The sequence below is a fragment of the Astatotilapia calliptera genome, chromosome 20 (assembly GCF_964374335.1).
Source record: "Astatotilapia calliptera chromosome 20, fAstCal68.1, whole genome shotgun sequence".
NCBI lineage: Eukaryota > Metazoa > Chordata > Actinopteri > Cichliformes > Cichlidae > Astatotilapia > Astatotilapia calliptera.
In genome coordinates, this window is record NC_137441.1 from 4,053,252 (window position 1) to 4,339,842 (window position 286,591).

The 286,591-nt window shown below is 41.5% G+C and overlaps 12 protein-coding genes and 3 long non-coding RNA genes across 37 annotated transcripts in view; 9 read left to right on the forward strand and 6 right to left on the reverse strand.

Annotated features, from left to right (window-relative positions):
* Positions 1–5,581: 5,581 nt before the first annotated feature.
* On the reverse strand, positions 5,582–11,028 carry LOC145423100 (vitelline membrane outer layer protein 1-like). Its single transcript, XM_080295256.1, has 4 exons — positions 10,763–11,028; positions 8,506–8,615; positions 6,244–6,357; positions 5,582–5,869 (listed from the first exon to the last, which is right to left on the reverse strand). Exons 1-4 carry the CDS (start codon positions 10,937–10,939, stop codon positions 5,686–5,688), a joined length of 585 nt encoding a protein of 194 aa, XP_080151382.1. The 5' UTR covers positions 10,940–11,028; the 3' UTR covers positions 5,582–5,685.
* Positions 11,029–19,286: 8,258 nt separating this feature from the next.
* On the forward strand, positions 19,287–24,173 carry LOC145422988 (endonuclease domain-containing 1 protein-like). The gene is made up of 2 exons (XM_080295018.1): positions 19,287–19,601; positions 22,615–24,173. Exons 1-2 carry the CDS (start codon positions 19,314–19,316, stop codon positions 23,947–23,949), a joined length of 1,623 nt encoding a protein of 540 aa, XP_080151144.1. The 5' UTR covers positions 19,287–19,313; the 3' UTR covers positions 23,950–24,173.
* An 8,536-nt stretch (positions 24,174–32,709) lies between these two features.
* On the forward strand, positions 32,710–61,784 carry LOC113013647 (uncharacterized). The gene is made up of 19 exons (XM_080295074.1): positions 32,710–32,784; positions 35,949–36,092; positions 37,297–37,428; positions 38,686–38,759; positions 38,882–40,715; positions 41,610–41,783; positions 42,335–42,508; positions 43,900–44,073; positions 47,977–47,992; positions 51,041–51,129; positions 51,847–51,966; positions 52,227–52,322; positions 53,085–53,204; positions 53,885–53,970; positions 54,077–55,865; positions 56,379–56,552; positions 58,237–58,410; positions 59,845–60,018; positions 60,513–61,784. Exons 2-19 carry the CDS (start codon positions 35,977–35,979, stop codon positions 60,655–60,657), a joined length of 5,661 nt encoding a protein of 1,886 aa, XP_080151200.1. The 5' UTR covers positions 32,710–32,784; positions 35,949–35,976; the 3' UTR covers positions 60,658–61,784.
* A 1,623-nt stretch (positions 61,785–63,407) lies between these two features.
* magixa (MAGI family member, X-linked a) lies at positions 63,408–125,525 on the reverse strand. Of its 8 annotated transcripts, XM_080295261.1 has the most exons (22): positions 125,082–125,525; positions 100,064–100,115; positions 99,736–99,982; positions 98,776–98,892; positions 96,761–96,880; positions 93,457–93,630; positions 93,199–93,379; positions 92,668–92,738; positions 91,989–92,156; positions 90,983–91,152; positions 90,367–90,460; positions 89,627–89,798; positions 88,821–89,457; positions 88,377–88,440; positions 87,742–87,960; positions 86,968–87,246; positions 74,897–75,091; positions 74,064–74,140; positions 73,548–73,697; positions 71,741–71,879; positions 70,180–70,267; positions 68,828–68,968 (listed from the first exon to the last, which is right to left on the reverse strand). In XM_080295261.1, exons 2-22 carry the CDS (start codon positions 100,103–100,105, stop codon positions 68,962–68,964), a joined length of 3,411 nt encoding a protein of 1,136 aa, XP_080151387.1. In that variant the 5' UTR covers positions 100,106–100,115; positions 125,082–125,525; the 3' UTR covers positions 68,828–68,961. The 8 variants fall into 8 exon arrangements, with proteins under 8 accessions (XP_026009245.1, XP_080151383.1, XP_080151384.1 ...); XM_026153460.2 differs by lacking the exon at positions 70,180–70,267 and having other exon boundaries at positions 63,408–68,968; positions 73,548–73,694; positions 90,367–90,457; positions 125,082–125,517; XM_080295257.1 differs by lacking the exon at positions 70,180–70,267 and having other exon boundaries at positions 63,408–68,968; positions 93,199–93,376; positions 125,082–125,516.
* Positions 93,538–99,816, forward strand: LOC145423102 (uncharacterized). The gene is made up of 3 exons (XR_013904210.1): positions 93,538–93,676; positions 96,783–98,860; positions 99,679–99,816. It is a non-coding gene; the product is annotated as an uncharacterized LOC145423102 (long non-coding RNA).
* A 93-nt stretch (positions 125,526–125,618) lies between the features above and the next one.
* On the forward strand, positions 125,619–127,809 carry LOC145423103 (uncharacterized). 3 transcript variants are annotated; one of them, XR_013904212.1, is made up of 4 exons: positions 125,619–126,510; positions 127,117–127,269; positions 127,442–127,509; positions 127,663–127,809. It is a non-coding gene; the product is annotated as an uncharacterized LOC145423103 (long non-coding RNA). The 3 variants fall into 3 exon arrangements; XR_013904213.1 differs by lacking the exon at positions 125,619–126,510 and having other exon boundaries at positions 126,543–127,269; positions 127,442–127,555; XR_013904211.1 differs by lacking the exon at positions 125,619–126,510 and having other exon boundaries at positions 126,543–127,269.
* Positions 127,810–136,756: 8,947 nt separating this feature from the next.
* On the forward strand, positions 136,757–183,342 carry cacna1fb (calcium channel, voltage-dependent, L type, alpha 1F subunit). The gene is made up of 51 exons (XM_026153617.2): positions 136,757–137,500; positions 147,346–147,605; positions 147,776–147,876; positions 148,376–148,481; positions 151,407–151,546; positions 153,651–153,805; positions 153,888–154,040; positions 154,308–154,504; positions 154,606–154,709; positions 155,167–155,318; positions 156,222–156,296; positions 157,302–157,383; positions 157,500–157,526; positions 157,616–157,776; positions 157,891–158,116; positions 158,200–158,407; positions 158,485–158,605; positions 158,836–158,911; positions 159,006–159,054; positions 159,133–159,193; positions 160,915–161,017; positions 161,333–161,462; positions 163,781–163,840; positions 163,937–164,043; positions 164,210–164,297; positions 164,478–164,585; positions 165,077–165,129; positions 166,384–166,530; positions 166,613–166,814; positions 168,490–168,648; positions 168,730–168,840; positions 169,088–169,171; positions 170,122–170,250; positions 170,487–170,552; positions 172,210–172,301; positions 173,362–173,521; positions 173,834–173,961; positions 174,493–174,589; positions 174,692–174,794; positions 175,398–175,499; positions 175,591–175,721; positions 176,800–176,931; positions 177,044–177,098; positions 177,228–177,447; positions 178,301–178,408; positions 178,512–178,648; positions 178,724–178,836; positions 178,909–179,107; positions 179,192–179,254; positions 179,974–180,074; positions 180,160–183,342. Exons 1-51 carry the CDS (start codon positions 137,479–137,481, stop codon positions 180,421–180,423), a joined length of 6,228 nt encoding a protein of 2,075 aa, XP_026009402.2. The 5' UTR covers positions 136,757–137,478; the 3' UTR covers positions 180,424–183,342.
* A 9,773-nt stretch (positions 183,343–193,115) lies between these two features.
* Positions 193,116–208,041, forward strand: LOC113013547 (synaptophysin). Its single transcript, XM_026154550.2, has 8 exons — positions 193,116–193,210; positions 198,658–198,723; positions 202,570–202,694; positions 202,973–203,171; positions 203,244–203,435; positions 205,959–206,174; positions 206,540–206,620; positions 207,673–208,041. Exons 1-7 carry the CDS (start codon positions 193,193–193,195, stop codon positions 206,603–206,605), a joined length of 882 nt encoding a protein of 293 aa, XP_026010335.2. The 5' UTR covers positions 193,116–193,192; the 3' UTR covers positions 206,606–206,620; positions 207,673–208,041.
* A 3,687-nt stretch (positions 208,042–211,728) lies between these two features.
* Positions 211,729–220,585, forward strand: LOC113013783 (synaptophysin-like). Of its 8 annotated transcripts, none has more exons than XM_080295263.1 (8): positions 211,729–212,000; positions 214,552–214,617; positions 216,459–216,583; positions 216,868–217,066; positions 217,139–217,330; positions 218,451–218,666; positions 218,962–219,042; positions 219,946–220,585. In XM_080295263.1, the coding sequence occupies exons 1-7, from the start codon at positions 211,899–211,901 to the stop codon at positions 219,025–219,027; spliced, it is 966 nt and encodes a 321-aa protein (XP_080151389.1). In that variant the 5' UTR covers positions 211,729–211,898; the 3' UTR covers positions 219,028–219,042; positions 219,946–220,585. The 8 variants fall into 8 exon arrangements, with proteins under 8 accessions (XP_080151389.1, XP_080151388.1, XP_026010717.1 ...); XM_080295262.1 differs by having other exon boundaries at positions 211,774–212,000; positions 218,451–218,705; positions 218,962–219,055; XM_026154932.2 differs by having other exon boundaries at positions 211,774–212,000; positions 218,451–218,705.
* Positions 220,586–222,775: 2,190 nt separating this feature from the next.
* Positions 222,776–232,353, forward strand: pcsk1nl (proprotein convertase subtilisin/kexin type 1 inhibitor, like). The gene is made up of 5 exons (XM_026154726.2): positions 222,776–223,090; positions 228,354–228,609; positions 228,894–229,137; positions 229,215–229,322; positions 231,380–232,353. The coding sequence occupies exons 1-5, from the start codon at positions 223,037–223,039 to the stop codon at positions 231,780–231,782; spliced, it is 1,065 nt and encodes a 354-aa protein (XP_026010511.1). The 5' UTR covers positions 222,776–223,036; the 3' UTR covers positions 231,783–232,353.
* A 5,102-nt stretch (positions 232,354–237,455) lies between these two features.
* Positions 237,456–241,551, reverse strand: lhfpl4b (LHFPL tetraspan subfamily member 4b). 2 transcript variants are annotated; one of them, XM_026155184.2, is made up of 7 exons: positions 241,336–241,551; positions 238,841–239,061; positions 238,490–238,694; positions 238,167–238,246; positions 237,943–238,090; positions 237,822–237,858; positions 237,456–237,744 (listed from the first exon to the last, which is right to left on the reverse strand). In XM_026155184.2, exons 2-6 carry the CDS (start codon positions 239,057–239,059, stop codon positions 237,830–237,832), a joined length of 681 nt encoding a protein of 226 aa, XP_026010969.1. In that variant the 5' UTR covers positions 239,060–239,061; positions 241,336–241,551; the 3' UTR covers positions 237,456–237,744; positions 237,822–237,829. The 2 variants fall into 2 exon arrangements, with proteins under 2 accessions (XP_026010969.1, XP_080151765.1); XM_080295639.1 differs by lacking the exon at positions 241,336–241,551 and having other exon boundaries at positions 238,841–239,229.
* A 1,195-nt stretch (positions 241,552–242,746) lies between these two features.
* On the reverse strand, positions 242,747–259,280 carry hdac6 (histone deacetylase 6). 2 transcript variants are annotated; one of them, XM_080295637.1, is made up of 29 exons: positions 259,119–259,280; positions 257,867–257,959; positions 256,192–256,320; positions 255,557–255,642; positions 254,116–254,200; positions 253,965–254,005; positions 253,779–253,875; positions 253,560–253,657; positions 253,348–253,452; positions 250,889–250,957; positions 250,208–250,334; positions 249,611–249,676; positions 249,468–249,527; positions 249,233–249,322; positions 248,905–249,011; positions 248,717–248,784; positions 248,080–248,227; positions 247,870–247,998; positions 247,625–247,793; positions 247,127–247,332; positions 246,859–247,051; positions 246,433–246,582; positions 246,173–246,350; positions 245,598–245,734; positions 245,297–245,509; positions 245,075–245,221; positions 244,840–244,986; positions 244,630–244,758; positions 242,747–243,849 (listed from the first exon to the last, which is right to left on the reverse strand). In XM_080295637.1, the coding sequence occupies exons 2-29, from the start codon at positions 257,936–257,938 to the stop codon at positions 243,781–243,783; spliced, it is 3,315 nt and encodes a 1,104-aa protein (XP_080151763.1). In that variant the 5' UTR covers positions 257,939–257,959; positions 259,119–259,280; the 3' UTR covers positions 242,747–243,780. The 2 variants fall into 2 exon arrangements, with proteins under 2 accessions (XP_080151763.1, XP_080151764.1); XM_080295638.1 differs by having other exon boundaries at positions 259,141–259,278.
* A 466-nt stretch (positions 259,281–259,746) lies between these two features.
* On the reverse strand, positions 259,747–276,186 carry cxxc1a (CXXC finger protein 1a). Its single transcript, XM_026153322.2, has 14 exons — positions 275,895–276,186; positions 272,827–273,029; positions 272,640–272,740; positions 270,678–270,820; positions 270,215–270,370; positions 264,292–264,468; positions 264,110–264,211; positions 263,822–264,039; positions 262,671–262,878; positions 262,473–262,583; positions 261,940–261,989; positions 261,764–261,860; positions 261,059–261,211; positions 259,747–260,967 (listed from the first exon to the last, which is right to left on the reverse strand). The coding sequence occupies exons 1-14, from the start codon at positions 276,123–276,125 to the stop codon at positions 260,821–260,823; spliced, it is 2,097 nt and encodes a 698-aa protein (XP_026009107.2). The 5' UTR covers positions 276,126–276,186; the 3' UTR covers positions 259,747–260,820.
* A 1,129-nt stretch (positions 276,187–277,315) lies between these two features.
* The window catches only part of LOC113012897 (uncharacterized), a 28,496-nt gene continuing 19,220 nt past the window's right edge, over positions 277,316–286,591 (forward strand). For 2 of the 5 annotated variants that reach the window (XM_080295269.1, XM_026153325.2), the window contains exons 1-4: positions 277,316–277,454; positions 281,398–281,525; positions 283,482–283,616; positions 283,705–283,926. In XM_080295269.1, the coding sequence (XP_080151395.1) occupies positions 281,399–281,525; positions 283,482–283,616; positions 283,705–283,926 (484 nt within the window). In that variant the 5' untranslated portion in view covers positions 277,316–277,454; position 281,398. Of the gene's footprint in view, positions 277,455–277,875; positions 277,934–281,397; positions 281,526–283,481; positions 283,617–283,704; positions 283,927–285,255; positions 285,553–286,591 lie in introns of those variants that run through there. The other 3 variants (XM_080295268.1, XM_080295270.1, XM_080295267.1) reach the window with 3 other exon arrangements.
* The window catches only part of LOC145423105 (uncharacterized), a 1,848-nt gene continuing 318 nt past the window's right edge, over positions 285,062–286,591 (reverse strand). Inside the window, exon 2 of the long non-coding RNA XR_013904214.1 lies at positions 285,062–285,184. This is a non-coding gene — a long non-coding RNA (uncharacterized LOC145423105). The remainder of the gene's footprint in view (positions 285,185–286,591) is intronic.

Here is a 286,591-nt window from a genome sequence, read left to right on the forward strand (position 1 = left end):
GAATTTTAACTTCTTCTGAAACTTGCTGACATGTATTCCAATCACTTTGATATTTTTCTCTAGAATGAAGTCCCAAGTCACTACATATGCGATGATAGACAGGTAGTTGGATAGAATTGGTGCAGTAGTGTGCATGAAGTACTTATGAGTGACTAGATATGTTTGGGGTATAGAAGCAGATTGAAATTTAGGGTCTGTGACAAAACTCTGGATTGAACCAAGGTCCTCCAGAGCTTCAGTCTGGCGCTCTCCCAACTTAGCTATTTCGGCTGGTAACTCATATAGCGCCTGAACACAGACTTCACAATGTATGTATTAGTGCGCAACGGATTTTCATTCATGGAGAACTTTTTGAACTTTTGCAGACTTGCCTGATGAAGATCTCTTGAGATCAAAACGCATTGCAACAACTGCAATCTTTTTGTTTTGTTGTGATTAAAAGAAACTTTGACACAACAGTTTGATTATTTTAAGTTTATCTTTAGTTTAGTTTAGCTGCACAGTTTAGTGTATTTTAGTAAATCTGGTCATTTCACTGAACGCCGACAACACCAGAACCTGATGTGGTGTCCGGAGCTGGAAGATGAGGCCAGCTGGACTTGTTTCGCCTCCAAGAATTCTTGCCGCAGGAACAGGGACCAGGGCCGCTCTCATCGAGCACCGAAGAGATCCACGCATCAGTGGCATTCGCCGGAGAGACGCCGAACCTTTTGCAGAAGAGGCTGGGATGAGACCTGCAGGCACAAGAGAGAACGACAGTCAGATCAGGTGGATTTCCCACAATTGAAGCCAAAACAGGTGCTCCTACCAATAGCCAACGGCCCGCTACGTTCCAGACAATAGCCGCACCACAGCAGGGACCGACAACGGGTACTTCAGGGCAACGAAGGACTTCTCCACAGGAACAAAGACCTTCACGTACTCCACAGACAGTCACATATGTTCCACAGCTTACTGCCGCTCAGCACCATGCACCTCAACCCTCTGATAAAACAGAGCCTGAAGAGGACCTTCTCCTGGAACTGCTGGTGGAACAACGGAGATCAACAGACACCACTTCACCACCAATGCAGCAGAGAACAGGACAACTCACCATCAGCACAAGAAGAGGGTGTAAGATTGTCAACGAGCCCCATCAAGCACAGGCTGGATGATAGCAGTCAAAAACATTTTCCAGAAATATCCTGACAAAAAAAGACCTGATAAGGAACTGCTTCAACTGCTGGAGATCAATCTAACTAAAAATGATTTTGAGTTCGATGGAGGAATTCTTCTTGCAGATTAAAGGCACAGCCATGGGAAAGAAAATTGCACCAGCGTATGCTGATATTTTTATGGCTGAATGGGAGACTGGAGCTCTAAATAAATGTGACAAGAAACCTTTGCATTATTTCAGATACCTGAATGAATAGGGTGACTGTGGCTCAGGTGGTGGAGCAGGTCATCTACTGATCGGAAGGTTGGTGGTTCGATTCCCGGCTTCCCCTAGTCTGCATGCCAAATATCCTTGGGCAAGATACTAACCCGAAATTGCTCTCCGATGCATTCATCGGAGTATGAATGTGTGTGAATGTCAGTTGTGCTTGTACGAATGGGTGTGAATGGGTGAATGCACAAGTTGTGTAAAGCGCTTTGAGTGCTCAGAAGAGTGGAAAAGCGCTATATAAGAACCAGTCCATTTACCATTTACCTGGATCACATCTGGGGCATCTGGACACACTCAGAGGAATACTTTGAACAGTTCCTGGACGCACTGAACACACATAATCTCTCAATCAAATTAAAATCTATCCACATCAGTTGATTTTTTAGACACCACCACTTACAAAGGCCCTAACTTTCAAACATCTCACACACACAAAGTCTTTTTCAAAAAAAACAGACACACATGCACTTCTTTACATATCAAGTTATCATCCCAAGCACACATATGCTGTCTTAATCAAATCCCAACTACTCAGATTCCACAGAATTTGCACTCAGCAGTCAGACTTTAAAACTTCCACTAAGGTGTTGTTTTCAACTTTGTCCACCAGAAGGTACTCACACTCCTTCCTAAGGAGCTGTATCAAAGTCTTCCTTCAGATGCTGCCTCTGGTCACAACTTTTTCCTCCTCACCAGTTCAGCTGGTAAAACAGATTAAAAACAATTTTGAGACATTCCAGCAACAGTCCAGCCTCTGAAAGGATCACAGAATCATTGCTGCTTTTCAGAGGAATAAGAATTTATAGGATTATTTAGTACATGCTAAACTCAAAAAATTATCTAACCCCAAAACAAGTGCTCAAGGGGAATTTTTTTCAACATAAGGAGTGGTTACAAAACAAAGTAAACAAAAATGTGTACCTGACCCGTTGTAGAGGCAGTCCCCACTCCAAAAACTGTGTATATCTGATCACATGTCAGCAAGGCGGACTGCAATATGTGGGAGAGACCGGTAACACCATCCTGGTCAGATTTACACAGCACAGGTATAACAAACCCCAAAAGGATAATCATGTTCCTCTCATTACCCACTTTGTTGGAATAATGTGAGGGCCACAGTGGTCCACGGCACAGAGGGGGAGATCTGAAAGGCTGTGGATTAACAAACTGAACACCGTTCACCCCAGAGGCCTGAATGAGAAGTTCAATTCATTTCACTTTCATTTATATAGTGCCAATTCACAACAAATGTCATGTCAAGGCACTTTACAACAAAAGTCATTTCAATATAATTATACAAACATTTCAATCAGTTAAAAGTTTTCTATGTAAGGAATCCCAGCAGAGTCACTGATGTGAGGTTGTGTCCTGATCATGCAGACTCCAACCATAGCAATCCCTCATACTGAGCAAGCATGTAGCGACAGTGGAGAGGAAAAACTCCCCTTTAACAAGAAGAAACCTCCGTCAGAACCAGAACCAGGACCAGAACCTGGCTCAGTTCAAGCGGTCATCTGCCACGACTGTCTGGGGGTCTGAGAAGACAGAAGAGACAGCATGGAGGATGCTCGGTCACTTAGAGCAGCAGTCCCCAACCTTTTTTGCGCCACGGACCGGTTTATGCCCGACAATATTTTCACGGACCGGCCTTTAAGGTGTCGAGGATAAATACAACAAAATAAAACTATAGTACTGGTACCGAAAGAAGAAGATTTATTCATAACACACTTGAAAAGACCCAACGATAAAAACGATAACAAAATAACGCTCAAAACCGAAAAAAAAACCCCTGAAAACCATACATTTCACACCTGAGCCTCAACTCTCGCGGCCCGGTACCGGTCCGAGGCCCGGGGATTGGGGACCGCTGACTTAGACCATCATCTGGACCGATGTTCCCCATCCAGCAGGGGGCATTATAGTTGATAGGATACCAGACCGGGTGGAGCTTCTATGGTGAGAAAAACACTGAGGGAAAACAAGGTTATCAATAGCAATAACAGCAGAAAAAATATATCTGGAGAGTAGTAGAATATAAAAGTAGAAGAGGGAAGAAAAGCGGTCAGACTGTCCTCCAACAGTCTAAGCCTATAGCAGCATAACTACAGAGATAACTCAGGATATCCTAAGCCAGGGGTCCAACTGGACCTCCTCAAATTTTAGTTTAATACCCCTGTCCTAAGCCATTCTAACTATAAGCTTTATCACAAAGGAAGGTTTTAAGCCTAGTTTAAGTAGCCCCACAGACTGACAGTTAACCTGGTATTTTTTTTCTTTAGTTTTTTCTTTTTCTTTTTTTCTGACACCTTGCCCTAGCCTTAACCTGTCCTTACCTCGCCTTCCTACCCCACTTGCCCTAACCCTATCATCCTGCCCCAACCCTGACTGACTGGGACCCTGACTTACCTGCTTTTGGTTTACTATAGTGCTCACTCTTCCTCTGGCCCCAATCCTGGATCCCTTCCTGGACACCTGCTTCTCCAAAACAGACCTTTGGGAGACTTCGGTCTCAGGCAGCAGGCTGGAGGGGCCAAGATGTGATGGCCTGTGCATCCATCTTTTCTCATTTCTAACACTAACACTTTTTAATTATTATTAATATTGTGATTTTAAGCCAAAAAGTAAAATGGAACCATGTTTATGCTAGGAGAGAATAATTATTGTCCCCAAAAAACCCTACTTCCTTTTAAGTGCGGTCCAAATTAGTTTTTATTTTTAAACAACAAACGTTTCAGTTTGAATTATAAGCATCAGAGGAAGCCACTCCACATTTTAATTTTATTCATTTTATTTTGATGAAATAGCATGTCAAACTGATATATCTGTATTTTTACTTACTTTACTATGTATTTGACTGATAGTAATATTCTTTAAAAGTAAACTTTATTAGCAGCCAGCACGTTTGTCTCGTGGTATTGCATATGGGTGTTTTTAAAGTAGATATGATGAGTGATAATATGAACTAATATAAATGAACTCCAAATGTAAGTAAGAAAACCTTTTTGAGTGTAAAGCGCAAACCATCGACTGTCTCTACGAGCTGAGCCGAACTCTCGTGACATCTCCCAAAGAAAATTACTTTTATTTCCAGCTCCATCAAACAAGGCTATTTCAGTCGCCATGTTGGAGCCAGAATACATCAGTCAGCACTCATTGCTCCAAGACAGAGAGACTCATTGTTTTTAGGGCAACCACTCTGCCAACAAGGAGCGAACTTGACAGAGGCCCTGCTGCGATTGGCCAAACTTTGGAACGTTCCCCAAGGTGGTTTTATTGGGGCATCTGATTTGCCAGTTAATAACTTGAATAACTTTAGTTAAATACCAAATGTCACAGAAAAAAAATATTATCAGCAAGAACATGTTAAACATCTACTCTACCATCACAGGGGGTGTACAGATTAAAAGAAGTTAAATTGAAGTCTTTTTAAGACCATTTAAACATGTCAAAATGATAAAGACACATACTCAATTTTTTTTTTAAGTGACAGGAAGGCACATTGCTTTGACGAGACAAAAAAGAAAGACCCAGTTACCCAGAATTTGACACAATGTTATACTTCTTAAGGCCTTATTTAAATTAAATTAAATTAAATTGAAGACCTTTTAAGAATCTGTAGACACCTGGTCAGGTGTGTCCAGCCAGTTAAAAGCAGGAACTGGATAAAAGTGGGACATTTGAAGGAAGTGAAAGCCCTCTTTTTCTTCTCCAACCTTTATTTTACCAGGGAAGTCCTGTTGAGATTTGGCATCTCTTTATCAAAGGAGCCCTGGGAGTGAATCAGTCACACACTCACACTGAAGGACAATTTACAGACTCCAATTAACCTACAGCATGTTCTTTTGGACTGTGGGAGGAAACCGGAGTACCCGGAGGAGACCCACGCATGTATGGGGAGAACATGCAAATTCTACACAGGAAGGCCCCAGCTGGAAATCAAACCTGGAACCTTGTGATTATGAAGCAGCAGTGCTAACCACTGTGCTTTCTACCAACCTCCTCTTTCTGCTTCTTATTGGCTTAAACACACCTGGCCCAGGTGATCAGCAGGATGGTGTTGGCCTTGAGGGATTGAGTTTGACACCTGTGGTTTAGTGGATTATTGGTCCAAAACAAGTGGAAGAGCTGCAGTCAAATCAAAGCACTGAGTCCATAATGGGTTCCAGCATAGCTGTGGGTTTTATTGATTACAAACTGCACCCTCAGTGGGATCTCTCCTTTTGACTGTTGCTGCTGTGTGAGGAGCATCAGAGAGGTTTTTATTTGCAGCAGAAGAACTGCACGTCGTTGAGCGCCGTGTCATCGCCACTGCCCTGCGGCTCCTCCACGCGGGTCCTCAGCCCACAGATGGCGCCTCTGGGACACTTCCTGCTCCAGTGTCCCCACTCGCCCCACTGCAGCCCATTACCCTCCAGCTGAGCGCCGGTGCCGCTGCAGATGAATCTGTGAGAAAAGTTTTTGAATGGTGACAGATGTTCCAGTGTTTTTCTCTGTGTGTCTGTCTCTTTACTGTCCTCTCAGATGCCAACCAACTCAGCCAGATAGTTTTCCTTTCTGATTCTGGGGAGGTTTGGTGATTACAGAGTTCCCCGGCCTATTCACGTTTCAAAACTATCTGAGAGGAGCTTGAAAACTATAGTGACACTGTACAGTCACTATAAAACATTATTATTCTTTAACTTTCATTTGAGACGTTGGACATAAAAAGAAAGGTTTGGTTTGTTTTCCGACTCATGAAATGCTGCAGAGAGCGTAGGTAGTTAGAGTTTGATGCTTGACTCGTCCCAAGGTCTCCTCTGGGCGATGCGTTCACTTACTTGATGTTGTTGACGGATGTGTCGTCACCCTGGCCCTGTGCAGACTCAACGCGGAGCATAAAGGAGGCCAGGTATCCACTTTCACAGCTCTTCACCGCAGTCCAGTCCCCCCAACTGAATAATAATAATAGATTAGATTTATACTGCACTTTTCTAGACACCCAAAGTGCTTACAGGGTGTATCCATTATTCATTCACTCCACATTCATACTTGGTGATGCTAAACTACTATGTAGCCACAGCTGTCCTGGGGCAGGCTGACAGAAACACGGCTGCCAGTGTGTGCCTACGGTCCCCCCTGACCATTCAATTCAATTCAGTTTATTTATATAGCGCTAATTCACAGTGAACATTGTTTCAGAGCTACAGAGACGAGACACACAAACACAAAAACAGGAGGTGGGCCAGTCGACATTTCTATGGAGAGAGAAACAGAATTAACGGCAGTAATAATTATTAGGACAAACAGATATGAAAAGAGTAGAGAGAGCAGAAAAGAAATGTGGTCAGTTTGTCCTCCAGCCCAGCGGTCCCCAACCCCCAGGCCTCGGACCGGTACCGGTCCGTGAGTCGTTTGGTACCGGGCCGCGAGAGTTGAGGCTCAGGTGTGAAATGTATGGTTTTCAGGGTTTTTATCGGTTTTGAGCGTTATTTTGTTATCGTTTTTATCGTTAACTCTGTTTTCCTGGGTCTTTTCATGTGTGTTATGAATAACTTTTCTTTTTTTCGGTACCGGTACTAGTTTTATTTTGTTGTATTTATCCGCGACACCTTAAAGGCCGGTCCATGAAAATATTGTCGGGCATAAACCGGTCCGTGGCGCAAAAAAGGTTGGGGACCGCTGCTCCAGCCTATAGCAGCAAAACTAAGATAAGGGGGTGGGCGTGATTAAATAATAATAGAATAAAAGATAGCGATGACTGTCTGTGCGATGATGTGTGAGGGTGGAGAAAGACGCTAGCATGCCCAAGGAGATAAGTCAGGATAGACTAAACACTCCCCAGGTGAGTTAGGCTTATTGGCATGCCAGCATTTGAAAAAGAGATGAGAGAGAAGAGGAGGGAAAAGAAAAAGAAGAGAAGAAAAAGGAGGCTGAGTCAGAGAGAGGATGGCAGAAATTTAAATTCCCAAGTATAAGATTTATTAAAGAGGAAAGTTTTAAGTCTAGTCTTAAAAATAGACAAGGTGTCAGCATCACAGATGAAAGTTGGGAGCTGGTTCCACAAAAGAGGAGCTTGAAAACTAAAAGCTCTGCCTTTCATTCTACTTTTAGAAACTCCAGGACCATCACCAGAAACACTCACACTCCAGTGGTGCCAACACTGGAGACAAGGAAGTTTAAATGTCTTGCCCAAGGACACAACAACATGACTAGCAAGAGTAGGATTCAAACCGCTGACCTCTTGATCATTGGACAACCTGCTCAACCACCTGAGCCACCACTGTTAATCTTCCAGTTCAACAACAAAGCTCCACCACAGGCTGAGGATGTCTGTGAGTTGTTCAGGTAGTTTGGTGTTTTTGTCAAGGTTCTTTCAGCAACAAAACATTAATATAAATTATCATTAAAAAACATACAAATAAAATAAGCAGTTCAAAAATCGAAACAAATGACTTTCAACTGTTCATAAGGTGGTGAAATGCTTTTCTGCACCCTCTCCGAATACAATAGAAAATAAATAAATAATATAGTCAGTGGCTGTAGAACATTTTTGATTCAGTTTGTCAGTAAAGAAGAACACTTGGCTATTTTTGCTAACAACATATTTCAGAGTATGGTATCCTTCTTGCCCCATCCACATGAAAACGAAGATCCAAAGGTTTTAAAAATCTCCACATTGGCCGCAGTTTTTAGATTTCTCTGTTTGTTTGATGATGAATTTCTCCGTTTTTGTGTGGATGAAAGAGCAAAACAGAAAAAAATGTTTGCGTTTATCAAATATCCCCATATATACCCGGAGTTGTGGGGACAGGACCTTATTTATTTTCTTGCCCTGTTCATGTGTGTGACCCATTGACTGTATATAGGAGCTGGACCCAGTCAGTGTGACGTCGCCGTGATCCATATTGAAAGTGCCTGCTGGCTGCAAGAAGAAAAAACCCCTCCTGATTGGCAGAGTGAAATAAAAGGGCGACTGAAAAGGCTTCATTCGAGAAGTAAGTCATTTTCTATGGATGACGTCACACTCACTCACTCCAGTTCTTTTATACAGTCAATGGTGTGACCGACGGCTCATGGTTCAGATGACGCTGCTGCCTCACCTCCCCACAGCAGATTGCACTGTGGTCTGCTGTTTGCTGCTGGGGTCAAAACAGTACAAGCGTATCCCGTTAACAGCCGTGTCGTCTCCAGAGCCTTGTGGAGCCTCCACCTAAGACAGAGCCACAGGGAGAACCACAGGAAGTCCATCAGGTTGGTGTTCGTTAGACAGCACTTTCTCATACATCACAAACAGATCACAAAACATGGACGCATCATGCACTGAGCTTTGATGACACAGAGTGTGGACAAGTTAGCAGCGACAGCAACAGTTAAATCTGTTTCATAAAACCCTGAATCAGCAGAACCTGTTGAGATGGAAGATTTGTATCATGCTCAGAACTTCTCAAACCACAACTCTAGAGTCAAGTGAAATATCAAAGACCTTGTTACTAAGTCTTTTGTTCAGCTACCTGGATTTACGCAGTAGTTATTGGCAAGTTGAGCTGGCAGAGGGTGCTTGTCCAATAACTGCATGCACACTGTAGACAAGAGGCTGTGGCAGTTTAAGCTGATGACGTTTAGACTTTGTAACAATGGCTACCTTTGAGAGACTGATAGAGCAGGTCCTCAACAACTAAGGCTGTCACCTTTAACGCACTAAAGACAGTATCACAGACAGCTCTCACCCTGGCTTTAAGTTGTTTAAACTGCTGCCCTCTGATAGGTGCTATAGGTGTTTGAGAACAAAAACAAATAGACTTAAAAATAGCTTTTTTCCTAAAGCTATTGCCACCCTGAACTCCCACATGGAGTAAATTATTTATCCATTTACTTATTTATCCATTTTCTATTTTTTCTATTTTTATTCATCTATCTATTTTTCTAATTTATGTCATCTTTGCTAGTTGTAAATTAAGTGTGTCTGTGTATGTATTTATATCACATAAATATATTTATCTACCATGTATTATACATATCCCCCCATGGACCCACCACCCGCAGGGGGGACCATAAGGAGCCGGTGCAATGTGGTTTGGGCAGTGGTCGAAGGCAGGAGCCCCAATGGCTCAAACCACGGCACAGAAACGGGCTTTTAGCATCACTTCTTTGGGGGTGTGGTGGAGCCTGAGCTTGTGCAGGAGGCTGGAAGGTACCGGCTAGATATAGTCGGGCTTGCCACTCTGGAGTTGCCACGGTGAGAGGCACTTCGCCTTCTGGCGGGGGGGACAGGTCTGCGACTGTTGTTTCAGCTTACGGGCTGAGCAGTAGTTCAGAGTACTTCTTGGAGTCTCTCGGAGGGGTGCTGGAAAGTACTCCTTCGGGGGACTCCATTGTCCTACTGGGAGACTTCAACACTCACTTGGGTAACGACAGTAACACCTGGAAGGGAGTAACTGGGAGGAAGAGATGTCCTCATGGAAACTTGTCAAGCTGGACTGCGACTGAACGACTGAACTCGGCCAGATCTAACCTATTGGCCTAATAATCCAATGAAAAAATTGGACACCTTTTCCACTCTACCACCGGATTTTTAACAAATGCTTCCTCAAATCTCCCCACCATTCCTTTATTCCTCACTAAAACGGACTTCATTATTCACTCAATGAAAAATGTACTTGTTACTGTTAATTTCTCCTTTGTCTCTCGCCTCCTTATGTAAGCTAGCTTTTGTTGTTTCATCCACTATTGAACAAAACCAGTTCTGCAAACCTGATCATGGTAACAGTCCCTCCTCACTTGGTTCTCGGCCCTTTCAGTCAATGCAACCACAGACTGGGCTGACTTACAAATTTTTTTTTTTAGGTTGGGTACTTTAGTTTGAAAGGAAGATTTTAAAACTTTTTTAAATGATATATTTAAAAAAATGCTGTGACATGGTTTAAGAATTTAATTATTTTAAATTGTATTATTATATCGTGGACATGTTAATGTTGATGTCTGTCCTGATTGTTTCAATTTTATTTACGTTTTACTTGTACTTAATTTTCTTTAGTTCGCTTTATCAGAAGAAGTTTATCTCAACATGCTATGAGATAAGAATTATTCGCCATTATTCGCCAATGAAAACACAATACCCCTTTTTAATAACCCATATGTACAGACATAAAAAAAACATTTCTTATGTACCAATCCTCTTTTTTACACATTTTAAGTACCATGGAACAGAGTAACGTGGTACATGTAACATGTACCACGTTATTACCATTAATAAGAAGGTCACCAACATCAGCTTGAAGAGCGGTTTGAGCAGGTGTTGTTATAGATAAACCATTACCAGACACATTAGAGCAGGAGTGAATCCTCTTCACCACTCACCTTGATGCTGAAGCCAACAGCGTAAGAGCCTACAGGACACATCTCCGTGACACCCCAGTCCCCCCACTGTGTGCTGTATGGTACATAAAGCTGGTAGAGGGTAGTGGTATGTCCTGGCACCACGTGCACCCACGACAGCAGCAGCAGGTATGTGGTGCTCAGACTCAGACGCAGCATCTGTGCGGTTTATGGACAAGAGCAAAGCGGGAAGGATAACGAACAGAAAAATTATGTCTCTAACAGGTCTCTTGACTTGGACACATGAAGCAGAGCTCCCTAATATGTGGACATAAACACTTACGCAATATTTGTATATCTGTGTCATCAGTATTGCTAATCTGTAACTAAAGCTGCCCCACTCGAGGGGCACACATCAAGTCTCCTGTGAGTATTTTTTAACAGCATTTAGCTCACACATTTATCTGACGCTTTACTAACAGTCAGGTGTAAGATTTTAAAGGTTATTTGTAGCATTTTGGAGTTATCAAAGGGAAAAAGGGGATGGCTGTAGAGAGACAAATGCTTATTAACCAGTTCTTCCCCTTTCTACTCTTACTTAGTAGATCTTTTTTTTGTTTTCACTTTTTCTGTCCAGAGTTGGGAATTTTCATTTTGCAGAAATGCCAAGCAGGGTCTGCATTACCACTGTAGCTCTTTTGTAGTGCCATGTGGCAAGAGCCCTGAACCATTTGACTTCAGCTGTTTGGTGGCCAGAGCCACATTTTGTGATGACACTCAGCAGCTCCCAGCGATGGATGTGCAACTGTATGCATGTGAACTGGAGGTTTCTGCAAATATGTTTTGTGGAGCAGGGAAATTATTTTACTGCTATTGTTAAATAATTGTCATCATTACCATTGCATTAATAATATAATCTGGAGTTTATATTGCATTCAGGGGTTAAACAGTGTCTCTTTCAGAAAGACTGAGTTGCAGGCTGACAGGAAGTTGTATGCAGAAGTGAAAGCAGGAAGTTATTTTGAGCAGCAGGCTAAGACGAGGAAGTGGAGAATTGTGCAGGAGTCTGACACACTGCAAAAGCAACATATGCAAATTCACATACACAAGCAGAAAATGCATTAACCTTATAAAGACAAGACAAGCTCATGGAGTTTAATGCATAGACACTGATTAAACCTGGCTAAGAACAAACATATGCAATGAAGAACAGCTTGCTATTTTGTATGAATGATACAATGGTGTGAATGTTTAATAAAATATATTTGAGTTTGTAATTGAGGAATAGAAGAAGCCATATGACTGAGGAAGTGACTTTCAGGAGAGGAAGCACGGCAGACAAGAGGAGTGCAGATTTGGGTAGGAAATTTATAGTTTAGTGATATGTTGTTGTAAGGGGGTTTTATGCTGAATTGAAGTATGTTACAGAGCATAAGGGGGTGATTTTTGTGTGCAAATTGAGTGGTTTTAATGAGACTTTCGGTGTATTGAGGAGGTGAAATTATGTGGTGGCAAAACTTTTGTGTGTTTAAGGTTGTTGAGGTTGTTGTGGTGATGGGTTGATTTTGTCAGTTAGGTTTGGGTTGGTGTTTTTGTTTTTAATAGAGGGAGTTTTAGGAAACATGGACATGTCTGGGAGGGGCCCATTATTTTGTAACAGTGCACTTAAAGAAAACCTGTCAGGTGATTTTGTTTTGTTTTTATGAGCTAACAATCAGCTCTATTTTTTCATTTCTGTTTTAAGCAGGCCTGCAACAGTGAATAACGGCGCTGAAAATTATCGGGAAGAGCAAATATAAGGGGGCTTTCCAGATTTCAATTGGCTGAGGAGAAAGCTACCTGGGGACAATTCAGGTCGTAAGTCCCTGTAAAAAGGATTTTATGCGAGTTAATCCAGTCCAAAAGCATAAAGAAATATTTTCCTATGGAAAATAAAAAATGACTGAGCTCATTTTGCTGAGGGTGGAGTATCTGATCGTGCGGGAAGCTCCACTATCAGCAAATACATGGTGTGACTGCATGTGAGTGAATGTGTGACTGCATGTGAGTGAATGTGTGACTGCATGTGAGTGAATGTGTGACTGAATGTGAGAGAGGATGAATTAATGTGGACAAACAATTGTTTTTACCAGAGAAAATTTGTTGACTGGGGTTAGATTATGGGATTATAGTATATTGTTGGGAGAATGCCAAATGCTAAAGGGGAAATATTTTTTGATGTAACTCAGTTATCATTAATTGAAGAAACACATGACTGATAACTGTTCTGTTTTAAGTTTATTTTTATGACATAGATTGGATCATGAGTGGGGAAACTGGGCATTTTTAAGTTTTGTATAGTATCTTGACACATGAAATGTATCAAGATAAAGGGGGGTTTAGGGTTTAATAATTTAATTGTTTAATAATTTAGGATCATTTCAGGACCTTTTGGGTTTTTGATCATTTGGATATGGTAAAACTGAAACTGAAAAAAATAAGAAACCGGAAACCTAAATTGGGTAAGCTAATAACACAAACCAGAAACGAGGATGCAGGGAGGTCCGGGGAAATACACACAGAGAACACAGCTTTAAGAAGGCTTTAAGGTTTTATGCATACAGGTATTAAATTAACTTTGTATTCCAGGTGCAGTTATAACTATTTTATACATATTGCATATCTGTGCTTATTTGAGTTGATGTTCAGGTTCTTTAAAGGTCTTAAGCTTCATCTAGTGAGAGTGTCTAGATGATCCATGCTGAGGGAAAACTAGAACATAGAAGGAATTGCAATACATGCTTACAAAACACTTATATATCAGATCATTTTATATTAAGGTTTTAGTAGAGGTTCTTGGTTAAAACATTTATTTAGTAGAAGACATACACATAGTCTCAGTGAGCTTCTGGTCTGGTAAAAGGTCAGAAGTGCAACAGGTGAATTGAGAAAGAGCATTTGAGGACGAGACACAGACAGTAGGTGAAGAGGTGACACAAAGAGCATGTGAGGTCGTGACACACACACACATAGAGTTAAATTTATTTAGAGGAGAGATTACTCATGTCTGGTTGTAACTGCAAAAGTGTCTCGGTAAAAGAGGAACCGTTCCTTGTTGTCTCGGCAAGAAAGAGGAACAAGACAAGAACTGAAAGGTAGACAGGAAGGGCTAGCCATGAAAATAGAAGATGATCTTCTGGGTTAAAAGTCTGATCTATGTATAAAATGTATCTGTGACGCATGAAGGGGCGTCAGTAAATCAAACCCTGATGCTATAAAATATCTGTTCATGCTTTGATTAAGTCGAGGACTACTGGCTGTCTGCGTACAGAGTGTCTTCCCACACGTGTGTTCATTAAAATCATTGTTGGACCAAGATCCTCTGGACCAAGAGTAGTTTGTACTCTCCTTCCTCAATTTTGAACCTTAACAGTTTGCTCCTATAGGACTTACCTAAACTAAAATGAAAGGGTGCAGAAAAGAAATCAGTCCCAACATTACTATGCTATTACTGTCATCAGTTAGTCAGTGTAATAGACATGAGAACCTTTGGTTCACAAGCTTAAGTTGCTTAAGTAACTCTCTTTCTGCAAAATAAAGTATATAAAGACCAATGTTGGGCAATTAATTATATAGTTACTTCTTCAAAAAAGTTACAGAGTTATGCAAACAACAAAGTTTTTTGCAGCTGTTTACCTAAAAATGCAGCCAAGGGATTTTTCTAAACAAACATTTCAAAATATTTACAGAACAATCAGCTGTTCTCCATCAAATCTGATGCCACACAAATTATTTGTGCCACTCCAAAAAATAATTTCTGTCCACTATGAGATGAAGGAGAACAACAGCCTGATACCTGCAGGCCTGACAACAGGAGATGTATCACTGCTGTAACACCTGTAACATTCAGCAGTCACCTCATTGTTCTGACACACACAACAAAACTATTGACTACACTACACACTAACTACACAAGATTTGCGCTAAACGTGGCAAATCTCTCACATCTCAAAGCACCGCAGTCACTCCTAACCCCTCACTCCTCCCCCCAGGCTTTCGAGCGTTTTCCTTATAAAACGCCGTTTTTACTGTTTCTTACCGCATTAAATATAAACAATGATAGTATTCAGGAAAACCAAACATTGCATATTTTTTTATCACAACTCTGGTTTTACGTGGCCGATCAACACAATTTGAAAACTGGTATAAAGTCCCCACTTTTCCGTCAATTGTTCCGTCTGTTCTGCATCTCCAATGTTTGTACACGTTGTCATTGACGTGGCTTCACTCCACATCAGCCACGCCGCTTTGCCAGCTAAAACACCGGTGTCGGCACATAAGGACGCTGTCATAGCCTGTCAACGACGTTGATTAGCTGCGTATATACGAATATGAATCACATTATTGGCTAAGCTATCGTTCTAATCCCATACGGGAGCAGCCAGTCACTTACTGACTAACACTGCAAAACAGAATTGTTAAAGTTTTAATTTTAATTTCAGTTCAGGTTAGTTTTTTTTTTTTTTTTTTTGCGCAACACAGATTTTCTGTGCGCAGAGACGTGCCAGCAGTGTGCCATTGCGCACGTGCGCAGCTTAGAGGGAACATTGGTCAAGAGTTGCTCAAAGTGACCTTGTACTGGAAACCACTAACTCTCGAAATAAGAACAAAATCAGTCTGTATCTGGGTTAAAACCTTGAAGCCGTTCCAATTGTGTTGTTTACAGGAAGACAGCTGACAAACTCCAAATACAAAGGGCAATTCTGCTACACTGACAGCAGATATTAACTTTTAATTGCTCAAGTTATTACAATATCAACACCTATTGCATAGTTAAATGTGGCAATCATTTGGTAAGCAGTCTTATTCAGTTTAGCATCAGAAAGTTCCTTGGCATTCAGATGTAGTCAATGATAGTTTTTGGTTTTAGACCAGCCGCAGGGTCACCAGTTTTCCAGTCCGTGTTTTCAGATTCAAAATGACGGGAATTGGTTCAAAATGATAGACTGATCCAGATAAAATCTGTGAGCAAATATCCTGACAGAGCAGAGCAGTAATTGTTTTTCCAGTCAGTCCCATGCTTGCAGTATTAAGGTTGGGCAAACAGAAAAAAATCATTAAAACTTATCAGTACAAATAAACGCCTGCCAAGATTCAATAAAAAAATATATAACCCAAAGGCCTGGCACACAAAAACCTTTGTGTTCGACTTTTTCATGTTTAAGGATTTTGAAATGATTACATACATGCAGCTTCAGCTAAAGATATGTTTTGACTTGGGCACATAAAGCAGAGCTCCCTGATGTGTGGACATAAACACTTACGCAATATTTGTATATCTGTGTCATCAGTATTACTAATCTGTAACTAAAGCTGCCCCACTCGAGGGGCACACATCAAGTCTCCTGTGAGTATTTTTTAACAGCATTTAGATTACACATTTATCTGACGCTTTACTGACAGTCAGGTGTAAGATTTTAAAGTTACTTGTAGCATTTTGGAGTTATCAAAGGACAAAAGAGGATGGCTGTAGCTTGGAAATACAAGCAATTGGGTGATTGGAAGTTCAAATCTTGGATCAGACAGTCAATGTCTTTGGGCAAGACACTGTTAAGGTTCAAAGTTGAGGAAGGAGAGTACACACCACCCATGGTCCAGAGGATCTTTGGTCAAACAATGATTTTAATGAACACACGTGTGGGAAGACACTCTGTACGCAGACAGCCAGTAGTCCTCGACTTAATCAAAGCATGAACAGATATTTTATAGCATCAGGGTTTGATTTACTGACGCCCCTTCATGCGTCACAGATACATTTTATACATAGATCAGACTTTTAACCCAGAAGATCATCTTCTATTTTCATGGCTAGCCCTTCCTGTCTACCTTTCAGTTCTTGTCTTGTTCCTCTTTCTTGCCGAGACAACAAGGAACGGTTCCTCTTTTACCGAGACACTTTTGCAGTTACAACCAGACATGAGTAATCTCTCCTCTAAATAAATTTAACTCTATGTGTGTGTGTGTCACGACCTCACATGCTCTTTCTCAATTCACCTGTTGCACTTCTGACCTTTTACCAGACCAGAAGCTCACTGAGACTATGTGTATGTCTTCTACTAAATAAATGTTTTAACCAAGAACCTCTACTAAAACCTTAATATAAAATGATCTGATATATAAGTGTTTTGTAAGCATGTATTGCAATTCCTTCTATGTTCTAGTTTTCCCTCAGCATGGATCATCTAGACACTCTCACTAGATGAAGCTTAAGACCTTTAAAGAACCTGAACATCAACTCAAATAAGCACAGATATGCAATATGTATAAAATAGTTATAACTGCACCTGGAATACAAAGTTAATTTAATACCTGTGTGCATAAAACCTTAAAGCCTTCTTAAAGCTATCTGTTACATTGTTAAAGCCTCGTCTTAGCCTGCTGCTCAAAATAACTTCCTGCTTTCACTTCTGCATACAACTTCCTGTCAGCCTGCAACTCAGTCTTTCTGAAAGAGACACTGTTTAACCCCTGAATGCAATATAAACTCCAGATTTTATTATTAATGCAATGGTAATGATGACAATTATTTAACAATAGCAGTAAAATAATTTCCCTGCTCCACAACACTTAACCCACATCGACTCCATTGTAGAATATGTTTGATGTGTAGGCCAGTTTGAGTAAAAGCGTCTGCTGAAATAGTGAACACTATTTAGTATTAAAATTCAAACCCTAGAAGTGATATCAAGAGGAGTTAAATTTGATATAAGCTGCAAAAAATTATATAGAGCTATGCAATAAAAAATTATTAAACTCGTAGGAGTCTCTGTGTCAGAAGAGAGTGAGAAAGTATTTTTTCTCACTTTGGTCACAGCGCAGCATTAACTCTGTTGATTTTAAGCTGTAAGTTTGTTTTCTGCTGAATCAGCGCGATAGATGTGCTCTTGGGCCAAAAGAGCTGGAAAAAAAAACTTGGTCCGTTTACCAGAGTAACCATGGCGCAGTCAAAATAAAAGGAGAGGTGAGGTTGGTTGAAACATTTTTTAATCCTTAATAACTGGGAGGATGTAAAAAGTAATTGAAACTGCAGCTTCTGCACATAAAGACTTCTGAAAACTTGCGGCTCGCTGCTGCAGCGTGCATCACTAATTACAGCTGATTGTTTTCCTCATAGACATACGAATCAAGTAGGTGAACAGGGTGTGTTTATGAAAGGCGATGTCATCAGATATCAGGAGAAATTTGGGAGTATGGTGGCTCTGGGAGAACGCAGACACAGTCAGCTTCCCAATGAGAATTTTTATTAAATCTGAGCACAGATATGGAGATATTACTGTGCCGATATTACTGCACAGATATTACTTGTATGATGTTCGTACTCAGCAAAAGTGCTTTATCCGTACCAGGTTAAAGACCCACCTGTTCTCAGCTGCATTTGTTTAGTATTCAAGGGTCTGCACCTGCACAATTGATTTAGGCTTGTGCTGGGTAGATTTCATTTTAGCTTTCTTTGGGTCTCTGTTTGAGGGATCACTCCTTTCATTTTATTTTCTATCTTTTCTTTACTTTTAATGTTGTATGTAATTTCTTTTCATAATTTATGTAAAGCACTTTGAATTGTCTGTACACGAAAGGTGCTATAGAAATAAACTTGCCTTGCCTTCAGCACAGAATGTGTTTGCTCGAATACAGTATTTGAATGCTATTGGATGATGATCAGATGACGGAACAAGAACGCCGCTCTCGGGTGATTCTTAATTTGATACAATCACTGCTCGGCTATTTTCAACCACTCAAATGGCTGAAATCGTCTGCTGAAGCCGAACTTCAGGATTTTTCTGCAGTCTAGAAGTCCTGCAGCATGAGCCATGTAGTGATGTTTCCACGACAGCGTACGACTTGTTGTGCCAGTGGTTGCATTTTAGGGAAAGGACTAAGCTTTGATGTACGTCTTTTTAACTTCTTTTTAAATATCACAATTTTAAGCTGAAATAAACTGTACCTTTACATGCAATAAGGTAAGATGTATTACCCCCCAAAATACAATACCCCCTGGTAACACCATACAGTGCATAGTTTTTCAAACAGAAGCTCCACCAAAAATGTGCAGATCATTTTGCAAAGGCTCAAGACTGGCTCATGTTGCAAAACAAGGAACAGCATCTTCCCTGTCTACTAGAGCTTCAAATGAGAGGAGAAAAGTTTAAAGTCTGTGAAAATGTCAACAAATACCACAATTGTAAGCCCACAAATTGTACCATGTTTATCTTTACATTCTGGGAGATCAGAATTATTATTATTATTACCCCCCCCCCCCCCCCCCCCCCAAAAAAAATAACCCCCTTTAACATTTCTCTTACAGATTGTTGAACTTTTACTTTTTTATGTTTTTCATTATACTTTTGAATTTTACCTTCTTAATCTTGCATGACGAAATTCAATTTTCCAGACATACAGGAAGGGAGCAAAGTCACCCAGGGACAGAATCGAATGTAAATAGTTGCATCACAGCAGTTTGTAAAAAAAAAAAAAGAAAAAAAAAAAAAAAAAGCAGATCAAACAGTCGAGTGTTGTTTAAAACATCTGCCTCTCTGACTGTAGTCAGACCGCAGTCATGATAGTCTGGGCTGTCCTCGCTCTGGCTCTGTGTGGTGTTCTACCTACACTAACAGAGGTTGTCGACGACTTCAGAGACTGTTCAGAGTTCTTCTACAAAAGAAGCCAACCTCAAGGTTTTGATCAAAATGCCCATAAAATATGTCAAAAGTTTGATGATAGCTCGTACTTCGCTTCGCTGTATTCTACTGCCCACAGGATCCCACTCTACAGCGCCTACACCTTTAACTATGCGTGCAACAACGAGGAGGGACGGAAAACTGGGAACTGGTTCATTGAGCCGCAGGTAAACTGTTATTACTATCAGTTTATGGGAAACTTTGTTTGGTTTAAATTATCATTAGTAAGACTGTGCCTTCTCCTGTTAACAAGTTTATATTTTTGAGATATCCAGAAGATGAGCTGCAAATTGTTGGTTGCTTGAGTAATGGACTTTCTTTCAATGAACAAGCTTTGTTCATAAAGATGTACACGGAATAAATTTGATGGTAAAGTAAGTTATATTTAAGGAACTTTAGAAAAGGATTCAGGATCCATGCCACAGTAAAGAGGAGAGTTCATCCTGGTGCAACATGGCTCACCTATGCACCAGTCCGACTTCTAATAAGCCATGGTGGGTATCATCTGGATTGGTGTTGTATAAATGTAACAATAACAAGTTTTTCGTGTCCTAATTTATGTCTGGCCATACATTGTGTTTGTACTTCCAGACACATTTCACGAAGCAGAACGCAGTCTTCAGAAATATCTAAGTGAACACTGTGATACGTCTGACCTTCAGTCCGAAGCTGAAACTCAGACCAGTCATAAAAGAAAGCACAAGTAAAGCTGCTTTATAACTCAAAATGTTAGAAATATTCCAGTTTAGAAAATCAGCACTGCTCAGTGTTAGCCATTGTTAATCTTCAAAACTGACTAGGTTACTTTTAAACATATAACACTGTCAAAAGTGTTAATTTAACACTCAACAGTGTTGTATTTAACACTCAGAGGTGTGGACCCATATAGACCCATATCTCCAGTGTTAATTTAACACTGGAGATTTTGCTGTGCAGAAAACTCCAAAAAACATCATTTTGCGCAACACTCCCCTTTTAACTCAGTGAGAACTGTGAGGAAGCGGTATATAACTCCTGAAGTGGCTGCACATTTTATTGATGTTTTTAGACAAACTCCTGTTCAGATTTGACCTGCATCTTGTGATTTTATTACTGATGATTTTAATAATAGACTACAGTCTATTGCTCTACTGAAATTAAAAACATTAACATCTAAAATGAAGAAATGACAATATCAGAAGTTTAAAAAGAAATTACAGGAGAGCTGAGAGGAGATAGAGAAAAACAAAACCAATAATTCATCAGGACATTTTAAAGAACAACTCAAAATTTACAATAACTCAATTAAACGGGCAAGAACACTATATTTCTCAAACCTCATAACTGAAAATAAAAATAATCCAAAGTTTCTTTTCAAAACAATCACTCTTATAATAAATAAGGATTTCAACAAGTCCTCTGTGCCACTATCTAATGCTGCATGCGAGGACTTTGCAGACCACTTCATGAATAAAGTCAGTGCTACAAGATCCAAGCTTTTATCATTACATGATGTTAATCTCAATGGATCACCAGCATTGCTCTTACCTGAGGAAACACTAGAGAGTTTTGTCCTGGTTGATGCAAAGATGCTTGGTTGAGTTTTTCCCCAAGTAAACCCAACAACCTGCCTTTTAGATCCCATTCCCACTTCATTTTAAAAAAATATTTTATGGTTTCTTTTAGTCTGAGCTTTTAAATATAGTCAGTTACTCTCTTCAGATGGGTGTCTTCCATGCTGCCTGTAAAATGGCTGTGGTGAAGCCGCTTCTGAAGAAGAGTAATTTAGATACAAATGTTCTTGATAACCTGTATCCAACTTACCGTTTTTAAGTAAAATTATTGAGAAAATTGTTTTTATTCAACTGCAAGATTTTTTAAATTAGCAAAAGATTTTAAAAAAATTCAATCTGGTTTTAGGACAAAACCACAGCCCTGAGACGGCCCTTTTAAAGATTTTTAATGACTTAAGAAGTAACTTTGATAGACAGAAACTTTCTGTCCTGGTGCTACTGGATCTTAATGTTGCTTTTGATACAGTATACATCACCAGATTTTATTAGACAGACTCAGGAGTCTGGTGGGCCTCTCAGGAAATGTCGTTAAGACAGGTTTTTATCATCTCAAATATTGCCAAAATCCGCCCTTTCCTCTCTCTTACCAGCACAGAGGTGCTGATGCATGCCTGTATTTTCAGCTGGTTAGATTACTGTAATGCCCTGCTCTCTGGTTTACGTCAAAAATCTATTTGTAATCTTCAATTACTCCAAAACTCTGCGGCAAGAGTTCGGACAAGGACCAGGGGGTGGGAACACATTACACCGGTTTTAAAATTGCTGCATTGGCTCCCTGTGAATTTTAGTATTGATTTTAAGGTTGGCTTATTAGTTTTTAAATGTTCAAATGGTCTTGGGCCTTCTTACCTTAGTGATCTACTTTTAAAGTATGAGCCCTTGTGGACCCTGAGGTCCTCTGGCTTTTCAGATGTTCCCCAGGGTGAGGAACATGACTTACGGTAGGGCCTCGTTCCACCATTACGGTCCTCACCTGTGGAACAGCCTGCCGGAGAGCCTCAGGGCTGCAGAGACCGTAGAGGTTTTTAAGGGGGGGTTAAAGACCCACCTTTTTAATATGGTTTTTAGATTATTTTACCAGGATATTTATTCATTTATTTGGTTTTATTCCAGTGAACTCTGCTTTTAAATGATTTTACCTGGTTATTTATTCTTTTATTCGTTTTAAGTCCTGTGTTTCCCCATGGGGGTTCATCATGCCAGGGTTTAGCTGGCTTGGTCTGTTCTTATTGCCGCAGTGCTTGCCCTCACTGGCAAGCACTCAATGGCTGTGAGGCGGACCCTGGGCTGCCCTGGTCTGGGTGGGTGCTGTGGTGATGCCCCGGTGACTGAGCTGGCACCTGGTATGAATGAGTCCCCAATATACTGTTTCCTCACAGCAGAGGCAGGGTGGGTTTTTCACTTTTAACAATCGCGGTACTGTTTTTATTATCTTGTTCATTGTGTTTGGGATCGGGATGTGTGTGTATGTGAATGGGACGGGGGTGGAGGGTGGACCGGGAGGATTGAGGGGCTTATCATCATGTTTTTATGTATTTTATCTTGTTTATGTTTGAATTTATTTTAAATTGTAAAAAATAAAGTTTGAATTGAATTGAACTCATCTGTACATTTGCCTTTCCTTCAGCTCTCAAAGCACGAGAATCCTGCCTATTCAAACGTGATTTACATGCAACGCTACACTGCAAGAGAGTCACAAAATATCAAAGCCAAACAAGCTGTTAATGATGACTACTCGCACACTGGCTATGACCGAGGTCACCTGAACCCAAACAGCTACCAGTGTGGTCGAGGGCGCACCGCCACCTTCACCCTCACCAACAGTGCCCCCATGGATGCCTGCTTCAACCGGGTCCACTGGAAAGAATGGGAGGCTGCAGTGATTCGAATTTTAAAAGAGCAACACCCAGCAGGTACAGCTTACCTGGTGCCAGGGACTGCTTACCAGGTGACAGGTAAAGCTTACCTGGTGACAGGGACTGTACCCTCACCACACAACAGAAGAATACCAATGCAGGGGATTTTTGATAATGATAATGAAAGGGACTACAACAGGGTGACAGTCCCCACACATATCTGGACAGCAGTGTGTTACGATCATCCAGATGATGAAGAGGAGTCCTTCTCTTTTGGTTACATAGGAGTAAATAATCCTCATGGCATTATCAAAGTCGAATCAGTTCAACAGCTGACAAGGCGCCTGTCTACCCTCTACGGCAGCACCAACTTAAACATTTTTGCTGATGACTGCTCTTTTCCAAATAGCAAAAAGCGTAAATCGGAGAAGCTGGCGAAGAAGCTACTTAAAACAGTTCAGCAGCCAATGGTAAACCGACTCAGCATGTCTCCAGATGCCGGGAATCTTCTTCACACCGCCTTGAGCCACTCCGATGATGAGGGACAGTTGTATCCTACAAAAAGAGTCAAGATCACAGACCTCAAAGTAGACTTCATTTACAACTCCGTACAAGCATGGACGACAGGTATGGAGGACATGAAATTTGCCAGTGGAGTTTCTTGCTCGCTTGATACTCCGAGTATCGTCGCAGATCATCCCCCAGCCGTGAGGGATGAGCTGCGACGCAAAAGACAAACATCCCAGGAGCTCTTCTGCAGACTTAGACCAGAGGTCCTAGATGACTGCTCAACCTCCTGCCTGTACATAGATCAAGCTAAAGACTACTATTGCTCCACCGGATACGTAACTGTACGATGCTCGCCAACATACTCAGACATAACAGTAAAAGGACAGAGATGTAACAGTGACCACACCTGTGGTCATCATGGGCGGGATTACTACTGGTGCAACACTGGGAACAGCTGGAATTACTGCAGCCCCCCACTGCCACTCGGAAAAACAAGTAAAGGGTTATACTGCAATTCCAAACGTAACTGTGCTCATTATGGTTCTCGAAACTTGTGGTGTGACATTGGTGACAGCTGGGATTACTGTACCAGATAATTTCTACACCTGACGACATTCACTTACAGTCAGATACCATGTTACCGTGTTGGCCATCAGCATCTGAAGGCCAACCCAATTTGAATTCAGTCATTTAACCTTGAAAATCATGATTGCAAGCAGGCTTATATAAAAATGCCAGATGTGTGAGAGCAAAACTCTTCAACAATCAATGTAAACTCTATGTTGAAATAAAAAGGAAATGAAGAAATGAATGAAAGAAAGCTGTTGTTTATGTTTTAATAAAACATGCACAAAGTTTGATAAATAGATTCATTGAGACAAAAAAAAGAACATCACTGGATGTATAACCTTCAATGGTTAAATAGAGAAAATATGCTTACCTGGAGTCAAAAGATCATTTCAATCTCAAACACAAGTCCTTATCAACAAATGACGGTGGGAAAACGAAAGGAGTAGGACAGGAGGAAACTTTTTTCCCACAACGTCATTTTTAAATCCTTTTTTCACCTAAGGTTATTAGTGAACACCAATCTGTGTGGGATAAATTTTACTTTGGTTGCAAGAAAAAAAAGTTCACTGGCCAGTTTGGCAGGCAATTAATAATAGTTTGTTATGTCCCATATAATAGTCATCAGGCATATTGCTTCAGTTATATGAAGGTCTGAAAACGCCCCATGAACATATTCTATTCATTCATTGGTTGCTTTTCACTAGAGCATCCGTTTTACATTTTAGAACTCTGTATCTGGCGTAATAATCTCAGTGAAGAGGCAGAGAAATCTCAAATTGTTCTGAGATTTTCTTTCAGAAACTTTGATCCAGTTTAAGTATTTAAGCAGGTTAGAGTTTGGGTGAGTTTAAACTCAGATTTAGATGTCTTTAAAAATACAGTTTTGCAGAAGTTTTCAAGTTGTCGACAAAAATAGCAAACAGAAAATCAGTTGATCATTTTGTTTTTGATTAGTCATTAAGTGTTGAAATATTCAAGCAATTTTTTCAGCATAGTCAGAAACTAAATGAAAGTAAATTGGTCATTTTATAAGCATACCTTAAGGGGTGTTCAGATTGACTCAATTGCATTCCATTGCACTGCTTCCTCCTGTCCATTTCGCTGTGCCGTGAAACCTCGTTGTGAATAATTAAGAAACATTAGCAGCTTCTGTTGTCTTGGAAACACTGTGCCGCATGACTCTCACACTGCAACCACGGACAGAAACCCGACAAAACTCCCACCGTGCTTTCACCACACACACTACACTGTAAGGGAACATAATGGAATGGCAGAACACATCAATCTGAATGACCTTCACTGATGAATGTGCAGGCTGCCAGCGATTACTACTCCCTCTATCCCACGACCTCATCGCTGGCTTTCCTGCATGTATGGACCACAGCGAGATATGTCATCACTGCCACTTGACTAGATACAGAAGAAACTGGAAATTGGACTGAGAGAAGCATCTCCGTGGGAATCGCCCAAATTGGCTCTTTTAAGAGTCACTAAAAACCAATAAGAGCTTGTTCTGCCATGTATGAGGTTCACAAAAAACTTTTGTACTTGATTTTTTAAATATATTAAACGAACCAAAACAAACATGTATGAAAAAATTACAAAAATATGATATTCACAAATATGTTTTTATTTTGAATTTATGTAACATTTAAATTGAGAACACACCATAAGAGTACAAATAACTAATAAATATTTACAAATTGAGAATGAATATAACAATAACAGTCATCAAATATTTTTAACAATTACAAATATTTATAAGAATTGATAATCATGTATACGTCACAGAACCTATTCCATCGTCTTTTACAAGTTTCAACTGAAAAAAAAAGAACAGCTATCATCTCCTGGAATAATAGGGTTAGGGTTTTTTAACTGAAACTGCCTCTTCTAAAGAAGAGACAGTGGTGCACGGTCCGTCCTATGTTTTGCTGCAGGGCTCTATGATTTACTTTACTTAGTTTTTGTTAAGATATTCTAACTTAATTTAGCTTTAGTTTCATCTGAGTTTAGTTTTAGTTTGGTTTTCCTTAGTTTAGTTTTAGTTTAGTTACATGCCTTCTTTACTTTACTCTTCCTTCTAATTGGTATTATAATTTGCTTTACTTAGTTTTTAGTGTTGCATTCTACATGCACCTTCTTTGGCTACGCGTTTCAACATATCTGTGTCTTCATCAGGCCCCAGTGCATGTCCCCTCTGTGTCTCTTTATCTTTGTTCCTGCTCCTTGTCTTTGTTTATTCAAGGTCTTAGTTTCTTGACTCTTTGTCTTTCTTTCTCTCTCCCAGTGTTTTCCCTTTATGCAACATTTAATTTTGATAGGCGCCCCCTTTGTACTTTCCGTAGTTCCTTGTTGAGTTTCTAATTTGTACTGTTCTTAGTTTAATCGTTGCCGGTCTTATATTTAGTTTTAGATGCGAATGAAAACCCTATCAGCTCCTGGCAGTGGCAGCAGGTGTCTCTCATTAGGTGCGGGACAAAAAGAGACGCTGCCTGTGTCAGTGAAGCTCCGTGTCAGCGACAGGTAAAGTGTTCTTCTGTTCGGTTCTGCAGTTTTGAAGGAGAGGGGAACTGTCCTGCACAGGCTTCCCTAGAATCAGGCACAGCTCAGGGGGTAACGGAGGCCCGCATCCCCCCAGAATCTGACACGGCTCAGAGGGTAACGGAGGCCCGCGTCCCCCCCCAGAGTCAGGCACGGCTCAGGAAGTAATGGCAGCCTAGGTCCCCCTGGAATCAGACATGGCTCCGGGGGTAACAGAGGCCATAGTACAGTGCTACCCAGTGTTGGTTCTAGGGAGATTGGAGCTGTCGGTGGAAGACGCAGGACAAGCTGCAGCCAGGGCGGACCTACCCCGAGTCAGAGCATCAAACCTCAAGGAAAGGTGGAAACATTTTCCCCGATCCATGGGTAAGCATGAGATTGTTATAGTCGCTCCTTTATGATTCTTGTTGCTTCAGGTGATAATGCTTTTCTTTTCTGGTCGTTCTTACAGATAAACACCTGGCTGACTACAAAGTGTTCCTGAGCGGAATTAATCCAACCAAGTTTAAAAAATATGCTGTACGCCCGAGGGTGTAAACTGTGAAGCGGTTCCTGTCCTTCATGGGACATCCAGCCTGTCAGACACATGACTGGCTCTTCCTTGACGATGTTCAACGAATATACAGGTAAATTATCATCGGCTGATGTGGATGTCAGCAAATGTGCTTTGCTGTGAGATTTCACTGATGTCAGCTGACTTTTATTCCAGGTGGGCATCAGACTTGACTGAGAAGTCCTTCAAGGTCTCCACAATCGTGTCCTATTCAAAACGAGTAAAACACTTTGTCACATACCAGTGATGGAATGTATCTCAGTACATTTACTGAAGCACAGTTTTAATGTACTTTACTGTGTCTTTACTGACACATTTCTACTACTTTTTACTTAGATGCTGTTATACTGTTCTTTTATCCCGTCTTCCTTTTCTCACCCCAACCGGTCGCAGCAGATGGCCCAGCCCCTCCCTGAGCCTGATTCTGCTGGAGATTTCTTCCTGTTAAAGGGGGAGTTTTTCCTTCCCAATGTCGCCAAAGTGCTTCCTCATTGGGTGTCATATGTTTGCTGGGTTTTCTCTGTAGGGTCCATCTTACAACATAAAGCACCTTCAGGCAACTGTTGTTGTGATTTGGCGCTGTATAAATAAAATTAAATTGAAAATACAATTTTTAATGTACTTTGTACTCCATACCATTATTTAAAAATTTTAGCTACTTCTTCTTCTTATTATTATTATTAAGTATTATTATATTTAACCCTGCCCATATAAGTAATGGAAAACACCTCCAGCTGAAACAATAAAGTGACACAATAACCGATCAGTAATTCTGATCCTCTAATATGATGAATGTGATTCAGCAGACTGAGTACTTTTACTTTAGGAACTTCATTTATATTCTGATGGTAAAACTTCTGGTTTTGAGGCTTTTACTTAAGAAAATGAATGAACAACAGGAACAGATCCACCACCATCTGCTGGATGAGGGGCATGCACTGAAAGTCCTGCCAGTTTTCTTCCTCTTATTTATTACTGAAAAATTCAGATTTCCTGTGGGAAACTTGTTCTTGATCCCTCTAAAACATCTTGTGTGAAAAAGAAAATTGTGTTAAATTACCTCAAAATATATTTCAAAACAGTATGGTGTGTTATTCCAGAGCAGGATTCAGAGGAAAGGAACTCAGTGTGTCAACTGTCTGACTGAGCACACGACGCTGTGGAGGAGAAACTCTGCAGGAGAAGCCGTCTGCAACGCCTGCGGACTCTACTACAGACTACACCGGGTACTACAAACTAAAATACTGCTCTGGCCACATGCTTTACTTCCTCTAGTAAGAGTAAAACAGCAAAGAAGGTGTTCCTTGTACTTTGAGGCTGAGTCTTTGTTAAATGTTTGCAGGTGAATCGCCCGCTGGCCTTGAAGAAAGATGGAATCCAAACCAGAAAACGGAAAGTGGTCACTAAGAATAAGAGGAAAACTGACCAATCAGAGACCAAGCTGCCCAATAAATAGTTTTAAAGGTTTTTGTGGATATCTTGTTGACTCCATTTACATATAGGGCATTTTCACATACTTCCCTGCAGAGGTATGTGCCACCTGCCTAGACCTCTTGCCCCTCCTTTGACCCCGCCCCCATGTAAAACTTTCTAGATCTGCCACTGAATTTGATTTAAAACAGAAAAGAGCAGGATGGATGGCTGCAGTTGAAGTTACAGTGAAGGGCGCCCCCTGGTGACTGCTATGGTCTCTGCACCTTTCCCGTTAGTTTTCTCTTTGAGGTTGTCCTTATTAAATCCACAGGATGTTCTCTGGATGTTTTCAGGTCGAGTGACTGTGAAAGCGCCTGAAGTCACTGAGCCCACCTCAGAATCGACAACAAGACGAAGTCATCCTCTTTTCATCTTCGGCTTCATGATTTTTCTCCTGTAACTTCTTCCCCTTCTAATAGTGAAATGTTCCCGTGCCCCTGGCTGCAGCGCATGCTCAGTCAATTGCCTCAGTTCTCTTTCTGCTTGACTTTATCACTATTTGGAAGCGCATCTGTAACCGGAAGGTTGCCGGTTCGATCCCCGGGCTCTCTGTCCTGGTCGTTGTGTCCTTGGGCAAGACACTTCACCTACCGCCTACTGGTGTTGGCCAGAGGGGCCGATGGCGCGATATGGCAGCCTCGCCTCTGTCAGTCTGCCCCAGGGCAGCTGTGGCTACAACCGTAGCTGCCTCCACCAGTGTGTGAATGTGAGAGTGAATGAATAGTGGAATTGTAAAGCGCTTTGGGTGCCTTGAAAAGTGCTATATAAATCCAATCCATTATTATTATTATTATAATTTACTAAATGACTGATTTCTTCCAGGACTGCGCATGCTTTGTGGCTGTGAGGAGCGCTTTATTGATGATGCCTTCAATGTATAATCGTAAACATTCCTCTCTGCGGACACAGGTCACATCCACACTGAGATTTACATTATTATTATTATTATTTTTTTTTTTTTTAAAGTTATGAACCTTTAAAAATAACAAGTGTAAACACTGATCAGTCCATACATCCATACAGAGCATGTAACAGCAGGACACTGGTGGGTTTCTTGACATTCACTTATATTTCTGAGAGATTAAGCTTAAGACTGACTCAGCTGTCACAAAACCATTCGTTGTTTCACAGCCATAACTCTGTCCTAGATGACTCCCTAGTGTTTCCTTGTTTTCTCTTCCCAGTGTTCCCAGTGCTATCATATTTACATTCCTCAGCCTACACGCTTTGCGCCACCTTCCACCATGTTAACTGTGTGTAGTACAGCACCACTTGCATAAAGTTGGGACCCTGCGCTAAAGAGAACACAAGGATCTCTCATAAACCCAACTTTAATTTATAACAGAACATGGAAACGTTAAAAGAACAAAACAAAACATGCAATCAGATCAAAACATCTGAAATAGCACCACTTTAAGAAAAACACGAGTTCATTTAGAATGAAAGCATGTTAAAGTTAAAATGAACTGAGGTTCACAAATCTGCAAAAAACTGTGTTTCAGAATAATGCTCCTCAACATAAAATATCTCATCATCTGCAGTACATAACATCATCACACAACAATCTGAAGAAATCTCTGAAAAAAGCTGAAAATGAATATTGGGCCTACTGTGATCTTTGGGCCCTTCAGGAGGCACAGCATTAAAAACAGGCATGATTCTGTCACGGAAATCCATGCATGGATTCGGGAACACTTCCAGAATTCCCTGTCTGTCACAGTTCACTGTGCCATCTGAAAATGCAGGTTAAAACTTTAACATACAAACAAGAAGCCACGTGAACATGATCCAGAAAACCTCCTGCCTTCTCTGAGCCAAAGCTAATTTAAAATGGCCTGAGATAAAGTGGAAAACATGGATCCTGAGTCGTCTGGAATAAAGACGAGAGGGACCATTCTGGCTTGTTATCAGTGCTGCATCTCTGATGGTAATGGGGTGCAATAGTGCCAATGAAATTGGGAGCTGGCACATTTGGAAAGTATCCATCAATGCTGAAAAGTATATACAGGTTTTAGAGGAACATATACTGCCATCTTTTTCAGGGAAGGCTTTGCATGTTTCAGCAAGACAATACTGCATACTGGATCTACAACAGCATCATGGCTTCATAGCAGAAGAGTTGTGGTGCTGAACTGGCCTGCCTGCAGATCAGACCTTTCACCATATGAGAGCATTTGAAGCATCATGAAATGAAAAACAACAAAGAGGATCCAGGACTGTGGACTCCCATCATTCTTATATCACATTATTTTATTTACCTGATAAATCTCCCCACCTTTAATATAAAACCTGTTGAATGCAGCTTTTGTATAAATAGTTAAAAATTGTAAATTCTATTTATGTATAAAATATATTTTTACATAATGTGTTTAAAGCTGCTCAGTTTAAGAATGTTCTGGACGAAAAGTTACACGAGCTCCATCAGAAACTTCAAAATCGTACAGACCTAGAGCCTGGTTGGTGACTCCACCACAACCACTGGGGACAAATGTTGATCCCTCGACCGGTTGGCGAGTGGCCGCTGGAAGCTGCTTTTTGTTTTTAGGTGAAACCAGTCGTCTGCTGTGCTTCACTAAAAACCTTCTTGTGATTGCTCTGGTTGCAAGCAGATTGCTGCAGTTGTCATAGTTTGCGTGGAAGATGTTGCCAACTAGTCACCGAGCAGTATTGAAGCAGTGAAAAGGGCAAACAAATCAGAAACACACTACAGCATGGATGCATGACTTTAACTTCCCAAAACATAAAACTTTTTTGAAACTCCTGTGACGAAACTCCTGGAGTTTCTTTTGTTAAGATGCTTGTTTGAAAATCCCGTGTTTATGACTCGTTCAGCTTCAAAAGCAGCAGCTCAGTGTTCATATATGTATTTAAACCATCTGTGGAATTTTAAAAGCATATTTCAGGCATCTTACCAAAGAGTTTTCCATGTTTATAGACTAATTCCTGCAGCACTTAGATAAACAGGATTTCTGTCGATCCTCGGTGCTCTTCAGCAGCTTTAATGTCAGAACATTTCTACCTCGATGTGTTTGGAACAGACCTGATCTCTTAGTTTGGTTCATCGTGTTTTGTTTAGATAATGCTGATTTCCTTCCTTTTTGCTCTTTCTACTCTGCAGAGCAGTTATATATTCTTCTGCAAAAACCTGAAAAACATTTGAGCTGTAAACATTTTATTTTCATTTAAAGCAGGAAGAAAGCAGGAATGTCAAAAGTGTTTGGACAGTGAATGTTCTGGTGTCAGAAAGTCCTGTTGCACCATGTAAATAAAGTTCAGTGAAGAAATATCTTTATCTGTCACAGTGAGTTTAAAGAGTTTCTGGAGAATTTGTGCTTTTAAAAACAAATGTAAAAGTTTTGATATAAAGAGTTTTATCAATGGTGCTGTATGGTGTGGTGTCATCTACTATCTTTCAGTACGCAAGCTGCCTGTTCACAGTTTAAAAAGTTATTTACATTCACACAGAGAAACTGTTTTTCAGAATTTTGTTCTGGAGTTTAAATTAAGCTTTCATAAAAATCAAAGCCTCGAAGGATCATTAGGCAGGAGGTGCTGTTATGGACAATTAATTTCACCAGGCAGGAACAAACTAGTCCAGTGCACATGCTCAGTAGGAATCTGTCCCTGTCTTTGTAAAAAGAGCAAGACTTCAAGATTTACAAGTCTTCGTAATTAATCCCTCCACTTGATTTCTGTCATGTCTTATATCAGTGTCCACCATTCTTGGTTCAATCTTAACATTTCAATTGCTTATTCAAATAAATATGACTTTTAATTAATCGATGTTAAAAGAGTTTTAGGATCCAAATATACTCTAAATCTAAAGTAAGAGAATTCATGATAATAGTGGATCATCATAATAAACAACTATAAACGACTCCTACATCTGGTACTATACGTGCTCTCATCCACTAGAGGGAACTTGAGGGCAGAAGAAAATTAAGCAAACATGAGTAATTAAACAAATACATTCAGTAAAGGACTTCATACCCTCCCTCTCATAGCCCTGCGACAGAGTGCAAAATTAATATTTCTTTGTTCCGTTATGTTTAACCAGTTTAATGACGTGTGGAAATCTGACAATGATTTAGGTCATTTTGATGAGAAATCTAGAAAAGTGTTGATAAACTGTCAAACCCTGCTGCAGTCGTGACGTTGAAATGCCATTATCTTATAAGAAGGTTAAACTGTGGTCACGTGATCTCCTCAAACGTAAAGTGGTGGAGAAGCTGTAAAACAGAGAGTGAAACCAGCGGGTGTTGCGGAGGTTTGTTGAACTTAACATAAAATCCAGGGGCCCGTTCTTCGTACGTCGCTAAGTAAGTTAGCTGGATTAGATTGTTGACGATTTCGCGTGATCCTGGATCGTTCGGTTCCCCGAAGCTCATCCGGGACTTGCTGTCAGAGCAACAGAGCCGTAAGCGTAAACCTGCTCGGGAGCAGGTTTACTTTATGTAAACAGGATTAGATCGCGGCCACTCAGGTATGTCCGCTTCATTTATACGAAAGCAACAGCGATATTCCAACACTGTTTCACCATAAATAAATGACATCAATGTAACTAAAGATAATGCAGCACTTGATCCTTTTATTGATGTCACACAGATACATACAGGTCAGTCCCTAAAAAAGGGAAATGTACTATTAACATTCTATTACATGTATGTGATTATTACAGATGTAATTCATATTTCAGAGTAGTAATTGTAAATTACTTCGTGTAATCAAGATGAGAGACCACGGCTATAAAAGCGAAGGTGGATTTGGGAAGCCTGTCGCAGCCATGTCCTGTCCGTTTACGCGAGCAGCCCATTGCGGAAGGTGCAAGATTGATAAGGAGAGTCCTCAGAATTCAGCGTATATTGCGGGATAGACAGGATCCTTTAGCTCAGCGCGACAGTGTGCTCATAGAGAGATATCGATTTTCCCGTGAGGGTATTATTTACTTAACCAACTTGTTGACGAGGGGGTGCAGGACCACCACCTGTCTTTTCTTCCTCTGCCCTTTTCTTGGTTGCTGTTACGAACGAACTAACAGAGTATTACAGGCCAGTATTACCTTGCCAAGAGACGAAAAGCAATATAAGAGATAAATATTACCATTCTGTAGAATACTCCTGTATTCCACTTTTACTTGTTCCCATGTTCTTGTGGGTCCTGTTGTGGCTCTAATGTGAAAGGGGATATAATATAACATATTATAATATAATATAATGCCATATGATATTGGACAATATAGTGTCATATGATAGATCTACCCTACCGCCTACTGGTGTTGGCCAGAGGGGCCGATGGCGCAATATGGCAGCCTGGCTACAACCGTAGCTGCCTTCACCAGTGTGTGAATGTGGGAGTGAATGAATAGTGGTATCGTACAGCGCTTTGGGTGCCTTGGAAAGCGCTATATAAACCCAATCCATTATTATTATTATTATTATTAATAAATTACCTACGAGTTTGATTTGTCAGCAACTTTCTGCCAGCCCTCTCTCCTTGCTTTTGCAGCCTTTGCAGTGTTCTCTTGCGTTTTAATTAAACTCTGAAACTCCTGAAATCCCTCACTCATGAGTTCTTGCTCTGCTGCCGGATAATACCGAGCACGCCCCTTCGACATTTTCGCCGACCAATCAGAGGGTTGCCGATCAATGTTTCTACTATCGATGCGTAGCCCCTTTTACGACACCCAGTGATGTCACATTACTGCGTCCAGCTGTACTAATCGTCAACAGCAGGTGTGTTCGGGGAACCGGATTAGCGAGCTCACGGTTAGCGCGATAGTTTGGTCTTGGATGTGTCATTTGGTCTTGGATGTAGTAAGCGACGTACGAAGCACAGGCCCCTGGTAAAGATCACTTCTGCTGTAAGCTAGTGATGGCCAAATGAAGCTTTCCGAAGCACTGAAGCTTGTATTGAAAAACGGTTCATTACTCGAAGCTTTTCAACACAGTCCTCTCCGGTGACATCTGGTGGTGAAAATTTTGAAGAGCAGCTTGAATCTGCAAAATAAAACGGACTGCTCAATTATCACTGCTCACACAAGAGTAGAGTTCTCTCTGATATTGGGCCACCGTTCCGTTGCTTTGAACATGTAATTGGTTTTGTTTTCTCGATTGGGGGCCTGAAAAAAATGTAATGCGTATTTGCGTAATACATTTTGATCAATAAACTTTCCCTATTTAAACATGCACTATGGTGTGGCCTTTCTTTGCTCATAACTCCTTGATGTTGGTAAATACAATAAGTGAGCAATATATATAATATACATATGAGAATGCACAGCACATTATGGAGTATGCCCCTGCTGTGGAGTCCTGCCTCCATCTACTTGTCATTTAATCACTGGACAGCTGGACAGGTTCATACAAAATATTAGATTAGGCCAATTGTCCTATACATATTTTTGACCTAGGGGTGGGATTGATTGTGAACTGGAAAGGGAAAATGCTTAGGAAGCTGAGTACGGCTGCATCGTCACTGATTTGTAGAATCATTTTGATTCGATACAGGATCCGATTCAATTTGATTGGAATCTGGAAAGTTTTGCCTCAGTCAGAAATATTACAGTTCTGATCATTTAACAGTATATATCCATAATTTCGTATCTATTAAAAGAAAGCTGACACATGTGAGACTTAATTAGAGATGTAAACAGAGAGTTATGAAACCTGCAGCTGCAGAAGCCAGCGAGGCAAACACAGCGCGGACCCGACGACACATCAACATCTGATTCTGACGCGTCGGGTCCGCGCTCTGTGTTCACGTTTGTATGCAGAATCCGTAAACCTGCTCGCAGTTACTGTTTTAGCTGCATGGTGTTTGACGACATGTTGTGAGGTTTAACCTGATATGCTGGCGTTTCAGGCATAATAACGTTAATTTACAAATCGACACAGGATTTTAATGAATCAATATCACTTTATTCAATTTAGTATGGATTGTAATCAGAAAAGCGATAATCAAAACCCACCCCTAATCAAGAATTTGCAAAGTAAAAACATGATCTATGTCAGGTAGCCCTTTTGTTATTTACAGTTAAAGCCTCGACTCAGTGCTTCTGAACCAGTGTGTTGTTTTTTTCGACACACGCTCCGGAGCGTCAGCTTCAAGCGGGCCATCACTACTGTAAGCTGTGTTTAACATGTGCGGTGCTCTCGCGTCTCTTTAACAATCATGTAATCGATGGTCTTTCCTGTGTTCGGGTGATCCACGTAATTCAATTCAATTTTATTTATTTAGCGCCAAATCACAACAAAAGTCGCCTCGAGGCGCTTCGTATACTTATACGTACTTGTGTACATGTTGAAACAGCCGACAGAGCAAAAGTGGACAATAAGGAGAGAGTAAGAGAGAGAGAGAGTGGACCCTCTCTCTCTCTCTCTGTGTGTGTGTGTGTGTGTGTACTGGTCTTGGGTGACTTTTGAACAAACCTGTCTTCATTCTCAGGTTGTGCGTTCGCAGAATTGTTGTTTACAAGTGCTTGAAGATGAATAATTTGGAGGAAGAGGAGGACAGAACACCGTCTCCTGTGTCTATGGCCAGTGACTGGTCCAAAGGTCGTCCTCCAAACTTCAGTAATGAACGGGGACCCTCAGACACAAAGTAAGAGGCGGTTTCTGCTTTACACTGACCTGAAAATGAGCCAGAGTCAGTGGTAGTGTCTTTAGTTGTAGAATAATGTTGTTCTTCCTGTTTTTTGTTTTTGTTTTTAACCTGCAACTCATATGTAATAATTTTATTTTTATTGTTTTTGTTAAATACCACAACTACCTGATACCTCTGCATAGTTAGATACCCACATAGTTAGATACCCACAAACTAAATGTAGGGTAAAGACTTTAAAAAGAAATCTTACTAATACACTTTTTGGGTTTCAGGCATGGTAGTGATGATGTGAAGGATAAACCTATAAAGAACACAGAAAAAGTAACAGTAAAATCAAACAGCAAACTGTACATATAACGTTTATTTCCCAGCATAGAATCTATAATGCACTTAAAACAATCTTTAAATGAAAGACTCAGAGAAAACGTGTTGTGAAAGTCGGAACATAATCCGCTCCTGACAGTTTTCATTTCTGTTGTGTCAGCAGCAGACTTGGTGTTGTTTAAGGGTTTCAGAGTAAAAATGAAATATAAAAACAGATTTCAGACGTAGTGTACGTACAAACTTCTTATGAGGTCAGCGGAAAGTGTCCTGTTTCAGGATCTGATATTCAATTCAATTCAATTCAATTTTATTTACACAGCGCCAAATCACAACAACAGTCACCTCAATGCGCTTTATATTGTAAGGTAGACCCTACAATAATACATACAGAGAAAAACCCAACAGTCATATGACCCCCTATGAGCAAGCAATTTGGCGACAGTGGGAAGGAAAAACTCCCTTTTAACAGGAAGAAACCTCCGGCAGAACCAGGCTCAGGGAGGGGCGGGGCCATCTGCTGCAACTGGTTGGGGTGAGAGAAGGAAGACAGGATAGAAGACATGCTGTGGAAGAGAGACAGAGATTAATAACAAGTATGATTCAGTGCAGAGAGGTCTATTAACACATGAGTGAGTGAGAAACATGACTGAAGAAGAAATACTGCATCATGGGAATCCCCCAGCAGCCTACACCTACTGCAGCATAACTAAGGGAGGATTCAGGGTATGGGGCCTGATTATTTAAGACCTTGTATGTGAGGAGCAGGGTTAATTCTTATAGAACAATAATGCTGTTGTGAAAATGTTTGCTACCAACAGAAAACAAAAAATTAAAATTAAAAAATCGATATTTGTTATGTATTGTTGATCCTCATTAGGGGAAACAATAATTTGGAGGAAGAGGAGGATGGAACATCATCCCTTGTGCCCAGCTGTATGTCTATGGCCAGTGACTGGTCCAAAGGTCGTCCTCCAAACTTCAGTAATGAACCGGGACCCTCAGACACAAAGTAAGAGGCGGTTTCTGCTTTACACTGACCTGCAAATGAGCCAGAGTCAGTGGTAGTGTCTTTAGTTGTAGAATAATGTTGTTCTTCCTGTTTTTTGTTTTTGTTTTTTCCCTGCAACTCATATGTAATAATTTTATTTTTATTGTTTTTGTTAAATACCACAACTACCTGATACCTCTGCATAGTTAGGGACTCCACCCAGGGACTAGGGTGACCAGATACCCACAAACTAAATGTAGGGTAAAGACTTTTTTAAAAATATATCTAACTAGCACACTTTATGGGTTTCAGGCATGGTATTGACAATGTGAAGCATAAATATACTCATTTATTTGAGTGCAGTTTTCCAATTTACCATGCTGGTCTGTCGTGGAGCTAATATGGCGCGACAGACAACCATTCGTACTCACATTCACACGTATAGGTAATAACCTAACTCCACTTACTGCATAACTTTGGACTGTGGAAAGAAGCCAGAGTATCTGGAGTAAACCCACCCAAACACTGAGAGAACATGTAAACTCCATCCCAGATAGATCAGGGAAATACAAAAACTAACTGAAAAACTTTAAACCAGTTAAACCAGGGGCGGGGAACTCTGGGCCTCAACGGCCGGTGTCCTGCAGGTTTTAGATATCACCCTGAGTCAATACACTCGGATCAACTGATTAGTTCATTAGCAGGCCTAATTTAAGAAGTAATTTAGCCATTTAAATCAGCTGTGTTGGATGAAGGATACATCCCCACCCCGCAGGCACTTGAGGCCTGGAGTTTCCCCACCCCTGATTTAGACCCTCCAACTCTCCCCATAGAGGTCTGAGAGATCTTCTAGAAATGGTGATGTTAATTTCTGGTTAATCAATTGGTCAGTAGGGGATTATTTTATACCAGTTATTCTCCAATCTTGAACGTAACAGGATAGGTTACCATGGCGATTTACCTCGGTGAGAAGTGAACCACCTTCACAGCTGGACAAAATGCTGCTTGGTAGTAGAGTCCTCAGGAAGAGACCGAAAAGTAGATATCAGGAAAATACTGTCATGATAAACCCTCTTCCTTGTAAACAGATGTGTTGACAGGGTGCTGAGAGCTCGTGTTTTGGATTAATATAAGTTCTGATGGTGTAAAAGGAAATAATTATTGCTTGATAAGTAAAGAAAGAGCATTGACTTAGTAATAGACCATTCTGAGACTTTCAACTTAAATAACTTCATGTTTCGCCACATGGCCAGAATAAGTTTCCCTTTCTATCCACAGAAAGAACAAGTGTGTGCAGGAGCCCGTGTCCAGTTCTGGATTTTGGACAGCCAGTAGGAGCAGCTGTGTGCAAAGTAAAATTGAGCATCTGTTTGCTGATGGAGTCATTAAAAAAACTAAGCAATATATGTTAAATGTTAAATATGTGTAAAAAACTATATATAAATTTTGTTTTATTGTCTTTATTGTCTTTCAGTAGATGATGGCCTTCAGGAAGTTTTCGATGAACATAAAGTCTGTTTGAAGATGCGATGTCAATCTGTGACTGAGGGAACTGATAAAACAGGATGTGAAACTCTCCTCAACGCAATCTACACTGAGCTCTACATCACAGAGGGACAGAGTGAGGAGGTTAATACCCAACATGAAGTGAGTCAACTTGAGAGAGCTTCAAACAAGAAGACCCTCCATGATGCTCCAATCAAGTGTTGTGACATCTTTAAAGCCTTACCCGAACAACAAAGGCAAATCAAAGTGGTTCTGACCTACGGTGTTGCTGGCGTTGGAAAAACCTTCTCAGTGCAGAAGTTCACTCTGGACTGGGCAGAAGGTTTGGAAAACCAAGACATCAGTGTGGTGGTTCTGCTTTCATTCAGGGAGCTGAACCTGATCAGAGATGAGCAGTATAGTCTCCTGGAGCTGCTCCAGGTTTTCCATCCAACATTACAGAAGGTCACAGCAGAGAAGCTCGCTGTCTGTAAACTTTTGTTTATATTTGATGGTCTGGATGAAAGCAGACTTTTACTGGATTTCACTAAGAGGAGCGTCATGTCTGATGTCACACAGAAGTCAACGGTCACGAATCTGCTGACAAACCTCATTGAAGGCAATCTGCTTTCTTCGGCTCTCATCTGGATAACTTCCCGACCAGCAGCGGTCAATCAGATCCCCCCTACATGTGTTGACCGTGTCACCGAAGTGCGAGGTTTCACTGATGCTCAGAAAGAGGAGTACTTTAAGAAGAAATTCAGTGATGAAGAGCTGTCCAGCAAAATTATTTTCCACATCAAGTCATCCAGGAGCCTCCACATCATGTGTGGAATCCCAGTCTTCTGTTGGATCACTGCTACAGTTCTGCAGCACATGCTGACTGGAGGGCAGAGAGAAGAGCTGCCCAAGACCATGACCGACATGTACTCACACTTCCTGTTGGTACAAACAAAAAGGAAGATTCAAAAGTACCATGAGGGAGAAGAAGCAAGTCCAGAAGAGCTGATGGAGGCTGACAAGAAAGGTCTTTTAAAGCTCGGGAGGCTGGCATTTGAACATTTGGAAAAAGGAAACCTCATGTTCTACCAAGAAGACCTGGAGCAGTATGGTGTGGATGTCACAGAGGCCTCGGTGAACTCAGGACTTTGTACAGAGATTTTCAAAAGAGAGTGTGTGATCTTCCAGAAACCAGTCTACTGCTTTGTTCATCTGAGCATTCAGGAGTTTCTGGCTGCCGTTTACATGTTCCACTGTTTCACCAATAAAAATACTGATGTTCTGCAGGACTTTATAAATATAAAGTCTTTTCTTGAGAAAACCTCTAAAAAATCTGGAAATATTAATTGTTCCATCCCATCTCTGGATGTCTTTCTGAGCAGAGCCATGGAGAAATGTTTGCAAAGTAAAAATGGCCACCTGGACCTGTTTGTTCGCTTCCTTCATGGCCTTAGTCTGGAGTCCAACCACAGACTTTTAGGAAGCTTACTGGGTCATTTGCAAAATAGTCCACAAATCATCAAGAGAATTATAAACAACCTGAAGAAGATGAACAGCGATAAAATATCTCCCGACAGAAGCATTAACATTTTCCACTGTCTGATGGAGATGAATGACCTCTCAGTACATCAGGAGATCCAAGAGTTCCTTAACTCAGAGAACAGATCAGAGAAGAGACTCTATGAAATCCACTGCTCAGCTCTGGCCTACATGCTGCAAATGTCAGAAAAGGTTCTGGATGAATTGGACCTGAACAAGTACAACACATCAGAGGCAGGGCGACAGAGACTGATCCCAGCTGTGAGGAACTGCAGAAAGGCTCTGTAAGTCTAAAGGCCCTTTCACATAGGACGTGGCATGTGCAGCGCTGTACTCCAAAACCCATTCTTTTCTATTGCACAAGACTACTCGCACATGCTGTGGTCAAAGTTCAACCCAGCTGAACTTTAACCGCTATATGCTATGACATACCTTTGCACAACCAAGAGAAACGAAGCCTACAGTCACACTAACCTCAACCACACAATGGACGAGGAACTCTATGACACATGTTTACATACATATATAGGGACCTCCTGGAGCCCTTGAGTAAGTCACTCCATTCAACAGCTATGTGGAGGAAAGCACTGTTGTGGAAACGACATACTCTTCCCTAGTTGGGATACTTACAATGTTTTGCCTTTTATGGATGAGAGATAAATGTTTTGAAATGACACAGAGCAGGCACAGCTGGTACACATAGAGTGAGCAGAAAAAAATGACATACAGTGCAGTAGTCAGCGCAACACAAATTTTGGGCCATTCACTCTAGCTGGCGGTCAGTGCAGCACACGCTGCCGCATCCTACTCTCATTCCTACTCTCACCTATGGTCACAAGCTCGGACTGAATGGATGATGTTGCAGATACAAGTGGTAGCAATGATTTTTCTATGAGGTGTGGCTGGGCTTTCTTTCAGAGCAGCTGTTAAATTGAAAGAGGTGCCCTGGATGATCAAAAGTCTTGACATCTCTACTCAGAATGCTTCTTGGTCTAGATATCAGCTAGCTACACTGGAAAGCCCCCAAATTGGCTGTTGTTCCCAAAAGGCTTTTCGCTGATGGGTTCCCTGATTGAACAAGATCTGCTCAACTGTTTTGATGTTAAATGCAAAAGCAAAAATAAATATGTAGTATCTTCTTCCATGATAATGTCTTTTGCAAATTTGTCTTATCACAGACTTTCTGACTGTGGAATTTCAAAGACTCACTGTGAAGTCTTGGCCTCAGCCCTGAAGTCCAATCCCTCCCATCTGATAGAGTTAGATCTGACCTTCAATGAGCTGGAGGACTCGGGACTGAAACTGCTCTCTGTAGGACTGGAGAGTCCAAACTGCAGACTGAAGACCCTGAAGTCAGTACCCTGACCGTTGTTGTTGTTTTTAATACATTTACTTTATAAATTTGGATATACATTTTCAGGATTTTCCAAAACAACCAAAAAAGTACATAAAAAGTACACAAAGTGAAACCTTGCTTTGGTTAGTATCCTTTTCTGTGCTTAGAAAGTGTACCATTTCAGACTAGCTAAAATATGTAACAGACTGCTCTTAATGGGGGGGGGGGGGATTGTTTGGAAGCATGTACCAGTGAAATTTTAGCCAAAGCTTAGTAATCATACCTGCTAGGGTTAACCGATCCTACATTGATTTTTTAATTCCTCCTATCTAAGTAATCCAATCTAATCATCACTGAATGCCTGCAAGATACAAAACCATCATTAGAGAAATGCTAAGTCGTTATTTCAGTTAGTGATTTTTTTTATGATACCTTTTCCCTGAATTAGTTTTATATCTGTGCATTACATACTATAAAGTGATGTGGCACTACGTTTAAAACCTGTCAACATGTCATTAGGTCAGAAATAATTGTATCTGTCTTTTTCTTTCTTCTTTTGTTATTCAGACTGTGGCACTGTGGATTGTCAGAGATTAGCTGTGCTACTCTGAGCTCAGCTCTGAAGTCCAACCCCTCCCGCTTGAGACATCTGGATCTGAGTTACAACAAGCTGCAGGATTCTGGAGTAAAGCAGTTGTGTGGTTTTCTGGAGTGTCGACCCTGTCAACTGGAAACTCTGAGGTCAGCTGTGTTTTCATATTAAACTGTGTTTTCAGAATGTAATGATGATCTTACAGGTTCAATTCACAAAAAGTCATGTTCAAATATCTTGTTTTATCTGTCCCTAATACAAGACACAACGGATCTGCAGTTTGTTTATGCCAAATTCTGACTGCCTTTAGAATGTTGCAGCAGAAATCGAGACACATTAGACAAGGGAATTGTTTTTCAGCTCTTCTATTGTCCACTTTTGGTGGTCCCCAACCCTTTCATGTTGTTAGCTGCTACATGTGGCACCCACTGTGTTCTTCTGCTTTAAGGTTCAACATGTTGTGCATTTAGAGGCCCAAAACAGTTCGGCCATTTTCCCTCTTGCATCAATAAGAGATTTTCACTCAGAGAACTTGTTGCTATGCACACGGGTGTTCACTGCTCGTGGACTTAAATTACACCTTTCTTGGCTGCTACTTCAAAGCACATTGTGCGCTGTCTGTCCTGCGTGCTGCACAACAACATTGAATATTTAGTATTTACTGCTGTTTACACTTAGCTAGATTAATGCGATGGTGTTGTGTTTAGTATGTTGCTTTGTTGTTTTTTTTTTCTTGTTTTCTATTCTTCTTCTCTCAACAGGTGATCCAGGAGATTTTTTTTCTCCCCCCCTTTCTCACTGTCCCTCTCCCCTTCTGTTTTTCTTTTCCTTCCCCTTTCTTTCTCCCTTTCCTATCCCTCACTCATGTCTGTCCCGTCTGTAACATCTGAAAATAAAATATAATAAATAATAAAAACAAAGGTCGATCAAATGGACCAATACGGCAATGCCACGATGATCCATTTGGCAAAGTAAATCCATTGGGTATCCTTGTTGGTCTTCAGACAACAATTCTGATGGCTAAAGAACCAAATGGGACAGGCAAAAAAAAATAAAAATAAAAAAAATAAAGAGAACTTGTTGCTTTTGTGTCTATTCTCTGTAAACCCTAAAGATGGTTTGTGGGTAAATCAGATCAGTAGTTTCTAAAACACTCAGAACCACCTGTGTGGTTCAAATAATCCTGATATGCTCAAAATCACTTGTTGCTTGATTTGAACTTAAGTAGGTAGGTTGTCTTAACCATGCCCACATGCCTAAATGCATTGAGTTACTGCCATCAGGCATTACGCAAATCAGTGTTAACAGGCAGTTAAATGGGTGTGCATATGTTTTTTGCTGAGCACAACTGCATGTAAATGAAGTCACTGCTTGAGCTGGCAGTGTATGAGAGCTGATTTTATTATGTCTTTGTTGTGCAGCAGAAATAGCAAGATTTGATTAGTAATAATAACAGCTCTTTTTTTACTTATTATGTTTGATTATTTATATGAAATATTTAAAACAGAAACATTGTCTTTTTATTTTATTCTTTATTCAGACTAAGGGAGTGCTCTTTGTCAAAGGCCAGTTGTACTTTTCTGTGCTCAGCGCTGAAGTTAAACCCCTACCACCTGAGAGAGCTGGACCTGAGTAGAAACGGCCTGCAGGATTCAGATATGATTCAGCTGGTGAATCTTGTGAATAATTCAAATTACAGACTGGAGAATCTGTGGTAAGTAGGAAGTTGCATTGAGTCAATGCTGCTTTTAGCACTACTGTATAATACACAGTTGGTATCGGAGCAAAGATCGAGTGTTTCCTTTTTTTTTTTTTTTTTTGTGTCCCGTTTGGATCTTTAGCCATCAGAATTGTTGTCTTAAGGCCAAGGCCAATGTGCTTTGAGGCAGCAGCCAAGAAAGCTGTAGTCCGCGTCTGTGAATACCCATGTGTACACCTGTGTGGATCAGCATGCTTGCATTCCAAAGGTTTCTCCATGTAACGATCTGCTAGGGAGTGTGGGGAGCCACAGCCCCGTCCTCCAGGGTATGAAGCAGGTATGGAGGAGATCAAAGCTCCAGACATCCAGAGGCTCCCAGAACACAAGAGACCAAGGAAGACCAACAGAGGGGCAGCCGCGCCACTGTCCCAGTAAGAGCTGAGGAGAGTCCCAGATGAGGGCTCACTCAGCAGCCGCGGAGAAGAAGCCAGGGGGAGTTGCAGTGACGCGCCCGTGAGCTCCGTCGGCAGCCAGCCGTGCCTGAGTGACCGAGCCCCAGGCCGAGAGGCCGGGGGCACCCCACCTCCGAAGTGGCCCGAGTGAGCCCCAGGCTCCAGGCCCCGATAAGCGGCCGCCAAGGAGTGAGCCGGTGTGTACCCGGACGCCCACCCCCAGACACAAAGAACCACCAACGCACCGATACCTGAGGGAGTCCGCCACTGGCAGGGGAAGTGGTGGTGGGTGGAGATAAGCCTCCAAACCTTGGAGGGCCTGAGATGTCCCTAGAGAGGTGGCGTCTGATACCCAACCTGACATATAGACACAGACATACAGGCACACACAGACACAAACATCCATTCCCACCCTCATGCTCTCATATGCACTTACTCCACACTCAACCAACGTGGAGACAGACATAAAGAGACGCTGTACACACGATCACACTCCCCAAGCGTACTCTACGAACCGGGTCTAGGTACCCTTGCCCCTGGAGGGGGAACTGCACCCAGACCCAGGTGGTGTTACCCTTTTCCCTGCGGTGGGGAGAGGCAGACCGCCCCGACTCCGCAGCAGCAGGGAGGCCCCACACTCCAGACCGCAGTCGGACGGCCAACTCCTCCTCCTAGCCCCCCCGCTCCAGCAGGCCGCAGAGAACGGGGGTGAGAGAAGACTCCAAACCTCCCTCCACCCGCTCATTGTAGTGTTGATGCATGTGTGTTCTAAGGTGCATTTAAAACCCAGGAGGGCATGGAGCTACCTGCCAGAGAGCAGCAGGTAAGCACATAGTCCCTCCTGCTAGCCCTTAATGTCTACGTGTATTCAAAATTGAGAGGTGGGCAACGACGCCAGGGGTGGGGTGTACACCCTGATGGTAATTTGGACTCCGTGTATCGTGCCCACCCCCAAGATCCTATATGTATGTGTAATGAGAGTGTGAGTAATGTGAATGTCTACGTTGTGGGATAAAATTGAGGCAGAGGCAGCCAGAAGGGGACAGGGGGGGGGGGGGGGTAGCCTCCTCTGCACCCTGGTGACATACCCCTACTCCAAGGCCCTGCATGTGTGGGTGGTTGTGGTGGAGCGGGAAGAGGGAGGCAGCTGGAGATGGGGAGGGAAGGAAGGGAGGGGCAGGTGACCCCTCCCTGGGGCCAGCTCCCCCGCTGACCCCAGTAGGCACTCCCATACTCCGCGACCCGCCAGGGAAAGGGGGCCCAGGCCCATCCAGACTGGGGCCCAGTGTGTTTCGAGTGTTTCCTATAAACCCTCACTGGCTGCTTTTCTCAGTAAAGCGGCAGCTGTTAACAGTCATCATTTTTTGAGAGGACGAGATTAGACTGAAACTTGCGAGGGCTGCACTGTGTTAACGTGTTAGCGCCGTGCAACCCTGGCATGGGCCGAACGGGAATTTGCTGTGTTAAGGCGTTAACGTCGTATTAACGAGAATAACGCTGACAGCACTAGTAAAGACCCTAGAAAACCCCAAAAATCATATGATCCCCAATGAGCAAACACTTCAGTGACAGTGGGAATAAAAAAACTCCCCTTTAAAAGGAAGAAATCTCTGGCAGAACCAAGTTCAAGAAGGGTAGGCCTTCTGCTGCGACCGGTTGAGAGTTAGTGGAGGAAGACAGGACAAAAACACACTGTGGAAAAGAGCCATAGACCATAACTAATGATTAAATGCAGATTGGTGCATAAGCACATAGTGAGTGAAGGTGAAACACTGGACCTATTGCAGAATAACTAACAGAGGATTCAGGGTCACCTGATCCAGCCCTAACTATATGCTTTTATCAAAAAGAAATGTTTTAAGTTTACTCTTAAAAGTAGAGATAGTGTCTGTCTCCCGAATCCAAACTGGGAGCTGGTTCCACAGAAGAGGGGCCTGAAAGCTGAAGGCTCTGGCTCCGATTTTATTTTTAAATGTGTTAGCAATCACAAGTAAACCAGCAGATCGAGAGCAAAGTGCTCTATTGGGAAGATACGGTACAATGAGGTCTTTAAGATAAGGTGGGGTCTGATTATTCAAGATCAGTTTTTAAGGAGAAATATGGTCTGTCTTTCTTCTGCCGGTCAGCACTCTTGCTGAAGTATTTTGGATTAACTGAAGGCTTTTCGGAATTTTCAGCATCACTCTGAGACAGGATATTTATATTTTGAGAGATGTTGTGCAATTGAAAGAAAGTAATCCTACAAATTTGTTTATGTGCATTGAAGGATAAAAAGTAGATTCCTCACAGTGTTGCTGGAGGCCGAGGTAATGCCATCCAGAGTAAGAGTCCGGTTAGATACCATATTTCTAAGATTTTCAGGGCCGAATTCAATAACCTCAGTTTTATCTGAATCTAAATTTAGAAGCAGGAAATTAAACTTCATCCAGGTCTTTATGTCTTTAAGACATTCCTGCAGTTTAACTAATTGGTTTGTGTTATCTGGCTTCATGGACAGATAGAGTTGGCTGTCATCTACATAGCTGTGAAATTGTATGCTATGTCTTCTAATAATACTGCTTAACCCAGGGGTCGGCAACCTGCGGCTCCGAGAGTTATCTTCATTTTAGATGTCAAAAAGTATTTGAGGCTCCCAGTGTTTTCTTTTGCGTGGAAACCAGGTCCAAATGGCTCTTTGGGTGTTAAAGGTTGCTGACCCCTGGCTTAAGGGAGTATAATGCAATGTATAACAGACTCCATTTACATGAACAAATTGGAGTCTGTTAGATAGATATGATTCAAACCACTGCAGCGCGGTACCTGTAATACCTACATCGTGCTCTAATCACGGTAATAAATCATGGTCAACAGTATCGAACACTTCACTGAGGTCTAGCAGGACAAGCACAGAGATGAGTCCACTGTCAGAGGCCATGAGAAGATCATTTGTAACCTTCACTAAAGCTGTTTCTGTGCTGTGATGAGCTCTGAAACCTGACTGAAACTCTTATAATAAGTCATTCCTATGCAGATGATCTGTTAGCTGTTTGACAACTACTCTTTGAAGCTCCTGGCCTCCAGAGCTGTAACCATATTTGTTACAAGTATCATCATTACTAAAGGAGGCTGAGAAGTAGCTAAAACTCTGACACAGTGAGCAAGAGTTCAGGAGGAAGAGGCCCTCTGTTCATTTCTAAAGCAAGTAAAGAAGTGTTGGAGCCAAGACATTTGAAGAGATATAGATATGGATATAGATACATGGGTCTTTTTGACCAGATAGTTGTACAATCAAATTAGATTTTTTCTCTCTTTTCTTTAAAGTCAGTCAGACAGAAGCCTGCAAACTCCTTTCCCTTATTTCAGAGAATCATCCTTACACTTAGTCACTGTTCGTTTTTACACGCAGAGCCTGATATGCAGTAATCATATTTTTTTATGACTCTTGTAAACTCTAATTCATGACCTCTGTTATTTCTTCTCTCTACAGCCCCCACGAATTGTCGGTAACAGTTGTCTGCTGAGCTATGACGAGCTCTGCCCTGATGATCTGGAGAGTTTTAAACAGCAGCAGGAATTTGTGCATTAGCATGCCCTGACTCGGCCATGAAGTTAGAAGAAAAACTTCAACCAGCAGTGACTTCTAGAGGAATCAAAAGAAGTACAAATGACTGTTTCAGTGTGAACTGCCCTTAGAAGTGCAGACTCAATAAGAATTATTCACAGACATTATGCAAACACATATATGTGCTTAAACTGTGCATATGAGTGTTTCTCCTGCTAATCTGGGATTCTGTTCTCTTTTCCTGAGCTTGCTTGTAATGAGCAGGCATATTTAGAACTACGACAGACTATGTGTCTATACAAAAGATGAACTGTCTTAGAAAGTATACTTAATATTTATCTGTTCAAAATGTATTTAAATTAGAGTCCACCCTTACCGGAAGTTAGATACACTTATTTCTCGATGATGTCCTGGTTATAGATGATGGACTAGTGGGTCCTTGTTTGGACCTGCTTACTTCTTTTCTTCTGGTTTGCTATGCTTTAACACTTTTAAATGTCAAACTTTTCTTTTAAACTTGAGCCGCAGCCTTTGTCTTAGAGAATAAAACATTCATCTGTGTAAGCAATATACTGTAAGTCAGTGAATCCTGATGAATATACCATCATCCCTGTGTTTTATAATCCTGATAGAGTATAAAAAATCATACCAGCACTGCTCCTCTGATTACTTCTTATGGTGACACAAGGTTTATAGTCATTTAGACGGCACTCAAATCAGTGTAAACTAGAGTAGGCTTTGATTTTCTGTAATTGTTCTGTGTTAGAGCGCCACACTGTGGCATAATTGAGAACTGCAGTTAATGTTTACACAGTAACTTGCTTGATTGTTAAAGACTGCTTGCATGCACAGTTTCATTACTGTCAGTGGATTAGTTTCCTGTTTAGTCTTTCAGTAATTAATATTTCTGAATGCAAAGTATTTGTTGAATGCATAAAAATGTGAAGGAACGATGTGAAAGTTTAATAAACCTCTATGAGCTCACTGAACCCTTTAGAACTCACCACAGTACTGAGACTGCTCTTATTAAAATAGCTAAAGACTAAAAAAAAGAAATCCTGTCCTGTTTGGCAGCGTTTGCAATCAGAATTACGACCTGAATGCAAACATATTTTTCCAAGATCAGCTCTATAAATTCTCTATAGGCTCCTCTTGTTCAGGTGTTTCTTTTATGTGTTTATTTATTCATTTCTATTCATCTTATTTCAGTTATTACATTATATATGGTTTAGCAGGACAATGTCTTAAGGCAGCCCCCAAGAGTACCGAAGCCCCAAGGCCACACATCTCAGCAACATCTGCGCGCCCAACCCAGGAGGAGAAGGAAGGAGGCCCTAAATGGGGCGCCCATGGCCACAGGGTGAGAGTCCCAGAGGTGAGGGGCGGCCGACCTCCCTGGTGCAAGCCCAGTACAGGGTCCCAAGGCTCCAGGCCCACAAGTACCGCCCAGTACCCGGCAGAGCCCTCCCACCCCTGGCAACAAAGATGAGCTACATGCCTGCGCCAGAACATCCAGCCACAAGCCCCGGAACCAGCAAGTACCCACATCCCAGGGAAGGGCAGCTGTGAGAACATATCATCTCCACCCTCATAAATGTCCTCTTGTCAAGTCATACATTACTTACAAGATCCTCTTACAAACCCCTCAATACCCTGATCCCTCAGTATCTCTCTGATCTGCTGCAACCATACACACAGTCTTGGATGTTACGGTCCTCAGCCACGGGCCTGCTTTCTGTCCCGCGCACCAGCCTCCATACCTTTGGGTACAGAGTCGTCAGGCTGGAGGCCACCACCCTCTGCAACTCTTCCATATCAGCTTCACAACGCTCCGTCACTGGAATCCTTCAAAAAACTTCTCAAACTCACGTCTTCACCAAAACCTTCTGCTCCTCTGTAAAGCATTCTTGGGTCTTTTAAAAGGTGCTAAACTAAGTTATTACTATTATTACTATTATAAAGCACATCTGAGTGATTTTTGAATCCATGTTGAATTTACTAAAAGCATTGAACCTAAACAAAAAAATATGTCATGTGCAAGAGCTAGACTTTTATAAATCCTTTTTAATCAGGTTTCCCAAAACCTAATAAAAAAATGTGACGTAGTGGTATCATATTTCTTCCATGCTAGCTTCTTTTCATAAAATTTACAACCAACCCAAAGTGTAAAGACCTTTAAGGGTTAACCCAGTTTAGATTACTCTGATAGCAATGTTTAAGTGGCTGTTAAATTTAGGCCTGTTGTCTTTGATAGTAAGAAAAGAGACGTACAACCAAGCTGGACCAAAGGTCTCCCTGACACACACTGATGGAGCTACATTAATGTTTAACTATTAACTTCTACATGATTAGAATCAAGTTGCTACCTGCTCGCTTACTCACTATGCCACTCGACTTACCAGTTAGAAACGAAAGTATTCATTTTGGTGGTAAAACCAGAAGTCTACCATTAGGGGGCCTCAGATTATATATAAACCTTCATTGTCCATATATGTGTGTTTTGAGAATGTGATCGATGTGATTTGATGCTCTGAAAGTTCTTGAATCATAAATCTAGAAGCCTAATTATATGATATATTTATGTATTCTTGTATGTCTCTCTCTCTCTCTCTCTCTCTCTCTCTCTCTCACATACACACACACCCAGGATGACGTCATGTGATTTCCTGTAAATGGAGAAGGGAGGAGCATCTCTTCTCTATTGATCTAGGTCACTGCAAACTACGGAGCAGGAGGAAGAAATGAATGTGAGCTTTAAGCCCGACATTATGTTTCGTCTGCTTTCAGTCAGCTGTCTCTGTGGACTAGAAGAAAAAACAATGATGTGCTAATTCAGGAAGTGGACTGACAACTCAGTTCACTGCTGGAGTCTCTCTGTGTGTGTGTTGTACTTCCTGTTTTGTCAGTCATGAGAGTGGTTTGTATTCTGTGCTAATGCTCAGCATTTCTGAGTTACCGGTGAGCCTGGCTGAAAATGAATGTTTTGGAGGAAGAGGAGGACAGTGCACAATCTCTCTGTTTTCCTATGAAGAGAGACCTTTCCATAAATGACAGTGAACCTGGACCTGCAGACACAAAGTAAGAGACCGTTTCTACTGTAAAGTGAAGTGAAGATGATTTATTTGTTATGAAGAAATAATGTGTGCGATCTATTTTAGTGAAGTGTTCCCCCTAAACCCTTGATGTGGAACATCCGGAGCAAAATTTCACCGCGGATGTTAAAGACTAAAAACCTGTTTGCACAGAAATAATGCAAAATGAAACTCATGAGGGAGTTTTTACATTTGTATGCATGCAGTACTCATAGAGATAAATATGTATAGGGAGGACTGCCTGAGTAATAGATAGACATTATAAACTGTTCACCAAGCTTGTGGGCCACAGACAAACTGACTCTTGTTGGAAAAATGCATATTTTATAATTTTTTAAAACTTCCATCCTTATCATCAAGTAAAAAAACTACAAAAAGACATTGGAAAAAGGAAACAAGAAGAGTTCAGTGCAAACTAGCATTGATATCAACTGCACTGATTAGTTCTTTTATTAGCTGCTTATACAGCTAAATTTTCTTACATTCTCACCAGTTTAGAATGACCATTTAGGATGTGGATCTTTGGAAAGGGACACAGCTGGTGAGACAGAGAGGTAAATAAACACGGAGACTGACTTCCACAGGAGATGCTGAAGACAAGAAACATCCCCAAAACCTCAAACCCTGGGTCAGTGACCCTGGGACCAAGACAGATCCCGTCAACATGAATGATGTGTTACATATTATATGTTTGTGTTCCCAGAGGTCAGCAGCCCAGACGCAGAACAGCGTCTGTAGGATCAGAGTGTCTGTCAGTGAACAGTAACATCTCCAAAGATGATCCTCCATTCTTCAGTAATGAACCTGGACCTTCAAACACAAAGTAAGAAAATGTTTCTGCTGTAAAATGAGCTGAAGAAAATTCCCTTAGCAGGCAGAACAAACATGCTTCCATATCTGTAAGATCAGCTTATTGTGGTAGTGATATAAATAAAATCCAAACTGAGACCCTGTGACAGTGAATGTTTCTGCTTTTACTGAAAACCTCCAGAACCTCAGTCCTGTACTCATAATAAGTGACTTATTTCTAACAACATGAAGATACAAATTAACAATGTGCTAAATATTATATGTCTGTTTCAGAAAAGGAACAGAGACTTCAGGATTCGACTCTCTGTCTAACTTTTCCAAAGACGAGCCTATGCACTTCAGTAATGAACCTGAAGTCTCAAACACAAAGTAAGAGACTATTTCTCCTCTAAAATGACACGAAGATGGTTTGTTAGGATGACACTAACACAGAAAAGCTTCAGTGATTTTCAAAATCAGAAACCTATTTGAACAGAAAAGCTGTAACATGAAAACATGAAGGACTTCTTGTGTTTGTAAGTGTCAGATATTTTAAAAACACATTATGAAATAGGCCACACTCATGATGGAGAACACAACAAAATATGAGGGGATACAGAGACACGCAGGATGATGAAGGAAAAGGCAACAGGTGGGAACGCAGCAGCAGTAAACTATCATAATTACCTGGAAGGAAATTAGACACAGGATACAGAGAAGAACAGTCACCAAAATAAAACAGGAAGAGAGCCACAACTGAACAGCGAGACAAGATTAACCTGATGCCAAGCACAAAAGAAGACCAAGTAAAGCACAGAAAGACAAAGGAGGCAGGAATAAACAGAGAAGCAAGGAATAAAGCACAAACTAAATCTGACATCATAACCAAAGCTACAGAACTATAAAACCCCCAACATCACAAAATTCAAACCTGTGTCCAAGATCCAGTGACCATGACAGTATGTACCTATAGAAGGTAGAATATGTTCCTGAGTAATAAAATCCAAACTGAGACCCTGGGACAGTGAATGTTTCTGCTTTCACCGAAAACCTCCAGAACCTCAGTCCTGTACTCATAATAAGTGACTTATTTCCAACAACATTAAGATGCAGATGAACAATGTGCTAAATATTATATGTTTGTGTTCCCAGGGGTCAGCAGCCCAGATGCAGCCCAGCGTCTCCAGGATCAGAGTGTCTGTCTATGAGGAGTGACGCTTCCAAAAATCCCCCTATATCGTTTAATAATGAACCTGGACCCTCGGACACAAAGTAAGAAAGTATTCTGAACTGGCCGGTCTCCAGAGTGAGGCGGTTTTTCTTTTTTCTTTCTTTCTTTTTTTAAATTTAATATCTTCTTCCATGGTAAAGTAATTTGTAGTTTTCCAAATATGTGTTGTAAACTTGAAAATTAGTCCGTGCATGATTGCCCCACTGATCATAAAGTCTGTGCATGTGCGCCTATATCGCCCATCAGGGATTGTTGAACTGACGATTGCCGGTTGGAAACTTTTTACATATTTTTTCACATATCGCCCAACCTTAGCATTTATACACCAAAGAATATATATTTTTCTATAATTATTTGTCTGCATTAGACTATTATTTTAATGTATGTAACGTACCTCTTCGACTGAGCGTTTTCAGTTAGTTAGTGCACTTCCCCCTATATTTTACCCTTGTGTTACTTATCTTCCTACTAATCTCCCACTGAATAAATACCCCCACCTTATATTAATGAATACCCTGTAATTTTATCTTCTAAACCATGCTATAATGTTTTACTTCTTATTCTGTCTGCACCTTTGTTCTCTTTTATAGTCTTTTATCTTATGTTTTAACCTTGTTGTGAAGCACTTTGGTGTACCTTTGGTTTTAAATGTGCTATATAAATAAAGTTGTATTGTATTGTATGTGTACTGGTCAATATACATTTTCTTTTGTATGCACAGAGAGAAGACAAAGAATCCTGTTTCCCACTGTGGAGAAACAGCCAAGTTTGGACGACATATAGGTGGTCAGAGCAACACTGTGCAAAGTAAGATTATACTTTATAAGATATAGGGGAAGATTCCAGATGATGATATGCTATACCAATATTAAAGTTTCATTAATTTTATTTCTGTCTCTTTTTTGTCTTCTAGCAGTTGCTGGTCTGCAGGAGCTTTTAGATGAACATAAGTTCAGTCTAAGGAAGAGATGTGAAACTGTAACTGAAGGATCTGAAGAAACAGGAAGAAGAACTCCCCTGAACAGAATCTACATAAACCTTTACATCACAGAGGGACAGAGTGAAGACGTTAATACTCAACATGAAGTGAGGCAGCTGGAGACAGGTTCCAAGATGAAGACCCTCCATGAAATTCCAATTAAGTGTCATGACATATTTAAAGCCTTATCTGACAAAGTGATCAGAGTGGTTCTGACCTACGGTGTTGCTGGCGTTGGAAAAACCTTCTCAGTGCAGAAGTTCACTCTGGACTGGGCAGAAGGTTTGGAAAACCAAGACATCAGTGTGGTGGTTCTGCTTTCATTCAGGGAGCTGAACCTGATCAGAGATGTGCAGTATAGTCTCCTGGAGCTGCTCCAGGTTTTCCATCCAACATTACAGAAGGTCACAGCAGAGAAGCTGGCTGTCTGTAAACTTTTGTTTATATTTGATGGTCTGGATGAAAGCAGACTTTTACTGGATTTCACTAAGAGGAGCGTCATGTCTGATGTCGCACAGAAGTCAACGGTCAATGATCTGCTGACAAACCTCATTGAAGGCAATCTGCTTCCTACGGCTCTCATCTGGATAACTTCCCGACCAGCAGCAGCCAATCAGATCCCCCCTACACTTGTTGACCGTGTCACCGAAGTGCGAGGTTTCACTGATGCTCAGAAAGAGGAGTACTTTAAGAAGAGATTCAGTAATGAAGAGCTGTCCGGCAAAATTATTTTCCACATCAAGTCATCTAGGAGCCTCCACATCATGTGTGGAATCCCAGTCTTCTGTTGGATCACTGCTACAGTTCTGCAGCACATGCTGACTGGAGGGCAGAGAGAAGAGCTGCCCAAGACCATGACTGACATGTACTCACACTTCCTGCTGGATCAGACCAAGAGGAAGATTCAGAAGTACCATAAGGCTTCTACTCCTGAAGCTCTTCGGAAGCTTGGGAGGCTGGCATTTGAACATCTGGACAAAGGAGACATCATGTTCTACCAAGAAGACCTGGAGCAGTGTGGTCTGGATGTCACAGAGGCCTCGGTGTACTCGGGACTTTGTACAGAGATTTTCAAAAAAGAGTGTGTGATCTTCCAGAAACCAGTCTACTGCTTTGTTCATCTGAGCATTCAGGAGTTTCTGGCTGCCGTTTACATGTTCCACTGTTTCACCAGTAGACAGAGCAAGATCCTGGAGGATTTCCTAATCCCTAAGTTTTCTAGGACGTCTAGGAATTTTGGAAATAAAACTGCCCATGTGCTATTTTTAGATGACTTTCTGAGCAAAGTTATGGAGAAATCTCTCAAAAGTAAAAATGGTCACCTGGACCTTTTTGTCCGCTTTCTTCATGGCCTTTGTCTGACGTCCAACCAGAGACTTTTAAGAGACCTGCTAGGTCGGACAGAGAGTAATCCAGATAGCATCCAGAAAGCCATCAGCAACTTGAAGGAGATAAACACCCAAAAAATATCCCCTGACAGAAGTCTCAACATTTTCCACTGTCTGATGGAGATGAATGACCTCTCAGTACATCAGGAGGTCCAAGAGTTCCAGAAGTCAGGAAAGAGATCACAGAGACTTTCTGTTATCCACTGCTCAGCTCTGGCCTACATTCTCCAAATGTCAGAAGAGGTTCTGAATGAACTGGACCTGGGTGAATATAACACCACACTGGAGGGCAAACAGAGACTCATTCCAGCTGTGAGAAATTGCAGAAAGGCTCAGTAAGTCTGCCCGTGACTAACATTATAAACTTGGTTCAGGTTAGCAGTTTCGAGCCAAAGGGCAAAATTAAGATAAGATAAGATTTCAGATACAATTTTGCTGTGATTGAGAATTCAACAGAAAGATGATTTGGACTTTCTGTGAGGAAACTCTTCACATTTTGGTCAGAATGGACAGTAAACTTCCACATTTTCATTAGAAAATGGTTTTAAACTTAAACTTAAAACTCCTGCTAACATATTTTAGGTTCTGTTAGGTGCAATCAGTGCAAACAAATGCTGTTGCCTTGTGTTGCTAGTTCTTGTCAGCTTCTGTTGACTCAATAAAACTTATTAGAAAATCTAAAGATTAGATGATGAAAAACGAAATAAATGTCTACTTTCATAACAATATCCCAAAAGGTTGATTCTGTTCTGTTCTTTCTGGGATTTCCTTACTTGGACAATTGAGCATGCATCAAGACACTTCATAACACTATGTTTTGTAAAATGTGCTTCTTTTTTTTTTTACAGACTTTCTAGCTGTGAGCTCTCAGAAGCTCACTGTGAAGTTGTGGCCTCAGCTCTGAAGTCCAACCCCTCCCATCTGACAGAGCTGAACCTGAACTTTAACAAGCTGCAGGATTCCGAAGTGAAGCTGCTCTCTGTCGGACTAAAGAATCCAAATTGCAGACTGGAGACTCTGAGGTCAGTTTACTGAGTAATACTTGCTTTTTTCCTCTCTTCAAATTGAGCATTGTAGTTTGAAGTGTTAAGACATTTCTTTTGTTGAGCTGTGAAGTAACCCCGTTATAAAGAGGCTCCATTATCAGATGATTGGATACAGCTGACAGCATAATATTGATGTTAAACTAATTTGAGGATTCAGAAGTCTGAGTCACAGAGCAAGTCGGTGTATTTGTGCTTGTACATTGTTTCTGTGTTGAACTGCAGTCAAAGCACAGAAAAAGAAAGTTTAGTTCTCAGTACTCTGTAACTTATGATCACCGTCGACAGCAGGAATCATATTGACAATGAGGGACTATTTAATAAAAAATCTGTAATTCCTAAACCCCCTGAATTAAAGCTGAAAGTTCACACTTCAATCACATATTGGTTATTTGATCCACTGCGGTGGTGTACAAAGGGAAAACTACAAAAATGATGTCTTTGTTGAACAAAGCACAGGCCTAGGGATGGGTATTGATAAGATTTTAACGATTCCGATTCCATTTTCGATTCTGTTTAACGATTCGATTCTTTATCGATTCTCTTATCGATTCTTTTTTTTAATTTTTTTAAAAGGAGAACACTAAGGTCGATTAGCTTAGAACTTTGTTTTATATCTTCTCTTTGAACAAGATAGAAATTTAGGAGTAACATGGCCTTACAAACCCAACAGTGAGATCTTAAGAGATCCAGCCTACGGCTCTTCAATGGGGTGTCACAGGGTCCCCGGGGAAAAAATTGTAAATGTAAAATAATAAAATAAATATTCTTCTGTAGCAATAACAAAGTATAACATAAATTGTTCTGTGGCAATTACACAAGAATATCCAGTAATGTCCCTGCCTACAATTAAACACATTCACTTACCAAAAATCGGGGGCATCTGCTGTGGCAAATGGGTGCAAGCCTTTGACCACAAACTTAGACACTGCTCGGTGACATTCGTCTATCCTGGCCTGAAAGGAGACGCTACCGGTAGACTGCAGCGAGAACTGCCAGCGTCTGAGCTAGCCAGAGTCTGTCTGTCTGTCTCATCATGGTCACCTACATGTACAGTAATGGCAGGTCTTGTAATAAGGCAGATCGCGCTAACATAATATGCACTGTTAGTTGATTATTTACCTGCCGCATTAACGGGAGAGGACGTGCAAACGTTAGCGCTGCTGCTGGGTTGAGAGTCACGAGTCCGGAGCGGAATTAAAAACACGTGTCATCGTGTGTTTTGTGAGCAAATGCTTTTGCATATTCGTAGTGTTTCCTCCCTTAAATGAAATCTCTACTTTGCAAGTTGCCCTGTTGTCATCGGTTCTCATAAAGTATAATCAAACTATTGAGCGTTTGAGCCGCTTAGGCGCCGTGTTTCCTGCCAGGTAAATGACGCGCCGCAACGTGGTGACGTCATTCGGGGCGACTGGAATCGATAAGGGAATCGTTTGCAAAAATGGCAAACGATTCCAAGGAATTGAAAGAGTGGGAACCGGTTTTCAACAAGAACCGGTTTTCGATACCCATCCCTACACAGGCCTAACTGTAATTTGCAATGATTTGTATATTAGTACATAATTTATAGTATAGGTGCAAATTTAAAACTAATATACATTATATTTCCTGTATTTTATAAATGACTGAATCTGAATCTGCCTTTTTTAAATTCTTTATTCAGACTGAAGGGTTGTAGGTTGTCAAAGGCCAGCTGTGCTTCTCTGGTCTCAGCTCTTAAGTCCAACCCCGTCTATCTGAGAGATTTGGACCTGAGTGCCAACACGCTGCAGGATTCAGGAGTGAAGAACATGTGTGGTTATCTGGAGAGTCCAGGCTGCAGATTGGAAGTGCTCAGGTCAGGCAAAAATGTTTTGGTTGTGTGGTCATATAAATATAAAAGTTTAATATGTAGGCTGGCAGTCTGCAGAGGATTTAATGCTAATGCTTTCTTCTTTATTGCTTCAGTCTAATAACTGCAGGATGCAATGTTGCACAACAATGTTGAGCAACACACTGAAAACCTAAAAAACGTAGATTAAGCACAATCAGAAAATTTTGTTATATTAGAATTAAAACCAAGGTGATGGCTAAGTCATTAAATAATGTAATTATTTTATAAATATGCTCTAATTTAACTAGTTTAGTCTATAAAATGTTCCAAACTGTGAAGCAACATTATTAAACTCACTTTCTTTGAGGTTAGCCTCAGAGTGTACGCCCCACTTTATGTGGGTTGGCTGCAGGCTGCAGTGCTATGCTAACAACAACCTGAAACAGATGAACAACTTTTTAATTTGTGCCTATATGAGGTCCAGCCCTGTAGTGAGAAGCCCAGCCAAAAGGCAGCTAATTATATCGATTCAAAAATGGAAGCAGTTGCAGACAACTACTTTGTGACGAAGTAAGAAATGCTTGAATAATCGTAACTTTGGTTTCTGGTGTGATTTTTGAATCCAGCTTTCAAAGATTTGATGATTTTGTTTTTAACAAACAACATAATGTATATCAGTAAAGATTTTCAGCTTTACTATTTAAGTAATCAATCCCATTTTTGATTTAAACATGCGCTCAATTTTTTTTGAGAGGAGCAGCTAAAAACTGGAGGGAGTGCTGATTTCCTTGAGTTACAGACAGGGATCTCTGCAGGCTGGGAAGAGTCTCCACGAAGGAAAGATCATGAAAAGAGGAATAAAAAGTCACAGGGATAACTTGCTATCTTATGATGATAAGAGCAATGAACTGGTGTCAACTGGATGATTTCCTCAACCTTAAAGCAATCATGTTAACCTGTAGTTCACATGGAGAGTGGGCACAAAGGAGGACCACTCCTGACACATGTAAACAAAAAGTGAGCAAGGAAACAAGGAAACAAAGAGAATAAGAAAACAAAAGAACAAGAGGACTGTGATGGACTCATTTTTTGGATCATTAATGAAAGTTGACAATCAAATATATTTTCATGTTTATTTAAATAAAAATGTTTTATAAGTATTGATCATCATTTTGTTAACATTTCCATTTTATGGCTTGATGAACTTGGGCTGAAAGGATACATTTTTGACTTGTCTGATGCACAGGATTCGTTTGATTGTGTCTTTATTGAATCTATCAGTTATATTAAACTACTTTTTATTAGTTTTTCTGCTGAATAAAATATCTTGTTGGTTTGAGGTGTTTGAAGTCTCTGTTTCCTAACCTTTTACATCCTATACCGTCTTTAGCTTCAGATTATTAAACAGGTTATAATTTTAAAATCTGTCTAAACTTAAATGTTTCATTCATTTCTCAGATTGAGGGGCTGCAGTGTGTCAGCGATCAGCTGTACTTTTTTGGTCTCAGCTTTAAAGACCAACCACTCTCATCTGAGGGAGCTCGATCTGAGCCAAAACAACCTACGGGATCCAGATGTGAAGCAGCTGTTGGATCTTAAGGAAAGTCCTGACTATAGACTGGAGACTCTGAGGTCAGTAAAGAGCTGGAGTCACTCTGTGTTGCATTCAGCAGTATTGTACTGCAATAGAAATAATTCCAGACAAATATACAAATATATACAGTACACATCTGAGATAACATTCAGATCTATATTTCTATATTTCATAGCTAACTTAGCTTAGTGTCTTTCATGGCTGCTTCCATGTTTACTAGCCAGGTGATATTACAGAAAGCCGCCACAAAGATGTTTGTGTTAAATTGAACAGCAGGAAATACATTTTTAAAAAAGATGTTCATGGATCATTTATGACTCTTCACAGTTCACTTCCACTGTGGAACAATAGACTCGATGTTCAAACGTGTAGGTTAGTGGGTGTACATGTTGACATGAAAGCTCAGAGAAGCTAAGATAGGCTAAGATAGGCCACGCCTCCACTGCAGCTGTGAACAGGCTAGATGTGCTGCATCTCTGAGTGACAGCTTTTGAAGTGACTTATTTAATACACCTGTTTCTTGTCTCTACAGGTTGGATGATAATCTGTGTAACAATGAGAGCAAGCAGGACGACGAGTGGACGAGCTGTGATGATCCACTGAGGTTGGAGCAGCAGCAGGTTGTTGGTTCCTGTAGAAAACCGGTTCCCAGTATTCCAGTTCCTTGGAATTGTTAGTCCTCCTGTCTGTGTCCTTATTAGGGATTTGCACTGGTGCATGGGGTTGTAGTTAAATGGTGATTATGAGACAGAGTGTTTCAGCTATTTTACTTGTTCCCAGAGCTAATTAAGTAACATACTGCATTACTTTTACGAAAAGCATTCTGTGTATTCTGTGTAATATTAAACACTGACTACAACAACGAGCGCAAATACCTCAAACACGCACAGAAGTTTGACTCCAGCATGCAATTAATTTGCATGAATGTTATTTCTTCTTGCTGCTTAGTGACGGTGGTGACTCTTAAAATGGAGCCAATGAAAATCGATTCAGAATCAGAATCAGAATCATAAAATTCTTATCGATTCCCATCCGTAGCGTAGATACTGTAACTCGGCTGTTTTACTGAGAGCTGGATCAAGAACTGGCACTGTGAGGTTTCAGGGTTTCAGTGATCTTCTTCTACTCTGCACTGAGACATTAGCCCCAGGTTCATCTGGTCCTCCAAGTCTTTGCCATGTCTGCTGCTCTGCTGTGGATTCAAAACGTTTGTGCTGCACACGGTGTCTTTATGTGGCGGAGATAAATGTCTCCTTTATCTCTGCCACATAAAAGGCCGTTAAATCACAAGTTTAAATACCACAAAAACCTAATGAAATGCAAGTTTTTTTTAATGGTGATGAGATGAACACCCTGTGATATTACTTAAGTGAAGCACAAATTCACTTCATTCATTGTATAAACGGTTTTATTGTTTTGTTGTTTGGTTGAGGTTGCTGATACTGACATTACTGACACATTAAAGTCCATTATTCACTGGCATCAACACTTATCCCTTACATCATATCCTGCCAAGCCAGAACACACACAGGAAGTTATAAAACCAGACCCTTTTCCACATCCTTTACCTCCAAACCATCGTGAGAGGAAAAATGCATCAAGACCTTTTAGGTCCTATAAGTTAAATTAACTCTCTAATTTTTATTCTAACATTTATCTATTATGATATTTTGTCAACGTGTCAATTCAAAGAGTGCTGCATGATAGCTTGAATACATGTTGAATTTGGCAGATTGGATTCCTTCCATTTCTTTGTTAATAACTTGAAGACAGTGAAAATAAATAAAATGGTTTTTATCTGTTACTGTCTGTGTTCTGTTTGTGTTGTTGATCTCTCTTCATGTGTTAAAACATTACCCACCTGCATAACCATCAGTAATCGTACCAAATAAATAATGTTCATGCTGCATCTGTGAGCCAGTGCAGACGTAACTGTTTTCAACCACTGAATATCATATTAGACCCAGTAAAAAAAAATAAAAAATTAATGCTGTTTTTAAGGCGTTTGAAAACAGAGTGTGAAAGGGGTTTTCTTTTTCAGTAATGAGCTAGACTTGGTCTTAATAGATACAAAAAAAATAGTAAAACTTTCAATATTTAATGGCAATGAGAATGAGTGAAGACGATTTTTGACCCTAACAGCTTGTAATTTGGGTTTTATTCATCTGATTATCAGAAAACATCCAGAAACCTTTTCTTTCGCCATTTGTCTTGAAGACTCTACATTATTATTTGATGCTGCCAATGTTTTTGTAAAATTGAGGAAATAACTTCTTGGATGATCTTTAGCACACTGCAAGTCAGATTATTTGTGTGGAAAAAAAACACCAACAGCACATGTTGAAAAGATCCAAATAAGTGATTAAATTACCCAGCTGCTGCAGGAGGAGGAAAGAAGAGCTGCAGCAATGCTAAATATTAACATGTTAAATTGGTGTTGCCCAACACCTTAGAGACCCAGGCTTTTTGAAAATATTGTTATAAAGTTATTATTGCATATTTTTAATATGCAAATGAACACATTTCTTTTTACCAGTGAGCTTTGCTTGTTTGTAGGAGGAATGCTGGAATAGTCTTTACAAACACAGTTTCTGCAGTTTGAGTCAGCGTGGACGCCATCCGACCACTAAAATCACGAGCATTTTTTTTACATTGCTGTTATTAGCAGATGCCTGGACGGTGTGCTAGAGAGGCTCGTGACAGAGGATCCACCTTTGTGTATTCATCAAGGAAACACTCCAGCTTTGGAATGTGTGAGTGTGAGCACAAATAGTGTATTTCAAATGAACTCCGACATGTTTGCCATCTGTATAGTAAGGTCAGTAGGACACTGTGCAGGTGTGACCCACCTGGTTTGGACCAATGATGAAAAGTGTGTGTCACACTTTCAAATTTCACTACTGCTCGGAGGAAAGTTAGCAAGTGTTTGAATATAAAGCTTTACTCTATGCTCATGTGAACGAGGCCTTATTTGAACAAATAATCAAATATGGATTTTTACTCATTTCTCATCTTGGTTCAATATCAGCTCTATAGTCACAGTAAAAGGCTGTACTCTTCAAAGATTGCCTTCCACCTGAAACTGATAGTTGCGGCAGACTTGTAACATGTTAGCTTCACACGTGTCTAAATACAGTTTCTATATCTACACAATGAGTCTTTGAATGATTAAAAATCACACCTGTGCCTAGTACCCAGAAGAAAAGAAATTATGAAGTTTGTTCCAGCAACTCTTGGGGTCATAGAGGTTGCTTGTTTGCTCATGCTTATCAATACAGTGTTGCTTTAAATTTGAATGTTTTATTTGTCATGCATGCCTCAGTATCCTCAGCCTGCTATCCTGTGCTTCAGCTGTCAGGATAAGCGATTTTATCTGGCACTGACCTGAGAACAGAAAGCAAATAAAGATCTTTTCCCAAATAATCAGTTCATTTCACATGAGCTTGTTTATTGAACAAGGCTGCAGACAGTTAGCTTGGCCTACCTGAGCTGATGTTGGTCCAGCTCAGAGTTTTAAAGTCAGACTGGATCTAAAGACACCGAGCGATCACTGACGGATCAGATCAGCTGCTTCAGTCACTTCTGCGTGTTTACAGCCAACTGCTGAAGATAAAAACTGCATTAAGCAAACAGCTGAGTGACGTTCCTCCATCCTGCTGCCTGGGAGCAGGTCTGATGGTAAAACTGTTCAGTCCAGCGTGAACTTGGCTCTTCCTGGTTGTCTCTGGACCAGAACCTGAATGATCAGATCCTTTGTTAGAATCATTAGTCCAGACTCTGCGATCCTGTGATTAGGCGCTCCTCGCACCAATCAGGGAATCAGTCGCTAGAACACAGTCTTAGAAAATGCATAGAAGACAAACATCCTAATGCCCTAAAAGACAGGAGGCAGAAGGGTGGGGCTAAAGGGTAGCACAGGGGTTTGTGGTGTTTGTAGTTTAACTGCTAAGGCTGTGGATGGAACATAGAAACAGACATTAAAATGATGCAAGTGATGTAATGGATCGATGGATGAGGTGTTGGTTTATTTATTTTTGTGTGGTTTATAACTTCAAAGTATTTTTTAGCACATCAAAGCAATAAATATTATTAAATTTACAGTCTTGATTTCAGTTGGCCATATAGTTTAGGCTTGCCTCTCTCTAATGGACAGAGCCATTCTTCCTTCTGCACAGTGATGCAGTTGGATTTCTAAATCCTGCAGTTCCTATAAGAAACTGCAAAACTGTGCAATTTACAACAAAGACATCTAGAAGGATGAACAGCTCAAAGGAAAGAAAATCTGTAAAACTGATTTTTGAAGTGAACTGTCCTCAGCATAAAAAGGGATGTTCTGTCATGACCTCAGTGAGGCTCTGAATCCTGAGTATTTGTGAACTGATGCTTAACCCCTCACTGGGCATGCATTAAAAAGACTTTTTACAATTTTTACTTCTTTCTTCTCTTTTTTTCATTTTTACGCTGCAAATCAAGGTCAGTGAAGTCAGCATATATGTAACGTTTGCATTAGTGTTGCAAATGTGATTTCTGGCATCAGAAAGGGTTAAGTGGTTATTGTCCCCTCTATGCAGCAGCAAGCCTGTTATTTAATAGATTCGATATGAGAGCTTGCTTTGAATAGAAAATAAAGTCTGATTTGCTACTTACAAATTACTTGCCAATAATCGATGTAATGGCAATAACAGGTTAATCTGTATTTGAAGTCATATTTGAAAACATTCTTAAATTTACAGTGAGGTTAGTCATTAATAATCCAGCTGTTTCCAGACATGATTGAGCTTAAAAAACAAACAAACAGTGAAATCAGAAACACCTGTTACAGGGAAGGGTTACTGTTGATCTTTGAAACAAAACAGGTGCTTTTAAATCTGATATTTACACCCTGTTTTTTCCGCAAGCGTCATATTCCCTTTCCCTCTATAAAGCTGTGACCCTGATCAGCTCAAATATTGATCTGACATCAAGTTTAACTGTCCTGAAACACAAGCAGCTGGAGGAGGATGAAGTTTCACTCTGTCAAAAAGAAGCTCATCCAGCTAACGGCTGTTTTTATTGTTGATTAACAACCTGCTGAAAAATGCTTTGGATTAATAGTTTTGTCTATGAAAATGAATTAAAGAGGAAAAAAATATTGATATATAACATTTTAGAGCACTTTTTTTGGCGGGACCATTTTTGGTCCCGAGGGTCACGAAAGGATGGATTTTTAAAAATGTGCTCCTGCACAAAAAATAATAATGGATCAAAATGAATGTTGGTGCCAATCTTTGGCCCATCTAAAGGCCTAATTATAATAACAATCAAATATTACTTCAAATGTATTTTATGGAAAATATTAATTTTTTAATTTTTTTTTCTGTTAAAAACAGGGCGCTCATGTACACAAACTGGTATTTAAAGGGTTAAAACAATGAAAATATAATTAAAACTTGATATGGATATTTTAAGCAGAAGTAGTTTTAAAAGATTGACTAATTTAAAGTGGAAAAAAATATTGATATATAACATTTTAGAGCACTTTTTGGGGCGGGACCATTTTTGGTCCCGAGGGTCACGAAAGGATGGGATTTTGAGGTTTTACAGAGGGTTAACTTTCCTTGGCTCACGGTTATATTTTTAAAATATCGTTTCAACAGTCCAAAGTTTGACATTTACAAAAAAAACCTTCATCTTCGGGTCTGGACAACAAATAGTTTTCATTCATTGGTCTAAAATGAGCCGTTTTACAGCTTTGTTACAGAGTGAAGCTTCTTCATCTCATAAACAGTCTTTGGATGAGTTTTGATGCACAAACTGAAAACATTAAGTTAATCTGACACATCAGCATCAGCACGTACTGTACATCAGCCCATAAATGACAACAAATAAGGTGTGAAAACACTGTTCTGCAGTTTGTCCGCAGAGAGCAGTGACCATTTTATTATTTTTACATCATATAATCTTTTATTTTAAAAACTTTACATTTCTTCGGTGTGATTCTGAAAGGAGACCTATTCTGCTCATTTCCAGCTCCTGGTCTTTATTCGGGGACTCAGCTAACGTAGCGTAGCATGATTTCTAGTTTTCTTTTACCGATCTTACACTGTTCCTTTGTACAGCCACTTCCTTGTGATTGGCCAATTTTATTGTGAAAATAGAAACAAAATATTTGTTATAAATAATTTTACTAATTTCTAAATATTTTTTGGCTTTCATGTTTTACTTCGACATGTTTAATACTTTGGTTTGTTACGAGACCTCAGGGAAGGCAGAATAGGTCCTCCTTAAAAGGAGCCTTACCATGTTGTTAGCGTTATTAGTTGTTTAAATAAAGTACTCTCGCGTGAATAACTCTTTAAAATAAACATTTTAAATGTGGCTTAAAAAACCTGCTACGTGAACAACAAAAAGAAAAATCTAGACACTGTTTCTTCTGCTATTTCGATTCAGCGGAGACGTGTGCGTGATTGTTTGCACTATTCAACTTGAACTTCTGCACATTATCCTGTGGACATTAATCAGTGTTTTGGTTTTATCTGTTAATTTAATATTATTTACATCTCTGTAGTGCACACTAACCCTCAGTCCAAATGGCAAACACAGGGCTGTACTGTTGCTTCTCATTGATTTGTCTATAAAATGACAGAACTATTTCTACACTCTTAACAAATGTCTTAAGGGTGCAGATATCTGATATACCCATTTATATTTAATTTAACTTTGAGATTTTATAGATTACAGATGAGGTCTGTGTAAATTTTGTTCCTGTTGTTTTAAACAGAGCTACAAAATCAATCGATAAATTTAATTAGTTGGTAAAATGCCAGATTTTCTGAAGCCTGAAGAAAAGAAGTCAGGATTTAATGATTTCCTTTGATTCACTTGATGTAAATTAAACATCTTTCAACAAGAAAACCCATAAAAGGCCTCTGAAGATGCATTTATGGGTTGGACAAGTTACAGCACAATCTTTTGACTATTTTCTGACATCTTATAGGGGAAAAAAATCAATGAAGATTACTCGGTAGTGAAAATAATTGGTTGCCGCCCTAATTTTGGGACCTCTGGAGTTAAGGCGAAGACACATTCAGATAACATGAGGGGTCGTTTTGTTTTTGTGGCACACAAACTGATTCTTAGCTCAAGTATGTCTCAATTATAAAAAGCATTAAACTCAGTATTGGCTGTTGCATGATGGGATATTTTGGTGTCTGAAAGGTCTTGCCGTTGTTTGACGTGTTGCAGGAAGTGACGGCGTGCGTCTCTGCCTGCAGCTTCTGCAAAGTGACAGTCTGCAGGACGAAGGCTGAAACAAAACGAGGCACTTGTTATGATCCAAAGCTGCAGGTCGTCCTGCTCCTCCGCGGCTGTCGCTATAGAGACAGGCCATGTTGCCATGGTGATGTTATGTTCCTCGACAGCCGACAGGACCACAGCTGGACCTGACATCTGTATGTGTGTGTGCGTGTGTATGGCTCTGTTACATCATCAGGTTATTTTCCTTTCATTTTTACAAGCAAGCAGGCAAATCAAATCATCTCTGGATCTATTTAATCTCTAATATCGTTATAATAATAATTTTGTTACACGTTTATAAAAATAAAAAAATCATTCCAGTAATATTCACATGCTCAGATTACACAGAGAGAATCACGAAACAGCGCCGTTGTTCGGTTCGGATGTTGTTTGCATACCATTTTGAAGTTGGAAGGATGCGAGTGAAGATGATCGTGATGAAGCCATGAAACGCAGACGTGATGTTTCACACGGAAACGTCACATCAGGTCTGCAGACCAGGAGCCTGTATCACAAAGAGTTCAGCTGTCCACAGGCAGCTCGGGTGATTTGGTGAATGTTTCAATCGCTGTAATCTAACCCTAACCCGTATTAGGATGTTACTCGAATCAAGTCGAAATAAAACAGAATCCCGAGAGGAAGATAAAATAAGTGGAGGGTTGAAATTGTCTGACAGGCGATGGCGGCCCGATATAGCTTTATGATACAGGTCTCAGGATGTACTGAGGCATGATGGGTAATATTAAAGGTGTTGGTTCGGCAGGTCTGTGTAGCTGTTATGTCACCCACCAGCCAATTACAAACAGAGTTTTCTGTGGTCATCCAGTTGGACACAGACGGAGGTGTGTCTTCTCCAGCAGGCCAATCAAAAAAGCCCTTGATAAGTAGCCAATAAAAAAAAAATCAGCAAATAAAAGAGGAGAATGCCCTCACAGCTGGCCAATCAGAGAGAGAGCCCACCCGCTAGTCCCCGCCCACGGATCTGACTGCTCGTCAGCACCTGCGTCAGTCTCTGCGTGCTCGGCTTCAGCCAAGGGCCCGGGCCGTTTCCATCTTGCAACGGCAACTCAGCTCTCCTCCAATCAGACTCCTCCCTCGAGCCAGCAGTGGCGATGCTTGCTGCTGATAGGTGCATCTCCGAAAAACTGGATGTTGATTCGCTGTCGGAAAGATGTCTGTCACTGCTGTCATCGTCCAGCGGCATGAGGAAGGAGAACGCTGCCTTCTGAGATGCAGCCGAGTTCCCAGCATGCTTTGCACGGCGGTTGGTGCTGCTGTTTCTCTCCTCTCTCCTCTCCCGCTCTCCCCCTCCTCTTCTGGACTCCTCTGACAGAGGTGAGTCCCTGAGGTGGGCATCACTCCTAGGTAAGCTCCTGCTCCTCCTCCCCTGCTCCTTGAGGTCATCCTGCTTCATCTGCCTGACAGTCTGACTTCTTCTCTTCCTCTCCTCCCTTTGCTCCTCCTCTTGCCATCTCCTCTCCAGCACCCGTGCTTCCTCCTCCACTATGTCCAGGTCCAGAGCAGGAGGCCCTAATCCTAATCCTCCTGTTCTTCTTTTGGTTTCTCTCTCTCTCCTCCTCCTCTCTCCTTCTCCCGCACCACTTCCTCGTCTCATTTCCTGGCTAAGAGAGGCAGTTGTCATGGTTATCGTATCCACATCCAGCTCCTCGGTCTGTGAAGAGGAGGAGGGGGAGAGGGCTCCTTCCTCAGGGCCTTATGGACAAACAGAGACAGAATATAATTATCTGAATATCTGCAAGTAATTATTGTGGTTATTCCTTTTGTTTATTTTTTTAAAAGTAGGTTTTTCTCCTGTCAAAAAATAAATCACCAAAGTGACCAACGGGCACCTCTGCTGTTGCCAGCCCTGCTGATGTTTCCAATCTTTTTTTTAAAATCAGGGTCTAATATGAAAGTCTGAAGCTTTGTGTTCAGACTCTGAACCAAAACCAACCAGGACAAATGAAGCAGGAGGTTCAATCAGAAATTCATGATCACGTAGCCAAGATATGACAATAGAAACATTTCAGATGTTGGCACTTTTGAAGGTTTATATCTCTATTATATTAGAATACACATTCTCTATTGCTACAAATATGCAAACATCAGTGCTGAAAAATGAAGCTGAGGTGCCAAATCTGCAGTTTCTCTAATGCAAAGTAGTCGAATTGTTTTGAAACTTGCTCTTTTTGAATTATTAAAGTTAGGGGCGTGGCTACTTTGGTGGACAGGTGTGCTCGTGTAACCAACGAATGATTGCTGGGCCTCACCTCTCCCATCATGAGCCACTGAACTGGAAGCCTCATTTGTGTTTGTGGTGTTGATGCCTTTTAATGAAATCAACAGCATAATAAGGCCTGCTGTGAGGTGTCCATGAAGTTTTTGCTCCAGTTCTGGTCACAGAAATTCAATAATTTTTTCAAATGTCTTAATCAGCAGTGATTAGGTATCTAAATCTGCTTGCTAACATTAGCTGCTAACTTGGCACCCCTCTGAATCTGGGTGTAAATGACCAACACGATGGCACTAAAGTCTAAAGTTCAGTCTGTGTCACTTCTCCGTGTCACACTGGGGATTTTCTGCATGTAAGAAATATTTTAACAACTACACCTTAAAGCCAGTCAGGGTTTTTACCGGGTCCTGGTTGGCTGTAATATGTTACTACCACCAGAAGATGGTGGTAATGTACCTTTAAACAGAAACAACATAAAACTGTCAGGTTACTCACTATCAGGTACTGGACCTATACGTGTGGCGCTTTACATGCAAATAATAACACTTAAAATACTCAGTACAGTAATCTGATGGCTATTCACATGTGACTATAATGCTGCAGACTGCAGCTGATGATCAGTGAAGATGAAGGATTGATGAAGTGAAAGTGAAGAAAATGAAAGCAGATGGGAAAACACGGAGTTACCAACCGCGTGTTTTCAGTGCGTCCAATCACGTAGAAGCAGGGTTCCCCCTGTTTAGAGTTGGTCATACAGAGAGACAGGCTGGAGAGCTCCACTGAGGAGGAGGAGGAGGAGGAAAAACAAGAGGAAGGAGAGGAAAAGAGAGTCAAAGAAAGTTAAGTCAAACAGTGAGAGAGCCGAGGAAGCAGGTCAAAGGTCAGTGATGAGGGAGTACTTTACAAAAGCCTCTTCAACAGAGTATTCATGAACATCTTCTTATTTCCATCTCAATATTTATATTTTTGAACTCTAATAGAGTAGCTTTGCATAACTCTCAATTCAAAATAATCCTTATTTATCTTATAGTGGGCTGGGCTATTCAAGCTGCCTGAAACAAACTTTTTAACTCCTCCCCTTTTATGAAACCTGATGGGAGGGGCTTCTGTAGCTGAGATGACCATATTAGGATGGGTATTCTATTTTTTGATGACATCATGCAGAGCCTAAAAAGAAAAAACGCTCTGAAGCTGAGTGCTGAGAGCAATCAGATGCCTGAGCTTTTAGGAATTACACAGATTGCTTCCAAATTCACTGACCTTATTATTTTAAAGCTTTACTGTTTCTTTGAGCTATGAGAAGAGTTTCCACCAAACTTTACACTTGCCACAGTGCAGTCAGACAAGTGCCGTTGCCCTGGCAACCACCAAACCCTGACTCATCCATCAGCAGGCCAGTAGGAAAAGCGTGACTCATCACTCCAGAGAACATGTCTCCATGCGCTAGAGTCCAGTGGCAGCGTGCTTTACACCAATGCATCCAGCCCTTTGCATTGCACTCGGTAAGCCTTGGATGCAGCTGCTCGACCATAGAAACCCATTCGTGGAAGCTCTCTATGCACTGATCTTGAGCTACTCGGAAGGCCACATGAAGTTTGAAGGTCTGTAGCGATTTGTTGGCAACCCTGCTGCTAGAGACACAAAAGCGATTTTCTGCACAAATTCCGACCTTATGAGGTCAGAAAATGCAAACTCTCCTGGAACAAGTTAGTTTTCAGCTGCTGTGGGCAGGCTGTCAAAGTTAGAGCTTTCCCGGCTATTTCCTCAGTCTCTTGTCTTAACAGAGCAAGTGAGTCAGTAAAGAGTCCAGGCAGTTTTCAGTGCTGCTGGTTTATCTGTGTATTTGTCAGCAGGATTATTATTAATCTTGCTGATTGTAAGCTGTAGATGGATAATGAGACAGAGTGCCCCTGGACACACGCCCAGAGTGACTCAGTGATCCTCCTATGCTTTGGGGTCAAACTTCACCGTGTGCCATCCATCCATCCATTCGCTTCCGCTTATCCTTTTCAGGGTCGCGGGGGGCGCTGGAGCCTATCCCAGCTGTCATAGGGCGAGAGGCGGGGTACACCCTGGACAGGTCGCCAGTCTGTCGCAGGGCCACCGTGTGCCATTTTGATTAAAAGATATAAAAGATCAAAGAATTCAGAGAGGATCAAGAAGAACTTGAAACTGAAGTCTTAGCAGAGAGAATGTCTCTCAGTTTTCTCTCAGCTGTGTCATGTGTAACAGTCCGTCCTGTGAAGTCTCACCGTAGTCGGGCACGTATCCGTTTCCCTTCTTGAGGACGAGGTGGATTCGATGTCCTCCTCTTCTGATCTGCTCAACGGCCTGACTGTGAGTCATTCCTGCTGTACTGTCTCCATTTATCTCCACCAGCTGGTCGGACACCTGCAACACACGGTGACACCTTGTTTACCATCAGGAGGAAAGTGCATAAAGCATAAAACTGAGTATATGTGATTTCAGGCACCGACAAACATCCTCTGCAGGGGCATGTGCAATCATCAGAAATGAAAAAGTCTTTGTGTAGATTGTTGAGGATGCTGACAGTATTGAAAACTACATTCAGCTGCAAGACATCAGAGAGACAATTACAGATCAGATTATTATTATTTTCAGTCCATATTTCAGTCCAATATTTTACTTCTTAGATCTAAAGTGCTAAAGCTGCTTAAACTATTTAGATATTTACTTTAATTCACTTTTGTTTATTATCCAGTTCATAATTCAGCTCAGTGTCATTTAAAAACGTTCAACTTGCAGTTGACAGACGCTGCACAAACATGACACATTCAGGTGGTTTGAGACATCAGGATTTAAACTGTTCAGAAAGGTTGGCTATTTCGGCCTCTGGGGGGCGCTACATTTGCTGCAGAGCATTTTGTGAAGTTCTTTTTTTTGTGGAACAACAAAAAAGGAAGCAGAACGATGCGAGCAGCTGCGATGTTGAATGTTTGATGATCAGAGTCTCAGAGCTGCAGGCACAAAGTGAAGCTCTGAATATTTCAGAAGGTTTAATATCACAAAGAACGACTTGACGGAGATCCTGAGTGATGTTTGTCTGAGTGGAAACGTCTCCGCTGCATTTCCTGCTGTTTCACTGTGCCCAAAGCTCAGCTCATATAGGAAACACGTTCAGACCCGATCCAGCATCAATCACACCAAGTCTCCACTTTTTCTCCACAAATCTGGCATCACCTTGAACCAGCCAAGAATTGGACTCTACAGACTTCCAAGCTTCCCAGTGGGACTGGACTTCCTTATATATCAGCAGCAGATCCTTTAAGTCCCCAGAAGTTTGTCAGACTTGTTCTCTAAACAAGTCTGAGGTGAGTCCTCACCCCTGCAGACTTGGACTGTCCCTACCTGACACCCAACGATGTTCACTTCCCCTGGAGGTCAGTGTTTTGGCTCAGCGGTGTCGTGTGTTTTAACAGTACCAGATATGACAGATCACAGAGAGCGTTTCTGCAGATGAATCATCAGTAGATTTAATAGAGCATCTCTGAATCTCTGCACAGCACAAACGCAGTAACACAGGCAGGCTTCTCTCCTGCAGCTCAGCAGGTAGAAGGTGTCATCTACTAATCGAACAGTTGACGGAAACTCTGAGAAAGTCCTGGATCAGACTCATGGTTTCACTGTCAGAGTTTATTCTACCGAGTCAGTAAAAGACTTCTCATCGCATTCGTTTCATCAGGACGCTGAAATATGTCCAAATGTTTTTAATGGATGCCTGTGATCGTCTGTTCACATTAATGTTTAAGGTGTACAGATTTGATTTTCCTCTCATATAGATTCACCTGCATTAAAGTATTAACGAAGGGTTTTAGTCAGTAGGTTAGATTATTGTTAAAATAAATAAGAAAAAAAAACCCAATAAGACTTCCTGCACCTCTTTCACAATAAAAACAAGAATTCGGTCTCCTCACTAAGACTTTTGTTGTGAAACAGCTAATGACTGACACCTCAGCCTGAACCTAAATCTAAAATGATGAGCAGGATTTTGCATTTTGCACCTGTATGTGTATTTAAATAGTACGAGTACACATGTACCTGTATCTTGTTGCTGCGCTGGGCTGGCCCCCCGTCCATCAGCCCGAGTACATACAGTCCCATGTTGTATTCACTGCCACCCCTCAGAGAGAAACCGAAACCCGTAGGACCTCGCTCCAGGTCCACGCTGTAGAACTTTGACTCCTCCTGCTGGACACAGACAGACAATACTGCAGATACTAAACAGTACTGCCTCTTTAATGACAGTCCCACAGTACAGCTGTCTTCCAGTGTAAACTTCAGACAATTTAGATGTAAATGTAGCACACAGCAGGAAGCGGTCTGCTTCAGACACTTTTGCACAGCTGGAAACACTTTCTGATTTAGGCGGTGCTTCCTGCACATCCTGTCCTCGGTAGGATGTGCAGAAAGTGGAACATCTACACCTGGTCATTTGTGCACTCACATGCACCACATATCAAGACAAATTCAGGGCTGCAATTCATGCGTGAAGAAGGCTTAAGATGACAGTCGCCGATCAAAGTAATATTACAACAAAACAAAAGTTAAACCGACCTTTGACCTCCCTCTGGGTCCTTTTATCATCCGACCATCTATGTCCAGATCTGCGGCTTCGGTCAGGGAAGAGGAATCTGGAAGAAGTGAAAAAGACAATGAGAAGGGAGATGAGATGACTCTATTTACCATCACAGTAGATTTAAGAATTAGGCAATCAAGACGTGAAAGATAAGTGTTATCTTTCAGTACAAAATCTGTTAATTTAAGCAGTTTAGGAAAAATATTTCATCATCCATCCACTTTCGTAACTGCTTATTCAATTCAGGAGGAGCCTCAGCTGTCACAGAGGGAGAGGCAGAGATATTAAAGGCTGAAGCAATATTATTCTAAGGAAAATATTTTAGTGTCTGACTGGAGAGACATGGCTAGTGTAGCAGCCATACAAGTATAAGCTATAATACTGTGATGTCCTTGTGTCTAACTTTAGAGCTCTCTGTAAAGTATTTGATGTCCAAGCTCCACTTTCACAGGCTTAGCAGTAATTAGAGTTCAGTTTCTTTATGCAGTGCCATTTCACAACACCGGTCCCCTCAAGGTGCTTTATATTGTAAGCTACAGACCCTATATTATTATAAAGAAACCCCATCACACAACCGTCTTTGAGCTAGCATTTGGCGACAGTGGGAAGGAAAAACTCCCTTTTAACAGGAAGAAACCAGAACCAGCTGCACAGAAGCCCCGCCTGCTGCTCAGTTGCTTTGTTTACTTCAGGTAACCAATCAGAAGAAAGCTGGCTTAAAAGTGAAGCAAAGGAAGCTAAAAGGCTTATTTACAGTTACTGGCCTTACTGTAGGTATAAGTGTTTTTAGTGTATCTGTGTTTTTTCATACGGTGTCGAGGAGTGATGCTCAGCCTCAGTGTGTTCCCAGCTCTTCTCAGGATCTGGGCCAGGTCTCGGTGCTGTAGACCTGCGACCGGCCGACCCTCCACCGCCTCCAGCTGGTCTCCGGGCTGGATCTGCCCGCTGCGAGCCGCCGGGCTGCCACGACGCACCGTCACGAACCGGTGAGACATCAGCGATGGGGCTGGAGAAAGGAGAGAAAGAGGTCACATGGTCAGACATCACCTGGACAAATCATGATATTTTTGGTACAGACTGCTGAGTTGAAATGACAAATAAGAACACTGAAACCTGCCAAATATTTTTCCAAAAAGTACAATTAACGATTAGGACAGGATTTACTCAGAACTGTGAGACTTTAGCCGACGCTGTGTATTCTCTCCTTGCTGCTGTGTAATAATACATGTGCTTCACTTTTAATAATTGAGGCCTGTTCACTCTGCTTGGCTGAACTACCAGCTGGTGCAGCTAAATAAAGGAGCAGAAAGACCCACAGTCAAACCACATTAACACCAACTGCAGGGTGTTGGTATGACCTGTGGTGGTCACATGACTGTTGTCTATCAGCACAGAGTAGAAACAAAGAAACAAAGACTCGCACACAGCAGTGATCTGGTTTTCACTCCTGTATGACACCCAAAGGCGTCCTGTGAGGGCAGGATCGATGCCTAAACACTGTCACAGAAACGTGTTGGTGAGGTTGGACAGAGCAACGTTTGAGTATAATGTACACTTGCCTGTAATTGTAATTTTGTCCTCAAAACTAAGACTAATGGTGCACCTGATTAAAGTAGCCCTGCCCACCTGCCAAGACATATAAAGACTGAGACTCTGGCAACTTTAGTTCCCATTTCTAGCATGAAGAGAAAGTGATGCAGGCAGTAGCAGTGTTAGTGGGGAGGAGGGAAACCACAGCACAGTACAACGTGCACTATTTCTAAACAGAAAACTGAATCAAACTGAAAACCTTTGACACAAATTTCCTAAAGAAAGTACTCTTTGAGTTGCTTTAACCTTTGTAAAGTTGCTGCACATGTGCAATCCGCTCTGCAACCCACCTCCACCCCAGGCACTCCTGCTATGGCCTTTTCTGAATGAATCCATGTCGTGTTGTTACTGACGCCTGTTCTGTGTGCTGTGCTTCTGCGCTCCTTGCCTCTGGGGTTTTCACATATGTACATAGTCGAGCCATGCTACCAAATAGGGAAGGGAATTGATAAGAATATAGTGATTCTGATTCCATTATCAATATCATTTATCGACTTGATTCCTTATCGATTCTCATTGGGTTGAGCCACCACCAAGCAGCAATAAAGAAATAATATTCATGCAAATTAATTGCATGCTGTAGTCAAATGTTTGTGCGTGTTATTTCACCTCTTTGTTATGATCAGTGTTGGAGTTGTTACTCAAAAAAATCATTATTACGCATATTACACAGAACACTTTTCTTAAAAATGATGCAGTTATTTACTCCCGGGAAAAAGTTCTCATTACACTCGTTACTTTCATGTTACTCTGTAATATGGCTGAAGCACAATGTCTCATTATCACCATTTAAAAATATAAACCTGAGGCTACAACCCCACACCAACACAAGTCCCTAATGAGGACACACACGTCTCTAAGATCTTTCTCTTTGTAGAATATAAAGCTGTCTCGGCAGATGCTTGCATCGAAGTTGTGTTAGCAGCATAATGCGGTTGTTTCTGTCCTGGATGCAGTTTTACACTTTATCATTTATCTCGTCCTTTTGTGCAATAAAAATAAATGTCCACATCCACACTCCAGACTGTGTCACTATTTTCCTCCTCTGGCACGCGAACTGACATCAGCTAATTGTAGTGCGAGTGCAGGAACCAATAAGCAGGATCGATAGGACCTGGACTACTGGGTACCGGTTTCCTACAATAGCCAGTGCTCCCATCCCTACTATCAAATATAAATATATATTTAAATTTGTCACAGTGGAGGCACTCTGAGGTGCGCCTATCTGAGCACGTTCATTAATCACTGGTGGACTTTGCACCAATACTAAATCTTGTTTAGAACCAGTTAATCTCAGCTCGATCCTGCTCTGAACTTTTTTCCTTTTTAATCACTAAACTGAGGGAAAAACATTTGTAGGAGTTTGTTTTTGTAACAGCCAAGTTCACCAATGTAGTGTTTAAAGTCATTTCTGGAGATTCACACTGGTCAGAAGTTAAGCTAACCTTAAACCAAAGATGTAGCATTAAATTATTTACCTGTTCAAGTCCCCATAGTGTGGTATCACATACAGAATTATGCCTTTGTATTATTTCTATCGTAACACGCATACTAAGTGCACATAAACTAAAGCTGAAGCTCGAAACCAAATCTAAAACCTTAAAAATCCTTTTAAATGTCTGTTTTAAAGTGAGGACAGTCCTCACAAAGACACACACACACACACACACACACACACACACACACACACACACACACACACACACACACGTTGATCCAAGCCAGTGTTGAAATCTCTGGGAGGGAGGACCATGGGGGGAAATTCTGAGAAAGATTTTCTAGCTCAGAGACACTAATCATTGAATCGCTGAGAACAAAGAAAATGGAAGACAAACGAAAAAGAAAAAAACGTTTCCGGTTGAACAGACTGCGTGGTCACATGACCAGCAAATACACAAACCGATGACCCTGAAACCACCACCGAGTCCCAACTCCTGACTGTGTGCAGAGTTTCAGGTTGTAAAGTCTAGGAGATCAAACAGGAAGTGACTGAAGGCCAGAGAGCTCACCTGATTACAGTAACCTGCTCACATGACCCAGTTTAACAAAGACAGTAGCTGTTAGGGGTATGTAGAACAAAAACACTGCATATTGACTGACTTATGATGCACAAAACAGCCATAAAAATAGCAAAAAAATGGGCGCAACCACTTGTAAAATGAGCAAGTGACACAAAATGACTAAAAGGAGATTAAAAAATGATAACGGCAACAATAAGAAATGAGCACAAAGATATGCAATATGGGCAAAGATGACCAAAAAGCAACAAAAAGCAGTCATAGAGAAATAAAATACAGTTGTAAAAAGGTACAAAAATGAACAAAAGGGTTCCTATGTAGAGCATAAATTTATAAAGTTGAAAAATTATGAGCTGAAATGAACTTTTATACACATAATATTTCTAAATCACCTGTTGGCTGGTTCAGTGCACACTATGAATGGACAGGATATAATCTGGTATAAAAATATATATTGAAAATATTAAAAATGCAGCTGGCTTTTATCACTGACTCTGGCGGATTAACGTACTACTTCAAATGAAGCTGAAAGTTAATTAAACAGAGGCTGCCCCGACGTGAGAAAACCTGCATGAGAATTTTTCGTGCTGCCGTCGACCTGCAGCTCAGACACAGCCTGAACAAATAAACTGGCCTGCACTCGGCAGGACTGCGATGTAAACAGGATTCGCAGAGAATGGACTGAAGCAGGACAAAAATCCCACCTGCTCCTTTAAAGTCACTTTAAGAAGCTTTAAAATATCAAAGAGGCAAAAGAGTGTGTATTTAATGCTGTTTAAACACACGGTGTAGGAGGGTGAATGCGAGCTGATAAGAAAGTGCTGAGATCACTGTGTTCAGTCAGTGGAGGAGGCACCGCGAGGCTACAGAGAGAGAAATATGCTTCAGTGAAGCAGAGGAGGAGAAGTGTGATAATATCCAGGCTGACAGCTGCAGGCAGAGAGCGATGAGAAAAACCCAAAACTGATAAACAGTCACTACAAATCTTTGTGTCTTTTGTATTTCTGTGCACACATCTGTCTCCATGCCTTTGCCTTCATGCATATCCAGTTGCTTCTTACTGGACGATAGCAGCCTGGTCTCACAGGTACTATGAGACCATAGTTTCTATACACAGTCTCACATTTTCAGAGGACAAAGCAGTTTCATGGTCAGGCCCGCTTCTTTGTTACTTGATTACAAATGAAGCAGACATCAGAAATTTACTCAAAGTGCTGAATTTGTATTATAGAGCTTTTCACTGTAAAGAAGAGAGAGAGCAAGTAAAAAATCAACAGTCTGGTAAAATCAATGAATGGACTGGCCTGAAGTGCATGATCACAGAATTCTTTCCATTGTTCAGAAAAACTATTTTACAACATCTAACCATGTCAAGAACACTCTCGGGGCGTGTCATTGTCACTGGTGGGACTGGGTCACTGGTGTTCATTAATCACGTGACTGCTGATAGCAGTCATGAATTATGAAGTGTATATGGTTATACGCTCTGCTCAGATTAGGACAGATCCTTCAATGACCCAATAACAGCAGCTGCAGACAGTAAAAGCAGCCCAAGAGTTTCTCAAGGTGAAGAAATGGAATTAACAGCCAGTCAGCTGATCTCAACCCAACAGGGCAGCTTTTCAGTTATTAAATAGAAAACAGAAGGCAGAGAGACCCACAAGCAGCAACTGAAGGTGACGGCAGTAAAAACCTGTAAAAATGCAGCATTTGGTCTTGTTTTCATTCAAGTATTAAAAACATTCAAAATCATTTTAACTTGTTTACTTTTAAGCCTCTAAAAATTTGGGGATGTGCATAAAAATATCCAAATATTCCCAAAAAGTTCATGCAAAGGTTTTTCTAAAACCCTTGAAATAAAGCTGAAACTCACACGTCTGCACTCACATCTTAATTGTCTGATGTAAAACCAACCGTGGTGGTTTACAGATACAAAAACTGTGTCCTCTACAAATCATAGCCCCCCCCCCCCATCCCAGAGGATAAAGTCCTGTGTGTCTCCTAATGACAGTGCCCCGTGTTCCCTCTTGGTCCACTGAACAATGTATTTTTTAGGCTCTGGTAAAGTTTTGCCGTAAAAACAAAGTAGAGACTAAGTAAAGACCAGCCTCCTTTTCAGCTTGACACATCACGTCAACAGTTTCACACAAGTCTCTTGTTTTCGATGTAGGGTGGGGGTAAAGTGTGGGACCGAAACTACAAGTTAAAGAACTTAAATTATTGAAGAAACTATAAAAAAACTTTAAAAATTGTGCCAAAAATCCATAAATCAAACTTCTATTCAGCCATTTTTTCTGCTCAAACATACAACTATTTCATATGTCCTGACATGTACTTCTGGACATTTCCTTCTCCTTCCGTGTGAGGCCTCTCTGGGTCTGACTCCATGAATCATGTATGAGAACATTTGCTAGATCACTTTCTCCAACCACAGTTCTGACTCCAGATGTGCTGCACAAAGAAAACCAATAAAATATTAACCTGTTGAGGAAAAATTCAGCTTGATATCTCAAAGTAACTAAACATTCATGATTTTCACCACAACACCACAACCAGCACCACGATCCAGACTCTTTGGTCAGGCGGCTCATCGTGTTTTTGTTTATTTACTGTCCTTGTGGTAAACTCTGATGCAGTTTTCTGTGTATGGCTCAGAAAAGATGCTGTTTGGTTGTTTGGGGTTTGAATATAATACCAAAAATGATTTACTGACGTTGTTATGCGGCCAAAAGACCCTCCTGTGCCTGCACACAGAATAAATCCTCATCATAAGACCTCTTCCACATTCCTCAAACATCACACATACCTCCTGTCTGCCCACATGAACCCAGGTGCTTTTCTGCTGGTGCAGAGTCGCAAACAAGTCCGCTCTGCCTTCTCTCTAAAAGGCTAGAGGCCATGTTAACATATCAACATCAACACATAACAGCTAGCTTCATGACACTCATCACATTTTCCTGTCATTTGATGTTTTGTTATCACCAGCTGGCATTTTATAAATGAAAAAAAAAAGAAAAAAACTCAGTAGTTTTCTGCACACTGCTGCTTTAAATTAATTTTTACTCAAGCCCAGTTTATTTGTGTGTGGGACTTATAAAGTCTTATTTGGTATTCATAATCCTGCAAGTAAGTGGCTCCTGATTCTAGACCTGCGACACTGGAACTTTTCCCCCCGGATAAGAGACGCTGCTCTGACTGTTGAAACATGAATAATTGTATTTCAGATTAGGCTCTGGCTCTAAACCAGCCTTCGGAGTGAAAAACAACCCCAGGAGACACAGTTACATGTTGGGGAAGCACACAAAGAGCTCTTGGAAAAAACAAAAACCTAAATTCATTTTGTATCTGCTGAGTTTTCTATATTCAATATGTTCCAACATTTCATATCCATCTATATCTACAGTTCACATGTCTGTAGCTCATGAGGTAGAACAGGTAATCCACTAATTGGAAGGTTGGTGGTTCAATCCCGGGGTGACCGAGGGACTCTGATGTGTTCATTGTGTAAATGTTCGATAGTGCTTCTATAAATGGGTGAATGATGCACGTTGTATAAAGCACTTAGACTGCTTCAGTAGAAAAGCGTTATTTAAGAATCAGTCCTCACAATATTGCAGTTTGAAGTCTCAAAACATAAAATATAGTACGGAAAATTTCCCAAGGCGTTCCCGAGCCAGCTGAGAGATGTAATTTCTTCAGGATGTCCTCCATCTACCCCGGGGTCTCCTCCCAGTAGGACGTGCCAAATATCCTCACCTACGAGGCACCCAGAAGGTGCTGGAGTCACTTTATGTGCGCCACAACCAATTATTGTTTTTTTTGTCAGCATTATCATTGCCCTGCTCACTGATTTAGTCCCACCTCCGACTGGCTTCAGAAGGCTCACCTGCACATATATAAAGCCAGCCTACAGGTCCAGCCCTAAAGAGCAACATGGGGCCCCCCATCTGCAGGAGGGGCTGTCGGAGCATCCTCAAAGTCAGGTAGTTACCACATGAACAGCAGGAGCACCTATTATTACACTTTATTCCAATCATATTGAATCCAATAACTAAAGTCATGCTTCTCCCACTAGTCGCCATGGGTCATGAGCCTGAACCATGAAGTGGCAAATTATAATCTGTACTTTTACACACATCAGTTCACACAGTTTCAGTAAACTCAGCCTCACACAGAGTCCTGAGGTTCAAATATGTTTGTCATCACTTTTATGACAGATTATAGCAGTGTCATAGCAGAATGTTTGCAGTGATTTTATTGATGCTTCCCATTTATATACAGACTATAGCCTCTAATTTAATATAAATACTCAAATATGACCACATGTAACCAAGTAATACCAGCACGCGTCACTGCAGCACGACATAACTGAATTCTATGTGTTTAGAAAGTCAGAGTTATGCTAATAAACAGATTTTGTCAGCAGCGCAATAAGCAGATGATGTCTGAGTATTAATATTTGGAGTTTTATGCTGTGGGACTTTTACGGGTGAATGGTTAAATACATGAGGATGTTTCTCGTTGCGAGGACGTTGAGTCTGTAGCTCACCTTGGGAGAGCTTCAGAAGACTGCTAGAGCACAGGTGAGAGTTCAGGTTCAGGGTAAGAAGCACGTTAATGCATCATGTACAGGAAGTCCTCACAAGTGCTGAAAGACAAATGTGTGTGTCTGTCCAATTTCATAGTCCAATAAGCCTGAAGTCACCTGCGCTCCAGTTTGTCAAACACACACAGCCCAGCTCATAATTCTGCTGAATTATGGATTAAAGCTGCTATTAATAGAAAGTTTAACATCTCCTATTCCGAATGCTAAAGCACGAACAGACGCATTCACACTCGACACACGACCGCCTCGGGAGCACAGGCTGACGTTTTTTCAGAAATTCTTTGAGTCACGGCATTCCTCTGGGAATCATGGGAGCTTTGCTGTTCATAGTGTGACTGGAATGGGACAGGAAAGAAGTCAGCATGTATAACAACGGGTCAGTTTTTAAATAAGGACACGTAATGCTCATCACTATGTATCATTTTTGGTCCTTTTGGCTATTTGGTGGTTGTTTCCAGCCAAAGATGGATCTGGCCACAGTGATGTCACCCATTGGTTAACCCTGTAAAACCCAACCCATCAAGAAATAGCCAGAAAATTTAGATTTTTTTGGAACTGGGATGATTATTAACCCTTATAACAAAATTCACTTTTTTATTTTTTTGCTATATCATGTTTATGATTTGACATTTGATACATTGGCAGTTTTTGGCAACTTTTTTTTTTAGCAAAAATGTTCATTTTAGACAAAAAAAAAAAAAAAGAGTTTGGTCGATAACATTTTGAAATTATGGCAAGTATTGATCATGTTGATGCGATAGAGGTCTCAGAAACTCATCTATCAAATATGATACAAAGGGTTAATGAGGCCCTCTTGCTGCTGACTGATTCTGCTATTACCATCTTTGGATGCTGAAGCCAAACAAGGGGTCACATGTGACTGAAAAACCCAGGGATGCTGCACGCTCATGGTGAAAATATATTTATTTGTCCCTTTGACTTTAAATGGAATTATAATTTACAACTCAATGTTGTTTCTTTTCAGTGAGGCTTGAAATTAGCAACTGAGACCAGAAATTCATTAGAAAAGTGTTTACATTTTCTCAAACCTCCGTACAACATGACTTCTTTTTGATGTCAGAATGATCCAGGATATTATAAATAATCTTTTATTTAACTATCATTCATAATTAAAAACACAGAGATGGAAAATGAGAGGAATAGTTGAACTATAAGGATTAATACGGGCTACATATATATTCTCGTGTTAATTTTGGGACTCCTTTAACAGTGAACCACAGCTGGAAATAGACAGCACATCTGGACACAAACAGGCCGGCAGATGAAGCTAAGCTCTGAATGAATTTCAAAGGGTTATGTCATGAAGATTTAATATTACATAACTTACACACAGGCGCACACATTGTTTTAATATTGTCAGAAAACAGCAAAGGTAACAAAAATTAAAGAACTATTTAATTAAAAATTGAAATTTGCTACCAAGCTCATTCTTCAGCCCTGTGCATGTTTGCATTACTGATGATGTGGGAACATACAGTAAAAACCACATCATACAGTCTGAGCCACAGTGAGGACCAGACACCTCACAAAGGTCTAAACTCAAACTGGTCCACACACACACACACACACACACACACACACACACACACACACACACACACACACACACACACACACACACACACACACACAAAATAACGGCACATAGTTTCAATGAGGTGAAACTATTTCAGACATTCCAGAGAGCTGATACAGATTGAGGAGGAGAACAAGGAGACAGGAATAAAAGGGAGAAGGATTTAGATTAAAGAGGGAGCAAGGGAGGAAACAGATTCATAGTAGCTGGAGAGAAACATGTTACCAGCTCTGACTACATTCAAGTGTTTCTTCCAGATGCTGCAGTAAGTGAAAGCCTGTTATTTTGTCCTGTACACTGTGGACTCTGATGCCACTGACACCCAGAAACAGAAACAGTTATTGCTGCCACTGCAACTGTATTTTCACAAAACTTCACTTTCCCTTTTGTGTGGTGGACAAACATGAATCAGTGGACTCCTCAGTATCTAATCTGATATTACTTTTTAGTATCAACTGGAAGCTTTGAAGAATCTCACATTAGATGAGAATCATCAAACATAAAGAAGCAGCATGTGGCTCTTTAGATGAGAAAGAAAACATTTAAGTTGCAGATTCATTTATTTTCTTAATAAGCTAGTGTTGGTTAGGGTTCAAATGTACTGCTTTATGTAGGTTTTTCCATTATTATGCAAACCCAGGACAAAACTCATTTAAGATAACAGTGTTGAAAGGCAACAACTTCTAGTTTCTGAAATGATTCTTCTTATGCAACCTCACCCCAACAATAAATGGTTCACAGGCGATCTGGTTAGAGCCTGTAGTCAGATGACAAAAAACCCTCTTAAAAAAAACTTTACTAGGGAACAAAGCACAAGAGGAGCAGGCTGTGAAAACTTGTTCCACAGCAGTGCACGTACAAATTCAGGAGTACCTTTGACCCACACACAGCAGGACTCTAAATCAATACGGCTCAGGCACAGACACGATGATGGACGGACCTCCCAGAAACCAAGTCAGCCTTGAATTTAGAAGAAAGCTTAAAAATCCAAACTAAACTTACATTTGGAGTCCTTGACAGTTTTCAGAGCTGACTGCAGTCGCTCCAACATGATGGATAATTCAGACCTGAACCGAGCCGAGACCTCAACAATGCTCTGTCCTTGTTTCTCTGTCCTCACTGTTTGTCCTTCTGTCTCTCTGTGCTGTCTGCGTGAAGCAGGTTGCGGCTCTAAAAGCAGGAGCTGGACTGAGTGAGCTGAGCTGCAGTGAGTGATAGAGGGACAGTCAGAGGGGGCGGGGCTTATGCAGAGCAGATAGCGGTGGGAGGGAAATTACTCATGTGGAGGGGAAGGAATGCTAACAGTGGAGATGATTGTTATATTTCCAAAGGAGGAGGTGCAGTGGAGTGCTGTGTATCATTGTCGCTCAGTTCTCTGTTCCTTCCAGCTGAATGCCGACCAGAGAAGCTCAGGTGCAGCTGAAATCAACCAGAGAGTCGCCACAAACCCAGCTGTGGAAAATCCCTCAGTGCTTTTGCACAGCTACTGTACTGTGTCCAGCTTCTGCTGCTTTTTGTGTCAGCTCCACCACAGTTTCAGGAGGAGGGAATCTTGGACTGCATTTATGTATTACTGTGCTGCTTTTATCTGAAAGCTTTAACTCCTCCCTGTACACCCGCGGCTTGTTTACATGTGAAACGAGTTGCTTATTAACCCAAACTAAACTGTGATATGCAAATCTAGTGCCCAGGGTTATAGTTACTTATAAGCTAAGTGCTCTTGTTTTGTAATTATTACAAGTAACCTTTATTTTATTGCAGCTGAGTGCCTTAAAATCACAGCAGACACGTATAAACATCAGTAAGGTAACTCTGGCCTGAGGCTGACGAAGCCATTTTTCTCAGCTTCTATTGTAGCCAGAATGTACAGAAGGAACATAATGGATATCCGGTTCAAAACTTCCTGTTTCTCCTCTGGTCCTTTTTAACCAATACAGATAAATTTTATCTGCATGCACCAAAGCTTGTTCAAACAGAAACCAAAAATGTACCAGTATAAAAAGTCTTGCCCTTCCCTCCAAAATCAGATGTTTGTTTATTTGAATATGAACTTGAACTCTGGATCGCTGGTGAACAGTAGGCTTGAAAAACAATTTTCAAGTTTCCATCATTTATTTATTTATTTTTTTCATCCTATATCTTCAGAGAGATTGAAGGATTTCAATAGGTTTTATTTTTAACCCATTTCAAGTGTCAGTGGGTAACATTTCCAACTCTGTGATCCAGCCCACTGAATTCCTTTACTTTTAAATTACCCACTTCCCCTCGGGCTAAGTAGAGAGGTTGTGTTTCTTACTTATGCATCACATATATTACCAAATGAAAGTCCCTTTCAAGTCCAATAGCTCTCTCCACTAATTGACTGCCTGCTTTTTCTAACAGTTTGATTTGTCGCCATTTAGTGATCAATGGAAATAACTTGTTTGCTTTCTCTTCTTGTTTTGGATGAACAGTCAAATTTTCTTTTTGCTGGAAGAATAATATCGCCACAATTTAACCACTAGACCATCTAAACAACATTTGCTTAATGATAATTTGAAGCAGTTGTTTTTCTATTGTCCGTTTCAGGTATATTCTTCTTGAATCCTGTTTCTGTTGTACTTCTTTGTGCGTCACACACAGGAATGTCAAACTAGGACGGATAAAGTGAGGAAAATAATCTACGATACTAAACACAGACCAGGGGCCCAAAGGGGAGGTTAACAAGCAACACAAGCAGACTGAGGGTTTAAATAGAGGCATGATGTCATTAGGGAGAGAGAACACAGCTGGGGGAAACAAGGCACAGGTGAACAAAATCAAACTAATGAGACAAATGGGAAATAAAGCTAAATACATGGCACAAGAGACAGCACCAAAATACAGTACAAAGTAATGACACAGAAAAAGACCTAACACAAAGACTAAGCCTGGATACGAGGAAACAGGGAGCACAGGGGAGGTAAAAACAAACTGAAAACTCCAGGACCTAAATATAACCTCAAAAGATGACCTAAAATACAAAACTCAATCATATAACAGGCGGTGACGCCGACAGAAGCTGGACATACGGAGGACTCTTTGCCACTCACCTCCACTCACTTCCTGAGAGGCGATAACAAATCCAAAGCCTTCTCCTTGTCGCCTCCTCAGCTCCACATCCACTGACTTTACTCCTCCTCCTCTTCCATCCTTAGGAACGGCTCCTAGTCCGCCCTCTCTGAGTGCAGGAGGTCCGCCGGCACTCTCCTCCACGCCCAACAAGTCACGTGGCTCTAAGGTCAGCGTCACAGGAACTGAGTCCAGGAAGCTAGTGCTCTGGATGAGGGCCGAGGCTGGAGGTCCGTTAGGCGTCTGGGCAGGAGGGGCACCTAAGGATTCAGTTCAGCTTTATTTGTATTCAGTCACAACATCTGTCATCTCAAGATGCTTATAGCTAAGAATTAGGCGACACTGTGGGTGCAACGGGACCCACATCATCTAAAAATGATCATTCTAAAGAAACCTGGCATTTTGGATTTGCTTGGAAAGCACAAGATTTGTTAAATGATTCCCTTAATAAATGATTTTCCTTTGCCTCTTTCTGGCTTTCTCGCTTTACAACAAAAAGTATTTTACTTAAATATTTACACAGCCCATCATAGTTAAGTAGAAATATGTAGAAGTGTAGAAATGTGCTGAAATATCTGCCTTTTGTTTTCCAATTTTCTGTTAAATAATAAATGCATTTATTATTTTCCTCTGCAGGAGCTGTTTCTGAGGCAGAACTGGGAAATCATGTCACTTATACACCAACAAAAACAGCTACTGGCACAGTCGCCACTCACTTAGCAGCACACCTCACTACTACTCTTGGATGCTTTTACCTTGGTGGTTCCCTGCTGCTGGTAGTTGCCCCTCCTGGGGACTCTCAAGGGCCAAGCCAGCCTGGCTGAGTGGGGGAATACCCCCCACCAAGGCACCCGTGGACGGGGAAGGCATGTCGGCTGAAGTGTTGGGGTGGGAGGAGGAAGGGCCGGTCATTCCGTGCGGGATGATGAGGCGTTTGTAGATGTTGGGGGTGACGACTGGGGAGGATACGGGAGCTGACGGAGGAAAGAGTAAGCCCTTAAGTTCTCATTATGTCATATAGATATGATCTAAAGTTAAGCAGTTAATCAAACCAGTTAACCAGTTAAAGTTAACCAAACAGTGAGTGACAATAGAAATTAAGTCTAAGCCTCCCGATGTGAAGGCATTCAAAATGAAAACACATTATTGGCCATTTCTGCATGCTTATTTACATTCTAGGAATTGCTGGATAACCTATGCTGTTCAATAACATTGATTAGTTTGCACCAAATATAACCAGTGTCAAAATGCATAAACATTTATGACACAATCATTGGCTGATGAGACGAAGACATCCTGCAGCCTGAGCCCGACATACTTAGATTTGCATTGGTGTTATTAACAGTCACAGTCATCAGTGAATCAGGGTTGGGGTAACGGGCGTATCTACCTCCTCTGTAGACCAGAAGTACAACCTCTCCCTGCTTGGTGTGTTCCTGCAGCACTCTCTGCACCTGAGGAAGGAAACAAACTCGTGTTTATTACTTCTGATGGAACTTCTTTAGTGTCAGATCTGTTCCTCACTCATCACGTCACATTAGACATCGGTTAGTTTTCATTAACCAATGGCTATGTCTGTCAGTAGTAACAAGGAGGGCTTAGGCAGGTAAACTACTGTGATTTGGATTTCTTTTTTAGGTTAAACAGGACCATCTCTCTTTCCTTGACACACAGAAATAAAACACCTCTAGGATATACGGAGAAATATCCACAAAACTCCCATGAGCACCCATGAGAGCTTCCCTCTTCCCAAAGACCAACTGTTCACTGCTGAGCTAACGTCAGTCAGAATATCAAGGTCGAGCGAGGTGATAAAGCCATGAAAATCTTTTACCTGGGAGAAGCTGAAGCTTTGGACGTCTGCTCCATTGATCTTCACTATAATGTCTCCTGACTGCAGCGACAGGCACTGCCTCCGATCCCAAACCCGCCTGACTACTGCCTGTTGACCCCCATTTCCTCCTGCTGTCACACTGAACCCCAGTCCCCCGCTCTCACTGCGGCTGAGAGCCACCGGCACGAGCTCCCCGCCGTGGGCTGTCCCCGGGGACCCGGCTCCAAGGGGGAGCACCAATCCCGGGTTTCCTCTGGATGCTGTGGAGGGTGCTTGGTGATTGGCCGGGCACCCGTTAAAGCCACAGGGTGGGATGTCTCTGGGTGGGGTCAGAGCGAGGGAGGTCTGAGGCATCAGTGGGCGATGCACAGGCGGACCAGGAGGTGTAGAAGAGGAGGGGGTGTTGTTTGTGCTGCTGGAGCTGGTGGAGTTTTGGAGGAGGCCCGTCTCGGGCTGAGAGAGCGCAAGTTTGGTAAGAGTGTGTGAGGATGAAGAAGTGATGGGGAGCGTGGAGGAGGATATGGGGAGCGTGGATGTGGACAGGTCACTCTCTGAGGACTTGGAGCTCTGATGTTGGAGAAGGGAAGTGGAAGAGAGGGCGGGGAGAGTGTTGCTGTTGTAGCGAATCAGAGAAGACCTGTGAGGAAGAGCAGAGTGGAACAGGCTGAGCACCATTACTTCTGAGATCACTGCTAAAGCTGCGCAGGATTTTTCCCAAAGGACAGAAGAACCTTTGAGGTTCGTTTTCACAAAAAGAATCCGGGAAGCACCACGATGTGTGAGGTACTGCTGATGCCCTCACTGACCTTCGAGTTCCTGCATTGGATAGGCCGCCATCAGAGTCACTGTGATTGGTAAGCGTCCTCTCCGCAGGGTGTGGTGGACCCAGTGGGGTATCAGAAGACGTGGGGGTGGGTGGGCCCGTGAGTCCATTTGTCATTGGCTGAGTGGCATAAGAGGGCGGGGTTTGTGCCAGGCCTGGATTATAGAGAGAAGAAGATGAATCTGTTAATTTGTGTTTTATTTTTAACAGCTGTCAGAGAAAAGCAAAGTTCTTAGGTTCAACTCTGATGTGATGTGTTCTTTTACATGAGCTATAAATAAGTTCAGAGAGCGAGACAATGGGACCCTCCACGCAGACACGCCGACGGGTCCCACAGCAGGATAAGCCATTGTGTTTTGTTTATCTTATTTTGATAACTTTCTCACTTTGTAGAGACTTTTCATTGTAAACTCTCGTGCTTTTGTTCTGCCTTTGGAGGCCTTTGATCGGCTTTCCAACAAGAAATGTTAAATACCCCCGCTGGGACCCCTGAGCCGGCAGCTCATTACATCATCCTCCCTGGCTACAAATAGCAGAAATTAGTAAAATTACAAAATAATCGTTGTGTTTTTACAATCCTTTATTATTTGTTAATGTGCCACATTATTATGCAGTGAATTAAAATAAATTATTAATGTTTCTAAATTAAATTTGTATCACACAGCTGTGATGAGAGTAGAGGACTGTAAATGTAAACCATGTGGTTTCCACGGTTGCTCTGACCTGGCGTGCTGCCGTTGGCGTCCAGAGTGCGGCTGTAGGTGAGGTGCGTCAGGCCTCGGCTCAGGTTGCCGGACTCGCTGGGGGTCTGCGGCTGCTGAAAGGTCGGATATGAGGTTAGACACTTTTCCCCTGGTAGTGTATGTCCCACGAGTGGAGCCCACCTCACAGATGAACCACTGATTTAAGGGTCTAAATATTTGCACGGCTCACTTTTAAATGGCTGTGCAAGTCTTCTCAACCCCAATTATTAAAGATTGGCTGTCTGCATTTGCAAAACAAGAACAAGACACGATAACTCATTGTTTTTATCTCGGCTCTGCTTAATTTTGTCTCTGCTTGTTTGTATAAAGAGGAAATGTTAGTGTGTGCTAAAAGGCAGCTATTTCTTGTATTTTATGCCTGTTTTTACTGGCTGTGAAGTCATTGATCTCTTACACAGGCCTTAAAGTTTCCCACAGCAGGCAGAAGAGGAGTCATGGGGAATCTTTTAACTTGAAAGCACTGAAATGTTTCACCCTCTCTATGGGAAAAAAGTAAAAAAAAAAATCACACTAAAATAACTGATATTTAAACAGTTTTATGCCCTTAAGTAATTCAAGTAAATTTAGGGCTGTACCGTCTCCAGGCTCTGTTTGGGACAGCCGTCGGGGTTATAAAGCATCGGGTATCCTCTCCTCAGCACCACATCCACGCTTTGACCCATCGGTACCGACTTCAGCATCTCCACCACTTCTTTGTGAGAGCGACCCAGCACACAGGTGTCGTTGATGTAGACCAGGATGTCCGCTTCGAGGAAGCAAAATCTACTGGTTAGAGTCTTAATGTCTAACAGGACATGCAGGAGTGCATATGTGCAGCTGCTGCAGCTGAAATCTGTGATTACCAAAGAAATTAGTTTACAGTTAGAATCCAAAGACATGAAGCACACATTTTTACACTCAGTTTGACTTCCTGAAGCATCTCTGTCTGTCCACAACAAGCATAATCCATCATTTGAGTGAGAATATTGATGTTTTACGTTCTCTCGCCTTTCAGTGAGCAGTAAGGTGAACAGGCACAGGTACAAAATCCAGGTGTGAACCGAGAGGACTACAAGTGTAAATGAGATTTAATGTTTTGTGTCTTCTCATTCTGGGTGACAAAGTTTCATCTATTTAAAATGAAAACCACAACACGTGAACAGGTCTTAAGCTTGTTTTTTCCGTAGCTCTGTTTCATTCCTGATTCCACGCTGATCTCAGAGCATGTGAACCAACCCACAGGGAGGAGGCGTGGGTACGTGGGTCAGATTAAACTGTGTGTGAGAGCGCACGTGTGTGGATTAGTTGTAGATCATGAGATTAGTACTCAGCTCTTTATTTTTCTTAATCAACAGCACCGTAATCCTCCACAGAGAGAGAATATCAACCTCTCTCCTCTGACCACCTGACCCACGACAACAACTCCCACTTTATGATGCTTTTTATGTGATTATGAGAGTCCAGATTGTGATTTGGGTTTTGAAACGTCCTGCTTTTACATTTGAACACATTTTACCTGGATTTCAGAAACCTGGATCCAAAACCATGTAACAGATTCAGGTTTGTGACATAACTGAAGGTAAACTGTACTGTGATCAGTACCTGTGTTGAGAGCAGGCGGTCCTCCAGGTGTGACGCTGTACACCTGCAGAAACTCTCGGGGTCGACTTCCTCCAACTATGTTGAAGCCGAAACCTCGAGGACCTTTAGAGAGCCGAGTGTGGATGGAGTAGCCCTTCAGCTGACTGGGCTGGTCAGTGAACTCTGGGACTGAGAGGCGAGAGAAGACATGGGGGACAAAGAAAGGAGGCAGGCAAAGGAGGAAAAACGATGAAGAGAAGGGAAAGAGGAAATGTTAGTCCTATCCTCGAAGGATGCTTGTATAACTCCAGAGGTTCATGTGCAGGAAGGGAGGACGTGGACTCTTTCTTTCCGTGTAAAACTCACAGAGGACAGGCATGCATCTATATTGTTCTTTTTTCTTTCTGATTGGTGTGACAATAAAAACAAAAAAAGTGGAGTTTGTGTGTCAGTGCTGCCCTCTGCTGGCTGCTGCTGCCAGAATGAAAGCATCCAAGGCAGTTTGTGTGGAAACGGGAAGTTTCAACACAAATACCACCTCAAATAAAAAGCATTTAACTAGAATTTAAAAATAACATATAACCATTTGAGGGTATGACTGTAATATTTTTAAATGTCCTTCAGAGAAGCAATTATGTGACATAATCATGAACAAAACAAGATGAATTGCATGTGAATGAATGATCTAAAACCGCCTTACGTTCTGTAGAAGACGTCGTCTCTTTGTTCTGAGTTCGAGGATCCAGCCAGCTGGTCGTCTTTGAATTATGGCTGATGGACAGAGGAACACACACATCCTAATTACCACCACCACCACCACCACCACCACCACCACCATCATCAACACACTGGACAATATAATCTGACAGATTGAGGATAAGTTAAAATGTAGTGCTTTTTCTGCCTGCTACTGGAAATTATTATTTTTGCAAAGACAGGAAACATTCAGCAACTCAGCTCAGTTTCCTGTTTGTGGGTCTCATGTCTCAGTTTGCAAGAAAATTAAAAAAACTGACTCACACAACAAAAACAAGCAGGACTGGTTCACAGAATAAGACATTTAAAGGATCAAATATTTTGTATGTACCAGACTTCATTGGAAAAAAGATAAATTTAAAGTTTAAACAGCATTACAGCATCCATGGCTTTCCTCAACATATTTTTCTGATGGCCATAATCAAACGGATTAAATCAGCTGACACCAGAAGAAGAACTGATAAGTATTTCTCACTCGATGTAATACGGCTCCCCTGAATCACTGTAGGCCAGCTCCCAGTTTTCCGGCAGCGGACCTCCCACTCCCGCTCTTCCCCTCCCTACTCCTCTTCCCCCTCCTCCATTCTCCATTCCTACCGCGGACTCCCATGACTGGCTGAGAGGCAGGGTTGTGGGCGGGGCTCCAGCTGATCCTGCTGGTAGAGAATCTCGTCAACGCGCAAACACACCTGTGCAGGTAAGACTGGGATGTGTTACATGTGAGCTTCTCTACCCGTCAGCCCGCTGTCCTCCTCACTGTTGTCCCCTTCCTCCACAGCTTTCTCCAGGTTACTCAGAGACTTGCTCCTTGTCCTGAAGTTCCTCAGCAGGTTTCGATGTTCCTGGTATGTGATTGGTGGACTCTCTGGGCCAATGTGGACGGGGCGGGGCGTCCCATAATAATTCCCTGTGATTGGATGAAACAGAACAAACTGCTGTTTGAAACAGCTCAGGTTTGATGAACTTTTATAGTCAGAGATTTACACATTTCATATCTTCCTCCAGTTCTTACTACTCCATCCTTTCCAAAGGCTCAAACAGTCAGATTTTGTTAGGAAGTTTCCCCAAGTGAGTGAAGTGACCTGAAAGTAGTTATGTTGTAAGAGTGCTGGTCACCAAATATATGCCCCCCACCTACGCCACTACTAACTAAGGCGGCCATGCTAAATGATGTTTAGGCTGCAAGATGTTCACCACAGCGTTCTCTTTCATTTAGGCGAGTGCTAATCGAGCTGTGCGCTGCTGAGCGGTGAGCACAGATCCCACTGAAAGGATGTTAGGCCCGCGTGGAGTCTGGAGACAGTTTGGTCAGAAACAAGCACATACAGTGGCTTGCAAAAGTATTCGGCCCCTTGAACTTTTCCACATTTTGTCTCATTACAGCCACAAACATGAATCAATTTTATTGGAATTCCACGTGAAAGACCAACACAAAGTGGTGCACACGTGAGAAGTGGAACGAAAATCATACATGATTCCAAACATTTTTTACAAATAAATAATTGAAAAGTGGGGTGTGCGTAATTATTCAGCCCTGAGTCAATACTTTGTAGAACCACCTTTTGCTGCAGTTCCAGCTGCCAGTCTTTTAGGGTCTGTCTCTACCAGCTTTGCACATCTAGAGACTAAAATCTTTGCCCATTTTTCTTTGCAAAACAGCTCCAGCTCAGTCAGATTAGATGGACAGCGTTTGTGAGCAGCAGTTTTCAGAGCTTGCCACAGATTCTCGATTGGATTTAGATCTGGACTTTGACTGGGCCATTCTAACACATGGATATGTTTTGTTTTAAACCATCCCATTGTTGCCCTGGCTTTATGTTTAGGGTCGTTGATGCTGGAAGCTGAACCTCCACCCCAGTCTCAAGTCTTTTGCAGACTCCAAGAGGTTTTCTTCCAAGATTGCCCTGTATTTGGCTCCATCCATCTTCCCATCAACTCTGACCAGCTTCCCTGTCCCTGCTGAAGAGAAGCACGACGGCAAACTGCAAACGGGACTTCTTATGGTTTTCTGTTAACAATGGCTTTCTTCTTGCCACTCTTCCATAAAGGCCAACTTTGTGCAGTGCACGACTAATAGTTGTCCTATGGACAGATTCCCCGACCTGAGCTGTAGATCTCTGCAGCTCGTCCAGAGTCACCATGGGCCTCTTGGTTGCATTTCTGATCAGCGCTCTCCTTGTTCGGCCTGTGAGTTTAGGTGGACGGCCTTGTCTTGGTAGGTTTACAGTTGTGCCATACTCCTTCCATTTCTGAATGATGGCTTGAACAGAGCTCCGTGGGATGTTCAGGGCTTGGGAAATCTTTTTGTAGCCTAATAATAATAATAATAATGGATTGGATTTATATAGCACTTTTCAAGGCACCCAAAGCGCTTTACAATACCACTATTCATTCACTCTCACATTCATACACTGGTGGAGGCAGCTACAGTTGTAGCCACAGCTGCCCTGGGGCAGACTGACAGAAGCGAGGCTGCCATATCGCACCATCGGCCCCTCTGGCCAACACCAGTAGTAGTAAGCCTGCTTTAAATTTCTCAATAACTTTATCCCTGACCTGTCTGGTGTGTTCTTTGGACTTCATGGTGTTGTTGCTCCCAATATTCTCTTAGACAACCTCTGAGGCCGTCACAGAGCAGCTGTATTTGTACTGACATTAGATTACACACAGGTGCACTCTGTTTAGTCATTAGCACTCATCAGGCAATGTCTATGTGCAACTGACTGCACTCAGACCAAAGGGGGCTGAATAATTACGCACACCCCACTTTTCAGTTATTTATTTGTAAAAAATGTTTGGAGTCATGTCTGATTTTCGTTCCACTTCTCACGTGTGCACCACTTTGTGTTGGTCTTTCACGTGGAATTCCAATAAAATTGATTCATGTTTGTGGCTGTAATGTGACAAAATGTGGGAAAGTTCAAGGGGGCCGAATACTTTTGCAAGCCACTGTATGTAGCTTGCTGGAGATCGTGTTGTAGGGTCCTGGCGGTGCTCCTAATAGCCCGTGTCCTGGTATCTCTTCCACACTCTTTGGCCTGTGTTTCCTTGTGACGGCACGTATCTCATCCTAGATGAGGTGAAATATCCGTGTAACTATGATTGGTCTGCAAGTATTGTCTCGTGACACTGACAGTGACGAGGACATAAACAGAAAGCAAAATTAGAGAAAAATCAGCCCGGAGGGATGAGGAGAAATCAATGACCTGCGAAACCGTTTCCTCTTTGGAGGTCGTCATGTTGTTGCTCTCCAGAGCGCCTGTTCTCACTTTGATTTGCACCAAAGCAGCTGAAAAGCATTCAGAGTGGTTTGTGCTTCCGGCTGATGTCCCTGAGGGTTATCTGACTTTGTGGTGGACTGTGATGATCAAGTGATCCCTTAATTTCTTTGAGCTGTCTTTCTCAGATCATCCGCTTGCCTTCCTGTGGTCCCAATTTGTGTTAATTTGAGATTTTATACCTACTGTTGTATCAGCTTTTTAAAATTAAGCTTTACACCAACCAGCGCAATTTCAGTTTCTTATACGAGGATTAAACAAAACAATTAATCAAATTGTATGAATACTGAATCATCTAATAATGTGAAGGCACAGCAGTCTTTTGTTTTGAAATGTTTTCAACAGGAACTGAAAATAGATCAACTGTCAAATTAAAATGTTCGGGAGCATTAGTGAGAGACGCAGAGACGCATCGTTCGGTGTGAAACAGACTCTATGTGTGAATTCTGTTTCTATTTTAGTTTCATTAATCCCATCAGATTAATACGGTGGAGTGCTGTGTGGGGGGAGGACAGAGGGGGAGGCAAGTTTCATTTCTGAGGTTTGGAGGATTAGAGACACAAAATCCTCTTTTCCTCATGCCTCCTCCAAAAAAAACAAAAAACAAACCCGAACACAGTTTAAATTAGTCATTCCACACTGTAAAAAACATCACACCGTGATGAATAAATCACACTTTTCATTCACTGGAGTTTCATCTAATCTGAGTACATTTTCATTACACTGCAGTATTCCTGAGGGTGTGTTTGTTTTCCTTACCTTTGAATTTGCCGCTCTCCAGCAGAGCTCCGGACTCCTCCAGAGAGAAAAATTCCTCGATGGAGACAAAGTTGTAGTCCACACCTGAAATCTCTCCATCTCGAGGCTGCCTGGTCGTACCTTCAGGGAGGGCAGAGTCATGTGATCACTGGGTGTACGCTGGACAGGTTTTGTGTTGTTGGAGAAAGTGAATCAGAAGATGAGGGTACAAACAAGGGTATGTTCTTCCTAAAGATGGCACGATACCACTTTTTTAAGTCTGATACCGATATCATAAATTTTGCCGATACCGATATGAATCCGATATCGTGTTTTTTAATCAATAAAACTGTTTTTTAATATCTTGCTGCTTTTTGTATAAGTTCATACTCAAGTTTAAATAAACAACAACACTAAAGCTATTCTGTTATACCTGTATGTAAAAAATACAACAAAATATTTCATAGTTCAGCAATACTGATCAATCTAATAAACTTAAACCTGCTCCATCCTCCCTATTCTGGTATTTTAAAGAGTACTTAGCAGAAATATTAAGCAACCTAACTAATAGGGTTGCAAACTCCCAGCAAAAAAAATAGGGAACCACCCCCCACGCTCCACCTCATGATGCTTAATCGACGTAATCAACTTTAATTTGATGCAGTGTGAAAAAAGATGCACAGAAATAAATTATTTTTCAAGAATAATGAAATAGATTCAACATCTTTCTTCTACAGAAGTGCAGACTGCACAGATGGTACCTTCCCAAAGGAAAAAGTACTATAGCTTACTAGGGTATATTAGACTTAACAGTTACTATATACAGTAATGGACTTCTATTCATTTTACATCAAATTAAAACTTTGGGTGTTAGATTCAGATAATTATTAAAAGCTCGACATTTTAAATGAGAATAAGAAAGAAAAGTATGCCTTTGTGCCCCCTTTTCCCTGTTCATGCCCTATCGGCCCCCCTGGCTAAACTTTGCTAGATCCGCCCCTGCACAGTTACCAGCCGTCAGCTGTAGAAAAAGATCCTGGTGTAGAAAGTAATATTAAATAAATTCTAACAACAGCTTATCAAGGTTAAACGTGCTGCTGTTGTTCAGCTGCTGGTTTCCTCTTTCTGGCACGAAGTGAGCCAAAAACAAACAAGAGAGACGGACTCGTGACAGAAAAGCCGATCAGCTGATCATTGATCAGTTTCATGATTGAAGTAGCAGCCGGAGAGGGAGGGAGAGAGAAGAGGCAGTCACTCCATATATCGGTTGTTAAACTTAACGCGCGAATGCTTTACAAACATTCAGAGATGAACTTACACACTTGCTTTACTTCTCTCTGGGATCACTTCCTCGGAGATGAAATGCTGGTTTGGTAGCGAGGCTCCAAATACACACAGCCGCTCTATCACGTGACCACACTGCTCCGACGTGCTACGGTTATGAGCCGAGTTACGCCGTGTCGCAAGTTTTGTGAGGTGCTTTTCTGATATTTAATGGATCGGATTACATTTTTTATTTCTCTCCGATATCCGATCCAGTAATTTAGGTCAGTATCAGACCGATACTGATATGTAATATCGGATCGGTCCATCTCTAGTTCTTCCTATCTTGGTGGGGACCAAAATCTGAAATCTTACTGTGGGGACCACAGTCTCAGTCCCCACGGGGTTGAAGGCATTTTTCACACTCAAAATGTGGTTTTAGTGTCAGGGTTACAATTGGGTTATGGTTAGGTGTAGAGATAGTTGGATTCAGTTCTCTTTTACTAAAGCGTTTAATGCACAGTCCTGGGGGTCGCTGGCTCATCCGGACACTCCTTTAAAGTTCCTGTTCCTGCTCCACTTCTCTTTCCCTCAACGGTCATCTTTGGCGTTGTACTGGGGTAAGGGTTAGGCATTCATTTTTGATGGTTAGGGTAAGTGGCTGGAGAAACCATTATGTCAATGAGATTTCCCCACGAGGATAGCAACACCAGACTGTGTGTGTGTGTGTGTGTGCGTGCAGGTGTGTGTGTGTGCGTGCAGGTGTGTCTTACAGGGCACGGCGCGCAGGTACAGGTTCTCCCTGATGAGCTGCTGCAGCTGACTGTCCATGGAGCCCGGCGTGAAACACTTACTGAGGTACAACCTGAGGTCTTTACACAGAGATGAACCTGGGACACACACACACACACACACAGAAATACAGGATATGATGTCACAGTCATGCAGCACGTGCCATTATGCTGAACTTGAGAACAGTTTTGAATTACCTCTATTTCACTCCGTTGCTTATATCTTAAACTGCCACATACTCCTCACTACACTGATTTGACAACTGCAGGAAGTAGTTTCTTTTCAGAATAAAATGTTACATGAAAGTACAGTTAGCTTATTATAACCGAAAAGAAGTGTCTCTTTGGCCGTGTCTCCTCGACTGAAGCTGACTAAATCTTTGTTGATAATCACAGTTTTGCTTTTTTGTCTTTAATAATAATGACAAAAATACTGGCGTGCGCCAATGATACCCGTCAGCCTCCCAGTAGATACCATACATATGGTATCAATTTCAAAATCCTGCATCGCCTTGTTCTCAAGTTATCACAGTCAAAAGAATTTAAGAAAGCTTGACCTCTGACCTTGAGGTCACCTTTTACAGCTGAGGGGTGAAAAATGATGTCAGATAAAACCAAATCATGAGATTCAAGATTCAAACAAGATAAAAACAACTGAAAGAGTTATTAAGCAGTGCAGATTACTCTTCTTTCAGTCAGCCAGTAATTAACTTATATTATTATATATATTTGTTTTAGCTTCATAAAAATCCCTTTGAGCATCTCAATGTGAACATTACACGTGTCAGGTTAATGAGACATTTTATGGAGCCCGTTTCAGCCAATAAAGACAAACAAATAAGAAGTGAAATAAGTGACCAATTTTCCTTCTTTTATGTTTTCCAGATGAACAAACTAAACATCAAACATCCCCATCAGGTCATTAACAAACTTTTCTCTCACCTGGTGAGACAGTCTTGATTCTGATTGGATGAGGACAGGAGTTCAGGACTCCTCTGACATCACCGAGGGTCATTCCCAACACAGGTGTCCCTCCAATCTCCAGGATGATGTCGCCCACCGTGGGTCCGCCCCCGGGGGCGGCCGTGACGAACGGGAACTCGCCATAGTCAGCCCCGCCCCCGATGGCCAGCCCCAGCTCCCCCGAGCCACCGGTGCCGCCGCCCAGCGGGACGAAGCTCTCCTGCACCTGCAGACGACACAGAGGATGAAGTTCTCACAGGAAATGGTTCACCTCCGTTGTCACTGCAGGCGTTGCACGTTTCAGTACCTTGGAGCGCCAGTGCAGCTTCTTCACCGTCGCTTTAGACATGGCGGCTGAGCTGCAGACACAAGAACACAGGAAGTCACTGAGCGAGCTCAACAGCAGACTTCATCGGCTCATGCTGACAGGTGATCTGAACTAAACGCTGGCAGAATGACTCTGATCATTCTGTGAGCAATTCAGCTGTAGCTGCTCCGTGAAGCAGATCTCCACACGTCAAGAAAAACTGATAATTTAACTTCTGCCCTGACAGCAACTCAGATTTACATTCTTGGATTAAAATTCAGATCCAGTTCTTCAGTTTTCCAATTAACTGATCCATCAATGTGTCACTGTTTTCTGCCAGAGAGGACTCGGAAAGATTGAAGCGGACGACAGTAATTTGGATAAATAGCTTTCGTATCTTACTTGAACGATAATGCAGTCTTTTTTAAATTCTTCTTCTTGTTATTAGTTTTAAGCTACAAATGTGCTGCAGTTGACATCTCGTGACATCCACCCACTACTCAGAGCCTCAGGATTTTAAGGACCAGACCAGAAGTTGATTCTGGAAAACTCAAGTTTGCGTTTTCCTTCCAGCAGAAAAATCAGAAGTGTTGTTTCCTCATTATTGACATAGGATGCATTGGAAGCTTCCTTACCCCCTAACAAGCCTCCTACTTTGATTCTTTAACTTCTTGCTATCTAACTAGGATTCATCCTAAATCTTTAATAGGACAGGAACCTTCTTTCCCCACTTCTATTCATGACTTACCTTCTTCTTTCCTTACTACAGGAAGCTCATTTTCTCCTATTTATTTGACTAGGAAACTTCTTTACCCTTACTTTCCTAGCCTCCTCACTCAAAAGGCAAAACAAGGTGTCTAAGAAACTTCTTTCCTTCTTTGTTTCCTTTAGAAGAAGAAGATTCTGTGTCCTCATACCCTTACTAGAAGGAAAGACCTTGTCTTTTTTGCGTCCTTGCTCAGTAAAACTTCTAAACTGCCGACCACGAGACATTTTTGTTGTGCCGCATTTTAATTTTGACCCCGAGCAGCAGAAAAACATGTCATCGGCAGAGTTCAGCTTCCTGTTTGAGACCAGCTCCTCCACAGACTCATCGACTCGCTGCTCCAGTCTGAGGGAACAGCAGATGGTGGCAGACAGCAGGGAGCCACACACACAGTCACAGCGTTAAACACAATCATATACACACTCATGTATGCACAAACACAGACTCGTCACTGCCACCGTTGCATTTATACACAGTTATACCCACAGGGAAACACACACACACACACACACACGGGCACATACACAGGCTACCAGACGTAGTACATTAAATATGGATGAGCATATGTGAATGTGGGAGTCAGTGAAGAAACAAACAACGTCGTCCCTGAGCAGCAATTCACAATCTGAGCCTCAAAATTTATCTGACTGACAAAAACACAAGCAAGGAAGCTTTCCTGGAAGTGAGGACATGAGGCAGCTTATTTTAGGGATTAAAGAGAGAAGGAGACAAGGGGACAGCAAGGCTTCCTGGCTTGGAAGCGTGGAAGGAGGTTTGAATGTAGGCAGCTCCACAAACCTACTCTAATGAGGTTATTACAGAAAGACCTTCAGCTAAATGTTTATATGAAACGACCCATGCAATTCAATTTTTTTACAAGGTGCGATTAAAAAGTTCCAGGGATAGTTGCATAAAATTCAAAAAGCCAAGGCTGATTAAAATTTAGCCACTCACGATTCAAGGTCATCTTCGTTCCAGAGCCAACATCCTGTCCTGACCGCTCAGTTCAACAATTCACCACAGACCTCACACTTAAATGGACCTGAGCTAGATGTTGTGTGGAGGCTCATCAATGCTGATGAGAGCTGTGTCTGCAGCTACAACCGAGAAGTTTTCAGATCCACAGTTTCTACACCCAAAGGTGAGGAGTCAAGCATCTTTTATTTTGAAATTCGCGCTCTAGCGCACCATCAGTGATGAGACTGACGACTTTACATTAAGTACAAACAAGCACTGAGATGCTATCTTAACGCCTGCACCTCTCAGTTCCTGTGACTTCAGTCACCTCTGGCCCAGTGGTGAAGATCCATCAAGGACCAAAAAAGTGATGTTTTAAGCTCAATCATGTAGCTGTTTTGATTACAGCTCGTTCATTAGTACAGATCAGTAGAGAAGGTGTCTGTCTCCCGAATCCTTAGCCTGTTCCCCAGAAGAGGGGCGTGAAAGCTGAAGGCTCTGCCTCCCATTCATCTTTTAAATATCCTGCAAACCCTCAGTCTCAGAGCGAAGTGTATAAAACATATTGTCTGCAATAGACTGCGACCAGTCAGAGCTGTACCCCACCTTTAGCCCTGTGACAGCTGGGATATACTCCAGCTCCACCTTAACTGGATAAGCAGAAGACAATAGATGGCCACAGTCATCTCAATAAAGCTTCATCACGTAAGGTAAGGACCCTAAAACATTAGAGAGAGAAGCCCAGTGAGCAGCATGTGGTGAGCGTAGGGGAGAAAACCTCCAGCATAACCCGGCTCACGAAGCAGCAGCCATCTGCTGCGACTGACTGGAGGGAGGGAAAAGAGGATCACAGAGAAACAACTCACAAACTACCTGAACTAACTCACAACCTCTTTGGATGTGATAATGGAGCCGGAGAAGTTAATGATGTAAAGAAGGTAATGGGAATGTAAAGAAGGAGTTAAGGAAGGAAATGAGGATGTGAATAAAGTAGCAAGGAGGTAAAAAAAAAAAGGCAGTGAGGAGCTACAAATAGTAGCAAAGAATTAAAGAAGGTAATGATGAGGTAAAGAAGGTTGTGAGGAGACATATTAGGCAGCACAGAGTTAGAGAGGTAAGAAATAAAGAGGTAAGAAATGTACCGAGGATTTAAAGAAGGCAGTGAGAAGGCAAATAGGTTAGTGAGGTGATAAATAAGACAGAAAGGAATTAAAGAATAGAGTGAGGATGTAAATAAAGTGACAAGAAAGTGAATAAGGTAGCGAGGAGAGAAGGAAAGGATGAGATAAAGAAGGCAGCGAGGTGCAAAAGAAGGTTGCAAGAAGGTAAATAAAGAGAGAATTAAAGCAGAGGATGCACAGAGCTGTGGTGAATGGATCTGGAGGCTGAGCCGTGTTTGTCAGGATGTGCGGTGACACTCGTCGCAGCGTGAGCTCGACATGTGCCGCTATTAACACATCATTAACACATGCTCGCTCGCCCCTACTCCAGTCCCCTCTCTCCCTTTCACTTCCTGGCTGCCACCTCTTTCGCTTTGGTCGTACAAAATAAAAGCCTTTCCCAACACTCGGTGGTTTGACTCGAGCGTGTGTGGCGTACCTTTACAAATCAACGCTGTGAGCTGCTGCGCGTTCAGCTGCCATCTCCAACTATCTCAGCAGCCGTGTTGGTGTCTCTTTCTCCTCTTAGCTCCTTGGTTTTCCTCTTTAATCCTCTTCTACTTGTGTCCCTCGCTCGTTTTCACTTCCGTGGCCTCTTTTGCTGATAAGCCTGGTCAGGGTTCACAGCGTGATGTAAGTCAGAGTGTGTTTAGGGAGTGGACTCATTGCTCGCGTTATGTACATGTGTTTACAGGAATGTGTGCGTCCTTCTAAAGAAAGCGTCGGTGAGGCAAGCAAACAGTTTTGTGACCTTCAATGAGGGGTAATAAACACTCGAGACAACCCTCACTGATCGTTTATTCACGCTAAAGCCTGAGAGAAGCTCAAGTTTTCCACAGCTCACTATAACAGGCTTACACACACACGTCAGTCAAAACACAACGCCATATAAAGTAGTCATATCGCAGCTGGATATTTACTGTACTTTTACTACACATTTATTGTAGGACACTTGGGATGTATGCAAGCGAGCATTTGATATCAGTTTACTCATAGTCAGATTTTTGTCAGGTAGTTATTTTAGGTACAAAAACAAAATGTTTTGTTTGAGTTTTCTTCAGAGAATAATTCATAAGTAGGAGATTATTCCTGGGTTGGAACGCTGAAGGTAAATCAGGGTAAGACACACCCTTAGTTAGTTACAAATCCCACATAAATGTCATATTTTTTCTTACATCTGTATGCTGATTTCTTGTAACAGCATCTTTCTGTTGTCAGTAATTAAAATATTTTTGATCCTATTTCTAATGTCTCTTATAGAATCTCTTCTCTCTGTCCTTGACCCAAGCATTGCAAATTATGGGTGGGTGGGTCATCTTATTTGGTTTATCTACTTTTTGGCTCTGTGAGCGAACTCGTCGGGCCAGGACTCTGCAGTCTATTTACAGTGGACTCTCTTTCAAGGATGAGGATGTAAAATCCTGGACAGGGAGGAACGCTGGTTTGAACACGGAGTCAAAGAGGAGATTTATGTGAAAAGGGAAAGACCATCTCTGAATCGAGGAGGGGGCCTAAGGGTACATCTGTCACCATCTTACAATGCTGTGATTGCAGTCATTCCCCAACTCTCTGTGAATGGTTTTCATGACCATTGATCAGTGGTTGTTGATCAATGGCCATGACAATTTGCATATTAATGATGAAGGAACTGACCTCTCAGCCCTTTGTTCCTGTAGGCTGGTTTCAGTCATTATGCAAATGTACTGTTTATAAGATTGGAGAAACCTGAGTGACGAAACGTTTCTCCCACTGAAAACGCTTCGTCCAGATGAACAGAATCAACTTTTTGGGATTTGATTGTAATTATTTGTTTACTACAAAACAATATCAATGAATTAACAAAGAGAAAGCGCATTCTGTCACGTCCCTTGGTTTCAGAGCCAGGGTTTTGAGTTTTGGGGCTCTGGGGTTTCTTTAGTTTGGTACTTTTGGTTTTCTTTGGATTAAGGTTATGTGTCTGCATTGTTGGAATTTAGTGTTGTGTTATTTCTTAGTGTTTGCGTGTCATGTTTATTGCCTGATACCTTATATAAGTGCTGTATGCTATAATTTCATGCCTTCTGTTCTGGAGATCCTTGTGTTTATTTAGTAAATTCCCCTTTGTGTTCTTCTATTCTTGACTTTTGTCTTTGTATTTCTGTCTCCCTTGTGTTCTTCGTTCAGCTGTGTCTTGCTTTATTTTGGTAATTGTTGCCATCTGTGTCTTCTGTTCTGATTACTTCCCCCTGCCTCATTTTGTTTATAACCTTATAACCTTACTCCTCAATATCTTCTGTGTTCAGTATTGTATCAGTTCAATGCAATTTTATCTATATAGCACCAAATCATAGCAACGGCTACCTCACGGTCCTAAAATAAAAATACAGGGAAAAGAAAATCGTCTGCATTAGCCATGTGTTCCCACCTCAGTATTCCAGGTGTCCAAGCCTACATAGAGCTTTCTGGTTCTGTATATTTTCATATTTGTATTTAAAAATATAAGATCCGTTTCAGCTTGATTCCTGCCTCCAGTGTGCTGCATGACTCTAAATGTAGAAAAACCACCAATATTCTGGTTGGACAACTGGACAAACTCTGTATGTCTGCTGTCATGCTGGCTGTATCTATACCTGTCATGTACTGTGTGTGGCAGGCAGCAATGGTGGACCCAAAGTGCAGACTAAACTCAGATGTATTGCTACACAGTAGAAAAATAGACTTAAACTGGAACTATTAACAAGGCTGAAACAGGCAGCACACACAACATGGAACCAGGGAGATCGCAACACAGACCAAGGAAAACACAGAGGGAGCAATCAGGGAATGGGAGACAGGAGGGAAACACAGCTGGGACAAATCAGAGCTAATGAGACAAAGTGGACAGGGACTATCAAAATAAGACAGGACTGAACAGACTGAACTCAAGACACGCAAGCTTAACACTCGAGACTGGAGGAATGAAACCGAGACGAGAGTCACAAAACACAAGACACGGCTAGAGGGAGGTAAACATAATTACTGACAGCAAACAACCTAACATAAACCACTCAGAGAACCTAAACTTAGAATATACCTTTAACCCTTCAGACAAAGAAAACTAGAACATAATGAAATAAACAAACTCAAAGAACCAAAGACACAAAACACCGGGTCGACGACCCAGGCACCCTAACAATGATTCTATTAAAAGTCAGCAAAAACATGACAATCAACACAAAGCACCATCCTATAAACATGAAATGAAAGCATCAGATGTGTGTGCTCTTCCTGTGTCACGCTGCCTAAAGGAGAAGAAGTTTTAAACTGGAAGTTTTTTCCACTTTATAGCAAAATAATCACAGATATTTGATTTTGTCTTCTTTTTCTCAACGGTCAAGTGTAGGTGTTGTGAGAAGGAGAGTGGGTGGCATTGGAATTGGCAATCAGCAATGAAACTAACTAATAAGCAGTCATGAATTATTAATCAGTTTGATTATTAATTTTATTGCATTTGTTCCTTCAAGTCAGTTTAATATCATGTTGATAACTGAAGCATGGTCAGAGTCATATGCAGCTGTGTAGGCTTCCTATGCTTAAAGCAGCTCGTGTGTCGAAAAGCCCGCTGTCTCCGTGCGAGCTGAACGAGGATGTGTGGAGGTTGGTGGTGAAGGAACTCATTTGAGAGAACAAATTACTAATTTGATCCTTAATTCCTTCTGCTGTCCTCTGCCTGCAGTTTCAGAGTGTGATGTTCTGTGTGAGTGGATTAATATTCAGCAGGTCATATGTATGTCAGTCACTCACTGAGATCCTTGAAGTGCAGGGATGTGAGGATGCTCGCTTCGCTGTGGCCTCGTTTCCTTTTCTTTGTGTCTAACTGTATGTAACCCATTTTCATCCTGTCTGTGTGTGCATGTGTGTGTGTGTGTGCGTGCATGCGTGCGTGCGTGTAGATGCTGACTGACATTTCAGTGTCTCTAATGAGGCTGGAGATCTTCTGGCTCTGCACTTTAAAACTAGCCATGACAGTGAAAAACAGTCCTAATATTCAAACAGGAGAAGAAATGTCTCGGGAAAAAAATCACCTCCAGTTAAAAATGTGTCAGCTCAAATAGATCCACAGCATTTGTGCAAAACAGGAAATATCTGCACACTCTTTGGCTCCAAAAATAATTGAATTCATTCAATACTGTTCTTACAAAGCCATGTTTGAATTCAGCAGGACCTTCTTCAGAGAAAAGAAAGATTCTTTTGCAGGAGCACTCAGCAGTTCAACTCTCTCATCTGTCGCCAACAGGTAGAAGGAGAAAGAGACAGCACTGTTTTTCATTATCAAACTCTGAAAGTGCTTCTTTAGTTACAAACAATAGCATAGAGGGTTTTTTTTTTTTTTTAAAAAGCCTCCTCCTTAGCTAAAGTTATTAAGTTAGCTAAAGTTATTAAGTTAGCTAAAGAGTTGGGATGCTGTGTAAGACATAAATAAAGCTAAAATACAAAGGTTTGGACACCGTTTTGCATGTTTCCCTACTGTAGGGGTCTCTGCAAGCATACAGAGGGGGTACTCTGAGAGGGTCCAAGATGACAACTTTGGAATTCTACTAGAAACAGTCGATCATATTTGTTGTCAAAGCTGAATCCAGGGCAAACTACGCTAAATTAGCGTTTTTAGCTAACAGCTACAATAAGCATAAAAGTTACCTTACGGCTATCATTTGTTAACATGACGCATGTTCTTATACATGTAATACATTTATTACCAACCTGAGAGTTTATCCGCTGGTCATTCGACATGACGAATGACTTCTGAAGTCTTAATTCAGCTCAAGACGCTGTAGATTCCCGTCAGTAACACTTTCGGTCCGCTAGTAAAACGTAGTTCTATTAATCTGCGCTTGAACCGGAACCGGATGTAAGTTCCAAAAAACTGAATTTTGGAACTGAAATTGAATTGTAGAACTGAAACTGAATGGTGAGAAGTGAAACTGAAATTATTCGAGAGCTGAATTTTTAAAGGATAAAATGCAGTTTCAAAGCAAATCAATTCATTTTCAAAATATAAAATACAATTTCAATTTAGTGATGATCATTTTCAAACTATAAATTAAATTTCAAATTAGACTAATTCAAATTCAGTTTTCAAAAGCATTTATTCAAGTTACAATTCAGATTCAATCTGAGCAATTCAAATTCAAATTTAACTTATTCAAATTCAGTTTCTGATGGCACAGATTTCTGCCCATACTCGTGGCCCCAAAATTGGAACATCCCTGTGAATTTATGCATAATTACACTTGTATGAACAAAAATGTACGATAGCCTGCAGATCTCACAGATTCCCAGCAGTAAGCAGCTGTTTTCAGGCTGTGAAATCTAAATTTTCCTGTGCCGGAAACAAAAACAAACCCTTAGTGACACTGAAGCTGTTCTAAAAAGCTTTACAAACCTTTATTAAAGTGACCTTTTGACCTGTGTTAGCTGGAACAGGCCCCAAGATCTCCGTAACACAGATATGGCCGCGCAGGCCTAGAGACCAGTTGGCAACGTCCCAAACAACCATTCAGTGAATGGTTGTTATGTGAAATTAGGCACACCTCTTTGTAGTGCTGCACCAAAACACTTCTTATGATTGTTTTGGCTGCTGGCAGATTTCCAGCATCACCCACAGTCTGCATGGAAAATGTCTGACTTGTCTGAAAACCACTTGGTAACTACTTGCTGATTGGTTGTGAAACTGTGAAGTGTGCCGCAAACCAGAAATGGAGAAACTTACGGTAAGTTTAACAAGTAAAAGTTGCAACTTTTAAAATGTTTCGGTAACGCACTACCAGGTGAACATTCACCCTTTCCAGTTTGTGCTGCACTTTTTCAGGTTTCACTTTCACTTGGTGAGTTGTTGGCATTGACAGGGAGTCACAGCAGGCTCAAGGCCTGTGAGACTGAGGCCTCAGAAGTTACATAAATGGATCCAGCCCTCTAAAGCAGGGAACTCCAGGCCTCGAGGGCTGGTGTCATGAAGGTTTTAGATCTCACCCTGGGCCAACACACCTGAATCAAATGATGAGTTCATTACCAGGCCTCTGGAGAACTTCAAGACATGCTGAGGAGGTCATTTAGCCATTTATATGAGCTGTTGGACCAAGAACACATCTGAAACCTGCAGGACACCAGAACATGAGGCCTGGAGTTCCCCACCCCTGCTCTAAGGCCCAGTGGCTGAACTCCGAGGGTTTCCCAGAAATTCCATTTTAACCTCCTAAGACCTGAACTCTTTCATGGCATGCATTTTTTATTTTTCTTTGCTATATGGGCTGATTGGGACCTGATGAATGTAAAAACAAAGAATTACCAGATTTTTATTTTTACCTAATTTTTGTTTCTGAGAAAAATCAACATATGAGGACATTCATTTTAAATTTTGATAGAACAGTGGCAGTATAATGTCCTCGTAAGTCGATATCAGGCCCTTGTAGAGTAAAATTAGGTATTTTGGTCAAGACAACCCAAAATATGATGTTCACATATGTGGACGCCAGGTCGTAGGAGGTTAATGCCCCTCATGTCCTGAAAAACTAGCAGAATAGCCATTAACCTGAAAAATAAGGAAAAAGAGCAGACGTTTTTGGTGCAACCTCATCCACCTCCAAGAGGCATGGAGAACAATGTTAGTGTTTCACTATCTTAATTGTGGCCCTCATCAGAGACACCAACAAACGCTGCTGGTTTCTCACAAAAATCGCATGAGCACTCAGGTATCAAAAACCCGCTGGAGAGCTGGATGGCATCCATGTTTGGACGGTGGAAAGGTTTGGCTATGTCAGCAATGTTTTCATTCGCTACACTTTTAGGGATACTGCTCACCTGTGGTTGTTGTATCATTCCCTGTGTCAAAGGATTGTTGGTAAAGATAATGGCTAGGGCTGCGGACCCTGGACGGGTGGATTCAATCTACTTGATGAACTTGGAAGCCAGAATGTGGGCCGAGGAGTGATACAACCCGAGGTGTGGTGACATTCCTTTTTGGAATGTCAAAAGAGGGAATGTGGAGATACAGAAATTCTTTTATTGCTGCCATATAATCTGCATAATTATAATTGCATTGATAACATTCTTTACAGCATTATTTCATCTAATAATATTTCTCACAGTATTGATATTGCATTAAAGTTGTTTATTGAAGATGTTCATTTGAGGATCCTTCCACTATGTTAACAGAAGTATTTCATACACATTGCATATCTGCGCTTATTTCGAGTTGATGTTCGGTTCATTAAGGGTCTTAAGCTTCACTGGCGTGACTGTCCAGGTGATACATGCTGAGGGAAACTAGAACATAGAAGAATAACTGCAATGCATGCTTACAATACATATAACACATATAATCTAGGAATGTGTCAGGCCTGCGGCCTTAACTCATTTGGTGTCTCACTATATTTTAGTCTACTTGGCAACAGATGACCAGAGTCAATAATTAGCCCCAGAGACCCTGAGGGCTTGAAGTTTATTACCTTGTATGGAAGGTGTTATAGAAAAGAGAAGTTCTATGTCTGTTTATAGGCATTAAAGATGTACCATTAACTGTGACTAATGTCTGGAACCTATTTTAATCTGTAATTGACGCCATGGGGGGGTGTGTACCCCACTGCTTTATAAGTGTCCACAACATGTATTTTTGTCAGAAGACATAGGCTGATGTTTTCTCCGGGCTGTTAATAAACTCATCGTTTGATTGCACTTCTCTGGGGCCTCCGTGGTTTGTCTCACTGCTCTACATTGATTGATTTCGCAACACTGTGTAGGCTTCCTGTGAGTTTCACAGCGTTTTCTTCTTCTTCTTTTTGCGTCGCCTTCTCCGGCGCAGTGATGTGTCTCAGTGGGGACGACTTATCAGCAACAGACGACTCCGCTTGAGATGAAAGCCGTTTTCTCAGGTCTCTCCACTCTCATCTCAAACACATCATTCATAACTCAGAATCTTTCACTCCACTGGGAGTTGTAGTCTTTAACATCAAAGCTCTGTAGTTCTTCTAGGAAACGGGTTGGAGTTATAGAAGCACTGAATGAGACTCTTCTTCAAAGTGCAGAGCGAGCAGTTAGTCAGCAGACTCAGAGTTAAAGTCGCTGGGCTGCTGGAGCAAGCTCTGCTCGTATTTCCCTCCTCTCGCTGGTGTTTTTATGTAGCCTGACTAAATAAATCCACATTCTGCTCCCAGATTTGGGGAGAATTAGAAAACAGCTGTTATTACTGTCATTTTATATCAGCCTGTGAGCTTCAGATAAGTTAATCATCTCATTATCTCAGCTGTTTTCTGATAATCGGAATCAACCAGACAAAAAAAACGTTGTTCTCACAACAAATAGGGAAAATTAGCCCATTATCCCACAATAACAGGATGAAATGAAGTTCTAAAATTATTGCAGCTGCTTTTTTTCAATGCAAATTCAAAATCCCAAACCATAATTAACATTATTGTTCCCTTCTTATCTCATTTAAACTTGCAATAATAATGGCATTAAATTGTATCGGTTCACTAATTAACCCTTTAGTTCTTAGTGTCACCTGGTGTTTTCACATAAGTTCATCAGGGAAAAAAACAGTTTTCTAAAGATACAATTTCCTCATAACAAAGCTAAAGATCCTAAACCCCACCTTTGCTCACGAGTGCTGAATGGTGACCAAAAGAATGAGACTGCAGTTAAAAGCATTGGAAATGAGCATCCTTCCTCATATGGGGAGTAAGTCACAGCAGGATACCTACTGGGCGTGAGGTGTTTGAGGAATGTCCAACTGGGCGGAGAGAACAAGCGGTGGACTCGGGACACGCTGGAGAGATTATACCTCTCGGCTGGCTTGGATTTGCCTCGGAGTCCCGCCAGTAGAGCTGGACATGTTGCAAAGGGATGGGGAGGTCTGGGCTGCTGTCCCCAAATAAAAAGTAAAAAATGGATGGATAGATGGATGTTCAGCAGTCTGTAAGCTGTAAAGCACCATCCATCCATCCTTTTATCCATTTTGTTAACAGTTTATCCAACTCAGAGTCACAGGGTAGACTAACATGTCTAATAGAAAGAGACCCTGCCACCTTCACCCACACCCACGACTAATTTACAATTACCAGTTGACCTAAACAAGTTATTTGGACCATGAGAGAAAACTCAGAAACGTCACACAGGCACAAACTCTGGTTTGACCTCAGTAGGACTCAAGCTTTTCTTATTGCATCACGTGTTGGAGAACAAAAGCTCTGCTATGCAGTGTTTCTGATAATGGCCACTTCTCAAATATAGGGAGAGAAAATAAAATCCACTTTCTGTTCATGAGCTGTGTCTGTGTAACCATGGTAACATGCAAGCACATCAGCTTCACCAGCAGCTCTCTGCTGTGCTTATGTCAGTCCTAAAGGGGACCGATTCTGCTGCTTTCCAGCTTTGTGTTTTTAGTCCAGGGCTCTTCTCGAGTTGTTCTGCATGATTCACAGTTCAAATTCTCATTCATCTTAAACTGGACCCTTTCAGTTCACCCGATGTCCCAAACAGCTGTTTAAGCTCCCGCCCCTTTAATGGTACCAACTGTAAATAAAGGGCAGGTGAGGATTGAGGACAGGTGTTGCAGTCAATCTGACCACAAACTGTGGCTAAAACGGCTGCAATGCAGTTCCTGTCACACCCAGCAGAGAGCACAGCATTCAGGAAGAAAAGAGAAAAACAAGCAAGCACCAATTAACCTAACAGCATGTCTGTCTGAGAACATACAAACTCAAAAGCCACCAACTGACCAACAAGTCTGAACCCAGAACCCTTCTGCAGTAAGGACACACAACTGAACCCTACATCCTGTGGCTCTGCATTGGTTAATACAACAAAACATGAAAATAGTATTCAGGCCATCCCGAACAAAGGAAAACCTTTCATTTTGACAGATTTTAAGAAATGCAGTGTTCCTGTTCATGTATGAGAATAGTTTGTAGTGACCTGGGGGCGTTTGGACCTCTAACAAACTGACAGCTACACTGTCTCATCAGATTTCACAGCGTGAATCAGTTAATTAATAGCCGAGAGCAGAAGTTTCTGTTAAAGCTGCACTGAATGCAAACATTCAGAGCGATGTGTTTCTGCATCCAGCCAGCAGGGAAGAGGTCAGAGGTCGCTGCACGCCGGGGAGCATGAATGTTTGCTAGACGCTGAGCAGCTCTGACAGCAGCTGTCGCTCTGGATCTGTAGCTACTGATGACATCATGGAAGACAGGACGGCCTTTTGGATGATGTCATAAGAGGGCCATCGCTGTGGAGACAGCCAACGTGAATCTACCTACTCAAACGCCGCCTCTCCAACAGGTTAAAGGAAGTAGCAGCTACTCTCCACAGGATGATGACCATGAATGCTGACTAAGAGCTCTGATCGGGTAACAGCTCCTCATCCTTCCAGAAGCAAAAATTGTAAAATCTAAAACCAGAAGAAGAAACATCCATGAAATCAGCTGATTGTTCGCAGTGATCAGCTGGAGTTGGATCAGATGGGCTGAGTCAGACTGCAGAGACGCTGCTGCTGCTGAAACTCACAGCCACCTCACTGTTTCCAGAAAACACAGCTGATTATTCTGAAACAGAAACCAGCAGAGCTCAGACCTATCAATCAGAACCATCAGCTCAGACTCCAGGAAAAAGGCAGGAGCCGTGCAGAGATTAGACGGATCCCAACACTGAAGTGACAGGGACTCTGGAGAGTGCTGCTCATCTGGCAGACGCTTTGATTCAGAGACGTCTGAAAACGTGTTTGTTTTTCCTCCTTTATTAGTTTCACTGACAAAAAATGTTCAAAGAGCCACAAATACCTGACGACAGCAGCAGTGCAGCATGCACAAATCATCACTAGCAAGGCAACGCTGTTGCATGATAGGTTAAAGACTTCTGGGAGTCATTGCCTGCAAAGGATTCGCTATTTATAATTATGTTCATTTGATCAATTACATTTACGCTCATATAAAAATGTTCACAGCTCCTCAGTGGTCTCAAATTAAAGCTGAGACTCTGAAGTGTGCAGGAATTTCCAGACCTTTACTAACCTGATGTAACATGTTGTCCTTACATTGTCAATCACACTTCATTTTTACTAAAAAAAAAGAATAGTTAGTAGCATGTGCACTTATAGACCTATAGAGGCACGCTGCTGTTAAAACTGATGCACTGGTAATTTGAAGAAGACCCGTTCTGATCACTTACAGTTCTATATTTTTATTCTGAGACTCCACTAGAGTAGCTCAAAAAAACACCCATCCTTATTTATGTTATGCTGACTTTCACAGACTGATCCAAACATAACAGAAGTGCTGGGAGCGCTGCAGATGACCTTAGAGGGAAGGGCAGCCAAATTTAAATCAAGTACGGCTTTTTGCTTTTTACAGGCACGGTAGCTGAAGTTTTTGGCCACACCTCATACTCTGTGCTGAATTATATTCGGCATTGCTGATGGTATTTTAGTGGCATCCAAGTATCTAGCAAAATGTATTCTATCTACATCGTGATATAAATTTCATGAGAATTTAGCTGCTGTGTTCAACACTTGAGTCGAGTAGACTTTAGCCGATTACAGGTCTCTTGGCTGTTAACCTCCCCCGGATGGCTGGGAGCCTTGTTAATGGTGAAAAATCCAGCACCTAAAGGTGGTCTCTAAACAGTGGCAACAACTGCCCAACACTGAAAAACGTGGCAACGAAAGGATGATGGACCAAGTAGCAACCTCCAGGGAAGTGACTGCAGTTCCTCTGATGGCCACTTCAATTAATCCAGTCAGATTCCTACATTAAAGCAATAAAGAGCATTTTAATGCTTTTTAATTAAAACCTAAAATGCTTTTTAATGGTCCAAGAAGAAAAATGGCTCTACAGATACTTTCTCACTCATAATAGCTGTGCTGTTATATTTTTAATGTATTTCAGCCATGTGAATTCTGGTAAGGATTAAAAATAGGAGCATGGCTGCTTTGAGGTTTGCTGACACATGAACCTGTTGATGATGTTCATGATGTTGGCGTGCTTTGGAGCCATTTGAATGTAACTACCTGACAAACAATACCATTGGCGCCATCAGGCATAATCTTGTAGGTACAGATTTTTTAACACTGTTTTGAAAATTCAGTCTTTGCAATAGTTAACAGCAGATCTTGGATCTTAGGATTTTTTTCTTTGGCTAATGTGTTTGATCTGCGCTGTGTCTGAATCATCTCATGCTGTGATCCAAACACATTTGCAGAAGGATAATTGCTGTTAAACTCATTTTCAAGTTAACATTTTGGGTGCTTAATCAGCAGTCTGGAGATGTTGGGTTTTGTTTATTTTTTCTGTAAACAAGCAAACAAGAAGCTGGCAAGTGACTAAAAGCAAACAAAAACATCTTTTAATTATTTTGCTTTTCTGTAAAACAAACAAGTCAGAGTTTGTAACGCAGCGAAGTCTCGGGACGGATTCAGCCAATCGGATACGAAGCCGGGAACATAGAAATCAGATTTGTGAAGAAGACGACAATGACTGACAACAGACTGAGTGGACAGTCACTGATGAACAGCTATCGTGAAACTAAGTGCAGGAATCCTGGTGGGCTACACTTTTATTAGGGCTACATATTGTACAATGAGGTTTTATGAACATGTGACTCATCATGTGACTTTTACTTGGCTGCCATTTTGGACGTGTCCCAATCATAGTGACAATGTAAGATCAAGTGAATAAAGCCCCAGTTACACAAGCTCAGAGACTGGCCAGTGACCATCTGGCAGCCACCTGTCGCTAGGGGAAAATGCGTATTCCCCCAGTCAGCTGCCAGAAACCTCTGTGGTCTTAGTTTGAATAGAAATGATGGACATGTCCACAAACACTGTCCAGCTACTCTGAGCTGTAGTGAGCTGTAAAAAGTGAAACACAAACTGGACACAGAGACCGTTTCCTTCAAGGTAAAAGTTGTGCCTTATGAAACATGTTGGCTGTCGGCTTTTAATTTGAAGGTGAATCCTCGCCATTTCCACTTTGGGTTACACTTTTTCTTACTCCTACTCTGGTACTTGTTAAGTACTTTCAGACAAACATGGAAAAACAACAGGCAACCAAAGCAATCACTAGGAGATTTTTGGCTTCTTTGCAACTTCTTTCACCGAGCAACCTCAAGGAACCACTGCCAACCATTTGGTGAATACCCATTTTTGCTAGCAACCAGTGGTTGTATCCACATCCAATATGGCAAACAACTTTTAAGTAATGTACACATGACATCACATGAGAAATCTCAACGGTTGTTGTGTTACAATGTTGTGTTTAGCTGGCTTATTAATCTGTTGTTTATCCATTAGCAGATAGATGGATGCATCTTGCTAACTGAGCTTTGCTAACATTAGCGGATAACCTCACTACTCTCCACCCTTGTTTCGAGTCGTGGTTCTAAACAGATGATGTTCAAAACCACAGTGTCTGCATTCATGTTGTATACATTCTGAACAAGTATGGCAATAATATTCTCAGCATGCTGTTCTTCAGCTGGAAAGCTAAGCTGCTAACTTTACAGTAGCACTGGTAGGGATGGGTATCGAAACCCGGTTCTTGTTGAAAACCGGTTCCCACTCTTTCAATTCCTTGGAATAGTTTGCCACTTTTTGCAAACGATTCCCTTATTGATTCCAGTCGCCCCGAATGACGTCACCACGTTGCGGAGCGTCGTTTACCTGGCAGGAAACACGGCGCCTAAGCGGCTCAAACGCTAAAAAGTTTGGTCATACTTTACGAGAACGGATGACAACAGGGAAACTTGCAGTATTTGCAAAGTAGATACTTCATTTAAGGGAGGAAACACTACGAATATGCAAAAGCATTTGCTCACAAAACACACGATGACCTAAATGAATGTCGTGTTTTTAATTCCGCTCCAGACTCGTGAAACTCAACCCAGCAGCAGCGGTAACGTTTGCACGTCGTCTCCCGTTAATGCGGCAGGTAAATAATCAACTAACAGTGCATATTATGTTAGCGCGATCTGCCTTATTACAAAACCTGCCATTACTGTGCATTTAGGTGACCATGATGGGACAGACAGACAGACTCTGGCTAGCTCAGACGCTGGCAGTTCTCGCTGCAGTCTACCGGTAGCGTCTCCTTTCAGGCCAGGATAGACGAATGTCACCGAGCAGTGACTCAGTTTGTGGTCAAAGGCTTGCACCCGTTTGCCACAGCAGATGTAAGTGAATGTGTTTAATTGTAGGCAGGGACATTACTGGATATTCTTGTGTAATTGCTACAGAATAATTTATGTTATACTTTGTTATTGCTACAGAAGAATATTTATTTTATTATTTTACATCCGTAGGCTGTGGATCTCTTAAGATCTCACTGTTGGGTTTGTAAGGCCATGTTACTCCTAAATTTCTATCTTGTTCAAAGAGAAGATATAAAACAAAGTTCTAAGCTAATCGACCTTAGTGTTCTCCTTTTTAAAAAGAATCGATAAGAGAATCGAATCGTTAAACAGAATCGAAAATGGAATCGGAATCGTGAAAATCTTATCAATACCCATTCCTAAGCACTGGGCTGCAGTATGCAATACATCAAACCCCTGCACTGACTCACTGGTGTTTCCAGATTTCTGCCCGCCGCAGCTTTAATCTGCACGCTGTGAAATGAAACTGTGCAGCGAAGCTTCCTCGACATTTATTATCCGTTCAGCTGTTTAGCTCTCTGGTACGATGAAAGTTTGAGCCTCAGACTCGTCGAGCCTCCGGACTCATTAGGACTGTGATGATCGTAATCGTGTTAATATTTCATCCTGTGAACACAGCCGGCACTGCTCTTCGGTCCACTCCTCTGTTTGCTCGGTCGTTTTCTGTGTTGACTCGGCTCTGTTGTTCTGTTGCATTTCTGCTACGTTTGTTCATGAGTTCAGTAATCTGTCACCTGCTGGAGCCCTGGATAAATATTAACCCGAGGGCAACACCTTGCCTGCTCTCACCTCACACACTTCAAACACTCTTCTCTGCTGGCTTCATAAAGCTGTTCTCTCTTAACCCCACTACCTCATTTTACATTCCTCTTTTAATACTTTTGGAGGAAAGTTTAATGACTTCAGGTGAGGCAGACACTTGAGTCATTAACATATGAATGAACGAACCTTTATTGGCATTGCACAGAGTACAATGGAATTCTGTGACTGACCTTCATGGTGCAAGAGGGAAAACTGAGAAACAGAGTGATGAACCCTTCTGAAAAAAAATATGTAAAACACATTATTTGTTGTACAAAGTTTACATAATAAGTTACATATTCTATACTTATGGGAAAGTAATAAAGAAAAGTAATAATCTGTATTTAATATTTGAAACTGCAGCAACCAAAGACTTCTGCAACTCAGTACAAGATTGAAAGTACAGCAACACCTGTGATGCAGATGACTGACGATCAATAAAATAAATAAAATAAGCCGTATAGAGCTATGCATGGGAGAAAACTGATGACATGCACAACAGAGAATTCAATTTAGTTCTGAGAGTGTTTTCTCCTTTTTATTTTATATCACTATACAGCACCAGTGCAGCGAGTCTATAGAATCATATTTCTGTGCACTAGTGCAAAGACAAGACCAGGGTAGAAAAAACACACACTAATCAAATTCAGCAGAAAAATGTCACTCAGCCTTCCTCCATGTACATCAATGCCATTATGTAACTGCAGCGTTCACACCCATAGTTAAAACTCCATCATCCAAGTCCCAAAGCAGTGTGCACAGAAGACCACCAACAACCTCTGCAACCAAACCAACCACTCAAACAGCAAAACCCAGAACTGCTGTAAACACAAATGTCATATTTCTGACAGAGCTGTGCTGAAAGATGTTTTCGGGCTTCAATGCTCACGAGAAGAGTCAATAATCAAAGCCTGTTTGAAATTTCCAACCATTCTTCATCCATACTGCCAATCTAATTCAAGGTTGCTGGAGCTGGAGCTTATCCCAGCTTTCATAGCGTGAAAGGCAGGGTACACCCTGGACACGTTGCCAGACTATCACATAGAGACAGGCAATCATTTAGGGGGAAGGAGAGGACCCACGCAGACATGAAAAGAACAGAAGCTCCACACAGAAGGGCTTCGGCTGGTCGGGGGCTTCAAACCCAGGACCTCATGACCTTTTTTTAATTTTCACTGACAGAACCACCCATCTCATGAGTTACAGGCTGAGCTAGGGCTGAGCGATATGGCCTAAAATCCATATCGCGGTATAATTTGAAGCATGTGCGGTAACGATATAGTCTTTTCTTCTGTATACCGTATTTTCCGCACTATAAGGCACACTTAAAATCCTTTAATTTTCTCAAAAATTGACAGTGCGCCTTATAATCGGATACACCTTATGTATGAATTCTGGTTGTGCTTACTGACCTCAAACTGATTTTATGTGGCACATGGCGCTCAAAAATCTGTCAAAAATGTTTTAGTACGACTTTGGTAAAGTACGAAGCCGCACCACTTGATGGATTGTCGGAGCATTACGGCTACCGTAGTCAGGAGCCCAAAACTCTGTCCGCTTCAGGTCCCAAAGTCAAATGAACTCTGCAGCATCACTAAGAGTTAAAAACTGTCTAAATTCTTTCATCTTTAATAAAATGATCAGCGTTGCTGCTTTACCAGGTGTAACAATTAAGTTTAACATCCAGGCATCCATGAAAACAGAATTTATTAAATTTAACGGCGTTAGAAGTTAGCAGGAAGTTAGCTCGCTAGTTTCCACCTAAAAATGATATTGCATGTTCTGACTCAGAGATTTCTGAAAAAAATAAAACGTACAGCTCTGCTATCACTTCCAACATAAATGAAGACAGAAAACTAAACAGCAGTGACGTTTGTAGGGTTACTGAAGTTGGACTAGCTGGTGCTACGTGATCGCTAGCAACACAGCTACATTAGCATAACAAACATAGTGAAGCTGGAGGATGAAGCCAACTTTTTTCCACTCGATAAAAGTTAATGTGAGGGTTAGGAACAAATGCAATCGCATGGCAGGATGCTGTAAATGGACCAAACTTCAGTCAGGAGAACAACTGAGATAATCCATCCACAATATGAGGTTAGTCATTAATATACTGCAACAACATGGGAACAGAGCAGCTGCGAGAGAATTCAACATTAATGAATCAATGGTACGGAAGTGGAGGAAGCGCAGTTTTTGGCTTTCCTCATATTCTAAAAAATGTTTCATCTCTTCGCTAATATTGTCGCCCGGCATAATTTGCAGATGATATTGTTTGTAGCCGCTGCGATGCTTTCGACCAAAACAGGTGCAGCATGATGACACCACCAACATGCGCTATCGTGATAGAGCGGTATAGTCAAAATCTCTACCGTTGGCCAAATTTATATCGTTTCTACCATATACCGTTTATACCGCCCACCCCTACGGCTGAGCTGTGATTTTTGGCTGCATTTATATTTCTCTAAGAGAAAGAAGCAGCAGACGGTCTCTTGCATTTTATCACACTGAAGCCATGCTGCTTCTTTAAAAAAATGCACAGACACAACATCGGGCTGGTTTCTGGAACATAACAATGAGTTTAGTTGACTCAGATGGCCTCAACAGTCACCAGATCTCAGTCAAACAGACCATTTCAAAAGATGCTGCGCACAAATCTGCACCAGCTGCATGATTCTGTGACGTCAACATGGAGCTAAATCTTTGAGAAATGTTTCAAGCATCTGTTTAAAATTCTGCCTCTGAGAATTTCATGCAACTGCAAAAGATTTGCCTTTCTCACCAAGTTTCTCCAGCTCCACCCTCTCAGCACAAACAAAAGGAACAGTTTAAAAAAAAAGATTGATATTGTTAAAAAGCAAGACAGGAACTCTGGGGCAAAGTCTAGAGTTGTTCCTAATTAAGTGGCATCATTAAGAGGTTCCTGTCCATCAACATATTTGTGTGTGACCCGGTCGAAACCGAGGCACAGTGATGAAGATCAAACATTTAAACCTTGACAACAACTTCAGCTTGAATCCACAAATCCATGTTTATAATGAGCTGCACGAAAATATCTCCAGTCTTCATCCTGCTGTGAAAGACAGGAAGCACGACACATGCTAGCTCAATCAATCGATCAATTTCTCATCAGATATGGTTCCCAAGTGTTTCTAAAAACAGACGAGCACAGAGGAAAACATTGAGAAAAGGTTTACTGAGGATACAGGTGTTCCTATTGAGAAGCCTCATCAGCTCCTGAAGGCTAGAAAGGAATATACCTCTGACGTACGTCACGTCTTTTACTAAAGTGCATATAAAAAGGCTGCTGAGACTTTTCAGAGTCCTTTTCAGAGGCTAAAAATCCCTGAACCAGCTCTATAAGCCATTTTCACACATGCACTGTAGCCCTGAAGTCTTCTAGACATCATCTGATGGAGGTGAAAATGAGAACAAAAAGGCCTGATGCAGTTGGATTGGACATTAAAGACTCTTTTACCTGCCAGGTCCCCATTGCACCAATGTAACAGCAGCAGCAGGTAATAGTCCGCTGCACTGAACGAGCATCATGTCTGCTTCCTTATGTGTGATTTACACAGGCAGCTTCCTCGTTTAAACCATACACAGCATTTCCATCCGAATCAGAATAGTTCCCCCTGTTTTCTACATATTAAAAAAGATCAAATGTCGAACATTGTTCTAGAATAACACTCTGGACACGGCCATGTGACGTCATGTGTGCAAAAGACTTCAGAAACAGGCATTAATTAAACATGTGAGGCTGAGAGAATGCTTCAAGAGACACTTGAAAACCTCGGCTCTCAAACAAACAGGACAGAGATGGTCGCCAGTGTCCCCGAACGGTAGTGGAGGGTGGTGTGGGGGTGGGCAGGGGGGGGGTCTATATAATCTTTATTTTTAGTAACGTTTTTCATTTTTATTTTTCAGGCTCGGCTTCATTTATTAGTCATCCATTCTCACATGCCCATTTCAAAAAACAAACATCAGATATGCATAATGCAACATAGTGCCAAAAACAAAATTACTTCCACTTCATGTAAGACATAAAAGCCGATTTCTTTGTCTCCGTGACGGCGGCTGGAGCAAAGCCATGTTGATCTGCTGGGCTATAAACCTTCCTTCATAACGGGAAAAAGTGAAACTCGCCCTGCCAGAGGTGTAAGTTGTAAAATAAAAATCACACCAGCTGTAACTGTCATCTGTACGCTGGGTTAAGCTTGGCTGATCTGAATGGGTGAACTCCTGTTAAAACAAAAGCCCATGTGTATATATATATATATATATATATATATATATATATATATATACATATATTAGGGGTGCAACGATACTCGTATCGATATTGAACCGTTCGATACAGTGCTTTCGGTTCGGTACGCATATGTATTGAACAATACAAATTTTGTAATTTATTTTATCAACTTTCCTTCTGACGATGCTGTCTGTGTTGAGCGCTCTGTGAATCTGCGTTCGACTACGCCGCCTAGGCTGCACTGTCGAGCGCAGATCCACTGAGCGTTCAACACAGACAGCATTGCCAGAAGGAAGAGCGCAGGGCAAGCTAGCGAGACAGAAGTTAAGCTCTCCTTTTATTTATTTTGGTTTTCATGTGACGTATGACCCTGAAGGTAAGCGCGTCAAGGACTAAAGTAAAACAGTATGTTGGATGTGCCACGCAATGCTCAATTACATGGGTGGGAACTAGTGTGCTAGCGCAGTTAGCTCGTTAACGTGTTGGCCGTCTAGCCCCATGCAGGGGTAGCTCGTTAACGGAGATTTGCCGTGTTGTGGCGTTAACGTCATTTCAACGAGATTAACGCTGACAGGACTAGGCGTCACCCGTCACTATGGCAACATAAACAAAACATAACTGTACAAACAGAACCCCGAACAGCCCTGACCCGCTACAATATGCTGCTGAGAATATAGCCCAGAAGAAGTGTATAGTATAGCTTTTATTTTGGGAAGAGCCATTTCTCTGTAATAAACTCTCTTTTCCAAAGATGAGTGATTCCTCAATCAGATTTATTTTTTTAATTACTTTTGTTTCAGCAACATTAAATTTAAAAACTGTACTTTTGAGTTAAAATATATATTTATAAGTTTAATAAATGACAAATTAAAAAGGCATGAACATTTTTTTGTATCGAAAAAATATCGAACCGTGACACCAAAGTATCGAACCGAACCGAACCGTGAATTTTGTGTATCGTTGCACCCCTAACACACACACACATATATATATATATATATATATATATATATACACACATGGGCTTTTGTTTTAACCTTTATCTTTACTATTTTGTTTTATTTTGATCTATAAAGTTTATGATCCGCATGTTTGATTTGGCCTAAATATTATGCCGGATGCGCTTCCCGACACCCTGTCCATTTACCCGGGCTTGGGAGTGACATTTTCATTAGTTTCCCATATTTTTGTGTTTTTTCATTACCTTGAGCTGATCTATAATCGCATGTTTGATAAAGTGTAGGGATAAGTGATCCAACCGTATATTTGGACTGGATGTCAGTTTGATCTGTTCATTCATTCTTAACAGTTCAACACAAAACACAAACTAATCAAATTCAGTAGGAAAATGTCACTCAGCCTTCCTCTGTGCACATGAACCACGCATTATCTGATTGCAAAGACAGATAATGAGACAATCACGCATGCATGCTCGCGCCTGCATCCACCTCAAACTTAACCTGAACATGCATGTCTTTGGACTGTGGGAGGGGCTGAATTGACGGGTGGATGCAGGCAGAGTAACCCTGATTAATATTGTTTCACTTTCAGTCGCATCGGGTCAGGTGTCTGTGAGGAATGAACACGGTGAAAGCAGGTAAGGGAGACACCTGTACATACAGTAAAGACTCTCACACTGAGCTGAAATCAAAGCAACGCAAATAAATTATGTCAACAACGGGAATACATCTTTAATTTTATTTTACAAAGCAAAGTTTAAATCCAGCCTAAAAAGCACCACATGATGATCGTGGATGAAAATGCGTTGGTATCTGCATCTGTGATCGATTCATTAATACCATTAACCCTACATTTAAGTCCAGTTTTGTTATTTTCCAGCACCAAACCTCAGGCCCTCCACACTGTGACCCCACAGAAAAACGCTGGAGCACACTTTTCTTCTTGGACCAGAGCGCGAGCACTGAAAATGGAAAAGAGCTGACTGATGGCAGTTTTATCCAGTGTGGAGACATTTCCATTCTGCGCAGTTTGAAACGTTTAACTGCTTCTCTGTTTAGCTGCTCCTTCAGCAGAGTGTCCTAGAGCTGGCTGCCAGATACACCCCCCACTTTACCCCCTTTTATCACTCTTCATCAGAACAGCTCAGATTAAAAGCATCCTCACAGCTCTGCAGCATCCAGCAACACTCCACGCATTACATACATAAACACACCATCACCCACAATCTGATACTACAACCAGCTCCTCCTCCCTGACAACACACCCTGTCCTCTCCACTACAATGATAACAAAACCCAAAACGTTATTTTCCCTCAGGTCTCCTCCTAATCTCTCCATCCTTGGCAGTAAATCAGCTTCAGGTTAAAACACCTTCTGCAGTGTGGAGTGTTTTACACAACAACTCCTCCTCCTCCTCCTTAATGTACTCTTCATCACCCCACTGTACCCCTCTCCTCCTGTATGTATACACCTCTTCCTCTTACTCCTGCTGCCATTCATGACAAACGGTCAGAGCAGACAAAGAGCGGCTTCTATAGCGCAGACCCAGCTGCTTGTCACCATGTAAACACACACACACACACACAGTGTCACCCGTCCACTCACACTGATCCCAAACCAGCTGTTACTTTACACTCGCAGTTCTGATTTTACACAGTGCCACACACACACACACACACACACACACACACACACACACACACACACACACACACATAAAGACGTGGTGCTGATGGAGGATGCGACCGACAGCCCGCTGCCCCTGAGCCCGGACAGTAGGCTGCATGGGTCGGCTGTGGATCTGCTGACAGCGCCGTTTGTACCTGCAAGAGGAACAAAATGAAAAAAACAGAAACCGCTCCGACAAACCGGGTTTCTCGGTCAAAACGGCCGAGCGCACACATGCACGCGCGCGCCCCGGAGCCGAGCAAATAAAAGCCAAACCGGGACCCCCCTCTGCTGTTCCGTTACCTTCATAATTCCTGCCGAGTCCCCCTCCGGTTCTCCGCTCCGGTTTAAATCCTCTCCGGGCTTTTAGCGTATTGATCGCTCCCTCGGTGCTGCTGCCGCTGCTGCTGCTGCGTGCATGCGCGAGGAGCGTGCGCGCCGAGAGAGAGAGAGTGAGTGAGAGAGAGAGGGGGGGGCGTGTGCACGATCTCCACTGCAGGTAAAAATGCAAAGCGCTGAAAGGTGGAAGACCACACACACACTGTTACACAGAAACACTGAGCGCAACGTACACGTGTCTTTCTGTATGACTGAGTGTGTGTGCGTGTGTGATGCCCGCAGGTAACTGTGCAGCAGCAGCAGCAGCACCAGCTTAATGGGGCTTTTACTACACTGTGAAAGCAATGACAAGTTAATGTCTCTCTACCGCCCTCCCTCTCTCTCCTCACACACAGCGGAAAGAGGGTCTGATGATAATGTGTAAGGGGTGGTGGTGGGGGGGGGGAGCTCCACCTTCAGAGGGAGGAGTCTGCGTGATGTGTGGGGGGTGTGGTTGGGGCAATAGGCTGACATCAGCGAGTGTGAGTATCTGTGTGTATTGTTAATGTGTGTGTGTGTGTGTGTGTGTGTGCTCTTGTGTTCGTGATATTGTGAGGACATCAGTTTGCGTACTCACGTTGTGGGGACTCGGCTCCCTCTGGGGGACAAAACCAAAACCTCATTATGTAATTCATCACATTTCAGTACTCACACTGGGTTTGAGGTTACAGGAACATGACTCTGTGTGTGTGTGTGTGTGTGTGTGTGTGTGTGTGTGTGTGTGTGTGTGTGTGTGTGTGTGTGTGTGTGTGTGTGTGAGCCATAGCTATAAACTGATAGTTCTGTGCAACACTGCAGGGGCCCGACTATGCCCACAGGGTTCAAATGCTTAACAGGCAGTTTATCCTCGCCATTGTCGTCCTTGCGAACAGAGGCTCGCGCCAAAAATGACATCACAACTGCTTGTCGTGCACCTCTATTAACCTGCCACATGCAGTGCAGCATCGGCCTCTGTGTGTATTTTCAGCTATATGAGCACGGGAGGACAGAGATTCAGAGACGTTACAGAGGAAGATACAACAGCTGGAGAAAACGAAATGCACTGCTGTGAACTTTGGAAAAACTCTTTGTTTCCTTTTTCAAATTCTCCTTTTCCTTTTTTCTGCATTTAGTGGAAGGTTTCAGCTCTAGGAGTATAAATGGTTGTGGATTATGTTGATGACAGAAACAGATACAAAGAGATGTAAAACAACAAAAACGACTCACAAGTTGACACAAAGTGACGCATACTTCACAAAGTTTATTCATCACAGCAATGTTAAGTAAGGACCTCAGTTCAAAGCTTGGCTCTTCTGGTGTGCTTGCTGCAGGTTGCTCCTCCACTTTTGACTGCAGAGTTCCTGATGTCCTTCAGGTCTGTAGATACGTCTTCATGCTAAAGAGAAATAAAAAAGATCCTCACACAGAGAAACACCGGACAACACATAGTTTCAAACTCTGCCTTTAGTAAAACATACACCTTGTGTATGTTTTATCCATTCATCCATCCATCTTGTATCGCATATGAGGGTCTGGATTTATTGCTTATAATTAGAGGTGTTTTATTTTGTAATTCCTCTTCTTTTGTTCTGTTTCTTGCCAGTTTTCTTCCTCTCCTGCTCTCTATCAGTCACTTGCTCACCTGAGTGGATATGTGGTTAACTGGCTGAGTAGGTTTTACATCTGTCCATCTGTTTGTTCCTGGGTTATTTGTTATTTGTTTCCTGTTGTTTCTTTTTTATTTTCTAAGTACTGATTTTTGACTCAGGCCAAGGCAACATGTATTACTCCTATGTGAGTCTCTGATTGGATAATATTGTCACTGGTCATGGTCACTGTGATCCATCATCCGTGATTAAGTGCGCTCGAAACGTCACATTTACTACTAGATGCAATAAACGAGGAAACTAGATTTCTGTAGTGTGTAAATGGTTAATTCTCTTCGTTGTCTGTATTTGTATGACCTTTGAAATGTCCTCAGACTCCTGCGTCTTGACTCCAACCGACACCCTGGTTTATGACAATGATCAGTCCAGAGAATGGACTCAGCAGACTCAGACCTATTCAACACTCCCTCGCTCTCAGAGAGGCTCAGCTGGGCAGCTACAACACATCTCTGGACAGCTATTTCGAGGTGTGTTCAGTTCTTCAGTTTCCCAGTCTGTCCGTTCTCCACCTGTCATGGTCCTCCAGTCTTCCCCTGCTGACTCCGTCTTTCTGTCGTTCTCTCCTCTTTGATGCTCTCTCTCTCTGTCTGTGTATATGAAAGCATGTTTGTGAACAATTAAAACACCTTTGTGTTTCAGGGGCGGGGTCTCTTCTGGATTCCTGCACTTTGGTCCTGCACACCTGAAAGTGATGAACTCACCTGTTGGTAATCACCTGATTCTCTGGCTACGAAAGACCAAGTCAGACCTTGAGTTGGTGCCTGATTGTTGAACTATCACTATCACTGCTTCCTTCAACATGTGTGTTTGCGCTGTTTCACTCCATTAACATTGCTTACATTTCTTTCTCTTCTCTGCAGAAACCTGGAGGTGGATCCGAGAGAGATTGTTGTGGAGAAAGGAAACTCTGGATTAACCTGTTGGAGCTTTGAACTTCGCTACTTGGAAACCCTTTCTGTCTCAAGTCTAGTCTCTGACTTTCTTGTAAATAAACCTATTCAACTTTTGTTCAGAGTCCTGTGTCGTGAGTCCAACACAAACCCTAGTTTATGACAGAGACACCCAGAAGACCAAAGTAAAAGAACATACACCAGCCAGCACATTGACAGTTTTCCTGTCATCTCCTTACCACTGCAAACTCATCACTTCACTACTCTACTCCCACTTATGAACATGATGCTTTTGAACTCCCACTTCAGTTTTCGAGTCATCCACAAGCTCGGAGAGAGCAATCTGGCTGAGACTCCTCATGACCTCAGACTTGCAGGAGAGTGTGCTGCTCATTCTGACCAAAATAAAAGAATAAATCTGCAGTCAGATTCCTCACCGCTGCGAGCGAGTGTAAAACTTACTATTATATCTGCTAAACATCACATAATGTCTTTACATGTCTTTAAAAGAAGGAGACTTCAGCATTTTTAAAATAAATGAAAATGTGTAATTTAAATTAACATTGGACGCATTCAAAGTGAAAATGATCATCTCTCTCTCTTGTGGTGGTGTTATGTGTTCTCATACTCTAAATATATAAATATGAATCGCATAAAGTTTTATTACTATTATGTTTTCAGTCTTATCGAGTGGGTGGATGGGACTCTACCCTGTCTGTGGTCTCTGTGGTGATTTACAGGTGGATACGCTAATAAATAGCTCTTTGTTTCTGCGGTATGAGCTCTCCTGGGAAACACACACACAGACACACACACACACTGTTTGTATTTCAGTGCGGTGGTATGTTTGCAAGAACTACTGCAGTCCCAGGTCCTTGACCCTGAACCTGCGCCTGACTCTAAATTGAATCTTAAAACTGGTCTAAATCCTCAAAATTAAGACTGTAAGCAAAGTCCCCAAAAGGTTTTAAACTTGTGCTGGTCCTCACAAAGACAGGCATACAGGCACGTGCACACACACACTCTCTCTCTCTCTCTCTGGTCCATTACTGTCTCTGTACTGTCATATGAGACCTAATGAGCACTTCATCATTTGTAGTGTGTGTTCCTGTACATTTATCTGTGTAAGGAGGAACTGAAGCTTCAGATCTTGACAGTGACGTCTGAAGACATTCTGCACAACAAATATCAAGATCCGAGTGAGGGAATATCCCATTTAGAAATAAAACTCCTAAATTCAAAATCTTACACGGCTTCAAAGCCAGCTTATGTTCCTTCAGCTGCTCATAGAGTCACACCTATTCAATCTGAAACTGTCGGTGCATTAATCTGCCGAAGCATGACACGCTTATATGAGAAAAACAAGTTGGCCTCTTTTTCCTCATTAATGAGCACATTAACTTAGATTTCCGAGAAAACTTTTCCTTAAAAAACAAATCTGCTGCATTTTTCTATTAATGAGATATTTTAAAATCCTAAACGAGTCTCACTTCAGAGCTCGATTTGCCTTCCCTGCTTACTTTAATCCATGTTTTAAAAAATAGTTTGGGTCTGAAACACTGAGATACTTGCAGGTTTGAGCAATAATATTGTTGGAGGGTTCAGCTAATTAGCAGCAGACGCTGTAGGCCCTCCTCCATGCTGGACTTTGGGGTCTCATTAAGTCAGAAAAACAGCGTTTTTTTGTGTGTTCATGAAAGGGTTGCTCAGAACTTCTGTTCTGTTTTATTGCTTTAGATGGACTATATCTCATTATCTCAGGAAAACAAGTCTCTATGTTTTTGTTTTTTTACCCCCTCAATAAATGCGTTATGCTCCTCTACTAATTACAGTTGTGTTTTCAAGGTTGTTTCAGCCTGGTTATTGTATAAAGCAGCACCAATCCACTGATCTATGGTCCTTACTAACTTTCGGAGCCTGTCCACAGAAAATGGACATTTTCCAGGAGAGTTTTCATTTACTGGCTTTATAAGGCAGGAATTTGTCCACAAACATCACTTTTGTTTCATCACCCATCTAAATCAATAAATCCAGGTGTTCCAATCACTTCCATGACCACTGGTGTATAATCAAGCACCCAGGCATGCAGACTGCTTCTACAAACATTTGTGAAGGAACGTGTCACCCTCAGGAGCTCAATGAATTCCAGCGTGGTCCTGAGATAGGATGCCACCTGTGCAACGAGTCACTAAATATTCCACAGTCAGCTGTTAGTGATGTTATAACAAAGTGGAGGCAACTTTAAATGACAGTAACTCAGCCATGAAGTGGTAGGACATGTAAAATCACAGAATGGGGTCAGCAGGTCTGAGCTCTATGAGCAAGCACTTTGGCAACAGTGGGAAGGAAAAACTCCCTTTTAACAGGAAGAAACCTCCAGCAGAACCAGGCTGACGGGGGGGAGGGGCCATCTGCTGCGACCGGTTGGGCCAGTGGTTCCCAAAGTGGGGGGCACACACAGCCATTGCAGTAGGGGGCGGTATGAATAAAAGAAAAAGAAATAAAAAAGAATGCTTGGACACTGCTAGCATAATGGACAGGTTTCTTGACAGCGTTCCCAAAAAAATGCAAAGCAGAGGTTGAAACATTGCCAAATATGCTTCCAAGCCAAAGACTAGAACATATGATGAAGCATATCTTGCCTTTGGCTTCACCTGCACAACAGCTGTCGTGCCAAGGGTAGGTCTCCCTGACAGAATTATTTCCCCCTGCGTTGGGATTGATTGATTTTTAGTTCACAAACACTTCTTATAAAGACTAACACTCCTGAAACTTTGGAGGTTTAAGCTCTTTATACAGTAAAGGTACAGGAGGATAAAAATCATTATCAGGAAAAATGTGCTTGGTTTGTTAAAATAATCTCATGTGAGAATAATACGACTACAGCACAAAGTTGATTACAGAGCGCAAACTGTACACCGGTTTAGTGGGTGAGCCGGTGACCGTAGGGCCAGGGTGCAGGAGGACCGAGTTCGAGTCTGAACTGCAGCCTCTCTGCATGTCTTCCTCTCTCTCTGCTTTACTGTCTCTATGAAAAAAGGCCCAAAATAATAATTTTTAAAAAGCACACACCTTCAAACACAGGTGTATGCACGCACCTCAAGTCTGTCATTGCAAAGGTTGACAGACTCCACTGGAAGACTTTTTATTTAAAACTCTCGAGAGAGAGGAAAACAATCACACAGAAAACCCCACGAGTCTTCTAGGATCTAACGTCGTCTTCCTGCTCTGTAATTTTCCTCGCCTTCTCCTCCTCCTTTCTACTAATACCTCGTTTGTATCTCATCTGCATCTTCCTTCTCTTTTCTTTTCTCTAGACTATTTTCTTTCTTCTACCCTATTTTCCATCTTCTTTGTAGTCTACACTGGTTGTGATGCCGTTTTAATCCAGCAGGAGGCAGCAAAGATCAGTTTTTAATACAAAAGATGATGTCATCATCCATATGGATTATGGGGAAAAAATTGAGACAGCAGGATTTATTGTGATACTGTAATACTTTAGACTGCAGATGGTTTGCCTGACTATTAATACCTTTGTTTCTGGCATGAGTTACTTTTATGACGTTGACGTTCATAACTTTTGCTTTTGGTTGTTTCTGTGTTTCATTTTTATTTTTATTGTCTTTACTTTTGTCTCTCTGCCTGTGTATGTGCTGCATCTCTGGGCTGTTTTTCAATCGCTCCCTGCAGGTCCTGCTCTGACCACTTGGTCTTGCAGAAACTTATGTGTGCAACATACATACTTATAATAAGGACGTTCAACATACACACAACCAGGACCAAAGACATGGAGACGCATATCCAATGCATAAGAATAAAACAGTGTCACAACAAATGAAAAAAAAAAAGATAAAAGTAGAATAAAAATAATGATAAAAAGCCCCGAAGTGGATATTGGTCATTAAGGCGATGGTTTGCAGTAGGAATAGACGAAGTCTCGAGTCTTTCGGTTCTCCTTACAGCTACTCTAAAACAACAGCCAGAGGGTAAAGAGTCAAAGTCACTGTGGACTGGGTGGCTAAAAGTAATAACAGAATGAGCCTTTAACAGCTCATGGTTGTTAAAAGTGCCCAAAAGCCCGTCTTGCCAACATCCTGAGATTTTGCTGGCAGGTTTTACCAGAAGTCACAATCCATTTTTGTTGTTTAGAGTCCTATTACCAAACCAGGCAAAGATACAAAAGGAAAAAACTGATTCAATAAAACTTCTGTAAAATAAAGATGACTTTTCAGAAAGTTCTCATCTTACTTAAAAATCATTCTTTGCTGAACTTTTGCATCAGCATGAGGTTTAAAATACAGAAATCCAGTTAAACCCGATGTTCTGGATGGATGAGTAACAATAAATAAATAAATAAACGACTGGACTGATGTTAAACTTTTTTCCTTTCTTTTTCTTTCTTTGTTTTTTAGACCAGGGTGTTTAGTTCTGCTATAAAGGTGCATATGGAAGCCAGCCTCAAGTGGACATAAGAGGAACTGCAATCATTTTTGAAACTTCCATGTTGACTTCTTTCAGACCTCTGGAGAGTGGCACCTGACTGTCACATGCTTTCTACCTGGAAACTGATCTTTAGCTCCAGCTGCTACGCATTCAGTAAAGTGATGGGTTTTATTTAAAACAGGCTGGAAACACAAAAATCTAATTTTTTTTAACACTTTTTGGTTTGACTTGGAAAAGAAGATTATGCATGAACCAAAGGATTGATTTTAACAGTAAATATCCGAAATGCTTTCAGGATTGAGTTCAGACTGTTTTTTTTATTCTGTCCTTTATTTAGAGAGAAACAACAAACGAGTGAAACGAGAGAAAGAGGTAAATCCTCTCTGAGTCCAGCAGCAGCAGCACCGAGGATTATAAGGGGCTTAATATAGAAGCTTAGGGACACACACACACACACACACACACACACACACACACACACACGCTGCCCTGCATCCTCTCATCTCTGATCTGATGGGGACATAGCTTCTGTCCATCCATCCATCTGTAGTCTCGATCACAAGTATGTGGACGGTGCCATGTTTTTTTCTGTTTCAGCTCATCCAGGCTGAGGCAACATTAAAGTCTGAGCAGGTTTCCATTAGTGTACAAAGAATATTTGGAGACACAGACCTTGAGGTTATGGTGAAAGTGAGACATAAAGAAAGCTTATCGGACACAGTGACTCAAGTCTAAAAGGCAATTTCTCCATACAGGCTGAACTTAAACTCGATCCTGCCTTGAACTTTTTCTTTTCAACACGTTCTCACTCCCTAAGCCTAATATTTTACGCTAGGTGACAAATCGTCAACTTTTTTACGCTTTCGGGTACCCAACACTTCCTAAGTAGAACACATGAGAACCGTTTGGACTCAATCTACACATGTTCGTTCATTTTCTTAAAATCGCTTTGGAAAACACTATTTTACATCATTTAACTGCTGGTTCAGGTTAGCAATAACGTTAGGGTTAGGGATAAGGTTTGGTTTAGGGCTGGAACACATGGCTGGGACGTCCGCGGGACCGTCATTCCACTGGAATTCAGCCATAACCTGGCGCAGACCGTAACAACGCGGAAGGTCACCTTTGCGTTCATCAGGAACGCCGCGGGACGTGACAAAACGTCGGTATACTACGCCCCGGGAGTGAGAACGATATAGACAAATTCCTAGGAAGAACATGTCGACTTTTTATGTGAGAAATCAGCTTAGACTATGAGTTATTCAGAGACTTGTTCAGAGTACGAGTATTACCCTCCAGGACAGTGAAACAAACTGCTACCAGCTCTAATTTCTCCCAGCTTCTATTGCACTTTTAAATAAAGAGTCCGTTTAAAAGGACACATTGTTGTGCACTTGAACGTTTGCTTTATGGGAAACATAAACATAATTAATTATTTATTTAATTTATTGTTATTTTTTATTATTTTAATGCAGCTATGTGTATGCCTGTTTGTTCAGGACAAATTTCCCATGTGGGACAGTGAAATGTATTCCTATCTTATTATTTTTTTCCCTCTGAGCACATTGTAGGATCCTGAAGCTACAAGGGCATCCTGAGAGAACCCAGAGTCACCAGAGTAACAGATGCTGTTAAGTGTTAAAACTGAAGAATGATATTTATTGAATGGTATTCTGGAGGTTATCCACTATGAAAACCATCTTGCCTCAGTAGGACACAGCAGAGAGTTTTCCTGTGCACTGAAAGTCTGCTGGCATGACAGCTGCTGCACCCAAAGATTAGATTGTGTATTTACTGAATATTGTCCTGAAACTCTTCGAAAGTTTTCTAGGACTTTTTCCAGAGCTTTTGGTAGAGGCACTCTGCATCCTTCTCTGTATACTCTGAACTCATTCTCTGCCGCTGTTAGTCTCCTCTGAGGCCTTTCCCAAACCGCAGCCTCAATTCATGCTGACGCCACCTGTCGCTAAATACTGTCAAACCTCAATGAGGATGTGGTCTCAGCTAGTGCAATGTACAGTTTGCCATCTTTGTACTGTTAATGTTTGTCTCCTGAACTGAATTTAAACCACTAAAACTAAACAATGTTCATTAAAACTGCATCTTTACACAGAAATCTTACCTCCACTGTCAGCTTCTTACATGCAGCTTGCCCCAAACACCCTCTGCATCAGGGTTACTGGTGAAAACCCAGCTGATTGTTTTATAAAAGCAAAAGAAATTATTTCCTTGTAAACTGTAATCACTGCTAGTCATGAAACAAAATGCAAACGAAATGTTTCCAAAAATGTGAGAACTATTTGTAAAATGTCACTGAAAACAGAAACATTTAACTGACAGCAGAACAAATACAACATATCAGCATATCAAATCTGAAACCAAGACCACTGTTGATAAATAAGCAAATAAATACTCATTTTAAATTTAATGCCAGGAATAAAACACAAACTAACTGTATCACTTCTTATTTTTTAAATAACTCTGTTGATTTTGTGGAAAAAAGTTTTGAAAGAAAAATGTTTCCCCGTTCCTCCCCCATAGGATCCAAGCTGCTTTATTCATTTTTATTTCATAACACTTCAAATATTTTCAGTGGGGTGAAAGGTGTGGGCTGCAGGAGGCCAGTTGTGCCTTCACAGATATGAAAGCCACCCGCGCCATGTGCACGTGGATTCTGATAATAATGTGTCTCCTCTTCATCGCAGGTTTCAGTCATTTCCAAAAATGATTTCAGTTATTTCCGATTGGCTTGTTTTCACATTAATGATTTTTTTCTTTGCATTGTATAGTTTTAATCTGCACTTGTGAATGCAGGAATGAACTGTTTGCTCACAGTGATTTTCACATCTGCTCCTGAGAACATGCAGATATTTCCAAAGCAGTCTGTCTTTAAAGACCACCAGCAGTTAATATTAGTCTGCAGTCTTGTCCCAGGTGTATAAAGATTTCTCTGAATTCTCTGAATCTTTAATGATATTATTTACGTTACATGATGAAATCTCCAGATTCTTAATTTCTTTACCTAGTGGCCCACGTAGTAATCTATAGAGCTTTAAACCTCTTCCCATCTTTAACCGTGACAGAGCCTCTCTGCCGTTTTTATAACCTTAAACCTTAAACCTGATTAAGTTTCAGGGTTTGGAAGATGCTCGGTCATGTGTTTTATTGGCAGCCCTGCCCTCTCTTTTTGTAGAGACTTTATGCTAGCATCAAATTCAAAATGTTAACGTTAAAAATAAAAATACTCCTTTTAACATTTGATATGTTGTATTTGTGCAATTTTAGTTAAATGTTGGGCTTTTTATGTTTTACACTTTTAAGCTTTTAGAGAAATTGGATCATTTTAATTGTGAAAATGATTTTCACAATTAAAATATCTGAGCGCTCAAAGCCCAAGTAAAACTTGCCACATTCACCCATTCATACAAGCACTTCCTCCTATGGTTAAGTGCTTTACTCATTCACACTCTGAGAAACTCTGTGTTAGTATCCTGCCCAAGCATATTTCCGATGAGTAGATGTCCTCCACCAGGGCTGGACTGGGACAAAAAATCAGCCCGGGCATTTTGACTAGAGACCGGCCCAGCAGGTATTATAGGAAAAAACCATAAAGCCTTTGAATGAAAAGAAACGCTGTTGTGACAGTGATGTACAGTCTTGCTGGTATATGTATGATTTCTATACATTTTACATCAGATAAAAACTTTGGTTGTAAGATTCAGATAATTATTTATTAAAAGCGAGACATTTTAAAATGAGAATAAAAAGAAAAGTACTTCTTTGTGCCCCCCTTTCCCTGTTAATGCCCTACCTGCCCCCTGGCAACACTTTGCTAGAGCCGCCCCTGCACAGTTACCAGCTGTCAGCTACCTAAAAAAGGATCCTGGTTTTATTTGTCTCTCAGAAACAGTTCATAACTTCCCTTCAACTCATTCATGTCACCTAAAAGGTAAACCTGTTTCTCCATCACAGCTCTGATGATCCAGTAAGGACATCTCCTGGTTTCATCTTCATGTTTCCCTCTCACCAGATAACCAAACTGACATCATGACCAGCAGCTTTACAGCTGTGGCTCCAGCAAACATCAGCTGATCCTAGAAATTAATATTAAATACATTCTAACAACAGCTGATCAACCTTAAACGTGCTGCTGTTGTTTAAGGCGACATCCGCTGGTTTCCTCTTTCTGGCGCAAAGTGGGCGATAAACAAGAGAGAAAAGCGGATCAGCTGATCATTGATCAGTTTCATGATTGAATGAGAGAAGAAGAGGCAGCTGACAGCATAAAGACAGAATAAATCCACCTTTGTGTCTTTTTTTCCATTCTAGCTGAAGTACGGCACAAACTGCCCACCTGGTGGCCGATGGCCAGTCGGCTATGTCCTCCACAAAATCTTCCATTTCCATTTTTTAGAGGACACCACTGATATAACGCTGCACTGAAACTGAAATTAAAATTGCATTTTTTTTAACGTTTCTGGTACAGGCTTGTTAAAAAGACATCGCTTCCAGCTTTTTAGTGATCCATTAAATAATAACGAAATAATAATTTGATCTTGTGGTCTAAAAATAAACTTTTATTGTTGGAACCCAAAGGGACAAACAGCCACGTTAAGGGTTAATAATAACACACACCTGCGCCCCACTGCAGGATTTTCGTTTAAAGAAAGAAAAATAAATAATGTATTTATTCGTCTCCTCTTTGACTCTGTGCAGGAACATAATCTGAAAAACTGACCTGTGATTTTAGTTCATGACTAATACTTTCTCCCAGAAAAGAAAAGGAAACAGAGGGATTACATTTGTGGTCTTGGGTTTTTACCTTCCTCAGAACATTTATCATTTTAATCAGTTCTGTGATAAAGGCTCCCGTCTCTGCGCCTTTAATTCGTCTCCATTTGCCCTCCCCTTTAACACCGATGTTTTTTCTGTTTAATCCCCAATTGGGAGAGAGAGGGAGGGAGAGAGAGGTAGAGAACCTCTGACAGACAGAGAGAGAGAGCGATGGGCAGATAGATGAAGAGAGTCAGATTAGTGAAGCGAAGCTTAAAAAGAAGCTGAATTCACCTCCTCGATCGCTGCATGTCTGGATTTATCCTTTTTTCTTCATACTTTTTAACTTCATTTGGAGGTTGATTAATTAATTAATTGATCGATGAATCGGAAAATTTAGCTGCATCAGAAGAAAGGTGGATTAATTTTCAGGTGCATTTGTCAGCGAAATGCGGATAAATTGTTGGTGACTTGGAATAAAGCAGCTGATGACGGAACCGGCAGGAAACTGATGAAAGCTCGGATCGACTGACGATGATCATCGGTGTGTGGCGCTGAGCATCAGCGAAGATGTACGAGGAGAACCACCGAAGTAAGCGCTCAGTGAACCTGTCAGTGGATCACTTGGTTAAAGTTCAGATTTCTGTGTTTCAGCTGGAGCCAGACTGGAACAGCTTTTCTGTATGAAGGTCACAGCTGTGTGATTAATCGACTACAGCTCATTTGGCTTTTATTTGTTCCCCGCAGAGTTATGGGAAATGCAGAAGTGATCTGAAACTAAAACTAAATTTTCTCTCCAAAGAAACTCACGAATAGAATTTTTAAATCTTCTAAATGGGCACATTTGATAACATAGAAATAAAAAGTTTGAACAAACAGCACAAGAGTAAATATGGGACGTGAAACATCTGGTCCAGTTTACCATCTGATTCCCTTCACATCACCTGAACTAATGGTTCCTATCATTATGTCCTGTTTCCCTACAGCCGTAAATCCTGTGTGTGAGTGTGTGTGTGTGATGCTGCAGTGTAGAGCAGAGATTCAAACCAATACGTGATCTTTGTGTTTCTTTTCTACTAACTTCAGCTTCATACAGCACATCTGTGCACACCTTAGAGATTTAGAAGCTGCTGTGATCATTTAGGTCACGTTGAAGGCACGAGGAGATCTTGAGCTTTGATATCTTCACTTTCTGGAGAACACGATCCTCACGCTAAATGTTTGTCCACGTTTTAATCTTTTGTGGTCATTTCACAGTTGTCGTGCTTTTACCTGTGGCCTTTATGTGCTTATTTTCAGTCTCTTTGTGCTTAATTAATTTCATTTCCTTTTATTGATTTTTCAACAGCAAGTTGTTTGCATCACAAGTTCTGGTCGCTCTGGGTGCCTGAACCTGAGTTTGTCAGTCAGGTGATGATGAAAGAAAACCAGATATACTGAATCATTTTTTCAGCCTCACAGTTTCTCTCTGATGAAATGAGATGAACTTGATCTCTGATCTAAAAAACAGATTTGCAGTAGAATCAACCTGTGGGTCTGCAGCTCTTTAAGGTCTGGTCTTTGTGTTTTTTTTACTGTGTCTGGTTTGTAATCCAGGCTCAGGAACCAGACAGAGTGCTTTTAATGCTTAACTTCAAAGGGGTGTTTTCTGCTTACTGTGTGGAACATCACTCATTGGGGAAACTGCGCTGTCCACTGAGGTGTAAAGAATATGTCATAGATGTGCCATGTGACTCGTGGTAGGAGGGGGAGGGGGGTTAGTGGAGAAGAAACTGGTCCTAGACTGCGGCATAGGGTGAAAAGCACTGTGCCCGTGGCCTTCTATGGCAAGTGCCAATCGGGCTCCACGGTGCCGGGCAGCAAGCACAAGGCCCACTGAAGGATGTTGGGCCCTCAGGCCACCCTCATGAAGTCTGTTTATGATTGTGTGGTCAGAAATGTTTACACCAGTGCTATCCTGGAGGTTATTTTTGTAGTTCTGGCAGCGCTCATCCTGTTCCTCCTTGCACAAAGAGCATTGTATGTGAATGTGTAGCTGTAGATGTTACTGTTATAAGTGCAGTGAATCGTGGAGGCAGAGGACCACCTCGTCGCTGTGGCCTGATCAGCTTTACTGGATTACAGTGATCTGTTCTGCTTGGATGCAGCCGTGCAGCATCTAAAGCTGTTGGATTGTGTTTATCGTTGTGCTTTATGTTGTGTTTCTGGATATGATGCAGTTGTGCATCTGTGTGGACACGCTAACAGTGGTCAAGTCTTCTTAACAAGGCAGGCCTCAGATCTCAGATATGGTAGCCCTGAAATCCAAAACATGGCAATTTAAAAAGGATGACTCTGCTTCATGTCATGTTGTGAAGTTTTATATATGCATATGTGCCACATTGAGCCCTAAAGAGTTGTCAGAGCCTCAGGTAAACATTGATCAGCTGGTCATCTCTGGAGTTACGCTGTTACCATGAAGGATGACTCTAATAGCTCTAACCTGGTGACATAATGCTCCATATAGAAAATAACACACATATGTGTGACTTGGAATCACCCATCTTCATCCAAACTGAGGACATCTAACATCCTAAAGCAGCACCTGTTTCTCTGTGCATGTGTTTCCTGCTTGTATGAGTCTGTTTCTGCTGCCTGCATTTGTAGCATGTCTCCTTTAATGTTTGGGCTTTTGCTTGTTTATGTTTTCTCCTCGGGGGCATCATATTATTAACACTCAGTAACAAACAGTCTCATTTGAGCTTGAGCTGATTTATTCACAAACATAATTTAGTTTTTGCAGGTAAACGTAAAGCAGCATAAAAACATAGCAGTGGGTCAAAGTAAATCTTTATTTTGACAGATTTTCAATCAGTGGATGCTCAGTAAAGTTACTCAGGTCTGCAATAGGATATTCCAATAAAGTTTAAATGGTTGAGGACACATGACAGTTAACAACCCATATGGAAAAGATATATATAAATCTTATAAAGTTTGTATCTGTCTTGAGTGAAACTTGTATGAAAAGCATACAAGAGTGAAAACAGATATAAGATCCCTTGAAAAATTATATAATGAAACTTGTATGTTTTGGATACTTACTAAAACAATATATGAAAGTAATGAGAAAGTGGCCACTTTCATGAGTGAATCATGTAAGTTTTTACTATTTCTTTTCCATATGGGAATGATCGATATCGTGTGTTTCTGAGACTGATGTTCTCCTCGAGGACCTTTTAGATCAATTAAAAAGATGTTAAAGTTGTTTTAAAAAGGTAATATCATTACCATATGAGTGCCCATTTAAGTAGCACATGAGGACTCTGCAGGGTGAGTTCTTACTTCACCTCCTGGCAAATAGCAAGAACTGTAATTATGTCTCTGTAAGGACCACTTTAGTCAAAATAAGGTTTTTATATCATCTGCAGCAATTTATATTCTGATGTATGGCGGTGTTCTAGAAATCATAAAGACAAGGACAGCAGTGGCATGAATAGAAGAGGCATTATTGACAGTGGATTCAACATGGAATATGTCAGAGGTAGTACGAATAGCCTGAAATGGAGGAAAGATTCAAAGAGATTCAAAGTTGTTTTTATTCACAAATGAACATAGATGCAAAGAGAGCTAACATCTTCTGAGCATCTCTCTTTATATAGAGAAATTGTCCTTTCTGAAAGAAGAATAAAAATCCAGCAGAAATATTGGCTTGAAGTGCTCTGCCAGCAGTGAATCGGACTGCAGGTCAATGAGTTCAAGGTGAACACCACTGGATGCATTTTCCTCTTTGCAAGTGCAAGGAATGAAATGATGTGCATTTCACTCTCAGCTGTTTTGAAGTCCATACATTGCTTTGAAAACTTACTGGCCTCATAACATTGATGAGTACCAGCTTAGGCAGTCACCTGATGTTGTGGTTTCTTTCACTGTCGACTGTTTCACTGGTGTGTGAGTGTGACTATGTTTTGGAGTTAAAGTGTGGCTGCAGCTCAGGAGGTAGACGGGTCATCTCCTGATTGGAAGGTTAGTGGTTCCATCCATGGATGTCTGCATGCCAGGTCTCCTTTGGGCAACATACTAACCCCAAGCTGTTCTCTAATGCATTCGCTGGAGTATGAATGTGTGTGAATGTTAGCCATGAAGAAAGTGAACGTGACATGTTGTATAAAGCACAGTGAGTGCTCCAGGAGAGTAGCAAAGCGCTATATAAGAAGGAGTCCATTTACCATGTGTAAATAGGCCTTTGCGTTGCAGTTTGCTATTTAGTCCTTTAATTAATCCAGACAGCAAATTCAAGATCTTCCTTTCTTCTCACAAATTTTTTGATTTTCTGCTTTCAGGTCCCAGACTATTTTTAGCACTTTGCCCAGGCTGAGCCACCTGTTATCTGTGTGCCTATGTCAGCGGTCCCCAACCCCCGGGCCTCGGACCGGTACTGGTCCGTGAGTCGTTTGGTACCGGGCCGCGAGAGTTGAGGCTCAGGTGTGAAATGTATAGTTTTCAGGGTTTTTATCGGTTTTCAGCGTTATTCTGTTAGCGTTTTTATCATTTACTCGGTTTTCCTGGGTCTTTTTACGTGTGTTATGAATAAATTTTCTTTTTTTCGGTACCGGTACTAGTTTTATTTTGTTGTATTTATCCGCGACACCTTAAAGGCCGGTCCGTGAAAATATTGTCGGGCATAAACTGGTCCGTGGCGCAAAAAAGGTTGGGGACCGCTGGTCTACGTCACCAGCATCAGTCTCATCCTCCTCCAAAAGTGCAACACACTGTCTGTGATTCAGTGTTCTTACCCTCAATTTTTCAATTCAACTAAACACATCAAAGTGCTAAAGGTAAAGACCATAATAGGCAATAGCAGAGAGAACACTCCAACAATCAGATGACTCCCTACGATCAAGCACCCTGATCCAAATCTTTTCCCCTGGAGCAAAAATATCAATTTCAGTTCTGAGTTCATTTTAGCCACTTTGTCTTGGTTCCCCTTCAAATCTCTCACATTTTAAGATATAATATTAGGACAGCCATTCACTGTAACATCTGCCAGTTTTCACCATACCAGCACCGCCATCAGTTTTAACCCTTAGCCTTATGGCTGATTTAGGGTAAGTGAAACCAGATAATTGAATGATATCCTGGCTATGTTGAGCTTACTTTGTAGCCCAGGGCACAGAAGGTTACCAGCATAGCTGATGTGGGCTGGTGTTGAGGTCAGCTGAGCTGTCACGATTGCTGGCTGAGCTTGGTTCTTCAAGAATTAACCATGAGCTCTGCATGAATGGATATGGTTACTGAACTCTCCACCTGCTCTGGATCTGTTTTTTACTCCATTAATGATGTTTTCAGTGTAAACAGTTATGAAAACAGGTGGGAACTGTAAAATTCTTCATTACTTTCTTCATAAAGTGTGCAGTCCGGACTGACGTAGGCGTTCCTGCACAATGAAAACCATTATATCTGCAGATGGAGGGATGCTACAGAACCTCAGATCTCTGTCAGGTCTGACCTCAGAGCTCAGGTGGGATGAAATTACTGGAGGTTGTGGCTTCCATCTTTTTAAGAGGGACTCAGTTTAATCCTCCTGATCCTGATATAGGAGGATCAGACTTTCTGCTCTCTGCTCACTGAATTAAGATGCTCTTCACGGACTTTCTGATAACGTCGTCATGGAAATTAGCATTTCCCATATAACTTCATCTGTTGCTGTGGCAGTAGAGTTAATCCCTCCTTTTGTTCTGAGCGCATGAAAGAAAGTTAATTTTAACACGACTTAAACCCCCAAGTAACCTTTAAGGCGAGTAGGCTGGTCCATCCTGATCCAGCTGGACTCTGAGACACTGACAGGAGTCTTTCAGTTGTTTTAGTTCAGCTGATTTGTTACTGATGGCTCCTTGATGTTGACCTGAAGGGTGCTATCTTTTCACATCCACCCTTGTCTGATTTCTCAGATGTCACTCTTTTTTTTTTTTTCTTCTGAAGGCTGAGAAATCCATGTTTTAATATCTCACCCTCAGGGCTTTATTTAAAAAAAGTTATTCGCAACAAATCTGTAAGTCCTTAAAAGTCTGTAACGCCCTGAAATCAGTTCCATCAAAAAGGATCCAAAAAGCTTTTCAAGCTCTGCAATTTAATCGCAACAATAGCATTCAGACTTGCTGTCATTTTTTTCCATTCCTCATTCATATAGTAGAAAGTATAGTGTATATATTATAGAACAAAAAGCCCAGAAAGACTAACAGAGTAAAGGTTACTATGGTCATGGTAAATCAAATGCATGAAATTAACTAAATTCATTATTATTATTTTTTTAATCTCAACAGCAGTGTGTTTTAAAATAACTAAGTGAAGTCTTTGCTTTAATGTTGCTAACAGGAGTACACAGGAGCATTTGTAAAAACTGAACAAAATATCTCTTCTATAACTTTTATTTTATTTAAGATAAATAGCTCCTATCTCAGCTTTGTTGATGTTGCTTATTTTGAAACATTTTAGCATAATTTCTAAGGAAATTAAACAAGAATGAATCTACTTTCACAATTAACACAGTTAAGCTTGTGTTTTGTAGGAGGAGATCTGAGCACTTGGATGATTTATCAGATAATAAACATTATAATATTCACTGGACTGACTAGAGAACTGAGCATGGCTGCTGCTGCAGAACTGTGTTTGTGAGCAGTGAAGAAGAAAAAACTGCTCCAACATTCACTAACTGAACTGATGACCTTCCAGCTGGACCAGGCTGGAGGGTAGCGTGACACACACTAACACACACACTCACACTGAGAATGGGCAGTGAAAAGTAGAAAGTTAACAAGGCGGATGGAGAGTTCTGTGCGAGCCGTGGAATGTACCACTACACCACACACACTCACACATGTTTGCGAAGACCATCATTAAAATAATGCCAACCTGAAACTCGTTCAGTTTTTTAAGAACGATTCTCATCTTCTCTATGAATTTACTTTAGAAAATGTATGTAAAAAATGTCCAGAATTTCAATAAATTCACATCATCCGTTGCCAAAAGATCCATTTAACTTTAAAAAAAATGTTTTGTACTATGTGAGGTCTTTACTATAAAACCAGGTCTGAACACTCAACCTTTTAACATCTGTCTAAAAGTAAGGACTGGCTACAGCGTCCTCACAAATATAAGTAAAATCGGATTGGTCCCCACAAAGACACAAGTACCTGAACACACACTCACTGTCCTCTCGATGATGCAAGCTGACTCGGGATAATTCGGGGATAATTGGATGGTTCTTGTTGTCCTGCGGGTGAAGCAGCTTCACCAGCTCTTCAATTGAGTCCTTTTATTTTCCTAAAACATAAAAACTTGTCATCATACGTTGATGCAGCTCAGAGCAGAATATGACCAAATGCATCGGTGAGAAGTTTTTCTAGTAACTACGCAGATCTGCTATAGGAATCAAAGGTCTCTACAGCGAAAATGCTTAACAGGACTTTTCTGAACTCTTGCAAAATAAAAACAAAAGCAAAGTGTAATAATACGAAGTAAACCACGATTCTGCTTTAAAATGTGTACAGCAGAAATGCTTCTTTACAGTATTGCAAGCAGGATGGCATCACCTGTTAATGAAATCAAAGGACTCGTACAGAAATTATCTGTCCATCATAAAATAGACCCGTCTTACACCTAACATCCTCTTTAACTCTGATGAGGACCATAATTCTCCTTTCTTCAGTGCACATTTCATATCAGGAACACTTTCCAGGTTTCCTTTACCATGTTACTAAGCTGGCATTTAATGAGCTTTTCAGATATTTTATAATTAGATAATGACTCTGTTAAACTATGTACAATAATACAAACAAAAACAACAACATTCAGATTCATATTTAGTGTTGTATTTCAGATCATATCAGTAGATATTTGGGATTCAGGTATTTGTTTTAGTTTGATATTGCAAAGCATCACTTGATAGCAATAGCTGGTGCTGCTGTCTTGAAGTGCATAATAGGACTAGTGTTAGAGTTGGCGCATATAATGACTTAGACCTCAGGGGGCTCATAAATAAACAGACCTTCTGTTTTATAGTTATTTTTTAAAGTTTATTAACAGGAATAAAAGCTGAGTTGAGAAACGTATTGTTTTGAAAAACTGTTTGTGTTGGGAAACTGAGTCGTATTATTTTTGCATGAAATTCTCAACACCGGTTAATTGATGGTTCTAGATGTTCTTGGTTGTGCTATGGTTGTTTGCTACCCAGCTGCCCAGTAAGCATTGGTCTAACGTTGGTTTTTGCTTGTTTTGACTTTGTTTTAAATTTGCTTTTGATCAGCAATTTTTGTAAATGTGTCCCTTTTGTCCTCTCTACCACTCCAACCACACTGGACAGCCTTTCTTTGTCTGGTGAGCACTGTCAATATGTCCTTTCACAGTCAATATAAATAATATCTCTGTGATATATACTTACAGTATACGCTGCCTCCGTACAGATTAAAGTAAGCCTTATGAGAAAATAATAAAATTGGGACTGAGATTAGTATATATTTTTTTCTTTTGTATAGAGGTTTTCCACCACACAGGCTCTATAAAAACAAACAACAAATAATAATATATTATTATACTATATTCTACAAAACCATAATAACAAATTACAATAATAACACAAATATTCATCTTCACCCACAAAATATAAGAAACATGTTTAGACAACGCTGCACAAATAAACTGTTTGATGCTTAATACGTGTGAGGGCGTTTTTTCCCACTGACCATGAAGGCATCCATCAGTCCCACTCTACTGGGAAATACAGGAACTCTAGGAAAGGACTAAATGGAGAGAGGTAGATCTGTGTGTGTGTGTCCTTGTTTTGCTATCATTGTGAGGACCTGTGGATGTTCCTACCCTTTGAGGACATTTACGTCTGCTTCAGGGTTTGACTTGGTTTCAGGGTTCAGTGTTGAGGTCCTCTTAGGTATATTAAGACAAACACGTCTGTGTGTGCGTGTGTGTTCAGGTACCAACACATCAATCCCAGCCTACATCACACACACACACACACACACACACACACACACACACACACACACACACACACACACACACAGATCTAGGTCGCAGCTGTTCACTATAATTTCTTTTTTTCACCTCCTCTGGATTCTATCACATCTCTCTCCTTCTCTTCCTCACGGTTCATTTTACCTAATTTCTTTTCTCCGTGTCACGCTTCTCTCCTCTTTGACCTTGTAGCGAGGTCAGAAGAAAAGGAAAAATCACACGTGTGTTACAGACAGACTGGTTCATGGCCACAAACACCTGGAGTTAAATACACATACATATGACACATCCAAAGGCCCGACCTAACTCCTCTTTCAAACCATCTGTCTTCTCTGTCAAAAATGTAAACACTGGAATCCACGAAAGGGGGACCTTTGACCTTTAGGTGCAGATGTGCAGCTGAGTCTTTTCCTGTCGAGTTGGTTCTTGTATATTATGCCTATATTATGTATATGTTATTATATTATGGAGAGGCTGTTTGATTTCTTCGATGTAAAGCTCTGAGAACTTTTCGCTGCACTGCACAGCAAACACTATGTTACACTTAACTTAACTTGTGTTTGGGAGTTTTGTTCTTGGGTTCTTTTGTCTGAGGTGTTGTTGTGATTTGGAGCTATATAAAAAGAACTAAATTGAACTAAATTAAAAGTCTTTTTTTTGTGCCTCAGTGCCTGCTTGATTTTGAGAACTGAAAGAGTAGTTGGACCTGGAAATGGCTAATGATAACAGACGTAACAAGTGGATATTATTATGACATGAAGATCAGCAGCAAATACTAGATTCTGGTTCTTCTTCTGCAGTTTTATGTGAGGCTGAGAGACAATGTTATCCAAATACACTGGATAAAAAATATGCAGTCAGCGTCTGCCGTGATGCGGAAGCTACAAAGGTCTGTCGTGGTGAAGAGAGAGCTGAGCACACAAGCAAAGCTCTCAATTTACCAGTCGATCTTCATCTTCCTCTCACCTGTGGGCACGAGCTCTGGGCAGTGACTGAACATCGCTGATCGAAAAATGGTTGGGTCTTAGAGATAGGGTGAGGAGTTCAGTCATTTGAGAGGGGCTCAGAGTAGAGGCGCTACTCCTTGTCAAAAGAAGGCAGTTGAGCTGGTTCGAGCATCTGTTTAGGGCACCTCCTGAGTGCCTCCTGAGTGAGTTGTTCAAGGCATGTCCTAACTGAAGGAGTTTATATCAATATCGCTCTCATATCTGTCAGTCTGGGAACGCCTCGGTGTTCCCCTGGATAAGCTAGAGGAGGTGACCTGGGAGAGGGAGGTCTGGACCTCTCTGCTTGGGCTGCTGCCCCTGTGATCCAGCCAGGATATATGGAAGAAAATGGATGGATGGGTTATTGACGGATTTATCGATGGATAGGCTAAAACTGGAAAAGTCTTGTAGGTTTTGACATTTTTCTGTGCATTTCTTGCGTTTCCAGGTTCTGGTCGTAATGGCTACGCCAAAGCTGTGGATGGGGAGGAAGGAGGGGGCGAAGGTGAGGAAGAGGAGGAGGGAGGAGAGGTGGATGGAAGAGGGGACAGAGAAGAAGGAGGAGGTGAGGAGAGTAATGCGGAGTGGGATCAAGAGCTGGATGGAGAGGACGAAGGAGGTGTGAGGATGACAAGAACAGACACGCTTCACTCGACCACAAGTTCAACAGGAACGCAGAGAAAAAGAGGACAACACGCTAAGAAACAGGTGAGAAAACACGCTAAACACGCAGGTGGAAGGTCTGACGGCAGGTTTTCAGTTATAATATGGAGCTGCTGACCTGAACCCTTTTTGGAAAGGCAAAATAAAAGACAATAAAAGAGTTACCAATGTTGATGATGCTATTGATGACATGCTTGATGTCACTTCCTCCTCAGGTGCAGGGCACTAATCAGGTCCAGCGTGCTCCCCGGGCATTATATTGTCTGAAACTCAACAACCCAATCAGACGGGCTGCGCTCCATATTGTTGAGTGGAAGTATCCTTTACTGTGACCGTAAGGAGAGGTTAATTAGTCCCAGGTTAAAAATGACTTTATTGCTTTTTTAAATGTTATTTTCTGCCATATACTTATAATGCTGCTTAAATGTTCTTTTTTCTTTTTTCTTTTATTGGATAGATTATTGTCGAGTGTCAGTTTATAATCAATGACACAAACAAAATATATATATTAATAGATTATTTTAACTGCACAGAATTTCGGGGTATAATTGGGCTGCATAAAGGGCTAATATATAATTATACTCATCCAAAAGTACTTTGTTAGAGTCCTAGAATTGAAATATAGAGCTGGACATCTGCAGAACAGGTCCTCCTTAATATATCTCCAGAGCCAGCAGGTGACAGGAGAAAATCTCATGTAATGCCGATGATGTTACATGATTTATAGGTCTGCGAAAATGTCATGGAGTGGTTAAAATTGAGTCCTCGTGTCAAAAACAAAGCTTGTTTTTAGTTGTTTCCTGAATGTAACTCAGGCCATTTGACATCTTCATCCTGTTGGCCATCTTTGCAAACTGTGTCGCCCTGGGAGTTTCCAAACCATTTCCTGAGGATGACTCCAACTCCACCAACCATGATCTGGTGAGATAAGACACACAGTCACAAACACAGTGGACTCAGGTAGTTAAAATTTCTCATGTCATGATCAACCATAGAGACCTTGTAGTCTCACATCAAACAGAAACATGGAAGTTTGGACTTGGTGATATTTATTAGTTTCCTGGAGCTGTACTGTGCTTTCCCTCTGGTTCTAGTCTTCATGCTAAGCTAAGCTAAGTTCTCCTCGGTCAGTCTCTGTGGTGGGAATGAAAGTGAAATGCATGACATGCTAAATCTAAGCTCCAAAGAAGGATTTACCATATTTGGACTACAGGGAGGACTGCTAAGCAATCAACCAATCACGCAAGCTTGGATAGAAGCAGCATCCATAAACTATATGGGTGCAATGCACAGAAATACATAACCTTCCAATGATAACACTTTTCACCAAAACTGAAATAAAACTACTTGGATGAGCTGCATATGACACAAGTACATGCAGGGGTTTTTTCATAAACACAGTTCAGAGGTCCAGTTTAGCAGATATAAGATACTAAAGTTGCTTATATCTACACACCTGTCAGAAAATCCAAACAGATGAGTTTCAAAAACACCTGCTATATGTTTGTTATGTGTTTGCTTGGTCGTTCGCTTTAGAGGTATTTTTGTTGCAGGTTCTAAACGTATTTCTTTCCATGGCTGAATTCGGAGACTACGGACATGGACTGACTTTTAGAGACAGCCTCAAGTGGCCATTAGAAGAACTTCAGTTTTTGGCATTTGATTTAATACACGGGGAAAACAGCGTGCAAGCGCAATACACGAACAGTGCTCAGTTATTAGGTTCATTGGTGATTTACAAAAGTTGCACTGTTTTCTAAACACAGGCAGAGTCAATCTATCATCATCATTATTATTGTTATTATTGTTATTATTGTTATTATTATTGTTGTTGTTGTTGTTGTTGTTGTTGTTGTTGTTGTTGTTGTTGTTGTTGTGATTAAGCAAAAAATTTGTGTTTTTTTTAATGAGAAATTTGCAATAAATTGTGTTTTGCAAATATTATTAAATTAGTTTTCATTATTTATTTCTCCTCCCTATATTTTGCACTTTGAGACAGGACCTACGTCCAGAAATACACATGCAACAGTGTCAGTAGAAAAAAAGGTCTCTGGGTTTCCTTTCACGCAGTCCTGTCACTGTGCTCTTTCGTAAATACTGACTCTACTTTTTTTGTGTTGAGTGTGTTTTTGCCCCAGAAGTTGCTCCGTGGTTTGTGCACTGATTGCAGATTCAGCTCCACTTTGTGTGTTGCTCCTGTGGTAGAAGTCATAGGTCATGGATGCTGATGCAGTAGATGACTGACAGGTTTGTGATCAGATCTGAGGAGTTTCTGCTCTGATGGTTCGGCTTCTCCTCACTCTCCTCTTTATGTCTGCATCTCTCGATCTTCACTTACAGTTGAACTGTACTCGCTGTTCAGGCAGCCACTTTGTGCTGAAGTGACATCTCTGCCTATTTCGACAAACACAAATCACAGTAACTACATGTTTAGCCAAGCGGCGTGAAAGGAGCTCAGGCTGATATTTATGGATCCACTGTGGAAACAGAGTTTAATGTTCAGTGGTCTGTGGTAGAGATAAACCTGCAGAGGATTACTGGCTGAATCTGCAACAGCACTCTGCTGCTTTTTATTTTCAGTTTGTTGCTTAGCTGTTCAGCTACAACATTATTATTATTTATTATTGTTTTGTAGCTTCTGAAAGTGGAAATAGGCTCAACCTAATATCACAACAGAGCATGTAATAGACACCGGTCCACCGTTTTGGAGAAGCAAAGCGTCTCCACAGATTTACACAAGCAGCATGAAAGGGAAAACCGCGGGAAACCCTTTAAACAGCATTATTAACAATTTACATCTATATATGTTTTAGGTGCCTCAGCTTAATCGTTTCCTGCAATTAAGGACCCTGGAATATACTTCATACGTTTTTTGCTCACTACCAACTTTGTGGCTTTAAATATATTATCTCCCCCTGCTGGTAATGCAATTTCTGCATTCATTTCATGTTTTGGAGAGGCAAAGCATGAAATGGACTCAGTGGTGTCCCGTGTCTATTGCACGCTTTGCTGCGGTACTGGGTTGGTTTGCTAACAACTGAAACTTACTGATGATATTTGAACGCATTTGTTAAATGCTTTCAGAACCTAGATGTGGATTTGTTATTATTTTTGTCATAAAAACTGGGTTATTTATACTATGTCACAGATACTGTCTACAACTAGTGAAGCATGAAAATGCTTCCTCTCGCCTGTCGCTACAAAGTAAATAATGAGGAAGTAATACAGTCAAACATGTATTTGAAATGAAAACATTTTGTGTGTGTTTAAGAGAGATTTAGAGTTGATAACTGCCAGCAGAAAAAAAATGAGCCCTGTACATAAGTGTGTTTGTGTTTCTTTGTGAGGACAGGTCTTAAAGTGAAGGTCATTTGTGTGATATTGTGGCTGTCGGAGGCTCAAGAGTGTAGTGGTTTACACATCCGCTGGTGGAGAAATAAATCCTTTGGGGTTGCGTGAGGAGGGGTTTAAAACATCTGCCACATCAAACACGTGGATCTGCCCACTGTGGCGATGTCGTGTGAATAAGGGACCAGCTGAAAGTAGCTTTTTTTGTGACTGTTGGTGGGTTAAGATTTTAAGTTTTGGGCTGAAGGTCAGGTAGGACTTGAGCTTATATCGAACAATTTGAACGATAATGCCTCCATTTGATAATGATCCTCATAAGTGTAGGAAGACCAGTGTGTGTGTGTGTGTGTGTGTGTGTGTGTGTGTGTGTGTGTGTGTGTGTGTGTGTGTGTGTCAGAGATGAGGACAGATTGGTAATTCTCCGAAATACTCACAAATTCTTCACGTCCACGTTTACCGGGTTACGCACACAGACATGGAACATATTATGTGTTTCAGGAACAAGTGGAGTATGTCTTCCTCATCATCTTCACCGTGGAGACCTTCCTAAAGATCCTGGCCTACGGTCTGGTGATGCACCCCAGCTCCTACATCCGCAACGGCTGGAACTTGCTCGACTTTGTCATCGTCATAGTTGGGTAAGCAAGTCAAAAGATGGTTCTCACCGTAGGCTTTTAGGATCTGTTGGTTCCCCGTGTTCTGGGATCCTTTTCTTTGTTGCTCTCTGCATGTTGCAGCAGTAGATCTGATCTGACTGCAGAAGACTTTCAGTAAATCAGGCTCAGGCCCAGCGGTGATGTCATAGTTTCACTCAGTTTGCAGGTTCTGTCTTTTGACCTCTGATTTCTACACAGTGGACTGAACTCATCCAGGAAACCTAAGCAGCCTGATGCGTTGCAGGAACACGCTGTTTAACCCTGAACCTCTGGTACTCCAGAGCTGCAGAGATGGTTCTTCTTAGACATCTGAGTGATGTGTTGTCATTTTAGTTGCTGATGATTTTGCCCAGAGCTGAGGGTCCTGGGTTTGAATCCACCAGATGCACGGGCCCTGCTTTGTGGGTATCATCCAGGGTGCCACACCTCTCACACGATGATAGAGGATGGGTAGAAAGATGGAAGATTTGCTGCAAATTTTGCTGTGTTGCATCATGTTGAATCAAATTTTATTGTGCAGTATCTGTAAAATCTGCAGCATATATTCTGCCTTTCTACAAGCCAAAAGAAATGGCTGACTTAGATTACTGATTTTTGAATAGTTATTATTACATATGGTAAATACAGCCCAGTAGTTTAACAGGTTGGCAGCAGCTCTGAGTCATTTCCTCCGATCAGTCGCTGACTGAGATCACACTCAGTCCTGCAGGTCCTAACCTTGGTTCTCTTTGTTATTTCGTGTCCTTGTTGCAGGACGCTGATGCGACTGGATGTCCTCAGGCTGATAATGGTGATGATGATGATGATAAACCCTGTTGTCATGGTAACACAGCCTGAGGAAGCTATGTTCCACTTTACAGTCAGGATGCTATATGTGGGACACTCAGGAGTTCTTGTAGGAGTTCAGTGTTTGATTTGTGTTCTGTCTCTGAAGCTGGATTTACTTTAAAGGCAGTTTTCATTGGATGTTTTATTGATAGCTGTAGAAAGATCGTGGATTTCAGCGAGTCTAAATGTGTTGAAGGATCCCAGGGGAGGTTAAGGGGGGTTATCGCAGGTTCATAGCTTTAATATTTTTTTTACTCTGTTTACTCAGGAAGTAATTAATCTGCCTCAGTAGGAAATAAGCGACATCTTGATCTAATCTGTTTGTGTGGTCAGACATTCTTATTTGGGGTTTCCTCCTGTTCCAGTTTGTGATCATTTTAATGCAGAATCACAAACTGCAGAGTCTCTCTTCCCTCCAGCTTGAGGGACCGTAGATGGAGTGGCTTTATCAGACTGGGCCTCCAACAGGCACAGGTGGTGTTTTGCAGCCGTGTGTGAAGCAGCAGGATGGCACTCCCCACCTCCTGGACTGAAGGTTGGATCCAAACTTAAGCATTTTCAGTCCTTCCAGTGGAGTTTAATAGCACAGTTTCAGAAATAATCTTTGTCCGTACAGTATGTCTGCAATTGTTTATCACATGATGATTAATGGGTCATGGTTCACCCAGTCTGAGGCTTCTCTCTGCTGGAAAAAGGTGAACGTCCACCTAACTTCCTGCCACCTGATCAGCTTCTGTGACAGACGTTTGATGGACTGCACGTATTTAGGCAATACGAGAACTACAGGATAGTGCTGCTGCTGTCTTGTCTATAGAGGTTACAGGTGAAAATGAACCCTGAGGTGAGCACGATAACTCCCTTTATCTGGACCTCTTTCAATTTAAGGTTATGCTATTTGGCCTGAAAGATAGACCTGCAATGTTCAAAAGGCTGATGGGACGAGCTCTGGGGGAGTTGAATGGTGTCATCTGGTTGTTTTTTATATATATATATATATATATATATATATATATATATATATATATATATATATATATATATATATATATATATATATATATATATATATATATATATATATATACATGAATGACATCATTGTTTTCTGCAGCTGCTGGAAACAACACTTGTGTGATGTTCAAGGTATACTGGTCAAACTCAGATGTTGGTCTAACTGAGATCAACTGAAGCCCACATTTCAATGAGCTAGATCATAAAGGTTGATGTTCCTTTTCTTCTTCTGATGTTTTCCGCACAGCTTGTTCAGTGTTGTCCTGGAGACAATGACTCATAAGTCAAGTGGCGAGCAAGCAACAACCCATCACATGCCTGGGAAACCTGGAGGTCTGGATGTCAAAGCTCTAAGAGCCTTCAGAGTCCTGCGGCCCCTCAGACTGGTTTCTGGAGTCCCCAGTAAGTTTCCTAGACTTTGGCGTGGACTCACTGTGTGCATGGTCAATGGTTGTCCACATGTTCAGCTGTGTGTGTCTGTCAGGTCTGCAGATTGTGTTGAACTCCATCATGAAGGCGATGGTTCCTTTGCTTCACATTGCTCTGCTGGTTCTCTTCGTCATCATCATCTATGCCATCATCGGTCTGGAGCTCTTCATCGGACGCATGCACAGGACCTGCTACTATATAGGAACCGGTATGATCGAACACACAATGCAGGACACATTCACACAGATCCTGCTTATTTTTTGATGACTGTAGAAGCTAAAACGTTCTTCCTGTTAAAACTTAGTTCTTCTTCTCACTGTTGCCAAGTGGTTTCTCAGAAGGGGTCGATTAGATTTTGGGGCTTTCTCTCTGCTCTTGTAGGGTCTTTACCTTAAATACAAATCGCCTTGAGGTGACTGTTCTTGTGATTTGGGGATATAAAAATAAAACTGAATTTAAATGGAATATTCCTCAGATAATTATGTGGAGGATGACCCGGTGCCGTGTGCGTTTGCTGGTCATGGCCGTCAGTGCATCATAAATGGCTCAGAGTGTCGGGGAAGGTGGGCTGGTCCCAATGGAGGAATCACAAATTTCGACAACTTCTTCTTCGCCATGTTGACCGTGTTCCAGTGCATCACCATGGAGGGATGGACTGACGTGCTGTACTGGGTAAAATGCATTGTGGTGTCATGTTTACCAGCCTGTCCAAAAACATAAGAGGTGCTCACTTTTCATTGTGTTTTCTCTCTTTCTGTTGTGTCTGTGCACAGATGAACGATGCCATTGGGTTTGAGCTGCCGTGGGTGTATTTTGTTAGCTTGGTGATTTTTGGCTCCTTCTTTGTTCTCAACCTCGTTCTGGGAGTCCTCAGCGGGTCGGTCATCTCCAAACACAAAAGCTGTTCACATTTTTATATATATATATATATATATATATATATATATATATATATATATATATATATATATATGTGTGTGTGTGTGTGTGTATATATATATATGTGTGTATATATATATGTACTTAGGCAAATAAAAGGACACTTTAGATGCATTTAATAGTGTAAAAACCTCATTCTTATCTGAGGCATTATTCAGGGTTAAACAGCTGAAGTTTCTGATATAGTTCAAATAAGTTTAAGCACATCTTATCTTAAATATATTTTTAGCCCCGATTATGAATACAGGCCTAACTTGTAATAGCAGTGGTAATATTTTATGTTCTCAACACTCATCATTGTTCAATATCTGCTTAAGTGAAGCATCTGAACACTTCTTCCCGTGATGATGATTTTTGAGGAGTTTTAAATGTCTGAATCGTTGTGGATGCTGCAGAGAGTTCAGTAAGGAGAGGGAGAAGGCAAAGGCTCGTGGAGATTTCCAGAAGTTGCGAGAGAAGCAGCAGATGGAGGAGGATCTGTGTGGGTACATGGACTGGATCACTCAGGCTGAGGACATGGATGAACTGGACGAGGACGGAAACCCACGTAAGGCTTGGGCACACTATGGTTTCTTCTTGGTGGACTGTCGTGGGTTTCTTTACTCAGATTGGCTCCTTTAGGTCTCCAGTGTGACATTTGGTCCCAAACATTAGTTGTGATCATATTATTATCCATCTCTGCTTGTCTGGAGTCAGGGGGGAGGGGGCGGTCTCACCAAAGTAACCCAGGTGTCCCCACCTAAGGCCCTCTTCCAGCAGCTCTGGGCCTCAAGCCAGAAAAGGACCTAGGATACCTTGGAACATGTGGCATCCTAATCACTATGCAGAAACTGCCTCAGCTGTCTTATTTTAATGGTCATTTTCACACAAATCGTTTAGATGACTGAGTCCAATCAGAGGAGCTGCAGGAGCCCAAATACAGTACAGTGGCTTTAAATATGGCAGCTCCCTGTGTTTTTTAGCAGGTTGTTTCAAACCTCCACTGAGCTGTTAGATGGAAACTGTTTTCTGTATCCTGCTCTCCAAACCATCAGTTTCTCTGCTTGTGTCTTTATCTCAAGCACAACAGCAGAAACCAAACGAGCCAGAAATGTGATGTAAGGTAGATGCTTGTTAAGCCTTTTGTTTGGTTGCTTGGTTTGATTGTAAGTTTCAACATTAAATAACATTTGTGTCAGAGAAAATATCCACATTTCGCCTGACTGTAAAACAATATAAACAGAAAATAAGCACTACGAATATATATTTATTTCTTAACACATTACTTTGGGAATTCTTGATATTTTCTTATTTTTGCTCGTAGCAATAACTTTGAATTCATTTGATTTGGTTTGAAGTCATTGTCAAAAAGTTCGTTTTGTGTTTGGCTTGGCTGCCACACGAGGCTGGCGCTCTCTCTGTATTTCATTTTAAGCTGCTTATTTTAATAATAAATGTTTTTCTCTCTCAGGGCCATCTCTGGGCGATCTGGCTGATAAGAAGAGAGGGAAGTTTGGATGGTTCAGTCACTCCAACGAAACTCATGGTGAGACACACATGCAAACACTGTTGTGTCTCCATCACATCAGAGGATTTTTAGTGCCAGAAGTGACCTTGTTAGGATAAGAAGGTGCAACGTCATGAGCTGAGGCTAGCAAGCTATGTTAGCAAGCTACATTTCTTATATTTAAGAGTGCAGAGAGAGACTGTGGAACTTCACTCATTGTTTTGATGGTTTTACCACACAGCAGCCCAAGCAGCTGTTACCTATTTCTATTAAAATTCTACAAGACACCAGCACAACAAACATGGTGGAGAGGTCCAGTTTAGTTACCTGAACTGTGTCAGCTTCAACACACCTATCAATGCAACGACATCCCCCTTTAACCCTCACCGATGTCCAGATGTGCGAGTCATAATAAACTGTGAAACTAGCCACACAGGCCAAAAACATTTTTTTACCAGAAGAGCAGATACAGTAAAATCCAACAACAGCTGGAGAAGGTATCTGTCTGACACAGGGACCTACATTATGGAGATTTATTTTTGGTTCCTATAATAAGGTGGCTGTGTTAACAGAATGATGCACCAGTACGATTAATAGAAGCACAATCACACACATAATATGTACAGTATATATGAGTTGTATTATCACAGAGACAGCTCTGTGCAGTTTGTACATCTCTCAGTCTAAATGCAAACGTCATCCTCGCTGTCCCTGTAAAATATCTGGGTCTCTTTCTGTCCTCATATTTATCTGACCCTGTTTCTGATCAGACTTACTCTCCGAGCTCGTTCAGCTGGATTCACCTCAGTATAGATTCACTGAGGAGGTCGGGAAACGTCAGCTTTCATCAATCGGAGAGGGAAAAATTTGTGAGATATGCTGTATGAATAAGATATGAATATTTTATACTTTATATTTTTGTTTGCATAACAAATAAAATATATTGATAGTATAGAAATTAATAAGTGCCACATTTTTTAAGAAGCAGGATTGTTGACTTGCATTGATCATTTATTAATATTTGTCTGTTTGTGTGTGTTTCAGCGAGTCTTCCTGCCAGTGAAACGGCGTCTGAAAACACAGAGAACATCGATGAGGAGCACACCAACTGCTGCCAGGCCTGCTGGTAACACACACACACACACACACACGCACACTTTCAGTTCGTACATCACATGATTCTTGCTTTAGTGCCCCCTTCAGGAACAACTTCACATAAAAACAAAAAATGTTATGTTTCAGTGCTCAGATGATGAAGATCGGCTGCTGGTGAGTTCACTGACCTTCAGAGGTTCAGCAGACTAAAGTCAGCACGTTAGACTCACCTTCACCTGAACGACTCTCTTTCTTTGCCTCAGTCGGACGTTACGTCGCTGGAACCGAGTCTGTCGCAGAAACTGTCGCACTGCCGTCAAATCCGTAACTTTCTATTGGCTGGTTTTGCTGCTGGTCTTCCTCAACACCTCCCTCAGCGCCTCTGAGCACTATAACCAACCAGACTGGCTGACTCAAGTCCAGGGTAACAACAGCCTCCTTCTCCTCCACAAGAGGAACGGGTCGTAGAGACACTGATATTTCAGTTTGAAATGTTGTTGAGCAAACATTTTCTGTGTCCGTGTCTTTGTTTGTGCAGACATTGCCAACAAGGTGCTGCTGTCTCTCTTTACGGTGGAGATGTTGCTGAAGATGTACAGTTTGGGTCTGGCCCATTACTTTGTGGCGTTCTTTAATCGTTTCGACTGCTTCGTGGTGTGCGGTGGCATCGTGGAGACCATCCTGGTGGAGCTGGAGATCATGCCTCCTCTGGGGATCTCTGTGCTGCGCTGCGTCCGTCTGCTGCGGATCTTCAAGGTGACACGGTGAGAAAACACACCCGAACCACCCGATGCAGGTCACACGGCTCGTCACGAGTCATCGCTGAGGTCACTCTCTGTTTGCTCAGGCATTGGACGGCTCTGTCCAACCTGGTGGCATCGCTGCTGAACTCCATGAAGTCCATCGCCTCGCTGCTGCTCCTCCTTTTCCTCTTCCTCATCATCTTCGCCCTGCTCGGCATGCAGCTGTTCGGAGGAAAATTCAACTTTGATGAAACGCAGACCAAACGCAGCACATTCGACGCTTTCCCGCAGGCGCTGCTCACCTGTTTCCAGGTAGCACTGCAACCACTTTCTCCCAGTGATGTCACGACGTGCAGGGAGCGGGCGCCTCACGATGACTGTGTGTTTAGATCCTGACAGGTGAGGACTGGAACATGGTCATGTATGACGGCATCATGGCATACGGCGGCCCCGTGTTTCCCGGGATGATCGTCTGTATTTACTTTGTCATCCTCTTCATCTGTGGTAACTGTATCCTTGAATCCCCCTGATGCACCAAAGTTCTCAAAGCTGCATTTGTGGTAATACATGTATTTGTTGTTTTAGAGGCATCTTTCAATTTCCACAATACTTAATACCCCTCCTTGAGTTTTAGTGAAACAATGATCTCCTATTGAGTGATTGTGCTCAAGGTGAAGATCATCTTTGTTGTTTTATGAGTAGTAACCTGTGAAAACATCAGCATCCTTAACGAGCATCAGACATCCTGCTGAACGTCTTCTTGGCTATCGCCGTGGACAACCTGGCAGGAGGAGACAGTGATGACAAGAAAAAAGAGTAAGTGATGGACGGAGGACAAAAGGAAAGAGGGGAGGAAGAAATAAAGCTAGTTGTTGACTTCTGACTGCACTGTTGTATTTTGTCTCTTCAGTAAGAAGGAGGAGGGAGCAGAGGAGGAAGCTACAGAAGAAGAAGTGAAGGTGAACATCAAACTCCGACTGCAATGTTTCAGTTAACTATCAGCGATCTTTTTCTTTGAGGGCTGTTTGTCTTTTCAGGTCGATGTTGATGAAGACACTGAGTATGAAGAGGAAGAGGAGCTTCCTGAAGGAGATGAAGGTCAGTCCTCGGCTGAGCCCATCGCCACATTTCAAGTTTAGCCGAGAAGATGTGACGCTGAAGTGACAGGAAAACTAAATTCACCATTTTAATTGGATGATAACTCAGAAACGACTGTAAACAAGAAAAGTCACAAGCTTCACAGCGCAATCAAAGAACATTAGTTTACTCCACACTGAGGCTTTTTAAAGAGATCTTTAAGGAACCGTTTTAGAGAAAGTCCTATGTGAAAGACACAGGGACAACAAGATACCCATTTTTAGTGGTTCTTTGACAAATTTACAGTTTTAAATCAGATTACTGGAGGAGATTTAAGTGCTATTTAATACCAGTTTAAAAGGTAGCTGGATCCTGGATAGAGGGAAGATATAGTATTGATTTATTTATCATTTATTTAAGTTGCAAGTTGTGCGAGAATACGCTTTAAAGGTGCCCAAAGAGGACCAAACACCCTCCTGCACACAGTCGGCTGTCTGTAGTGTGAGTCAACAGGCTGCTGAGACCTCTGCTGAAACATTAGGAAGGTAGATTAAAAATATGTGGGACAAGTTATAAAACTAGATCCACCAATCAGACAAAGAGGAGACGGGAGATCCACCAATCAAGCTGCCTGACTCACTCTGTCTGTCCAGTCCAGGTCCCAGCATTTCCTCCAATGACATGAACTGATATTTATTTGGTGAAAAATCTATTTTCAAGGAAAACAGCTTGTTTACATTTGATGTCGTGTTTTTTATGTAAGTAAGTAAAAGTAAAATTTATTTATATAGCACTTTTTAAGACAAGAATCTATTACAGAGTGCTTCACATGGGAGTATAAAAACATATAAAGTAAAACAACAACAACACACGAACATTACCCAAATGCCTGTTTAAACAAATGTGTTTTAAGCTGTTTTTTAAAAGAAGCCACAGAGTCGATGGTGCGTAGCGGGGAGGTAAACTGTTCCACAGTATTGGAGCCAGGCTTTGAAAAGCACGATGCCGCTTTGTTTTTAAACGGGTCCCTGGAACAGACAGAAGACCGCTATCAGTGGATCTAAGAATCCGCTTTGGAGAGTAAGGTTGGAGAAGCTCAGCGATATAGGTAAAAGTGAGGATTTTAAACTTAAATCTGTACCCAACGGGAAGCCAGTGCAAGGATTTTAACATGGGAGTGATATGGGAGACTTTATTACTGTGGGTTAAAAGCCTGCAGCATTTTGGACTACTTGGAGGCGATTTAAGGAAGCCTTAAACAGACAGGAAAAGAGTGATTTACAACAGTCTAACCGGGAGGAGATAAAGGCGTGGACAAGCATCTCCAGTTCAGCATGGAGACAGTGCTGCATCATGGGGTTTTTTCTATGACAATGATGCAGCTCTAGTTAAGTGCAAAACAAACATTTTTTCTGGATGAATACATATTGCCGTATTTTTATTTTTAGCTTTACAATAATCCCTCCAATAATCAGTAAATAAAACACGAGTGTAATATGACCAATATGACAAATGTCTGAGAATATGTTAATAAGAACAGTAACACAGGAGCTACAAGTGATGAACCAGGAAGCTGCTATCAGAGACTTTAAAGGTGATGAAAACAGAGGCCCAATGTATGAATATTTAAATATCAGTACCATAACATGCAACTATCCAGCTCTCAATCACTGAAATGATGGATGTTCTAAAAGCTAAAACCATCACCCTCAGATCGTTCACTTTCCTTTCTCCTTTCTCAGAGGGAGGAGTCCAGTTAAAGATGGCCGATCTTGCTCCTCCTAAAGAGAAGGTTCTCCCGATCCCAGAAGGAAGCGCCTTCTTCTGCCTCAGCAAGACAAACCCGTGAGTGTGTCGACACATGCGCGTGCAACACGCCGTCTAACACCTCTACAGGATGAACAATAACAATCACACAAATATGTTTGAGTCATGTATTATTGTTGTTCCCTTTAAGTAATATTTACATAAAGTTAGATTTTCTGGCATCATTTCTAGGAGTTTTTTAGCTTGTTGATGTGGTTATTTTAGACATAATGTGTTTTGCTGTGTGGTTAACTTTACCCAGAGTCTGTGTTCCAGCTTTTGTGATTGAAATTCTAGTATCCTTCATGCTGGGACGTGAAGCCTCTAACACTGACTCTTTGTCTCCGTCTGCAGTATCCGTGTGGCCTGCCACACTCTGATCCATCACCACATCTTCACCAACCTCATCCTCGTCTTCATCATCCTCAGCAGCTGCTCATTGGCTGCCGAGGATCCAATCAGAGCCCACTCCTTCAGGAACAATGTGAGTCTATAATGTGAGATCTGAAGTTGCTCACAGAGGGCTGAGTACCTTTGGGGACACACTTTACCTCTTCATCCAAATTACTGCAGAATTTCTCTTTCTCTTTTAACTCCCATCCAACCTGTGGGGCGTACACACCGACAACATCAGCATCACCTGTTTGATTTTCAGCTTCAAACTCGTGATCCTGTCTGACACCATCTTCACCTCCACAACACTGTCCTGTCTACACCGTGGTTGAACAGTTTGAATCCACCTCCGATGCTTCTGGCCTCCTGCAAATACAATTTATCTTTTCCTTCTATGAGTCATCAGCCAGCTCTCTCCCTTTATCAATAATAGATCCTACATTTGAAGTCCCTACTCTTACTTCAACACTCCTACCTTGCTTTCTCTCTCGCTGCCTCCTAATATGCCTTCCACCTCTCCTCTTCCTTTGTCTTCAGCCAGTAGTAGCTCAGCATCCATTGTTCTGGACCAATCTGATTCTTGATGATCCCCATTCTTGATTTGGCAAAGATTTTGTTCCCAATACCCCCTCCTGACCTAACATGCCTCCATTATCCAGGCTTGGGACCACCACTAGGATGACTAAAGCCAGCATACTCTTAGTTCCAGGCCTTCTTGAAACTTATTTATTCTGCCTGTCTGGGTGAAATAAGACAAACCACCATGTCAGCCACTTTCACCATCACCAAGTTACCTGATAGCCAAGCAACCAATCGCAGCAGAGCACAGCATCCCTCCAGCTGATCCAATCCTGTGCCAACCCTCTGTGGTCTGCGCTGGGGGCGGGGCCTCAGCAGATTACACTGCAGAAGTGGGTCAGTGCCTAACCGGGTTAAAGAGGGAAACACATGGAAACACATGGAGGCAGAAAATCACCAGTTCACTGTCAGATCCTGAATACTCACAGTGTGTGTGTGTGTGTGTGTGTGTGTGTGCAGACACACAAACTTAAACACTCACATGCAGAGCAGCAGCTGGCTTCATGCAAGAAGTAGCAATTCACAACAGCTGAGGGAGGAAATTACTTCAAACATACAATCAGACCTGCTCATACTGAGCGTTAACCCTGTGTTTGCCTCCTCTGTTCTCTACGAAACTGTGCAAATTATACATTTTGGTTCTATCTTGAATTAATTAACGAGCCTCTCGGCTGCCGTCCTTACGAGCAGTGCGTATTTTTCATTGATTGTGTTTTAACCGTCTTCAGCAAACCGAAAATGAGCTCAAGCACTTTGCTTCTGTTTCTGAGCTAAAATGAAACCATGAACCTTCTCAAGGACTTTTGAGTTTTGTGTAGATGAGCTAAGGTAGTTAAACATCTTTTTTCTTGATATGCAGACTTCTCCGCTTTAAACTCCCACCATCATAAAACCAGTGACAGGTGTTGGGCTACATGAAGGAACTGAATAGGAAGGAAAGATGAACGTTAATGCACTAAAGGAGGAAAAATGGCAGCACAAGGGTTCAAGTGACCAAAGTGTTATGGCTGCATGGATCAGTGGTGTATCTGAAACAGCAGGTCCTGTCCAGTGGTTCATACCTACTGTACCAAAAGCAGTTTAAGATGAACAACGAGTAAAACCAGCGATGACCTCAGGAGTTGCTGATGTGTGCAGAGAGCGAAGGGCAAACTGTGCAGTTCGATCCTACAGAAGAGCGACTGTAGCACAGGCTCCACAATAGCAGCCAAACCAAGCTTGAGATGCTGAAAAATCCCACAAGGCAATTGAAAGAAGGATAAAGCCACCACCAACTCATGTATGAAATATGATACACTTGGTTTTACGGAGCTGAGTTCCTGAACTTTCTGCCAAATTAAATTAAAACTTGTTCAGGACTTAGGTCTCTGCTGTGTGACTCTCTGTCGTCATCTGAGTGAAAACTGAATGTGTCTCATTGAGCTGCTGCTTCAACTGTTTCTTGGACTTTTTTCTTGATTTATTTATTTATTTATTTTATAGAGCAGGATGTTATTATCGCAACCAGAAACTGTTTTGAAAATAATTTAATCTCACAGTTTTCTATCAATATTTTTATCTATTACTTTATTTTGGCTGCCTTTAAGCCTCTAACACAGCAGCTACTTCACCATCCACAGCCTCAGTTACATCACAAAAGCCCACATAAAAATATCTTATTTAAAAGAAAATGCTAAAATGCTAATAAATGAAAAGCAAATGTGTCAGCTGCATCTACTTTAATCTGCACACGTTATCCTGACTCACCTGTGGAAAGTTATTTCTGGATTCTGAAGAAAAAAATTGAAATGTTGGACCTGAGTCTGGTTTGTTTTCAACCTCTGTGTTCAGATTCTGGGCTATGCAGACTACGCCTTTACCTCCATCTTCACTGTGGAGATTCTGTTAAAGGTAAATATCGCCTTCAGCTCAATGAAATAACTCACCCAGGCCCTCCTCTCCCTCTTTTGATTGTCTTGCATTGCCAACATGTTCTCTCATTCACAGATGACGGTCCACGGAGCGTTCCTCCATCAGGGCTCGTTCTGCAGGAACTGGTTTAACTTGTTGGATCTCCTGGTCGTCAGCGTCTCTTTGGTCTCCTTCTTCCTGCAGTCAGTATCCAAACAACATACATTCTGTCTTTCCTGTTTGTTTCAGTCTTTGTCTCATGCATGGTTTGCTGTATGTGTTTGGACTGTATTTAAGTACAGAGACTGTTTTGATGTAAGTGTGTTTAAACAAACTGAGGTGTGTAAATGTGTGCGTGTGCCTCTGCAGCTCCAGTGCCATCTCAGTGGTGAAAATCCTCAGGGTCCTCAGGGTGCTCCGACCTCTGAGGGCCATCAACAGGGCCAAAGGACTCAAGGTAACATTACACAGTACAGTGATATGTTCACTTAATGTGGGGCGTACAAAAGCCTAGTCAAAGGGGTCAGTGGGGAGTAGCGATGGTACATATTGAGGGTTGTAGGCGAGTACCAGGCATTGTGCTGTGTTATTTTAAAAATACTCCCTGACTTTGTGTTTGTTTGTTTTTGTCGCGCAGCATGTGGTCCAGTGTGTGTTTGTGGCCATCAGGACCATCGGAAACATCATGATTGTCACGACCCTGCTGCAGTTCATGTTCGCCTGTATTGGAGTCCAGCTCTTCAAAGTGAGGCTGAGAACGTCTACTTACACACTGGACACATTTTTGGAAAAACTTCCGAGTATTCTGAGGAGTAAAAGTGTTTCATTGGGCAGAAGGGGAGAAAATAGAGTGTGTTTTATAAATGTACACTGTTTATCAGGACAACACTGACCCTGATTCTGAATTTCCAGAGTCATCAAAGGGCCACCAAAGTAAAGAAAAACAGTCAGATATGGCAAAACAGGAAATGAAACATTTTCACATATTCGATAAACAAACAAACAAAAACAAACCAGAGAAATGGATGTTAAAAAAACCTTCTAAAACATAACCTCAAACACAAAAAAGTATTTATCATGAGTCCTATATTTACAGTGCATCGAACAATAAAGACACTGTAGCATTATTGCGTTCTGCTCCAAGTCTCTGTTCATATTTTTGAAGTCTTAAAGCTGTGACTAAACGTCAGCACAGTGTTTGTGTTTCTGGTCCAATCTGTGTGTTTTGCATTTCAGGGTAAATTTTACCGCTGCACCGATGAAGCCAAACACACCCCCGAACAGTGCAAGTGAGTTTTCATTATTTAAATTGTTCAAAACTGAAGCCAGCTTGTGTTTTAAATACTGACATTCAACTTCAACAACAATAAACAATCTAATTTTATTTCACTCCAGAGGTAATCCTCTGATTTGTATTCAATTCCAATGATTTATAAAATCTAAGTCTGTATCTTAGAGTTATACTTTGTTTCTGATGTTTAAAGTTGCCACTCAGTTTAGCGCAATTTCATTTTAATTTGAGTCTGATTCTAACTATCGATGTCACAACTTGAGATAAGATTTTATGTCTTTTTTGTAAAAACAATACTTGGTTTGCAGCCGAGATGAATATCAATCGTGGCTTCCAGGTCTAAAACGTCGAGCTAGGCTTGAAATGCCTTAAAACAGGGGTGTCGAACTCCAGTCTCGAGGGCCGGTGTCCTGCAGGCTTTAGATCTCACCCTGGGTCAACACACCTGAATCAAATGATTAGTTCATTACCAGGCCTCTGGAGAACTTCAAGACATGTTGAGGAGGTCATTTAGCCATTTAAATCAGCTGTGTTGGATCAAGGACACATCTAAAACCTGCAGGACACCGGCCCTCGAGGCCTGGAGTTTGACACCTGTGCCTTAAAACATGCTTTTTCCCCCTAATGGACAGAAGTTTGGGCTGGAGGGACTTATCTAGTTGCAGAAAGAATTCCAATTGTGTGGAAGAAACGGCCTTGTCTCCTTTCTCTTCAGTGAGCACTTTCCTGATGAGTTTGTGGGTTCAGTCACTTTTTGTGAGGTCTTATAAATAAAACATGACTTAATTTTGTACATGATAGTAAAAATAAAAATTATTCAAGATGTGTTCTTTAGAAAACGATTTATCAATCACAAGTCGGTAAGAAATGAGCCTACAGTGTCCTTTGTTTCACAGTCAGATCCTCCCCTCGTACACCAACGCCATTTCAAAACGCCAAAATGGCAGCAGGTCAAACATTCATAACAGGAACGTGGTGATGTCATAGTGGTTGTGTCCATCTTTTATATACAGTGTATTGTTCAGTTTCTTGTTTCCGTGACTCGACTGGACTTGTTTACTCATGTTGGGTTGAACATAAGACCGTCACACTGTGTGGCCAAAGGTGAGTCCCCTCAATGGTTGAATGTCAGGTGAATACTCGGTTTGAGGGTTTATGGAATGTTTAGGGCGCCATGTTCACTTCATAATTAAATATCCAGCACATGACTTTAAGTCAGCGTCTTCTGATGAAATGTGATGTGTGTGTTCAGAGGGACCTTCGTGGTGTACAAAGATGGAGACGTGAGCCATCCGATGGTCAGAGAGAGGATCTGGATGAACAGTGACTTTAACTTTGATAACGTCTTGATGGGGATGATGGCGCTCTTCACCGTGTCCACCTTTGAGGGCTGGCCTGCGTGAGTGCTCAGTTTTTGTTTTTGTTTTTTTTTAACTGTTTGTGGGGAACCAACTCTGACATTTTAACCCGTCTGTCTTCAGTCTGCTCTACAAAGCCATCGACGCCAACGGCGAGAACTCTGGTCCCATCTACAACTACCGGGTGGAGATTTCCATCTTCTTCATCGTCTATATCATCATCATCGCCTTCTTCATGATGAACATCTTTGTGGGTTTTGTCATCATCACCTTCAGAGAACAGGGAGAGCAAGAATATAAGAACTGTGAGCTGGACAAGAACCAGGTAAACCCAGCTGCCAGTCTGGACCCAAACGAATCAGTGTCACAGTCATCGTATACGTTAAAAATAGGGATGGGTATCGTTTAGGTTTTATCCGATACCGGTGCCAAATCGGTACTTTTGAAACGGTGCCGGTGCTCAAACGGTGCTCAAACCGGTGCTTAAAGAATGGAGAACACAAAATTGGTCCAAAAACCTCTCATGTTCAGCTGTTTTTTGTAAAAAGATAACAATGTTAGCCTTTTCTGCAGCTATGGGGCATATATGGCATCACTCTTGGCTGGAAGCAGTGCTTAAACAATGGAAAAAACACAAACTTTGTCCTAAATCTCTCATGTTTAACTGTTTTCCACTTTTTCTTTGGTCATTTTAGCCTTTTTGGCCAGGGTGAAGGGAGTATCTGCCATCAAACAAGAAGACAGACGCATGTAGCTATGATGATGTTTGCTAGTTCACCTTACATGCATTAATGTAATAACGTGGTTAGCCTACTCAACGTAAATTACACACGAACATTAAGCTACTCACGCAGAGAAGAACGGCTGCTGCTGCATCATCATCCGTCATCATTTCTGCTACACTGGCAGGGCTAGGGGCCAGGACTCTCCTCTTCGGGGTTTTTGGGGGATATTGCTAACTCCGGGTCAGATAACAGGCAACCCACGCACAGTAGACGTGCTCGGTGTGAGCAAGCTGTCATACGGCGCATTTCTGGGCTTTTAAAAAAAACGCTATGCGTCGCCAGGTGTTTCATCGGATTTGAGGTGTTACCTCCTTTGACAGTATCACAGTATCAGCTTAAAGCACTTGTTGCTGCTGAGTTTGCATATTTTGCTGTGAAGTACAGCCGGACTTTTGACCGCTTCGCCTTGGACATTTTAATCTGTAGCTCTGCTCTTAAAGAACGTACGTACCTGGACCCGCCTACTATCCTCGGAAACGTAAAATTATTGGCTAGAAGTGTATCACAGCTCAGGAAAAAAAGCACCGAAATAAAGCACCGAAATGTGCGCTGCCTTTCGGTCTGGTTACTACCGTTTATGTCAGAACCGGTGCCATCATGGCACCGGACACCGGTACCCATCCCTAGTTAAAAACAATAATGATCAAAGTAAGTACGTTCAAAGGTGTTCAAATCCAAAGGTAACAGGTTGCTATAGTTAATAAATCTAAATTTTTATGTCATTAATAATTTATTTATTTATTCCTTTATTAATTTTGGTTATTTAATGTTTTTAAATATTAATTTTAGAAACTCTTAATCTTGCAAAAAAAACATTGTATTTGATTTATCATAAGATTATCAGTTATAGGGTGTTTTTGTTGTTCCATCTTCTGTTTATTTTCTATTTATTTATTTTTATGTTACTTTCACTGTAAACATAGGAGCGGGGTTTCTTATGCAGTTGTTTTAAAAATATATTATTAATCAACGGATTTTGTTCACATCTTGATGAATAAAATATTCACATATTTCACATAAATTATGGAACAACAGTGAGTTAAAATCACAAGTCGTTGAAGTCATTGAAGTGTTCCCTTAATTTTCTTTTACCAAAGTAATTTTAGTTAAAACAATTTTTTTTACAGTCCCAGCATATTTTTTATCATAATTTTGTTTTGTTTTTTGTTTAGCTGCGTTGTTGCAGTACTGTTAATGCTCTCGTGCCCTCTCCAGCGTCAGTGTGTGGAGTACGCTCTGAAGGCTCAGCCGCTGAAGCTTTACATCCCGAAGAATCCGGTTCAGTATAAGTTCTGGTCCATCATCAACTCGACAGGATTTGAATACGTCATGTTTGTCCTGATCCTTCTCAACACCGTCACTCTGGCCATTCAGGTTCGTAATATTTCAGTTTCTTCTCTGATTTTTTCCTCTTGACTAAAACCTAATCTGTCTAACTTTCCGTGTCTCCTGCAGCACTATGAACAGTCCAAAACCTTCAGCTACATCATGGACATCCTCAACATGGTGTTCACTGGACTCTTCACTTTGGAGATGCTGCTCAAGCTGGCAGCTCTCAGAATAAGGGTGAGGAAACCAAGCGTATCTCTTCAAAGATCTCCATACATCCGCTACGCACGGAAAGTCTTCCTGTTAATAACTACATATTCTTGGACATGTTTTCAAAGCTCTTTAGTGTAGATAGTTTTCCTTTTTCTGTTTACCGTGTTATTAAACTCATATGTGACCATTAAGATTAAGGGTTTATATAAACAGAAATGAACCGAGATCAGGGATAATTAGTTTCACTAAATGTTGTTTTGCTTTTTTCCAGCATTACTTTGTTGATGCCTGGAACTCGTTTGATGCTCTGATTGTGGTCGGCAGTGTGGTCGACATCGTTGTCACTGAGTTCAGCGTGAGTACTTGTGACGTTTCTGTCTTGAATTGGATTTAGAACAGTTCTCTTTATTGTATCTCATTATAACTGACACAATAACACAAATAATTATGGTGCCCACTCCCTCTTGCTCTGTGATGCTGTTTCATTTACCCTGCAGCCTGTAATCCTGGTGTGCAAACACTCACCTGACCTGAGGTTAGAGGTGAGATCATGAATGCAATCCTGGTTTGATAAAATGATAACCAGAACTTTAAGCTGGGCAAGCCTTTAACTCTGAATTTATTAAATATTTGCAGCATCAGAGGGGTGACTACAGCAGCAGGGTCCATATGAGCATCCACACAGTGAAAAAACTATGTACAATTTTGCAATAACAACATCATTTATTATATAGAACAATTAATTCTGAGAAAGCAGATCACAGTCTGTAATTTTCTCCACATAGGACATGTGAGCTGTTTTTAATTAAATCATTTTCAGCCGCTGTCCTCAGGTTAACTCCGGAGCACTGTTGCAGCTGCTGAAGCATTTTTATTTTACTGTTAGTAAAAGTCTGACCCATTTACTCAGTGATATTTATCTTTTTATTGTATCATTTATCAAATTTATCAAATTTTACTGTATCGTTGCTGTGGCTGTGATTTTTCTCCCATTGTTAACAACAGGTATCACCAAAAACATGGGTAACTGTAGCGTGACTTGCTGAAGTAATATAAATCGTCCCACTTTAGACAAGTTTCATTGTTTGGGGGACTTGACACAAGTGCTGTTTTTCCTTTCAGATGTTCAAGACTCCTCTTCCTTTGAAACTACTTTAAATGCAGGTCAAATTAACTTCACCCTTTTGTGCAGCTTTCAGCTCAGCCTGGAGGATCCTGCAGCTCTAAAACAACAGCCAGTCGTTTTTTGTGTGAGTGTATTAACACATGTTTTTATCACATCTGCAAACTTTTCTGTGTTTTCAGAGTGGAGAGGACAGCTCCAGGGTGTCTATCACCTTCTTCCGGCTGTTTCGAGTAATGCGATTGGTCAAGCTACTGAGTAAAGGGGAGGGCATTCGAACACTCCTGTGGACTTTCATCAAATCGCTGCAGGTAAGCGAGGACGTTGTCTGGAAAGAAGATGTGGCGTTTCTTAATGGCCACAAGGTCAATCTGCATCGAGTTCTGGCTGAAGTCTGGCTTAATCGTGGTTTAAAGCTCTTGTTTCTTTAATGTTGCCCATTGTTCAGTAGCCACAGCTCCCATCTTATATTTTATAATGCAGTGTTTTGTTGCAGTTCTGCTGCCTTGTTCAGCAAAAACTCTAATTTGTTCCTGTCTCTCTGCAGGCTTTGCCATACGTTGCTCTACTTATTGCCATGATCTTCTTCATCTACGCTGTCATCGGCATGCAGGTAAGTTTACACACAGTAAACCTGCAGGGTCATTCTGACTTAATTTATTTATATCAAACATTTTACAACACTAAAAAAGATCTTTGAACAGTTTGTTTTGCCCACTTGAATCTGATTTGGTCAACTTTAATTCTTTGTGCCTTTTCTTCAGTTGTTAGTGTCTTCTTGTTGTCTCATATAAATCATATACATAACAAAATTTCAAGAAGTATCTCAATCTTGAGTAAAGTAAAACACATTCTGGACCACAAATCACTCCACATTCTCTATTGTTCCCTGATTGCACCGTATTTGAATTACTGTGCAGAGGTTTGGGGCAATACTTACAAATGTTCGCTATCATCAATCTTTATATTACAAAAAAGGGCCATAAGGATAATCCATAAAACTGGTTACAGAGATCATACAAATCCACTATTCTTAAAATCAAAAATTCTAAAATTCACAGATCTGGTTCATTTTCTCACAGCACAAATTATATATAAAGCAATAAATAACCTGCTTCCTGACAATATTCTAAAAATGTTTTCTAAAAGGGAACGGGGATACAATTTGAGGGGGGAATTAAATTTAAAACATCCTCGTATCCGTACAACATTAAAAAGTTTTTGCATCTCTGTGTGTGGAGTGAAGCTGTGGAACAGACTAAGTAAAGATATGAAGCAATGTCCAAGCATGGCGCAGTTTAAAAAGCGGTTTAAGGATATGGTTTTTACAGGGTACAGGGAAAAGGTAGAGATTTGATAGGGTGTTCTTGTCTAATATTTTCATGTGTGTGCGCATGCACGGGTTTGTTGGTATGGGTATATATGTATGTGTATATGTATGTATATGTATGTATATGTATGTATGTATATATATATATATGTTTATATGTATGTATATATATATATATGTATGTATATATATATATATGTATGTATATATATATATATGTATGTATATATATATATATGTATGTATATATATATATATATATATGTATGTATGTATGTATGTATGTATGTATGTATGTATATATATATATATATATATATATATATATATATATATATATATGTGTGTATATATTAAATATATATAAAATTGTAGGTTGTGTATCCTTCAGGTGTTAATGGGGTTATTGAAAATGTGTATATGTGCGTATGTGTATGTATACGTAGGTATGGATAGATAGAAACATATATGTGTATATATTAAAAAAAAAAAAAAAAATTACACATAACATATAATGTAATTACAAGGAGGTATTTCTGTAGTCTATTGATACTAGATAGTGGAAAAGGGGTGGGATTAAATAAGCTTATGCTTCTTCCTGCTCCTTTTTGAACATGGACGTTATTTGGAGTTGTGGTTGCTCGTTTTCCTTTTGTTTGCTTTGTTCATTTGTCTCTTTTAATTCTATTTTTTTTTTTTATACTTTTTCAACATGTTCAAAATAAAGATTCAATCAATCAATCAATCAATCAATCAATTCTTGCAAAATCTCTGTGGGTGTCAACCCCTTTAAGTTAGGAAAGAAATTGAAGTCAAATATTTTGTAAATTGGCCGCTCATTTCAATCCAAACAGTCACCGTTAACAATACTGGAAGCCTGTCACAATAAGGACATGCTAAAGCTGCTGACTTTTTTCTTCTGCTCGTCTCCATTTGTCAGACATTTGGGAAGATAGCGATGCAGGATTACACTCAGATCAACAGAAACAACAACTTCCAGACATTTCCTCAGGCTGTTCTCCTCCTCTTCAGGTCAGATGCTCCTCCTGCTGCTTTTATGTCTGTGTAGATTCTTGAGTGCTTGTATTTTTGGCTTGTGAAGAAATTTCACCTCTCATCTAAGAGGCTTCTTCTTAAGCTGCTAATGTTGAGCCCGAGCTATTTAGCCCCTAGTGCGGTTGCCATTTTGGAGCTTGTACTGAGTCTTTCACCCACTATTAATCCCACTATTATTCATGTGAGCTGTGAAGGGTCCCATGAGCCAAGGTGTGAAGCAAACTGTGGGCCAATACTGTCACACTGGCCAGGGTTTGAATTCTCTGAGTCATTGTCTCGTCCCACTATTATGTGGGATGTTGAGGTCAGGTGACTGCATCGCCTGGGAAGGGACTGCAAGACTGTATTATAGATGGCTGATAGATGGTGCCATAAGACACCACCTCTGGTCCCACCACTGTTGCCTCACAGCAAGAAGGTCCTAAGTTCAATTCCACCATCAGGCCGGGTCTTTCTGTGTGGAGTTTGCATGTTCTTCCTGTGTTTGCGTGGGTTCTCCCCGGGTACTCTGACTTCTTCCCACATTCCAACGACATGCAGTTAGTGGGGTTAGGTTAACTCTAAATTACCACAGGTGTGAACGTGAGTGTGAATGGTTGTCTGTCACTGTGTTAGCCCTACAACAGACTGGTGACCTGGTACACCAGGGTGTACCCTGCCTCTCGCCCTAAGAGAGCTGGGATAGGGTCCGGTCCCCCCACAACCCTGACAAGGATAAGCAGAAGAGAATGGATCGATGTTATTCTGCTTCTCCGTGGTTGGTGTCTGAGGTTCTTCACTGAATGCACAGGAAAGCCTCGTGCATAAGAGGTGAAACATCACGAACCAAAAAGAAGTCCAGTACCTTCATTTCAAGTGCTCAAGAGTGCTCAAGTCTGTTTTCATTCGTTCAAAAACTCGCTAAATCACTCCTGGTGTCCCACAAGGATCTACACTGGGTCCTTTGCTTCTTTCTGATTTTCTAAGCACCAGCAGTTCTCCCTATGCAGGACTGAGAATTTATTATTTTCAAGTTTTTTTGTGTGTGTTTGTGCAGGTGTGCTACCGGTGAGGCGTGGCAGGAGATCATGTTAGCCAGTCTTCCAGGTAAACGCTGCGACCCCGAGTCAGACCACGAACCAGGGGAGGAGTTCAGCTGCGGCAGCAACTTCGCCATTGTTTACTTCATCAGCTTCTTTATGCTGTGTGCTTTCCTGGTGAGGTCACACACTCACATACATTTTTTAATCACACATATCTTTAATGAAATTCTGACATAATAGTTAATCAGAAGGAAAATATGAGCAGACTGCTAATGCACATAGGAGCACAAATATTAGAGACACCTTTAACTTTGATTTAGATAATAAGTTATTTTATTCACGGCTGACATTTCTAAACACTGAACATTATTAGCTGCATGAAGACAGATGTTCAAGGTGTGCTTAATAAAGTGGCAATTGAGTATATATATGTGCATTTAAAATGTAACTAAACACCTTTGAATATACTTGTTTCTTCTGCTTCAGATTATCAACCTGTTTGTTGCTGTCATTATGGACAACTTTGACTACCTGACACGTGATTGGTCAATTCTGGGGCCACATCATTTGGATGAGTTCAAGAGGATCTGGTCAGAATATGATCCAGAGGCCAAGTAAGATGATCCGTGGTCCACATATACCCAGGATAATTTAGTGTTTTTATCTTCATGTTTTTAATTTATTTTTTTATTTTTTTAGTTTGGCTTTAGTTAATAATAATTCCTTTGGTGAGAATAGAAACTCCTGCTCCTGCTAAAACACCTGGTTAAATAACTAGTTGTCAAGACACACACACACAGATCCCTCGATTACACTCCATAAAATGTCTTTTTCTCAAATGCAGTATATACTCTTTCATATATTTTTCTGTATCAGACGCACAAAACATATAAAAGTTTTCAATGTGATTTAAATTTCAAAGCAGTCACGCAAATCGAAACTGGAAAGATAATAAATTGAGCTGGGATTTAATCTGCAGCCATGCTCTGGGCTCACTACCCTGCAGTTTCATCTAACTTTTTGATGTTGGGGAGAAAAGTGCATTATTTTTTTCCAGTGTTCATTGACCTAAATCAGGAGGAAAAGTGAATAAAGTTCCAGGTGGAGAGATGATCATAAAATTCCTGATTGTTCTTTGTTCTCAGAGGTCGGATAAAACACCTGGACGTTGTTGCTATGCTGAGAAGGATTCAGCCTCCTCTGGGTTTTGGGAAGCTTTGTCCTCACAGAGTTGCCTGCAAGGTAAAATAGTCACACACTGTGTGCTGTAGCTGCTGTTCAAAAGGTTATAAGCTTGGATTCAAGAGACTTAATTTAACTGGGAGCTATTTTTAACCATCTCAGCGTCTGGTAGCGATGAACATGCCTCTGAATGCTGATGGGATGGTGACCTTCAACGCCACGTTATTTGCTCTGGTTCGCACTGCCCTTAAAATCAAGACCGAAGGTATGTGATATGTCTTTGCAGGAGCTGCTATAAACACACAGGAGTGATTCTGGACAAATTAAAAACTTCAGGAAATCATGGCTCCTCTTTCCTTTTCTGCCACAGCATTAAAAGGTTGACATTATTCAGGAAAACCTTTAGGTTTTATAGCTTTACTATCTGCAAATCCATACTGGACAGCTACTAATGCATTTATAAACTAGCAGCAGCTAAGAGGGAGTCAGAAACTTCTCTGTAACTGATAATCAAATTTATAACATAAATCAGAGACTCATCTGCATATAAACTTACCTAAATCTTTCCGGAATGTGACAATAAACCTTGTGACAGCAAAACTTCATCTCTCTATTATCTAATTCAAAGTTGCAGAAGCTGTTTGCTTTGCAGATTAAATAAATGAAAGTGTATCTTCATAAAGGATGCTGTTATGCAGTAATTTTAAATAGTGAAATTGATTGATTTGTCATCTTTTAGCTTCTCTGTATTATTGAGTTCTTAATCATTGAATCAATACAAAAATAGAAATGAGTCCCTGTTAATAAGCCACAAGCCTGTAACCACAGTAGCCTAGCCATAACTTTTATCGGATTTACCTCTTGCCAGGTATCCCTGAGCAGGAGAACGAAGAGCTGAGGGTGATCATCAAGAAGATCTGGAAGAGAATGAAGCCAAAACTTTTGGACGAAGTCATACCGCCACATGAAGGTACTCTTGCTGCTCACACGACGAGGTAGTACTGTTACTGCAAGTCTCAGCAGGAGTACTGCAGACTGAACTCTCTCTTCTCCATCCACAGAGGAGGAAGTAACTGTTGGGAAGTTTTATGCCACTTTCCTCATCCAAGACTACTTCAGGAAGTTCAGGAGGAGGAAAGAAAAGGGAGATCTGACCGGAGAGAACGACTCACCCAACCAGTCTGCTGTCCAGGTCTGTCTGTCTATTTACTGACAGAAGGCTGCAAAGCGGCAAGATGCAGACCAACAGTATCAGGCAATATAAGACAGGCAGCAGTAAACCAACATGTTTTTGTTCTTTTTTAATGACTGAAGAAACCAAAGCTCCAAACAACAGAGTTTAAATATCCTGGGGTCTTGTTCGTGAGTAATGTGAAGGTAAAGCATGAGATTAACCCAAGAGTTTGTGATGTTCGTTTCCTGCTGAAGAGAGCGCTGAACTGGAGGGCAAAGTTTCCAGTTTCCAGTCTGCATCCCAGCACTGACTTACCATCATGAGATGTGGGTAGTCAAAAAGATAAAAGTTGCTGAAATGAGTTTCGTGTGTAGGGTGGGTAGGTCAACTTTAGAGATGAGGTGAGGAGCTAAGACATCCATAGGTAGCTTGGAATATAATTGCTGCTCCTTGAAATAGAAAGAACCCAGTTGAGGTGATTAGATTAGATGAAACTTTATTAATCCCTCGGGTGGGTTCCTCCGGGAAATTCAGTAAATTCAGGTGGTGCGAGTATCTGATAAAAATTCCTCTTGGACATCTTTGGAGGTTTTCCAGACATGCCCAACTTGGTGGAAACACTTGAGAAGACCCAGAGGTCGCCCGAGAGATTATATAGCTCCTCTAAGCCTGGGAGCACCTCAGGAAGATCTTGAAAATGTTGCTGGGGAAAGCACATCTGGAATACCTGTTTCGCTTGCTAACACAATTTGGAATAATTACATGACGATGGATGGATGGGAAAGCTCCTAGAGAAAATTTGGATACAGGGTTTTGAATCCATGGATGAAGCTGATTATAGGGTCTGTACCAGTGTTTTGTTTGTTTGTTTATATTTTATCCTTCATCTCTGTTCTCCCATCACCTGAGGAGTGCTCAGAGTCACTCATTAATTCGGTCGTCAGTTGTGATGCTTTTGAGAAAGAGCTCTTAAACTGAATTAGAGTCCAACCAAAGCTTGAAGATGCCTTTAGGAAAGAAACTGGGATCTGTATTTGTGCATGATGCTGTTACAACAAGTATGTCTTCATGCATTTTTTTTTGTGTTTCCGTGTAGCTCTGTAAAGCTGGTCTGAAGACTCTGCAGGATCTGGGTCCAGAGATGCGCCTGGCTCTGAACGAAGACCTGGAGGAGGAGGAGGAGGCCATGATGGAGGACGAGGAGATGGAGGAGAATGCTGCATATAAGGTCTTTATTCAGATTTACACACTTAAGCGTCTGACAAACTTCTCAACTTTTTCTTTTTAGAAAATACTTGAATGGGCCTTTAAAAGAGATTAAGTTTGTATTTTGCCTGCAGGCTGAAAATGGTTATGCAGAGAAAGATCGACGTGGCTCTTTACTGACACCTACTGGTAAATGACCAGTTAATTCCTTATCATCAGGCTGCATCATGTAACAACACAAAAGGATTTAAAATGTAAATGAGGAAAACAGTTGTGATTACATGACACTTAGTGTGTCAACCTCACCTTCTTTTGCAGGTCAGGGCGGTGTTGTGGGTGACGGCAGCGTCTCTAACGGAGGTCTGATACACCGGGTCGGGTCTCTCACCAAGATGGCAAACGGCAGCGATCACGACGAACATCTTCGCTGGGGAGACAGCGTGAGGTCATCCATTAATCGACATCCCTACCGCCGCTCATCCGTGAAGAACGGCCTGCTGGACCATGGCCACAAAAGACCGTCATACTCCAAACGAAGGTAGGTGGTCACACAACGGAAACCACTAAGGAAACGTGGCATTTACAGGTGTGACAGCCAATTACAGTCCCCCCCCCTCCAGGTGGTGGCAGCCCCAGCCCCTTACAGATCAATAAGAAACCCTTTAGAGAGAAATTGAGATCAGTTTTCCTTCAAGTGTCGTCTGTCACTGCTTGGTCACTGCTGCACTCTCAACTGGCTCATGCAAGCAAGACTACAAATTTACCATATTGGCTTTCTCCTGTGGGTTGTGACCTCCTCACCTCTCTCATCCTTTAACTTTGCACACTCCCACTGAGGTCTGCTGAGCAGATGCTCCTAACCTGACCTAAGGTCCACATTATAGCTCACAGAGCTGATGGAGTCTTTATGGCAAAAGCCCCTACATAGTGGAATAAACTGCACCTTCCCTTCAGGACCTCAACAAAACCAAAAGTTTTAACCCATTTTTATGCCTCAGCTGTAAAAGGCTGATGGGATGTTGTCATCACTGCGCGGGACAGCGTGGACACCCAGCTGCGTGAACACGAGAATGAGGCGACGTAGGATTTTCAAACTGATACCATAAGTGCACTTTAAGTGTGACGTTGAGCTCAAGGTCAGAGGTCAAGTTTTCTGAAGATCTTGTGAAGGCAATAACTCAAGAAGGAGGTGAGGGGTAGTACTGGCAGCCATCAGTATCTTTATTTATTCTGGCTGCTTTCTACTTCTATGGTTTTACTCTTTTTGTGTATTTTAATATGTTGTGTTGCTCTAATGTTATCTCATTTTATTCTATGAGCTGTACAGTTAAATGTTTTTAATTATGCTTCTAAATAACCTGACTTAATTTGACACTTTCTGTGACCTGTAGAAGGGACTCACGGGACAGATTGTGGAGGAACGGAGACATGGAGGCTTGTGGCGAGCAGGGTTACTACAGCAGAGAAGAAGACAATGACAGCATCACCTCCAGAGAAAGGTACACGTTAGCTTTGATGTCACCCTCAGAGGCGACTGACATTTCTGGAGGGCACACATCGACATAGTGGAAGACCGATTCATTTTCCTTTGTGTGTTTGCAGACATTATCCTGATGAGCCTCCTCTGTACAGAGACCATTACGATGGCCACGCCTCCTATACCAACAGTAGCTATGGTAATGGCTACAGCGAGGGGAGGAGGACGACCAGAAGACGCCTACTTCCTGCCACACCCACAGGTGACACGATGTCCCAGAATCCTCTCTGCAGCGTAACTGCATCATCACACCTCATATGAGTTTTTTGTTTATCAGGTCGGAAGCCGTCGTTTAACATCCAGTGCCTGAGGAGGCAGGGCAGCAGCGACGACCTACCGATCCCCGGGACCTACCACCCGACATCGCCGCCGCGTCGCACGTGCACACAGGTAAAACACACAGCAAGCACACACACACAAATCTCTCTTCTTCAGTGAAATCAAACACTCTCCTCTCCTCAGCAAACGTTCAACAGCTTCGAGTCTCGTCACTCCTCCGGTCGCTCCATGGCGGCCTCCTCGGCATCCTGGGCGAACCCTTGCCCTCGCCGCGGTCGCCTCCTCTATGCTCCTCTAATCCTGGTGGAGGAGGAAGGAAGCCCACCCTGGGGAGGAGGAGGAGGACCTGCGGGTGAAATAAAGAAGGCAGGAGCAGGAAGAGGTGAGGACACCACATTTTTGTTGATTTTAGCCGCACTGTAAACGTGTTCCTGTGGTTTAAAGTCGCACCTTTCTCATCCATCAGGTGTCAGCGTGACAGGTGCGGCACCCAGACCAGCCTGGTACGGCGGCCCTGCGGGGACATCAGGTAAGAGGGACGAACAAATGCACACTAAGATAGTTTTTACACACAAACTCTAGACAGTGTTGCGGCATCAGGTTGAATTTCAGAAATCAGTTGAACTTGAAAATGTATCCTCCTCCTCTTTTTTAATTAGGCAGTGAAAACTGTTATTCTGGCAGTAACCGCAGACAGCCTCTGGGAGAAAGATGCAGTTAGCAGGTCAGCAAAGCATAAACTGACAGCAGCTCTGGCACAGTTACAGGCCTGCCTCCTGTGCAGGGCCTGAATGCTAATGCTGCTGGCCCAAGTTCAGAGGACACATAGTGGTGGAGCAGCGGAGGACCAGAGTGGGCACAGAGGGAAACCGTCTGTGCCCTTTGATATCATTTGTGGAGGGAAAAGGTGCATCAAAATTTTAAGATTATTTGACACTACACGTAGACCCCTGACAAAAAGAACGGCCTCTTTTTGTCATTTTTAAGGATATTAGAAATTTACCGACTTGATCAATAACGTTTCTCTAAAGAACGCTCACATGTACAGCAGGTTGCACAGGTGTATCTGCCGTGCTGTAACTGCAGAGATGTAACATCCAAAGTCAGTGCTGTAGTTAGATTCTTTGTGCGTTTGTGCCATCAAACTGTGTGCATACTCTTGGGTAGGGAGCAGGCCTCCAGGCCAGTTTGTGTCCACGGCCTGTGGTCACGCTCCGTGTCTGAATGTGTCACGTGATTGTGTTGCAGCTCCACCCCCATACAGGGCGTACACAACCCTCAGAGTCCCCTCTCACCTTGGAGCACCGTTCACTGAGAAAAGAGGGTCAGCTGACAGTCTGGTGGAGGCGGTAAGAACTGACTGCTGATTGATCTCTGATTAGTTTCTGTGTCCAGAATCAGCGATTTATCCCGGTTGTGTTAATCTCCGCGCAGGTTCTGATCTCAGAGGGCCTCGGTCTTTACGCTCGAGATCCAAAGTTTGTGGCATTTGCGAAGAGGGAGATCGCTGACGCGTGCCACATGACAGTGGATGAGATGGAGTCGGCTGCCAGCGACCTTCTTGGCTCAGGGAGCCACAGCTTTCTCAGCAACGCTGCCAGCGACCAAGCTGCGCTCTATAGCGATGAGGAGCCAATCAGGACAGGCCATGACGAGGATGAGCTGGCTGATGAGATGACCTGTGTGACATCATTCTGAGGCTCTGGACCAATCAGGATAAAGATGGAGATGGGACATTTGCAATCAGCAGGAGCCATGTTTAGAATGTGACTTCCAGGACACCAAACCAGTTAGAGGAAGGAGTCGGGGAGTAGTTAATTTAAAGTTTTGGTGAATGAGGAGAGATCGAGGTCACTGTTGAAGGATGGATGAAGAGTATGGAGGGATCGGGAGAAGGAACGAAATCAAGGGAGAAGGAAGAAAATAAAAAAGGATGGAAATCTGGATACAAAGGACAAATGGAAGAAGGGAAGGAAGAACAAATGTTAAGAAAGGGTTAAAAATGTCACAAGTTAGGAAAACAATGAAAGCAAGTGGGAAAATAGAAAAAGAAGGATGAGATGAGAAACAAAGAGGGACATGAGGGTTTTTTTAAAAAAAGAAAATGTTGACTTGAGAGGCGACTCCTGCCAACACTCAAGTCACTGACTAGCTGAGGGGCAGGAGGGCCTAGGCAGACAGCACAGCAGCTTCCGGTGACTCCGGGAATTTTTTGGTGGCCTTTTCGGAGACAAAGTCTCTCTAAAGGTTTAAAAGGTTAAACAGGTTTACTCCAGTTCACTCTGCATCAATTCAGATGTGTGCCAGTGACTCAAACAACAAAGTAGAAATAAAACTTTTCACTTTTGCAACCTGTTTGTCCAAAACGTCGCCGCCAGCTCAAAGTGATCCAATGCCAGTGAGCATGGAAAATATGTATTGCTGCTAAAATGTGCTGTAGTAAAATGAGAGGAAACCAAACACAAGTCCTGATATTATACTTATTACATATTGTTTCAATGACTGCAGGCAGTTTTTCACATGACAGTTGGAGTGGTGTGCGATGTAGAGCCATAGACTGTAAATGAAAGATGAACAGAGCCTCAATGACATCGTCCACTTGCCTTGAAGCAAGCCAAGCAGAGCATTAATGACTACCCTGTTGCAATATCATTTTTTACTTTAAACCCATCAGGAACGTATGTAATGATAATTTAAGAGAGCCATAGGGTAATACTTCTATACCCTGGTGGACATTAGAAGGATAAAATTTGAATATGATACAATTTTAGTGACATAACACGAATACATTTTTTAAATGTTTTTTGTCAGACTTAAATGCTATTTTAACTAAATTGTGAGTAAACTAGCAAAAGAGAATATAAATGAATGTTAATAATATAATTTTTACTATTATTTTATCACAAAGGTTTTAGCTATTGACAACTGCAAAGCACCTCAGCATTTTATGTTACATTTAGACACAGAAAATACACAAAAGGTTATGAGTTCAGATACATTTAATACCATAGTTAACCAGCTGATTAAGAATTAGCATTATGCTGTTGTTAGCCTAAAATGCAAACTGGAACTTCTGATAAAAAATTGGCATGTAATACTTTGTCAGACACTAAATTATACAACCACTATCATGTATATTTACTATATACTTATAAAACTCTATAATACATGTCATAATTTAATAAAGATTAGCAAGTTGCTGGGTAGCTAAGCTAAGTGCTGACTTCTGCTAACCACTAACGGTTGCGTACAGATTTAGTTTAGCGCTAGCTAATACTCAGTACCTTTGCTTGTCTTTACTTTCTGTCTTTAGTTTATGTTATATAATGTCACAGTCAGATAAAGTTTAATCCGTGTAACTTCACGGATATCTTTAAACAACAGACACACCAAACAATTAGCGGCAGTACAGTTCACCAGCACTGGTGCTGCCCCTCTTTAGGCTTAAGGCACTTAAAAATGGCCAGTATTGATAAAGCTACTCTAATGCAGTCTCTGAATGAAGCCGATGAGCTGGTAATGAGAAGGCAAGGTTTATGCAGTAACACAATAATGCTAATAAAAATAAAGCAACTGAAGCAAATGAATACGAGCTAGCTGTGTTCCCATCTTGTTAGCAGATGATTTAATCATTTGAATGATAGCAGAAAGAAGAGGTTAACGTATAAACTGGATAAATCTTTTAACATTTTGCTGAAATTGTTGATCAAAAAAGTTCTCGTGGCAGAATAATTTTTTCTTCAGAAGATGCAGAAATAAAAACATTGTTTTCTTCCATAGCATTTATTTATTTTTCCAAGTGCTCATGTCAAAACTCCACCTATATGTCAGTGTAATTAATAATCCATTTGTATGTTTTTGTAAACATGAATTTAAGAAAAGAGGAATTGAAGTAAAATTATAAATATGGAAGAATTAAGGGAAAAAGTTTAAAATTTAATGTGTCAAAGTCAAAGGAGAGGTATCCTTGAACTTCCATTGATAGGTTTGTGCAGTGAGTAAGGAAAATGTGACTGAGGCTGGGAACGAGACGCTTGTGATGAAGAAGCATAAATAAGTGGAGCATAAGCTGAGCTTCATTTAGTTTTCACAGTCACAGGTTTTGTATCAGGACTGTTGATGTGTTTGATGTTGCTGTTGAAGGATGTGCTCTGTGATTCGTACAGCTGTGGGGAACATTTTATTTCTCATGTTTCATTAACGTGTTTTAATGAAAGTCTTATCTACACACAAAGACCTGAAAAGACTTTGCTTTTGTTTGTTTTTTTATTTGTCAGGAGTGTGTTTGTTTGATGTATTCAGCTTTTCTTATTTCAGATGTTTGATATTTTTTATTGACTTTCACAGAAAGGACGGGATTTCCGTTTCATTCGTGCCGGCCAGCAGTCCAGTGGTGTTTATGTCTCTTCTGAACTTTTGTGTTTTCGTCTTTTTCTCTTTTTTTCCATTCTTTTTTCTTTCCAACAGTTTGCACAGTTTCCCAGCAGTTAAGGGCTTTTAATTCCACACCTGGATTTTCTCCTCACAACGCCCTCAGACATTAAACTACCATGTTCAGCTGAGAAACAGCTCTGTCTGAACCTTCATTTACCTCAAATAAAGACTGAAAACAACCTACTGCCGGACTCTTCTGTGTTAATATTCATACCCAGTGCACAATACTGTAAGACAGCACACTTAAAACAACTTGTTTTATCTTATTCGAGAGAGACTTGACCCAGTTGGCACTCATGCAAACTCACAGCATATAAAAATGCAGAACATATACAGCAGGATGTACAACAATCTATATCTAACATTTTTCTGCAAATTATTCAATGCGAAAGTATCTGGTAAGTACGGTGGCCCCCAGAGGTGTGGACTCGAGTCACATGACTTGGACTCGAGTCAGACTCGAGTCATTAATTTTATGACTTTAGACTTGACTTGAAAAAATGTTCTAAGACTTGTGACTTGACTTGGACTTTTACACCAATGACTTGGGACTTGAATTGGACTTGAACCGGTTTACTTGAAAAGACTTGATATTTTACCCCAAATATAAAATTTAACATGCATATTATATAGAGATTGAAAATGTGACGTCATTCACGGGTAGAACCGCAAAGGATTCTGGGAACTCGTGGCAAGAGGTACTAGCGCACACAGACTTTCAATTGAAATCAGTCACACAGCGATAAAAAGAAACACAAAAATGGCAAGAAGCTGTTGTATTATTAACTGCAATAGCCGGTCGCATGACAGCCACGGGAAGCCGACGGGTAAAGAGATCGGTTGTTATCGGATTACCTCATTGAAGAGAAATTGTTCGAGCCATGTTTCCGAAGTAACAAAGACACGACGGATGGCCTGGATTGCAGCCATTCAAAGATCAAATATAACGTCCCAGAACACTCCAGCTCACAGGTTAGTCTGCTCCAAGCATTTACACGAAGGTCAGTGTTTTTTAGTAGTTAATACGTCATTTTTCATAAAATAATTGGTGATATAGGTTACAAGCAAGTCTGGCGCTGAACAGAAATTGTCGCGCTATGCTCCTTTGTTTATTGTGCATAAATAGTAAATTATCCTGACACAATATTGCGTTTCGCTTCTGTTATTATGGTACATTGACAAAAACATACTTTTATTCACAGGATAAAACGGGTTTTTTTGTATCACTAATTGCCCAGTACGATTACAGCATACAATATTATTGTCACTGCTACATTTCTGTGATGCTACCAGAAATTATTTCCACTACTAATTAATTACCGTTGAGCTCAAAGGTCCTATTAATAAACGGTTAACGAATGTATATTTATGACGACGATTTGTGAGACTGGTAAACTTATGATACGTACGATGGTCTTTCGTTCGACACGGTACATTTCAAGGTCCTGCACCCATCCGTCGGTAAACTGTACCTGGGCTTGTTGCAGTGACCTGAAGTTACTAAACTTCATGAGTGTATGCACTCACTCCAAGAACCGTATGATTATAAATATGCATATAAATATGCTACGATGAGATAGCTGACTTCATCTAACTAGCAAATGTTGTCCAGGCTACGTTGGTGATGCAGTTTTTTTTTAATGTGTATGATATTTTTGTCATGCGATTTTAAAGCCGGTCCTACAACCGCATCCAAGAATAACATGCAGCTTATCTCAGAACTGTCGGTGAAAATTATTCTTGGAGCTAGGTTTAATTGAGCTGCATTTTAAAGAGGTGCAATTTCACAATTTGTGTATATTTTCTAAGTTCACTATTTTGTCATGTGTTGAGAAAAACACAGATTTAAAAATTACATGGTCTAATATTTACATTTAGCATAACTGCAACATTATTTTTTCGTTTTTTTGAATGACTCGAAAGGACTTGAAATTCAAAGTTTCAGACTTGTGACTTGACTCGGACTTTTACACCGGTGACTTGAGACTCGACTCGGACTTGCCTGACATTACTTGAGACTTGACTTGAGACTTGAGGATAAAGACTTGAGACTTACTTGAGACTTGCAAAACAATGACTTGGTCCCACCTCTGGTGGCCCCTAGAGACAAAGCATGAACAAACTCCAAAACACTTACAAACTCCAAAACACAACAGAAGTGCTGCAGGACGCTAGGGGCAGTGTTGAGCTCGATTTGCAAAATAAACGGCAAGTTTGTTGCAAACACATGGGCTGTGTCCCAATTCAGGGGCTGTGTCCCAATTCAGGGGCTGTGTCCCAATTAAGAGACCGCACGCTTGAAGTACGCGCACTACGCGTACTACGTACGGTGCGTAGTACGTAGTACGAGAAGTGCGGAAGTGAGAGGCTTGTGAAATGGGACGGTCTAGCCTCCGTCGCGCTGTTCAGGTTGCCTAGCAACCATGATACTAACGAGAAACGTTTCATGCAGCATTGTTTGACAGAAATGAAGGAGAGAAAATGTTTTGTTGGTCATTCATTTTTTATGACATAACTTTGATTAGCTGAGCATCTGAGGCTGAGACCATGGGACTGTAAAACATGATTGTTGGGCTTCATTTCTGTACTGAACTGATACTAACTAATATTAGCTAGTAAATAACAATTAGCTAATGTTGTTCATGAGACTAAAGTCATCTCACTGTGGTAATGAAAAAAAAAAATATATATATATATATATATATATATATATATATATATTACAGGATATATTACAGCAGTGAGCTTGAACTCTGGGTCAAAGATTCAAGTTGCATTTATTTATATTACCTATCACCTTAAATCTTCACTCAAAGACAAGTATCTTTGACAGTGTATAGATGTATTATACATAACAGACAAATATTGTTTGTTTAATATGTTGGCATTACATTACATTTGGCTCATTGCTTACATATATGTATAAAAAGAAAATGTACAAGCTGTGAAAACTGTTTCTGATAGAATGAAGAGTAGACTGATATATTAAATATTCCTTTATTGGGTGAGAAAATCAGACCATGTCATAACTGCTTTAAGTCATACAGAATAGATATCAGAGCCTTAAACAGGCTGGCTTCTGCTAAATGGGTCAAACTGGGCAGAAAGTCTACAAACACATAACATCCTTATAGAATATGATGTAACACTATAGATCAACTTAGCTCAGAATATATAAAGCATATAAACAATTACAGCAATATGATGCAACAAACACAGCAGTGCTACTGATCCAAAATCCTCAAAGCTTCATAGAACTGAAACCAACATTTATTTTTAGCTCCATTCTGCTGCTGATACAGACTTTAGGTTTCTGAATATTAAACTTGTTGCTGCCTTTCATAGTGTGTAACTTGAAGGCCCTGAGTACTTTCTCCCACACTGAAAACACTGGGATGATAACATTATTTGAACATTACCTAATAAGACTGATTCAGGACAGACAATTAGTTATTTTAAACTTTCCTAGCAGTCCTTCACAAACAGGGAACAGTCTGTCTATTCTCTCCATCTGTCAGCTGCTGCTGGCTCTTCCTCCTCCTCTTCCTCACACACTGCTGAGATTGTCCTGGTGGATCATCAGGGGTGCAAAGCCTCACAGATGATGTGCAGCAGTGTGTCCCTCAGTCTGTCCTCACTCTGGACACTTGCAGTTGTCACACATGGAAATCAAATGTGTGATAAGCTGCAGGATTCAAACACAAGTGTAACTTATAAACACATGTTCATACTTTTATTCCACAATCAGAGAGAAAGAAACAGAGAGAGAGTGCAGGACAGACAGACAGGTGACAGTCTCAGGTGTAGACACTGCTACAAAACAGCACCAGAAAAGCAGGATTTAGTGTTTGTGTTATTACGAGTGCTAAACAAGAAGAGTTCCCAGATGGTACAGTGGACACAGGTACTTCCTGGCTTGTGTAGTTACTAGGTAACAAAAGCTCATCACTGCCCCTAGCGTCCTGGAGCACTTCCGTTGTGTTTCAGAGTTTGCATGTGTTTTGGAATTTGTAAGTGCTTTGTCTCTAGGGACCACCGTAGGTAAGAAACTACAGTCAGAGGAGTTCAGCCGGTACCAGGAAGTTTATAACTTTGTAAAAAAAAAAAAAAAAAGGAAACTGCTTTTGCTAGTTTTGTTCAGCCTTCAGTGAAATTTGGCCTCATACTTTCATTTCTAGTTTAAGTTAGACTCTTAAAACATTTCAACCTAAATAAAATTCTTGTGGATTCTTGACACTTTAACTAACTAGTGCACACATGGCCACGCTACAGTCCACGAATAAAGACTGTGTTAGTTGATGTGATGTAATTCTGATACTGATATCCAAAGTAAGTATATTTAATATTTACCAAGATGTTTTTGTGGCGAAATGAAAACGATACCCTGCTTAAAGGTGGAATAGGTTCATAAACTACAAACAGATCAATTGTTGGTAGGTGTTTGCCAGGCAACGTGATGACATGATAATATTTGATATTAATGTGATTGCTCAACTCCTGATCACATAGGAGTCGTCTGTGGACAGATAGATTTTCTTGTATTATAATAAGATCCAGTCTGATGTCCACAGGGACGTGTGCTCTCTCCCTTATTATTTATCCTCTACACAAATGTGTGTCAGAGCATCATTAGGATAATGAGAACAATCGTGTCCCAGTCCTGAATAATTTTCTTAAATAATGCGATGAGTCTCGTCTTCAGTCTAACTAATACAAATGATATGATCACTGATTAATAGAAAATGTCATATACAAGAGGTCACGTGTGTTAAGGGTCAGATGGTGGAATGTGTTTGGTAATCATATCTCTCTAGCAGGAGCTTTTGTGTTAATTTGGGTTCGGCTTCTGCGGCCACTCTGCCATGGGGTGTACCGCAGGGATCTATTCTTGGACCACTACTGTTTTCATTATATCTCTTTTTTTTCAGTCCCAATTGTTCCTCTGGTACACCAGATGTTGACTTTGCTGTTCTGACCCCTCACCCTTACTAATCTTGGGGTAAAAATCGACACTGCATCTAGTTTTGATGGCCATTCTATTACCTCAGACGTCTGTCGAAGGTTAAGCCTTTTTTTCCCCAGGCGCGACTTGGAAACTGTCATCCATGCTTTTATAACCTCACACTTGGATTACTGCAAATCCCTTTTAACAGGGGCTGGCCAGGCCATTCTGTCACGCCTGCAACTGGTGCAGAATGCTGCAGCACAGTTTTTAACTGGTAAAAGAAAATTTGAACATATTAATCTGGTTCTGACCTCCTTACACTGGCTTCCAAATGAATATAGAATCTATTTTAAAATCATTTTACTTTTAGTTAAAACAGAATACATTTAGTTATTCTGTTTTAAGAAGTAATTGAGCTGTTGAGAAACTGCTTTTTCAATGATCTCACTTAAAAATTGGACATTTGAGATCGGCCTGTAGTTGTTCATTTGTGTCTTGTCAAGATTGTCCTTTTTCAGTATAGGTTTAATTACAGCAGTTTTTAGAGGTTCTGGAAACACACCTGACATTAAAGAAAAGTTGACGATCTGTAACAGGTCTGACTCCAAAGTCTTTGAGACCTTTTTGAAAAAACTTGTTGGCAGGACATCTAAACAGCAGGAGGAGGAGTTCAGTTGACCTAAGATGTCCTCCAGGTCTTTGCTGTTAATAGGTTGAAACTGTTTCATGGTGTTTAAACAGTTTTTCGGTGATGTCAGAGAAGTAGGACCTCCTTGCACTCCTCAGTTGTAAATTATAATTGTGAAGTTTCTCTTTATAGATGTCATAGTGAACCTGGAGGTTTGTTTTTCTCCATCTGCGCTCAGCTTTCCTACACTCTCTTTTTTCATTTTTCACCAGTGTGGAGTTTCTCCATGGAGACTTTTTCCTTCCAGAGATAACCTTCACCTTAATGGGAGCAATAGTGTCCATTACATTTAACATGTTAGCATTGAAGCTATTGACGAGCTCATTGACTGAACCTCTGGACAGGTCAGGTGTTAATGGGAAGACCTGGTTAAAGATCTCACTACTGTGTTCAGTTATACACCGTTTTGTGATCACTGCTGTTGATATATTTGTGTGGGCTGAAATTTTATGGTATTCTAAATATTTTGGACAATTATTCATTATTATAGTGTTTATATTGACTCTGCTTTCCTCTGTGTCATAGTTTAAATATTTATCTGTAAAGAGCAGAAACTCTCTCATTCAAACAGGCTGATTGGTGAATCCCAGATGGACCCAGACCGGCTGGATCAATTTTACTTGTCGACTTGCAGCCTCAGCTCGCGTCATTCTTCCTTCTGGACACGGCTTCGAGTCCCAAAGTGCAGAACAGCACTGTATAAACACGGCAGCTTTCCTGCAGCAGGCCTCATTCAGAGAAAGAGACTGTGGCTTTGATCTCCTACCTGACGCTGTGTGAATTATTTATGACTATTTTACTTCTTCATTAAGTCGCATTATGCTCATCTGTTTGTTTGTTTTTGAAAACATGCATGTGAGGATAGATGGCTGTGCCTGTGGATGCTAATAAAGGAATCTGAACAATGCACCTTTGTAAATATATGATGATAAATAATATAGGTGTATGTTAATTCTCAGAGTGGCTTTGTCCACTGCTTCAAAAACATGTTGTAAAAATGAACTTAAACCAAAGGATATGTGGGACATTTTTTACTTTTAATTTCATTGATTTTATTTTCTATTTGTCACGGAAACATCATTGTCATCAGGAAAAAGATACCTTTTAATAAATGCAGATACTGGTTCATTTTGCCTGCGGTCCATGGGCAGGTACAGACTATATTAAATGAAATCTGATGTATTTATTGTTGCAACTAAACTGCATTTTGGTCACCTCCATTATCTTGTGTTAAATGTGTTTTAGTGTGGTCACCGTATTGTTACAGGGCAAACATTTTTCTCAATGCGTGTTGATAGAATAAGGAGCTGTGTGCCTTAGAACTCCTGGAGCTTTCAGTGAGTTTCCCCCTTGAATGCTTTTTGGTCCCCCACCCACTAAAATCCTGGAAGCAACCCTGGTGGTTAAACGTAGAGATGCATAAACTCACAGCTAAAATAGGGGATGCTGCAGTATAAATTTATATTTTTATTCTCATCAGAAAAGTAGCTTCCAAGTGTTGTCTTGACATCAAATGTATGGATGAAATGCAGACTGAATTTTTTCAACTGCCCAGTCTGTGTTAGAGACATGCATATTACTGAGATCCTTCAGAGTTTCCCAATCTTATCTTGAAAAAGTCCAAACTCTGTTTGAAGGTTGGGTTTGTTACAAAGGATCAAAACCCACCACTGTAAAATAACATTACAAAAACATGTAGCATAAAATATTACAAGGGCCTACCTGTGAAACAAAATGTGTCACTATTGTACCTACCTGTGTGGAGTGACAGGTCTGACCCAGTCTGATGTGGTCTGAGCTCCCTCTGCTGGCTGACTGAAGGATGAGCTCCAGTTGAAAGAAGGAAGGAAGGAAGGAAGGATGGAAGGATGGAAAGGATCACTCACTCAAAATCCGTCTTTCAGCCCTAACTGGAGCTCAGCTAGCTCATTTGATTCAAACAGAATTAACAGCCCATTTCCATCTGTTGCCATTTCCATGACACACACACCAAACCAGCAGACATAGCCTGTTGCCATTGTTGCACAAAGGTCAGGGAAACCTGTGCCACCTGAAAGCCATGACATAATCTTCCCTCTGCCAGGGATACCACATGACCACACGTAAAACCCCACCTTCCAGGTTCCTCATTGGCAGATATGCGTGTGATTGGTTGTTTTAAATGTTTTCTACTCTTTATCTGTTTCACTTTAAACCTTCTCCTGTATTTATAAAGCCTATAAACCACCATATCTAGGAACAGCTGGAGGTTTTACCTCTTTAGAGTCACTTCAGCCCAAATTATCTTGAGAAGGGGAAGGGGCGGGGAGGTCATATAAGGGCTGGGTGTGTTCTCCAACTCATTTGTCTGATCTGTGCCATCCTGACACACCTGCAAGTCTGTTTGAAATGATGCTGCTAATTGCTACAAGAATTTATTGTTTGTCCTTTGACTTAAAAACTGCCACTCTGAGATTTGGGGTCACTTTGAAAAGCCCTTGTTTTGACAGAAAAGTATGCTTGAGCTAATATGACGTTAAATTCACAGGTGATTTTTATGTAATATCTTTAGGGGAGTACGTAGTGTTTTAGGGTTTTTTTTGTTTGTTTGTTTGTTTGTTTGTTTTTATTCAAATCCAGTGAGTTAAAATGCTAACCAGAGATGCTTGCACACACTGATGAGTGTCTGGCACATCAGCATTTATGGGTTTAATTATGACGTCATGGTCAACAGCTCCATGCAGTAAAAACTTCCCCCTCAAAATGAATAAAATGAATACAGCATACCACCTGTACACACTACTCCCTTCATGAGCAGCACCATTTGGTTCTTGCAGACTTCTTGTCTTCTTGGTCAGCACGCACCAGGTCGGGTTAAAGCCTGTGTCTTCTCTTCTGTGAAGGGCGTAGTGCACACCATAGCAGGAAGTCATAAGTGGTGTCTTTAATCGGCACCACACTTTCCAGCTGTGCTGATTGTTAGAGGTTTTATTTATTGATTAAACAGTGACTTTGCATGATGAGTACTGCTGGAACACCAGGGTGACGGTTGTTTAAGATACTGTGCTGTGCAAAAGTCTTGACACACGACAATTCTTCATGTTTTAGGGAAACGAGTACAACAGTTTATTAAAGGAACATGATTTTTTGCAAATGGTTGTTGTTAATGAAGTTTATAAAGAGCCAATTTTTTTAAATGAATCATTCCACTAAATGCAATCAATGTTACTTTAACTTAAAAATATAACTATCTTTCAAAAGCACCGACTTACTGAAGTGACCTAAATGTTTTTGAACTTCAGTCGTCTAGCTTAATGCAATCTCTCAACAAATCAACAAGTGATGATGTTAATCATAATGACCTCTGAGTGGCAGGGTGGGGGGTGACTGAGAGGCACAGACTGTAAGTAAAGGATAAATGTAGCATGCTGGTTTAAGTAAGGTCTTATTCTTTTTAATGACCACCAGGGGGCGACTCCAGTAACTGCAAAAATGAAAGAAGACTTCATATTTGCAGTTTCTTGGTAGACTGAGAAAATAGACCTAGACTCTCACGGACTATGGTATGAATAAAATCAGTCCTAGCTTAAAGTACTCCTGAATACAGCACAATGTTCATTTTTGTTAACTGTGGTCATTATCAGACTCACATGACTTCTGACTGACACCAGGATGGCTGCAGTATCATAAAACCAAAAGTGATCAGGTGGCTAGCATCAAATAATTATTAGTAGTTATTGTTGTATCGAAACTCCATAATGCAGTCAAAGATGTTGTTTATACCTCAGTCTACATGTGGATACTGATGGGAACAGTTCCTTGTCTACTCTGAATTTCATTTTGGAACATTTGTATAGGAGTGCTCCCACAGGCACAGAGGGACCAGGATGAATGCCACTGCAATACGAATGTCTGTCAGAAATTTGGCTTTAAACTTTGACAAAAATTGAATTAAAGCCACTGAATGATTCAGGATTAAGATCTACTTGTATTTGTAACATATATTGGTTCCTAAATTGTGTAAGCATTAAATGTTTATTTGAATTAACTGTTAAATCAAATTATGAGCTGAGGTTTTTGTTTTAATGTTATAAAAATATAAATCTGCGTTACAGATTACATTTATACGTCACGTATTGGGTCACATGATCACAAGCACGTCACCACCACCTTCTACCGTGATGACGCAATCCCCCCCCCCCCCTCCAAGAAATAAAAGCTAAATTTTTAATTTAATAAAATAAATATTTTTTTTTTAATAATCATATTTAATGTTTGTTTTTTTTAATCTGAAATGTTTCTTTGTTCTTGTTTTTTTATAGTAAATAAAATGATGTCGTGGACAGTCCCGGCCCCTCCACTCAACCCCCCTCACGCCTTCCCCCTCCCAGATCTTCTCGGTCCTCTCGACACTCTGCAGGATGGACGTCGTAAATCAGGTACAAACACTCCACATCCGCCTTTTTATATATATATATATATATATATATATATATATATATATATATATATATTTCACCTGTCTGCTGCGGGTTGATCAGCTGTGGGTTCGGGTTGTGTTCGTGTTTCGGTTCGGAATTTGTATGCATTTTGCCTCCCGGTAACGCATCTCCGTGTCGGCCGCAGGAGGCGGCTCCGACAGCTGGCGGAGGATGCCCGGGAGGAGGACATGGAGAGACGGAGGGGAGAGGCTCTCTGGACCGGGCTCGGTTCTTCATGGTGGTCCATATGTTTGTGTGTTTGTACCACTGTGTGTGTGTGTGGGAGGGAGGGGGATGTGAGGCGGACTGCGGGAGGTTTGGAAACAGGAGTGGCTGTCTGGGGTTTCCATCCCTGCGCCACGGTGTCTGCAGGAGGCCCGAAACAAAAACGCACAAACATGAAAATATCAGCAGCCCCGTGCGCCCGTGATGAAATGCTGTGTGTGTGTGTGTGTGTGTGTGTGTGTGTGTGTGTGTGTGTGTGTGTGTGTGTGTGTGTGTCTGGGCTTGTAAAATGGCAGCCGGGGGGGGGGAGGGGGAGGGCGTCCTCTCTGCTCGGGATGCTGATGCTGATGATGTTGCGGGTCTGCCCGGATCTGTTTTTCTCTCGCCGTTTTCCTTCTACCTGATCCGCGTTATTTAACCCGGGTCTAAGCGGGTTCACCCAGATGATTCAGCTGCTCCTCCTCTTCCTCCCACCCCTTCTCCTCCTCTCCTTCATCAGCTACCTTTTAAGATGGAGACCGAGAGAAAAGCCAGCATTGCTTCGCCGTTAGTTTCTATCACAGCCCGATATTTCATATCCAGCTGTTGTTTCACCGCCGCTTTATTTTTACTGTTTTAAACTACAGAGGAGAAAAAAGCCCGGGAAAGCTGATGAAAGCTGCTCTGTGTCAAACGTGATTTCAGTCCAAAGCTGACTTCTGTCGGCCTCTTTGATCGCTTGCATTTAATTAATGATGTCATATCTGAGTGTTCTGTGTTACGCTTCATAACAAACTCCAGAATTTTACGTCCCTCCGTTTAAACGCAGTTTTTGTAGTTTCCCACTGCAGAATTTAACCATGTCCACCACCAGGGGGCAGCATTATTACAAGTGTTACAGATGTTACTGCTCGTTTCGTCTTTAATATTTTTTATGGACTTGTGGTGGTTAAAACGAACCAATTAAAATCAGAAAACTCTTAAATCCTCGATTTCTATGTTTTAATGTAAAAATATAACTGAAACATTTGGTTTTCCTGACTCTGTCATGAATAAATGTTACACTCTGATTAAATATGGCCAGTTGAGCCTATGTGATGATCTCTGTGAAGGAGAACCTCTGAAACATTTGGTGTGAGGGCTTTTTTTTCTGCTCTTGGCTTGTTTGTATCATAAAGAGGGGAAATCCCTGATACGGTCTGCTCTGGCTGCCAGCACAGAGGCCCAACCAAATATTCAGTTTTGGTCAAAGGGGAGGCACATAAGGCTGGATTGTTTCTCATAAAAGGACCATTGTGAACTCTGTGAATCTTGCACAGTCACTCTACTAGTGTCCAACAATAAAAATATGGCGTTGGACATGAGGAAAAAATGGGTCCCCTTTAATGTTTTAATATTCACACGATGCACAAAATAAAAAATCAGGAGCTCAGAAATGCTTTTTATTACAGACCACAGCAGCCGTACAGATGTCCAGTTTCACACATTTCTAGCTGATGCTCCTGTTTTTGGGGGGGTTTTGCCGGTAAAGCTGAGCTACCTTTCAGGCCCATCACAGCATGTGTTTGACATGATGGTGGTTTAAAAACACATTCGTACTCCCAGTGCATTAAATTTAACAGTCTAGCAGTACTCTAGTCTTTTTTTCAGCGTGCTGGGATGTGCTTCAGAAGAAGAATCTCTCCAGGTGAGGAAGGGTAAAGGCTGAAGGATGTGTATGTTCACCATTTTCACACTTGTTTTTGACAAAAAAGATCTTGTTTTGAGGTTGAAAAAAATATAATAAAATAGTTTTGTGCCATGTTAACCACATCCCAGAAAGCAAACACTTACCATCTGCAACCAGATGGCTACAAATGAGTCCAAAACCCGTGGCTATGATCCTGCGCAGTCTATTTTAGATCTCAAAGGAGTGCACTATTGTTTGTGGAGGTGGTATTCAAGCACGTTGTCCAAAATTTCATATTTGTGGGAAATGGATTTCATATCTTTTATATGTTTTCAGCTCTGCTCTTGATTACATGGTCAGATGACGGCACTGCAGTTTGCATGGCTGCAGTATCTGGTTATCCTCCTCTGAGCTTGTGACCTTTTTACCCCTCGGCTGTAAAAGGCTGATGGGGCATTGTCGTCTCACTGACGGGCGGGCGAGCAGCATGGAAGTTTGTGAATGCAGAATGAGGCAACATATTAGCCCATTTACTAACAACCATTCACGAGTTCGAGTCTCGGTGACCTCGACCTTAAGGTGAAAAACTTGGTGAAACTTGAGAGCAGGGCCACATAGGATTTTGAAATTGTTACCGTAGCTGTGTCTGTTAGGAGGCTGAGGGGTAGCACTGGTGGGTGCAGGACACAAAGTCCCGAGGCTCACCCATGTGCCACAGCCTTTGGGAACTCTGGTCTGTGGTCTGTGTTGGATGGGGAACATCTGTAAAATAATGAAAGAAATGTTTTTACCTGAAGAGAAGCAAAGTCGGGGAATTTTTTTTATGACCTGTAGGTGTGCAAAAGGTTGGGATTCTGGTCTGGTGGGACGAACAGACTCTAGTTTGAGAAGCCATTTTATTTTAAAGCTGCCGATTAAATGGTGCTGGTGTTTCAGCAGGAACGCACAAAGTGCCAAGCAAAGAACTTCACAACATGGTGGAGAGTGGCACATTGCCATGGAGACTAAATTACTGTGCTGTGCATCACTTTTTAAAATGAAATCGGCGGTTTGTCTGCTAAATGTGTGGATAAATGTGTCCACTCTGCAGCCAATCACAGACCCGCCTTCCTGATCAGTTTATTCAGCTCTGATGTCGCAGGTACGAGGTGAACAGGAATGGAGACGGCTCAGTCCCCTGTGGAGCTTCCCGTACTGCACGTCCACCAATGGAGACGGAGCAAATTCCCGTCTCGCACACTGAAGCGTGTCAGTCAGTTATCCATGAGATTCATGTGTTTACTGACTGTTCCTGTAGCTTCTTTTGAATGTAAACAAATACTGAAAAGGGAATACCTTTATTCGATAAAGATCCAGTTTAACTGTGAAAGGTAACAACTGAACGATGTTCCCTCCTACTGTCAGAGTCTCAGTCAGTAAACAATCATTTCAGCTCTGCTGGCTGGTTTTATTGGATGTTAACAACAGATTCTGGCATCACTCCTCCTGAGATGAGCCCGCTCAGGCAGACCAGTGCAAAACTCCTAGAAGTCTGAGTCGACCTCAGCGCCGTCTGAGTGTTCATCAGTTTAAAATATCAGCATTTAATTAATTACTATTTGCTGTTAAGGATCTCGTGCATTTTTATTCTGCTTTAAACTGTTATCTGCAACATTTGAGTCTTTCAGTCTTCACTCTTTCATTTCTGGAATATGTCTGCATATAAAGTGAAGGCAAAAGCATTCTATAAATTCCTGTTTTTCCATTGTTGTTCATTTTTACTTCATTATATTTTCATTAGCCCTGCGTCAGATTGGCGGCCTGTCATAACCAACCTCAGAGACAGTGTTATAGTCCTAATAAAATAAGCTTACAATCCCTTTTTTGGTTTTATATAAAGTAGTGCCAGTTCACCACATGTGTCTCAAGGTACTTTATAATGTAAAGTCACAATATACAATAAAATAAAAATTTACTGGAAGTACTTTGATTATTAAGCAGAACCTTTTAAAGTAATAAGTGAATAAAGTGAAATTAACTGTATTTGATTACAAAAACAACTTTTTGCTTGTTTTTATTCTTTTATTGAGCCATAAGTGTGTCTGCAGTTATGTTTGGTAATGAATGTAATACTATAATATCCCTAAAGCCTGTTTAATACCTTATCCTTGGCACCTTTATGCGAGTGTTGAATATCCCACGAGCCGAGCAGCAGGTTGAAATCTGAGAGGAAGAATGGATCTGTTTGTTTGAACACGGTGCATGATGCTGTCTGTTTGCAAGATGTGCTTGATGTGTATTTAAATCTGAAATGAAGATTTTAAAGTTCAATTTAAAATGAAGGATTGTGACATTGAACGCATTATAATTCATGTTTAGGTACATGTTTAACTCATTTTAAATGAAGAATAATCAAAGCAGTGACTGAGTCATTGCCAAAAAGCTGAAACATGAAAGTGTTCCCAGAAAAAGAGATGATGATTTCAGATAATCTGGCAATGATTTTTGCACTGTTTAAAGAATTTTATGCATTTGTTCTCAAGTAATTGGATAATTATCAAAGTCTCAAAAATTTGAAATCTGTTAAGTCATTCACATCCAATTCTGTTAATTCTGAAGATTTCTTCGTTGAATTGTTCCAAATGTTTTTCAAACGATCCAAAAACATTTGCCAGTTTTTCTTCATTCCTGCGTGTAGAATAACGTCCCTGAAACGCTCTGGAATCAGAACAAAGTTGTTCTCTGACATTTTTAAAATTTCCCTGCACAACAAATCTTCTCCCGATCAGTGAAAATGAGTCCAGCTTTTTTCATTAAAGCTGAAATGAAGTGGTGAGAAAATCATTTTAACATCCAGAAACATATGCAAGGATCATTAAGACTGAAGGACTATTACACAGCAAACTGCGGGTTTCCATGTGCAGTTAGATCGTCTCCTACAACGTAAGAAAAGCTGTTCAGATTATTGCAATAAAGAAACTTTGTTGTGCAGTTGTGAATAACATGCATACAAAAATGTTATATACAGATAAATTCTGTCGCTTATTGCATGATGAGATTATCATGACGGTCTCCTCTCCACTCCCAGTGTCTGCATTTTAGACCTGCAGTCTGAATCATTCATTAAGTCAGCTGACTCGGTATGATGGGAATGTTTTTTAATGTTGCCAATATTCTCAGTGAATTGTTATTATTGATAACAACAGTTGAGCTCAAAGTTTCTCTTGATGAAAGTCTAAACATGTCGTTGATGGTTAATAGAAATAAGTCCATGAAACCACGCTGACCCTCCTCTCTGCCACCTAGCATCTCTGTAGGTGTTGGTTTGCTTGTTTTTGTTTTTCTAGGATGGTTTTAAAGTACAGAAAAGTTTGGAAATATTTTGGGGAAAAAGTTTTCTTCCAAATGTTTCATTTAGCAGAAATGATGCTGCTGTTTATGATGTTCTGGCCCTGAGTGAAAGTGCTCCTGACAGCAGGAGATCCGCGTGCTCGTCTTTCGTCAGGCTGCTCGGATGAACATAATTAACCAGTGTGTGTCTTTCTGTCTGCAGCTGGTGGCCCAGGGTCAGTTCAGGGTGCTGAAGGTTCCTCTGGGCTTCATTAAGGTCCTAGAATGGGTGAGTTCATCAGACCAACAGCTGCACCACAAAAACCTGCAACCACAGCACAGATGCACCGTATCCTCCAGAGTTTTTAAGGACGTATAACTCCCGGAGCTGAGTTCACGTTCCTGTTTAAAGCTCAGAAACATCATACACCATCAGAGTTTAATGGTTCACCTTAGATGAAAGCACAATTCACACATATCCATGATCATGTATGAACGAATAATTTTCTTCTGTTTAACAGCTGATCAGCTTTAATGTTAATATTTAAAGTACGCATTCATGACTTGTAATAAAAACATATAATAAAACATAAAAATCTTACTGTATCAGTTTTATTCTATGTTTGTAGCCTTTAAGCTGCTAAAAGTTCACTAACTGCAGGTATGATTCAGCTCCTACTATTAACGAGCTAACCTTCTGGTTTTATTTTGAAATAAATTGTAGATGCCAGCATCCACACAGCAGGGGGCGCTGTAGGGAGATTGAAATCCCCTCCCCCTCAACTCGCTCTTCTTTTGGTTTTTCGTTGTGGATAAAACCTCGTACATCAGCTCAGTCCGGAGGGTTTTTAAAAACAATTTAGGGACCTCATAACTTCATAGATGCAGGAGATATACACATGAATTTTTCAGATGTATTAAAGTTTTCATTACAAAAAACTCAGTGAGCTTCAGCATCATGGGATGTATCATAGTTTAAAATATGTTACAGTAGCAGAAAGAAGCATCGGTACTCCTGGTCGTTTGATCTGATTTATGATTGTTCACTGTGGGGGGAAAAAAACAACTTAAAATGAATTTTCAGTGAAATTTCAGGAGTCATTTCATCATCTGATATAAGTATCTGCTCAAAACAACCTTTAGCATATAAAACGTCTCCTTTTATTTATGTCTGTGAAGGTTCTCAGTCATCCAGGTCATCATATGGTAAATGGTAAATGGCCTGTATTTATATAGCGCTTTACTAGTCCCTAAGGACCCCAAAGCGCTTTACATATCCAGTCATCCACCCATTCACACACACATTCGCACACTGGTGATGGCAGCTACATTGTAACCACAGCCACCCTGGGGCGCACTGACAGAGGCGAGGCTGCCGGACACTGGCGCCACCGGGCCCTCTGACCACCACCAGTAGGCAACAGGTGAAGTGTCTTGCCCAAGGACACAACGACCGAGACTGTCCGAGCCGGGGCTCGAACCGGCAACCTTCCGATTACAAGGCGAACTCCTAACTCTTGAGCCACGATCGCCCCATAGTCTAAGGAGCTTGGAAAGAAAAAGCGTCTGGACTTTAAGTTGCTTGAAGACGTTTCACCTCTCATCCAAGAAGCTTCTTCAGTTCTAGGGTCAATCCCCTCAAAGAGGGACAAAAGGACCTCCTGATGATCCTCTACCTAATCACTTGAGCCAAGGTGTGAAAACAGGTGTGGGTCCTGGGTCCTGAAAACAGGGGGCGGGGGGTCCTTTTGTACCTCTTTGGGGGGATTGACCTTAGAACTGAAGAAGCTTCTCAGATGAGAGGTAAAACGTCTTCAAGCAACTTAAAGAAGTCCAGACGCTTTTTCTTTCCAAGCTCTTTAGCCTCCTTTTATTTACATTTTCACACCAGACTCGTCAAAAGAATCCCTGGTCGTGGTTCTTTGTTTATAATATGATCATATTTTTAGCAGCAGCGATGTTCATGTGGTATATGTAACAGTTTCAACATCTCACATTGATAACAGAGGGTCTCAGGTACAGACATCTGTGAAGATTGAAAACAAGCATAGACATAGATCGGTTGTCCTAATGATTTAATTAGCAGGTAGGAGAGATCGGACACTGATAGCTTCGTCAGTGATTACAGATCCTGTTGAAAGTGCTGTCTGTGGAGATCACTGGTTGCTTCACCAAGAGAAATGCGGAATAAAGCATGGGAGGTCTCAGCCAGTGTGCCTCAATACCTCAGATTAAATGTGAGCGTTTAGTTAGATGGACGTCCCAAAAAAAACCCTGTTAAATCTCAGTCCAGGCTGACCTTCACACACTGGCTGACAGGGCGCATGTTGACTTAACTTCATATATATGTTGTATCACATTGTCAGATCAACTCTATAAAACAAGTCTGAAAACATAAAACCTTTTCTAAACCTTCAGACAACAAGGAAATGGCTTATTCACAAATTCCACTGAGATGCCGAAGGCTGGATGGGAAGTGATGTAACAGCTTCAGCTCTCAGTACTGTATGTATGGTATTAAATATCGCACACCCACACACTGACTGAGCAGATGGTCACAGTCAGACGGCCCAATCCCTACTTGGCAACGTGGATGTGGGTTCATGCAGCCTCCTTGCGAGGACCAAGTGTGAATTTTCAGAATTGTGTGGATGTTTTATGGCAAATTTATAGGGAAATGGGGACAGTCGAAGCAGCGGTTCATCAGGCTGTTTGAGCCTCACGGCTGGTCCTCACACGTGTCTGAGTGTTGGCTAGAAGAGCATCACAGCTGGTGTCTACAGATGTGGCAACAGCTGTAGAAAAGCAGGGACACTTTTTGGGACTCTAGTTGTGACACTAGTGGCAAAGCGGGAGCACAAGTGGGATCTTTTTGGCAACAATTTGTTCCAACAATGGTCTGGTATCAAGCCTGTTTCTTCTTAGATGTGCACACTTTTTTGTTTTTTGCACTTTCTTTTGCACAGTAACATATCTACCCTGGTTCAAAGTAGGTGTGCTGAGTGTCAGGTTTTTAGTTATCAGCAGGTAAAAGCAGAACAATCACAAAATCCCTGCCCCCAATCACAGGGCAGGGATAGCTCAGTAGGTAGAGTGGTCGCCCCATGATTGGGGACTATAAGGGGTCTGGATATTAAAAAAAATAAAAACTAGTAAAAACTGCAGACCTCCTTACAAACCACATCATACAGGAGTTTAAACTTTGACTCCTGGATACAAGACGATGAAAATAAATCTGGATCTTCCTGCATGTAAATCACGCAAGGCTGCGAACATCTTAATGATGACCCTGGTTTCACTTTCCTCCACGTTCTGTAGCAGGTGGGGAAATCAGTGACATCACACATAAAAACGTCACCAAGTTCCTCCCGCTGACTCAACGTGAAGCCTGTTTTCATCAGGCCGCTGAAGTCAGTGTGCACAGCTCTGTGAGGCCGAGGCAGTTGTTGGTTCGGTTCCTGTCTGATATGCAAAGCTTCGCAATGAGTCGCTAAACATAGACGTGACGATGAGTCATCATCCTGCAGGAGCCAGCGCCTCCTCTGCTTCAGCAGAACTGCATTTATATGTATTTTAAAAAAATAGCAGCAATTTTTAGCCACAGGAAGGTCATGGCCATGAAAAATTGTTTTTACTGAGGATGCTGTTTGCAGGTCAAAGGTCAGGTGACACAGTCATGTCAGTTTCTTCATCCTAAAGAGAGTCTATAAATGCATGTAACAGTTTAGTGTTGCTAAATTCAGTGCAATATTTGAGCAATTGTAAAAATCTGCCTGCAAGTGCTGAATTTATTTATTTATCAATAAAAAAATTAATTAAGCCGTCCTAATGAACCTAAATAACCTTCTCTACAAAAACACAGCTTCTCCTCTTGGAGGCAAATAAGTCTTCAGTCTCTTTGTGATATAATCATGATTTTTATTTTTCTAGTCTGAGTCAAACAGAGTGACCTCTGTGCAAAACCACGAATACATCGTGTTTTGGATTTTGGTCAGACTAAAAGGAAATGGAAATTAGAACCTGGAACAACTTTAGGAGTGAGATGAAAATGCTGTGCTATGCCACATACAGGAGGATACCACTGCTGCGAGTAATGCTTGTGATGTGTTGTTGCTCCTCCTTCTTCCTCCCCCAGTTCTTCGCCATCTTCGCCTTCTCCACCTGTGGCAGTTATTCCGGGATGTTCAAGATTGCGGTGGAGTGCAAGAACCGGACGCAGAGCGACCTGAAAATAGAAGTGCAGTTTGAGTATCCCTTCAGGTCAGAACACGCACAGACGCCATAAACTCTGAAGCTAAAAAATATTAAATAAAAAATTAAATGTTTAAACTTCTTTCAGCTCAATTTTATTTATAAATGTTCCTCAGGCAGGACCCCTGGGTCCAAAGCTTTGAGGGGTGTTTTGACCAGATGGTGTGACTGTCGGAGCTCTAAAGTTATTAACTGTGTATTAGTTCTTGTTGGTCACCAATGTCTGAACCAAATGTTGTATTTTTCACTTTAGCTTCACCTTCAATAACTTTAAACTCCTCTGTCAGACTCCACCAGGAGTATTTTCATGCCCCCACCTGTAAGTCTGAGAATAAAGAACCGATTTTCCTGGTTGGCGATTACTCCTCCTCGGCCGAATTCTTTGTCACCATCGGCGTCTTCGCCTTCCTGTACTCTACGGCGGCTCTCAGCATTTACGTCTTCTTCTTTGAAAAGTACAAGGAGAACAACAAGGGCCCACTGATCGTAAGTACAGCCACCCGACTTCCCAGTTGACCTCTGAATAACCTCCCTCACTCTGTCTTTGTGCCGTTTCAGGACCTGGGAGTCACCGGAGTGTTTGCCTTCATGTGGCTGGTGAGTTCGGCAGCCTGGGCCAAAGGTCTGTCCGACGTAAAGACTGCGACCAACCCGGATGAAGTCATCACTATGATCCCCGCCTGTAAAGAGGATGAGAACAGCTGCCGTGAAGTCCACGACCCGGTTATGTCTGGATTGAACACCTCTGTGGTAAGACTTTCACTGGGCCTGGGCACATCTGAGTCTTGCCATAGGACGGGGAAAGTTCATGGATACTACAATACTAGAATGTCAGTACTGACCCGCACAGAATATTACTGAGAAATGTCTGTAGGTTCTGAGTCATCCAGGGCACGAGAGTCTTAAGCACTCGAGTAAAAAGAAATTGGACTTCTTTCACATGAGCCAAGGTGTGACCCTGACGACTCGCCTGATGACAGAGTAGGTAAGAGACTCTCGGGACCATGTCCAAAGTGACGGCGCCTGTTACACACCGGCCTCGAGCCGGAGTGCAACACGAGGAAAGCAAAAAAAGATCGCAAAGAAGTCAATCACACAGCCACGGCTTTACAATGACTAGTCGTTTTATTAACTGGACAGGTAATGAGCGTCAGGGTGGGCATGGCCAAAACAACAAACAAAACACACTAGAAATAAACCAGAACTAACTTACCTATAGTGATAAAACCACAAAAGAAAATACAAGCCTCTTACCTGTCTTCACTAACCAAAACAGGAGAAAAAGGTTCTAAAAAGAAAAGTCTTCCCACCCCTACAGCTACCATGTCCAGTTAGAGGTCTTTTTACACCGTTTACACTGCAGTCTAGCGCTTCTCATCCCGGAAAACTCAGTCACACAGCACACGGGGCCAAACACGCAGCTCGCTGGAAACAGGAAGCAGGAGGGGCTGCCGGCCTAGTCAGTTCCCAATTTGTAGCCGGCCTCATTCCATCTTCCCCCGATGGTCAGCCTCCACCTGGAAACTTACATAGCACAAACATCACAGAGTACAAACAACGCCCCCCTCTGGTGTGGTGAGTGACAGTACCACACGGAAACAATGACCTGGCTCATAACAGCGCCTCAAGAGGAACTCATGAGCAGTTAGAACAGAAGTCCAGTAGTCTTCAACTCGAGCTTAAGATTAATGAGAGATTAAAAAAAAAAAAATTCAACATGTCAAAGAAGCAAGATTTCAGATATAATGTCAACTAAATGACATAAACTAAATAACAATGACACGTTTAGCACCGGATTATAAAGAAAACTGGTGCTGGATCAAACTCTCTGTTTATTGAAGATGGGTTTAAATTCACTTGTTTCAGGTCAGTGACATAAATGTTTAATTCTGTCTTAAAGTAAGACAGATTTCACACTTGGCTGTTTTTGTACTGATGAAGTAACTGCTGACAGGGCACTCGCACTTTGTTGTCCTCCTTCTTTTCCTCCTCTTCCTTTCTACCTTTCGCTTTAATGGATTATCTTCCTCCATCTGACCCTATCCATAGCATCCTCCTCCTGCTCCGCCACATCAACCCTCTGCATGTCCTCTTTCACTAGAACCATAGATCTTCTCTGAGGTCGTCCTCTTTTCCCCCTACCTAGCAGCTCCATCTTAAAAATCCAGTCGATCAGTGTACGTGCCCAAACCCTCTCAGCTTTGCCTCTAGGACTTTGTGTCCAAACCGCTCGACCTGAGCCGTCCCTCTGATGGACTCCTTTCTAATCTTGGTCACACCCAGCTCGACCTCCTGTCTTGCTGTCAGTGCCACTGTCTCCAAACCATACAGTATAGCAGGTGTCATTACCATCTCCCCTTTCTCTCTTGCTGCTACCTTTCTGTCACTCCTGCTCCTCTTCACCTATCTTGTGCGCTGTCGGTTGCTTTAGATGATTGATCGTGACACAGGATGTTGATTTTGATCTTGTTCTTTTCGTCTTCACCATCAACCCTGCTCCCTGTTACTGTAACCTAAATACGTGAAGAAAAAAAAACTTTATGCCCCTAAATTTCAAGGTGCCTCCATGATTTACTTTTATTAATCAGGATGCTAACTTAAGCTAATGAATACAGTTTATTTTCAGTTATTGTTTGTACTTTGGATGGTAGAAGGCATTAAAAAAAAAAAAAGAAAACAAAATCAGTTCTTTATCAAATGAGGGTGGATTTGGGAACCTCTTGGAGCTGAAAGAAACTCTTAAAGCACTGAAGACTGCATTTGCTATATTTAGTCACTCAGTGAGGCCTCAACCCCAATAATGCAAAACTTAAAGCCATAATATACTTTAAATGGCCGAGTTATCCCCATTCACCTAAAACAGGTGAATTTCTGTCTTTTGTCCTGCCTGCCTCTTCTCACTCCTAAGCTGTCGCAGCCCTCGATCGTTCTGCCAGCGGATTCTTCCTGTCAAAAGGGAGTTTTTCCTTCCCACTGTTGCCAAGCGGCCAAGTGCTCATAGGTCGTCTGTCTTTTGGGGTTTGTTTCTAATATTGTAGGGTTTTTGCCTTGAGGTCACCTTGAGGTGACTGTTGTGAATCGGTGCTATATAAAAAAAAAATACTGATGCATTCAACTGCAAAGTTCTAAGCTATTTTAACATGGGAGTCTATTGGGATTGACTAGGTTTTGCAGAAGTGGCCATTGGAGGAAGTGCAGCTCTTGGCACTTCTATCAGAATCTGAATTTGGTAACAGAGAATGATGTGATAACCCTCAGCTTCTCCTCTTGCAGGCATTTGGTTTCATTAACCTGATCCTGTGGGTTGGAAACCTCTGGTTCGTCTTTAAGGAGACGGGCATCATCGCTCCCTTCATGCGGGCTCCGCCTCCTGAGAGCAAGCCTGCCGCACCCGATGCCTACGGCCAGCAGGGAGCCTATGAGCAAGACCCGTATGCCAGCAACCAGGGAGGCTACCAACCTGACTACAGCCAGCAGGGATACAACCAGGTGAGCAGACGCACTGATGATGCTGGTAACGTCAAACCTGGAACCTCAAGGGAAGAGTTTAGCTGAAGCTTTGTGACTCGGTAATTTGATTTTGGTTGAAACATAATTTATCTCCTGATGACCTGTTTGATCAGAACAGACATCTCTAACATCTGCTATTCAGATGATGGGTCAGTTAATTACATTATATGTGATAATTAATGTATATGATAATTGTTTAAAACAGAAACACTTTGCTGCCCATGACTGTAGATTGAATTTTAGTCTTTGAGTCTGACATTTTACATACAAAATAAGTGATCATTAATCAAGAAAACTGAATTCATCCTATGTATTTTTTTTATTTTTTATTTTTTGTCGTCCAGGAAGCGCAGTATGGTCAGGGCTATGGCCAGCAGGGGGCGCCCACCTCCTTCTCCAACCAGATGTGAGCTGACAGGAAGAAGGTGAGATTGTGGAGGCTTAGTGAATGCCTCCTTGCTGCGTTTAAGTTGAAGGTTCAATTTGAAGCATCACTTTTAGTATGTTGGGCCTTATAATTTCTGTTTCTTGGAGTCAGAAGTTTCCATATTTAAAACTGAGGTTGCAGTACGACGACATCAGCTAGGTGCAAAGCATGCACACAGATATCTTCCAATTATTAACAGACTAATAAAACACTAGAATTTCACTCACCAAAACTGAAGAGCAAACCTCTTGATGGCACATCCCTCACATCAAGCCATCATATTTCTCAGTTTAGTTAAAAATACAAGAGGGTCCCAGTTCAGTTTACCAGGTTGAGTAGGTAACCCATACACCATAAGGCTAATACAAAGGTCCAGAGTGGAATCCACCTAAAGGCCACTTACTGTTCATCTTCCCCCTCATTTTTCTCCTAGATTTCCTGTCTGCTCTCCACTGTTCCATCACAATATCCAAAAATATATTTAATGAATGCTCAGGCTTTGTACCAGGCTCTAAACATGATTTTTACTTTATTTTTATTTTACTGATGTGAAGCCGGACACTTTAACACAGCAGTCTCTGGGGATTTTTGGAGTCTGCCTCAAGTGGCCATTAATGGAACTGCAGTTTTGCCAACCAAACCCAAGGACCTCTATCAGAATGTTTTTTCACATCTTTAAATGTGTGATCTAATACTGTGTTCATCTGCTGTGTATTTATTGAAACAATCATGAATGTAAAGCTTCATATTCATGCGTAGGAATGTTGTGAAATGTTTGGGGCTCTATAGGGGGACTAAGATGTCATCCTCGTTTATTTTCTCTCGCTATTTTTAGGGATTTGACTGTAAATTTTAAAGATTAAATATTGTATTTTTGTTTCTGGTTTCTCCAGGATGGGGATTCGTTTTTAGTCACTGACGCAAAACATTAAACTCGAGGTTAATGTTGCTTTTTCAAAAAGACTCGTCGGTGAATGAAGGTCATTTGAAAAAAGCCAGCAGCTTTTATTTATTTAATCAGATTTTTTTCCATTTGTCTTTCCTTCACAGGACAAGTCGGAGTGAACCAACAGTGGGTCGCTTGCAACCAACCCACAATGTGACACTCCTGGCTGCAAAGTTAATGGGTGGGGTGGGGGAGGGATGAGGGGAAAGGGGGGGTTAGATGTTCACTATAATGAATTGATGTGTAAATGACTAAAAAAGAGAGTTATAGATAATAAATCCACAACTTGAAGAATCCACCAAGACATCGGTGACGAATAGAAACCTGAAACCAGTGACGATGTTGATAAGAGTTATTCATATTAATTAATCTGTGGAGAGAATGTATGTTTGTGTTGTATAGATATCACTATGAACAGATATATAATATAGACTGAAATGTTTCCTGTTTCCTATTGAGCTGCCCTGCCCAAAGTTTTATGCCCCGCCTCCTTACATCAGCAAACCAGATTCACACCAGCCAATCGTGAAGCTGTTGAGACTGGGTCCACACTGAGAAAAATCCAATGAAAACCAGATTTAAACCAAAATGAGAACCACATTAAACAAACTAACAGAGCGTCTGCCAACATCACCTCCCCGCTGCATGTAAATATCAAACAGGAAGTGATGTCAATTTGAGCACATAGTAAAACCCAGTCCGGCCTACAGCATCACAGTGACGCCCGGTGGAAACTGGATCCAAAATGGCCCCTCGTCATTACAGTTTGCACAGTTTGTGTGTTTAATGGGCTCAGCCGAGCTTCGATCTGCTGTGTGTTACATTCCAGCTGCAGAAACGTCCATCTGGACGATCACCGCCACTAAAACTAAGCCAGATCTGATTCTACTGGCTTCTACTTTGGGTCTAAACTCGGCTAAGACCAATCTGATGATTTCAATGTACTGCTATGATGCAACGGAAACGCCCATCAGGAGCAGGCAGTACAGTTCACTGCCCCTCAAAGGGCTTCCAGATTTAAACCAATTAGAAAGTGAAGGTGGGCTTTTGGAGGCGGGGAGCCTAAAAAGAGACAAATGAATGGAAGACTAAGTATGGGATAATTATTTGGACTGACTTTGCAAAGCCTCTGACTTTGCTTTGTTCACAAAGATCAGAGGTTTTAAGCAACAGCTGTTTCCAGTACCCGATAAATATCTTTACCTGGAAACGGTTTCTATGCAGACAGCAGCTGATGATTACATCCTGATACAAGTTGTTGTGCTATGAGTCTACATTTGTGGCATCAACAACTCAATGGCAGACCAAAATTTTAGATGACTGGTTTCTTGGAGTTTTTCCACCTTGATGGGGGTAAATTTCCCCACTTGGAAACTCACTTTTCCCATTCTAAATGGTGGCGATGTGAAAATTCAGAGCACAAAATTCAGTTAAGATTCCTCCATGACTTACATGTTGATCTCAGTTATTGGCTTAAATCTTCAGATGGATGCTTCTGTCAGCGAGCTACTTTGAAATGTTGCAATTGTTTTTTAAATTTATTTTAATTTGTCTTCTGTTAGCCAATCGAGTCTTTCTGGAAAGTTCTGGGTCTATAAAAAAGTGATGCTTCTTCCTCTTCTTCTTCTTCTTGGGTTGTTTTTCTTGAAAGTGAAGCTGTTTTTAGCGTCGGTATCTTCCTCCCGCATGGTGACGTGTTTACTGCTCGTGTCGTTCAGTATCTGAAGATCAGTGTGATTCTACTTCCTGTTTCCTGTGTGTGTGTGCGCGTGTGTGTTTGTGTGTGTGTGAGACCATTACCTGTCCATACCACTTCATTGGCTCTTTTTATCCTTTCTCTCATCTTTTATGCTTTTAATTCTCCTCCATTCACTTTTCTTTCTTTCCTTGTTTTGTTTTTTTTACCCTCCCTCTTTATTCTTCATCATCCTCTTCTTCACCTCTGTGATGTGTCCTCTTGTGTCACAATAGTCTACCCGGCATCAGTAACCATGGCGATGGTGTTGACAGTGATGATGTGTGTGACTTGTTGCTATGGAGACATCCCCAACCCAATTCCCCCTGCTGTGTTTATTCAATGGAAAGTTTCAATAAACGACAAACTCATCTCAGTCTGATTTTGTGTCTTTATACAGTCGAGTGAGCAAATGAAGGGGAAATGAAACTGGGAAGAAAAGGACACTAGATGGGAAATGCACATGCTAGACCAGGGGTAGGCAACTCCAGGCCTCGAGTGCCGGTGTCCTGCAGGTTTTAGATGTGTCCTTGACCCAACACAGCTGATTCAAATTGTTAAATGTTCTCCTCAACATGTCTTGAAGTTCTCCAGAGGCTTGGTAATGAACAATCATTTGATTCACATGTGTTGACGCAGGGTGAGATCTAAAACCTGCAGGACACCAGCACTCGAGGCCTGGAGTTGCCCACCCCTGTACTAGACGCTTAAATAGATACTTGGCAAATGGACAGCTACTTTTATACCAATACTTCTATATAGTGCTTTCTACTCTGACCATTCAAAGTGCGAGTACCTTGTTGGACCTCCTTTTGTCTTTGGTGCTACCTTAATTCTTTGTGGCATAAATTCATCGGGGTGCAGGAAACATTGCTCAGATTCTGATGTGTTCCAGTCACTTCCAGGCTGATAGCAGTATTATGTGAAAGTGATTTTTGAACAACACCCATGAAGTGGTAGGCCACATAAAATCACAGAACGGGGTCAGCAGGTACTGAGGCGCACAGAGGTCACCAACTAGGTGCAGAGTGTTAAGGTTCAAAATATTGGGGATGGAGACAAGAGAAAAAACCACAATAACAACACTGGTCCGGCCGGGTTAAGTCAAACGATGATTTTAATGAACACACGCGTGGGAGATGGACACCGTATGCAGACAGCCTCAGATCTCCAAATGGTGGAGCATTGCTCAAACTCTTATAGCCTCTGGTTCTCCCACCTTATCATAAAAGCCTAAACATTCACATGCTTTTCTCTCACACGGCGCCTAAGCTACGACCTTGGCTCCCCGTCTATCTGCTCCTGCTGAGTTGGGGCAGAAAACTCCAGTATGCTCTGTTCTCTTCTAATCAGACAAATAAGGCGATGACTTTCTGCAAACAGTATTTCTTATAACATCATAAAACAATATCATTCATCCACAATAAATCAGCAGTCTAATGTAATGCAAATCAGTTTAACGAATGCAATAGTTATCAGCTTCTTCTAATTCAGGAGAATAATGCAAACTAAAACTACATAATAATTCACAATCTTTAGTTAGGGGTATAACATGGCATAAAATAATATTATAATCTAACAAGAGTCAGTCACTACAGACGTCCAAACTCCTATTTGCCCTCAGATTAGCTCAAGAAACGTCCGTATGGAATGGGTTTCTATGGCTGAGCAGCTGCACCTAAGCCTTACATCAGCGGGTGAGATGCAGTGAGTAAAGCACACTGGACTCTAGTGCAGTGGAGACATGTTCTCTGGAGTGACAAATCACTCTTCTCTATCTAGCGATGGACGAGTCTGGTGGTCCTGTTCCAACATGCCTCGCACCAGTGAACAGAGCAAGGTCCAGAAAGACAAGGGTGAGAGAGTTTGGTGTGGAAGAATATGACTGGCCTGCGCAGAGTCCTGACCCGAACCCACCAGAATAGTTGAAGCGGAGACTGTGAACCAGGCCTGCTCGTCCTGCATCAGTGTCTGACCTCACTAATGTTTTTCTGGAATGATGGTCAAAAATTCCCATAAACACTCCAAAACCTTGTGAAAAACCTTCCCAGAAGAGTTGAAACTGTTATAGCTGCAAAGGGTGAGACAACATCATTTTAAAGTCTATGGATTAATAGTGGGATGCCACTCAGGTTCATCATGTGAATAAAGTTCACTGACTGAATATTTTATTATTTGTTGATGAACAGGTCGAGCCTAAAGCACTGTTATATTGAATTTTTGATTTTTCGATCTAAATGTTTTTTGGATACTACAATAGTTAATCCCTCTGATTAAGTTGCTTTTTAAAGTAACACTGTAATGTGAGGTTGGTGAGACAAGGCAGAATATGTTTGAAAACGGAACCGTCCATTAATGTTAACTGCACGGCACATTATGATTTTAAAGTGTGATCCTAGAAACGCCCCTGCTGAGCAGTATCACTGCATCACAAAAAAATCAGAATAAAAGGAAAACTCTGATCAACGCTTGCAAAAACACAGAACTGTTTAGGGGGTTGGGGGGGGCGCACTGTATCCAGCATCAATTCCCGAAGACGGCCACACCCACATTACATCCTGCATACTGGAGAACTACACCGACTAATGATACAGCATGGTTGCACCGAAAACCAACACCCAAGGAGTCGCTCCGAAGCCAAACCAATGGAAAACCCCGTTACCCGACACCAGGGATCTGGAGAAAGCAGTGAATACGGTCAGTGTGCTCATTTATGGAAACAAAAAACTGGATTACTGGTAAAAAAAAAAAAAAAAAAAAAAAAAACTACACGACGGAAGAAAGGAGCTGCGTTCAAGACGGAAATGTGCCCACTTGGGCATGACAGGAAGAAAATAAAACGATTAAAGATATAACGACCTTTTTCTGTTTGTTTTTTTTTAACCTGATTTTCTTTCAAAGGCACTGATTCGAGACTTCGTGTAAACGAACAGACAAAACACGATTATATTTCTTTCTTCTAACAATCAAAAGCTTTTATCCAAATTGATCATGATAAATTATCAAGTAAAGAAGCTTAAGGTGTGATTTAATGATGCATTCAGGATTTTGCTGAAGCTTTCAAGGTAAACAAATATAAGCCGGATCATTGACCGCGGTGATGCGCAATTAAGCTCCCATCTTTTCATGCTGTGCTTATTTATATATATATATATATATATATATATATATATATATATATATATATATATATATATATATATATATATACATTGTAACGTTCGCAAGCTCTCGAGCACCAGACGGTTTGTTCTCACCACGGTTTATTGAGGAGGTACAGAAAAACGGGCCGTTAATCCCGAGGATTGTCCTCCGGTACAACTCACTCCCCAGCTCCCTAACAACAACAACAAGAGCCCCCTCCCATTCCTGCACACACTCAATGACTTCCTGCAGCACAACCAAATCACGTATCTTAAAAAAAAAAAACTGACATTGAAACAAATAAAAACAAAATTAAAACTAAACCTTTTCAGACAATAAAACTAAGCTGATGTTTAAAGAAATCCAGTCTAAGAGAGGTGATTTCAGTGACTTTGAGCGTTGCATGGTTGTTGGTGTGAGCCACGTTGGTATTTCAGAAATTGCTGATCTGCTGGGACTTTGACACACGGATATTTCTAAGGTTCACAGACAACAATCTTAAAAAAGGGAGAAAACATCCAGTGAGAGGCGGTTCACTGTGGTAAAAAGCCTTGTTGGTGGCAGAGGTCAGAGGAGAATGACCAGGACGCTTTAAGCTGATAGAAAGGCGACAGGAACTCACATGACTGCTCATTACGTCCAACCAACCAGTCCAAGCAGCGCAGTCACAGTGACTATTAATGGAGGCCATCCTCTGCGTCACACTGGATGTTCATATTCCTAAGGTGGTCGTGTGTGTGGGCACCTTACAAGAAGTCCACTATGTGTTTAAGTCACGGTTTTCTCTCGGGGACCAAAGCCTAACATTTTTATGCAGTACAGATGAACTGAATGAATTTCCTTATGAACTGAATTTTAGCTGCAGGTGTTTCTTCGTCATGTGACACTATGCTGGTTAAAATAGACGCTTTTCTGAACAGTTTCGATGGATGCTGGGGAGCACATTACCGGTACTTTCTGACCTCGCTCCCGGTCATTTGTGCAGAATGACCATGAACTGTTGACGTCAACTATGCAACAATTTGTTTTTGTGCTTTATAGAGAAGTTAGGAGAGAAGAGCATGTGGAGTATATGAGGTACTCATACTGTGATGTCTGTGTTTGTGATATATGTAGAAGCTGGTGGCCCCCGCCATCCAACCCATCGGCCCCCACCTCCTCTTTGAGTTACACCTTTGCTTCATTGTCGCTGTGTTTGTTTTTATGACAAATATACACTGAATAATATAAAGACTGGAATTAATACTCAGTTATATTCAACCCAAAATTTTAGGTCTGGTGGCCCTGCACCTCATTTACACCATATTTAATCTATATTTACACTATATACTTTGCGTATGTGCACAAACCCTATGATTTGTGCTAAGGGTTCTTTCTGCAGCACTGAAGGTCCCAAAGAGCATAGAAGTCTACATCAACCATAAGAAGAAGGACTCTCCCTCCTATGGTGTCTCTTATGAATGCCCGGCCAATTTTAGTGATCAGGGTAGAAGGACATTTATCGGGGAGGGATGGTCCCTCAAACAGAGCTCCTGCAGTGCTCTGAGGAGAGAGGAGAACCTTCCAGAAGGACAACAATTTCTGCAGCACTCCACCAATCAGCCCTGTATGGTCGAGTGGCCAGCTGGAAACCACTCCTCAATAAAAGGCGCATGACAGCCCACCTGGAGTTTGTCAAAATGCACCTGAAGGACTCTCAGACCATGAGAAACAAAACTCTTTGGTCTGATGAGATAAAGATTGAACTGTCTGGAGGAAACCAGGCACCGCTCATCACCTGGCCACTACCATCCCTTTTATTTTTTTAATTTGATCTTAAGGTGAGTCTACAGGTGCCCAGCTGGACCAAGTTTATCATTTTGACCCTACATCTGGAATGTAAACAGATGCTGGGTCTTGAAAACGAGAAGAGTTTGAATGAACTAACTGAAAGCTTTTATAAAAATGTGTTTTGTTTTTGTCATTTTTGTTATTGACCCTGATGATCTGACGTCCCTGAATAAACGTGCACGTGAACAGTGGGTCATTAGTCTTTCTGTTTTTCACCATGCTGCTAAAATGAAAATATTTTACCTGCTGCTTTTTTTTATCTGTCTGTCTGCAGCTGGTGACCCGAGGTCGGTTTGGGGTGCTGAAGGTTCCTCTGGGCTTCGTTAAGGTCCTACAATGGGTGAGTCCATCAGACCAACAGCTGCACCACAAAAACTGCAACCACAGCACGGATGTGTAACTGAGTTCACGTTGATGTTTAAAGCTCGGAAACATCATAGGCAGAATTTAATAATTCACCATACGGGAAAGCACGAGTATCATCATATGAAGAGTTTATGCACATCTGCATAACACAGGACTTTGGAAACACACATGAAATACACTTTTATGGTCTATATCAATATATTCTTAGTTTGTTGTAGAATTCTGAATGCCGCTTTTATGATGCAGGTTTTAATGAGCGAGCTTACTTGTTACACAGAAACTGTAGATTCCAGCACACAGCAGGGGGCGCTGTAGGGAGAGGGTGGTGGCTTTAAACGTTTTCTTACTCTTCTTCTATGGAAAAGACACCGGTTCACTGCAGATTCAGATAACTTTGTATAAATTTAAGGGGGGAAACTTGACAGTATTTTAAATAATTTAACTTAGTAACTTAATGGTGCGCTGATGTCTTTTTGCAGACTCTGTAGATCTTCCTGCTACCAGTGTTTTTTAATTGGACTCTTTTTCTTCTAAACTCTTTATAAACTGCAAATGAGGAGGATTCAATTCAATTTTATTTATATAAATCACAACAACAGTCGCCTGAAGGCGCTTTATATTGTACAATAATACATACAGAGAAAACCCCAGCAATCATATGACCCCCTATAGGCAAGCACTTTGGTGACAGTGGGAAGGAAAAACTCCCTTTTAACAGGAAGAAACCTCTGAGGCGGGGCCATCTGCCACAACTGGCTGGTGTGAGAGAAGGAAGACAGGATAAAAAGAGAAACCCAACCTACAGTACAGCCTTTATAAGCTGCATCATATTAAAGAAGTGCTGTGCTGTGCAAAAGTCTTGAGCCACCCACATTTCTTGTAGTTCTCCTGGCCTCTCCCGTTTTTCTTTGAACATTGCATTGTTTCCCCTTACCTGACCATTTTCAGAGGAATGGGGTTTTTTTTGTTTTAAACTAATTAACACATAAATATGAATCATTCAAGCATACAAATGCACTCAACACAAGGGATGAATCAGTGTTGTATCTATGCGTAGCACAAAACTTTATTTTAAACTGCATCTTTAGGCAGTTTGATGCTTGCAGCTTGTCGAAAAAACACGTTTGTTCCAGTTTCTTTTGTTGAATCTACAAGAAAATTCCAAAGTAAAGTTTGACTAACTAAAATTTGGATTTTTGCACCAACTGCTAAAAGGCCAATTGTCACAATAATGTCAGAGATTCTTCAGTATTCAGATTTTAATTTGTCGCATTGCCAGAGGTTTTCTTTTCCACTGTAGGAGCTGAATTAATTAGTCAAAAGTACAAAAGCCCTGGGTGACACTCTGACGCAACTTGTTGTTATGAACTGAAGACACACAATAGACAAAATGGAAAAAACAACAGGCTAAAATAAAGAAGATTTAATGGGATTGTTCCTTCAGTGAGCACGCCTACAATCCGTGCATCAGTTATTATAGTTTTGATGCATTTTATTTATACGTTTAGTGTCACTGTTAGTTTTAGTCTTTTTAATTATTTTTAATTTTTAATTATTATCGGAAAGTAAGTATTCCAATAAAAACACAGAACGTTTTGTAGTGGGATTAAGATTATGTGTCTTTCTGCTCCTTTTTGAACATGTTATCATGATTGTTATGTTTGTTATATGATTTTAACATGTTTAAAATAAAGCCTTTTTAGTACAAAAGTAAAAATGAAATGCAGAGGCCTACTGCAGTTCAGGCTCACCTGAGCCCGCTCTGACTGTGAGCTGTTTCCACAGCTTGTGATGTGTTGTTGCTCTTTCTTCCAGTTCTTCGCCATCTTCGCCTTCTCCACCTGTGGCAGTTATTCCGGGATGTTCAAGATTGCGGTGGAGTGCAAGAGCTGGGTGCAGAGCGACCTGAGTATAGAGGTGGAGTTTGAGTATCCCTTCAGGTCAGAACAAAAAACTCTGTGAACTCTGAAACTGACTTTGACCTATTTAAAATTCTTTCAAATAGTATTTAGAGGATGCAGCACTATCCTGGTTCATTTAAATGATATCGGTCAGCCCTCCTGGGTGTTTTTTGTCTCTTTAGTGGTTCTTCAAAGCTTTGAGGTGTTTTGGGCTCATTCTGAACATCAAAGCTCTGAAGTTATTATCTGCGTGTTAGTTATTGTTTATCACTTTGGTGAAAGATCACCTTCACTAACAGGGAAACTTTAAACTCCTCTGTCAGACTCCACCAGGAGTATTTTGATGCCCCCACCTGTAAGTCTGAGTATAAAGAACGGGTTTTCCTGACTGGCGACTACTCCTCCTCGGCCGAATTCTTTGTCACCATCGGCGTCTTCGCCTTCCTGTACTCTACGGCGGCTCTCAGCATTTACGTCTTCTTCTTTGAAAAGTACAAGGAGAACAACAAGGGCCCACTGATCGTAAGTACAGCCACCCGACTTCCCAGCTGACCTCTGAAAACCCTGCCTCACTCCGTCTTTGTGCCGTTTCAGGACCTGGGAGTCACCGGAGTGTTTACCTTCATGTGGCTGGTGAGTTCGGCAGCCTGGGCCAAAGGTCTGTCCAACGTGAAGACTGCGACCAACCCGGATGAAGTCATCACTATGATCAACGCCTGTGAAGAGGATGAGAACAGATGCCGTGAAGTCCACGACCCGGTTATGTCAGGATTGAACACCTCTGTGGTAAGACTTTCACTGGGCCTGGGCACAGCTCTGATCATCATCAGGACAGGGGAACTTAGAACTTACTGGTCCCAACACTGGAGAGTCAGTACTGACCAATAAAGCACAGAATATTACTGAGAAACATCCAAAACAAAGAAGCCACAATTTTCAAATGTGATTCATTAACTAAACTGCAATTATTGAACTGAAAATATCAAAATGGTTAATAAATGAGGATCAAGCTTTCCTTGCACACGCTGCCAAAACCGATGTAAACTGATCAGCAGAGATCTTCTGACACACCCTCCTTACATTCTCCTGACGCCACCGACAATCACAAATGAAGGACAAGCTTATTGCTGACATTTATGTATGATTTTACTTCACTATTATAAAGAGACAGAAAAAGTGAGATGGCTTAGTGTCAGGTAGACAGACCTGTAAATTACTCCATGTCCAGGGTGCATAGCAAGAAAATATGCTGACATGGCAAAACCCTTGCTAGATCAGAGTAGCTGGTAATGTTGACTGTGGCATCATTAGACTAATCTCTGAAAATATGTTACATTTACTTATTTCAGCTAATGTTTGTACTAAAGAAAGGAGCTTTGAGGCTCAAATATCTGTGCATCCAAAAACATCCGAGTGTGACACACAATTTGTCTTTTAATGCGACCACACACTGAAGAACTGGTGGTCCTACCTGTCACTCAGTGTGGCCTCAGTCCCGATCATTCATACTTTGAAGCCATAATATAATTTAAAACAATGATACTTCTTTTTAACTCCTCCCCAGTAACATTTATAAAAGGTTAAACTGGCTATGTAAACACGATATTTTCTACTGCAAAGGTGTTTTAACATGGAAGTCTGTTGGGATTGACTAGTTTCTGGAGTGGGCTTCAAGTGGCTATTAGAGAAGCTGCAACTCTAGGAACAAAAATCTGAATAAATTTGAATTTGAGAACTTTGGAACGTTCTTCGTTAAGATGTTTCATAATGTCCCATAATTTCATTGTGCTTGTACAATGACAATAAAAGGTTTTTCTATTCTATTCTTCTATTCTGTGTTGATAAAGTTTTGAATCTACATCTAAACGGAGACTCCAGGGTTGACCTTCACTGTCTCCCATCTCAGGCATTTGGTTTCATTAACCTGGTCCTGTGGGCGGGAAACCTCTGGTTCATCTATAGGGAGACGGGCATCATCACTGACTCCGTGTTGGCTCCGCCTCCTCAGGAGAAACCTGCTGCACCTGATGCCCACGTCAAGCAGGGGGCCAACGAACAAGAAACATACACCAACAAACAGGCAGGCCACTCACCTGACTGCAGCCAGGAGGGATATCCCCAGGTGAGAAGACAATGCTCAGGAAACAAAATGCTGCAGCAGGTAAACGCACACCTGAAGGTCTGTGACTAGATGATGTGATGCTAGTTAATCAAAGATTGATTAGCTAGCTACCTTTGACTGCATTGTTGCCACAAGGGGTCGCTCTGCATGTTTTATTTTGGCTCCTGATGACTTGCCCGAAATCCAAACATTTCATTGTTACAGCCATCAGTTAAGTAAATAAACCGAACTAATGAAAATAATGATTAGTTACAGGCTGAATATGTCCTGGTTTCTGTTTTCTTGCCTCCTCCAGGACGTGCAGTACAGTCAGGGCTCCAACCAGCAGGGGGCGCCGACTTCCTTCTCCAATCACATGTGAGCTGTGAGGAAGAGGGTGAGTCAGTGAAGTATGTTTAGTATATTTTACATGTGGCACTATATAGAGTATAGCACTTTGAATTCATTTCTTCTTGATTAATCAGTAACTTGATTCTTGTTAAAAAACAAAAACAAAAAAACACGAACTAGAGCATCCACACACCAGGGGGCGCTGTAGCACTCCATCCATTCGCTTCCGCTTATCCTTTTCAGGGTCGCGGGGGGCGCTGGAGCCTATCCCAGCTGCCATAGGGCGAAAGGCGGGGTACACCCTGGACAGGTCGCCAGTCTGTCGCAGGGCTAACACATAGGGACAGACAACCATTCACACCTAGTGGCAATTTGGATTATCCAATTAACCTATCCCCACAAGCTGCATGTCTTTGGACGGTGGGAGGAAGCCGGAGTACCCGGAGAGAACCCACGCAAACACGGGGAGAACATGCAAACTCCACACAGAAAGACCCCGGCCTGATGGTGGAATTGAACTCAGGACCTTCTTGCTGTGAGGCAACAGTGCTAACCACCGTGCCACCGTGCTGCCCGCGCTGTAGCACTAAAAGAATAAAACTTGATTTTAAGAGTTTAGTGTTATCCTGTCTACTGTTTGGAACCAGAAGTTTTCATGTTTGAACTAAAAGGTGGAGTGCAAAGGTATCAACTAGCTAGCATAATAGGTTAGCAAGCTGCATCCAGAGACAGTTAAATATGCCTAGTATCGTGTTCGTGTGGTGTGTATTCTTGTACAAATATATGTTCATTCAAATCATGCTGATGCAAAATATTTAATCTTTTTTTTTTGCTTAATGATGCTTTTTTTGAATTCCCTGACGCAAAACATTCAAACTTTTTAGGTCATGATCATTTGAGAAGTTGCTCTTATATGAGAAAATGTCTCCAGTTTGTTTCTCTGTCACAGGAAGCGTCATAACAAGCCAACAGTGAGCCACCTGCAATCTACCCACAATGCAACACTCCATGGAGATCGATGAGGAAAAAGAGGTTTAGATGTTTACCATAACAAACTGATGTATAAATGATTAATAAAAGCTAACCACCAAGACATCCATAACAAATAGTAACCTGTAACCAGTGACAGTGCTGATAGGACTCACACACATTAATCAGTTGTATTGAATAGATCACTTTGAACAAATATATAACACATACTGAACTACTTCTTATTTAGTGCTAATCTGCCCTATCCACTGTTACATGACCTGCTATATGGTGTATATCTATATGATAATGGTGTTCTGCCTGCTTATTATCTGAATGTATCTGCAGTCTATATGGTTACTGAATCGTATATGAACATGAACTCACTGACAATCATATTAGACTTTTGCAAGAGCATTTATGCTTTGTAACCAACACTTTGCATTTGTTTTGTGCACAGTTTAAAACGTGTTTTTAAACGGTAGAAGGATGGATCCAGAATCTTGAATGAGTTTTAATGGTGTAATAAAAGAAAGTTTGACACATTTAAAAACAAGCTTTTGCGCTCTCTTTGTTTAGTCGGCTGTTTGTGGAAGTTCAATAAACTGATCTGTTATGAACTCTGCTCTTCTCTGGTTGTCATTTTTGAGTTTTAAACTTCTTTTCGACAAAAGTTTAAAGAATGAATCTGAGTTGAAGGTGGTTTCTACCAGGAGGAAGTGAGAGTGGCCCAGAGGTCGATGATCCAGAGGGGATCAGAGCATCCGCCTCAGAGTGCTGGGTGGTGCGTGTTTTTCAGAAAAATGGATGAGATTTTGCGGCGACAGGGATTTGGGATATTGTATGTGTTTTGTTCATATGTAGAATGATGTGGCTGTCAGTAGAAAATGTCCAAACAAAATGTCAACTATTGTGATTAAATAAGAGAAATCGTTTTGAGAAGAGAATGTAGTTTGAAACCTGGCCAAACGCCATAGCCTCGAGGGCCGGTGTCCCGCAGGTTTTAGATCTCACCCTGGGTCAACACACCTAAATCAAATGATTAGTTCATTACCAGGCTTCTGGAGAACTTCAAGACATGTTGAGGTGGTTATTTACCTTTAAATCAGCTGTGTTGTATCAAGGACACATCTAAAACCTGCAGGACACCGGCCCTCGAGGCCTGGAGTTCAACACCTGTGCACTAGAGTGTCTGGCAAAAAATCTTTGCCAAATCAAACGAGTCGTCAAAAATCAGCCTGTCAGGCCCGGGCTGGCAACAAATGCCTTTGGCGCTGTTGGCCTACAGGGTGTCAATGAAAACTGTGCTGCTGTTAGCCAAAGACAAAGGAAAGAGGAGAGGGGGCATGTTAGGAGGCAGTGAGAGAGAAAGAAAGGTGAGAGCAGGGATTTTAAATGTTGATGCTTGAAGTCAAATGGCTAATGTTGAATGCTGAAAGAGAGGAATTCTGGAGTAACTGGATGAAGTGGTAGAGAAAGGGTTAAAGGAACAGAGGTAATGAGGTCATCATCATCAAGAAGAAAAGGAGAGTGAAGGCAAAGACAAGGCTTAAATGATGAAAGCTGAAGACGGAAAAATTTGGCGACAGTTCAGGGAAAAGACTGAGTGTTAGTGACGAGTTACTAGACAACTGAGAAAGTACAGCTGATGTGGTGAGAGAAACTGCCAAGAAGGTGTTCGGTGTATGCAAGAGGGCAGGAAGACTTGGTGGTGGAATGAGGAAGTACGGAAAGTGATGGAGGTGTAGAGGTCGAGCTGCAAAAGGATGTGAGCCAGGTTAGAGTGGTTAAGGATAGAGATGGAAGTGAATAGAGTGAGCTGAGAGGTTGTAAGGAATACTATGATGTGCTCAAGATTGAAGAAAATGAGAGAGGAGAAGTAATAGCAGAAAGTCAATGAATCTGGAATCTCAGAGGATTATTAGAGGAGGACGTGAGGGCAGCTGTAAAAAGGATGAAGATTGTGCTATAAAAACCCGGAGCAGGAAGTGTTTCTGTTAAAAGCTTCCTCCGTGGCTTTCTGCCCTTTGACAGGATCTCAGTTATTGGCTATAAATCTTCAGATGGATGTTCCAGTCAGCGAGCTGTTTTGGAGTGTTGCTGCTTTTCTTTTACGTTTGTTTTTATTTGTCTTCCAATCAAATGTTTCTGTGAAAAAAAGTGATCCTTCCTCTTCTTTTTCTTCTTCTTGGGTCAGTCTTCTCGTCTCCATCGGTGCATCTTTTGGTTCTTCTGTGTTTAGTCTGTTGTGTCCTTCTCTTCATCCTTAGCAACTTCCATATATCCTTCTCTCCTTGTTATGGAAATACATACTTCTTTGCTTTGGTTCTTATATTACCTGTTCCTTATCTCCTCGTTTATTTAATTCCTTATCTCTGTAGCTACTTCTTCCACACTATTTCTTATTTCTTTCCCTCGTCATGCCGCCCCTTATGTCCTAATCTTAATCCTTGCCCCTTTTTGTTTTATACACTTTATATCCTTTTCTCCTCGTGTCCTTTTCCCATTTTCCTCCCTCACCCCCTCTTTCCTATTTCTTGCATTCCCTTGTGTACTGATTTTCTTACTTGTCCCATTTCTTATTACCTTCCTTATCTTATTTATTTCCACTTTTTACATTTGTTTTCTCCTCCGTTGTTCCTTTGCCTCATTTCTGAAATTTTATTCCCGTATTTTATTTCCTTGTGTCCACATCGACCTCCTTACTTCAACTCCTTCCTTATGCCCTTACAGCCAAACTTATCTCTTTTTATGAACTTATCGCTTTCTGTGTCTTCTTATCTCCTTCCTTATGTCCTTCAATTATTTTTTTCTCCCACCTTATTCACTCCCATAATTCTTGGTTCTTCCATTTTTCATCACATCCTATTTTGTCCTCTGTCTTCTGTTATTATCTTATTCCATCTCAAAAGCTCTCCCTGTCGCCTCCTTCTCTTTCCTTTCTCCTCTCGCCTTCTGTCCTGAGTCATCGCTCCTCCCTCTCTCTGTTCCCTCCCCCCTTCCTCCCTTTTATCAGAGGAGTGTCTGCATCCTGCCTCAGTGTGTGTTTGTGTGTGTGCTCGGCCTGTAGCATGGCGTCTCTCGGCCTCCTGCTGCTCAGCACTGCTCTGATCCACACCACTCAGGTAAGGACGAGTCCCACCGACGGCACACACACATACAGAGAGAGAGAGAGCATGTTTACATATGTGTCGCATGTGTGTTTATCCAGCCATTCATCTCCACGGTGCTGCATCATCACGGTAACCTGACACTGATGCAAAACAATGTCACTGCTGTTTATCTTCTACCTGTCAGCACACACACACACACACACACACACACACACACACACACATCTGTATGTGTGCCTGTCTTCTGTTTTCTATTTCATTGATTAGGTATTGATTAACAGATGAGGGAAATCAGTGCAGAGAAACTGAGATGTTGTGAGGCTGCGGCATCTACGTGAAGATCAAACTGAGTTTTAGATGTTCGGAGAGAACCAGAACCAGGTCAGAACCAGGTCAGAACCAGGTCCAGGGTCTGCGTTTGGACCCTCAGATGCATCATTTCACCGTGGGTCCTCTCAAAGATAGCAGGACAATCATGAGTCTATTTTTGTGTGTGGATGTGTGTGTGAGTGAGTGAGTGTGTGTGTGTGTGTGTGTGTGTGTGTGTGTGGGTAGCTGCTGTGTCAGGAAGAACATTTCGTTTCAGCTGCTGTCACCATAGCGACAGGAGACGGTTACCCACAGCAACACGGCCGTAGATTACACAGGATACAGCAGGTCTCCTGACACATAATGACTGCTCAGCGTGTGTGTGTGTGTGTGTGTGTGTGTGTGTGTGTGTGTGTGTGTGTGTGTGTGTGTGTGTGTGTGTGTGTGTGTGTGTGTGTGTGTGCACTGCTGTTCATTATTTGTGAGGACAGGGTTCGCTTCCCTGAGCATACAGACCTAAATGACTGAGCGATAATAGAGATGAGGTTTATTGTCTCTGAGGGAAAATTTATATTTGGTCTCACGGCGCTGTGACAATAAAGTTATGTAATCTTTATTCAGTATGTGCACAACAACACAACTGCACCTGTACTGCACACAGTGCTCACTTTGTTACCGAGGTTTAGACACTGACATCATCATCCTGGACTTTAATTTTTAAACATGTTGTAAAAGACTCACCGACAGATCCTGGCGTGGTGGTCTGTAGGTGATAAGCAGCTGTGTGCTGTCACCCGGGGGGAGTGTAAAACATGTACGGAACAGCTTACAACATGGGCTGCTCTTGTTCATGTCCTTGCTTTTGGTGCTCCTTCAGCTTAGAGAACAAATGTTGTTTACAAAGAACATCCTGAGCAAACCGTCAGTTCTCTGCTTTTACCTGCCCTTTTTCAATCTGACCTTTTCATGCTTATGATAAAGTGCTGCCATTCTCTTTACTGGTCTAGTCCAACAGCGTTCGACCTGTGCATAATGTCATGCGCTGTTAACTTTTTTGGGACTTATGGTCCCATTATGGTGTCCGTTTACATACCTGTTTGGCTACACAGACATATAGGTTGTGGGAATTCAACCAGCACGTTGATCGACATCAGTAACGTTATAGATACGTAGCTTCTATCTAACTACTACAGGGTAACGACTGAAAACAACACATACTGCTTAACCTTACTTCTGCTGAGACCCCTCACTTCCAGATAAATATGAGGGTTGTGGTAATAAAGCTTGATTTTGTGTAAAAACAGTTAAAGAGTGGCTTATTTTGCCCATCTCCAGCATGACACATCTGCATGATTCAGTCCAAATTAATTCTTTTTGAACCTTTTACTGGGTCTTTATGCTGCCCATTAGTTCATCCTGTCTGACACAAGATCTTTTCGCTCCTCTCCCATTAAAAGCTTCTTCCTTCTTACTGTAGCGCCACAGAAATATGAAAAATATGATGATTCTTTCAGAGCTCAGGTTTCTTGGTTGCTTCACTTCCATGAGGAACAAAGTGACTTTCACAGTCATGATGAGTACCACAGACAGACAGAGCATAACTCTGAAACAAATGCATCTCATTAGAAATATGACTTTCTTTTTAAGGGTTGCGTGATCAGGTATCCAGGCAACCGAGAAACCTGAGCGCTGAAAAAACATCTAATACTATTTTAACCCAAACCATGATCTTTGTAATTCTAACCAGGTAAAGCTAACAAACCAGCAGGTCAGAATAAAAATAAACAGCAAATAAAAATGCGACCTCGGTCAGCTCACAGAGACGGTGTATTTTCATTGGATCATTGGATTGTGGGAACTATAGACTCTCCTGGCGCCCCTGCAGCCACCTAACATGGAATTATTTTGCTCTTTAACTTTGGAAGAACTTCACTTTTCTTTATAATCACGTTTCACCCATAGATGATTGTGGATTCAGGGTCTGAAAGATGGATGCAAGTGTCTTAAACATGCATTCTTTCCAATAGCCAGCAGGGGGAGACTCTTCAGGTCTCAAACCTCAGACTGGTTGTATTAAGTATATGTGAAATTGGACCTTTGCTTCATTGGTTTGTGACCTCAGTAAACATTGTCCTTGTGCGTTTATGATCTCAGTTAAGGCTTATTTATTGGTGTCAAATGGTAGGATAAAGCAGGGTGTAATTTGGACACCTGCCTCTTCTTTGGGAAGTTACGATGCTATGAGCTATCATCTTCCATGAAAATGGAATATCTGAGCAGAATCCATAACACATCTGCTGGACCTGTGTTTTTCCATACGGTGCTCAGTTCAGTCTGGAAAACGGTGAAAGATCATGATATGATGTGAAAATGTGGACATTTTGGCTTAATATGACTAAATTCTCCCTCCGTGCTGCACAGAAAGCAAAGAAAAGCTCTTTTTTAGGTTTTTATGCTGATGTTTTAATCTCCCAGAGCGCCGTGTCAGAGCTGCTCTAACGTTTGCAGAAAATACTGGATCCCACAGTGAGTCAGAGAGTTATTCTCCTCAGAGGGCTCATTACCTCCTCCTCCTTCATCTCTTCATCACGCCGCTGTCTCACCATCACACAGAGCCACAGATACAACCCTCCTCCTCTCCGGAATAAGCTGCTCTGCTGCAGGCGGAGACATATTATCATTGTAAATCAGTGTTAGTTCGAGAACTCTGACACATCTCGGCTAGAAATTAAAGCTGCTGCAGCAGGATGAACCCGGATCTGTCTGCTGCGATCGCCTGGCATGGAAGATTTAATCATCTCACAGTCAAAGCGACAGCTTCTTTCATGTGAAAGAAGCTGTTGAAGCATTTTTCTCTCATGCTTCCATTAATCCTGAGCAAAGATTGCTCGCAGCCTATTCAGACTCTTCATACTGAGGAGCAGTTTTAGGTACTTTACCCATGAGTCGCTCTATATCAGCGCAGATGCACTGATGTGTAACTGTCACTTAAGCATTAAACGTCACATCTGCCAACATATGTCTCCCAATGACGAGGATTAGCACATTTCATTCAGACACTTATGACAGAAAGATGCCTGCCTAGATTTAAGCAGAAGAGTTTAATTAGAGGTGATCATTTGGCTCATCATTCACTGAAAATAAGAGATGCACAGGAACTGGGAAGTGAAAAGTAAATATCCCCTTGGAGCCTAGAGGTTGATGCCAGGGGTGGAGGAGTGGAAACACCAGGTGGTGCTGCAGAATATATTACCAAATTTGGATGGCGTGTTCAGTACAAGCATGTTTGTGTGAGATGTAGCACAGATGTTTTTTAAAAATAGTAGATTTAAAGAATGTTTTATTTCTTAGTAAATGGTGGATATTTGTATGAAGCATGGTTAAAATTTGAAATAATGAAGTCAGAGCATGAAAAATGATCCCTGTGAGCCAAAGGCTCAGACTCCAGACTGCTCTAAATGCTCTGCCTTTTCCCCAGATGACACCACTGATATGGGATATCTCTAATATAGCTGTCTCCGACACAGCTCTGGCTATGAGCACAGATGTTTGGGAGGGGCAGCCAATCAGAAGAAAACTGGATAAAAGCACAGGAGAAATGAACTAAAACCAATATAAGATGAATGGTGATTATGGTGGCAAAGCTACTGTAATTGAGTATGAGAAGAAAAATATGGAGCTGTGAATCTGCAAGCTAGGTTCACCGTTATTACCACAAAGCCTTATTTATTATTAGCATAATTAGTTGAAAGCAGCTCAAAGAGCTTTTCACAGCAACGTGGTGGTGAGATCCATCTCAGTTGCACATCTAAGTGGTAACTGGAGTATTAATTGCGATGTGAATACTAAATAGAAGAACAATAATTTCTCAGTGCAATCATACAGCCAGCACTGCTGCTGAGTCACCGTAAGTGCAGCTCACTGATTAATATCACCGTGGTCTGAGAGTCTGATATAAATGCGATCACCCCGAGGCCTCAGACAGCTCATCGATAACCCTCTCGGCTGTCTTTCATCACTGCATCAGTCCTCCTCGGTCTCTCACACACTCACTTAGGAACAGAAACTGCTGCGTCACATCTGTTCTCACACCTTTCCTTCCTTCTGTGAACATTTCGACACTTTGTGGAGAGGGAAAGTTAGCTTTCTATCATCCGCTCATTGGTTAAATCAAGATGAAAAGGAATTATTCTCTCTTAAGTAAGAATCTCATTGAAAGCAAATCAACCACAGGGAAATCGAACTCCTGACCTTCAGCACTAATGAATATTGAGTTAACTAACTGATTAACACTTTAAGGAGACTGCTTCAAAGATTTATAATGTTGACATCCAGGCACATGGAGAGAAGTCAGTTCACAACACAAGGACATGATTACATGTATACATGCATATTTTTTGTGGCTCTCTGATCACAGCTAGTTCATATCAGTGGTGCTACATCAAAGGAAAAGCTCTGTTTGCAATAACCTGATCAATATTTCTTGCTTTGTAAGACACAATCTGAAAGGACCGTAACCATGGAAACAACATCAAGATCTGTACGTCCTTGGTGCAGTTTTGCAGGGGACACAACGCTAATGTTTCAACCTCGTTTGCTTGGTGGGTGCTGCACGGATCAATATCGGGCACTCTGTTTTTCAGCTTCCACGTGCTCTGTATGCCGATGATGTTGACATGTTCACATATGGAGGAAAGAAGCTGAGCAATTAGCTGTTAATCTGCCACATATAATGGACAAAGTTTCAAATTAGCTCAAGTGAAAGGCAAGTATTTATGTTGGTGGTGATTATTTCATACCTTATTTAATATCGTATCTACCTGCTCAGTTACTGGAAAGGGAAATTAGCTACTCGCTAAATCTGACAGAAGGCATCTGTTCTTTCATGAGATGGATTTTATTTTTAATCCCTGAGAATAAAAATTTAAGCTTATCTAAGCTGTAACTTCTGGTCTGTCTCCCTCAGTCTCTACCTGCAGCTCGTGCTGGGGGCCACGGCCTGGATGTGTCAGTGGGTGGAGTCAGACGCCAGCGCAGAGACCTCCCTAACATGCTGCCTTATGAAGATCAGATGATGTCATATCCTGCCATGCAGGGAGGAGGCAGGGCCAATGACCTGTACTACCAATCAGATGACTGGAGGGGGAGGGGCTTGGACCAGGCACTGCAGCGATTGGTGGAGAGAGACCAGAGGAAGGAGCAGGAAGAGGAGCAGCGAGCGGGTTAGGAAACTTTAATCCTTTCTTTTATGTTTTTCTTGAGATTTTCATTTTCAGGGAAACTTTGTTTACTTTTTTTAGTGTTTTACATATGAACAAAAATTCTGACTTTGTTCTAGAAATGTTCATTAATTTATTGGTAAAAATACAATATTTTGTCTTTGTTTCCTCACATCACTTCAATTATTTCCATTGTAAACGTTTCTCCGTATCAGTTTATCATCAGTATATTTATTTAGGCGAAATTAAAACCAACTTCTAAGTACACCAATCAAATATGTCCACAGCCTACCTGGCAGCTCTGCTCCGCCTACTGAGCGAGGCAGAGAGCGCAGGACTGGTCGGTCCGGGTGACGTGGAAGTGGTCGAGGAGGAGGAGGATGAGGAGGATGATCAGGGCCCCACAAGGGACTTCCAGGGTCCTGCTCCTGCAGACTACGATGAGACTGGAAGGGGGATGAGCATGGGGAGGCCCCGGGCCGCCTGGTGGGGCCTTGTGGAGCCCCAGCTTGCTCAGGCCCTGCTTGACAGGTAAATTTTAGTTTCATGCTGAGAATCTGTAGGAGACAGAAAAAGTAATCAATAATAATAAAGCATGATTTTCTCAGGATGGATCCCCGGCTCGCTCAGACGCTGCTGGAAAGAGCGAAACAGGAGAGACGTCAGCAGGCTGGACGAGTCGCATCAGGACTGAGCCGAGACCAGGAAACCCTGAGGTGAGCTCACCAATCTGTTAATGGATAAACGATGGATCAGTCCGCTCCACCTGCAGCTCTACAGAGTTCTTTTTTAAAATTCAGTCCACTGTAACTGTGAGTTTAATTATTAAATGAAAGTACTTTGAAAAGAAAGTTAAGAAATGGAGAGAAAGAATCAGAATATATTAAAACAATGTGAACAAAGTTTTAATTTAGCATGACTAATTACAGAATGAATGAGTTTTCTCTGAATGAAAGTTTTCCACCCTAAAATATTGAAATGTTTTGATTATTTTTAAGAGACATGTATATTTGTGTCCTCCTCTATTCACATATTAACACTTATTGAGAACATCCAAAGGTTTACAGGGAAACAGGGTTTCAAAGTGCTTTACAGAGACATTAAAAATCCAAAACAAATAAAAAGCATGATTTAAGATGGGAAAAAAGAAAGAAAGGAACAGTAGATAAAATCAGTAGTTAAAATGTAACTTTTGAAATTTAAGCTTAAAAGTAAAACAGTGCTTTACAGGATTTGGTGCTTTAGTCAAATGCAGCTGAGAACAGGTGAGTCTTCAACCTGGATTTAAATAAACTGAGTGTTTCAGCTGATCTGAGGCTTTCTGGGAGTTTGTTCCAGATATAAGGAGCATAAAAGCTGAATGCAGCTTCTCCATGTCTGGTTCTGACTCTGGGAACTGATAAAAGACCGGATCCAGATGACCTGAGGGATCTGGAAGGTTCATATTGGGTCAGGAGGTCACTGATGTATTTTGGTCCTAAACCATTCAGAGCTTTATAGACCAGCATCAGGACTTTAAAGTCTATCCTCTGACGGACAGGCAGCCAGTGTAAAGACCTCAGAGCTGGACTGATGTGGTCCACTTTTTTGGTCTTAGTGAGGACTCGAGCAGCAGAGTTCTGAATGAGCTGTAGATGTCTGACTGATTTTTTAGGTAGACCTGTAAAGATGCTGTTACAGTAATCAAGCCTACTAAAGATGAATGCATGGACTAGTTTTTCCAGGTCCTGTTGAGACATCAGATCTTTTATCCTTGATATATTCTTGAGGTGATAGTAAGCTGATTTTGTTATTGTCTTAATGTGTTTTTCTAAGTTTAGGTCTGCATCCATCACTACACCCAAATTTCTCGCCTGGTTTGTGGTTTTTAGGTGTATAGATTGAAGTTCTCTGGTGACCTGTAATCGTTTTTCTTTGGCACCAAAGACTATTACTTCAGTTTGTTTTTGTTTAGCTGGAGAAAATTGTGGCACAACCAGTCATTAATTTCCTCAGTGCATTTACCAACAGCCTGTACAGGGCCTCGGTCTCCTGGTGACATTGTGATATATATTTGTGTGTCATCTGCATAGCTGTGATAGTTTATTTTGTTGTTCTTTATAATCTGTGCCAGTGGGAGCATGTAAATGTTAAACAGAAGGGGTCCCAAGATGGAACCTTGGGGAACTCCACATGTGATCCTTGTCTGCTCAGATGTGAAGTTACCTTTTGATACAAAGTATTTCCTGTTTTCTAAGTACGTTTTGAACCAGTTTAGATTGGTCCTAAACTGCACTGCTCTCTAAAAGACACACTTTGAAAACTAACTTAAAACATGATGCACGTAGCGCTGAATTATGTTAATCTCTATGATATTTAGTAGATATTGTTTATTTTTATTTTTAGTACATCAGGGACTGACTGTGACAATCCAGAGGATGTATTTCGTGTTTTTCAATCTTTTTTTTTTTTTTTGACACACGTCAAGGCAAAAAGCAAAAAAATCTAAAGGCACACTTTGACTTCCCTGAAGACCATTTGGGAACTAATATCAGAAATGTTATTATTAATTATGTGTCTTCATTTGACTTGTTTCAGTTTTATACTTATTAGAAAATGTAAAACTGAACTTAATGATCCAATGATGTGCCCACAGCTGCTGAACCACCGACTCTTTATTTTATGATGTAAATTAATAGTATGATTTATTAATAAATTGCTTACTTATTTTGTTTAATAATATTATCAATAATAATAATAATAAATTCAAGATGGCCATGTATTCCCTCCTTAGGCGGATGGTTGCTGGGATACTCTCCAGCATCGGTCCTAACGGTGCCTCGGTCGCCTCCTCTGGTCGCAGAGCGAAGAGGGACCTGTCAGCGAAAGCACCTGAGCCTGTTAGCTCCGCCCACAGAAGAACCCGCCGTTCTCTTGACGATCTGGCTCCCCCTTCACCTAGCAACGACCCTCCCCTCCTCAGGGTGAAGAGGCTGGAGGATTACGACGGAGAGGAGCAAGGAGAGAAGCTGCACCCCCAGGTGGTCGGGCTGCAGAGGATGAAACGCATCGACACTACGTCAACAGGTGACGCAGAGGAACTGAATCATGGGAGTCGTAGGCGCCGGAGGAGAGCTGCTCTGAACTACGACCCACAAATATTGGTTGATCAGATTCTGGAGTACATGAGGGAGTAAGGAGTAGAGAAAAGAGTATACGTTGTCATTCAGGTTTTTATTTGTGCATCTTTTTCATTTGTTCCTGCTGCTTTCGTGAACATTTATCAAGTTGTTTGTTGTAAAAATGAGGAGAAATGTCAAACAGATGGAAAAGGATAAAACGGTTCCGTTTGTGCGAGTCTTTAAAACACTACATTTCCCATGAGCCTCAGCAGGCATTGTTCCAGCACATTCAATGAACCAAAATCTAAAAATTCACCGGAATCAAATTTGTGAAAAGAAACTTCTTTCTCAAGCTCTCCGATTGGCTGATAATCTACTGCAATGGTCTCTGGGGCTTGTAGTTAGACTCTTCATTACTGTAATGTGGTTACATTGTTACAGGTTCGCCATTAAATCGAGCTTCTTTCCTTCAAAAAAGATGGAGAGATGGTGGAAAGTGGTAATAACCTTGGCAATGGCTCATCAGCTATGTGATCAATACGTTCTCGTTGTGTTCCTGTACTTCAGCTTGTGATGATTCGTCTGTCTGTGGTGAAATTTTGATTCATGTCACACTCAGAAATAAAGTCGGTAAAGTCGACCTTCACTGCCGCCTGCTGTCTGTTTTTGTCCCCACCAAAGACGGACGTATCCTGTGGTTGTCGAAAGGGAGAACAGTGTAGGACCTGTAATTGTTCTAATGGCCAGCAGGGGGAGTCTGATCTGCTTGCAAAACAGTCCGATTGTGTTGAGGTCTATGGGAAAATTACCCTACATCTTCTTTAAACTTTAACCTCACTATTCAGTCGTCTGGTGAGTTTATAGGTTGAGATGGCAGTTTCGGATCTTATCTGATAAAAAAAAAAATCTTGTTCATTTAATCAATTATGGGTCACATTGGTGTGAAAAAAATGACACTTTTATCACAGTCTTCACACCCCAAGTACTCTGAATTTAAGTTAATAAATATGAAACAATCATTCTGACTTAACTGTTTGAAATATATACACAAAACAGTTTGGCTATAATATCATTAAAACAAACAGCACATCTTTTTGATTATTCTGTTTCAGGTAAGTAAATTAACTAGGTTAAGTCTTTCCCAACTTTGTTCATCAAACCTTTGGAGGTCCAGATCACATAATTTTCAACTTCCCATTTCTGGGAAAAGTCAAATCCAGGGTACAGAAATAACTCATTCCACTTAACAGCTTTGTTACATTTTAATAAAACATTGAAACAGAAAAACTTTTGAATCATTCCAAAAAACAGTTTTCCAATAAACACATGTCTGGTCTATGGGGGAAAAAAATAAGTTAAACTGAATCTAATAAAGACACAGCATAATCTCATTAACAACAAAAACATTTTAAACACAGAAGGGAACACATTTATTCATGTACCTTACAGGTCAAAGGTCATGCTGACAGCAAACACTAATGCTCTCCATCAGTTTTATCTCTGTGGTTAGCTGAGCTTAGCACAAAGAACCGCGCTGCATCTGAAATCCCATACCCAACTCTAACCTACTCCCGTACAGACACTCAGTATGTGTGACAGTATGTCATTCACATGTGTGTTTATGCCTACCAAAGTGAACTCTTACAGGTTTATATACACACTCGTGTGCATGAATGTCATGGTAATTTGGGGCTTTTATTTACTTCTTTAAGCTGCTCTTTTTACAGGGTGGGATGATTGTCCAGCATACATCTTTAAAGATTAAAGAAAATGTTCTTAATTCAAAAAGTATAGATACAGGCTCAAATAGTAACAAACACTTAAAAGATTTTATATAATCTTCATCAACCTACTAAAAGAAACTTGAGAAGCCGTAGTCAAGGATGTTACAGTGTTCAGGAACAACCCAAGAGCCTCAAGCCTGCCATGGACTAGAAACTGGTACGCCAACATCACTGTCCACAGTGGAGTAAGTTTTACATTGCCGTGGACTGAGAGGCTACCTACCAAGAAAGAAACCCCCACCCAAAATCAACACCTTCAAGCTCCTCTGAAAGTTGCTGCTGATCAAACAGACAAATTTTATGGTCAGATGACACAAAGATTGAGCTATATGGCAACAATGATAAGGGATATATGTCTGGAGGAGCAATAGTGAGGCTTTCAAACCTAAGAACACTGTACCACCTGTGCTCTGGGGCTGTTTTGCTGCCAGTGGTACTAGAATAATGAAGAATTGCCATTTCAAAATGATTGACTTGGACACAGCTGGACATTCTAGCAAACACACAACAAAACTGGCTTTGGGATGGATAAAGCAGACTAACATTAAGGTCCCAACCAATATATATGAACGATTGGTCAACTATGAGCCTGTATGACTCTGTAGATTAGGGAAAAACAATAAATAAATTCAAACTTATGTTTTAACAGTCATTAAAGACGTATGCTGTATGATCATTTGATGAAACGAACATTTCAAAGAAATTATTACAGATGAGCGTATATAAACTTCTGACCTCGACTGCTCATTTACATTGAGACTGAATGGTTATTGCACAAGTTGTTGGTTAGTAAATAATTTAGATTTTATCCTAATGAATAGATTATTTCAGATGCAGCGCTTAAGCGTGTTAGCTAGAAAGGGAATCAAAGAGGTTTAGTTGACTAAAGAAGCTAGCTAGACATGAAGGGTAATGTATACTAACAATCCATCTAGTACTATTAATCCTGTAGGAGCACTTTATTCATTTAAACACCTTAAGCTAACACAAATCTAAATGAACTCGTAGCTAACTCAAAGCAAGCTAACCTAGCTAAAAATCAGGCTGGAAGCATAGGCTTATATCATAAAGCTAATGGTAACTTCATTCTGACTCCTAATGACAAACTGTTAGATAATATGATATACAATGTAAATAAGACATTTATTCATGCTGAATACATTAGTGGTAGAAGCGACTGCTATCTAGGACATATTTAAGATAAATCTGGCTATGCTAGCCAACAGTCTCCCTTGCTTCTAGTGCTTGTGCTAAGCTAGGTTAACCACTTTGATTAAAACAATTTTTTACTTAATAAATGCTGAAAAATGACATAAGATGATTTTATACAACATAGGACCACTGATCTTCAGACCAAACATATTGTCACAGCAGCCCTCTCCTTTTATTCTTTAACCTTTTTAAAACCTAAATCCATCAAAGTGACCTGCCGTCACTTTTACATTTAAGTGGGTCTATTTAGCTCATTCCCATCTCCATATTTTCAAATGGTGCTCCACACAAGTCCCTAAAGGTTGAGCTAAGAGAAAAATGAGTACTCTAAATAGTACATATGTCTGTGAAGGTTCTCAGTCATCCAGGTCATCGTAGTCAAAGGAGCTTGCAAAGAAAAGCGTCTGGACTTCTTTAAGTTACTTGAAGACGTTTCACCTCTCATCCGAGAAGCTTCTTCAGTTCTAAGGTCAAATGGTGGAGAGTCCCAGATATAAACCTAGTGGGAGTATCCCTCCACAGAGGGACAAAAGGACCCCCTGATGATCCTCTAATCGCCTGAGCCAAGGTGTGAAACTGGGTGTGGGTCCCAATCAGCCAGAGTTTCGGGTGAGTTCATTGTGAAACCTGGCCCCACCTTATCATGCGAATTCCTGAGATCAGATGGCCCAGGATGTGAGTGGGCGTTAAGGCGTCTGGGGAGGGAACTCAAAACTGGATTATAGATGGCAGAGAGTTGGTGTCGTAAACCCCCGCCTCTGTTCAAAGATGGTCGCTCACAGTGGACATAGATGGCTTCTTTCACTCCTCTTTCAAACCATCTGTCCTCTCTGTCCAAAACGTGAACATTGGCATCCTCGAAAGAGTGTCCTTTGTCCTTAAGATGCAGATGGACTGCTGAGTCTTGTCCTGTGGAGGTGGCTCTTCTGTGTTGTGCCATGCGCTTGTGAAGTGGCTGTTTGGTCTCTCCAATGTAGAGGTCTGAGCATTCCTCGCTGCACTGTACTGTACATTGTACATTGTACTGTACACTGTACAGCATACACCACATTGTTAAGTCTGTGTTTTGGCGTTTTGTCTTTTGGGTGAACCAGTTTTTGTCTGAGCGTGTTGCTAAGACAAAAACTGGTTCACCCGAAAGACAAAACACCAAAACACAGACTTAACAATGTGGTGTATGCTGTACAGTGCAGCGAGGAATGCTCAGACCTCTACATTGGAGAGACCAAACAGCCACTTCACAAGCGCATGGCACAACACAGAAGAGCCACCTCCACAGGACAAGACTCAGCAGTCCATCTGCATCTTAAGGACAAAGGTCACTCTTTCGAGGATGCCAATGTTCACGTTTTGGACAGAGAGGACAGATGGTTTGAAAGAGGAGTGAAAGAAGCCATCTATGTCCACTGTGAGCGACCATCTTTGAACAGAGGCGGGGGTTTACGACACCAACTCTCTGCCATCTATAATCCAGTTTTGAGATCCCTTCCCAGACGCCTTAACGCCCACTCACATCCTGGGCCATCTGATCTCAGGAATTAGCATGATAAGGTGGGGCCAGGTTTCACAGTGAACTCACCCGAAACTCCGGCTGATTGGGACCCACACCCAGTTTCACACCTTGGCTCAGGCGATTAGAGGATCATCAGGGGGTCCTTTTGTCCCTCTGTGGAGGGATACTCCCACTAGGTTTATATCTGGGACTCTCCACCATTTGACCTTAGAACTGAAGAAGCTTCTTGGATGAGAGGTGAAACGTCTTCAAGTAACTTAAAGAAGTCCAGACGCTTTTCTTTGCAAGCTCCTTTGACTCTAAATAGTACAGCGAATACGCTTGGCTCATGCACACAGATTTGTGGCACTGATTTGCAAAGGACTTCATTCTTCAGCGAACAAAACATGGACACTTAACTACCAAGCAAGACCAAATTTAAGGGTCGAATAATACTGTCTAACAATTGTGCTTCTCATCAGTGCTGGGCCACACGTTCATCTTGAAATCTGCGGGGAAGTCACAGGGATTACCTTTACAACATCATGTTTAACATGAATATTCAACACCATTAGTTAGTTAATGTAGCTTAAAAGTCAAACAAAAAGCAACAGTATAACAAGTTTCATATTAACATAAAGCCAGTCTAAATGGAAAGACAGTGGCGGGGATACAGTTTCACCCCCAAAATATCAGATTTAACATATCAACTCTAGGCTGTTAACTGGAGTTTTAACTTCTACCTACAAAGCAGATTTTTTTTCTTTCTTCTACAACTTTTGTAAATTTTAAAAGCTGCAGAAACAGGTACTAAACTGTCTTAATCATAAGGCTTGATGGACCATAAGATAAAGCTGATACTAAGCTAAAAGGATGGCTTGACAGAACAGGAAGTCGGTAGAGAAATCTAAGACTTTCCTTCAATTTGCTGACTTAAGTTTTTCCAGAAAATATCCCAAATATATTTTAATTTAATGCGTGGGACGAATTTGTTTCTGCTTTAAAGTTGTCCTGATTGATTGCCACACTGTGTAGAAATGTTACTATGTAGTAATCTATTAATTGTGCTCATCCAGTACCAACACTTCATTTTGCTCCCAGTGGTTAGTTAAATAAATAAATTTTTAAAAAAATCACCTGCAACTCAAACGACCTGTGCTGACGGCATCTATTGGAGGTGGGTCCAGCCTGCTGACACAGCTGTTATGACGGTATCACTAATATGAGAGTGAAGATAAAAACTGGAGGTCTAAAAGGGGCTTAGTTCTCCTTTGATTTACTCCATCTCGCTCGTTTTCTCACCATTTTTCTTCAACTGAACAGCGACCGAATGTCCCGAACACCGACCTCACCACCGCAGAGCCTCTTTCCTCCTGTTGTTACATTCCTCTGTTCAACACTAAACAACTCCTCCTGGAAACATCATGCAGCAATGAACGATTGCAGCTGAAGGAGACAGTCGTGCCATGAAATGCAGAAACAGATGATGATGATGATGATGGAGGATGAAGAGGTCGGGCGGAGTTGAAGAAATGAAGACCGAACATCCCTAAGAGAGAGTAAAAAGAAATAAATATCTGAGGCTTTAAAGACAGAAGACTAGTAAAACATAAAGAAGATACTCACCTGCTGATTCATGCTGTCATCAGCAGACCTGCGGTCACTGCAGCAATGAAAAAAAGAGTCTTAGTATGAAACTGTGAAGTTAACTCGTCAGATGAGTTTACCCCCTTACCCCCACACTCACATTCCTGGGTATCTGGTGGAAGTAGGGCGTCCTGTCTGTTGGCGAGGACGAAGGCCAGTGTGGCCAAGATGGCATAATCAAGAACTCCCAGGATGGCCAGAATGTAGGCCCAGTGAACTGAGCAGTTACCTGGAGAGAAGCTGCCCACCTGGAGACAGATTCACGATTAAGGACATCAGTGTGATAAAACACCCAGAAGCAAAACGATCAATCAGAATCCTCACCGAGTCTCCGCACAGAGCTTTCATCTCCTGACTCTCCCATGAGTCAGGAAACAGAAGACACGCCAACGCCAGACAGAAACCTGCAGAGACAAGAAAATACTGAAAAGCTGACCTGTACAGGCAGAGAGAAGAACTACAGAAACACTGTCCTCTAAAATAAAACTAGTGTCTGACCAAGCAGCAACCTCCAGCCTGGTGAATCAAGCCAAATGCAAAAATAACCATGAGCTGCAGTTCTGCTCTCTTCTAGCTGCAGAAAAACGACCACGGCAGTGACCAAAGTGTTAATGTTTGGGATTCAATGACCCATCAACATGACTAACCTGCAGTCAGCTGCAGCCAGGCGCAGATCTTGTAAACCGTTGCGGCGCTGCAGAACCTGAAGAGACAGAGACAGAGGACGCTGGTCCACACCGCCAACAGAGACACTCCCACCAACACCGCCACCGACTGCAAGGACGGCAGTGGAGACAGAGTGGACAGACCACCGTGACAGTCTGGGACCGGCCAGTCTGACTCCATGCACACCTACACACAGGGATACATGAACACACATTAAAGTGATCAGGTAAGCTATTTGATAATCCATCTGTGTGCAGGTGTAACATGTGTACATACAAATACAGAAACCCCTAAAAGATCCAGCTGTGGATTGGACAGGCATCGTTTCTCACCTCAAACAGTCCCAGTGTGCCGCTGGGTGGCTCTGGTCCCGCCTGCTGTGGGCGAACGTCTGTGGTGCAGATCCAGGACGGCTGCACCAGGATAACCACCTGGATGATGGCAAAGCAGAGAGTGCAGACGGCCCAGAGGACGCCAACGGCCCGGGCGCTCCGCACAAACTCAGTCTGGTACAGGCGGGAAAGGTCGGCAAGGCTGGGAGACACCAACATCACTGAGAAAGAGACACGTTTGACCATGACGAGAAAAATGTCTGTAGACTTTCTTAAACAACCTGCAGATTCTTTTACTGTCCTAATCCTTCTGTAATGGGGAAGTCTTTAGGACCCAGGGGACCCAATGGAGGGTATAAAAGAGGAAGTAGCAGCAGGTGCTCTTCATTTCCACTGACGAGCGGCTGTGAACAATGGTTGTGTGAGTAGGTGAAGAGCCTGAGAAGTTTTGTCTGCTACACAAACAGTTGTTGTAAACCTCTACAGCAGAGGTTCGAGGTACAGGCTGTTTTTCTTTTAGTGTTTTTTTTTTTTTTTTTTTTTTTAAATTTGTTGAAATGTATTTGATGTTTATTGTATTTTATGTTTTAGTAGTGATTTTCACAAGATAAGCCAAGATAAGCCAGGTGTGCAGCAAACACAGTTGTCTGCTGGAGGTATGTTAACTTAATATATTTGACATTAAAAAAAAGTATATTGATGCACTATAATCTAATTTATATTGTATTGCCTCCTGCAGGGCAGGCTGCACATGTGAATTTGTCGCTGTTTTTTTTCCCCTCCTTCTCCTTGTTGTTGTGTTTTTGGTTTTGGTAGGGTCACCTTTTAAAACTGTTTTTTTTATGCCGGGTTTGTTTTTATTTCTACTGGGCTGGTGCAATATTAGTCGGGCAATGTGCAATCCCTGAGTGGGACTCTTACCTTAGGGGAATTAGGATCTTTAGAGGTGCTCTGTGTGGATTTGCAGTGAATAAGTTTTTATTAAGAGTGATTTTTTTTTTTTTTAGTGCCACCGATTATTGCCTGAACTAGCACTTAGTGCATGCGATAAGTGTTCTGTTGGGCTCGTATTTATTTGGGGTGGATTTGTTTCTTTTAAAGCAACGAGCATCTGGGACCGCCAAGGGAGAGCAAGCCCTCAGGTGATAGTTGCATTGCTGGCAGGTTGCACCAATAACACTATCTTGTGGTCGTTAGTGACCTTTTTACCATTTTGATGTTTTAGGCCTTTTGCAAACCCTTTGTGTTCTTTTAAAATAATAAATGTTAACATATCTGACTGGAAAAGAAAGAAAAAAAGAAAAACAGCCTGTACCTCGAACCTCTGCTGTAGAGGTTTACAACAACTGTTTGTGTAGCGGACAATTAAAACTTCTCAGGCTCTTCACCTACTCACACAACCATTGTTCACAGCCGCTCGTCAGTGGAAATGAAGAGCACCTGCTGCTACTTCCTCTTTTATACCCTCCATTGGGTCCCCTGGGTCCTAAAGACTTCCCATTACACTTCCAAGGCGCTTCGTGCCAGCTCTGCTACCCTGAAACCTGGAATTTTTACCGTGGCAGGACGGTTGCATGGTAAAAAGTACAAAGTCTGTGTAATGTTAGATTATGCCAACGCGAAAAGACCTGTGAATCGTATTTATATTGTGAGGTGAAGACGTCCAATAGATCCTAAAGACTGACAATCAAGCAGAGACCAATGTGAAGACAAAACTAATACAAACTGAACTACGTTAGACCTTCGATTACTTTAAAAGGCTTATAATCAGATTTTATTACAGCATCGTACTCGCCACTGTTTCCTTCACCGTAGGTTCAAAACATATCAGCAGATTATAGCACGAAATGGAAAATGCTCTATTAAAAAAACCTGCATCCTTTCATAAATGATAGTCCGGTGTATTATCTGCTAAAGGCGGCAGCAGGGAGGAAGTCTTAACATAAAATCCTCCACTCCAGTCACTGTACCTGCACAACGTGAATGAGAGGTGGAGACAGGTGTAGCGGCAGGAGCTCTACCTGAGATTTTCGGCTGTGCAGGCTCAGGGAACAGCTATGATTGGCACATGTAGGCACGTGGTCAGGTGCTGATTACGGGAGCGCGTGCATTTATGGGAAGCCAAAATCGTGTTCGAGATTTAAAATTCGATTAATCGTGAAGCCCTAGATGCACAGACGGAGCATCAGTGAATCACAGAGGCACAGGGGGAGTCTCGCTCTGCATCATCTCTCTGCAACAATGAGCGCAGACACCGACGCTCAGGACAGCCTGCAGAGAAATTCTGCAAGGACCAAGTGGGGAAAACCGGGGTTGATACCGAGAACACGAAAAGCTGCAGAATCAAAGCGACCGACAGCCAATCAGCGGCCGATAAACATCAGATCACCTACAGACTAACGTCACATCATCACCCCGTGATTTACCGAGCACAGAAACGGCACGAGCCGCAGCCGTATTCATCCGGTAAAAAGAGAAAAACGGCATCAACCAACCTGCAGCGTGAGGAGCTCCACCTGTCTGTCTGCGGGATGAGCTCCACCTGTCTGTCTGCCGGATGAGAGGATGCTGCAGCAGCAGGGAGGGGGCGGTCTCCTCTACATCCCCGGATGTGGAGCTTCCGCTGTAAACAATAATCTGCTGATCAATAAGCGGACGGAGAAACACGAACAACAGACGAGCCTCCACACTCCACACTCGGTCGTTTGTAATGAGCTGCGCCTCCTACAGGAGGACTGAGGAGCTGCAAGAGGACTGAACGTTCACTTTGATTCATCTCGCATCTCTCACCAATTTACAACAAGAGGGGGGAAAGATGTGAGCAGCAAATGGCTCATTTTACCTTCTTTATGCGTCTGTTGATTTGCACCAATGCATTCTATTCTGTAAAGGTGCATGACTGAATGCAAAGGTCATTCCTCTGTACTACTTAAAAGAAGTACGCAGCAGCAATAACATCCCTGACTTGACTCTGGTCGTGTTAAGGAGCCGGAAGTGACCATATCTGAATGAGAGGGAGGAGAGGGTGTGTTTAGCAATTTCCCATGAATGCATCTCTCACGTCTGCTAATCTGAAATAAAATACAGGCATGTCATCTCACTCATATAGACTTCTTGGCTGGTCTCTGCCTCACAGCAAAAGATGTCATTTGACAGATAATTTGTAATTCAGTTGCTTCAAACAGGGAAGAGAGGTCTAAATCACTGACTTCATTCAGCAGAGGTGAGCCCTGGCATAAATGAAGTGACCGTATTAGTAACCTCAGTGTGCTTTGTAGTGCAGGGCAACATCAGAGGGTGAACCCCAATGATCAGTCGATCATGTGAACACGACGTTGTGAGATGGAAGAACTCATTTTGAACAGTAAGAGAACCTCCATCTGAACCAGGCTCTGGGAGGGGCAGGCATCGGCTGAGATGGGTTGGAGGTGAGAGGAAAGAGAGAGGACAAACTACAGGACAGAGGACATGTTGTAATAATGTATAAACAGCTCATAGCAGCGTAGCTCCTCTCTAACTATGAGCTTTGTAGAAAGAAACATTTTAAACCTAATCTTAAAAGTAGAGAGAAGCTGGAAAACTGGGAGCTGGTTCCACAGAAGAGGAGCCTGAAAGCTAAAGGCTCTGCCTCCCATTCTACTTTAAATACTCCACAAGTAAGCCTGCAGTCTGAGAGCAAAGTGTTTGGCTAGGATACTAAAAGGTCTTTATGATATTCAAGACCTTGAGGGAAAGGATTTCAAATTAAATTCTGGATTTAACTAAGAGCCAATGAGAAGCCAATATAGGAAAAAGATTCTCAGTGTTTCGCTGCAGATCTGGATTAACTGAAGGCTTTTCGGGGAGCGACCTGCTAACCTGATATTGACATAATACAGAGCAGAGTAGAAAATAAACCAAAACAGATTTAGAGCAGTCTGGGGTCTTTAATATGAGCAGGAGACACATGATGGAAAATATGAAGCGGTCAATAAAGTCGACAGAAAATGAGAAGTTTTCTTTATTTTGTACTGCGGAAACTCAGACACTGAATATTGATCGTGGATATTGATCCAGTCTGATTTGGTGCAAACAAACAGTTTAACAGAAATAACGAGTTTATGAACAGGCAGACAAACCGAGTGTTATTGCACAGCACACAGAGCTCCTCCAATCTCACCGACAACAAAAGCAATCAGCTGTTTTTTTTAAACTATTGATCTGTTTTCTCTTCGGCTGCTTTACGTCAGAGAAAGGATTTTTTTTATATATATTATGGAACAAAACAAATCAATGAACTCAGTTACTGATCATTCTCACAGATTTATTGCTGCAACATTTCAGCAGGAAAGAAAAAAGGTTGATTTTAACTAAAATTCCTTTTTTCTCCTCTAAAAAATAAGTTTCTGTTTTCAGACTTTTTTCGTTTTTTAAACTCTGATGTTGATTGTTTCGGTCTGATGGACGGTCATCACGCCATCAGTCACATTTTGGCAACACTCTCTGGAGGGGGCGTGGCCTCTTGGTGACATCATCACCACTATGACTTGAGAATGAAGTCCTCCTGAGCCAAAATTCTTCCTGTTTTTCTGAAAATGGCTATCTTCTTCTTTTTGCTTCTTCAACTTCTTCCGCTCATGATTTTCAAAATAAAAGTGTTAACAGTATGCTGGTGCTTGATCACATTTTCGGGGAATAGAACTGACAACTTGCTGATGACGATGAAGATCATTGAGTGTCTGAAGTAAAAAATACAAATAAAAACATCTTTTGCTTTGCATGTGAGTTTTTGTGTTTTGGCAGTTGTGGGACGCCGTACAAAGCTGGTGAACTTAACAGCGTTTCCCCAGGAAGCACCACTGCTGCTGGTATCCATAGCAATGCACTCAACTGTCCAATCACAGAGAAGGAAGACAGCGAGAAGAAAAGCGAGAAACAGCTGCATACATGAGGTTTTACGCTCAGCTCCAGGGGGGGATCTCCTCTCCAAACTTGCCGCAGTGAGCAGCGTTTTTAGCTTCAAACAGAATCTGAACAACAGAAGAAGAAACGTGATAATCACTGTCAGTGCATATAAACACTGGCTGTGAAAGCCAGGAAATTTTTGAAACAAATGGCTTTCCACACTTTAAAAGTTTTAATCCAGTCCACATATCTTTTCAGGTTCTTTTACATTTTGGCTTGTGTTTATAAAGTGACACCAAACAAAACAGCTGGCTACACTTTTACCTGCACAGTAACAAAGTAACTAAGCACAGAATGGAAACAAAGGGAAACTAATGCTGAAGGAACAGAGCAGAGAAATTTCTTTACTGAGCTTGCAACATCCTCAGTGACGTACCGTGAAGTTTCACTTTTATGTGCGTCTAGTTTCACGACACAAAGCTTGGCTGTGTGTCTCCAGTAAACCACAATCATTCTTAATTTAATTATTATTTCCTGGTCATGTTCAGGCCTGTGAACCAGCCTTGGTAACACTTATATGTGCAAATTCAAGATCTATTATTAGTTTTTACATCAGATATATTTGGTTTAATTAAAACCTGTTAAAACCAGGCTCAGGGTTGGATTTATGACACTGTGAATTATTGTTGTAACATGACATTAATATCACTGAGTAAACGTTACAAAGCATGATAACTTTGTTTACTGTTTGAGGGGTTTATGTGTCCCAACAGGTGTTCAGTTAAATTAACTGAGTATCCAATTCTTGATGTGATTTTAAGGTGTGAAGACTGAACTTGTCCCCTGGTTTATGCTTCATTTGTAATGGAGCTGCCGGCTGTGAAGCAGCCAGGTAGTAGCATTACCTGGTTGTGTACGTAGGCCTCACACAGGTAGCACCACGCAGAGAGATCGCAGAAACTGAGAACCAGGGGATGTTCAGACACGACTCCGTGATTCACCATGTGTTCGTTCACATAGCGACCACAGAACACCTGAAATAGGCAGATGGCAGAGTCAGGTCAGCAGGTGAAACACATCTTGGATGCATGTGATGCACAGGTATGACGTGTGACCTGGTAGCAAGTGAGACAGATCCAGTTCTCAGCCTCTGAGCCGCAGTCCTGACACGGCCGGAAGACGTCTATACCCGAGGAGGGGAGGGGCTTAACGGCATCCAGGTGAGGACACCAGGAGAGAGGGTCCACCACATACAGAGTTGACTGCAGAGGGAGACAGAGAGATGGACAGTCAGACACACTCGTCTGGATTTTTAACTTTATTAATGATCACAATTAAATGATGTCTGACTCCATCTGCGTCGGCGCCACACATCAGTTCCAGGGATGTCTGAGGCTTTGACCAACCACACGCTCCCTCGGGCTCTGGCTCCGCCCCGGCCCCGGCTTCAACCTTATCTACACCTGCGACCGACTCTGGTGTTGCCACGCCAACAGGCTATGAGAAATAAAAGTGAGGAAGTTGTCATGGTCACTTAGAGAGTGGGACATAAAAAAAATGTTGCTGACTCACCTGACACGACATACTGTCTGCTGATTCGCTGCACGCAGGTGTACTGTCATCTGACTCCTTCTTCACTTCTTCACAGGTTGGCTTCTCTGAGCTCAGGGGGACCTTTGGCCTAGCTCCTCCCACTGGAGAGGATGCAGGGTTCTGATTGGCTGAGGTCTGACCGATGTCCAAACTGGCCAATCCCTGAGTGAGCTGCTCCAGACTGCTCACCGTCTGATTGGACAAATGAAATGAGGAGCATTCTCAGTTAAAATTTGTCCTTCTTTATCAGGAGTCTCATCTCAGTTTATGGGTGTGTTACCGTAGAGTCGTCCGGTCGTGCAGGGGGCACCGGCGGTTTGTTGTTGCTGCCCTGCTCTGACTTCCTGCCTTTTCCTTTAGAACTACGTTTCCCACGATGCTTCAGGGTAGGCAGAGCTGCCCGGACAGACTCTGGAACTGAATGACAGAAAGAGACATTCAAATGAAATTAAATGGGTATAAACTGGTACAATTAACAGAGTCCATGAACACAGAACCAGGTCCAGGTTCTGGTCTTGGATCTGGTCTCTACACACACTCCTGTCCAGTAAAAATAAAACTGATCTCTTTAATGACAGTTGCTTTAATTTATTCCATCTCAATCCAGCCAGGTTTTTTCTGCCTTTCTTCTTCTCATGGCTGTGAGAAAAGCAAATCAAAACAAAGCTGGCTTAAAGGGAGAAAGCCAGATTTCTGACAGAGGATAAACTGAGAGGCCCAGTAAATGATAAATAAAGATTATTTCTAACTGCAAATCATGCAGAGCTGCTTTAGTAGAGTCAACAATAGAACCCGGAGATGGAGATGAGCAGAACAAGTTCTGTTTAAATCTGATGAATGAGATTCTGGACTCACCGTCAATCCTCAGGGACCTCCAGTAGGGGACGTGGTATCGGATGACCTCGTTTATTGTTGCCACGGCACTGTGGTGAGGAGGAGGGAGAGGCGTCACCAAGGCAGGAGGGGGGTCTCCTAGCAACATGCTGGTGCACATCGCCATGGAGTCAGAGATGGTTGACAAATTGTAACCTCCCTGAGGAGAAAGAGACGCATCAGTTCACTCAAGTTTTCTTCACTTAATCCATGTTTACTTTCATTTCACCATCCCAGATCACCTCCAGTATGACCAGGACCCGCCCCCCAGCCAGTGACATCAGCATGTGTGTGAGGTGGGCGTATCCTTCTGGAGTCACATTGTAGCCACCCAGGGGATCCCCCCGGGCTGCGTCGAACCCGGCCGACACCAGAACCAGACTGGGGTTAAACTACAGAGAGAAGACAAATTTGTGGAAGACTTAAAGGCTAATAAACCAATCAAAGCACAGTTTCAAGTCTAAACACCCAACCAGAGGACTCAGTCACATCTAACCAACCAATCAGAGGACTCGTTAAGGGCAAACTTATCAGCAGAGAATCCATATCAAACCAGAAAATGTTGACATGTTTGCTTGAAAAGTGATTGATTATCAATCAGATTATGATCACTCTTCTCCTGATTAACTGATCAATTTCTGCTGCTCAGTGTGTGCCATAAATGTTACCTCAGTGGCGATAGGCATGACGACACGGTGAAAAGCTGCAAGATAGTCCGAGTCACCCATCCTTCCTCCGCTCCATGCCACATTGACATTAAAACCCGCCCCCTTGGCCACGCCCACCTTGTCGGGGGCAGCGTCCTCTGAAGATGGAAAGAATGCACCGTTGTCGTAGCGGTGGAGGGAGATGTAGAGGACACTGCAAACACAAAGTCCAGTTTAGCTCGTTTTCGTCACTGCAGGTAAAAACTGTTATTAAGCTCCTCCTCCTCACCTGTCATCGTCCTCGAACATGTGCTGCGTGCCGTTGCCGTGGTGAACATCCCAGTCTAAGATGAGGATTCGCATCAAGGGATCATGAGAGGCTTTCTTGGCATAGCGAGCAGCGAGAGCTGCCGTGTTGAATAAACAGAAGCCACAGGGATAGTCTCTCTCAGCGTGATGACCAGGAGGACGGACAATGGCCACGGCGTTAGTCACCTGCAGAGGAAACGGACCAATCAGCTGACCTTAGCCTGTCAGTAGTATATTATATGTATTATACACACATCACATTTAGTTAGTGTTGTGAACAGAGGACATTTTTAAGGATGGACTGTCAGAAGCTAAACGTTCAAAAATAGCGCACCAAAGAGCTGGAAGACTTTATACTGGTCAGTTATTCCCATTTAAGAGATTGTAACTCGTGTTTTTGTTGCTACGTTTGCAGATGTCAGTTATTAGTAAGATGCTAAGAAGCTTTTATGACAGAGCAGAGCCACTCACGTCGTACCTGCCCACACAGGATCTGGTCCAAGGCGTTGAGGCAGCTTCCAGCCGCCAGCTGTGCACACTGGAAGCTCTGCTGGTTGAGGTAAATGGAGACGAACTCGTCGCCCAGTTTGTGCAGCTCTCTGGGCTTCATCATCGCCGTGGCTTTCATCTGCTCGATGTGCTGCATGCTGGACACACACATTCGTGCTGAGGACCAGGAGATGAGGTAAAGCTGCTCACACACAGCACTCTGCAGCTTCATACCTGTGACACAAGGACAGCTCCTCCTCTGTCGCCAAGCGAACTGGTATCCGCTGGCAGCGATCAACCAATCCCAGTTGCTGATGTTTGGAGAAGATCTTAAAGATTCGCTGAGGCTGCTCCGGGTGATGTCTGCAGTGGAGTTACATCAGCGGGATTATTACAGAATCGCAGCTTCCTGTATTCATGTCGAACAGAGTCGAGGTAGCTCACCTGTCCCACAGGTTCGAATGCTCCATCATCCTCTCATCATAAACCAGACCTGTTGTCGTGGCAACAGAGGGGGCAAGGTTGGGCTTCATTGTATTTTTCTGATTGCTCGATGTGCTGATGGCACGTCCCTCAGCCGACGGGCTGCCTTCTGCACGGAAAGGAGGAAGAGGGAAGTTTGATGAAGAGAAGTGAAAAGGGGATTCTAGTTCCTGCAGGTTCCCTCTGCGCATCCGTCTGGACGGTTTAAACCTGCGTTAGTTCGAGCTTAAGAATTACACTCATCATCGTCTTTATAGGTCAAAGCTGTGTTTGATATGGTGGCTATAAACTATTTTTATTGTTGTCTTAGATGCAAAGAAGAAAATATATCCACCTAATAATATTATGAATCGCCACAGATGATGACTGGTTCCATTCTGCTAATTTGGCCTTTAAAATCGATGGAGGTTAATCTGACTGCGGTTTTAGAATTTCAGATCAGTTGAATTTTATTTATATAGTGCCAAATCAACAACAACAGCCGCCTCAAGGCGCTTCATGCTGATGTTACTTTTAAGAGCTTGTGTCTGTTGATGTGGAGCTACCTGTCCTAACATTATGATTACAGAGTGTGTGTGTTGGTGTGGTTGAGGGTTACCCAGCACTTGCAGAGAGGCCCAGTGTGGATACAGAGCTGAGATGGTCTGAGAGATGGACTGCAGAGCACTGAAAGACACGCAGGGTCTGAATGAAACAGGCTGAGAGTCCTCCGCGTGCAGAATAAAAGGAAAAACACAACAGGTGACACAGCCTTTGTAATCTGCTGGATGTCAGGTGAGGTGTTACCTGTCAGACGGAGCAGTGGGTGTAGTTAGAGGAGGACATGGTCCACCCAGCAGAGCTCGAATGCAGGCTGCAGCACTCTCAGCTGATGACTCATAATTATAACCTCCCTACAGACAAACAAAAAAAGAACAAAAACAAAATGAACAAACAGGTAGAAGCCAAACTCGTTTAAACTCTAATATCCTGGAACATAATTTCATTGCATCTCTACTTAGGGAAAGAGGGTACGTGACACACACACACACACACACACGTATATTTAACATGAGAGTAAAGTGATCTCAGGGTCAGGATGAATCAGATGTCAGCGTGTAGGAGGACGTTTTACCTCGAGAGCGAGAACAAGTCGACCTTCTGCCAAACTCATCAACATGTGAGTCAGAACCTGGAAACACTGAGGACTCACACACATCTCACCCTGAACACACACACACACACACACACACACACACACACACACACACACACACACACACACACACACACACACACACACACACAGAGTGAAACAACTGACGCATTTGATTAAAAAAAAACTGATCTCGGGTCTGTGGGTGTTTTACCTTCAGATCTCCAACTGCGGCATCGAATCCAGCAGAGACCAGAACCAGCTGAGGCTGAAACTGAAAACACACACGCTGATCGATACATGACGTCATCAATATCAAATTTTCTAAATGTGTGTATGAGTGTGTGTGTGTGTTACCTCGTAGGCGACGGGCAGCAGCACTTGTTGAAAAGCCGCGATGTAATCAGCGTCGGTCATCCCCGTCTGACAAACGCATCACAACACAGGTAAGACTTGTTCAATAACACTGAAACCTGACTAGGTCACGAAATGCACATCAGTACAGACGGTACTGTAAAATGAAACAATCGGGATGGTTTGGAGACCATGACACAGGTGGAGGTGTTGAGATTTTCACCGGGAGCAACCAGAATGGACAGGATCAGAAATGAGCACATCACAGGACAGCTCAGATAACATTAGGTGGTTTGGACATGTGCAGAGAAGTAACAGTGGATGTATTGGACAAATGATGTTGATGCAGCTTTCAGGCAGGTCACTGAGAGGATTCATGGATGTAGTGAAGGAGGCCATGCAGAGTTCTTCAGGGAGTAAAAGCTGTGCAGGCCCAGAGGCAGCAGAGCAGCTTTAAACCATCCACCCCACCTTGCTTCACAGCTAAGGTGAGTTTTGGTGTATTTTTGCATGTTTTTCAGGGTTTGAACTGCTTGTTCTGCTTTACTGTTGCCTGCTCTGGGTAAGAGGCTGTCAGCTGGAGGATTTGGAAGAACTCACCTGGTTCCAGGGCAGGTTGATGTTTCTTCCTTCAGCTGGTCCGCTGCCAACAAAATGGCTGTCGGATTCTGGCAGGTGAGGCCAGAAAGAGCCCTGCTCATACCTGTGGACGCTGAAGTACAGAACACTACAACACACACACACACACACACAGATAAAGTTTAGACAGGAACCAGCTACAGCTTTACCCAAACCTAATCAAAGGCATTAGACATGATGGATGAAGCTCTGAGCAGAAGCAGCTGAGCAGGTTCAACATCTAAATCAGATTCTCCTGGAAGCTCAAATATTGGAGAGATTACGCACAGCTGAGCAAAAACATGACGCCACCTGCTGATACGCTGCACTCCTTTGAGTCCATGAGCGTGCACTATTTTTATAAAGCTATGCAAACTAATGAAAAATCCTTTTCATCATAGACTTTCACGTATACAGGCCTGATTTCAACTACCACCTTTTATCAACGAATAGATTTAACTCTCTCCAAATTGCCCCTCGAGTTATTAGGCAACCAACAGTAAAGAAGAAGCGCAACATTACAGGCTTGAAAGATGAAGGGTAAAAATAAACCTTCAGATGGAAAAGCTGCTTTTGTTCAAATCGCTGCCTGCTCTGTCTGCCTGTCAGCAGATTCACATGTTAATAAGATCTGATCCTGGATCAGAGGAGAAGGAGCAGTACCTGGGATCCTCCTGGAACCGGTACTGGATGCCCTGCCCGTGATGTACATCCCAGTCCACTATCAGCACCCTGACACACACACACACACACACAGAAACAAAATGTGAACACTGGGATTTTCAGAGTAAAGCTTGAAGCTACGTTTATTTCATTCTCATTAAACCCCCTCCTGGGGTAATTGAGAAATTATACAAACAAACCAACAAAGCACAGTGCTTTTTAATACACATAATCATTATAATGAAAAGTAAAAATACATAAATAAAATATCCATCAACAAATCACACATCCAAATACAGATACAATTTCTTTACCAAGTTTTGCAAGTTTACGCAGTTTAACAATATCCTTAGTAATAAATAACTTTGCCATCTTATAGACATTTGGGCTCAACCTAAAATACACAAGCAGATGTTTTTGTCTTTGCAACTAAAAACAACGACATTCAAATAAATAATTATACTCATCTCTGAGTTTTCCCAAGCTACAAAGTTCACATAAAAGTTTAATATATTTGACTCCATCAGATCTGCCCGTTACTACGACTAACACCACATCTAAACCTTGCTAAATAAAACAGAATAATCTAAACGACAAAAATTATTTTCCAGTTGGAATTCTCACTTAAATATTCTGTAATTAATATAAAGACTATTGTTAAACATTTCTCAATTCCAATTTTGTCTCAGAATATGAGATATCCTCATCTCAGTTACTGCTTTTATAACCTGTCATTCAATATTTTATGTTCCCATAAATTAGAAAATCCTTTATGATCAAATATTTGCTTTAACTTCAATATCCACGGCGACTTTAAAAAGGCCTTTATCATATAGATTTTTCAAAAAGCTAAACACGAGAAATGATCATTTATTCCTATTTCCGCTCAATAATCTACACCAGCAGCCAACCATCCTACATTCAATCTTTATTCAATTTAAATCCACCCAAATCTCCATATAAAACACAATTTGCTGCATTTTTATTCAACTTAAAAAGCTGCTTTAAAAATTTAACATGTAAAGCCCCACACCTCCAACCCATAGAGCAATACAGGTGAGACCAACTGTTCAAACTGTAACTGAGTTTCAACAGATAATCTTAGATCTCTAGCTTTAGTTAAAAACTACAGAGAGCTTTCCAAGCCTGCCGCTTTGGTTTTTTAATGGCCATTGTCAAGTGTTTTTATGCACACTCAATCATCCAGGTAAGTAAATCCTTCACTTGGATGAGTGATAAAACGTTTCTCCCACTGAAAACGCTACGTCCAGATGAACAGAATCAACTTTTTGGACTTTTTTAAAGTGTTAGACCAAGATAAACATAATCGTTCACTCTTCATAATACAGAATTCCCAAATTAGAAGTCACCTTTTGGGAAAATTCCTATTTTAGCTCTGTTTCCGATTCTGACAATATTCCAGTGTCATCTGCATACAGAAGGACAAAAAGTCTTAAACAGACCTCAACAGAAATGATAGTCCATTATAATATCTTTGTATACTCAAAATAAATTTAAAAGACTGCAAAAAGCAACTGTTCACTCTGTCAAACTCCTATATTACAATCAAACAATTTAGAATACAGATTTTGAGCCATCACATGTGACTCAGCATTTTGGTATAAATTATTCACAACTGTAAAAATGTCTTCTATATATAACTGCAGCAATTAAGTTTTGTTATAATAGGCTTCTTCCAACCAAATCAAAAGCTTTTTTGTAATCAATAAAACTCAATATGGTCACTTCTAATAATGCAGACATAAATTAATTACATTATGTAAAACAAATATATGATCAATTATTGTGTAACTCGCCCTACAGTCAGCTTGTTCAGAAAGCCCACTGCAGTTAAATAAGACGTCAACGCTCATTAATTATTGACGTAAACAATTTTCCAGTACAATTAAATACAATTGTCTGTACCGGTGTTAACACATTTACCCATATACAAAGGATGTATTCCAGCTTCTTCAAACAGGCCAAAGACCTACTTTATGGTGCTGAAAACTGGGTAATAATGGACCAAAGGCAACAATATGTAATCACATCCTGAAATAAATTAATCTGCGTGACAATAAGGGCCCAACGTCATCAGTGAAACAACTTTAATCACTGATTTACGACATGAATTTTATTATTTAGCTTGTTTTCCTACAAGTCTTAAACATAATGTAAGAAAATTTAACATCTGCATCAAACCCATAGGAACAACAAGACCTTTTAAGTCCTTATTTTGTTTGATTTCAGGCTTTCAATGACCCACGGGGAGTTCGGAAAGAGGAGCTCCACCATCTGATGATGGTTTAGCTTTTTATAATTGATCTGCACTTTTAAAGAAAGTCTTTGCTACACCAAAACTCCAAAAGACCTGAGATGTTAAGACACAAAGCTACATACTAGCTCCCCAGATTGTCACACGTATACACAATGAAGAAAGACGAGTGTGTGTTACACACCTGCTGATGGCGTGCCTGGTCTGAGCGTATCGAGCTGCGATCGCCACGTTGTTGAAGATAGAGTAACCGTTGCACTCGTTGGCCTGAGCGTGATGACCTGGAGGTCTGAAAGAAGCGAGAGGCACGATATCGATCTGTTATTTCAGCGCTGTGTTCAGGTGTTCAAAGGAAAACACGGCGCTGCCCCGGGCAGGACGATCTGCTTCTCTTACCTGATGATGGCGAATCCGTTCTTGAGTTCAGAGGTCATGACCCGATCGACCAGCTGAAGCACTGCACCCACAGCTGTCACAGACACCTGGAAGGACTCCTGAAACACAAAAGATATTTAGTGCAAAATACAACTAACAACATCATGCTGTCCAGTTATCGATCATAAAGAACAAAATGAGCTTATTAAGAATTAACAAGATGTGTGTGCGTGTTCTTACTGGATGGAGATAAATGGAATCATATTTGTTGGACAGAGTTTGGAGTTCAGCCAGTGTCATCGTCTGAGTCGACTTTATCAGGTCCACATAGTGTTTCCTGCAGCAGCACAAACACACGGCAGGTTTTATGCGCGAACACATTAAAACATAAACAGAAGACGCTTTAACAGCGATCAGCAGACTCACATGTGAGCCAGCAGCAGCTCTTCCTCTGTAGCTTCTCTGGGCTAAAACACAAAAACACACGTCAGGATCGGTTATCTATAAAACTCGATGAGGATGTAAGAATAAGACTTTTATTAATATTCATCTCTGAGGAGCTCTTATTTAGCCTAACCTCAACTCTGATACAGAGAGGCAGCAGATCTTGTCTCTCCAGCTCCTTCATGATGGCTGTCACTCTGTCCGGACTCTCTGGATGGCTGAAAACAAAGTATTTCAAAGATAGATCAACAAAGACTTTATTAATCCCACACTGGGGAAATTCACTTGTTACAGTAGCACAAAAAGAAAATTTAATTATATTAATAATTATATATATATTATATCGGATATATTAAAAAACTACAGAAATAGAAGAATAAATAAGAAAACTTTTAGAATCACCTGCACTGATAGCTAAGCTAAGCTAGTTATTTCTCAGGATATAGTTATATTGTTACTTGTTACAGTTATTTGATATTATATTTTGCACTATCCTACTGTATATTACTGTATACTTGTATTCTGCTGTACATATTGTATATCTTATTCCTCTGCTCCTCTGTCTCTCTTGCTGCATTGAGCATGTGTATGACAAAAGAAATAAAGTTCTTCTTATCTTATCTTATCTTAAAAATGATGTACACAAAAGCCAAAACTCTTAAATAATTCAAAATGGATTAAATACTACACAAGAGTAATTTGTACTATCTACAAATGGTACTATATATAGAATATACATGCAAAGCTACTCTGGAAGAGTCCAAGAATAACATCATATAGCTAGAAATGAGCAGACAGACTCCCCTGTAGCATTAGCTCCATATGAACTAAAACAGAGGAGCTGTAACAGCTGATCTCCTTCTTCTATGATGCAAATTTGATTAAAAAATGCAAATAAGCAGAACAGGAGCCCGCTTTGCATGAATTAAAAGTTAACAACAGTCTTTAGAAGAGAAGTACGAGGTGAAAAAAATGAAACTAACAAACAGGCTCATATTTAATTTAAATGATAAATTTTGCCCTGAAGGAAATCGCTGAGCTGCTGAATGATGGAGACCGTCTGTGAATCTGAAAAAACATCCAGCTCTTAAATATTCATCATGGATTAGTCTCTGCATTATTCACTCCATTAATCAACTCGCTGTTTAGAAAACATGAGTTCCTGAGGATGCCAAACAGAGACACAAGTCAGTGAAACTTGGACACAGGGCAAAGAAAAGGAAGCTCAGGTAATCAGTTATGAGCAAAGATGCTGATTAACTTTCTCATGAGGTCAGACTACAGCAGAAATCACAATTATTACTTATTAAACTTAATTCACTTATTGACAGCTTCAGTTTCAACAGTGTATCTGTAAACATAAACTAATGTTTCACTGAAAACAAAACAACACAAATTGAACTGAACGTGCTGAAGCCTGGTGTGGACTGAATTTTGAAAGGAACCGAAACAAAATATAAAACAATAATCATTTAAACTCAATTATTGTCTTTTACTGATCAATGTTAGTCAAAAATGTAACTGTAATTAACATCTGATTTAACTGCACAGCTCCTGTCTGAGGTGCTGCTTACCTCGGGTCCCACTCGTTCTTATGGTGGGTGAAGATCTCCGAGTAAACGAGACCCGTTCCACTGGCTGCTGATCTGCTGGACAGATCCTACACACACACACGCACGCACGCACACACACACACACACCCAGGAAAAATAATCAAATAAAACTTCATTTTTGATAAAATATGATAATGTGCTGTGTTTCAGGATGCAAAAGTGCCAGTATCAGGTATACCTCTAGCTTATGACTTGCAGAGACAGTCCTATTCACCCCCACCTATTACCACATGACAGTCTCACAGCAGGTCACACCAAACAAACAGTTTGCCGCTCACAGTTTCTGATGGAACCGGAGCAGACCCAGGACATAAGATGAAGTCTCTCAGCTGGGCTGGGAACGCTGTTGTGTCTCCTCATAAGAGCTTCTGGAGGCTTATATTATTTCATTACTTATCTCTACTTTATTATGGATGTCCATCTTTAGAGTTTGGCTTAAAACCTTGAAACACCTTCACAGGTGTAGCTGACACTGGTGGAAAGGTCAGAGATGGTCTGAGGTCCAGCACAGACATCTCACCTCTGTTCCAAACACTCTGCAGGACCTGAGCTGCATGCTAATCTTTTCAAATATTAAACAGAGTGCAAAGTCTCACCAGTGTCTTCAATTTGCCACTCAGCTCCTCTTCTCGCTCCTCTCTGGTCCTCTCCATCCTTCCTCTCCTCTTCAGCTCCTGCAGGCTGTTTCCTCCTTTGTTCTCCTGTGTTCCCTCACTGCTGCCGACCTGCAAACATAAACAGGAGCAGCTGAAGCCCACCTCTCTGCTGCGACTGAAGCAAATTGATACGCTGTAGGGTTAAAGCACAAGTGCTCCAACGTGACGCAAAGAACCAGAAGAAGAAGAGTTCAAATAACTAAAAGAGGAAAAGCTGAAGAAGAAGAAAAGGGTGGGCTGTTTCTGCCTGGTGTTACGAAAGCAGACTGATGACAAATCCAAACACTCAGGTGTTTACATGAAACTGAGCGCAGAATCGAAGTAGAGGCACGACAATCTGAGATAACAGTTCACCTCAGGTAAATGAATGATTGCCTCGCCCACTTTTACTCGTCAATAATTCATACTCAGCTAAAGCCAACCTGTAAACTTTAACGCATGCAGCATAAATAGTAACACTGACAAAAAGCGAGTTAAATCTGGAGCACGTCACCTCGAGCGTATCACTTTAATCCTAAAGAGGACCTATACTACTCATTTATGCTCCGTATGGAGGAAGGAGGGTTGCATGTCTAATCTACTGACTGAAGTAACTGTGACACTATTATAATTTCTCTTCATTTTAGCATTATTGAAACAAATAAAATGTGTTTTATGAGGACTGACAGATGAGGATTGTCTCAATAAATGCAATTTTGTTCATACACTTTTTTAAAAATCCTTTCTGCATTAAAAAGACTGAAAATCAGTCACTGACCTGAGAACATTTTATAATATCTGCCACAGACAAAGAAAACAGTATAGGTGTTAAACATAAATAGATCCAAACTCAGTCATTTAAGTCACTAAAATAACCCAGTCGAGTTAAAGCTTCAACTAACAAACCTAAACACTTTTAATATGACCCCCAATCTACATACTGAAGGCCATATTGATTAAACTATAAAGTTAATCAAGATATATTGAGTTTGTTTACTTTGTTGTAGATTTCTTTTTTTTATATACATTTTTTGGCCTTTTTCTGGCTTTATTGGGCAGATACAGTGAAGACTGCGAGGAAAGCAGAGGGAAAGAGAGAGGGGGAGACGTGCTGCAAAGGGCGGGTTGGATTCGAACCCGGGCCGGCCACTCTCAGACATGCGGCATACGGTATGTTTTTTGAATTGATCACTTTTTGCTAACTAGGAATCCGCAAAGAGTGACTGCAGAGTAAATGACTGATCTAATATTAAAAATCAATACTGGCAGCAACCAGTGCTACCCCTCAGCCTCCTAGTAGATGCACCTATGGCATCAATTTCAAAATCCTATGTCGCCTTGTTTTCAAGTTATCGTGTTCACAGGATTTTCAGTAAACTGGACCTCTGACCTTGACCATGTGGTCAAGGTCACTGAGATTCAAACTTGTCTGACATTTTTAGTAGATACAACCATGGCATCAATTTGAAGCTCCTTCGTTCTCGAGTTATCGCATTCACAAACTTGAGTATCCACATTGTGCGTCCACCTGGCAGGGTGACGACAACACCCCGTCAGATTTTATGGCTGAGCGGCAAAGAGGTTTAAAAGGAGGTGAAGGTTAAAACCAGGTGTATCCCTGTGTCGGGTGACTGACCTGAGGGGACAGACGAGGAGATCTTCTAACTGGCTTCGGTCCATGCCCTGGAGGATCTGACCCCGACTGCATCACTGATCCACTCAGATCCACCTGAACCAAAAATAACAAAGACACATGAAGAAGAACCTTCACACCTGCGAGCCAGAACAAGCCTCGTTACAGAGGAGTCACGACTGTGTAATGTGTCAATGAGAATCCAAACTAATTAAACCCTTTAATTAACCTCAAATAGCACAGAGACAAGTACGCTGAAACTGAGAAGATTTTTTGTTTACTTAAATCTCTCTGCTCACTTGGAATGTGAGACTGAAGAGTTTCATCACCTTTTTTTTCTTTAACTACACTCTGTAAACATCTTAGAACTCAGGAGGTCAGTTGCAGAAGTTTAAAAAAAAAAATGTTTCCCAGAGCCGGTCCCTGATGTAATCCCACTCCCACCTTGAACCCATCACTGTCACGCCACCCTCACATGCTTCCCCACTACTCCTGACTTCCTCATGCAGTTGCACAGTTCCTCTCTGGGTACCATATAATAAGCTTTCTCTAGATCCATGAAGACACAGTGAGGCTCCTTCTGGTTTTCTCTATACATCTCTATCAACACTCTCAAAGCAAACATCAAATCTGCTGAGCTCTTTCTCAGAATGATCCATACTGCTGCTCCTTATCCTAACTTCAACAGCTCTTTCCCATATCTTTATTCTCACACTCGTCCACTTTGTCTCTCTGTAGTTACTCAGCTCTGCACATCACCCTTGCTCTAGAAAATCTGTACCAGTACACTTCTTCTCCAGGTGTGATTGTGTTATAAGGAAGACGTTCTTTTAGCTTTTTTTCTTCCTACTTTCGCCAAGTCCTGGTCAATGCCATTCATTGGGTTTCTCTCTGTTATTATTGTTCACTTTAAAAAAAAAAAAGTGTGCCTGAAAATGACTACCACCGTAATTTATGGATGTGTATATAGTTGAACTGAACTACGTTTATTGTTTTTCATATTTCTTCAGCATTATTTTATTTATAATTTAATTAATTTATATATTTTTTAGAGATTTTCACATCTGTTACGTCTTCAGATTGATGCATAAATGCTTTTTCTAAGATCATGATCGTGGCCAACACCAGGACCGGTACACCGGGACCGGGGTCATCCTCTCTCGGTGTAAATAGTGAAGCAGCAGAAGCTGTTAGCCTCCTGCTAGCTTGTTCTTAGTATGAAACACCCAGACTGAGCGGATAAACTTGGACTCACAGTCAGCCGAAAACATCCACACCTTGAAACCGGGTCAAAATCCGTCTGAAGACCCGCTGCAGCCTCCGGAACCGGGACGACCAGGAAGTGTACTGTTTGTTTCCGAGCCGCTGAGCGCCAACCGTACACCGCTACCGTCTGAGGCGTATGACGTCACCGAGCAGCGCAGCCAAGGGTGTGGCGCGCGCCGGGACTTTTTTTTTAAATGATTTAAAACTAAAAACCGTTAGAGATCGATGTCACGAGCTTTTGTCTTAATCTCTATAGATTCATATGTGCTTAAAACAAATAGCGTCTTCAAAATGTAGGTTATGTTTTACAAACACTTTTCCTTTTTGCTGTTTCATTTTAATAATAATCCTATTATGTCTTACCTAATATAATACTGTGGCCCTTTATTCACACTAAAAATTACAATAATGTATAGGTTTTTTCTTCTTCTGCCTAATAAAATAAAATAAAACTGAATTTAATTACAAAAAATTCTGGATTACCTCAAATCTTTCTCATGGATGTTGCATATATTAAATTTTATTAGTCTATTAAAAAAACATGTTGGGTAGCCAGTTTAATGTTGTGATGCAGTGGCATTCACTCTGAGAACAGAAAAGCTCAAAATCAGCACAAATAATGAGATATCAAACTTTATTGAAACATTTTGAACAAACAACAACATAATAATAACACTTTGGATAAAAACAGATATAAAAAAACGAGACATCGAGATTGAAATGAAGGGTTTCCTCTCAGAGGGAAATTAAAGTCACACAGAAAAGTTTGACTTTTATCAATATACAACCAAGAGTTCTTTATCAGGACATTTCTTTTTATTTATTTAATTAATTAATTTCACTTGACTTCAGCTCTTTGTGCTTAAAATTTATTTCCTATGCTTACCCGATTGGCTGTTTATTCACTTAGACTGAAACAAGAGCCAATCAAGTCACAGAATCTATCTTTTTTTTGGCTAGCATTTGATTTTTTTTCTTCTATGCTTACTTTTTTTGATGATCCTATGGGGGAAAGTTTAAACTGATATTTACACAATTTTTATTTGAACTGCAACAGGCTCACATTGTAAAAAGAAACCAGGAGGAATGAGTTGTAACAAGATGACTTAGAGATTTATAAAATGTGTGCATCTTTAGTGAACATGTAGTGTTTCATCATCAACCTTAAGACACATTTCCAAAGCACAGCCACATTTCAGATTGGTCGGATGTGGGTAGTATAATACTTGTAGGTTAAACTGAATGAGAGCAGCTTTCCAGGACGAGGAGGACACATAAGCACCTCATGTAGACATCATGGCTCATTCAGGATCAAATGTGATCATATTTGTGTGTCCAGTCATCCCCAGCTTATTAAAACTAACAGTGAGGATACAACTGCCCACAAAGCTAAGCTGAGATCCAGCTTTCATGGCAGCGTTACCTAAGCAGAAGGTTTAGTTGAGTGTCCATCCATGAGCTCAGGTTTCCTACATTTGTAGTGTGAATATGAAATATAAAAACGGTTTGACTTCCTAAAATCAGATGAGGTCTGAGTTTGAATGAGGCTGGAGTCAGAATCAAATCTCTCTTGTTTTTTGTTCACTTGTGAATGAAACATTGCTCTGACTCACCTTCCCACAAATTTCCACAATAAAACTGCAAACGAGCGTTAAACTCATCCAGGAAAACGTCTGCCTGACGTCACCTGTCTACCTGTCCTTGGCAGAGCGCAGGTCAGTGGTGATTGGGTCGTGCTGGATGGTCTGGTGCAACATCAGAGCCAATAAACCGGCTCGGTTGGTCATGGCGGTCCTCAGATTCCTCTCCTGCTCGAATAGCTCGTCCAGTTTATACCACTGACAGAGACAAAGAGAGAGTTAGAAAAGTCCAGGTGTGTCTTAATGTTAATGACGAGGCACTAAATAAAGTTTGTATGAATAGAGATACCACTCGGACTCTCTCCAGGTCGACTTCGGCCCGGCGAAGTTTCTCCCAGCAGTAATGCTTGTTGCACTTCCTCTTAGACACCCGACAGAACTCGCCGGTTGGCTCAAACACATCTTTGACCAGAGGACATCCGCACACCTCGTCTGCTGGGACCTGCAACAGGAAGTCAATAACAAAGAATCAGGAAAATGTCTGCCTGACTTTGAGTCCAGAGCCAGGACCAGAGTCAGCACCAGCTAGTCCAGAGTCAGGACCAGAGTCGGGATCAGCTAGCTCAGAGTCAGAACCAGACTCTGCCTGACTGTCTCCAGAGTCAGGACCAAAGACTCCAGAGTCAATAAAGCGTCAGGAACATCTGAGTCTCTGAGCCCAAAGCCAGGACCAACCAATCCTGACTTTGTACTCTTCTCCAGACTCTGAGTCCAGACTCAGGACCACATGCCACATTAAAACTGTGCAGCATCCAATTTCTGATGTTATGTCCTTTAAAGACTTGAGACAGTAAGTTAACCTGAACAGAGACATGTTTTAAATATCCACAGCTGACAAGTTATGTAAGAGCACACCAACATAATATTTTAGAGCCCCACAGACATTTGCTAAAATAAAAAAAAGTTCTTCATTGAGTTTAAGAAAGGGAGGAAAAGAGCAGCGGATTAAAGCCTTGATCGAGTCATAAGTTGTTTTCTGTAGACATAAACAAACCTTTGGATCTCTGGAGTGTTCAGGACATAAAACCTGCAGCCGCTTACAGTACGTCTTACTTTGAGGGTTGTAGACATCGCAGAATAACCTGGTGGCTCTGAGAGAGACAGAGAGAGATGAGACACAAACAGAGGAACGGGTAAAGACACGAGGGACGGACAGGTGCACGGTCTTACCCCTCTATGCGTGTTGGATACATGGAACCAAACGATGTTTGACTCTCATACTGTCGGACAAAGAAACAGAAAGATCAGATTAAACAGTTTTCCTTGGTGCCTACATTACCCACAATTTACCTCAGAACAGCTGACTGTCATGCCAGGGGATGTAAAACTAGCTGCTGTGCCATAACCACCATATGCCTGCTAATATTCTGACTTCATGTGCAGCCTTAGACCAATGGTGTTAAAAGTGGAGGACCTCAGGGGTGCTAGGTTGCATCAATAATCTTTTAGGGAGAACTTATTATCCTCATTTATTATTAAACTCCAGATGAGTAGCTCTTTTAAACAGAAGATTTGAACAGCAGCATTGGGTGAATTTGCTAAAGGTCATTTTTCCAGCTGTCACTGAATTTCACTGGTTTATTGTGGCCTTTGTTCCCACATCGCTGTTATTAATTTCCTGTTTGATCACCTCATTAAGGCAGCTGTAATTCATATCCAGTACAGACCCCAGGTGGACACACTTCCTGTTTCTTTAAGCTAACCTTAGCGTAGCATCGCTCCATATGACGCAGAGCCACCTTCGGATTGACGGGGTGACTGCAGGAAACACAGAAGATCTGAAAGTCTGTGTCGTCACCGTCACCCTCAGTCACCTGCAGAGACAAACAGAGAGAGGAGACTAACTAACAGCTGATCACACTAACAGCGGAGTGCACTGGGTGGCTGCGGTTGCCACAGACCTCCTCGTGCTGTTGGACTTGCTGAAGTTTGGCATTGGCGATGATGCCTTCTAGCTCATGGAAGCGTTTCTCCATCAGCGTGAGACGCATCCTCGCCGCCTGCTGCTCTTTCCTGATCCGCTCCAGCTGTCTGCGTCCAATCTCCTCGGCAATGCAGGGACTCTGCTGCCACTGCTGGATCCTCTGAGGCAGGATCTCATAGATGCGACTGAGAGACAGAGACGAGGCGTCAAAGAACCAACAGATTTCAGAAACATGTACTGGTTCTGAGAAACCAAATTACACCAAGTTAACAGACATGTCATGTTTGCTTTCTGCATAAGTTTGAGGTCCTGGGTGAAACCCCAGAGTACACAGTAATAAGGTGTACACGGCACCTAATACACAGCACTAGAAGTGCTGGCACAAATCACATTTTGGTGCCATCTCGGGTGGTCGTGCACAATTTTGGCGGTTTTTACCACCAATCTTTTTTACCTGCAGAAGCACAGAATATCGGATTATACAGCAAGGAGATGCTGCAACAGCTTCATGAGACTCTGGAGAAAACCTTGGAGAAAAAAATCGTGGCAGTTTCTTCCCTTTTGGTTTAACTTCTCTTCAATCAGGGATGATGCAGAGGTTTTCTCTGAATAGCAACACCTATCATTTACTACAGCGGTATCTGTGACGATATCACCACCAAAACCAAAGCGGTGAGCATAATATGCTCTCGAATAGTCAGATCTATGCTAAGCAGCTGAGCTGGATGCTGTTAGAAACTGTGTGAGAAGAATGGGAAGCCAGTCAAATTCACATTAGGCAAGTCCTCTCACCTTCTCAGAGCTGCTGCACAGCAAAGTGACTGACCAGAAAAAAAAACAATCAATGGCGGCAATGGACGTGTTTCACCTCTGGAAAGATGACCAAAGTTTTGTATTTCAGAAATAACCTGCCAGTTTGTGTTTGGAACAAATAGTATGCACTTCTTTTTTCACGTGTAAAAAGGGTTAATGGACTCAACGGTCCAATTAGATATGGTAGCTGACTTGATACAAGCTTTCTAACTTCAGCATAGAACTGCTGAATTTAGAAACTGCTGAATTCTCTGGCGGGCTTGCCGTGTCAGCCGTGTCGTGTTCACATGAACATTTAGATGATCTCAGACTCACTTGGCGGCGAGCTTCATGCCGCACTCCTCGGAGCAGTATTTGGAGTTGGCCCTCGCCGGCTCGATGCATCCTGGACCCAGACACTGCCTCAAAGCTCCGCCTACTTCTTTTACTCCACCCTCTCCCGCTCGCTCACTGTGCCGCACACGCTCTCTGTGACGCTGCTTCACTTTGTGGCGCCGAGGCTTTGCCTCCTCTTTAGGAACAGACACGGACTTCTGCACGAGGACGGGTGTGTTAGTGACATCATAAGTGACATCTGTGGTCAGGTGATCTAACCGCTCTCACCTTCTTCTCCGGCTTCTTCTCGTGTCTCTTCACGTGTTTCACCTTCACCGCCTTCTTCCTCAGAGAGTCGGACTGAGCATCATCCTCTTCACTGTGCCACACCTGCAACAAGAAGACGTGTCACGCACACAGAAAGTGCCTGCCTGGCAGCTGATTGGTTGGAAACACCTGCACACACTGACCAGGTCTCTGTATCCGGCAGCTTTGTATTGCTCGTACAGCTCCAGCTCACTCTCACTGAAACCCTCCTCCTCGTCATCTTCCTCCTCTTCAGTGTGATGCCCCGGCCCTTTTCTCGACAGGCTCCGCCCCCTGGCACCGCTGCGACTCATCTCCTCATCCTTGACCCGAAGCATCTTCTGCTCAGAGAACATATGCAGAGTAAACAGCATCATTAGCACAGCAATAACGGACATCTGTCTAACGGACATCTTTAACAATCAGAACGAGTTAGCAGTTCACCATCAATTTGAATCCCTTGTTAAAGGTGACACATTATGCCTTTCTTGTCATATATACCTGTATTTATAAAGTATTTTTCTTACCGACTACTCAAAGCCCAGGAATCACTTGCCAACCAGTCTAAGAATACACATTTTTCCCTTGCTATGAATGCTTGTATCAAGTCCAACATGTTGGACCACTCACAAACATTACATGCATGATGTCATGCGAGAAACGTCTAAAGCTAGAACAAAAGTATGGAGCGGGAAACAACCATCCTCCACTCTAAAAAGCCCCATCGCTACGGTAACCAGAGACAAAGATCCAGAACTTTAATCTCACAGTTGTAATCGATACACGGACTGATGTCAATGTGTAACTCTTTTCATCTTACTGACGAATCAAAGCGCTTTAATGTTTTACTCAAAGAATCTGAAAACTATAGGAGAACTGTGTAACAGCAAAGATGGTGGGAGAAGAATGCATTTCAGGGTCAAAGTCGGAAAACTTTTAGCAGCTTCTTTAAAATCAGGTTTGAATAATGATTTTATAGAAGCTTTAAAAAAAAAAATCCAGGTTACTTGTGAAATTAAAGTTAATTTATATAATTCTTCAAGAGAACTGTTCAAATAAATGCCCAGAGGGATTTTGAGATGACTGCCAAGTGCAGAGATCTGCTCCTAGATCAGACCCGGGCATCGTATGGACCAGCAGCCACGTGTGCCATCAAAGGGAAATGGGATTCAAATTTTAAATAATTAAATAATCATGTAGTTTGTGCCATTTAAACCACCAAACAGTCTTTGATCAACTCTCCATTAGATAATGCCTTAATGATTTTTTTTTTTTTACAGTTTTGTGGGAAACTATAACACAACTTTGGTGCTTTTATTTTGAAGGCAAAAAAAAAAGAATTTACATATGTTAGTGTATGCAAGCAAATGCAGCTTTGCTGTAAATGCACTGGACGTTTATGAGATACATGAGTTTACTCTCCCTGAAAGAGTTCAACTCACATAAAAAAAATAAAGGTTCATACAGAATGTCGAGTTTTTAACGAGACATGGACGTCCAAGTATTGATTTAATAAAGTCGAAGGTTCTTATTTTGTTGAGAGCAGATTGATGAGTTAAAAGATTACAGTTTGATTCATCATTAGAAGACTAAACATGCAGAGAAATACGAGAATATGACTGATGCAGACCGGGAATAGACATCTAAATCTTTGCTAGTAAACCTTCAAAAGCAACAAGGTCTTTTTAACCAAGCTTTACACATCCAGGGACGGAGAAGTCAACACAAGCTTTGTGATTTCCTGCAGAATCACAAAAAACGCAAGGCCACACTCTGATGGGACTTCATCACTAATAGAATGAGGGGGGAAAAAAAGCATTCAAAGCATTTGAAAATGTGCTCCTCTCCAGATGAACCATAACAACACAGATCATCTGGAGCTTTATCTGAAAAACAAAGCGGAGTATTTAGAGTTTTTTCCTCCTTGGGTCTGTGCGAGAGCTGTGATGACTGTGACACAGCCCAGTCACTCATCTTTGTCCATGGGATAAGGACAGAGTTTGAGACTACAGACGAGCTGGAAGCAATGCACTCGACAGGAACTCTGACAGGGAGTGTTTTTTCCCACACAGGTAACTACACGCTTGGATAGGCTGAACAAGCTGGAAGGTGTGGATGCGAGACAGAGTGACTGAAATTGGCATTTCTGCAGTGCAGTACACACCACCAGGTGTTGAGTAACCAGCACTAAAAATTAACCATGCTGCTAATGTGTTAACCAAAATAGTTAACTACATCAGGGCAGGCGCACTGAACCACAGACAGGCAGTTGCACTTTTAGAGCAGCATAAGGCTAAACATAGTGATATAAGCTACCGCATCGCTATCAGGTGGCTCAGCCTGGGCAAAGGGCAAAAAAGAGGGTTTTGTGAAAAGAAAGGACACTCCAGAGCTCTCAGACACAGAACATAAGGCAGATCTTGAATTTGCTGTTGACATGTATGCATGAATGGACTAAATACAGCACTGTAAGCACACATACAATGTACAGGCCGATGAAGGCTTTCATAAAAAAAGTTTCTCATCAGAGACATGCCAACAGTGAAAGAAGCCATAACATCAGCTTATCGCTTCAGATGGTACTCATGTATGTTAGGAGTCCTGCATGATGAGTTTTCAAGGCAATCTGAAGACTTCAAAACAGTTACGAGTGAATTGTCCTCAGCTGCAGTGTTGATCATGCATCCAGTGAACTCAGTGACCTGCAGTCTGATTCGCTGCTAGCAGAGCACTTCAAGTCAGATTTTTATTCTTCTCTCAAAGAGGAGAACTTTGCACACATAAGGACACATACTCAGAAGATGTTAGCTCTCTTAAAGCTAAGATCCACCTTTAAATGTAAACAAACATTTTCACTGAGGAAGCTTAACAAATCCTGATACAGATGCTCTCAGCAACAGTCACCTGTCTGCCGTGCTTTGCATTCCCAGCTCAGACATTGAACCAAACTTTGAAATCAACTGGTCAAGCTTAAAAAGGCTAGAGTTCTCTCCCCGAAGAACAGAAAAAACCTGAAAATCTGCAGATGAAATAATTAAACTACAGGAAAAACAGCAACAACTTTGCATATCTTTGAAATTCTCTGGTTTCTCATGTGGCCACTTGGGAAAATGATTTGCCCACCTGCTCCAGAATGAATCCTCAGATCTACAGTGACTATAAGATTGTAGATGCATCACCCCTAAAGCAAAGAAGCCCAACAACAGAAAAACCAGGAAATACGAACCATTTATGTAAAATAAAAATTCTGTAATATTCATCCTCTAACTAGATGCAACATGGAAATCAAAGATGAATTCTGCTGCATCATTTCCACATTTAAAGGGAACTTTTCTAGCAGTTACCAAAGTGCTGCAGTATACATTTCACCTGTTTGATTAACATTTTAGGAAACTACAAAACTCTGATGTGCATATTTGATTTGTTCTGTCATTGATTTAAATAACCAGCATTAGCTACCTTTTGTCAGAGTTACCTGTGTGCTGCTCCAGTCCTTCCTGGTTGAACAAAACAGGAAATAGAGGGTGGAGCTGGTTAAAATGCAGAGGGGTAGCAAATGGACCAAACCACTCGCTGTGACAGCACGGGGGGTGGGGGATCTGTGTACCGAGTTTAGTTATTGTCTCTGTGGTTTTTCCCCTTTGTGTTTAACAGGCGTTCCTTTGCTGCGTTCAGTCCTCGCTCTTCTGGTTAGACCAGTTCTTCTTTTGTTATCTTTTTCTGAGCAGTGCTCTGTTCAGCTGACCTTCTTTATGGACACAGCTATTTGCTAACCTCGACTTTTTCCTTCCTTTGTTGTTTTAATGTGACTTTGTGATCGCCTGGGTTAAATAAACACCCAGCTTGCAGCTGAACTACCTGTGTCTGTAGTTTGACTGAAAGTCTCCAACATTTTTTGTCTTTTTCTCCCTCAAGTCTTAAAAAAAGAACTGGATCAATTTCCTACCACAACTTGAACCTGAAAAAAAGACGCTTTAAAAAGTTCTTGAAACCATGAAATCATTTACAAAGATTTGCAAGGCTAAAGCTTTTGCCCTGACTTTACAGTTTCAGTTATACAGTGTACCTTGAACTCTTGAACCTCTTTTAAATGTGTCATTCCTCTGCTACCCTGTGCTGGTCAGTGTTTACGGCCTGACTCACTCATTTACAAAAGCAAATATGAAGGATCGCTGCTGCCAAGACTGCGTGCAGCCAAAGCTCAGCAACATGACGATTCATCAGTCCCAGTCAGGCTGCAGTAATGTATTTACTATGGTGGGCCAAGAGTGCCAAAATGAATTAATCAAATACATCAGTAAATAATTAATTAAATATGTCAATAATTAATGACAATTAAAAATATTAATTAACTGATTAATTGTGACAGCAATTACTTAGATAAATACATAATTAATTAAATATGTATTTAATTAATTTTAATTGGAAATAAAAATCTAATAATTTATTAAATGATAAGATAAGATAAGAAGAAGATAAGAAGAAGAAGACAAGAACAATGAAAGGCAGTTCGGCGTCTCTCCATTAGCAGTATGTAGATTTTTTTACATTAAAATTGCTTTAGAATAAAAGATACATAGATATATACACCTGTATACAAGTTATATATGCTGTAAGGTGCATTGCAAAGGAGCAGGTGCAATATAAGGTACAATGTAATCTTTGGTAGTGCACATTGAGTAAGAGGTTGGTTGCATTATTATAATAAATTATATTAATTAGACCTGCTATTAATTATGATAAAGACGGTTCATAAATAGAATATTTAAAAGTAACAAATTAAAATTGAATGAATTATGTATATATTTACTTAATATATGATACATTTAATAAGTTAGTTAACCCTTTAAGACCTACCATAGAACCAAGTCCGCCAGAGCTTACTTTATATTTTTACATGCTGTAGTGCCATTTTTGGGAGCATTTCAAGTTGCTATACATCAATACAACTGTTATAGCCCATATTTTAATAATATGTATGCATTAAGTCCATAGTAACTACATTAATTGCAAAAAAGTGCAATAAACTACAAAAAAATTGAAAATCGTTTTTGTTTTTTTTTTACATATATTTCTACTTGGAGAAATTTAAGAGGTTTATCCCTCAAAACTTTAAATACAAAAAAGTTGCAAAAAATAGTTTACAACAGGAAATTTATTTTGAGTGTCTTCATAGTTTTATTTTTGAGATACACCAATTTTTATATACACTGCAGGAAAAATGAAAAACAATCCTATGATGCAAATTTGCAAAGAAAACAGCAGGTGCATCAAAATAAACTATTTCCAGCTGTGCAATTCGAGTTCTAAGCATCCCAGAAACTATTCAGAAAAGCATAAAGTCAAACATGACTTGTATAAACACCAGTATAGGCTCTTAAGGCCTACAAGTAAAAAACTAAATTTTCCGCGAAAATGACGTCACTTCCGGTTTCGGGCAGGAAATGGTGGACATGCGATCATTCACGCTGACGTCTGTTTCAATGTGGGAAGTGTTACGAACAGCTGATCGGATCGGCAAATCGTGTTTCTGGAATATTATGTTTTTGTTGCTGCAAGCGCTTTTTATGCAATTTTTGCAAAGCTTTATGTGGAAGGAAACCGTGACCGAGGACAAGCTGATGGCATAAGATGTAAGTACAACTCCTCCGGTTTCATATGCAAAAAAAATTATTGCGCTAGCTTATGCGGTTGCAGTGCTACCGGGATTTAAAAATAGTTACACAAAAAAGAGCGTGCCCACTCTGACCGGCTTCAAAGGGTTAATGATGGAGTTCTTTAAGTCATTTTGGCACTTGTGGCCCTTCATAAGAAAGTAACCAGCTATGTTATTAGTATTCTGCAATTAGACAAAAAAAATGTAACGAAACTGTCTACTGGTGACCTGCTGTGGTTTTGACTGTTAAATTTTCTCATGTATGAGCACCGGCTGTAGCGCTGTGAAGACATGACATGTGTAAGTGTAAAACAAAGCGCGCACACACACACGTACACAAATCGATCACACTGTCTGCCTCAGTTTCAGGGATTTTTATTTCCCTCCACTCGCACATTTTCACTGTATGACAATGAGGTTTATTCACGTACCCGGGCTCGGACCTCACACTGCCGGAGCCGGCACTTCTGTCTGATTTTGTTCGGGCCTCCAAACTTCTTCATGTCTTTACAGAAGTCGCACTGAGCGCAGTCCTCCGTCCTCAGGCAGGCGTCACACTCTCCACACATCCTCGCCGAACGCTTGATCTGGAAAAACGAACAAGGAAACCGAAGCGGTATGAACGGCATCGACACTCCAAGTCTCCCGCGAAAACCCGGATTGTGGCTGGAGCTTCAACCTAAGCACTTAAAGGACTTAAAAGTTTGAAAATTCATATGTAAGAGCAGCTAAAATTGTCAGCTGATGGATACGGAAAGGAAGAAGTTGAAGGTTAAGATACTTTAACTAGTAGCAGGTAAAAGTTAGTTTGACCCTCTGAGGTGTAAGTCAGCCTAACCCCAGCCTGAGCAGTTAAAGTGCTGGCTGAACTGTGTCATGTGATCTCTTGGGTACCTGTGAGCCCCGCCTCTTGTCAGTCTTCTGCTGGGGGGTGGAGCTTCCATCTCCATCAGTTTTATCATCTCTCTCCGGTTCCGACTCTCTCTCCTCCTTCATCTTCTTCTGACGGTATTTAATCTCCAGCGAAGAGTCTCTGTCTGCAGACAACACAACGCACAGATCACAGCTTTAACACCTGAAGAGGACCAACTGTGCTCTTCAACAGCTCGAGGTTTTTATTCTGAGACTAGAGAAACATTACAGGATTTATAGTTTAAAAACCTCCTTCACGTTAAAGTGGCTCTTTTGATCAGCTTGTCCTGTACAAACCAGTTTTTCTCATCTGTGGAACATTGGCCATCTCAAATACACTGCACAAAAAAGTCATAGGAGACACAACAGATGTCAATGGGAGAAAAAATTATGGTGCTGGATATCTGATAAAACTGGGTAATGTGTAAGGAAAAAAAAGGATTGGGGGGGGGGGGGGGTGTCCTCTCAGATCTGGACCCGGACATCACTGATCTCCTGGACAGTCTGAAGTGCAACCTGGCAGATGGGCAGAAGCATGATGTCCCAGAGGTGTCCTAATGGATTTATGTCAGTCAAATATAGGGACAGTCAATGGTATCAATTCATTCATCCTCCTGGAGCTGCCTGCATGCTCTCACCACATGAGGTTGGGCATTGTCGTGCAGTAAGAGGAACCCAGGATCCCCTGCACCACTGTAGGGTCTGACAGTGGGTCCAAGGATTTAATGGCCTGTAGAGGTCTGTGCATCCCTCCATGGATAAGACTCCACAGACCATCACTGATAAGCAGTGAGTGCAGGAGCCTCAGACATTGACACCAGTGCTCTACAGGAAGTCATTTTGTAGCTCTGACAGTGCCCATCCTGTTCCTCCGTGCACAAAGGAGCAGATACCGGTGCTGCTGATGGGTTTCTAGTCCCTATCCAGCTCTCTGAGAGTCACTGTAAGTCTCCTGGAATCTCCTCCATGCTCCTGAGACTGTGCTGGGAGTCACAGCAGACCTTCTGGCAATGGCACGTATTAAATGTGCAACTTCTGTAGGGTCCAGATTAGGGCTGTGCGATACGACCAAAATCTCATATCCCAATATAAGACATTTATTGTCCCAACAACGAGATTTATCACAAAAATTTTACATTTTCTGTAAATTCTGTGAACTGGGCAACTCGACTTGCGTGAAGAGTTTTCAGCTGGGCGTCGTGTGCCTGGAGTCAAGTTTTCTTTGTGAGTATTTATTACTCGTGCTGCGGGGAAAGCCTGTTCTAAGGTTTATTTTTTAGCACATGACGGCTCTTTTTAGCGTCTCATCTGTAAACACTCTGCATACTATTTCACATGATTCAGTTTATTTTGAAAAATCTCAACAGGATCTTCAGCTTTATTGTGAAAGGTCTATGTGGAAAATAAACAAGCGGATGGCAGAGCCATCGTTGTTGGTAACGACAACGCATAAAAACAGTCGCTTGTCCGTCTGTAGTGTGGTTATATGAAAATATAAGAGAAAGAGAGAACTTTAAGAAATTCTACAGTGACCATCAAAACGATTAAAAAATATTGCCATAAACTGTTTATTTTGGGACACCACGGAACAAACGATAGCTCCTCTAGTACACCTGTTGTTAGTTTCATTAGTTTCTTAGTTGCCCCTTGGGGATAAATAAAGTCTCTCTGATTCTGATTAACACCAGAGCAGCTGAAACTGATTCACGACCTCTTCTGCTCCTTAAGTGACCACATCCATATCCCAGAGGTTTGATGCTAAACCTTTGAGCAGTGTATATATGACACAAAATGAGAAAAACTATAAAAAATCCCCTTTAAGCTAGTTTAAAGAGGATTTCTGTAAATGAATTCAGTCTTAAAGCAAATATTCAGAGGTCTATTTTTATCAGTGGACTAATACACATTATGTTTTCTTCCAGCTCAGAGAGGAGGGACACTGACTTCTGCAGGGCGGGCAGTACCACACTCTGATGGCTTTGGCTGCCTTCTCCGAAACTCCAATACAGTCTCCATGAAACCACTCCGTGCAGCTGTCGCACCCTCTGACGGACACACAGACAGACAGGTTAGGGTTAACAGCTGTGTTTGTTTGTTTATTGTTTACAGATAAATAAATAAAGTGTGTTACATCATGAAGCAGTTGATATCTGGTTTCCTGCAGACACAGTAAACTGGAGCGCTCATGGTGTCCATGGGAAATCTGCCCCGTCCTCCTCCTCCTCCGTCACCTTCTTCACCTCCCTCCACTTTTCCTCCTCTTCCTCCCCCCTCCTCCCCTTCCTTCCCCTCCTCCTCATCCGGGGCTCGCTCTGCTCCTGCAGCCTCTTCAGACTGACAAACAAACAAGAAACACACAAACCTGAAAAGAGTTCATCATCAGAGATCTCACTCGGTTTTACTACAAAGAGGATTCGTCTTCTGTGTTCATCGCGAAAGACCAGCACCAACACAAACTGGAGTAGCCCACGTTACTGGTTGGTCCACATTATTCTGACGGTGCCCCCCTCAGAGCATCGCAGCCTGCAGAGCTGTGTGTGGCACCAGCAGACTGCTCTGTGTTGTGCTTACCTGAGCAGATTATCCAGAGTCTTTTTTGGCTTCAAACAGGCTAAACTTTATTAATATAAGACATATTTTCCAGCCCTACTGACCAAAGTACCCACATCCTTTAGCCCTTTTAATACTATATTACAGTACAGTGCTTTTCCTGTAACACTCATACCACTGGGTTGTCTGTAGCAGCTACAAACCCTAAAAAGTGAAATGTAAATAAAAACAGAATGCAATGACTTAGAAATATCATAAACCCAGATTTTATTCACAACAGTGAATAAACTGTTTAGACTGAGACATTTTACTATTTCATCTAATATTCTGAACATTTTGCAACCAGTCAGATTTAACTGGGAACATGTCAGTGACATGTTTGGGTATAAAAAGAGCCTCGCAGAGGGGCCGCGTTTCACTCTTCAGAGTTACACTTTCAGAATAATGCTGCTCAACATAAATATTCCATCATCTGCAGTCCGTAATATCATCAGATAATCTGAAGAAATCTCTGTGTGCAGTGGACAAGGCCAAAAATTGGATGCCTGTGATGTTCAGACCCACAAATCTCTGAGCCAAAGCTGGACTGAGACAGTGGAAAAACTGATCTGAGGTCAGCAGTATCAACATTTTAAATTATTTCTGGAAAATATGGACGCCATGTCCCTCGGACTAAGGAGGAGCGGGACCATCCAGCCTGTTATCAGCACTCAGTACAGGAGTCCATTAGTGCCTTTGGAATTGAACACTTGCACATCTGTAACCATGAGTGCAGAAAGGTATACACAAGTTTTAGAGCATCAAATGCTCCCATCCAGGGAAGGCCTTGGATATTTCACTAAAATAATGCTAAGTAGGGCTGCCACGATTAGTCGACTAGTCACGATTACGTCGACTATCAAAATTGTCAACGACTAATTTAATAGACGACTCGACGTTTGAAGCTTTGTAAGATCCTGAAAGACGCAGGAATAAGCAGCAGGATTTAAGTGTAATAACGGACTGAAACAGAAGATGGCAGCACTGCATATACAAGGATGCCAGCTGCCGTCAAACACTGAAGAAGAAGAAATTCAGGGGCCCCATTTGTAGGCCGATTCTGTCACAGCGACGAAGGCTGTCCAAATTCGAAGACTCCTCCAAACGCGGCCGACAAATGCATCCTTCATTTCCCCAGATTTGAAGGATGGGTCGGGTGTATCCATCGTGGCCCAACCTATCCCAGAATTCCTAGCGCGGCCCAGCCAATTCCAGTTTCCAACAATGGCGGCAGCTACTTAGTTTTAATATTACTCTTATTACTCTGTCTGGGTCACAAAATAAACATTTAAAATATTTTCAGGCGAGAATGTAGCTGTGTAAACTTCAAATATCTGCTCGGTTTATCAAGACATCATATATTTGTAAAAGCGCTCCGACGTTTTCGGAGACGTCTGTTACCCACCAGCTCGATAGCTAACCGGGGTTCAAGGCTCACTAAAGCCAGTGAGAACATTGAACTCCCAGTACATCGTTTTCGGGGGGACTGGGAATCTATCCTACCTCACAAATCATCCTACCCGTTGTTTCTGCGCATTCGCGTAACACAACTCCCAAATTTACATAATTTTTAACCCATTGTGAACACTTATTATGGTTATGGTTTGGATTAGTCATAAGTCGCTGTCAAATTATAATACGTGTAGGACGATTTCTCAGAACAGCGGCACTGCTGAGCAGCTAGAAACCCACTCCCCCTGAGGAACCTGGATTCAGAAGAAACGTGACAGGAAACTCCAGACCCGGTTCAGGACCTAAAAAATACTCCTCTGAGACCTGCGGATCCTGGACTAGATTACTACTGAGACTGTGGAGCGGCTTTTATTTGGAAAATATAAAAAAATCTAGATATCATCAGACCAGTTTCAGGTCTAAGAACAGTTTTATTTAATACATTTGATCTATACTCTAACACCTGGATTAAACCCCAGAGACCAAAGTCCAGACACAAAACCAGGACCCGGAGGCTCATTCGATCTGTTTATAAGTCAACAATATCCACAAAAACAAGGCGCAGTCTGTTATCGCACTAAGTCTGTATTACATTGGTCTACAGGATCCACACAAATTCATTCACATCAATTAAGACATCACTGTCTGTTTAACATTAATAACTAATATTTCCCTGTCCGAGCCACCAAAGGTGTGCAGAAGCAAAGACTGCACACAACGACATCAGACTGAAAGTGTGGTGTGTTACTCATTTTACCTCTTTATTTGCATCATGAATTGATTGTGGGAAGTAACTGCAAGGTAAAGGAAAACAGAAGCATGTGAAACAGACGAGCCTGCATTAAAACCACTAAAGTGTCCTTTAAAAAACCCGCCTGGTGACACCTGAAACCCGCCACCGTGCAGTGATTTAACAGCTGATTTCTCCACATGCAGCCTGCACGAACCACGTGACAGCATCTCCAGTCCTCCCTGATCACCAGCTTTAACCTCCTGCAGGAGCAGAGCTCTCCTCACGCCTCTGCTGCTCCGCTCCGACCAGACTCCGTTTACTTTTCTGCAGATTTTAGCCGCGTTTAGGCTGCAGGATGGAGAAAAAGGGAGCTGCTCCTCTCTTCTCCTCCATCAGTACAACGTGACAAACAAACCCGGACTCACCATGAGCTGCTGCAGCTGCTGTGAATTCACAGAAGAAGAAGGAGAAGGAGGAGAAGAAGAGTCGCTTCTCCGGTTGAAGCTGCAGCCTCTCGCTCGTTTTACAAGCTCACCAAAAATCTGCAAAAATCTCTTTGTGTCCGCATCATTATTGTTTTCCTCTTCTGTAGTTTTGACCGAGGAGCACAAACGGCGTGTGTGTGTCGCCACCTGCTGGAGGGGAGGCTGTGACATTAGAACGCGTTTGGGTTTTTGGAGGTAATTTAAGCCTGCAGACAAAACCGTGAAGACTGAGAGGTACCAAAGTGCAGGGAGCTGCAGTGACTCAGATCTAAAGGGTCACATGACACTTTACACGAGAATAAAACTGATCTCTGATGTTTGGACTCCAGTCTGTAAACACAGCGATAACACAGTGAACAGGTTTCTCAGGAGCAATCCTTCCTCAGGTCTACAGGAGGAAAACAGGCTGTATAAATCATGTGAATGAGCATGCACATGTGTTTGTTGTCTTTAAATGATTAACACCTGTCCCAGCTGCTACTGCGACACTTATTAATTATTAATTATTAAGTTTACGGCTCAATTGTGAGCAGCTTGTGACTGTTTTGGTCTGAAATCTTCTGATGTTGTTTAATAGAAACAATCATCATAAACTCGAGACTCGGCTCTTTGCAGCTTTCCTTTCACACCATTGGACTGTTTCATCATGAAGTGCAGTTCTCCCTGCGTCCAGCAGGTGGCAGCAGTGAAGCACATTCAAGCCTCCGCCGGCAGCTCAACATCTGCTGAAACATCTGGAATTACTCCTGAGTCCTGCAGCAGCTGCAGATTTCACAAATGCCGACCTCATGAAGCGATTTCTAATGGATTCCAGTTAATAAGCTTCACTTTTTTCTAAAAGTTTCTGCTTGTTTTTATTTTAATTATCAAAACATCTGCTTCGTATTGCTTTTGGTAAACACAGCAGTGCTGCCACAGCATCACTTCAGTCATTCATGGGTGTTCAGCAGAGCTTCTGGATGTTTTATATTCTTTATTTTTAAGCATTTTTATATTTTATAATGTCAATAAAAAGTTCCCAGAAAAAGAAATAATTTATTTCTAATTGTAAATATGTTTTAAATTATTATGAACACTTTAATATCTGATTAATAATAATGATTGGAATTTTTTTTTTTTTAAAGTAATTTCATTACACCAGAAATTACAATCAAACATATATAATTTTATATTATTCTGAACATTTTCCCCAGGTCATCTGCTGATCGTGGGAGCTCTTCATTTCTACAGAGCTTCTGGAAAATAATACAGAGTTAAACAGGGGCCCAGCAGCTGACTGCTGCCCCAGTGACCCTGAAGAGGAGAAGCCAGCCCTGCTGCGTGTGTGTGTGTTTGTGTGTGTGTGTGTGCTTTTAAAGGAAGCGGAGGAGGCGGTGGTCTTCACACACATGTGAACGCTGCACACAGAAAGACAGCGAAGTGTTTATTCAGACGCGGGACGACATAACTGACGAAAGAAAGAAAGAAAAAAGAAAGAAAAAAGAAAGAAGGAAGCTGCAGGTGAGAAACTTCTCTTTATTTGTCTGTTTTCTCTCTGCGATTAAGTAACTTCCAGGATTTGATATTTAATAGTTTTTTAAGGTGTTTTAAAGACACCTGCATTTCACTGAAGTGTGTAATAATAACAAGATGGATACGTAAATTTATTTAACATCTCAAACTGAGAAATCATTTGAAAAAACGGGAAATAAAATATCTTAAACAGCTGAGTAAAGCTGTTGTTTTCCTGATGTACATCACAAATTAAACAGCGAATACATCATTAAGGCAAAACAGAGGCTGGCTTTGGGCTCTTTATGTGTATGAATGTTTGCAGCGTTCAGGTGACGCCTCCTGCAGACTCACCTGAAACATAACTGTACCTGAAGCTGGGAGCTAGCATGAACTCATACTGACGTAATCCATGATTATTAACCTTCAGGTGATACTAGAGCAACTAAAGTGACTGTGGTCATCGATGTCTCCACTATATTATACAGGTATATCATTGTAAAGGCTCTTTAAAAGTGTTTCTCATGCCCATATAAGTTTCCTTCATCTATGACAGACGCTCTGAAAAATTTCTGAAATGTTGTTTATCGCAGTTTTTCGACTCATTTCCACGAGCTGAGCTGCTTTTATCGTCACTCTGGGTCTTGGTGTGTTAGCCATGGTTCACTGCAGAACATCACAGTGTTCTGATTAGAGGTGGAAAAGTAAACTCAAAGCTTATAAGGTTTGTTTTTTTTTTAACAGATTTCACATAACCTATCCGTATCCTTGCCACACGATTGGCCACATTTCTGTAAAGACATCTGTAACAAGTTGTGGGAGAATTTGAATCCAGCTCTCAAAGGGTTGATGATTTTGGATTACACTCACCGCTGTTACGCCGTGATGTTTAAAGGATGTATGTCATCAGAGAGTTTCAACTTCGGTGTTTCTTTCATCGAGCTCTGATGTGAAACTGTGAGCAGCCAGCGTGAGATCATGTTGTTGTGCTTGGATGGGTGGTGCAGTGGTTGGCCTCACAGCATTAAGGTCCTGGGTTAAAAACCAGCAGCTGGGGCCTTCTTCTCGTGTCTGTGTGGCTTCCTCCCTCAGACACGCGTTCTATTAACTGGTGAATCTAAACTGGCCGCAGGTTTTAACGTGAGGGGAAGGATTGTCTGTCTCTTGGTGTTAAACTGCCGACCTGTCCAGGGTGTATACCTGCTCGCTCTGTGACAGCTGGGACAGGCTCCAAGAGGTGAAGAAAGTAGATGGGTGGATGTTTATATTACAGATATTATGATACTGTAAATATTTGTGTGATTGTTCTCTTGGTATCTGGTTGCAGAGTTTCCACCTCCTTACAGTCATAAGGAGTTTCACTGATATTCATTTAACCACAATAATTGTGAGGTGAGAGTCTGATGCTGTCTCCAGCCTCGTCGCTGATCATGCAGTCTTTTGATTATTAGCAGAGCGGGACTTTCCCACCGTCCTTGGAGAGCCACATTCATATTCACATCATGGCTGGACTGAAGGCTTTTAAGCACCCAGTGCGTGCCTGGATCACTGAGTTACAGACCACTGCACATGGATGTTTCTCACTCACACACACACACACACACACACACACACACACACACACACACACACACACACACACACACACACACACACACACACACAAGCTCGAAATCATTACAGAGAGCGCTGGAGCTCATGGGAAAATCAGAGAAAACCCACAAAAAGTCTAAAAATATCTGCTGATAAATGATGCCACTCAAGCTTATTTAAGATGCTTTTTATAAGGTTAATATTCTGTTTGATGCTAGTGTCCTTTTCCCATCTCTCACTCTTCTCCTCCTCCTCCTCTGTCTTATCCTCGCCTCTTTTTTCTCCTTTTGTAACACAAAAAGTAAAAAACAAATTACAGGTGTAGGATTTGCCTTGAAGAGAAAATTCTGCCATTGTTTCTCAAAGATTTGTTTTTTTCTGTGCAATAAAAAATAAGATAAAAGCTCATAAATAAATAGAATAGAATTTATTTTGAACATGTAAATATAAAATAACAAGAAAAACAAAACAAAGACATCCAGTTGTCATGAATATCTCTATATCCAAACAATGTTTGTGCTCATAAAGGAGCAGGATGAAGTTTACACCTGTCTGTTTCTACGTCCTTATTTCAGATTCTATAATTTGTAAATTAATAATTTGTAAACAACATTTTTACGTTGCTAAACACCCTGTGGTCAACACCCCAATAAATCTCTGTGCCTCGTGAAAATAACCTCTTTTATATTTGTTTTATATGGCGTTGTATCTATGCGACAAATACCTTAATTTTGAACATGTAACTCTCGCCTTGATCTATAACAATGAAGACGAGGCTTCAACAGAGCATAGAGCAGCTGATTTACTCTTTAAGACATCCCCTCTTACAGCAGGAATCTTAATCCCTTCACATCCAACTCACTTTTTTTCTATAAAAAGACTAAAAGCTCGGCAGCATTTAGACTTTTATGGTGAAAACAGTGTTTAGAAAGCCGGAAGACATTCAAGAAGCTTGTGATGGCAGGAAAGGTCAGCTCTCCCAGTAAAGCTGCTGTGGCAAAGTTGAAACTGCTGGGATGGTGACGCTGGTTTAAAACCAGGTACGGGATCAAATTCAAAGTACACCCGGGGAAATCAGCTGATTTTTAATTTTGTTTGTGTGTATTTGTTTGTTTTTTCACGTTTGTTGAAGGCATTCAAACTTTTACCTTCATAAAGTTGCAGCCCGAGGAGAGAGGCCACTGCAAAGACTCCTGGGATGTTTCACGTTGATGTTAAAGTGTTAACTTACGGGGTCAATACCCATATTGTGGTTATGTTGTGTTGTTGTTCATTTATGATGTGAACTGCGGTGTTTTCTTGCTTCTGGTTAGGTTGAATGTGTCCACCATGTCTGAGGCTGTGGCAATTAATGACCTCTGGTCACTTTTCCTGCTTCTTCATGCGCGTTACTGCTAACACACCTGCAATCTTGGAGGTTGAGTAGAGTAGAAAACACAGGAGTTTGAAATGCAGACTGAAATCTCTGTGTCACATTTTGTTTTTCTTGTTGAGTTCGTCACAATATTTTTTAAAAATTTGCAATATAGGCCATGAAAGTACACAGAGATTTTTTTAGCTTTCAAGATCTGTTTTTGAGCACCAGTATCATGGAACTAATCATAGTTTCACCAGAAAAAACAGTTTAATGTCTGTGACATGGAGGAACACACAACAGTTATTATAGTTTAACTGAAACTAAACTAACAACTAATATTTTCAATATTAGACCTGAAAAATGTTTGAACTAACTGAAACTTAACTAAATTAAAAATAATTAGACAAAACAAGTATGCTAACAAGAAATTCTACCCTGGATGTTTGATAGTTGTTTTGCTGATAATTCACTGGGGAAAATCTCTAAAAGTGCGTTCTGGGTACATTTTAAAGGCCTGTCTCACCAAAAACAAGCCGTAGCAAACGAAACGTCTCCTTCTTCCCGACTCCTTTATGCCGGGGTCGTCCCTCATGTGCTTAAAAATGAAAGTCAACCAGGAAGAATAACACAAATTAATAAGCTTTTAAAGTTTCCCTTTCCTTACAGGTACTTTCACTCCCTGTAACTCTGAATACGTCCCTAGTATGGATGTGAACATTTCCATGACCTCAATAAATATTATTGTACAAAAAAATCGTCTAAGTGGAACTTTGGGAACTATTCTCAGATTTTATTTATTTAAATGAAATTAATTGACAGCAGAGTTTTAAAGGATAGAAAAGACTCAGTTGAGTCGAAATGAGGAGCAAAATCCAGTTCAAATCTGTATTTAAATGCTTCCACATTCAGTTATCTGTCTAAATTTCTGTTCAGTGCTGTTAATGAAATTCTCCCTGATCAAATTAGTCACAATTATTCTCTATGCTTTATTTTCTCTGACAGGATGGATGTGACATCACATTCTACTGCATCTAACGCCACTGAAGGCGGCGAAAACAAGTCGGAAAACCAGTCAGAATGCATCGTGATCCAACCGACAGCCAACGGGACGCTCCCGCATCACAGCACAGGTGAGACAATTAGAAGGTCTGATGAGGTGAGACAGGATGAACTCAGGGGCAGAGACGGATGTGTAAACATTAGAAAGTCCCAGATAACTTTAGAAAAAAGAAAAAGAAAAAACTGCAGAAAGACAGAAACCATTAAGAGACACAAACAGGAAGAGATCTGAGCCATGTGGTGAAGAGAGACCGTGGCATGTCTCAGACAATGGCAGGAAAAATTGGCAACGAGCAGTGGGAAGAAAACAAAAGAAAACTGATCACAAATAAAACCTGAAGGACACTGTTTACCAGCTGGATGACCGGGTGGGAAGTATTCAAGAGCAGCGGTCCCCAACCCCCGGGCCTCGGACCGGTACTGGTCCGTGAGTCGTTTGGTACCGGGCCGCGAGAGTTGAGGCTCAGGTGTCAAATGTATAGTTTTCAGGGTTTTTATCGGTTTTCAGCGTTATTTTGTTATTGTTTTTATCATTTACTCGGTTTTATTGGTCTTTTCACGTGTGTTATGAATAAATCTTCTTTTTTTCGGTACCGGTACTAGTTTTATTTTGTTGTATTTATCCGCGACACCTTAAAGGCCGGTCCATGAAATATTGTCGGGCATAAACCGGTCCGTGGCGTAAAAAAGGTTGGGGACCGCTGTTCAAGAGAGTTACCTCGAATCTGAAATGTCTAATCACAGCTATAAGAGGGTACACTGAAGCCAGTGTGGAGAGCCAAAACGACAAAGGCCTTGTCAGGATGGCTCCAAAAGCAACTCTACTGCAAAAATAAACATTTTACAGCCTCAACAAAATGCATTTTGGTCTGTTTTTAAAAAACAGCTAAAAACTCATCTTTTTAAACTTGCTTTTGGTTGATTTTGATTTTTAGGTTTTAGCTCCTGTGAAGCACTTTGTGATTTTTATCTTGAAAGGTGCTATATAAATAAAATTTTACTTACTTTTTACTTACCCCTAGTTTTGAAACAGCTGTATGGGGTTTAGTTTTCTTACAGCACCACCGTGTGAATTTTACTGTTTTACTTTTGTCCATGACGCGCTTACCTTCAGGGTCATACTTCACATGAAGACCAAAATAGTTCCAAACGCCAGATCTGAATGAGGGTGCAGGAGGTTCAATTTCGGGTAGAGTTGAGGCAGTTGCCATGTTGTAACGAGCTTAGCTTCTGTCTTGCTAGCTTGCGCTGCGCTCAGTGGATCTGCACTCGACAGTGCAGCCTAGGCGGAGTAGTCGAACGCAGATCCACTGAGCGCTCAACACAGACAGCATCGTCAGAAGAAACATGGCAGTAGCTAACAGTAGCTAACACTAACAGTGACACCTCAAAAAAGGGGTCCAAATACCACCGAATGACATCACAGCAGCTACTTTCATCTTTCATATACAGTTTGTGCAAGCATCCAGCTGTCAGCTGCTGAATGTGTGTGACTGTGTGTGTGGGCGGGGCTTAAGTGGGTGTCTGTAACCTCAGTGTAGCAGAGAGTTTTCAGACTACCTCCATGTTTCTAATGGCATCACAGAGCCTCTTAAACTCTGACCTGAGGTCAGTTTAAGAGCTTCCGTCTGGATACGCATCCTGTCTGAGAGGACTTCCTGTTTCAGAACGCCGCTGCTCCACTTTTCGCCCTGAGATGAGACTTAGAGGCTGGGTTTCCTCCCACTCAATAAGTTTGACACATAAACAAACCAAAAAGGTCAGTTTCCCCAAAATTCTCCAAACAAGAAATTCCTAAAAGAGCAGCCATATGAAGGTTTTCTGGTGCTTCGGTCTGAGTGGTTTACAAACAAGAACAGATTCTTGTTAGAGACACAGCTGACTGAAGAGGTTTGCAGCAGGATCAATAAGGAGAAACACCAGGCTGAACTAATGTAAAGACTTCCTGTGAATCAAAGGTTAAGGTAAAACAGTCCGCCCTCTCACCTACACCCAGCTCACCTGGAACCGCTTGTTTCTTCCTGCAGATGAAGCTCCTCCCCCTGCCTCTCATAGGTCAGACCCTGACAGCAGTGATGACTGTTCGACAGATGGCTCCTCCACCAATGACGTCTCTCGTCTCCTGCCCGCTCAGCCCTCATTGTCACCGTGGAAACAGAAAGGTGAGTAATTGTATCTGACCGAGTGTGATGTGGCTCAGTTTGACGTCTTCTGTGATGTCACCCGTGATGTCATGTCTCTGTTTCTCAGGTGTGGACAGCTCATCGTCAACATCCCCTCCCCCCGTCTGCACTCCTCCATCTTCCTCCATGAAATCTCCTCCTCCTCCACCTGCCTCTCGGTCATCCACCTCTAACAGACATCATCATCATCACCACCATCAGAGCACCAAGCAGAAGCGTTTATCCTCCACTAAAAGCCAAGCCTCCTCCAAGACAGACGCCACCCACATTAAGGAGGTCGCTGGAGATGGTGAGACAATCAGCTTTATAGTTTTATCGTTGTGATATGTATCCGATAATCATTTTTTTAAAAGGCTTTAAAAGATGGCACTACCTACAGGCTGCAGAGCTCATTACAGCCAGCCTGCAGCCCTGATGGTCCTCAGACAATCAGAGCCGTAAGTCCTCTTCGTGAAAAGGGTCCTTTAGTTCATCCACTCCCTAAAACATGCTGTGTTGTGCCTCCTCCTTTTTTATCTTCTATTATCTTATTAGTACACTGCCCATGAACAGATGTAACAGTATTTATAGCACAAAAAATAAAGGAAAAAATCCTCTTTAAATTAAAAGCATGTTAATGTTGGGACGGTCTCCCTGGAGTGTTCGGTTTCTCTGAAGTATGGTGGTACAGATGTTCAGCCACTGGTTTGTGGACCATTTTGCAACTTTGGGTTTGGTGGTCATTGTCCTAGTTTTTATAACCAGAATTAATTGTATCTGGATGAAATTGGCAGGTGAAATGTAGCTCTCTTTTTTTAAGTCGAGCTTTTGAAAGTAGGACTTATTAGAAGGAGTGAATGTAGGTTATGGCATTAAAGCAGGGGTGGGGAACTCCAGGCCTCAAGGATCGGTGTCCTGCAGGTTTTAGATATCACCCTGGATCAATGAGATGCAATGAGAGGCATAGTTCGTTACCAGTTCTCTGAAAAACACAAGACATGTTGAGGAGGTAGTTTTAGCCATTTAAATCAGCTGTGTTGGATCAAGGACACATCTAAAACCTGCAGGACACCGGCCCTTGACACCTGGAGTCCTCATGCATTTCCCCCAGAAAGCCAGAAGAAGAGCATAAGCATCACAGGTATTGGCAGTTTTTTTAACTGTCTGAAGTTCTTTGCCTAAAGGACCAAAATCAGATCAAAGAGTAACACATACTAGTGGTTTTTCCACTGCCCTATGATGACAGTGCACAGCTGGTGGTGCAGATGTTTAAACTTTAAGCCAACAGAACCAAAGAGCAGCTTCATGGCTAACATGTTTACTCCTTCTTAATCTTCCAAATCGAGATCTTGTTTTATTTCATGATAAATTCATAAAGGTGTTTTGTTGGAATGAAAATACATTTGGCTTGATGCGTAAGGAAGAATGCAATTTTTGAAACATACTTTTTATGATAGTTTTAATGAGTAGCACATTAAACTACTGCCAGATTAACAGGAAGGGCTGCTGAAGAGTCTTTGTAGGACGATAACCGTTCCAAACTGCTGCTGTGAGCCGACCTTTGCGCTCTAAATGTGATGGAACAAAAACAGATCACATATCAGAAAAATGAAAACACTCCCATCTCTGTGTTTATCAGCCGTGCACCTCCAGCATGGAGGTTTGCTTATCTCTGCAGAGCACGCACGGGCCGATGAACCCTCCTGCTCCTCCCAGCATCAGGCGCTCTGCTTTCTACCAACCGACTCCCCGCAGGATGACAGGGTGATAGCAGCGCCCAGTGGTCATCAGATCTGTTAGAAGCTGCTTGTTTTCTCACAAAGTTTAAATGCCAGAACGTCCTGACTCTGCTCGTATGAGGCCACGTGACGAGAACTTTCTTGCTGCTTCCTGTTCATAACGGCTAAAATTCTGATTCCTACTTCTGATTCTGACAGTAAGAAAACCCACCGCTTGTCTTTACTCTCAGCTAAAAACTGTCTGCTTAGATAAAAACCCTCAGATGAAACTCAATAAACAAACACACAAAGACAATAACGTGCTGAAAAATGAAGCTACAATATTTCAAGAATAGAGTCACAATGTTGCATGAAAGAACAAAAAAAGTCATCATCTCTTAAATCTGTGAAACTAAAAGTCATCTAGTTTCATTTTTTAGTTTTTCCAGAGTTTGTATGCAAAAACATTGAAACAATACAATGTGAAAAAAAGTTACATGGAGAAAAAGTTGTGTTAATGTAACATTAAGCCACTTGAAATTCATTGAAAATGAATGTTGTTAAAGATGTTAAAGAATTAAAATAATTCAATTACACTTATTTTCTGTCACCTGTATACAATTACAATGTTCATTCAATGTGACAGTTATTCGAGGATATAAAGGATAAATGTGTCATGCTTGGTATAAAGGAGGTATCGAGAAAAGCCATTTAAAAAGCCAATTTAACCAGGTCAAACTACATTAAAGGCACATGGGAACAATGGTTAAATAAAGAGATGATTTAACAAAGAAAAGGGGAAAAACTACTAAATACAGAGAGGTTTGATTGGGTAATTCGACACAGGTGGAACTAATTAAGGTGCCGCAAACAATCTTGAAAGGAAGAAAAGCAGGAAATAAAACCAGAATAGGACACATGAGGAAACTCAACTTTAAAGTGAAACAGGAAGTGAACAAAACACATAAATCTAACACAGAAACATGAAGATAAAAGGCAGCAGAAACTACAAATATCAAGGGCAACTACAAAACTAGCTAATATAGTAGGAACTGTGACAAGATAGGGATTATGTTGACTTTTGATTCAATTCAGTTCAATTCAATTGAGGTTTATTTATAGTGCCAAATAACAACAACGGTCACCTTAAGATCCTTTATATTGTAAAGACCCTGCAATACTACAGAGAAAACCCCAAAACTCAGCCCAGCCCCTGTGAGCAAGCACTAGGAAATCGTGGGAAGGAAAAGCACCCTT

What these genes read in the sequence shown, in the direction of transcription:
- LOC145423100 (XM_080295256.1), bottom strand. Translation starts at nt 10,939, where the DNA reads ATGCTGCGTCTGAGTCTGAGCACCACATACCTGCTGCTGCTGTCGTGG. An exon ending in CTGTTGGCTTCAGCATCAAG is followed by an intron (nt 8,616 to 10,762) that starts GTGAGTGGTGAA and finishes GCTCTGTCTTAG; the next exon opens with GTGGAGGCTCCACAAGGCTC. An exon ending in GTGCAATCTGCTGTGGGGAG is followed by an intron (nt 6,358 to 8,505) that starts GTGAGGCAGCAG and finishes ATTATTATTCAG; the next exon opens with TTGGGGGGACTGGACTGCGG.
- LOC145422988 (XM_080295018.1), top strand. Translation starts at nt 19,314, where the DNA reads ATGATAGTCTGGGCTGTCCTCGCTCTGGCTCTGTGTGGTGTTCTACCT. An exon ending in ACTGGTTCATTGAGCCGCAG is followed by an intron (nt 19,602 to 22,614) that starts GTAAACTGTTAT and finishes CCTTTCCTTCAG; the next exon opens with CTCTCAAAGCACGAGAATCC.
- LOC113013647 (XM_080295074.1), top strand. Translation starts at nt 35,977, where the DNA reads ATGAATAATTTGGAGGAAGAGGAGGACAGAACACCGTCTCCTGTGTCT. An exon ending in TAGGAGCAGCTGTGTGCAAA is followed by an intron (nt 38,760 to 38,881) that starts GTAAAATTGAGC and finishes ATTGTCTTTCAG; the next exon opens with TAGATGATGGCCTTCAGGAA. An exon ending in CCTGGACCTTCAAACACAAA is followed by an intron (nt 51,967 to 52,226) that starts GTAAGAAAATGT and finishes TGTCTGTTTCAG; the next exon opens with AAAAGGAACAGAGACTTCAG.
- magixa (XM_026153454.2), bottom strand. Translation starts at nt 100,105, where the DNA reads ATGTCTAAAGCGACGGTGAAGAAGCTGCACTGGCGCTCCAAG. An exon ending in AGCTGCACTGGCGCTCCAAG is followed by an intron (nt 99,983 to 100,063) that starts GTACTGAAACGT and finishes TGTCGTCTGCAG; the next exon opens with GTGCAGGAGAGCTTCGTCCC. An exon ending in CTCTCAGGAAGTGAGTGGAG is followed by an intron (nt 75,092 to 86,967) that starts GTGAGTGGCAAA and finishes TCCTTTCTCCAG; the next exon opens with CCCCATCGCTGATGTCTCAC.
- cacna1fb (XM_026153617.2), top strand. Translation starts at nt 137,479, where the DNA reads ATGTACGAGGAGAACCACCGAA. An exon ending in CACACCCCCGAACAGTGCAA is followed by an intron (nt 165,130 to 166,383) that starts GTGAGTTTTCAT and finishes GTGTGTGTTCAG; the next exon opens with AGGGACCTTCGTGGTGTACA. An exon ending in TTATGCTGTGTGCTTTCCTG is followed by an intron (nt 173,522 to 173,833) that starts GTGAGGTCACAC and finishes CTTCTGCTTCAG; the next exon opens with ATTATCAACCTGTTTGTTGC.
- LOC113013547 (XM_026154550.2), top strand. An exon ending in TCATTAAGGTCCTAGAATGG is followed by an intron (nt 198,724 to 202,569) that starts GTGAGTTCATCA and finishes TTCCTCCCCCAG; the next exon opens with TTCTTCGCCATCTTCGCCTT. An exon ending in ACAACAAGGGCCCACTGATC is followed by an intron (nt 203,172 to 203,243) that starts GTAAGTACAGCC and finishes GTGCCGTTTCAG; the next exon opens with GACCTGGGAGTCACCGGAGT.
- LOC113013783 (XM_080295262.1), top strand. Translation starts at nt 211,899, where the DNA reads ATGGTTGCACCGAAAACCAACACCCAAGGAGTCGCTCCGAAGCCAAAC. An exon ending in GAGTTTGAGTATCCCTTCAG is followed by an intron (nt 216,584 to 216,867) that starts GTCAGAACAAAA and finishes CTCCTCTGTCAG; the next exon opens with ACTCCACCAGGAGTATTTTG. An exon ending in CAGGATTGAACACCTCTGTG is followed by an intron (nt 217,331 to 218,450) that starts GTAAGACTTTCA and finishes CTCCCATCTCAG; the next exon opens with GCATTTGGTTTCATTAACCT.
- pcsk1nl (XM_026154726.2), top strand. Translation starts at nt 223,037, where the DNA reads ATGGCGTCTCTCGGCCTCCTGCTGCTCAGCACTGCTCTGATCCACACC. An exon ending in GCTCAGGCCCTGCTTGACAG is followed by an intron (nt 229,138 to 229,214) that starts GTAAATTTTAGT and finishes TGATTTTCTCAG; the next exon opens with GATGGATCCCCGGCTCGCTC. An exon ending in CGAGACCAGGAAACCCTGAG is followed by an intron (nt 229,323 to 231,379) that starts GTGAGCTCACCA and finishes TTCCCTCCTTAG; the next exon opens with GCGGATGGTTGCTGGGATAC.
- lhfpl4b (XM_080295639.1), bottom strand. Translation starts at nt 239,086, where the DNA reads ATGGTCAAACGTGTCTCTTTCTCAGTGATGTTGGTGTCTCCCAGCCTT. An exon ending in CTGGCTGCAGCTGACTGCAG is followed by an intron (nt 238,247 to 238,489) that starts GTTAGTCATGTT and finishes TTGTCTCTGCAG; the next exon opens with GTTTCTGTCTGGCGTTGGCG. An exon ending in TCCACCAGATACCCAGGAAT is followed by an intron (nt 237,859 to 237,942) that starts GTGAGTGTGGGG and finishes TCATTGCTGCAG; the next exon opens with TGACCGCAGGTCTGCTGATG.
- hdac6 (XM_080295637.1), bottom strand. Translation starts at nt 257,938, where the DNA reads ATGCAGTCGGGGTCAGATCCTCCAGGGCATGGACCGAAGCCAGTTAGA. An exon ending in GTGGCAAATTGAAGACACTG is followed by an intron (nt 255,643 to 256,191) that starts GTGAGACTTTGC and finishes GTGTGTGTGTAG; the next exon opens with GATCTGTCCAGCAGATCAGC. An exon ending in CTCTCTGTATCAGAGTTGAG is followed by an intron (nt 254,006 to 254,115) that starts GTTAGGCTAAAT and finishes TTTGTGTTTTAG; the next exon opens with CCCAGAGAAGCTACAGAGGA.
- cxxc1a (XM_026153322.2), bottom strand. Translation starts at nt 276,125, where the DNA reads ATGTCACAGCCTCCCCTCCAGCAGGTGGCGACACACACACGCCGTTTG. An exon ending in AGAAGAAGCCGGAGAAGAAG is followed by an intron (nt 264,040 to 264,109) that starts GTGAGAGCGGTT and finishes GTCCTCGTGCAG; the next exon opens with AAGTCCGTGTCTGTTCCTAA. An exon ending in TATCCAACACGCATAGAGGG is followed by an intron (nt 261,861 to 261,939) that starts GTAAGACCGTGC and finishes TGTCTCTCTCAG; the next exon opens with AGCCACCAGGTTATTCTGCG.